We start from the raw sequence: 218,740 nt of genomic DNA, 5'->3' as shown, positions 1-218,740 counted from the left end.
TCCAACATAGCACCGAGAAAGGACACGGTACAGAGAGCATCTAAGCAATGCTCAACAGTACTGACCGCAGCACCACCACAGCCACGGGGCCAACTGCAGCACCTGAAAAAGATTCAGTGCCAACACAGACCACGGCACTGAAGTTGGCACCAGAGTCAGTAATGGCACTGACAATTGCTGAGGTGCTGCAGCCAGCACTGACCATTATTACGGGGCCGACAACAAACCTGGCACCGACAAAAGCACCACCCTCAAAGAGAACGCATAAGCAATATCACTTAATGGTAACATCTTCTCCACATTCATCTATAGGGCAATCACCAATACATTTTGCCCATGATGAAGCTCTTTCCCCAGTGCATTCCATCAGCACAAACAACAGTGAGCTAGAGGAAGCCCAATTTTCCTCAGAACATTCCTCCCCCACCAAACGATCGGTAGAGTCACGTGGATATACACCCTGAAGTGGTAACATGCATATCCATGGTATGGGCCACCATGGTTTGGTCCTCATATGCCATACCAAATGTGATGGCACGATTGGGATTCCTGCTTCACCTACTCTAAGACATATAATACACCGACTAGCTCTCATACAAGTAGAGCAAAATCATCCAGACAATCACCCCCAACTACATTGCTAAGGCAGTGGAAGGAACATAAGCAAAAGAGATAAGTGGGGAACAGGAAACATCCCTCCACACAAACGACCATCTTCATCACCAGATGAAGCAGTTATCCCGCCCACACCTGTAGACGACCCCCAAGCAATGTAATGACTTATTCAAGAGGGTTGCACAAGAGCTGGAAATTCCACTGGAACAGGTCACAGAGTCTGATCACAAATTACTAAAAATTCTGCATACCATGACATCATCAAAAATCGCATTTCCCAGGGATGAGGCGTTGATGGAACTAGCCAACACCATCTGGCAGACGCCAGCCACCATTCCCCCCACTAACAAAAGGAATGATAGAAAATACCATATCATGGCCAAGGGGATGGAATTTCTATTCACTCATCCGCCTGCAAATTCATTAGTAATAGACACAGCAAATTAAAGAGAAAAACAAACAAGCTATAAGTCAACCTCACAGGACAAGGATTGGAAAAGGCTCGATCTGTTAGGAAGAAAAGTCTATTCATCTTCCACACTATTGATGAGAGTATCAAATTATGCAGCCCTGCTTTTCAATTATGACCATACCATTTATGAGAAACTAGCACAATTCATGAACAAATTACCTGATAACAAAAGGGAATAATTCAAATCTCTACTCATCAAAGGACAACTCGTAGTGAGGACTGCGCTACAGGCCTCACTGGATGTAGCAGATACAGCGCCAGAACTACAGCCACGACCATAGTAATGCACAGTGCCTCTTGTCTTCATGCAGCTGCTCTTCCCAGAGACCTACAAACAAAAATAGAAGATCTCCCATTTGACAAGGCTCAACCTTTTTTGGAGAAAACAGACAAGGTATTGCACTCAATGAAAGACTCCAGAGCCACATTATGGACGTTAGGAATTTATACACCTGCAACAAAAAGGAAGCAATATAAATTCCAACCATACACCTTCAGATATCTGCCTCATCAACAGTACAGGCTATAAGAGTCACAGAGGGGAAAACAGAGAGCACAGAGACACAGGCAATCTCAACAAGCACCTTCAGGGACTGAATCTGCACCATCTGGCACAATCTAGCACTGTTTGCTGAGAGGGATTTCTCAGACCCTCAAAACTGCTGTTTTGAGTCCTTGGTTGAGGGTCTGAGAAATCCCACTCAGCAGACAGTGCCAGAGTCATCCATCGCAAACTTCGAATTTTCGCCTCCGACAATTCCATCTCAACTGCTCAATAATTACATCAAACAAATGGGTAATAGAGATTATCAATTCTGGATACACTATCCCATTTTTATCCATCTCTCCTACCCACAACCCTTCCCTGTCCCTCTTCAGGGACCCCAGACAATTAAGGCACCAAGAAATAAACCATCTCCTACAAATAGGGGAAATAGAACACATCCCTCAACAACACAGAGGGAAAGGGTTTTATTCCCACTACTTTGTAGAACAGAAAAAGAATGGAGGATGGAGACCATTCTAGACCTGAGAGCATTAAACAAATTTGTGAGGCGACAAAATTTCAAGATGGTCACACTATTCATCATAATACCAGCACTGCAACAAGGGGACTGGTTCTCAGCCCTCGACCTCCAATATGCTTATTTTCATATTATGATCCACCCTGCTCACAGATGCTTCCTAAGATTGTCATGTCAGGCAGCCACTACCAATACAAAGTGCTGCCATTTGGCCTTTCTGAGGCACTGAGGGTTTTCTCCAAAGTACTCGCAGTTGTCACTTCACACCTGAGGAGACAGGGCATTACAATTTTCCCAAATCTAGATGACTGTCTAATAAAGGCAACCAGCAAAACTCTAGCAAGACAAGCCATTGCTCAAACTATAGTATTCAAACTATATTATTCCAACTATTCCAACAATTAGGACTCAAGATAAACACCAAAAACTCCACGTTGAACCCAACAAAAAAACTGGAATTCATAGGAGCACAGCTCAATTCAATAACAGCCAGAGCATCCTTCCCAAGACCCAGATTCAAGGCTATCACAGACTTAATATCATGAGTGAGGATCAGTCCGACTGTAACAGCACGACTTGCTCTACAACTCTTGGGACATATGGTAGCCACAACATTTGTGGTCCAATATGCCAGGTTACATATGCGAGCTTTTCAGGCATGGCTCACCTTGGTTTACAGACCAACAGGCATGGTCTCCACAAAGAGCTGATAATGCCAAAGAAAGTCAAAGAGTCCCTATTGTGGTAGACCTACAAAAACAACATGATGTCCGGAATCCAATTTTCACAGCCCTAACCATCAGTTATGATTACGACAGATGCGTCTCTTCTAGGCTGGGAAGCACATTTACACCACCACACGATAGAAGGCAGGTGGTCAAAACCCAAAACCAGTCTTCACATAAACGTGCTAGAACTCAGGGCAGTCCGCAACACTTGTCAACACTTTCTACCATTCATAAGAAACAAATCAATAAGAATAATGATGGACAATATTGCATGCCTAGTCTATATCAATTACCAAGGAGGAGCAAGATCCCGCTCCGTATGCATCAAATCAATAAGACTATGGAACTGGTGCATACAGCACAAGATCCAAACACCCGCATCATATCTACCTGGGAAACAAAACATTACCGCAGACAGCCTCAGCAGACCCTTTCCACAGAATCACAAATGGCAGATAAACACCAAAGTCCTATACAATATCTTTCAATGGGGTCTTCTCATAATCGACCTATTTGCCACAAAACAAAATCAAAAGTGCCACCTATTCTGCTCGAGAGCAGGACTAGGAGCAGACTCCATGCGCAGTGCATTTTTGCTCAACTGGAACAGGGGATTACTGTATGCTTTCCCACCCTGTACACCTTCCCACCCATCCCAACAATACTCAAGACCATCCACAAAATCTAGATTGACAAAGCGACAGTCAGAATGATAGCACCAACATGGCCCAGGCAAATGTGGTTCTCGGACCTACTCAGTCTGTCAGCACACAGACCAATCACACTTCCCCTGAGGGAAGATCTCTCACAGGAAGACGGCAGAATTTATCACCCAAAGTTACACAAATTACATCTAATAGCATGGTTCCTAATTAGTTCCAACCAGACGAGTTAGAATTTTTGGAATAAGTTATACAGATGTTAAATAGAAGAAAACCAACAACTAGGAAGACTTACCTTCAATAATTGCTCAGATTTGATTCCTGGTGCAGAGAAAGACAAATCATGGCGACATCCTCATCTAAAGCGGTCATCCTAGATTATATCCAAGATCTTAAAAAATCGGGATTATCGATTAATTCATTAAAAGTTCATCTAGCAGCAATTACAATATTCCATGACAATATCAATCAAGCTACAGTCTTCACTCACCCGTTGCAGATATATGCAAGCAGCCACGTGGGCCTCAGCCCATATGCTCACAAAACATTACACAATCGATCAGGCATCCACTAGAGATGCCACAATAGGCCTATCTGTACTCATCGGTACACAATAAGTAACACCGAAGTCCCTCCACCAAATGATGGACACTGCTACATAGTCACCTAACATAGAGCGCCCACGGGGACATCACTCGAAGAAGAAGAAATGGTTACTCATCTAGTGCAGTAACTTATGTTGGTGTAATTTATTTCACTCAGGGAAGAGTTTTTTCACACCCCTAAGCGACATAAATTATACCAACATAAGTGGTAGTGTAGACATAGCCTAATACTGCAAAGGAAGACAAGTTCTGCAGTAACCAAATCATGGCAAAGTAGGGATTATGTCTGCAATGTCAGTTGCAGGATTAATAGTGATATAAGCAATCAATTCTGTTCTCAAAAGGCCACTTTTACATGTTACCAATATAAAACTGGAGCCATTGTTAAGAGCCTAATTTTACTCCCTTGGAAGTAAATTAAATGGCCCAACACTTCATTCATGCAGAATAAAGGTTGCCAAATGGTGCCTCATGTCCTTCCAGAATGTTGAGTTCAGCTACACTCAAACCAAGGGAAACAAGGAAATGAAGCATTAAGATAACAGAAACTTACACCTCTAAAAGCCAGGAAATAGAGAGTTACGGTACATGTCATCCCCACAATGCAACCTTAATTCTAGCCCTTGGAACAGGCAATGGCCATTGGGAATGGTTCAGTAAGGACAGTGCCATAATAAGTACACACAGAATGATTAAGAAAATGGGCCATTGTTTGTGTTCTGTTTCACAGATTTGAATTGCAACATTTATCGGCATGCACTCCAGCTGTGTTCATTGTGTTAGGTGTAGCTGAACTGAATAATAGAGGGATTAGTTAGAGTAGGTTGTCACAATTGTTACTGTGATGTGAAGAGAGGTACATGTGTAGCTGGAAGGATCAAGTATACCTCATTTCAGCATTGAGTTCAACAGATTGTGTCAGTGGCGGTGCCTGGGGAACTTCTTGTCATGGAGATTTTTCTCAGGAGGCATATATGACTATGGTCTACAGGGCTTAGTGAGGAGTAAGTGAAGAAAATGGCTGGGAGAATCTTCAGGACAAAGAATGAGAACATTTTGCATGTCTGAAATAGTTTGTGGGGCGTGGGCTCAGTGTGAGTGTAGACAACTATTGTTAGCTATTCATGCCCCAAAACTGAGTTTTCTGTTAGCAAAGAGAAGGTGTAAGGCTCTGATGTTTTGGGATCACCCAGACCAGTAAGAGGGTCTGTCACCACTTTCCCTGTAACCTTGGGTGTTTTTATGCTGTGCAGCTTTGATTCAGACCACTGACACCAGTAGCCTCCTCACATGTATAAGCCTCACCCTGGGCTTTCACCAGCCTAGTTACTGCTTGCAGTGTGACACAAACAGCCCTTCCAGTCCCAAGTCTCCCCAAATCTCTCCTCCTTGAGTTCTTAAGTACCAGGCACTCAGACTGTCACCCCGAAGGCATGAAACCAATCCTACCAGACACCGGCTTACTCTGGTACAAACACACTTTACACAGTTTGCAAAACAGAGGCTTGCTTGGGGTAAAAATAAACAAAAGGTTTATTTAATAGAAAAATCTGATTCTGAGATGAAATAGTGAGGGAGAACAAACACATACAAGTTACACAGAAAATAAACAAAGATGCAACCTCAGGCTTTACACTTTCAAATGAGATAATCTCCCTTCTTCTAATACAGGTTATTTATTGCCTCTGAATGGTTTCTCAGGCCTGGTCTACACTCCGCAACTCATTGATGCAAGGTATATAACGTAACTGACGTCGACGTACCTTACATTGAGTAGCCGCGCTGTCTTCACTATGCTATGTTGACGGGAGATGCTTTTCCAGTGACATAGCTTACGCTTCTCATTCTAGTGGAGTATTGGAGTCGACGGGAGACATGCTCGGCAATCGATTGAGCACGTCTTCACCAGACTCACTCAATCAATGCCACTGCATCGATGGCTGCAACGCTGACAGAGCCACCCAGTGTGGACATGCCCTTAGTGTACCCCCTGCTGCATAGGGGATCCAGTGTTTCATGGAAAGTACATGCCAAGTGACTGTCCCTCAGTTTTCAGATGAAGATCTCAGTTTCAAGCCTCATTTTTAAAGGGTTTTTTTTCTTCTCTCTCCTGGTAATGACTCCTGATTATCCAAGATGTAGCCAGGATTGCTCAGCATCTTCCCATTAACTTTAATTGCCCATCATTTTCCTGGATGGTACAATGGTTGGGACTAGTCTCATCCAGCTGACAAGGCAGCCCCTCCCTTCCTGATTGCACCCTCCCCCACTCTGGAGAGGTAGCATGGGAAAGGTGGAGGTCCTTCCCCTGATCAGGAACAGTGGAGGAATAGGGAGCCCACTTCTTTGGCAGGGTGGAATAAAGAGGGAGAGGAATTGTGGGAGACGAGAGCTAGTTGTAGGACGAAGACTAGATAGCTCCTCTTCCTTCCCTCCTCAGTATGTCACTGGAGGGGAGGTGCCCAACTTTCCCCTCTTATGGGTCTGTTGTCGGTACATTTGAGCTCCCAAAGAGCAAAGGTCTCTTTTTGAAGACAATTCCTTATTTGCTGAGGGGTCATTGAAAAACTACTTTTTTGGAGACCCAGTTGTTTGTCAAATTGCTAGTCATCAGACTGGGTTTTCCAAAACACTGTTTGAATGATCCCTTATACTAAGGCCTGTTCTATATTTAAAATTTAGGTTGACATAGCTATGGTACTTAGGGGTGTGAAAAATCCAGACTCCTGAGTGCCGCACATATGCTGACCTAACTATTGGTGTAATTGCAGCTGGGTTGACAGAAGAATCTTTGTCGCTTGGGGAGATGGAGTTTCTGCAACGACAAAAAAACCCTTCTGTCACTGTAGTGTGCATCTACACTATGTGGTTATGTTGGCATAGACATGGCACTGTAGCATTTGTAGTGTAGACATGACCTAAAAAGCTTTGTTGCCTCAAGGAGTGCTGGCTCCTTAGGGTGTGCTTTGGCACAGCTACAAAGGGGCAAAGGTTGGCAAAGATCCAGAGGCCCCGCCCTGCGCCCTCCCAACCCCCACACTGCTCTAACATCGCCCATTTCCCTCTTCACTGGTCTGAACCCCACCCTCATATTTCCTAGCTCTGCACCAAAAAAAACTCATAAGAATCTGAAAAATTTATGAGCAGCTCATTTGGAAGCTGTGTATCAAGAGCCCCTTGACCAGCTGACTCAGTGGCTTGCTTTCCTTTGATCACATTCAGTCCTATTGTTCAGGAGCATGATTACATCATCCTAGGTGCTTATTAGAGACTTCTGTTTTCCCTCTCTTTAATTAATGATAATTTCCTTGATACAGTAATGAAAATGTATTAGTAATTCACCATAACCCATTGAAAACAGTAAAATACCAAAGTATTTTACAATATTTGTTCTGAAACTAAGCAAAGTTTATTACTTTTGACTAACACCAAAAATACCTGTTTCCTGGCGAACTGTTGACCGTAAAGGCAAATTTAACAGCCATTATGCATTCAGCATTGGTCACACATTGTTTTAACACTTGTTTTGCTGGGAAAGGAATGCTGATCAAGACACTAGGGTTATTCCCCTATTCTTTTAAAAATGTACCATGGAATCTTTAACTTCCAGAGACCTTGTGTCAAGAGCTTATTTGAGAGATGAAACCAATAATTGTTTAGCCTTCCCTCTTCTTCTCTGAAGCATCAGAGGATATAAGAGCAAGTTCTGCTGAAAGATTTAAACTCATGACCTTTCAGCGCAGACACAAGAAGTCTACCGAGTCACGATATTTCTTCTTATATATCTTGTTTGTTTGTTTTTTTACCAGCCAATATTCTTTCATTCTTTAGAGTGCAGTAATGTGATCTTCAAAACACTGATGCACTAATTAACCCAATCCTCTATGGGTAGATCCACCTCTCTTTTCTGTATCAGGATATGAACTGGTTTGAAGGCTAAACAGTTTTGTAGTATGCTCACTGTTAAGAGCTACTGAAATTAATTAATTAATAACCATATATATTTAATCAATGCCAAGAAGTCTTTATTGTAACAAATATAGTAACAAAATAAATTGTTGCTATTACACACAAACTGCCCCATAAAGTAGAAAGATTTTCTTCATTTGCTGCCTTCCCCATCCCCAACCAGTTCAAATTAAGCTTTATTAAAGCAATGACAAACTTCAAGAAATGCAGGTGTACTGCTTAATCATGCTGGCTGGGTGATAAAGGCACTTGTCTCCCACATTACATCCAATGAGGTTTTGGCATAACATATGTTCTTATACCATTTACCTTGGTAATTACTGCTGTAGTTAAGGTTGTGAACAGTTTCTATCCTAATACTCTGTTTTCATGCCCTCATATTTTTCCAGAACATTTATTTACTTGTTTGGGCTGAAATCTTCCATACTTGGTTTTGGGAAATTTTGAGGAAAATCCCTTTATCTATCATGGTATAATAAGAGGTAGAAAAAATACATTTTTTTCTTTAGACAAATTATAACCAGCTCTTTTTTCTCCAGGTGGAAAACACAAAAACTAAAGAAACTGCAAACTTGGAATGTAAATAGGCCTTAGCAAGCAGCATGTGTTTTGATGGGTTTGAAAAAACAGTGTATAAAAACAAATCTGGGGATGTTTGAAAATGTGAGACTGAACATCCACAGCAGAAAATCCTGTTAAATCATTAGCTCTGAATTTAAGAGCAAATGTTCCCTGCAGCAGAGCACACTGTGTGTAAACTGGCAGTCTGCAGGTATCAGCGTGGGGATTCAACACTGCCTCAAAGCCATGGTGTGGCTGTTCAATAGACATTGTTACACTCTCAGGACTGGGGAAGGTGTCAATATTTTTTTTGGTCAAAATAGCTGCTTCTTTTTTTCTTTTTTTTTTTGTGGACAAACTGGACATTTTCATGCAAATCATCCTTTTTTGTTGAAATTTTCAAGTTTTTGCAAAATAATTATATTGAAATGCTTAGAATTTTGGCAAAATCTCAAAAAGGTGAAAGCTATCAAAGATAAATTTCATTTTAATCAAAAATCATTTCCTGACCAGCTCCCCTTGGCCCTTAGCCACCCCCACATTTACTGCAGGCTGCCTACGCAGGGGACTTGTAGCTCAGCCATAGTCATGGAACTAGCTACCTCACAGATCCCTGGTTCTCAAGACCCAACTCCACAGCGGTAACACTGGAGCTCTGTTCCATAGTGCATTAGGCTGTAGGTAGTCTTTATTGTCCACTTTCTTGTTGTCAGTGAAGAGCTGGTTGGTCACAGGGTGCCAGCTCCTCCTCCTTGTTCCACCTGCAAAATTGCATTAAAAGACAGTTAAAAATACATTAACTGTTTTCCTAATATTAATTTCCCTTGTATGCAAATAACATGACTGCTACAGAGCACTGCGGTAATGGGGAAGGTGACTGCAAATGAGAATGTGGTCCACACTATAGGTCTTTGGCCCTCTCCTATGCATCTGATTTAGAAAGCCAGTGTGTAGCCTTTCTCTCTGGATTACAAGTGCTGCAGAGATCTCTCCAGCATATCCACTCCTCCTGTGACCCACTTTCCCCCAGGGTACTTGTACTTGTATCAGGTGAGACCAATGATGAGGAGAGATGAACACTGGGAAATCCATGTTGTTATATAAAGAGGTAGCTTGTAACAAGTTACAATGTTATGAAAAGGTTTTTATGGTAGTTATGATGCCAGACTCTGGTCTCCCTGGGATGAGTGTAAATCAAGAATAACCCTGTTAAAGTCAAGGGAACTGCTCTGGATTTCTGCTGGTGGAATTGACAGTATCTGTCCCACTTTTTAAAAATGACATTCTAACAAATATGTATGCACAAAGATATTTCACAATAAAAATTAAATGCAAATCAAATAATAAAATACTTGTATAGCCCTTCCTTCATGAATGCACAGGAGCTTGTTACATATGCAAAGAAATATACTCTTTAGGTTTTGCTGTCCTGTTCACTATGTTGTAGGCCATCCCTGAGCAAGGTCTGAACCACAGTTACTCATTAGTATGATTTGTTTTGAAAAGCGGCATTTAAATATTTAAATGTACTGGGTCCTGTATGTTTAATTTCATTGTTTAACCATCACATAGTTTCCCAACTATGTAGCCGCTGGCACAAAGTGGTGGGCTGCACAGTATTTATGTGCTGCTGCTTTCCAGAGCACTTAAGTACTAGCCAGGCACTTCAGTTATGTGTTATTCTTTTGTTGCTGTTGAAGACGTACGTCAAAATACATAGGATACCAGCAAATCCTCCTTTTATGGAACATAGTAACAAAGAAGAACCCCCTCTTCAAAATACACACAGTACTTGGTTTCTAGGAATCAAAGCCCTTAAAGACAGCAACTAGGAATACGGTTTCAGTGCATCGTGTGGGGATCAGGCATATAATATATGCATCCTACAGATAATAAGAGTTGCATACCCCCAGTTTCTCTGCAGCATGCTATGAATGTACTCCAAGGAATCTAAGTAATGTTCATCAGTTCACAGCTACTGTATAAGATATGGAGTAGGCTACAGCAAAAATTCAAAGATGGTGCCTCAGCTGTCTCTTCATCAGACACACTAACAAATGTTTATAGCAGTGGCTCCCAAACTTTATTGGTTCACATACCTCCTTCTTAAAAAATTGTTGTGACATGAATGGATGGAATGTCAAGCTCAGGTACCCCAGTTTTGGAACTCCGGTCTGATAGCATTACATTCCTTTTACAAAGCAGGCATTCTCAGAAAAGGAATGTGATTGTCTGATAAAGTTTCTGACCATGATGATGTCCAATATAAATGCCAGACTATTAACCAACTGTTATCAAAATGGAGAAAAATAATTCTGTGTTCTTAATGCTATACTTACTTAGCATAAAGTGATGTCACAAATGTGCAAACAATCATGCTTTTAACATTTAGAGAATGGAAATGATTCTTTATAAAGAAATCACTAAGCTGAAGGACAGTGAGGGGGGGCAAACATATGGGAGTTGAGAAGGAAAACAACACATGATTGGAGATACAGCAAGGGACTGAGAGAAGAACAAAAATCACAGGGGAAAATTCTAAAAAGCATTGAGGATAGGCACCCACTTGAAAACTCACATCCAGGATTAGGGGTTTGGGATGGTTTCCCTATTTTGGATGTCCCTAAAGTCCAGTGAGAGACTGGTCTGTACCTTCTCCCACAGGAGCTGTAATAGAGGGACATGGTATAAGGATGAGGTGTCAACCAAAGTGTTGTGCATATTTATGTGTGAGTCCCACCTGACCTGGTAATGGCCTTTAGGCGCAGCTGCCTTTCCTTCAATGCAGACAGCTCTTGCTTTTTAGAGAAATAAAATCAGACTCATAAACTTTAAGGCCAAAGGGGACTATCCTGATCATCTCGTCTGACCTGCACACTACATGCCACAGAACTTCACCCACTCACTGCTGTAATAGACCCATAACCTCTGGCATAACCTGAATTAGTGCAGTCAGAGGGACTGTGTTTTGGATGGCTGCTGGTCAGAGTACAGGATGTACACTGATTCTGCTTTTGAAGTATTTGTGTGTGCTCATTTTGGGGGTCATTGCCTATATTTCTAGATTTGGGCTAATAAAAAGGGAGAATATTTTGGAAACCACTCAGTTAAAAAAAGTACTTAAAAAGTAAATAAACTGACGTTGTTATTCCATCTCTGAAGTTCTCATGCTTAATGTCCATGCCAGAGCCCCTAGATGGAATTGAAACCTTCTTATGTACAGTTCACATAAGGACAAGTCCAGCTCTCCATTCCTTCTCAGAGAAACACTGATTGCAGTAGAACTGATGCAGCTTGCTGCACAGCTTTCCAAAGGCTCCCTGAACACAAGCACAGAGTTGGGTAGGGTCAGGGCTTGTCTACACACAACTTGTGGTTTAGTTAAATTGATATAAGACAGATTTCAATTGCTTTAATAGTGCCCATGGAGGAGTCAGCAGAGGTTTTTAACTAGATTTATTTAAAAACCCATTATAGTTAGACTGGTGCAAGTGTATGTGTAGATAGGCCCATCCCAATCCCCAAACCCAACACTGTGCATGTGTGCAGGGGGAATCTTAGCAAAGCTGCACACACAGACATCTCCCCATCCACCTTCAAGAGAGTGTGGACACCCTTACACTAATTTAACCTGGCTTATATTTATTACATTGATTAATATTTTGTATCACGTGTGCACTGACGCAATTGTGACATAATACGTCTTCTGTAATTATTAACAACATTCTACAGATTCCATTTGTAACTAATACACCCAGTGATCCACCAAAGATAACAGAAGCATAACAACAGAAAAAGATGCACTCCTCTATTCGGATGTCACTAATGATTGTTATATTAATATAAATGTCTTTTTCCTTGAAAAATTAACAAAGAAATACTTTAAAAAACCCAAAATCTCTGGCAGCTTGTGGCATAACTGCCCCCTAGATCTTTACTTTATATTGCCTAGATCTGGAGTGCATGACAAGCCATATTGAAAACAATTAATAAAATTTGAGCTTATAAGTAACTGACTTCATTCAAACAATTGGCCTTCACATACCTTTATATTAACTTGAAAGAGGGAATATATTTTGCTTTCCTTAATATTATGTACTATACTGGTGCTTTAAAAATGATTGAAAACCAAATCAAAACTAATATGTTGTCTAGCAACACAGAAACAAACATTTCACTGTGTTTCTTCTGTTGCAAATTACTACCTTCAGGTAAGCTAAACAAGACTAAAAGAACAAGCAAAATGTAAACTGTTAGCTGATCAACCCCTCCCCCCTCCCAACCACCTAATTTATAGCTGGGTTCTGGGTCAGATCCATATAATTTCTTTTCTTTTTCAAAAGCATCTGTGTGAGACTCATTACATTAGATTTCTTGGTGTATATTTGGTTCAGTAATTCCATCTATTTCATGAAATAATTAACTTACAATGCAGGCTACTATTCTTATCTCCTTTAACTAGTTTTTGCTATTGAACAAAGATACTTTTAGCTTTTTCAATTTAATGTAAACCGGAGAAGGCAGAAATGCAAATCTTATGAGTAGATGCACCCCAGCGAGTTTTGTTTTATTCAGATATGGTATTTTTAGTGGGTTTTGTATTCTATAGATCTCAGTGATATGCTACCTTGCATAATGAATCAGTAAAAAAATTAGTTTTTTTTTTAAATGCTAGAGTAAATTTCTATCTAACATAAGCAGGTGCAGCTCCAGTGACTTCAAAGGGGATGGATGGAGGGTGAGATAAAGAAAAGAGATGGTAACTTTTTTTGACACCAATCCAGCTCCATTGAAGTCGATTGAAAAATTCCTATGGACTTCAGTGGGAGTGGGATTGCGCCCATAGGCTGCGTAATGTTGACAGTTGCAGTAGTCATTCCTGGTTCTTTTTGTGGTGCCAGCAGGAATGCACACTCACGAAGGTACTAATACAGTAGCACATTTTCTCTTTATATACAGTATAGGCACATTCAGCTTGGATTTGATGTTACAAGTCATAGATGCAACTTTTCATTTTAGTTCATCATACATTTCCACACCCTGCCATCTCCCTTTATACATCTCCATGATGTCCATTATCCCAACCTACTGCCACAGGCTATATGTCTGAAACCAAACTGAGTTTCATTCTTGAGCATAGCTAAAAATATAAAATCATACAAGACTCTAATATGGGATCAGTTATCACAGATTCTTCCTGTTACTAAACCTCAGTAAGAAACTCCAGCTACTGTAGCAGTTCCATCAGGTGTAACTATCCAACAAAATAACTCCTGAAAGAGGCACAGTAACAGTACACTGGCCCTGTCTTCCAACCTGAAAAAACAAACAACAACAACAACAAAGTGATTCCATTAAGCAACACAACTGGTCTGCTCTCTTATTCCTCTACTAAACAATTTGGGGGAAAAAACCCTGAAGTTTTTTGTAGAGAGCAGAAGAATCAAGGAAGTCACAAGTTTTGCACACAGAGCAATTTACCACAACAGGAAAACTTTTCTTTGTAATCTTTGCCAAAAAATTCTCTCATCCACTTTTAGCGAATACCATAAAGCCTGATAGTGGCTCAGTCTCTGAGCTGGAAAGTAAGAGCAGGAGCATGATTACTGAAGCTGCCAAAGGTAGAGTAGCTTCAGAAAGTGAGACCCAATAAGAACTCTGTGGATGTCAGTCCAGTCCCCTGTTAATTAAAATATTTTCAGGGCTTGAAGGGCATAAGGCCCAACAGAATTTTTGACTGAATCTGGCCCAGTCAATCTGAGTCCAGTAAAAGAGAAGGAAATAGTGAGGGAAGCACAACTTAATTCACAACCTATGTCTGAGGCGTCTATGGCTTTGGAGACTGACAAGACACAATCCATACCAAGAAACGGTGCACGCGTACACGCACACACGAACGCAGAAAGGAAAGCAAATTCGTAAAAGGTGCAGCAATGGAGACGAGCTCAGTTGTGCCATGAAGGCACTGGCTTGCACTGAGGAGTGGGCTGGAACTCCCACAGCAGGGACACTGGGAGGCAGTCTCATGGTGTATAAATGCCTCTTGGGTCTCCCAAGCATGTAGGCAAGCGAGCCTGTTGCTACATGCCTCAACAGGATGCCGAAAGTTCCCTCCTAAGGGAGTGGCCAGTTTCACTGGCTCCACCTCCTACTTACCACTTTTTTTGCGTGGCCAGGGTGGAAAAGAAAGAGCAAGAGCACCCTGAGGTAGCACTATTTCTGAAGAATATCATATCTAATTGGAACTGCAGGGGAATTCTCTCCTAGCTGAGTTTGGATTTAGCCAGCACTCAGGGACCAACCCTTCGCTTCCCCCCCCCCTACAAAAAAAAGTGTGATGGGGGTCCTTCATGACCTATATTATTAAGAGAATTTCTACACTAAGCAAGGAGACTGTATCAGGGTTACTAACTGCACAAAATGGTGCGTTGCATCTTTTGCTCTTGCAGTGATTTTGCCCATGCATCAATGTTGAAAAGCACCTTACAAGACTGGGACTGCAGAACTATCTGTCCCAATACATTCTGAGACTCCTGAAGTACCTACTCCATAATGCCGAGCACTGTTGCTGGGAGCAGTAGCTGGGAGGACTGGTTGTGACAGTTGTGAAGTGCTCTGGTTCACCAGGATCTGAGCAAAAGACCTCTATCTTAACATTGCAACCAACTGGTGTAACACTTGTAAAGTACCTAGGATAGCTGTTGTGCTTTGACACACGGTGCTATATGTGTCTTGCCAAACTCGCTGTGTTCCAATCAATGCTTTTTTTTTTTTTTAACAATACCTTTTTGCTCAGTATAAACAGAATGCTAAAGCTTTTAAATAAATTAAAATGCTAGGTTTTCCTCTACATATCAAGAAGTTAGTTGACATGACCAAAGAACTGCCAGCTGGCAAGATCTCATGCCCAGATAGCTGCATGGGAAACGTGTATAAGCATTTGCTATTTGCTTCCGTGAACTGAAGCTTGGTATATGCAATGTTGCCAGAACAATGAATTCAGCAAAGTCAAATGACAGTGACAATGAACCCCTCAATTCCTCCTTCCAGTAATTAACATGTAAAGATACTGTTTAAGCTGATGGCCAGTCATCTTTATTTAGGTCCCAAAACTAGACTGCAGGTCATTCTTGCAACTTAACCATGTTTCTGTTCTGCACCCCAATTGTATTAATACCTCCGATGTCCTATCTGAATTTAGCAATAGTGGGGACCAACTAGAAATATGCATCTATTTGTTACATACATTTGTGATTCTGAGCCTGGGATGTGCATGATTTTAATTTTATTTCCATTGTAGTCTTAGAAGCTGAGCGATAATTGTTAAAAAGGGAAAGACTAATGTTATTTTTATCCTGATAATGTTATAGAAGAACGGAGAAAGTAGGGAAGTGTAAAATACTCCATATTACTATTTGCCACATGTCCAAAGTTGAATTTGGTTTTATCATTGAAAAGGCAAAACAGAATGCCTGAGTTTTGACAAACCCAAAGCTGAGCATCTCAGTCCATCTCTATGTATGCTCAGCGAAGCAAAAATACAGCCTATGTGCACTTTCAGTGTAAGGGGAACAGAACTGTTTATAGTAAGACCCATGTTAAATGCCTTGAGTTTTTGCTTATCTGGATACAATTAAGGGGAGGCAAAGAAGCTCTCTCTACCTCCAAAACAAAAGAACCGCAAACCTCTCACTCCCCACATAAGCTATGATAAGCTTAGCATCCTAGCATTTTTCCTTGAATCTATAGCCAAACTGAACAATTATTTCAGTCATCATCAGCACAATGTGGCCAATGCTTAAATAGGGTCTGAGTTAGCTACTGTAAAATTCAGCAAAGGAAGAAGAAAAGGAAGTAAGATCTTCAGCGATGTCAGACCAAAAATCGTAAAGTAAAAATAGATCTGGAAAGACAAGCTCTGAGCTTAAAAAGGAGGTGATCTCATTAGATGAATGAGTGATTGATCAGGAGGTGGGCCAGAAAGACACAGCTCTGAAGAGGGTTGAGAGTAAAGAAAAAACACAAATGGAAACTTGACAGACTCAAAAACTGAAAGAAGAAATGTCGACAATACTGGAATGCCGAATGACGCGTATACATTCAAGAAACGCTGGAAAATGAGCCCTGACAATAGTTTGTCTTCCCAGTAAATAGACTGGCCTAGTGTATATGTTCCAGTGAACATGGAATTCTTCAAAGAGATTTTAAAAAATTGAAATGGAAACTAAGCAGACTAAGGCTCCCAGATCTAGCAGAAACTGAGGTCAGGCTCAGAGACCGCAGGTGCATTTATCTGCAGGAAAAAACTTGATCTGTAGTCTTTATAGGCTGTTCCTGCATATTAAATAGAAGAGTGATTATTTTAGAATTGCTTTTGGCCCACAAGTCACATTCTATGCACTTCTGTACTTCAGAATAGTTTCAGAGGAAGATACACTTTGTTTGTTTAATAACGGTCATTCTGTGATTGGACAGCAGTTAGGGGAGAAGTTGTAAATTGTTTTTAATGCATTGAATTTTCTTTGTGTAAATAGCTGAAGTAAGTATATGCAGCCAAAACATTGCTTTGCTATTGCATATTTCTTACATGAGACGATAACCCATCATGTCACGTTTATCATCATTGCATTGAACAAGAAAATTTAAAGTTTTATTTTCTCTCTCTGATCGTGAAATCTTAGAAAACAATACAAGTCCTTACAAGCATGTCTTATTCTCCTCCTCCCCTTTTCTCTTTCTAAATGGGTTCCATAATGGCACCTGCTGGTGATTACTAGATTTCAATATTGCTTCAAACTTCACTGTAGAATCTGCCCCTCGGAGTAAGAACTCATTGTTGTAAACTGATTCCGTAGCGCAAAGATCATGGCAAGTGGTGTCCTTTTGTTTTTAATTTTCCCCCTGTGGGCAATTTGTTCCAATTAGTGCCTCAGATAGCAATTATTGCTGTACAGTACTCTCATTGTTATTCCAGTCTGGACCAGCTGACTCAAAATCACAGAATCCCATGTGTAATGGAACATACACGCTAGCCCAGCGCATTTTCTGTAAAGAAGACCTATTGTTAGGGCTCATTTTCCTCTGTTTTTTGAATGAAGTCTTTCTTTGCCCTCAGATTCCCCTTATCTGCGGTATAGATTAAGTTATTTTAAAAGCTAACCTTTCCCTGCTAAAATTGTGTATATACCTAAGGTATAGAGCAAAAGTACTTCAAATAATCTGTTTGGATGATTTATCTTTCCTTGTTCTGTCTGGGGTATATCCTGATCCCTTATTCACATCGACAAGCACTTTATTTCACAAGTGGGCCCACCCATTGACTTCAGTTGATGACCCAGGGAATACCATACTCTTTAATGTGAGTATGAGTACGTGAATCTCACCCACATCATAAACATACTCCAGTTGGGGGTTTTTTGGTCCCCATTTTCTTGAATAAAGAACACACCAGCACAGGAACCGTCCATGTGTCAGATGTTCTCTAGCAATGTAAAAAATAAGAATTATTAACTTAGCTGATTCTGTGTCACAGTTTTAAAAATCAAGATGTAACTTTGAAGAGAGGTTAGTTGTTCTGCAAAAACCAGCTTCTGAGTGGAAAACCTTAACCATGTTGTTGAGAATAAAAATAATCTCTTTGGAACTTTATTTTTGGCATTTCACTTTGCTTCACTTCTTTCAAGGCAGAAGATGTACGATTTAATGCAGAGCTAATGATGATTAGGATAATTATTTTCAATACAAATAATTATGAAAAATATGAATGCAGAAACGCAGCTGCTTATCTATTATCTGAAACTGTATAACATCACAGATTTTAATTTCCTGATGTTGCATTTCCCCATAATTTCTTTGGCTGATAACAATGTTTAAAGATATTTCGTACATATCAAGTAATGAGAATGCTGCTAACCGAATTACCGTGTATTCATACTGGACCCTTTCCCATAAATACTTACCAAGAAAGATTACTAAAGAAACCACTAACGACGGCATTTCAGAGCAGTAATTTATGAAAAGGTAAGCAACATTCATCTAATGTTCTGTACATTTTATACCAGTTCAAAGGACCTGGTGTCCTTTTCTCAGCAGCTGTGATGGGACTGTATTCCCTTTCATTTTCTCTTTTCATTGAGGCTGGAATTTCTCTCTGGAATATTTTCCTTAAATGCAGATTTTAAGTGAGTCAACGGGTTGGCAAGCATGCTGCTTCCTGCAGCTTTATTAGCGAAGGGGGCTCCAAACACAGAATGTGATCCAAAGTTTATTGAGATCAATGGAAAGATTTCCATTGATTTCAAAGGCCTCTGGATCAGGCCAATAGTGAGTTAGTAAAAAGGACAATTACATTGTACAAGGAGTGTGGTTTTTGAGCAGAGTCAGATTTTTGTATATTGACTCCAGAGAAAGAAATTTGGATTCATCAGAGATTTGCCACTTGAGTCATGGATCAAAAGTTCATAGGTTCCAAATGTCACAAATGGCATCTGCCAACCCAACAAGGGATTTGGTGATTTATTATTAGAGGACTAATGTGCCCATTATGAACTATCTAAACTGTGCATTATATCAACTATGGTAATGTAAACCTTCAAGGAAGCAAAATGAAAGATGCTGTAGGTGTCAGGCTCCGGGTTCTAGGTGGTCAGACCTGGTAGTTGGAGTGGTGGCTGAAGCCAGACATAGAGTCAGGACTGAGCCAAAGGCAGCACTGAAACCAGAGTCTAGGGACAAGGTGTGAATCAGAATCGGGGTCAGAGTCCATAGGCAAGCCAAATCAGGATCGTAGTCAGGGTCCAGATGCAGACTGAAGGCTGAAGTCAGGCGGGAGTCAGTCCAAGAGTCTGGGGGCTCAAAATGGGATGTGCAGGGCTGGAACTGGTCATAAACAGGGCTGGAGCAGGGTCAGAATAGGGCACAGATGAGGCTGAAGCAGTTTGGATAAGGCTCAGCAAAGGCTGGGGCAGAAACAGGGACAGGATCTGTAAACCATGAGGCAGCAGGAGAGCTCCTAGCTGAGTGGGGCTGTTGCCAAGAATAACCTGCAGCTCTGGCAGCGAGGGTGAAATACTTGTACCCGGTCATCTGACTTGGGGCCTGCCCAGGGTAGCATGAAGTATGCCTGAGGGTGGAGTCACTGCAGGTTTTGCTAGAAGGGTGAGTCACTCTAGCTCCATGAGCATCCCTGGTTCAACAACAGGCTTAACTCACAATAGGAATCTTGTTTGAGTTTTCTTACTTCTGAGCAAATATCTCAAGGGTAACAATTTTTGTCTATGATTATTGTATTGCACGCACAGGTTACGACAAGGTTCATGGAATTTGTAGCAATTACAATTAGAAAAGATAAGGCTGTCCAATCCTAAACATTCACATGGTGGTTATAGCTGTGCTTAAATCATTTAAGGATTCATTATATCTAAAACTACAGGTTTTTTTTTTAAATTAACAAAGTAAATTTCCTAATGAAGAATCACTTCCACCACCACTTAAATTTAGCCACCTCTGGAATAAAACGGTGTGTAGTGAGACTATACACAACAGATCAGATCAAGAAATGAATACTGTATCAATCTGAAAAGACTGCATTTGACTAGTGCAGTGCTTCCTAGCAACCAGCTGGAGAATTTCTTTGATGACGCATAGGGAAGAGTGCAGCCTGCTGTGTCACCAACATTGCTCTCTGCAGCCCTCTGTGTTTTCCTTGGAGGATTCCCAACCAAGTACTGACCAGGCTCAACCCTGCTTATTTTAAGAGACCTGATATGTTCATAGGCCAATGCAGTATGGATTTAGGATACATTTCTGAAAAGATGCTATCTTTGCGTCACACTTATCCTGTCAAATAGCTGCACTGCCATCACTACCATTATTTATCATTGCCTAGACTAGAGCCAGGGATTAACAGACAGAAAATATTCTCAGCATTTCAAACTGGTTCTGTGGATGGATTATGGGAGATGGTTAAAGGGCAGTAAAAGAATTTAAACCAAATAACACACTGGAAGAAACACAGATTTCTAGAACTCGATAGCTGAAAGGTGCCCAAATTTTGCTTCTGCAAATTAAAAATTTGAAAGATCTCATCAAGAGAGGAGTGTTCTTAGCACATAACAGATACAAAATTAAAGTGGTTCTGCTTTTTTATTCACTTGTCCCTAAATTTCCAGCGAGTGCTTGTGTCTGGAATCAGATTTTACACGTCACTAAAATTTTACATTATGTAGTATATCTTGACTTTAGTAAGGCTTTTTATACTGTCTCACATGACTGGCTCATAAAAAACAAGGGAAATACAACTTAGATGGAGCTACTATAAGGTGGATGCATAAACTGGTTGGAAAACTGTTCCAGAAAGTAGTTCAAAGTCAAACTGGAAGGGCATATCAAGTTGGGTCTCAAAGGGATCAGTTCTGGGTCTGGTTCTGTTCATGATCTTCATCAATGATTTAGATAAAGGCATGGAGAGTACACTTACAAATTTTGCGGACAATACCAAGCTGGGAGGGGTTGCAAGTGCTTTGGAGGATAGGATTAAAATTCAAAATGATCTGGACAAACTGGAGAAATGGTCTGAAGTAAATAGGATGAAATTCAATAAGGACAAATGCAAAGTACCCCACTTAGGAGGGAACAATCAGATGCATACATACAAAATGGGAAATGACTCCCTAGGAAGGAGTACTACAGAATGGGTCTGGGAGTCATAGTGGATCACAAGCTAAATATAAGTCAACAGTGTAACACTGTTGCAAAAATTTAAAAAAGCAAACATCATTTTCAAATGTGTAGCAAGACATAAGAAGTAATTCTTCTGCTCTACTCTGCTCTGATTAGGCCTCAGCTCGAGTATTGTGTCCAGTTCTGGGTGCCATACTGTATCTCAGAAAAGATGTGGACAAATTGGAGAAAGTCCAGAGAAGAGCAACAAAAAATGATTAAAGGTCTAGAAAACATGACCTATGAGGGAAGATTTAGAAAATTGGGTTTGTTTAGTCTGGAGAAGAGAAGACTGATAGAGGACATGATAGTAGTTTTCAACTACATGAAAGGTTGTTACAAGGAAGAGGGAGAAAAATTGTTCTCCTGAACCTTTGAGGATAGGGCAAGAGGCGATGGACTTAAATTGCAGCAAAGGCGGATTAGGTTGGACATTAGGAAAAAATTCCTAATTGTCAAGGTGGATAAGCACTAGAATAAATGGTCTAGGGAGGTTATGGGATCTTCGTCACTGGAGATTTTTAAGAGCAGGTTGGACAGACACCTGTCAGGAATGGACTAGATAATACTTATTCCTGCCTTGAGTACAAGGAACTGGACTAGAAGACTGCTCGAGGTCCCTTCCAGTCCTAAGATTCTATGATATGCTCATGACAGTGTTTTCATGTTGGCAGGTTTGATCAGCAGCTTTTTCTATTACATTACTAAACTAGGGAAGTAAATATTATACTGTGCATTGTTAAAAGTTTGAATACACCCAATCCAATGTATGAAACAGGAATTGTCTTTTGTATTGCAATCACATTTATCTTTGTATTTTCTCTTTAGACCTAAATCTAAACATCTCAATGGGACTACTGGTGGAGTAAAGACTTCATGGGGAGTAGAGGTGGCAAAATCTGCTCTCTTGTAAGCACAAACAAACCAACAAATCAAAAGAAAAGGAACCTAATAAAAAAACCCTCATCTTTTTTTCCCTTCCCCATAGACATATTACAAATACTATAGTTATCAGATGCCATAAGGGACACCAATTCAACCACTGTCTCATAAGAAGTTATCTGGGTATCATTTAGTCAGTTTGTTGCAACAGACAAGCAGACATATTCCCCCAGAAGAGTAATAAAATGCAATGGACTTACGTAATTCTGAGATGGTGGGATGTCATAGATTCACTTGGAGAAAAGTTGGCGAGATAGGATTTGAGTTTAATGGTCTGAAGATATAATACACTATAGACTCTATGGACTTACAATTACTTATACTTATATAATGTGTGCTTGGAATGATAAAAATAATGTTTATATACACACACCTATATGGGGTCTTACAGATTGTGCTGAACAAAATAATGTTTGAATATTTCAGAGCCTAATGGATAATACTCTCTTATATACTGAAAATATTTACCGGTAAATACTTAAAAAATATGTTAAGCTTCCCTGACAAACACATCACTGCTGACTTTTTACAACTCTGCCAGTTTAGACTCTGGCTGACTTGCTTTTCTGAAATGTTTCAGCTGCGTTTCTTTTAAGACATAACATAATTTTTACTTGCAAATAGTATTTTCCTAACTTGATCAGTCTACATATACTGGAATTTTGGCTACATCACAAGAGGAAACTTCTCTGGCTTGAATCCTGACTTCCCCTTTATAGTCACTGCCTTGGCACCTAGGAGCAAAATATTCAAGCAACAGAAAGTGAGAGATGCACCTGAAACAAAATATAGTGTCTAGAAGGAATAAATAAAAGGAAAGGGTCCAGACTTGTCAGATCCATTGGCAGATATCCCCATTTGGATACCAACGAGATGCAAACTGATTGAAGGTGACACTACTGACTAGTAAACAACGTGCTTCATCAACCTATCTACTAGATGGTTTAAACTTCTTGCTAAAGTCAGGCAACTCTTTAGATATTTTTCCACTCACAGAAACAGGAGACTATTATGTGACCAGCCTGTCACTCTAGAGGCCCCATGCTATGTCTGTTCAGAGAAATGTACTACACTTGAATTGTCTGCATGAATCCTAATAGGTTTCCACAGTTGAACACCCCTGAAAATAAGCATATCAGAGCTCATCTCCCGGTTCTGAGTTTAAGTATATTTGAAGTAGAGCTTTTAGGGCAAACCCATTGCCTTTTGCTATCTAACACCTCACAAAAAGTCACCTACCTGGATAGACTGACCAGTGCCTCTAGTGACTACTGCTGATAGTACCAGTATGTTGGAGGGAAGAGGTAGGCTAGTCACTATTTGCAGCCACCAGGTGTCTGACATACTAGAGATTAGAATACAACTGCCCCGAGTAGTGGCACAGTGAGCATTGTCATGTACAGCTTGGAGCTCGAATGAGTTTAGTGAATGACCAAGAGGCAGGACTACAAAGGTATTTAGATGCCTAACTCTCATTGAAAGAAATGGGTGTTAGGCACTAATACCTTTTGGGGATATGGACCCAGAAGGATAAGGAGTGAAAGCGATGCTCAAACAAGAATTCTTTGATTTATGTGGTCTCCTTAGCCAAGAGAAAGTTGTGTTTGGTCTGGAAATGCTCTCTCAGATTGAAGCTCTGAGTCAGTATCATGAGTCTAATTGCTGGATTAAGTCTGCTGTTTTGCCACAGCCAGCTGGCCTTTCAGAGGAAGCAGCCCTAGCTGAGCTAATGATTCAAGAGAGGAGTTGCTGTCACTCATTTCTCAAGTGGGCAGCCACCACCACCATTAATTTTGTGAAGATCCTGGTGGGGTCATAATTAATCCAAAGAGGTGAGCATATTATAGGCAAAACCTGAGGAATTTTTGGTATTGATCCATTATTAAATATAGTCAGGTCTGCTAAGGCTAGATAAATGCTCTTGGCTGACGAAGGTGCTAATCCCATCGTGGAATGCATGGAGACAATTTACTAGTTTAACCATTTCAGGACCAGAACTGTGGCATATCATCTTGCCCTTTCGTTGTCAATGGTCTGTGAATCTCTAATCTGAGGGGAAATGAGTTATGGCATATATTTGTTTCTTAGATAACTTGCAGTCTCTGGGTTCTTTTCCAGAACATCTTCAGAGTGAAGGGAGGTCAATTTGAGTCAGAGAATAGTCACAGAACTTTATTAAAAGTCTCTGGGAAATTGCTGATTGCCTGCAGCTGTCTCCTCTCTACTATGGCTCTTCCACTCTCTGGAGTGAGCAAATCCACCTTGATAGCTCTGCCTAGAGCCAAATCTTGTGTTTAATTAGCAAAAGGAAAAGATAAAGCAAAAATTAGACCTGTAAGTTCTGGAAGTAAAGTACTTAGGGTTTTGGGTTTTTTTTTTTTTTTGAAAGCTGGTATAATATTTGTGTTCTCAGCTAAGTCTTTGAGCTCATGTTCTAGCATGTCTCCTAGCAGCTGAGTAGTAATGAGTTCTGGACAGGGCAGTATGTGTGGACTAGTCTGAATCAGCCCAAGGAAACGGATTAATATAGAAAGCGACAGGGAAAAAAGGTATTTCAAGACCAATGTTTGGCACTAAACCCAAGAGGGACCTTATTATAACAATGTGTTTTAAAGTGGTTCCTTTTTGGCATTCACTAACTCTTTTAAAGCTGAAACACTGCATAAAAGCTTTTAAAATTAAAGATACATATTCAGTTTTATGAAGAAGGATTACACTATTAAAAACCAGAATATATGGCACTGTTCTTAAACAAATTATTCAGCAAGGATTACAGGACCGTTTTAGGTGTCTGTATTAAATATGTTATCACTCCCTCAACTCTTCAGTCTTACTTAATTGGATTGTTCTGCTTATGCAGTACAGTGAAAGCTCTAAATAAAGAGGGCCTTAAGTAGTCAATTATACACAACATTAAAATTAAACAACTAACAATTAAAATTACACATAACACAAAAACTTGAAACAAATATAACCATCTCTCTCAAATGCAATCAACAATAGCTAGGACAGGAGGTCCAGGCTACAATTATTTGGCTCAACTGGACTATATACTGTAGCAGTTTTAAATAATCTCAAAATTAATTATGAAGGCAACAATATTATGTGCTGGCCTTGCTGCTATCACTTGGTTTATTCTTGCAGGCTTACTTTTATTTTGCTTTATAAACATGAATTAAGCTGCAGCAAGTAATTGCTGAATACAAAATACTGTGTGTAGAAAAAAGTGATCAACATTCAAAGATTTTGCAAATAATCATGATAAAGTTGTAATAATTATTAACATTCACTGACATCTATGTTTGTTTTCATGGTGTCAATTTTGTATGGAAGAAATAAAAGATAAGTGTTACTATGCAAAGTTAGAAATATTTTGTTATTTAATCCTAATCTAGATATTAAATCATTTTGGCAGGAGAAATAACCTCATGTTCAATGGCAAGGATACTATTTGTGATTACTTTCTTCTATAATACAATGGCTATTGCAAAATAATTGAGGTTTTTTGTTTTTCAGTGTGAATAGAGGACAAAAACACCTGCTGAAAAAAAGCAGACTCACCAGTAAATATCAGTTAGTGTTAAGACCTGACTACATAGATTCCAGTCCTTGCAACACTGGTCACCCCTCTTCAGCCTCACACTGGGCTGCACAACAGTTGCAGGTAAATGCCAACACACAACGTAGTCGTACACTGGAGCTGCAGATGTGATTCTCAGCTTACGTAGTTATACCTACACTAGCTCTGATTGAGCTTGTGTGCTAAAAACATAAGTGTCGCCATTGCAGTGCGGGAAGCAGGAGGGGCTAGCTGCTCTGAGTATGATCCCGTCTGAAATTCTATGTATGTACTAATCTAAACAGAAAAAACAACAGAAGCCTTGAATTGTCTGGAAACTAAAAAGTTATCTATGTTAGAAACGCTGCCCTAGTTTAACTAAAATAATTCAAAATCAGTCTTGTTAAATTGGTGCAAACCTTTAATGTAGATGATGTACTTATTGACTTAAACTTGGCTTAAATTTGTTTAGCTTGCATTGGTAAATTACCACATTAAACTAAACTTATTTAAGTGCAGGTTAAACTGGTTTAATTACATCTACATTTTTTATTGTGGTAGCACCTAGGAGCCCCAATCATAGACCAAGCCCCTATTGTGTAAGGTGCTGGACAAATACAGATTAAAAGACGCTCCAACATTAGGAATTTGCACTAGTTTAGATCAATTTAAATTGGTTTAGTTAAACAAGCACATCTTTTCTAATGTAGACAAGGCCTAAATGGCAAAAAACTGTAAGTCCTAAAATATAATGCTAGCCAGTCACATCCTTTGCAGGAATTAAAATGTAAACAGTGTATTTCGTTTGATAAGACATGGGACCAAGCTGCAAAGGACAGATCCAGATCAACATCTGAGCTTCTCAAGTTCAGCTGTTTGGATCCAGGGTTTGCTTTGGCCCTCTATAAATATAAAAGCTGACTGCAAAGTTTAGATTTGGATGTGAGCTTTCCAAAATGTGAGGGTGTTGTTATCTGTGATTTAGTTGAGGCCCACATTTCCATTTGAATTGCCATCAGGACACACAAGGCATACTCTATTAAATGGAAAAGTTAAATATTCTTCTAGTTGGGCAAGATACTGACAGTTAGGAAGAAATCCAGATGCCACGCACATGGGATAAACTTCTGTAAACATGTTCTACACTTCAGCAAAAAAGTAAATGTCAAGGTAAGCTTAGCAAGCAACAAGGAAGTATGCATCATGTTCCTCCAGTTTAATTTCAAAGATGCAATCTTCTACCCTCCTCAGTACTGTGTTCACAAAACTGACACTGCTTCTGCTCCTTAATGGGAAACGCAATTCAAACACTCTGGAGAAATGGTTTACAGAAGCCCCAAAGTCATTTTTCACCTATACTTTGTTTTCATTACCAAAATCTGGAAGGAGTAAGTTTCCATAAGAAGCAATGAATGTAAAATTGTCTAACCAAAATGTTAAACATGGATATGTGAAAAACAAACTCCACACCCCATTCTCAGGCAATATATTTAAATTAAAATACAAAACTGTTTAACTTCATAAGACACCTCTTGTTCAGCACTTATGGGTCTCTACCAAATCCAAGGGCCAAATTCAGTACTGTTGGTTTTGAGGTAGGGAAATATTATCTCCATTTTGTAAAGGGGAAACTGAGGCATAGGCTCTAAGGCCAATATTTTCATAAATAGCAACTGATTTTAGCAGACAATTTTTGGGTAGGGAAAATGAGACATCTTGAAAACTGACTTTAAGAGGTGCTGAGTACCCACAACTCTGATTGAAATCCATGGGAGCTATGGGTGCTCAGCACCCCTGAAAATCAGGCTGGACACTCAATCTCAGGCTGTCACCCAGCAATTAAGGCCACTTGTGAAAAGACTTGAACAAATTCACACATGATGGCTGTGACAGAGCCAAGAATAAAATCCAGGTCTTCTGGCTCCCACTCCTGTGCTTTTACTATGTAATTATCATTCCTCCCTGATGCTAGCAATTAGTGAGTATTTTCCTGCCACCTACAGGTAAAAGGTGTGTAACATATATTTGTTGTCCAACTCCTCCCTACTTCCTCCTTGATTGTTAACTTGACTGTAACCTTATTTTATATTTTTCAGGCATGACTAGTTTTCTCCATGGATCTGAGGTCCACGTATGATGTGATCAAGAAGGCAGAACAATAATTCTAATAGTTTACAAGTGTTTCAGATAAGTCAGTCAGTGGTTTATGTAACTCAAATCACCATAATTAAAAGAGCTACGGGATGGTTTCCTTTTGTCTAATTAACTGAGAGGCTGCAATTTCTGTTTCTGAATTACATTTTAGAAAGGACAACAGATGCAGTGCATTTAAAAGTACAGAAAACAATTTTACACTCCCAATTTATCAGGATTATGGGATTTTTCTATTTTTTATTTAGGATTTTTATACAAATGAGTTGCAGAATGCCAGATACTAAATTAATGTTATGCTCTGGGCCTGCTTGTGCAACCCTTACTCATTCAACTACTAACATTTGAGAACTCAGTGCAATTGCTCCCATGATTATGTGCTGTTCTGAATGATTAAGCACTGCAGAATCTGGCTCTGTGAGTGTGTGTGGTTTTTTGTTTGTTTGTTTTTTATGTAGAAAATTTCTACCTATTCCACATGCTGTCTATATCAAAGGTGGCCAAACTGTGGCTTGGGAGCCACATGTGGCTCTTTTATAGTTAAAGTGTGGCTTACAGAGCCCTCCACACCCCGCCCCACACACACACATTCTCCACCTACCAAATTAGGGTGGGGAATTCGGGCCTACAGCCCTGTGGCGGGGTGGTGAGGCTCAGGGTTTCTGCTCCATGGAGCGCGCTTGCCGGGGCTTCAGCACTGCAGGAAGGAGGTTCTCGGGGCTTCTGCCCCATGGGAGGCACCTGCTGGGGCTCGAGACTTCAGCAGAAGCGCCCCAGTAGGCAGTACTCCCAAACCCTGGCAGGCACATCTCGCAGGGCAGAAGCTCTGAGCCCCACCACAGGGCTGAAGCCCTAAGGCCCGGCAGGTGCGCCCTGGCTCTCAAACTTTTGAAGATGGTTGTATGCAGCTCAGAGAGTCAGTAAGTTTGGCCACCCGTCATTTATATTATAAGAACATTTGCTGCCTGTAGGACTCGTTAGCCTTGGGATTTTTAAAGCATCCCAGTTACAGACAACAGAAGCATGAATAAAACTGATAACTTATATAGAAGGAGATATTCCAGCTAACTCTTGATTATTTATGTATATATTACACTTGATGTGCATGGTAGTACACAGCAACGTCATTTATTTTAGTGATATTGTCCATGAAACACCGGGCTAGTTTTGAATAGGCAAATCACTGCCTTTTCCATTCTGTTCTGCTGCCTCTCATATTTAAGTACAAGAAAGAGAATTACACTGCACACCCCCATTTTGAAACCTTATGACATCAACCTTTAACCTAGTGATGGGAGAGTTTCCAAGTGGTTTGGTTCAGATATGAATCTCAGTATATGCTACCTTACTGTTTTGGAAATCTCTCAAGGTCAGGTTGTATTGATTGATAGAGGGAGATGTATGGTTTCTCCTGATTTTGAAGAGGCCAGAAATACCCTTAGAATTTTGATTCTTGGAGGATTTCAGTTCTCCCACCTGCAGGCAAAACAAGGAGGTGCAGAGGTGTGAAAATAATATTAAAAGCAAGAAAGATTCAGGTTTGGTTGGGGAAGGGCGGAACTCTTCTGTTCTCCAACTGGGTTCACTCATCTTCACTTTAAACACCCTAAGCAAAATTGTGCCCTCAGTTACTCTATGATTTGCATAATGTATGGCTGCTCTATATCCTTCCAGTTCTGCCTGCTCCAGCACTAGTGTCCAAGTCATACTCCGAAAAGCAAGTCTCCAAGGGGCATTGGCATTTTCACCCTCCTATCAACTGTTTTTGACACTACTGATTATAAATGGAGCAGCTTCAATAGGACAGCTTAGGAGAGCCCCACATCAGAATATACCATAGCTCAGAACACTCTCCTGAGAGGAGAAAGAACCCCGTTCAAATCCTTTCTTCCCATCAAGCAGAGCAGGGAGCTGAACCTGGCTTATCCACCTGCCCGCAGAGTATTCTAACTACTGGACTAGAAGTTAAGGTCACCACCACCAATGACAGTTGTGTGTGGAGTGAGGCAGGTGCCTCAGTTGCCTGGCTCCAGGTGAAGGGTTCCTGACTCTCAATTGCCAGTAGAAATAGGTGCCTATTTCTGTGAGAGGTAGGGCTTAGGACATAGCTCTCACATTGTCCTGTCCCATTAGCTAGTTTATGCAGCTCCTAGCATGCTGGCTTTTGTGGATTGCCTTCTTAGTCACCTGTTTCTCTCCATTCATTGTACAGGGAGTCTAAGTGCCCAACTCAGGTTTTGTGGGTTGTAGTGCTGTTCCAGTGATTTGTCTAAGCCCCTAAAAGTTAGGTGCGGTGAAGCAGAGCATTGCAATACCTAAATCCCATTATAGAGCCAGGTCTCGGTGCCTGAGAAGAGTAATGGGGGGAGGGGGGAAGCATTTCTTGACTCTTTGGCAATCTGGGTTTAGTTGGTTATTGCTGGAACAGAATGGAGTTAGCAGCTGGATTTGTCTCTTGTGTTATAATTTTTCTTTTAAAGAAATGTCAAAGTTGTCAAGAGACAGGACCCCACTACAGTCCCCATGGTCCAAACATGAATGTGTATGTGGGTGGGGAGGGAAACCCCCTGCAAGCAACCTACCCCCTCCAGGGCACCAGGCCCCCTAGGCCAGATGTACAAGGGAGAGGCAGAGCCAGTGCCCAGGAATAGCAGGAATTTCCCCAATAACAAAGAGCTGAAAGCAACAGTTCGAGGCCAGGGGATGAGGCCCCTCCACCTAGCAGAGAAAGGTATAACATGATCCACTGGCTGGAAGCTGAAACTAGACAAATTCAGATTGGAAATCAGCTATAAATTTGTAACAGTGACAGTAATTAACCATTGGAACAATTTACTAAGGACCATGGTGGGTCATGTCTCCATCACTGACAACTTTTAATTCAAGATTGGTTGTTTTTCTAAAAGATCTGCAGTAGGAATTATTTTGGGGAAATTCTATGGCTTGTGTTATATAGGAGGTCAGACTAGATGATTACAATGATCCTTTCTGGTCTTGGACTCCATGAACCTGTGAGGTACCTTTCAAACCCAAGGTCATCCTATGATCAGAAGACTACACTCTACAAACTGTATCATGGACGTATTTTTTCCCTCTCTGTTACTTCAATTTTATTTATCTTCCTTCTGTTCCTTTCCCTCACTGGTTCTCCTGTGCCAGCCTAAACTCCCTGCCTTCCACGTTCCTCCTGATTTGCAAGATTAAATAATTTACCCTTCAGAATTTACTGATATAGCTATTCTGGAATAATTATCCAAAAGTGGACTAAGCTAACTCAAAAAAATGGTACGCCATTCTTCTTCCTCTTCTCTCCCTCAATGCACCTCTTCTGTTTCTTTTTTGTCCTCTCATGTTACTAGCTCATGGCCTCCTTCCGTTCCCCTTCTTGCCATCTCTACCCTCATTTTTAATGTAAAAGGAAAAAAGGTAAATGATTCAGAAACACCAAGTTATGTGCATAGCTTCCTCTAACCATGTGAGCCGATTACTATTAATTGTGTGCTCTCTCTCCACCTTGTCTCCTGCTGTTTATTACACCCACTTGTCATCTTGTCTTTAATTAAACTGTAAGCAACCTGGGTGGGGGCTGTTTACTCTGTTTGCACAGCACTTGGCAAAATGGGATTCCACTCCTTGGGGAACGAATGCAATATAATTAATGCTCCTTATAAAGCTAATGCAATACTTGCATAACCATCATAACTGAGTCATTTACAACTTTGATTTCCTGGTTTTTATAAGGCGTTTTTCATCACCTGTCACCAAGCTCCTCCCTTCTCTAACATCTTTGTACTCTCCCTAGTCTTATTTTCTGAAGTTGTGTTAGTTTCCCCATCCTCCCAACTGCACCAGTTTTTAGTGAGATAAGGCGGGTAAGGTAATATCTGTTATTGGACCAACTTCTACTGGTGAAAGAAAAGCTTTTGAGCTAACACACAACTCTTTTTCTGGTCTGGGAAAGGTACTCAGGCTGTCACCCCTAAACAGGGCCCAAGCATAATTTTTTCAGGCCCAGTACAAACTTGTAACATGGGCCCCCTCCCACACACATACCCCAATCCCTCATCCCCTACATACAATCTCATGGCCATGAAAATGTTTTTCCTCATGGTAAACAACTACTAGGGTGTTTTCTCCCCCTCTGTGGACGTAGGTTCTCTCTGGGTATCTGGATGTCCTGTTCCATGAAGAGAGCTACTTCTCTGGGGAAATGTCCTTGTTTGGTGCAGGTGGTTTTAAGTGTGTTAAGGTGCCTATCCTAGACTTTCTCCTCAGAGCATATTCTATGGTATCTGAGGGCATGGCTGTAGAGAACAGATGTCTTGGGTTTTTTTGCATCTCTGAATATAAGTGTGGTGATAGGTTTCTTATACATAGTTGACTGTAGGGTTCCATTGTTCTTAATATCACTTATCTTGTCTCACTCTCTACAGCTTTTCACTAAGGCTGGTTTCAACCAGTTCTTATTAAATGCCCCTAGCATTCCTGTTGTCTTGGCCAAAAAACAAAATGATCTCTCTTCCCCTAAAGGTGCCTCATGTTATAGTTGGGCTGTAGCTATTTCTTTTTGTACTTTTTCTCTTTCTCTGGCTGTGCGCTTTTCCTTGGTTATGACTGGCAGGCAGCTTTTACGGGCATATCAGGCCCTAAGTAACACACTATGGGTTTGCAGATAGAAAGAGGCATAGAAGTTAAATACAAGACCCAATATAAGGTCATCTAGTCCAGTCATCTGTTAGAACAGGTTATTTCCTACAGTGTATACAGCAAGGTGAACTAGTTGGCAGTGGAATCTATATAAAATTCAGTTTTCTGCCTCTTCTTGCCCCTAGAGCTGCCTTCTACTGATTTTTTTCCACCCATCCTTTACTTCACATGCATGATATTTACCTGTTACCCTATGAACTAATAGGCTGGCTCATCCACAGACTACTCTACTATTGTTCTCGTCTCACAAAGACTTAGATGGACACTTGTAAAAGTTGTTTCCACTTACAAGGAACAGGAGGCCTCAGGGGATTGCTGATAGGCTACAGAGCCCTTCCCCTGTAGGTCATCAGTTTGACTACAGCCCACCTCAGCAGAGGGGGAACAACTTTTAATCACTATAGGATGTTTAGTAGTTCCCACAAACTCAACTCTGTTTTGCTGTAAGTTGTTCAATACAGGGACTCCCTCTTACTTTGGGTTTGTACAACGGGGCCTTCCTCGTGGCTGAGTCTTCTAAGAAGACCTGCAGCAGGCACCAAAATCATGTTACAATAGATTTGAGAGGGCAGGAACCATTTGAATTGTCACATGAACAGGGATGAGCAGGTGGATTAAAAAGAAATCAGACAAGACCAAAAACATGAAATCTTTTAAAAATACATTTTATGATTTGTCAGCCAGGCTCTTGATTTTTGAATTTTTGGGTTGGCACTATTGAAATAAATATGTAAATACTGGAAAAATTGCTATCTGTGCAGCTGGCCTCTAAGTCAGAGCTACACATGCTCTATATAGAGTTAAGCTTTATTTTAAAAATCAGGAACTGATATTCCCCAAATTAATCAGACCTAGTATGACAAACTGTTTTTAATGAGATTTGCTTGAAGGCTTAGCTATTACAGCTGTTCAGTTTTAGGGTACAGTCCTGCAAGCAGCAAGTGAGTAACCTCCTTCATGTATAGAATCCCACTGAGATCACTGTAATAGTGTGTATAGGATCAAGCCCTAAATCATAATTTCCTCCATCACATCATTCAAGCCTGATGGACTGGCATCCAGGTAGTAGGAGGTGTTTTTCTATTGAAACAAAAACATATGCTTACATCTCTGATAACCAGAAAACCAACAGGTTACCTTTAAATTAATGAATGGCTCAGAATATTTTTAAGTTTAATATTTTCCATCACTCTGCCCTCTAACACTTACCTGCCATTGTCTAATCATTCACATATTTTGTTTTTCGGAATGCAGATGAATCATGAAGGGCACATTACCATGATAAATATTTCATCTGTTTCCTTTTACTGTTAACTCAGCTGCATGATTCATGCCTTAACACTATTTTACTTGTTCCGTTCTATGTTTATGTCAAATCTTGACTTTATGAAAATTAATAATGCTGCCACAATCACCTGTTCTTGCTTAAAAGTCAGTGTGAACTTATCTGCTTTATATAAGATTATAAATTTAACCTGGTATAATTCTTCCTGCCATTAAGCCAGTTACTCACATGTAACTAAGAATAATGTTGTATTATGAGCTGCAGAAACAAAAGGGTTTTTTTCCTACATGATTCTGTCATTGATTTATTTGAATATTAAAGGACTTTTACCAGTCTTTTTTATTTTTTAAGTAATGCTGTTGCAGGGCACAATTTCAGGCTCTGCAGTGACCCCTTACAATATCATTGTAATGGGGCCTGTTATGGGCCACACTCACCTTTGGAAGTGCCCCCTCATGCTTGGAGGCAGCATTGCAGGAATCTGTCTTTTGAACCCTTCTTTGGCTGCTGCATCTACTCTGGGATGACGTGTCTGTCTCCTGGGTACACCTACAATGCCATAAAACCAGTGGCGTGGCATGGCCGTGGCTCGGTCAGCTGACTTGGGCTGACAGGACTCCTTTTCAGGAAGTCAGAGCCCAGGCCCCACTCCAGGCCTGAACATCTACTCTGCAATTTTATAGCCCTGCAGCCTGAGCCTTGAGAGCCCAAACCAACCAACCTGAGTGCTGAGACTCAGTGCCATGGGGTTTGTTTTTTAAATCACAGTGGAGATGTATTCTTTGAGTATTCTGTGGCCCGGCCCTCCAGCTCCAGCTCATAAAAGTTCAACCCCACTCCCGCTTTCTGGGGAAACAAAAAGGTCCAACTGTAAGTCCAAAGTAAATGCCCCTCTTGGGCCACACTGCAGTTCTCTGCATCTTGACCCTTACGCGAGGGCCCTGCAGATCATCTGCTATGCTACCGTCTCTTAGCAGAATTCTCCCACTCCTCTGGACTCTGGCAGCATCCCTTGAAGAGCTCCTTGCAGGCCCTAGCTTAGGGCATCCCCCATAGCAGCCTGCTCTGCTCTGCATGGGTCCCTTCTAGCCTGACTTCCCTGGACTTTCCCAGAGAAGCACCTCTCTCCTGGATCCTCCTACTGACTTCTCAACTCTTTCCTCCTTTCCCCTGGCAATAGTCTCCTCCAATAGTCTTTCCTCCTTTCCCCTGGCAGCTGGGCTCAATCACTATAATTAAGTCTTCTGAACAGGTTCAAATACTGTCACTAATTATTCCTGGGGTTGCTAGGTCACAGGCCAGGCTAAACCCAGCTTGCCTTAAAAGGCCAGCCAGCCCATGACTGGGCCACAAAAAAATCAGCTTAACCCTAGTGCAGGACTAGCATAAGCACATACCAGGAGCTGCATAATTTACACCATTAGTTTTCAACCTGTGGTCTGCAGATCCCTGGGGGACTGTAGGCTATTTCTAAAGGGTCTGCGAAAGATGACTATGCAAATAAAATTTCAGATCCCAGACAAGGCATTCCTCTTTTCTGATGAATCAAAAAGTATGTAAATGCCCCCACCTATAGGTCAAAACCCAGACATGTTATTACCATAGAAGCCCACAGTTTAGCACCCTTTCTCATGCTTTGTCAAACACCATGCCAAGCACATGCAACATTTACAGTTGAATTCTGTTGAGTCAGTTTTCTTTTTAAGACTTCTATGGCAGGGGTCTGCGGACCACAGGTTGAATTTCCAAAGGGGTCTGCACTTCCATTCAACATTTTTTAAGGGGTCCTCAAATGAAAAAAAAATTGCAAACCACAGACTTACACAGATGACTGCAGTCACCAGCCCAGAATCCCATTGGTATGTACTGTGTTTCTCTGATTTTATGTTAATAGAACATCTGCTGTCACAGTTTTATGACAGCCTAATGACTGAAAGCAGCCACACTTTTCCATATAGGGCTGGGGTGGATGTGGAGCTGCTAAGTAATAATCTAAGCATACCAATATATAATAATTGTATGAATACTGTATGTGACCTGGTCAGTGAGGTGAACTTACTGTATATGGGGTATTAGACACTGTATAAATGTGACGGTCTTGCTTAATGTCAGGCTGTTGGGAAAACAAGCAGGAAACCAACCTAATGGTTGTAGGTTAGCAGCCGCCCAACACACAGTTGGGCCACATCCTCATAAACATATATAATCTCTGTAAACACATAATGAAGCTATATTATAATTAACACTAAACTACCTAGATAATAAATTACTCTGACCTGAGTAAGAAGCCAAGCCTTCTCTGGTGCAGCCCCGTGTGGCTCTGCCTCTTCCCCTCCCTCGTGGACTGAAGGTAATGGAGGCAGCAGGTGCTCGTGGGCTGGCTGGGGTACTGCAGGCCCCCCGTGCAAGTGTGGGGTTGGGGGGGCTGCTCCTCCATTCCAGCTGGGTGCGGTACTTGGGGCTGCTGTGCCCAGCCAGCAGCGGACTCAGGGGGGTTAAATGACCTCAAAGTTACTGAAGCCTCACAGACGCCCTGTAATCTTTGGCATGCCCCTAAGGGGGTCATGTGCCCCAGGTTGGGAACTGTTGGTCTACAGAGTATGGATGAATCCTAGCCCCATTGAAGTCGATGGGAATTTTGCCCTTGACTTCAACCAGGGTTAGGATTTCATCCTATGCATATTAAGTAAGGCAGCCTATCTGAAATACCATTTATATTCATTTCATGTAGCTATCTCCCTGAACATCCTCTCAGACCACTAAATAGGAAAACTTCAAGTTTCTATTTTCACTCAAGGATACAGTTTTACCTATCTATCTGAGTCATGACTAACACAACCAATTTATGGCATAATTCAGATTTTTCTATGGATAATTGATTAATTTTAAAAACATAAGCAAACTTCATAACACTTCAAAAGCTCCCTCTTAAAAAATATAATAGTATTTAAAAAAGGAGGCTGGGATTATCTGATAGCATGCTATATTTTACTATTGTCAATCAATTAGGAACCAGTAGTAGAGTATTACTGTGTGGTTAATTGTTCTGGGGTAACTTTAATGATGGGGTCTTTGGTTATTAAATGGTCATAGTTAAAGATGGAGCAATCTACTCACTTTTCCATCAGCATGCTATTCAATGTATGTGCAATGGTTACAGAGAAAAATGGACTTTTGACCCCTCTTCAGTCTCTCCTGAGTGCACCCTTTCAAAGGCCAGGCCCTAAGCTGGGACAGATCCCATTCTTCTCCCACTCAGACCAGATCCCTAGGCTGCAGCACTCCTGATTACTAGGCACGTTTCTTCAACAGATCCAGGTGGGTTTGGCACTTGCAAGAGACTTGCTTTCAGGAGCTCTGACCTGTAGATTAATGCTGGGACTTGGAACAGCTTCTTCAAAACAAAGTATTTATTTATCCCTGGAATATAACAATCAAAGAAAAAGGGGGTACATTAACACAGAAGCCTACACATATCTTGTCTTACCTAAAGCTTTGAGGGAAGTGCTAAGCTTAGGCAGGCCTAATTCATGCCAGGTGCCACAATGTCTGGGGAGTGGGAGTCAGTGATTTCCTGCAGACACTACCCCTGTGTCCTTTGTCAAAGTCTTCCTTGAACTTCAGGGGGCAGGGCAGATGTCTTTTTAAAACCAGGTAGGCCTCATTGCTCCTGTGTCCACAAGATGAGCTTTACTAAACTTGGGTAATGTTTCATGCAACATACACATTCTGGATAATAACACAAGAGGATTCCAAGTTTCAAAACTAAACTGGATCTCTAGTAAGAAAACAACTTACAGAGGTGCTGCAACTGTGGCTAGCATTCTAGCTACGTACATATAGACTGACTTCCTGGTGCCTTTTCTAAACTCTTCTCTGCTGCATATGTGGGCTACTAGGTTTACCCCAAGGACAAGATGATATTAACTTTAAAAACTAGGAGGCCAAAGAACTACTGACCATTGAAAATTTTGTTCCTAAGGCATAATACTATTGAAATTTGAACTTTAAATTTAATCTACCTTCTTCTTGGAATTTCTATATAAATCTACAATTTAGAAACTACCTAGACCCAGTTACTAAAGGAGAAATTCTGCAATTGGGAAATAACAGATTAGAACCAGAAAAAAATACTCAGATGAAACAACCCAAATAAACTGCTCCTTTTACTGTACAGCATATTCATTGAGAAAACATGTATCTAAATAAATGTACACACACACACACACACACACACACACCCCTATACTGTTACACACACAACCCCTTGATTATTTTTAAATCAAGCCTCAACTCTTAAAATCCCAGCAATAGCGGAAAGCAAGACAGGAATTAAAAGGATACAGGAAGCATAGCATGTTAATCAAACAGCTCTAATTTAACAGTGAATGACAGAAATGCTCACAGCAACACACTTTATAGAACTGGAGGCTGGACTACTAAACTCTTATTTATTCAAATTGTTATAGGGAATTGTGCAGGGAAAAAAAATGAGCTGATCTGGTACAGCTGCACTGCCTGCACCTCTCCTCCAAACTGACGCAGATTCAAATGAATTGTTTCTGTATCATTCCAGTATGGCTATAAGACTTGCTCTGAACTCATACAAGAGTGATGATATTTTTGATGGTTAAGTGATTGTGTGTGGACATGAAATGTTTTGAAAATGTTCCAAGTGGTTTTGTAAACACCAAAGGTCTCTAACGTAGATGATTTTTTTTTTTTTTTTTTTTTTTTTGAGGATACAAGCCTGAATTCTCACTTATGCTAAGAGTCCTTTACACCACCCTAGCAATGTAAAGGGATCTCAGTACAACTGAGAATTCAGGTCAGTATCTTTGCCTCTCCCTGCTGCAGAGCACACAGAAAAGATCAGGTCCAGAGGGGTGGTTCTCCTCTTGCACTAGGAGGCCACGAGTGAAGTAAGCAGGGAGTTCTCCCCATTTCTTTATTGCTACTATGTATAGACTTTAAAAAGAAAGGAAATTTTCCCTAAAGCGATTAACAGGTAAATATGCTCTACCTCATTTCCAGTTCACATAATATAGCAAATTAGAATGATCTACAGAAAGAAACATTATTTATGCATTTATTCATTCTATATATAAAATAGATATATTGATCAGACTGTAGACTTGGGTTTTAGTATCCATAGAAATTGAAGAAGGCTAAAAATGACATCACATTGCCTTCTATTTTGTGGATCTTGAGAAGGATTGCTTACGCTGTAATTCTACTTACTATTTAATGAATGAACTTTTTAATACACCTTTTACTGAAGCTACTGAATTTTATTTTATTTTTTTAAAACTACCTAATATTTTAAATTTTGCATTAGAATCTGGAAGCTGGTTACATCTGGGACTGTAGTTTGTATTTCATAAAAGGTATCTTCCCTTGGTCATTCTGTTCATGCTACAACTGGGATGCTTTCATATGCTGTGCTCTGACTTTCTAGCTTTCCTATTTCTTCACAGCTTGTTCAGGTTCTCCCATCTTGCTGAAAATGTTGTTAAGTATTGATGTTAGAAAGCTATTTATCACCTAGAAATTGTTCCTATGACAACAGAGGTAGAGAGAGCATGGCTGAATCCTTCCTCGTCAGATGCCTTATTTTTGCAAGCATAGAACAGCAATAAAAATACACTTTCCTATTTCAAATTCCTATCTCTACAATTTATTACCATACATATGAATATATATTCAGTGTTGTTATCTGTCAGGAAAAACTAAATGTATTCCCTTTGACACTGCGACAGAGAAACATCCCAAGTCTGCTCTATCTATGCAGACTTGGAGATCTCCACTTGTTAAAACACTCTAGGGCAGTTTATTTATATTTGCTCTTCCCACCACCTTACTGATCCACTTACCCTATTATTTACAGTGTCAGTTTCTTCTCAATTCTCTGTGGAGGAGAGGACTCATTCTAGTCAGATCATTCCAGGCCCTTTCTTTTTCTTTCCCCCCTTCTTATCTTCCTGTGTTAATGGGCCAATTTGCTCATTAGTCCTCTCCCAGCCCATTCTGATCTACCAATTAGGCCCTGTCAGGCCTACCCTGGGAGGCATCAATTGGTGTTTACCTGACCAGAGTGCTGATTTAGCTGTTGATTCCCAGCACTGTGTCACAAATATATTTGGCTAACTCATGACTTAGTCATGCTTTTGAGGTAATCCTTGTCATATCATGTTACTGTTAGGATTAATAAGATACATTACATCCGCATTAAAAGAGAAATGCAGTGGATTTCAAATCAGCTTTCTGAATATGAACAATACAGTTTTTTTAATTAAATGTGGACACCAAAATGACTGCAGGTATCTAGGGTTAACAGCACATCTCCCATAATGTAATGGGAAGACACGGCTGAAGAAGTGAATAGAAGACAGATATGCACACCAGATATACTAGAGGATCGCATGCTTTGTTGTTTCTGTAGGCTGAGCGCATTGCACACTCTGGGTCTCCTTGCTCCCTCCATTCCACCCCCCCCCCCCCCCCAACTCCCTGTGTGCTACCCTCCCATCCCCTTCTATTTCAGGGACTCGTAGTCCTCACTCCCTCAGGCCAGGGGCTCTATGTGCCCCCCAATTCCTCCTCCCTCATGGTAGGATCAGGACTGGATTTAGGGGCAGGCGACCATCTGCAGTGCCATGCTTGAGGGGGATGCTGTTTTTGTTGTTAGCAACAAAAGGGAAAATAGAATGTTTGAAGTAAAATGTTTCAGATATTCCGTATTGAGATTCATTTTTCACTAACCTCCTAGAATGTTCTGGACCTTGTAGAATCTCATGGAACCTTCCAGACTTTCTGAGAACTACATTTTCCTAGAACCTCCTAGAATATTGTCACTACGCCCTCATGGGTATATAAGGGGCAGGGCATTGCCAGAAAGTGTACTTGTGTTTTAAGACTTGAAGAGTGTAAGTAGCGAGGACAAAGATGAGAAAAGTGACCTTTTGAACTAAAGGACTAGGGTTAACATTCTAAAGCTGTCATCTACTGTAACACTGTTTAATACTGGTCCATCCAATGTTGGTGCACAGTTCAATTTCTTGATGTTAGTGCATTTCAGTTATTTTTAAAATTAAAAAGTTTCTATAAGCTTAGAGGAAATAATTTTTTTATTTGCTTATATATGGCATGAATAAATACAGTTTTACAGATCCTAGTGTGCAAATTTATCGTCTTATGAGAGGGATAAATTATGCATGCAAACTGTGCATCAAAGTCACGAAATGGGTTACTAATGCAATAAAAATAGTTATTCAAAAGTTTAACAAATGAAGAGGGGAGTGCTGAAGATGCTTCTCATTTGGGGAACCATTTGGTCTAGGGCAGGCCCTGGCTAAGGTCCCCTATTCTCCCCAGTCATGCCAGGGCCTCTGCATGCCCCCATTTCCACATCTGCCATATACCAGAGATTGTGTGCCCCCTCATTCCTTGCTTCCTCCATCTTCCCTATTCCCCTCTTCTCCACCATGGCAAGACTCTGTGTGCCTCTCATGCCCCCCTCCACCACATATCAGGGTTTCTGTATGTCCCTCTTTTCACCTCCATGCCCCCCATATCTGAGTCTTCCAGTCTTCCCCCAGGCTAGAGGCCCATTGCCCCTACCATTATTATTTTTCTTTTCTTTTCTTTTTCTTTGAGAGAAGTCTTTTAATGTGTCGATATTACTGAGTTGGTTGAAGTTGCTGATGCATTAACCAGATGTAAGAGGTTCTCTCTGTCCCTTATAGCCCCCCTTTTGCCTTTTCTGATATTCACTACAATCAGTAGGGTTCTGGCCATTGAGGCCTATAGCTTTCTCTTAAATTTTGGAATGTATCTTATGTGGCAGAGAGACAGACAAACAGAGAAATTACACCAAGTTGAGTGTTAGACTTCACTAAGCCAAAAATGTCAATTTGTTTCTTTAAAATAATACTTTTCTAAAGTATCCCCTCTACCCCATGGTATATGGGGTGCTGTGTTACTTTATTATAAATTATATACCCAAGAGCCCACCATAGTAAAGGCATAAACGCATTGCTTGGAGCAAGTTTACTCCAAAGAGAGATGTGAATAACTGCACTGATGGGGACAATTGTGAATATGGACATATGGAGTGTACAGGCATACTAATGAGTCTTTGGCAACATTAGCGCACACTATTTCTCTGATGCACAGAAACCTAGAGATGTCATGTACATACAGTATTATGATGGACATCCATAGGGAGTTAATTCAATGCAAAGACTCTTTGGAGCTCTCCATGACTCCCTACTGTATTTTGAAATATATGCAGTTTTAACGTTGGCATTCTCAGTCATCACAACAGAATTCAGGAGATAGACTTGTCCTAGAGTCCTGTATCAAGAGACACAGTTTTCTTTAATAAGTATCACATAGTTACATTGCCGCCATATTTCCATACAGCAAGCGTGACATCCAGCGATCTGTAAATCTAGACAGAATGTTTGGATTTCACATTACAACAGATCAGCAGAATGTTCTTCCAGAGGAAATGTCACCAATTTTGCTGACTATCAGGAATTTACTATCCAATATAACTTGTTGTAAAATGTGATCAGCAATTTCTTCAAAAAATAGAACATTTTTGACTTTTTAATAGAGTAGTGGGCAAAGTGGCTTTAAATGGCAAAGGTGCTCAGTAATACAGTGAGGAAGGAGAACGCAACATAGAAAAATTGCAAAAAAGATTGAGGGGAAAGAGTTTAATTTTGCAGAACTTGGAATGCTTTATTCTTGACATTGAACCTTTTGAATGCTTTATAAGTGTTTTTTTAAAGTTAGATTAATATGAGCCTGGAGATTTGCATGGGCATATTTTATCAATGTGAATAAATACATTGAATAATGTGCTTGAAAAATTGGCCAGTCCCTTTCCCCTGATAGGTTCTGCAAACAGGGCCTGATCCCACAAGGTGTTAGTCATCTACTGTGAAGTGCTGAATTTCAATAGGAAGTCATCCAGTGAAATGCTGAGTCCCTGTGACTTTCATTCACATTAATGGGAGGTGCAGGTGCTCCTTACCTCCCAGAATTCAGTCCAAATACTGATAACCAGAAGTCCCAATTGGAACCTGAGTAGCCACTTAAATAAAAACAGAATCTGAATGAATGTAAAGGCTCATGAGAATGAGTGAGCAGCAGCATAGGCTTAGCCAAGCATTATGGATCCCCCCTTCTTACTCCCTTCTGTGCAGTACTCACATCACTGAAGCCTACACAGGGGAGGAATTAAAACTGCCATTGGACTGCTGATCCTTAACCCACACAGTGGTCAGGGAATGTGTGGAGCCTGGGTTCTACCCTCTCAATGCATCAGCGGGTGTCCCAGAGCCAGAGCTGAGGGGAAAGTACCAGATTATGTTTTTTACAGTCCCAATATGTTTCATGTACCATCCCTTATCTGAATGAGATTGTTGGGCTACAATCCAGCCCAATTTGAGCAAGCTTCCCCACACAGCTCTGCCAATGCACCTCAGTCCTAATCTGCTCTTGAGGTTCTTCCATGCAAAGACTATCACATTGTGTGGTGAGTTTACAGAATAGGAACATGAGGACCATACTTACAAGTTATTACTCTTTGTTATTTGCATTGCAATAGTGCCTACAGGTCCCCCAACCGGGACTTAGCCCACATTGTACTAGACACTGTACAAACACAGAAAAAAAAAAGCCCAAAGAGCTACAATTTATGTCTAATGAGAGACAATGGGTGAGGACAATAAATAGATGGGAGAATAAAAAGGTAAGTTAACAGTAAGACAGTCAGGATCAAAATGCTGAGCAGTGATCACAGCACACCAACTATGTAACCACTGTTGAGTGTTTTGTAGACATCATGGTACAATGGCAGCGAGACTATCCAATTCCTTTTCACTTGTGATCTAGGCTTCTCAAGGAAAAACAAGCACACTAACCCATCATCCACATTTCCTATGCCATTTAACTTTCCAGTGCGGAATAACTTTTTTTTAAACAAATAGCTTGAAAACAAGTTAGCAAAACGTTTGATGCAGGGTAAAAAGCCCTAGAACATGCACTACTTTAACAGGTCTAACAGAACAAGTGTGGACTTGGAAAGGTAGGCGGACAGCCTGTTGAGGTTCACATGGTAGGAGTGAGAAGTCAGGGAGTGAGATGAGTCCTTGTTGAAATCTTTTAAAAGGTGTAAATGTTTGCTAAACCAGTTTACCCAGCCCTAGTAGAAACCCATAAATATAAGCTAGAGTGATCAGAAAGATGTCAAAGACTGAATGCTAATGAGTAGTTGCCTAAAAATGAGAACCTCCTTGATATAATAAAGGGATGAGGTGCTAATGCTCTTTGTAAATATAGAATGCATTGCCTACAACTGCTGTTTTTGTTGCATTTGTTCTGCTGCCTAAACTAAAAGTAATTTTGAAGGGGCTTTGATACTTCTCCATCCTTTAAAAAGTAATCCATCATGTTCAATCTCTCTCCTCCACTCTGCTAACTCACAATCATTCACCATCAAGACCAACCTCCATCTCAGGGCTGGTGTACACTAGAGAGCTTTTTGAATGAATAACAACTGGACCCTGCTTTGGGAACAGGGCAAGAAGCCCAGGGCAGATGGACCCCACTCCAAGTTGGGAGTGGGGAGAGAAGCCCCGGCTCGAAGCGGGGCAAGAAGCTCTGGGTGTCTGAACCCTGGCTCCCAGCTAGGCGCGGGCAGGGGAGCAGCCCTGTGTGGCTGAGCCCCGACTCCTGGCTTCAAGCAGGGAGGGGAGAAGCCTTACGTGGCTGGACCCTGGCTGGGAGCAGCTCTGAGTAGCTTCCCCCAGATCCTGTGGGGGAACAGGGAGGGAAGAAGCCCCAGGACGTTTCTCTGCCTTCTCCCCACTGGGAGCCGGGGCAGCTTGGTCAGTTTCACGGCTAAGCTGTGGGACAGCCATGCTCCTGGGAGCTGAGAGATCAGTCTCTCTCAGCTCCCCACATTGCCAGTTTTAGGTTGGTGGAAGTGCTTGTGGTGAGGACGCACACCACTAACCCAAGGAGGATAGTGTGGACATGCAAGTCAACCTAATATAGGTCAACTTACCTGTCTGGTGTAGACAAAGCCTCAGACCTTGACATTCCCTCCAAAGGACGGTTCATTTCCCATACAAAATTAAGAGAGAAGGCTGCCACTTTTTGGCAGGGTTCTCTTGAATATTTTTCTAAGGATTTTCTCCATGTGAACGCCTTTCCTGTTGACAGTGTGAAAGCCAACAATTTACAATCTGGGATGATGCAGCTGATGAAAATGCATAGTAGGAAGAATTGTCTCTTCCGCTTTTGACTGACCCCCCGCCTATGGTGCACAAATAGTTTTTGCAAGGCAAAGCGCTTTTTAAAATTGGGCTTAGAGTGAAAGGGAGTATTAAAAAGGTATCAATCTTCCCTTTTAATAAAACATAACCAAAACACTCCATATTTTTATGTTTTCACTTAATGTACTGGGCCAGTAACGAGTTGGGCTCACCAAAGATTTGTGTTGTCAACATCTCTTATATTAATAAGGTGGCAATTTTTTTGCAGGTATCTATTCATTGTCACTAAAAGCTGTATTGTGAATAGTCTCCTCTACCCATGCAGCTGTGTCTGTGACAGAAAAATAACATGTTCCCTGCTATACAGAGCGTGGAGTTATTTTTTGCCCAATAAGAGATAAAACATAAGCTGCTCAAAAGTAACTTCCAAATCACCCTGTAAAAGGAAACTAGAGAGAGACATGTTGGCAAGAAGTAGGGAGATCAAATGGTTATGTTAAGGACTTATTGACCATGTTTCTCTTTCATCTGAACAGATTATGTAATGTGCCAGATGCAAAATAATTGCAGTTTATAAGGGTATGTACACAATGATGGTGGCAAATTCGCTGCTGTCAGATCGATCTATCTGGATCGATTGAGCGGCAGCGAAGACCCGCTCAATCAATCCAGAAGTCGATTCAATTACACCACCTCCTCAAAAGACGTAGTGTTGCGTCGATGGGAACGCATTTCCCATTGGCACAGCGTAGTGGAGACAGCGCGCTAAAGGGAAATTAGGAAGTCAACGGGAGTTACACTTCCGTTGACTGCCGCCGAATTTCCCAGTAAGAGTGTACTAAGCCTAAAGCAATGAATAAGGATTACAATCCTGGGAGGGGTAAGCATCTTAATCTAGGTGGTGCACTCAGAAAACAAAAAATATTGAATAAAGAACAGAACAGTGAGAAAACAGGTGGCAGGGAGTTCTTTTCAGGGACACTATATCATGAAAAAGCATACAGTGCAAAACTCCTCGGTACATAGTGCATAGTTTACGTCTCTTTTGACATGCATTAAAAAAAAAAAGAAGCATGGCAAGATCTTTTCCAGCCTAAGTATTCCTGCAGGTGACACGGTTATAGCAGCAGAATAGCTAGCGAGTACAAGTGCAAGCATGTAAAGAGGCCAAGATAAACGTCTGGCACATATTTTTCCTCTTGAAAAAAGAAAGTGATGAAACAGAAAGTTACCAGCCCTATCGCCACCCAAAGTTGGAAATGAACTTGAAACAAACAAAAATAAAGAGATATTTGAATATGGATTTCAGGTGCTCACCCATTCTCACCTCCTACTCAATGACTGTCATTAGCCCTCAAGTACCCGGCTTTCATCCACCTCCCACATTGTTCTCTATGCACTTGTATATCTATGTTTCTTATTTACTGTATCATTCTACCTCTGCATCTGATGAAGTGAGCTGAGTCTCACAAAAGCTTATGCCTACAAAAATTAAATTTGTTAGTCTTTAAAGTGCCACAGAACTCTCGTTGTTATTTCTTGTATTGTATCCCTAGAGAAAATTTTACAAGAGATTTTTTAAAATGCTATACATGTCTTAGGCAGAGGTCTTGTAAAATGTAAACTGCCTAGGACATCTAGCTAAATCATAATGTTTTATTGGTGGCTGCAGATTTACAGTCCCCCTATGGAGTCCACAGTAATATAAAAGCTCAACACCAAATAAAAAGTTAAGGGGAATAATAAATTATCAGTTTCTTAATAGGTAAAAATGGAGCGTGTCTGATTTTTATTAAAAGAAAAAATGAGGCTTCATTAAGTAAACATTTGTGTTAATTTTTTGTTTTTTTAAAAATATTCAAAATAGTAGGGAAATTCCCACTTTCAACTCTTTACTTCCCACTTTTGTCTTCCGTACTGGGAAAAGTGTGTGTGTGTGTGTGTGTGTGTGTGTGTGTGTGTGTGTGTGTGTGTGTGTGAGAGAGAGAGAGAGAGAGAGAGAGAGAGAGAGAGAGAGTAGGTTCTTCCCACATTTCCAGTGAAGGCAAAAAGTAAAACAAAAAATGGGAGAAAGCTTTTTTGCATTTTTTTTAAGTTGAAGAGTGAGAGAAAGTGTTACTTTCACCTCCCCTCACAATTTTTCACTGGGGGAAGAAAGTGAGAGAAAGAAATATAATCCCTGAAAATTCAAAACAAAATTTAAATTTTTTCTCAAGTGAAAATGTATTTATTATTTCATTGAGAAAAATTCCATTTAGATTTTTTTTGTCAAAGGACAAAAAATTTGAAAGAACTCAAATGAAATGAAAACTATTCATTTACTTCCAATTTCTTAAAAACAAATACCCTAAAATGTTGACTAGTTGTACTAGTTTGTGGAGGAGCATAAAGATTCTGTGCAGTGAGTGACTGGTAGAGAGAGGATTAACTCTGATCAGGAATTAGTCTCATACCTTCAGGGGCAAATCCAGCCTCTTCCATGACTGCAGAGGGTCCCCTACCAATGGACTTGGTGTAGTTCTGCTGCATAAAGCTGATGCGCGGTGTGGAGTAGGGAACCCATGAAGGCCCATGAAGGGGTTTGACTTCCTGGCTTAGAGCAGAGCCTGGATTTAGATGTGCTCTCTTTACCATAGTTCACAAGGGTTTGGTGGGTGTAGCCCAGAGTATCTGCTGCTCTGTGAATCCTCATGTTCTCCTTTTGAGATGCACATAGACTTTCTTAAATTATTGGACTGAATAACTGGGTGGCTCCATACCTATGTATGTCTTCCACTGTATGTGCAAAGGAGTGGACGATTAGGCTGCAAGGTTAAGATAAGATTAAAGATTTCTATATATAGTAACAGAAAGAAGTATACTGTTTGGAACTGATCAGCTGGCAAGCCAAGTTGATCAGGTGGCTTGATGACCTAGAGGCTTTTCTCTTGCTATGGTGTGAAAGAAATGGCTATTTATTTTAACTGTGGGAGTGTGTGCTCTCCACGCACTGGAACTGGAGACTTTTGCCCAGCAGTACCCATAGAGGGGGGCACTCACGCCTCCCCTGCCTATATAAGGTGGCGCCCCCAGAACCCTCCTCAGCTCTTTTGCACCGAAGGGGGATGCAGAGGGGATGGAGGGTGGGTAGTGGAATATACGTGGAATATACCACAGTTACAGTAAGTAACTTCTTTGAGTAGATGCAGATGCATATTCCAAGTAGGTGACTAGTGAGCAGTACCTCTATCCAGAGGCGGGACTTGGAGTCTACCTGAGTGAGGATCATAGGACTGCTCTGGAAGAAGCAGTGATCGCATAATGGTCCATAAGTGTATGGCTGGATGACCACGTGGCCACCCTACAAATGTCCAGTATGGAAATGTCATTGAGGAACACCACCAACGTTGCCTGCGCTCTCATCAAATGCACCCGTATGTGCTGAGAAGGCATAGCCAATGCTAGCTCATATGCCGACTTGATGCAAGAAGTTATCCATCTAGAGATGATTTGTGTAGAGACCACTTGTCCACTCATGTGGTCCACATATGATATGAACATAGATGAAACACAAAACTGTTCAGAAAGAAGGCTAGATAGCATCTAACAGCTAGTATATGAAGGCATTGCTCCTCCGGAGAGGAATATAGCTTGGGGAAAAATACAGGTAAATACACTACCTGGTTCAAATGAAGCTGAGAGACCACCTTGGATACAAACTTCGGGTGTGGCCGAAACACCACTTTATCCCCAGAGAGCTTTGTTTAAGAAGGCTTAGCCATCAAGGCCTGCAACTCACAAGCCTTGTCTACACTACACAGTTTTGTTGACAAAAGTCAGCTTTCATTGACAAAACAGTAGAGGTGTACACACTGAAGTGCTCCACCCACCAATGTAACGCCCTGCTACACCAACATAATAAAACCACTTCGATGAGAGGCACAGGGCTTTTTGTGACATAGAGCAATATAGATCAATGTAGACACTGTGTTTGGTTATGTGGGCCTAATTGACCTCCAGGAGGTGTCCCACAATGCTCATCCTGACTGCCCTGAAGGCACAAAGGTATGTACCCCTCCCCCATTTAAAGGCCCAGGAATTTTTGAAATTTCTCTTTCTGTTTGCTCGGCATGCACAGTTCACAATGCCAGCTTTTGGCAGCGGACGCGCTCCCACGTGGAGTACACTGGAGCTGGTGGATTTGCTGGGTCTATGGGGAGAGGAGGCTGTGCAGTCACAGCTTTGCTCCAGCCATAGGAACTTTGATACCTATGGGCTGATTGCTAGTGATATGCAGGAGAAGGGGCACAAAAGAGACACATGGCAGTGCTGTGCTAAGATCAAGGAACTGAGGCAGGCGTACCAGAAGGCAAGGGAGGCCAATCGTCACTCTGGTGCGGTGCCAAAGATGTGTTGCTTCTATAAGGAGCTGCACACCATCCTTGGTGGTGATCCAAGAGCCCTGTGGATACTTCGAGGGGACTGGAGGCAGTGGCCACCAGACTCAACCCAAGGACGAAGTGGTGGATGAGGATGTGGAGCTGGAGGACGATGTGGAGTACATGACAGGGTCATCCAGTGGCATGGTGAGTCAGGACCTCTTTTTGACTCCAGGGGGGGTTTAGCCAGTCCCAGCACTCTGGCTCTAGCATGCATGAAGCAGGAGAGGGGAGCTCCGGTAAGTGCTCATTTTGCATTAATACTGCACAGTGAGAGGAAATTGAGCTCTCATGTACTTCATTATATGGTAGAGGAAGGGCAAGGGACAGAAATTAACAACAGAGCCTGTGCAGCTGTGCAGTGGGGGCCTGGCGTGAAAGTTTGTTAATGTACACTGGGATGTCCTGGGAATCCTTCATAGGGTTCTCTAGGAAACTTTCCTGTAGGTATTCTGCAATCCTCTGCCGAAAGTTCCTTGGCAGAGCTGACTTGTTTCTCCCGCACTGTAGGAAACTTTGCCATGCTACCCCAGCAATTATTTCTGCGGGGACCAGAGCGGCACACAGGCGAGCAGCATACGCAGCAGGTTTGAAGCTACATGCATACAGGAGATGCACCTTAGGAGTGAGATATCGGGTTTGATTACCCTAGCCTGTGGAAAAGGATACCAATATTCAGAATAGTCTCCCTAGCCATTTGTAGTAACCCCCTTTGCAAACCACCTTTGTCCCTTCCTGCCGATTTCCTCTCCCCCGCTCCCAGCAAACTCACCGTATTTGGGACTCATGCTGAGCTGTGTGCTAGCCAAAAGACAGTGAGAAAGAGGTGTGTGTAACATTTGTGATTCACAGCTGTGAGTACACTCACAATAATGTCTCTGTTCATTGTTTCTTTTGCCTCTCCAGAAGTGCCCTTGAGGACCCACTCATCCACAGCAATGGAGCGCCTCCATCAGATAAGGTGGCGAATCAGGAGAAATAAGGAGGATATGTTTTGTGATGTGCTGCAGTTAACAGATACCACAGATAGTGAAACAAGAGCGTGGAGTGAGACAATTAATGAAAAACTCAGGATGGATAACCTGGAAGGAGACAGGGGCAGGAGTGGATGATAGATCGACAGGAGCGGATGATAAAACTATTGGTGGGCCAGATAGAGATGCTCAAGTCCCACATTGTGCTGCAGTCTGAGCACATCCATGTACAGCTTCCCCTGCAGCCAATACAGAACTCCATTCTATGCCCTCCCCAAACTCCCCCACTACATTCCTCACTGTTCCTGGTCACTCACAATACCCTGTGCACTCTGTGCCTGGGGACTGGTTTCACAATGAAAGCTGGAGTTATACACAGATGTAACCATGAGACTGTTCCTCATTCCCAAACTGAGCCATAACTGAGAGACTGTTCCTCATATTCCAATGGTCCCTGTTTGACCAAAAATTTGTGTTTTGTCCTGTTATTAAACTTGAGTCTTTGAAATAAAATGAGTCTTTATTTGTGTCATACACAGGTTAATTAGTGCTAACATTCAAACACAGTGGCTATAGGCAGGAATATTTGCTCAGTATAATTAACACTAAGGAAGCAAGCACTACATCTGTGGATGTTGGGAAGGCAGTGGATGTGATATACCTTGACTTTAGCAAAGCTTTTGATACTGTCTCACACAGTATTCTTGTCAGCAAGTTAAAGAAGTATGGGTTGGATGAATGGACTATAAAATGGATAGAGAACTGGCTAGAGCATAGGGCTCAATGAGTAGTGATCAATGGCTCCATGTCTAGCTGGCAACCGGTCACAAGCGGAGTTCCCCAGGGGTCGGTCCTGGGGCCGGTTTTGTTCAACATCTTTATTAATGATCTGGAGGATGGGGTAGATTGTACCCTCAGCAAGTTTGCGGACGACACTAAGCTGGGGGGAGTGGTAGATACCCTGGAGGGTAGGGATAGGATACAGAGTGACCTAAACAAACTGGAGGATTGGGCCAAAAGAAACCTAATGAGGTTCAACAAGGACAAGTGCAGAGTCCTCCACTTAGGAAGGAAGAATCCCATGCACAGCTATAGACTGGGGACCGACGAGCTGGGCAGCAGCTCTGCAGAAAAGGACCTGGGGGTAACGGTGGATAAAAAGCTGGATATGAGTCAGCAGTGTGTCCTGGTTGTCAAGAAGGCTAATGGCATATTGGGCTGCATTAGGAGGGGCATTGCCAGCAGGTCACGGGAAGTGATTATTCCCCTCTATTCGGCATTGGTGAGGCCGCATTTAGAATATTGTGTCCAGTTTTGGGCCCCCCACTACAAAAAGGATGTGGACAAGTTAGAGAGAGTGCAGCGGAGGGCAACCAAAATGATTAGGGGGCTGGAGCACAGGACTTATGAGGAGAGGCTGAGGGAACTGGGCTTGTTTGGTCTGCAAAAGAGAAGAATGAGGGGGATTTGATAGCAGCCTTTAACTACCTGAAAGGGGGTTCCAGGGAGGATGGGGCTAGGCTGTTCTCGGTGGTGGCAGATGACAGAACAAGGAGCAACGGTCTCAAGTTGCAGGGCGGGAGGTCTAGGCTGGACATTAGGAAAAAGTTTTTTACTAGGAGGGTGGTGAAGCACTGGAATGGGTTACCTAGGGAAGTGGTGGAATCTCCATCCTTAGAGGTTTTTAAGCTGAGGCTTGACAAAGCCCTGGTTGGGATGATATAGCTGAGGTTAGTCCTGCTTTGAGCAGGGGGTTGGACTAGATGACCTCCTGAGGTCCCTTCCAACTCTAATATTCTATGATTCTACAGGGATCATTCAAAGCAGCAAGTAAATGTTGCCTAGACAAATGCATCAGATAAAGACACATAGCTGGGAATCATTGTCAAAATGCTCCTTCAAAGCCTCTGTTTCGAATAGCCACCCTCTGTGCCCCTCTAGTTGCCCTGGTATCTGGCTGCTCAAAATCAGCAGCCAGCCACTCAACCTCAGCACTCCACCCCGGGACACTTTCCCTCCCTTAACTTCACAAATAATATGAACAGTACAGCAGGCCGCAATGACCATTGGAATAGTTTCCTCACTGAGGTCTAACCTGCCAAAAAGGCAGCACCAGCGACCTTTTAATCTGCCAAAGGTACATTCATCAGCCATTTGGCATCTGTTGAGCCTGTTGTTGAAGTGCTCCTTGCTGCTGTTCCTGGTATAAGGCTTCATAAGCCAAAGGAGCAAGGGGTAGGCAGGTTCTCCCAGGATCACTATGGGCATTTCCACATCCACCACTGGAGTTTTCTGGTCTGGAAAGAAAGTCCCAGCATGCAGCTTTCTATACAGTCCAGTGCTCCTAAAGATGTGTGCATCATGCATCTTCCCTGACCACTCCGCATTGATGTAAGTGAAACTGCACCAGTGATCTACTAGTGCCTGTAAGTGCCTGTAAGACCATGGAGAAGTAGCTCTTTTGGTTGATGGTTTGGGGCCAAAACTGGTATATGCATTCCATCTATCGCCCCACCACAGTTAGGGAGTCCCACTGCCTCAAAGCCATCAATTATTTCCTGCACATTACCAAAAGTCACAGTCCTTCGTAGCAGGAGGCAATTAATGGCCCTGCACACTTTCATCACCACAACCCCCACAGTGGACTTTCCAACTCCAAACTGATTCGCGACTTGACTGGTAGCAGTCTGGAGTTGCCAGCTTCCACACAGCGATTGCCATTCACTTTTCCACAGTGAGGGCAGTTCTCATTCTGGTGTCCTTACACCACAATGCTGGGGCAAGCTCTGAACACAGTTTCAGGATGGTGGATCTGCACATCTGAAAGTTCTGCAGCCTGTCATCCCATACATGCATCACGAGGAGATCCCACCATTCAGTTCTTATTTCCCAAGCCCAGTACTGATGGGCTACCATGTGCAGCTGCTCTGTGAATGCCAGAAACAATTTTGAATTATTTCTTTGCATGGCACACAGCAGGGCAGACACCACTAATTCACTCTCTGCTTCACAGCTCATGAAATACTGCAAGACCTGCCACATTGTGTTCATAACACTCATCACCAGACTGGTCAGCAGTTCAGGATCCATGCTGTCAGGCAAAGATGGTGGGTACACAGTTTACAAGGGCTGTTGAAAAATGGCACAAAACAAAGTTGGAAGCCCATGGAATGATGTGAAGGAAAGAACTGCATCATAGAACGGCAATCATGCCCCAGGATGCACTGCTATCCGTTCCCAGAGCTTCCAGCAGCAGAGTGTGGCAGAGATGGCAAGTTGCTCAGTTAGCTACCCACGATGCAACCCTTTCTCTGTTGATGCAACAGCAACGACTGTGAATGCACTCCGCCACCACAAGGAGTGTTGTGTAGATGTGCACAATTGATATAATTAAAGTGGCTTATGATCATCAATGTAGCTTTAGTCGACTTAAGTCTGTAGTATAGACATAGCCAAAAACCCTCCTGGCAGAGGCAATGGCTATCAAGAATCCAGTTTTCTGAGACAGGAGGGGCAGTGGACAGGAATCACAGGGCTCAAATGGAGGCCCCATTAAAGCTGCTAAAACTGTGTTCAGGTCCCACAAGGGGACCATCCCCCAGACTGGAGGGTGCAGGTGGAGAAGTCCTTTCAGAAATTTCATCACCATAGCACTGATGGTTCTGGACCCCTGGTAAGTGAACAGCTATCGGGGTGATGTCCTCTTCAATGTAGAACTCCAATAGGTTGATCGCCTCCTGGCAGAGTGATCTGGAGTGAGCTCCCCCTTGTTTGTTCACATAGTACCTCTCGGTGGTATTGTCCGTGAGTATGTGAACCACTGAATGCCTAATGCGTTCCAGAAGGCACAACGCATTAAGGATGGCCCTAAGCTCCAGCCCGTTGATGTGGAGTGAGGCCTCCTGTTCTGAACACAGGTCCTGGATCCTTAATGAGTCCAGATGCGCTCTCCAACCCAGAAGGGATGCATTGGTAACCAATGACTTAGTTTGAGAGGGCCGAGTGATGGGTACCCCTTGACACACGTTGTGTGGGGAATCCCACCAACACAAGGACTCCAGGACAGATAGAGGAAGACGAACCAACCTGTCTAGAGAATGCAAGGGAAGGCAGTAAATCGTCTGGAGCCACATCTGAAGAGAGCAAAGGCACAACCTGGAGAGTTGGGGCACATATCTGCTTGCACTCAGGTGGTCCAACAGGCTCAGGCACACGTGGACTGTTGTGGATGGTTGAGACTGCAAACTTAGGCACAGCTGTCGAATTGTCTGGAAGTGGTTGGTCTGCAGGACTGCCCTTGACTTTGTGGAATCTAATAGGGCCCCAAAGACCTTTATGTGCTGAATGGGCACCAAGGTTGACTTGATGGTGTTTAGAATGAGTCCCAAATGCTCAAGCAATCATAGTGTGGTGTCGACGTGGGTGAGAACCTCCTCTCTGGACCTGGAAGTAAGCACTGGAATTGGCTTCCAAGGGAGGCTGTGGGATCCCTTGCATTATAGGTTTCTAAAACCAGATTAGACAAACATCTGTCAGGGATGGTCTAGGTATACTTAATCCTGCCTCAGAGCAGGGGGGATGGATTAGAATTAGATGATTTCTTGAGGTCCCTTTCAGACTTATATTTCTATGATTCTCATTGCTGTCTGTCAGGCTATCTGGAATGCCACTTGATTATGTACTGCTTTTAAAAATATTAATTGTATTGCCAAATATGTGGACTGCCTGAGCGTTTCCTTAGTGTGTTTTCTGCAGAAATAGTTTAATATGTGAAAAATTATATAATCATCCATTAATTTTGCTACTGACAATGACTTTTGTGGTAGAACTACAATACCGCTAGAATATGTTGGGTGGTGATAAACACTGGAGGTTTGCCCTATTCCTGGGCCCTCTCAGTTAGGTTTGAATGGGAGAGAGTTCCTAGAGGGCTACTGTATTGAACTGCTAGACATATATGCTACTCTTCTGTAGTTGTTAGTGTGCAGGATAGATGGAGACTTAACAACTCCTTTTTAGGGTAAATATATAAATATGATCTGCAGAGAAGATGGGCAGGGGAGGAAAGGAGAGAGAGAACCTTTCAGATATAATCAGTATCAGGGAAGCAAAATAATGCCTTTCCCAAATACCTTATATGGATACAACCAGCCTTAGTTACCTCTTGGCAATCTTGTTTTCTTTGTGTTGCTGCTATGGTAACCCCTCTCCCTTTATTGTTGGCATGTACAGGTCATCTCCAAGAATGAACTCCTTAACCTTCCCAGGTGCCGCTCATTTGGAATTCAGATATATGTGTGTGTGTGTATGGAAATTAGTTTCCTACTATAGAAATAATCTGTGAACATCAACAGTGCAGCAAATCACTATACAGTCACTGAATTGTTATTGATTTAGAGTATTAGCTGATACAGCAAGTATTATCAAGTTTAAAACACTCAGGGAATTTACAGTGTAGTCTGAGAAATTTTGCTGCTGTTAGAGAACCAACTCACTTCATGTATTAATATAGCACTAATAAAGCATAGCAGAGTGACAGACTCTAGGAACCTAGACATGTACCCACGGCTCCATGGTTAAGGCAAACACTACATGAAGTGCAGCTGAATGAGTCAAAATAGTAGAAAGGAAGTGCAGCTGAATGAGTCAAAATAGTAGAAAGATATAAACCTTGTCTACACTAGGAAATAGCATTGTTTCAGCAACTGGTTGTCAGTAATCAATTGAGCTGAACTGGTATTTGATTTAGCTGTAAGTGTAGGCAAGGACAAATTGATCAACACAGTTAACTACAGTGTCAGAGCAGCGTTGACCATGCTTTGTCCTAGTTTACATTTATAGTTAAACTGTGGTCAGCACTAATTCAGCTAAATGGACTGTGTACCAGTTCAGTAACATCTTCCAGAATCTGCAGACAACATGAAATGCTAGCTCCAAGAGGTGTGATCTATCCCCACTCTTATGGGTGGGTATTGATTCAGAAACCTAATAACAATTTAAAATGTCAAGATTAACTATTTCACTGCTGATCATTCAGCAGAAACATCCATCCACTAGTGGATATTAGGTCAAAGGGTGTGGAGTAGATGGATACTGTGATGGGTTTCCTGGAATGGGAAAGTAGGAGTTCAACAAAACTCCATCCGTGAAGCAAACAATTTCAAGTCACATCTCTCCTTGTCCACAAAAGATGGGAAAGACATTTTCCTGTCTGTCAAAAGCTTCAGTTCTCTAGTCAGCTCCTAAAATTTTGAACTGGGACACTGTCAATACAGAAATACATGTTGAAATAGAATGATTTGAGGACAACATAAGATAAAGTTAACTTAATATATTATATCAAGAAATGTGGAATATCAAGGTGATCATTATTCATTTTTAATTCAATAAAGTCCTTTTTTAAAATTTACTCTCAGCTGGCTGCAGAATTTCTAGGTTCAGGTCCAGTTTGCAGAAGAATACACAGCAGTGTGCTCAGAAGTATACACAGCACTGTGGTCATGGTAAATAAAGTTCTGTCTTTAAAACTAAATTCTGTAAACTGCATCTGAGTTCAACATGGGGTTTGACAAACAGCAGGATAAAAATAAAAATGTGTCATGTCACCCAAGCACTATTTCAGGAAATGGTGCAAACAAGGTACCTAGCAAACTGTACATGGCATAAGTATTTTGCCACCTAGAACATTGTGTAATTTCTTTTAACATGCTATGAAGTTCTACTTTGCAACTTTCAATGCCAGTTAATTGCATCACATGTAACTTCACTGAATACTCAAAACAGTGACTTACTTATGTCAGCACAGTGAGTTTACAATGTATGGGTCTGGTCCAAAGCCCACTGAAATCAACAGAAAGACTGACCTGTGCAAAGATTGAGAAATGCATGGTGTGTTGTTTTGCCCTGACCAGAGGGCCAGAGCCCTAGCCTTTTAACTTTTTAAACTCACTTTTGTAGTGAGGCCTTCCTCCAAGTCTGATGAGGACGGATGACCACGGAACCCCTAGATAAATCCATGGTATGCCCACACATTGAATACTACGTGCAGTTCTGGTCACTCCATCTCAAAAAAGATATATTAGAATCGGAAAAGGTACAGAGAAGAGCAACAGAAATGATTAAAGGTCTAGAAAACATGACCTCTGAGGTAACACTGGAAAAATTGGGTTTGTTTAGTGTGGAGAAGAGAAGACTAAAGGGGGGATATAACAATTTTCAAGTACATAAAAGGTTGTTACAAGAAGGGAGAAAAATTGGTCCATTTAACTTCTGAGGATAGGAGAAGAAGCAATGGGCTCAAATTGCAGCAAAGGCAGTTTAGGTTGGACATTAGGAAAAACTTCCTAACTGTCAGGGTAGTTAAGCACTGGAATAAATTGCCTAGGGAGGTTGTGGAATCTCCATCATTGGAGATTTTTAAGAGCAGGTTAGGCACCTGTCACGGATGATCTAGATAATACTTAGTCTTGCCTTGAGTGCAGGGGACTGGACTAGAAGACCTCTCAGGGTCCCTTCCAGTCTTACAGTTCTGTGGTTCTATGGAGGATAGCCATTGATGGACCTATTAGCCCAAGATGGTCAGGGATGCAACCCCATGCTCTGGGTGTCTCTAATCTCTGACTTCCAGAAGCTGGAAGTGGATGACAGGGGATGGGATCACTCAGTGATTGCCTGTTCTGTTCCTTCCCTCTGAAGCACCTGGCATTGGCCACTGCTGGAAGACAGGATATTGGGCTAGATGGACCATTGGTCTGACCCAGTCTGGCTGTTCTTATGCTCTAATAATCTGGTAAAGAGGAATCTTCTGCCAAGCAGGTTATACTTAGATCATAATAAATCTTCCTTTTTAATTTGACAATTACTCCAGGAAGATTTTCATAGGAAGAGTCCCATTTAACATGCTTCATAAAGTTGATATTAATTTTCTATGCATGTTTGCATAAATATATATTATTTAACTGGCAGTGCAATGGCTGCCACAGAGCTGTTACAGCAGCTACATACACAGACAAATTGAAAAATGTTATGAAGCAAATAAGTGTACATGGTAGAGTTAAATATTTCTTGTCCTGCTTTCAAAAGATTTGTTTGTGTATTTTCAGTTTCATTGTCCCTGAGAGACCACAGCTTCCCCTCCCCACTTTAGAAACTGCTCATCTGCCAGTGCTTTCTGACTTGCTGACTGGAGATGGTGGCAGGAAGCCACAATTGCTCAGTAAGTTTATCTCGCCACATCTCACAACTCAGTACCAGGTTATTTGGATAGCAAGAAGCTGTGGTAACTGCAAGCAGCCACAAAATGCTAAAAGGGACATTTCCCAGTTATACAATACTCAGAGTAAGTGCAAAACAAATGCTTTTTAACTGTAACAAACACAGAGGAATAGCAGGGTGTGTGCAGGTGCCCTAATCTGCTCTAAAATAAAATCCCCATATTGCAGATTCAAAAATGCACCCCTCCCTGGGGTTTGGTTTTGTTAAACACAACCAAAATCTCCACACACTCTATCTTGAGCCTTTTTTTCCAGGTTGGCAGCTCTTACAGTGCCTAGCTCAGAACTGCTCAGCCTAGATTTCTTCTCTCTTGGGAAAGCAGCTCCCACTTATGCGGAAACAAACCTCCTGACTTGGTGAGTCAGCAGAACCCACCTAACCCTTTCCCACTAGGATCAACACCTGCTAACAGGGTGGGGTGTTTCAGGCAAACACTGCTACTCTGTTACACAGTATTTTTTTTAAGATGGGCTCCTGATTCAACCGTTGGATCCAGATCCAAACCTTCTCAAAGTTTGTAGCATTCAGATCCAGGGTTTTGATTCAGCCAATTTGAGATATAAATGGCAGCTACAAAGGTCAGCTCCAGACCAGAATTCTTCCAAAATGTACAAGTGTTCAGGTCTATGGCTTTGGTTGCAGCCCAACTCTCCTTGGTTGTTGTGATGCTGTTGTTGTTTTGTTTTTTCACAGATATGAAAAAAATCTGACTTGGCAACAACTCCTGAATGAGACACTTAGAAATAAGATCTTAATGAAATTCTTTCCCTTTTACAGCTGGATTATTTGAAGCAAAACCCAAGAATTATGTCCACAGTGCTATTGAAGGCTAAAGCCTGATCCTACAAGTAGCTCTGTGTAACTGACTATTGACTTCAGAGGGGCTTGGTGCAAGGTCTACTTAAGTCTGATTCTGGTCTTACAGTAATTCCATTGAAATCAGTGGAGTTGCTGTGAGATCAGAATCAGGCCCTCAAAGTCATTGATTTCAATGAGGTTACATCAGTATACAACCAAATCTACATTTTAAAGAGAAACTGTGATGGTACCAGGCCTTGCTGGCTCCTTAGTGATGACCTCACTGCTCTGCTGCAGGCCTCGGGAAACTGTTATCTGTGAAGAAAAGAGCAGCCATTTTGAAAACCAGCATGATCTAGTCCTCCAGCAGCCAGAGGGGGACCAACAGCAGCCAATCAAGGCCCACCAAGCCAAAATAAAAGGAGCTGCCTGCAAGCAAGTCAGTTCTGAGCTGGAGTGATGCTGGTGCCGGTGCCAAAGCAAGCAAGCAAGCAAGCAAGCAACCTACCTGCCAATTCAATCACAGAGAGGGAATTTACACTGTCTGGGTTAAGATGCTATTTTGTTTAAAACTGATCCTGCAGTGCAAGCAACTCTTTCTATCTTTTGACTTTGTTATACACTGGAAAAGGTTTTGGCCTGTATGACCCAGCCAGAAGGCCAAATCACAGAAGACTGACAGAGGTAGGCTGATAGCCTGCAGGAGGTGATAATAGTTGAAGAGACTGGCAGCATTGCAACCAGATGACAAAAGGATTGAGAGGTGAGTATGATCCACTACAGAGACCATAAAATATTGTAGGAGAAAAAATGTAAAGTTATGCACCTATATAAAAGTAGATTCTCCCCCCCCCCCCCCTTTCCTCCCAACACAGTGCACTCCCCCAAGCTTCCATCTCTAGGTTTCTCTCATGGCCCTTGTTCTAGCAAGTAGCTTATACTGGCAATGGTTATACTTACCTTTAATTTAAAAAGGTAGTTACTCAAATATCTGTTATTTTTATTATACTCAGTTTTTTTCCCCCCAGCTAATAGGCCAAATCCCTTGGTCCATTCAGGCTGCCTTTTACCACTCTAGAGCAGGGGCCTATTTCCATTCCTCCGTCCGAACACGTATCCGGGCAGAGTCCCTCTAGGCTGTGTCTGCTGACTCCTTAGCCACTTTTGAGGAGCAGTGGGTGCTGTCTGGGGTTCTCTGCTCAGTGTCCCCCTCAGGTTCCCTCCATTTAGTCCTTTGGCCTTCAAGTCTGTTCCTGTTTTTTCATTCAGTGTCTCCCATAACCAGTTCAGTCCCAGGCTCAGTAGCTCCTCACCTTAGGCTGGGAGAGGGGCTTTTAGCTGTTGGTGGGCTTATGCCCACCCATGTCCCAGAACACAAATAGACCACTCTACAATACTCATACATCCAGTTCTATTAGCCAATTAAACCAGGTTTACAGCTGGTTGTGATGGAGACCCATAGGATCTGTGCTCTGTAACCACTTGGGATACAGCCAGGACTCTAGTGCTTCAGAATCTGCCACCTTGGGTCTCCACACACCACTGCAGCAGCCTCCTGACTCTGGTCTCAGAGAGGCCAGCATCCTGGCTCCTCCAGAACTCTCCCAGTGGGTGGGACCCTAGGGAGTTCTTTCATGTCCCCAAAGGGCCATGCACCCCACCTTGCAGTCAGAAGCGATTCATGGCTAGCCATGATTCATGGCATCCAAAGGGTTTTAGATCTCAGGATCACAGTGTAGAAAGACTTTGCTAGCAGCTTAATTAGGTATTACAGCAGCGACCCAGCTGAGGCGATCCAGATTCCCCCTATCCTTGGGCTCTGCGCCTGGCAAACCGTCCCACGGAGCACTGGCTCTTCCTTCCCAGCAATTTGTGATGGCCCTCTCTAGTCCTTTGTATCCTTCCCAAGCAAGGTGGCCACGCCTCTTGGTCTCCACTTGTTGCAATTGGTTGGGCCAGGGCAGGGGATCCTGGCTAGGTCTGTGTACATGTGGCTGGGGAAGGCTGTCTAGTGGTCTCTGCCATGATCACACACCTGGATCCCATCACCAAAATATATCAATAACATATGGGGAAACTGAGACCTACACCCAGCACTCAGAGAAAACCCTAAGAATACCTCCACTTTGTCACGCTGGTTTGTACTGCTGGAGTGCCACAAAGCAGATGGACCACACCAGTGAACCTGGCCCAATTGTTACATTTTTACAGGAAAATGTAAAACACAGGAGCACAAGCTGTATAAGCACAGTTGATATATCTTAAATTTTATGTAATCTAGTGGAGAAAATTCTGAGATTATTTAAAAGAAATAATCTACAATTCCTATTGTTCTAACTACACCAGGGCAGACAAATAGCAGAGAATGTGAAAGTTAACTAAAACCAGTCCTGGAACTGTGCTGACTTCAGCAGTGGCAAAAAGATGGTGAAGCCACATTGGCTTGTACTCCATAAAAATATGCTTTTAAAAGAGTATTATAGGAAAAAAGCAATATAAACTGGTCACCATTTTCAAATTTAGATGTCTAAAATTTGAGAGGCAGTGGGAGTGTCAGGAGCACAGCTGGCTCCCAGCCAGGTTGCTAGGCAACCCTATAAGCTCAACTGGATCCAATTAGCCTTTGCCAAATGGTTGTGCTTCCTGATGGGGCATAGGAGCCAGGTGTGATACTCAAGTATTCCAGTGGCAGCAGTACAGCGGCTGCTCAACATGTATCATGCCTCAGCTGTACTTCGCCGTCTTCTGCTTCCTTCTCCAGTCCCTTGCTCCAATCTGCTTCCAGCCCTTATCCCACCCCGGCTCCAGCCTTCATTCCTGCCCACTTCAGTCTACTCCTTGTCTTCATACCCTGATTCTGACTCAGACTCTCACTTTTGGCTTGGCTTCTCAACCCTCGCTTTGGCTTACACTTTGGCTTGGTGTTCTCGATGCTGTCTCTGGTTCTTGACCCTGACTCCAGTTCACCCTTGGACCAGTACCTGACTCCTGAATCTACACTCGCCATTACGTCAAACTTCTGCCACAACCACCAGGCAAGGTCCCAGCCCACCCACTAGGTAGACCAACCATGCCCTTGCAGCCTACTGTTTGATTAGCCCCAAAAGACCAGATGTGAGAAATCCATAGGCCTAATGATATGGTAGTCCCTCCTGGAACGACCCCAGCAGCAGCCCAGCTCACCTTTGTGGACTTAGTTGGAGCTTTAGAGGAACGCAGACCCATGTTGTTGCACTTCAAGATCAGTCTTGCAGGCCTATGAAATGCAGGCACAAGGTGCCCCATTACAAGACAGGAACGCCACTCTCAAGGCCCAGGTGCTAGCCCAGGCAGTGGCTATGGCTCCCTGACCCTCGCACCTACTGTCCTAAGGTCCCCCTATTGGACAAGCCTAAGGTCCCCATAATGGACAAGTTCAATGTCCATGCTATATTCTGGAGATTCTTGAATCAGTGTTGGCTGCTGTTCATTCTGTAACTGTTATCATACTACATGGATCAGTCCCAAATAGATTTTTGATTAGCCTGTTTACCAGAGAGGCCTTAGCATGGGCTCTCCCACCTTTTGGAGGGGCCTAGCTGCTTCTTAAATGCTTCAAGGAGTTTGTGCAGACTACAGCAGGAATCTTTGATGATCTTAACAGAGAGCACACTGCAGAAACTGTGTTCCAAGTCCTCTGGCCAGGGCCCCAACCCATCACTAGATATACGGCTGAGTTTCAATGCCTGGCAGCTAATACCTGCTGGAATGAGACTGCACAATGACATAATTTCTGGCAAGTATTCAATGACCCTATTAAGGACAAATTAGTTCAGCTGGAACCTCTGCCTAGCCTACAGGCCCTGATTGATCGGTGTATTGGATTGATGACCAGCTAATGGAATGAGGCCAGGAAAAGAAGTGCATCACTCAACCCTTGTTGAACCAAACCCTTCCATCCTTTGTGACTCCCAGCAATGCATCGGAGCCTGAGCTGATGCAGATCGACCAAATGTGACCCCTGCGTCTCCACTAATGAAAAGAGATGGGGCTGGGCTCTAGGACTCTGCCTGTACAGTTGGAAATTGGGGATTTTTGCAATGAGTTGCCTGGCCAAGGACCGATTCCCCTCTGGACATGGACAAGGTGAGGTCAGTACTCCATTCTGCACACATTGAGCTGCTCTACCAGTATCCTGACAACCCCTAACCAGCACACCACTCCACTTTGTCTTCCCCTCCACATCCAGCACCCCGTGATGCCCAACCTCTGAGTGGAAGTATTGGTCAACTTGGGAGCATCCAGTAATTTCAACAACCAAGAATTTGTCAAGGGTCATTGGATTTCTATCTTCTGCAAAATCTCTCCTGAGTTCCTTCAGACCATTGATGCATCACCCCTCTCTTCGGGGCCCATCACATATCAGACCAAAGGTGGCCACCAGGAAATCAAGCAGTTCAGGGTGATAGATGTCCTACATTTGCCAATCATCCTTAACACCCACAACCCCTAATCAGCTGGCAATCAAGGATCATGCTGTTCCACTCCCTGTGGCTCCATGCCTCCCTAGCCTCTGTTCACAGTTGATTGTGCTCTGTGGTGTGCTCCAATCACTGGCGCTCCCAGAGAGGTAAGCAGTGGGCCCAGCTATACCTAAGATTCTTGTCAAATACTTGGAATTGGCCAATGTGTTCAACAAGCAGAAGGCAGAAAACCTTCCACTCCACTGCAGTTATGACTGGTATATTGAACTCTGCCTGGGAAAAGAGGTTCTTTTTTTTTCTCTCTTTCCAAGCTAGAGCTACAGTGTCCTCTGGGAATATCTAAAGGAAAACCTGTGGAAAAGGTTTATTCATCCCTCCATCTCCCCAGGTGGCGCCCTATATTCTTTGTAGCCAAGAAAGATGGATCTCTCTAAACCTGTGTTGATTACCAGGCACTAAATCAAATCACGACAATCGCTATCCGCTTCCTCTTATTTATGAGCTCCTGGAGAGACTCAGATAAGCCCAGATCTTTATGAACTAAGACCTGCATGAAGGTTATAACTTGGTGAGAATCTGGCAGGTGGATGAATGGAAGACAGCATTCTGATCCAGGTATGGCCATTTTAAATATTTGGTCATGCTGTTTGGCCTCTGTAACACTCCCATTACCCACATATGAATTAAATCTTCAGTAATATCCTTGGTCAGTTCATGATCCATCTATCTAGACCAGTGGTTTTCAACCTGTTTTCATTGGCGGACCCCTAAAAACTTTTTGAATGGAGGAGTGGACCCCTTTGGAAATCTTAGACATAATCTGCAGACCCCAAGGGATCTGCAGATCACAGGCTGAAAACCACTGATCTAGACAACATTCTCATCTTCTCTGAGAGCCAAGAGCTCCATGACAGCCACATATAGAATATCAGCTTCACCAGAATCAACAATGTGTCAAGCCTGAGAAGTGCGAGTTTGACAAGAACACATGGAGTTTTTGGGTTACATCCTTTCCCTGGCAGGGCTTGCCATGGACTCCTGCATAGTAACAGTGATCACAGAGTGGAAAGCACCCTCAAATGTGCATGGAGTACAGTGAGTCCTGGACTTTGTGAATTTTTACAGGTGATTTGTTAAAGGGTTTTGCAGCCTGAACACCACCTTAATGCCCCTCCTCGAGAAGGGGGTCAGATTTGCCTGGCTAAGGTATATACAGGCTGCATTCAATCATCAGAGAAGAGCCTTCACATCAGAGAAGAGCCTTCTTCATCATAGAATCATAGAAGTGCAGGACTGGAAGAACCATCAATAGGTCATCTTGTCCAGTCCCTTACACTCAAGGCAGGACTAGATAATTAATGACTAGACCATTCCTGACCATTGTTTTCTAACCTGTTCCTAAAAACCTCCAATGATGAATTCCGCAACCTCCCTAAGCAACTTGTTCCAGTGCTTAACTATCCCGACAGGAAACTTTTCCTAATGTCCAACATAAACCTCCTTTGCTGCAATTTAAGCCCATTGTTTCTTGTCCTATTCTCAGAGGTTAACAAGAACAATTTTTCACTCGTCTCCTTGCAATGACCTTTTATGTACTTGAAAACTTTTGTCTCCCCTCAGTCTTCTCTTTTCCAGACTAAACAAACTCAATTTTTTCAATCTTTCCTCATAGGTCATGTTTTCAGACTTTGCAATAGGCATAGTCCTTTCTCAATTCACAGCTCCTCAGCAGCTACTTCATCCATGTGCCTTTTCTCCCAGAAACTGACTCCCATGGGTACAAATGACGTCTCATAGGACAAGGATCTCCTAGCCATACAGGTTGCCTTCAAAGAGCGGCAGCACCTCCTTGAAGGGGCTAATGCCCCGGTCCAAGATTTAAAAGTTGATAAGAATCTAGAGGACCTATAGACAGCCCTCAGTCCACCCTCTCAATGGACTTATTATAGAGCTGCCTTGCTCCCTAGAAGCATTTGGTGGTCTTGACAGTAGTGGACCTCCTGATGAAAATGGCCCATTTCATCCCTTGTTGTACTCTTCCATTAGCCCATGAAATTGTACGGTTCTTTTTGGAACACATCTTCCAATATCACAGCATGCCAAGTCATATCATTTCTTATTGGGGCACCCAATTGGTCTCCCAGTTCTGACAGGAATTCCTCTGCTTTCTTGGACCATGCGCCGCTGCCTCAAGTGCCTACCACCTTCAGACTGATGGCCAGACCAAAAGGGTCAACAAGACAATGGAACAGTAATGCTACCGTTTCCTGAATGTTCATCAAGATGACTGGGTTCCCCTATTATATTTGGCTGAATTTGCTTACTTTTTTCCTGGGACCCCCTTTGAAAATATTTCAGGTTGTGACAACCCTCCACCCCCCATGCCACCCTTACTTCTAAGTAAATGCTACTGTCTGGCCACTCAGCTCTGAAGGACTTTGGCAGTCAGCCATGCGAGGGGCTGACCGCCAGAGTCCTGGCATGAGTTGGGACTGACAGCTTGTGACTTCCACCTCCCCTCCCCCCAATAATAACCTTGCGACCCCCTGATGGGTCGCGACCCCCAGTTTGAGAACCCCTGGCTTACATTAATGCAACTCACACCTCCATCCAGAAAAGCCTATTCTTCAAGAACTTCATTTTTCATTGCTGGCTTTACACTGAGGTATCAGAAGGCCCCTCTGTTCTGGCAGCCACAGACTTGGTCCTTCATCTCTGACTAATTCACCAGGAGCTCATGGAGCATTTGGCCACTGTCAAAGAGTCATATAAGAGCTATGTTGATCAACATCAGCAGGTCACCCTGCACTTAAACATAGAAGATAAGGTGTGGCTCTCCACCCAGAACTTGAAATCAGCCTATCCCTCTGACAAGCTTGATCACAAGTACCACAGCCCCTTTCAGATCACCCAGAAGATAAATCCAGTGACCTTCAAACTCCAGTTTACAGTGTATCCACACTATCTTTCGTGTCTCCCTTCTCAAACTATTCCTTGACAACCCCTTCCCTGGGTGGATGGATCCACCACAACCCCCATAATAGCCAAGAGGCAGGAAGAGTATGAGGCCCATCAAATCCTTGACTCCTGATGGGCAGGGGATAAGTTCCACTACCCAGTGGATTGCAAGGGGTATGGACCAGACAAGTGATCCTGGGATCTTGTAGAAAACATCCATGCCCCTGCCCTGTTACAGGAATTTCACCAACAATACCCTGAGCAACCAGGATCTAGGCCCCCTAGAAGAAACCCTAGAGTAGGGAAGGGGGTGCTGTTGGGAGCACAGCTGGCTCTGTCTGGTCTCTAGGCAACCCAGCAAGCTCAGCTGGGCCCAATGAGGCTTCCCTAAATAGTTGTGCTTCCTGAGTGGGTAGGGGAACCAGCAGCCACCTACTTGAGCTTTGCAGCAGCTGTGCTGCTACTGCTCAATGTGGTACCACATCTGCAGTTATGCTTGCACTGCTCTCACTGCTGCTCCAGCCTTGACTCCTGTTCGTTTCAGTCTAGTCATTGCCTCCCTGCTCTGATTGTGACTGAGACTCCCACCTTTAGCTTGGCTCCTCAATCCTGACTCCGGCTTCACTCTCAGACTGGTACCTTACTCCTAGATCTACACTCACCATTATTCTGAACTGCTGCCACAACCACCGGGCAAGGTTCTGCTCCACACCCTGCCAGCTCACAGTGGTCCGGATACAACCCTGAAATGAGACTTACATGACCTGAGGTTGGTTGGTTTAGTTTTTTTTCCCCCTTCAATGGAAAACATTCATTATGACCAAAAATGCATGGTTGTCTTTTGTCATCTTTTCTAAGAGACAATAATTCCCTAATTTGTGACATATTTATTTAGCAGGCATAATAGTTTCCTAGGGAAAAAAATGGGATTGCCTCTTCCAAGTTATTGCTAGCTTGTCACTGGTGCTGCTGTTAAAAGAGTAGAGATTTTTGAGGGTTGAGGTTCTATCTGCTTTAAATTTCTTTAGCCCCATTCTCTGAGGAGCCATACTTCTTAAGGGAACAGTCTTACCAAATAAATAACGGGACAGCTAGAAAAATGGAAAAGATGAAATTTCAGCAAAATTGGAATTCTGCTGGTAGGTGTGAAGTGAAGGGCTCTGCACTAGACTGGCTTTTGAACTCATTTCCAGGAGGAAGAGGGCTTAATTACTAACCCATGGAAACAAGTCTTATTACTGTTACCCTCATCCTCTCTTCCCTCCCATTATTTGTTAAACTCGTTTGCTGCACGTTGTTTTCCTGATTGTATGCTCTTCAGAACAGGGACTGTATCTTCCTATACAATTTTATAGTAAGCAATAAAATGGTGCCTCTGGGTGCTACTGTAATATTAATAATTTTAAAAAACTCCAACTATGTGAAGAACAGCCTAGGATGATATGATAATAGTTCCATTGCAATCTCCCCAACATAGTGGACTAGTTGATTAGGCTTTAAAATGTATGAATGATCTAGTCTATCCTATGTAATTATTTTTACTTTACTGTGTGTGTGTGAAACCTGTTTGCTTTTATTTTTTTTAAAGCAAACAAACTCACTATATGTGAACTTTGCCTGCATAAATAAAACCATCTGGTTTGTCAAAAGATTAAAGTCTTCTGAGTGTTACTCACAAGCTGACATGTGATCAGCCCTCCACCGTCCCTTGTGGTTTGTAAGAGCTTTCCCACGGCACTATGATTTTAATTGTTTTGTCAGGTTTTTATTTTGTAAAAAGTAGTCATTTTAATCTGCATCTTGTAATGCCGCATATGTTTGTGTTGTTGTGAAGCTCCTACGGTGGCAGGAGCAGATAGATATTATGACCTAGATGCTGTTGGGAGCAGGTGAAGACAGCGCTGCAAAAAAAATGCTTTGGAGTGCCCCGATACTGGGGCCAATTCAGTGCTGGTCCCAGCCATAATGCACTTCAGGGTGGCCCTGACACTGCTCTAAACTATACCAGCTGTTAATGAAGCACAGAACAGACTGCCTGTCTGTTAGGGACTGTACTGTGAGCCCCAACCTTTCCCCTCCTCTCAACCCAAGGGCTACAGTGGGCGGTTGGTGTAGGAGCCACCTATGGCAGCTGGGGGCTCCCCAGTTAGAGCATTCTCAGTGGATAGTGGCTAGATCACCTCCTAGAATTTGGCCCTGTGTTTATAAGACTTATTATTGGTGTCCCGAGCATTAAGGATGAAGAGTAATTAAGTTTTTGTTGTCCCTCTGCTCCATAGACACAAAGTTTTCCAGTGGGAGCCCTAGTAATGCCTTGCCAAAAGGGCTCATCCTCCTCCAGAGTTCAACTGCTCCAGTTTCTGGAGAAAATGTTTCCATTCCCTTCTAGGTCATACAGCATATGACAGTTCACTGGCCTTGATATTTCTGCTTCATCTGCCCTCCTACCATAGGCTGCAGAAAATATCTCAGTCAAACACCAGATTCAAACTCAGAAATAGAAATGACCTAACTAGAAACTAATATAGAATTTCCCTGTTTTCAAACAAAACTAATGTGTTAGAATAAACTGGTTTTGTGCACAATTCATAATCTACCACAACTTTTCACCTGCCTAACCATTAGAAAATAGCCCTTTTCTGTGTGCATTACAGTGAGATGAGTTTTAAGGAGGAACGTGGAGAAAAGGTGTCACTGCGTGTCAAACCAGATTTGCACTCTTAACATTACTGAGCCATCTGGGACACTGTGATAAGGACTACATACTTTACAGATCCCCAGAATGGGCCTTCATGTTCCTATACTTTCCTAAATTTCTCTAATATAGGGAAGTGGTACTGACATATCTAGTGACCCAGAGGAGGGGAAGCTAGGACCTAGTTCAGCACATCTTTCTCTGCTGAGGAAAGTTGAGCGAGGGCAACAGGTCCTAGTGTGCTTAGTTGCTAATAAATGGGGAAGCAGACTACTGAAGGAATTGCATTTTGCTTCCTCAGCAGCTTAGGAAGTCTAGTCAGGCAGTTTTAGAAAATCAGTCCTATACCCTGCATGCAAATCTGTTTACTCTTTGGTTTATGTGAGTACCTAACTCAGATATAGTGGGTGGCCTTCAGGTCAAATTTTTACTACTGTTGATCTTTAAGACCAAAAAAATGAGATCCTTCTGTAAGGAGAAGTTTTGTGGGGGTGTGCATGTGTGCTTCAGATGAGTCTGAGTTGTGGTAGAGGCCTAACCACAGACTAGCGCTACTTCATGATAAACCAAATTACCCTATAGCCCTGTACACCATAAGGTAGTTGAAATGTATAACGTTGCACCATTTCCAGTCAGAGAGCTTGATCCTTAAATTACTGTTTGGATACCACAGTGACTGGATGCTTTAGTGACTGATAGCTCTTTCAATCATTAGGCAAAAATCACACTGAAATCCCATTAATTGAGATTATTCCTGAGTAGAAATGGCAGGTTTGAGCCCTATGTGATCTATTGAATTGCTATCTACTGATGGACAAAGATTTTAATACAGCATATATACTTTCTCAATTCTACCATAAAAATGGGCATTTCTGACTTCCATCCAATGTGATCTAAACCTTTCCACAAGGTCAACCACATTTGTGAGCAGCTGCCAGAATTCACAGCAATCAGGATATTTATTCTTGTATGCAAATATTTTAAGTATTTTTGGAGAAGAGCAATTAACCAACAAAATTTGGCATTATATCCAAGTAATAAGTAATCTTTTTTTAAAGAAATAATATGGAAATTGTTTGCAACCCCACATTGTTTTGACAGCACTATTTTTAAAAGCTGGTAAAATTTATTTTTCTGGATGCATCAAACATTTTTTCCATTGGTCACAGCATTCTTGCTCTAATTCAGGTTAGAAGACTCTTCAGCTGTTGTCTGGATGACTATAATCCATGAAAGGCAAACATTGGAAATAATGTGATCCATTATCTAATTACATATTTTATTATCAAATGAGTACAAAATGTACGGTAATATCCTGATGCTGAAGGATAATAAGATTTGCTATAGCAGATTAGGCCAATGGTAGACCAATTTAAATATCTTCCCTCTGGTGTGCCTGAGAAGAGAATCTTCCTGAGTTCTGCAGTAATCCTTTTATGCCCTAAATAAAGAATAAGGGGTTTTCCCCGCATCTCTATATTAGCATGTATGAAGGAGCAACAAGTCATTTTACTAGTCAAAATCATCCACCTCTTTTTGAAAAAAATCCATCAATGCACCAAGTAGTTTGACCTACTGGTATGTGGAAGCAAATTTCACCTGTTGAATACACCGTGTATAAAAAAATCTTTTCATTTATTCTAAATTTACCTTTTAATTTAGGAATGACTCTTTGGTTTCACATAATAGGACAGCACATAAAGGAGTGATTGATCAGTTTTTGCTACACCTCTCACCCTTAAATACTTCAATCAGGTATCCATTCTCTTTTCTCTCTTCCAGCAATTGTGCTGAAGGTTTGTAGATTTCCATTTACTAGAGTGTTTTTTTCTCCTTTCATACAAATTCATACTGAGAGCTGGCCTTACTGACATCTTCGCCTTGATTCTTCACTGTCTTTCACCTTGTGTAGTTATTTATTCTTGTGTAGAATGGGTATAAAATGCTATCATTCTGACCTGGATATGTTTTACATTCATTTTGTACAAGGTGCAAGTGGAGAATCAGGTCTCTTATTTCACATTCGGGTCCAGTTTCTCACTATGTTTAGTTCCCAAATGTTTAACCTGAATATAAATAGGTAAAGGGCCTGATAGGAAGAAATCTCCATGAGGTTTCTCTCACAGCAATCCTGCAAGTTTTCCCTTCAAAGAGAGATAGTTTAGGTCATGTAGAATTTGCACTCAGTAATGATTCTCAGTGCTATGCCTCTTCGGGAAGGAAGCCACACATCTAGGAGGCAAAAGCTGTTTGCATGGATTGGCTTCAGCAAAAGATGTGCTGCAACAGATTGGATACCTCTGTGGCTGGTCTGTAGCAGCCAGGGAGAAGATCCACAGGGAGTTAATGTTGTATCAATGTAATTTTATGTCATTACTCCCAGAATTCAGTGCTGCCAAAGAAATTAGTACTAATATAAAGCAAGAAGGATATAGCAAAAACCTCATTCTAGTGCCTATTGCCTCTTAACTATAAAGATTTAAGCCAAAAATGACTAGTGATTTTGGGTGCTCAATTTGAAACGTATTATCAAAAAGTATTAAGTACCCACTCTTTGAAATTTAGGCTAGTATAAGATGTTCCAAGTTGGGTACCCAAAATAACTAATCACTTTTGAAAATTTGGCTTCAGATCCCAGATTTCTCAGAACTCATTAAAACTCCTCTCCCACCAAACTCATATTTACAATAACCCAATACAATGTTAATTCATGTGAATTTCCTTCCCAGCATACACAGACATACACATCTACAGATACTGTAGGCACAAACTTCTCTCTAAATATCTTTTACTGTTATGCAGTTAGGTTCTAATCTGCAAGAAATTCCATGCAAGAGGACCCTCACAGAGCTCCCTATGGAATCAGGACCTTGCAGTTAAGCAAAATGTTCTTTTCTCCAGATAGAATTATAAAACAACTTCTTGTAATTCTGAATGCAACATCTTTCTGATCCAAGAATTTAATTGGTGGTGGTTAGCTATATAACAAATGTCCTTTCCTAGTTAGGTGAGGAAAAAATGTACCTGTTCTAGGAGTGAAGTTTCTAGTAAGGGCAGATAAACAACATATATATCTTCCATTCAGTAGGAATGAGTAGTTTGTGTCGTCATTTACACCTGTGTAAAGTGGACAGAAAACGCTACCTAGTCAGTATATTATTTTTGTACAGGTGTAAATGAGCATACAAAGCACAAGGAAGCAGAGAATAAGGTCCTATGAGGTCTTCTAGAGACTCTTGTCTTTTCTTTCCTAATATTACTGTTTTATTGCTGCTTTAGGGTATGTATATAGAAGTGGTTTTCTAAGTGAGTATCAGAAGAGATTTTGCATTCATTGATTTCCTGGACTGCAACACTTTCCCTTGGCTGGAACCTTTTTCTCCATCTTGTCATTCATCTGTATTTTCACCTCTGCTTCTCACTGGGAACATTTATTTTCTAGTGATCTCTGTGTACATGGTTATTTGTTGACCTAATTTTCTCTCTCATGTTACATACTGTACTCCCTAAAGAATGAGCTTGTAAATGACATAGCTTCTATTCCAAGATTTGTATGGGCTGGAAATGGGAAAGAAAGAAAACCCCAACCCAGTTTTTTCCACAATGCACTATTAAATGTACAACTGTGTGCTAATTACCTCTTTTCTAACAGAAAATAGATAGGTATACAGTTAACTTTCTAAATAGTATATGTAGCAATAATTTTAAAGGCATTTGTAGACTGTAGGTAGAGACTTGCAGCAGGAGATGCAATGAGGAGTGGGAATGAATGTCACAGGATCGGAAAAAGCAAAATAAAGGTAAATCTTCTGCTACTAATGCACTTGAATGCCCCTATTTAATTATTTAGTACTTACGCCTTGATCTGCACTGAGAATTGCATTGGCATATAGAGGGCTCCACCCATACAAGTTGGGAATTTATTTATAAAGTTGTTGGGCATCTAAAGGAAATCCTTTTACTGGTCACATTTAAGACCCCAATCATTATGCAAAGATTTAAATGTGCTGAACTCTATGCACTGTGAGTAGTACCTTTTACTGGAATGGAACTATGTAATGTACATAAAATTAGGTACATGTTGAAAACCTTAAATAGTCAGGGCTTAAAAGGGATTAGGACTACTCAATTGTACTATTTTAGTACTATTCAATATATTTATTTAAAGGCAGAAGGATTGGCTGTTTAATGAGAAATGTATAAATAAAAGTATAGACAGTCTGTTCAACAAACATCTTTTTCAGAAATACATTCATTCAATCTTCAATTTCCATTTTCTTATACAAATGGATTCCGTATAGCAGAAATGTCTTCAAAATCAGTTTCAGTGAGAGATTAGATCTTACATTTAAAAAACTCAAGCTCCACATGACACCATATTCCCTGTTGTATGAGACAGAAGTAAAATCCCAGATCCTGCAAAGAGTTCACTGCGACAGTTGGATCCTGTATATCTGTCCTAGATATTGTGTATATCTGTAACAGGACTTCATGTGGGCACATGGATCTGCACATGTGGAGCTCATTGCAGGATGTACATATGAAAGACACCATTTTGATATTTCTTAGCACATGAAAAATTTAATTGGTGAAAAATAGTTTTTTGAGTTTTTTTTCCCCCCACATTTATTTATTATCTGTATTACTATAGCACCTAGGAGACCTACTCATGGGCCAGGACCCTGTTATGCTAGAATCTTTTGGGCAGGGTCCATCTCTTTGTTATCTGCTTGTGCAGTATTTAGACATGGATCAGGACCCCATCGTGCAGGGGATCCTAGGTGATACAACAATATAAATAATAATTTGGATATCTCAGAACTAACCCAAGGAAGCATTATCATTTCCTAGCAAATGCTTCAGAACATCACTTTTGAGCTGATACCAAACATCATAAAATTCAGACATCTGTGGGCAGTGGAGCCATGCCCCTGAGCGTTGGCTTGGTGTGGGTGGGCATGCTGGCCGGGCCCTCCTCCTCAGAACTGCCCCCCACTGATATCCCCAGTGGCCACACCGACCTGGCCCCTCCACCTCCCGTTCTCTTTGCCCCCGTGCAATGAGAGAGCTGCAGGGACCCTGGCTGTGCAGGGGCCTCGCAGGCCCCCACCTCCTGTCGCCGGGCAGCCTGGGGGCATGTGCCCATCACTCTTGCTCCCCGCCACACCCAGAGTGGGGAAGGGGAGTGTGAAACAGGCCCCGTGACACCCCCACGGGGCACTGCCGCTGACGGGAGGGTGGGGGGCACAAATACAAGTATTGGGCCCCGGGTGCTGGAGACCCACAGTACTTCACTGTCTGTGGGATTTTTCTATGATTTGGTCTGAAGCATTTGAACACAGGCCAAAGCAGGGTCACTAATGCAGTGCTGTACTATTTACCATGCCCATCTGAGTAGCATTGCTTTGTAAGAAGTGCACTACATAGCCTCTAGATGGCACATGAATTCTTTTGTTTGTCAGATGTCTTTTTGTTCCATTTAACAAAATGAATTCATACAAGGGGAGATTTTCAAAGGTACAAATGGTATTGGGGGGGGGGGGGAGGGCAAATCTCTCACGCTGTGCACAAAATTTAAAGAACTTGCAACTTCCTCTATTTCCAGGTGATGCAATGTCTGTCAAGCTTATATTTAAAGAAACATGATTTCCTTTAGGCTAAAGGATAAAACAGACCTATTTGAAATTTAAAGTAATAAACAAAATAAATTAATAGAAACAATTACAAAACATTATACTGCAAAATCAGTAGAAAAATGTAAATTTAAAAAGACCATATGCCACTGCACCAAGATCCAAGCTCAGATGGAGTGGTTCTAAATGTCTGGGACCCTGTTCAGCTCTCACTGGCTTAGGCTAAATATCTGCTGAAATACTTTGAGTTACAGTACTATTTGTTTTAAATTAAGCATTTTACTTTGCACCAAGTTTTTGTGTTGAAATAGGCCCCAATCTTGAAAGCTGTTCCAGGTAGATGGACCCTTTCTATTCAGAGACTGGAGGTCTCAGGCTAGATTTATATTTTACTCACCAACTTTGGTGGTGGTTACTTTATGATGCTCAAATACTACGGTTAAAGATATGATTCTGTCATGGATTCTGTGACTCTCCAGGACCTCTGTGACTTCTTTTGGGGCAGGGCTGGAGCAGCTAACAGCCATGGGGGCTGCCCAACAGCTGACCAGCAGCCTCCAACCAGCTGAAGCAGCAGCCAGGGTTGGATCAGCCCCCCTGAGGCTGGAGCAGCAGCAGCAGCCCTTGTTGGGGGAGCAGTAGTGGGATTGGAGCAGCTGCAAGCCCCAGCAACTCTGTTTGTTTGTCCCCCTTCTTCCAGGATATTTTTAGTAAGAGTGAGGGACAGGTTGCGGCTTCTGTGAATTTTTGTTCATTACCTAGGACCTGTCCCTGAGGTTTACTAACAGTAAATAGTATCAACCTTAACTATGGTATAGATATCTAGTAACTACAAATTGAGCAGGGTGCATGACAAGATGTAGCGCACTGGAGAGTGAAATTCCCTTTGTAACAGAGAAACCATGCTCAGAAGGAGACTCCTTCCAACCCACAGCTTTTTTTTTTTTAAATGTCTGTAGAAAAACCACTGTGTGAAAAGTTGCAGGGAGAGAGAACCTCACATGGGTATGAGGAACTGCTGTCACTTTATATCACTAGTCAGCACTATTCACTGGATTATTGCAGTTATTTCAATGATAAACTAGGTAAAGCCTGTGAATTACGCCTGTATAACAGCATAGTGTCTTTTTTTTTTTTTTTTTTTTTTAAAGCACTGAGAACTTAAAAACTGGGTGGTGGCAGACCACAAATCGCACTGCTGATTGAACCTGGAGATACGCTGAACAGAAAAAGCTCTCAAACAGGCCTGTAGCTGTTTCCATCATTTCACACTGACTCAACAGTCCTCCTTGGCTTCAGAGTGACACGTGGACCGTGACACTCCTGGCGCCTTATTGTACAGTGGCAGCCGGCTCTGAGATAGCTTCATCTTATATAGTCTTCTCCTTGTCAGCCTGGTGCTGAGCAGCGGGCAGCTGGGAGTGCTGGAGAGGCGTGCAGCGAGTGAGGTGAGGTGAGTCGAGTCAGGGCGGCGGGACACGAGAGAGCCGGTGCAGGGAAGCAGTGCAGCCCTAGGGCTGAGGGGCGCTGGGCTGGGGAAACAGCTGGGGCGGCGGGGCGCTGGGGCGGGTTGTTGGAGGCGCTGCAGGTGAGGTTCGCTCTCCCGTGATGGGCTGCACCGCCCAGTGACGTCATTCGGCGCGTCATCGACATTCGGAGACTCAGCCCCGCCCCCCCGGCTTCGGGGACTCCTGGTCCTCCCCCGCCCCTCCCAGCCCTCCCTTCGGGCAGCCGTAAAGCGCGGTGTGAGCGGGCCAGCGTTGTCGCGCGGCCGGAAGTCAGGTTGTGTTTTGCGGCTGGGCTGCCCCTGAGAAGCGGCTTGGGACGCCCCGCTCGCTCTTTTGCTGCTGCTGTCGCTGGCGGAAGGTAGGTGAGAGCCTGGCAGCTCCGACTCCCCTTCCCCCCTTCTGCCCCCCCCCCCCCATCCCGCGCGCGCCGCCCTGACCGCTGTGTGTGTCTGTCTGTCTGTCTGTCGCAGGAGAAGCCATGCCGGCCAAGGGGCCCCTGCAGAGCGTCCAGGTCTTCGGGCGGAAGGTGAGCGGCGGGCGGGCGAGCGGCAGCACCCCGGGACCAGGCCCCGCTCGCCGGCCCGGGGGCTGCGGGCCCCGCCCAGTGGCTGCGGCGCCTTTGCCCCGGAGGGGCGGGAAGGGCCTTGTCCGGGAGCCGCTGGGGCCTCCACGTGCCTTGGCCGGGGCACCGGGATCAGCCCCTTCTTCTCTCCCCGCCCCCGCCCCTTGGCGCGCCCCGGCCTCACCCGGCATGGCTGGGGCACCGCGCCGGCGGCCGAGCCCGTCATCGCGGTCGGAGCCAGGCCGGTGTGATACGACGCGGGCGTCTGTCCCCTGTCACGTGTGGGCTGACACGTGTGCGTTGGCCCACACGCGCGGCAGTCTCCCTGCTACGCCCACGCTCTGGCTGACTGTCCCACCCACAACAACAACAACAACACCACCAACACACACAGGCACCGCTGGAAAAAGTCTCTCCACCGCTTGACTTGCGGAGATGGCAGAAGGGCTCGGCCTTCCAGCGTCTCCAACTCCTCTGTGATCTGGGAGGCCTGGTTGCTGCTAGTGAATTATGTCATGACATGTCCCACGTGTTGATCAATTTTTGAGTGGTTTCAGCAAGGCTGACTCGCCCAATTTTTTTTGTTTGACGTCTCCACCTGACCTAATTCATTGCAGTGGCTTTGCTTTAAATGAAAAATACTCTTTGAAATCTTAAGTGTCATAATCTAGAATAAAGTGTTTTCAATCTAGTCTTTAAAACATTTGGTGCACAGATAATACTGTACAAATAGTAAAAATGCTATACTCACATATGCTTGCTCTTTTAGAAAACAGCTACTGCCGTAGCTCACTGCAAAAGAGGAAATGGTCTCATTAAAGTGAACGGAAGACCCCTGGAAATGATTGAGCCTAGAACTCTGCAGTACAAAGTAAGCACTTTGTTTTCTTTGGTCATTAGTATATTTTTATGTACTAAATGTATCTGGAAGAGCAGGAGAGTTTCTTGTCACCATGAAGACAAATACCAGATGATCCATCTCTGTTAATTGCTGTGAAGGCTGTTTGCTGGAGCTTGACTACTTGTAAGCGTATCTACAATTTTAGATTCAGGTCTCTTCGGCAGTGCTCTTTTCCACTAGTTCACGTTGCCTCAGTGTGCATTGTAAATTCAAGAGTCCTAGCACCAAACAGATTATAGGTCCATATTTAGACCTTGCTGAAAACACTGTCATTGCTGCCTTGGATCATAAACATGTTCTCATGTGTAATATGTCTGTGTTTCTTAGCTGCTTGAACCTGTTCTTCTCCTGGGCAAGGAACGCTTTGCTGGTGTTGACATCAGAGTCCGTGTTAAGGGTGGTGGCCATGTAGCACAAATCTACGGTAGGACTTTTTGTATAAAATTCTAAGTATGGGCTGGAATAGATTAAACTACTTAATTTTGTTTGAACTACTTATTAATATCAAATATTTTATTAGGATATAAATACCAGCTACAGTATAAAGCTTTGGCTATTACAAATATCCACTTAATGGGTGTATCTTGAACTATATCTGCATCACCTGCTCTCATTTATACACATGAAGATATTTATGAAAATGATCTGTTATGAAGCTGGCATTGGCATTTCCCTCTTCGAGTGTCATATACATGATGAAATGTGATTTCTCAGAAATGAGAGCTTGGGATGGGGGTTCATGAAGGTGTCATTGAGTCCTGTATTTTCCATTAGTCTTTCAGGCCAAGTTTAAACGATGTTTTTTCTAACTGCAGTGCAAAATCAAGCCGTTATTTGTCTCGGATAAAATTGTACAAATAGAAATCCTAGAATCAGAAGCTGGCTTGTAATTTATTCACACTGGGCAGAATAGAACATAGCTTGCTCTTCAGAAGTGTTAGCTTTACACTGCTGTTAGTTAAAGTCTGCATAAATTCCTGAAGCTGTTAGGATTCAGAAGATGCACAGGAAGCAAGTAGATGTATTAACCCAAATCTTCATGTGTTCTTATTAACTTCCCTGACATTATTTTAAAGTCAATTTTTTATTTAAAGGCAATGGTTTGAGGTGTAAGGTGTATAACACAAAATAGTTTGATGACCTTTGTTACATTTACAACTATTTTTATTTGTCAAATTCATTTGTCAACCCCATCCCTCCAGAGTACCCTTTGCAATATTTCCTATGTAAGCCTGAATTTATTGGATATTCTTGTTAACTTGTCTCTTTCCTCAACAGCAATTCGTCAATCTATTTCCAAAGCATTAGTGGCTTACTATCAGAAATGTAAGTTTATTGTTTTGATTTTGTTTTACTAGCCTTTTTGAGATGTTTAGCTTCAGACTATAAGTGCTATACATAGAGCAGTTATAGGTGGGAAATTAGATCTGTCACAAATATGATCTTTTTTCAGATGTTGATGAAGCTTCCAAGAAGGAAATCAAGGACATCTTAATCCAGTATGATAGGACTCTGCTGGTTGCAGATCCTCGTCGTTGTGAGTCCAAGAAGTTCGGTGGACCAGGAGCCCGCGCACGCTACCAGAAGTCTTACCGTTAAAATTGTTCTTTACCATTGTATCTTGCAATAAATGAGGAAAAGTTAATAAATATTTCAAGTTTCTAAATCTAGTATTTGTCTATATTGGATAACTCTACTCTTATTCAGTGCATGTCCTTTGCTAGTTAAGTATTTTATTAATATAAGAGAACTGACCCCCAAAAAACCACAGGGAAAGTGCAGATGTCTAGGAATAAAGAAAAACATTTAACTGCTGTCAGATATACACTTTTTTCTGTTTCCAAAGGGTAAAAGCCACCTGCTCCACATACCTTTCACAGACCTCTAGCAGCATGGCTTCTAAAATTGTTAACCAAGGGACGTTAAAATATCTTTTCAACTCTCCCTGAAACCCTGAGCAAACAGATGGGCCTTGAGCGCATGCTATAAATCTATATTATTGCTGTTTTGAAGCAAGAGGGAGCATGTTTTCTTCCCCCTTGAAAAATCTACAGGGTATGCATATTGAAGTGCAGTAGCAGACTTCTTAAAATATCTTGTGCTCTGTGCATTCTTAAGTTTATTTTCAAGACTAGAAAACTTTGATTTTTTTCCCCAAAAATTATTAAAGCATTCGTATATTCACCATTCAAGGTAAATAATGCTTAAATATAATTACTTGTAATGCTTCACAAATATTAGAACATTGAAAGGGTTTGCACAACACTCTGAAATTGAGATTAAGGTCTTTTCTCTGAGGTAGTAATTTGGGCACATGTAATACACCCTATAACAATTCAAACACAACCGGGGGGATGGAGGTATGAATGATGTAATTTACAACCCCCCCTATGTTTTCAGTTTGAAGGACAGGCATGTTGCCTGTTTCACAAAAGAGGGGAGGCAATTCCAAGCCTTGGATGTACATTTGTAAGATCTGAGATTGATTGATTTTAAAAACAGATGCAAGGGGAGTTACTTGGAGGGAGATCTAGATGGTAGAGGTGTGTGTGGTGCATGAGGAGGAAATTGTGGAGATGCTAGAGTGAGACCATCTTTTTAAATAGCTGTAATTTGAGAATTACCATCAGACAAATGAGGTTTACCAGGAAAAAAGGTATAGAGAGAGTGGATCATGGGAGGAAGCCTTAAATGAGAGAGCTAGCTGGTGCCAACAGAAGAAAAGGTTGGAGAACTGGGGTTTAGTAAACACGGGGAAATTCAGCAGCAATCAACATGCTCCTGTTGGCTTCCTAAATTCCCTTTAGTGTGCCGTCTCCATGGTACTGAGCCTTTTGAGGAGGTGGTTTAATTGAATCGACTTCCGGATCGATTGAGCAGGTCTTCACTGCTGCTCAATCGATCTGATGGTAGCGAATTTGCCTTTAGTGTGTGTATACCTTGGGACATCAGTCACAAGTGATCAGCAAGAATCGTGAATTTGACAAACTGGTGCTTAAATACTGAAGAGGCCTGACTGGAATGGGAGCAGCCCTGGGTTATGAGGAGAACTGCTTTGTATCCCATTGTGTGCTTAACAGGAAACCATTTTGGACAGGAATGGAAAAGAACATAGGCTGACCATTAGAGTCTAGATTCTTGACCAGATCACACTTTAAGCAAGGTGACATTTTCTCTGTTTCATTAGGTGATAGTGAGGCATTTTGGTACTTTGGTGACTTTTTGTGAAGTGTCTTCCAGATTTCCTCCTGTAATCTCCATGCTCCAGATTTGCAGTGCTTCCTGCCCACCAACAGTTAAACACACTTTCTTTGGATCAGGGAGTGGAATTGTTAATTGAGGTTTCCTTTTCAATAAATGTAGTCATTAGTAGTGTTAGCATAAATTGGACAAAACTCTTCTAACCATAAAATCCCTCTCACTTGCTTAGCTTTCATGTCTCTTGATAACAAGACTAGTTTTCCAGTCAGTGTGTCCCTGAGTAAGTATGACCTGAACTTTGAATTAAATACAATTGGAAAATTAGTCAAACTGTTCATTCTTTCCTCATACATCAGAAAGGAAGGAGGAAAGCAACAAGCCCTTTTTCCTTTTTGCAGGTCTCTGAACCACTGGCAACTTGTCTGCCGAACTTGTCGTTTTTGTTGGGTTTTTGGCCTGCAGTAAACCAACAATATACTAATTTCACATTAGAAGTTTTATTCTGGTTTATTTTTCTCACCTCTTTTGTGAGATGTTTGCTGGCTTCATTTTCTCTTTCTTGTTCTGTCTCTCTTGACTTCCAGCTAACGTCTCATCCCCCACCTATGGATGGGGTGTTGACCGAGTAAAACATTGGATCTCGTCCAGGTTTCTTCCTGTGATGGGGTTTCTGATTAACAATGAGGTATTCCAGCTCCTTGGCCATAAAAACTCTGCCTCCATGTTTCTAGGCCTGACCTTTTCTTTTTCTCTTTTTATTTATTTTTAAGCCAGATAGGGAATGAAACCTGGATATATTGTATGGCAATGCAGAGCATACTGTCTCTGTGGCATTTCTTCAAACAGAGACGTCTTTAATCCTAACAAAAATTAATCAAAATGTTTTCCAAGGTGGATTTTGATCTCATAAAAATGTCCTATTAATCTCTGCCATGATGTCACTTCAAACAATTTGATTTTGTTAATAAGATGGGAAATTTTAAACACTACTTGATGTGTACTAGGAGCTGCTAGTTGTCACAGGGTTGAGTTCATTTTTGCTTTTTGATTATTTAATGATTCTCCCCTAGCGGGGGGGATTAGCTTTATATTCTGAAATACTAGAAGTAAATTGATGAAAGGTAAATGCATGAGAGCATGGGGAAAACAGAGTAACGAGAACTGTTGTTTCTATTTACTCAGTCTCTCCTGCCACTTACCTTTACTACAGGGGTGAGTAGTGAAAACGGTTCTCTTGCCAGCGATAGTAGACGTAGAGTTGGCACAGGAGCTTCTTTACCAACACAACTCTGGCATAGTCTGCCCCTCCCCAACTAGCATTTAGTAGTGATAGGATGTGTAACGGGGTCCTCCAGCAGCAGTGAGGCTGAACTGGGAATTGAAGATGATCTGGTTCAGCTTAGCCCTGATCCTCTCTTAGGGATCACTATTTGCAGAGTGTTAGGCTTGGGAAGGCAGAATAGGGATTGGGAGCTGCTGTGCAAACGTGGCTCCAGCCTACTCGTCTACCTGACACTGGGATTTACCAACTAAAGGTGGTGCATAAGCCCTGAAAAGTTCCATGTGCCATTGGCATCAACAAGGTAGGCAGAGTCAAAATTGGGAGTAGCTTTACCAATGGGACTCTGGCCTGGTGTATCTTCACTGACAAGCGAAGTGACTACACATACCCTGTGTAGTCCTTATATAAGTGAAAGATGCTCCTTGCTGCTATGGTTTTGGAGTCATTGAGATAAATTGAAAGATTTGTTGTTTGTTAAATGACGCTATTAATTTTGTATATTTAAAGTCAGCCAACAAACGTTTAAATACAGAATTTATATCCTAAATGAACTTTGTCATTTCTAATCATAGACTTTCTATGTATTCATTCTTTCTGTCTCCTTGCCAATGCAGGATTGTTCCCTAAAGTGTTTTCTAGTGGGCTCTTATTTTTTTTTCCTTTTTGGTTTTTGAAAGATCCCAAGCAGTGTGGCTTCTACCACTTCTCTTGTGCAGGCTAATAAACTTCATTGTCTGAATGTAATTCCTCATATTCAATTTACTTTCCCTCCTCTGCTGTGCTTCTCTCCGCCCCCCATTAATTTTAATCCCAAGACTTTTATACCACAGCATACCTCGCTAAATAATTTCTCTCCCTCCTGAGATGCTTGTTGGACAGTTATGATCTTGCCTTATTTGTCATTCCCCTGGTTCTCTAGTGACCTGTTTCCTCAAATTTCTCTTTCCGGTAATATAGTCAACAGACGTGAATGCAGTTTTACAGGTGCGGTTGTATTTGAATCGCAGGGAATTATTGCTTCGCTGCTGTATGACATGTCTGTGTTATGAAGGCCTAACCTGCATGGACCTTTTTGCAGCTTATAACACATTGCAAACTAATGTCTAACATGCTTTCCAGTATGATCTCCTATGTCTGTCTTTAGCATTATTGTTTTCCAGGTTTCTCGATCTGAATAAGTGTATGTGTTCTGGAATATTTCTCTTACTTTGCATTATTTCAAGATGAATCTAATTTTGTTGTGTTCTTCCTGTGTTTCTAATATTTCTAGGTTCTTTTATATTATTCACCTGTCTTCACTGCTTCTGCAAGGGCCAATAAATAATACAAAGGAAACCAGATTTACATTATACTGTAATGCATGGTATTAACACGTTGTGTCTTTTTCCGACACTAAATGTTGGACACGTTAAACAGCATCTAAACAACAGTATGAATAACTTCATAAATTGGTTGTCAGTCAGTTATTGGTTACCTGGTTGATGTTCCACGACTCTTTCAGACAGAGTCACTGGTGTGCCTACAACACAAAGGGAGGATGTGTCTAGGCCCTATTCTTTTCCAAATGAGAGAGTTAAAACTCAGTTAAATGAAAGCTTCAAATTTGAGAAGCGTTGTAGGGGTGGGAAAAATAATCCCTGGGTAAGAGTGAAAAGAATTAAAGAAACCCTGAAAACAAGGCTGTGGTGGGAACAAGGGAGAATGAAAGAGAATCAATGCCACAATATCTCTCTCTAAAAGTATCACAAGAATTGCCAACATAGGAACAGTGATGAGGGAGGAAGAGAATAGATTGAAAATGGAGAGAGGAAGAAGAGTGAAAGACTGATACATGACCCTCCCCCAACTTTCATCTATGAAAACAGTTACATTTTATAATCTACAGTGATATTTTTCATTACAGCGATACTTAGGATTCATAAGAATTGGCACTTCTTTCAGCAAATACTTTTCTGAAGATACTGTGAAACTACCAGATCATGAAGGTATTAATATGCACCAAATAGTTGTCATCTCACACACACAATAATTGTCAAATGGCTGGTTAAATAGTATCTGTTTAGAGTTGAGCTTAATGAGTTACTTATTACATATTAAAATAATGTAGTGGAAATATTTCTGTGAAGCTACGCAAATATGATGCATTGATATATAATTAAAGTACGGTCTGGGGAATGGAAGAATCTGAGGTCAGATTATCTTTATATCTCTTCTTTTGTAAGAGAAAAATAAAGGAAAGATTAATATAGTTATAAGACCAAAATAAATGATGTAGAGAACTATATGGCTCAGGAATTAGTAATAAAATTTGCAATTTTCCATCTCTGCATTGCTGGCTTGGGTCCATCCCAGTCTAGTAATGATCAAAAGTCATTGGCATCTAACAACTCTTTGGTGATCTGTGAAATTAATGGGCGGTCTCAGTCCAGCTCTTAATGGACTGGAGTCCATTTCACCATTCACACTAAGTGGCTTCCTTCTTGGCAGTGGGCAGAGGTGCCAAGGTACGGAGAGTAACCTACTCTCTTAATCCTCCAGGATAATTCTTCCAGGTCAAAGTTGATGTGTTACTCAAATGTTATTCCTTCGATCAACCAAAATATACCATTGATGTGTGTTCTAGAAGACATCCTGTGCAGTTCTTGGCTGCAAAGTCAGCGAAACCAAAGCAAGGTCTTCATTTGGAGGTGTCGGGGGGAAGGTTGTAGAGAAGAAGGTTTCATACTGGGAAATATCCTCATTGATTCCTCTAGAAGATGAGACGTAAATGGGATAAATGAGACACAAAATGGACAGATAAACAGAATGTTTAAAAATGACATTATACATTTGATAAAATACCAAAATATGGAGGAATGCAGCATGGGGAGTGTGTTTTTCAAAAGTTATATTCATTGCTAAGAGTCATCTATAAAGATTAGATTACTGCAATGCCCTCTACATGGGGCAATAGCTTCAATCAACCTGGAAATAGAAGCAGGTGTAGAATATGGCAGCCCATTTAGTAAGTGATGTATCTTTCCAGCAGTACATAACCAGTGCTCCAGTTCCTGCACTGGCTTCCTGTTCATTTCTATGTGGAGTTTAAGGTACTGAATTTGAACTATAAAGCTCTAAGCGGCTTGGGGCCTCCCTTTTTGAAACACTGCATCTCTCTCTCCACTCCTTGCCTGACTTTCAATCAGCGAGGGGATTCACGCTGGAGGAATAAAAGAAAGGGAACTGCTGGTAGTACAAATTCTATGCAATGCCTTCAACTTCTAAATTCACTTTGGGCTAAAATAGCTTTCCAGCATGAGATTAGATACATGTTGCGTGTTGTTACTCAGGCCCTCAGGGAGGGAGGCATGCAATGGGGGCTGTTATTGGTTGGCTCAATGCGGCATTGGTCGGAGTAGAAATCTGCTTAGTTATTTTCCTGTCTGCTCATTTTGTGGAAGCTATTGGCTTTATCTAATTGTATTTTTAAACATGACCAAGGCACCTAGAGACCACCCTATTTTGTGTGTAACAATGAGATAAAGTTTTGGGAAGTACACCTGTGCCTAGGTCCCACTGCGAATTCTTAGGGTTTTATTATCACTTTTTTTTATATTTTTATTTATTTATTTTTAAAGAAAATCTGTCCGTGTGTGAAAGAGCCACAAGGGGGAACTGGCTAATCATGGTATTGTCAAAAGCACAAAGTAATTATAAAAAAAGGGAAAATGTTTCTTTAATGTATTGTCACTGTACGATATGCATCGTTCAGTTACAATAATTTTGGGTGTTGCTTGTAATCAGTTTAAAAAAAAAAAACAAAAAAAACAAACAAAACCCAAAATGTAGGCCCCAGCACTGTGATGTAGGCCTGAACCAGAGTAGGCTTGGACCATGGATACGTATTTGAAGCTTAAGGGTTAATCCTCACACTGAGAGAATAAAACTAGGCATTATAGATAGGGATGTTCCGGACACATTGATTGTTTGTTCATGCCACCCCAGGCTCCACTATGATAACCGACTGCTTGAACATATGAGTGGGAACATTCTGCCAAAACATTTTGTGATTTAACATTTATGACACATTGGGACCCTGCTTGTGAAGATCTACCTATGAATGTTTGGGAACATCCTGAAATCTAATTGTGATAATTTATAAGTGAAGGAAAGCGCCCAATGCATATCAGGAATGTGGTTGATGTGTAAATCATGGGGCAATAAGATGGCAAATAAGATTTCTTTTATTTTCTTTTAGTAAAATTGGTATTAATTGAATTAGTGTAGGTATAAGGATTTTATTATGTTAGTAAGTAAGTATAAAATAATGTACCAATGTAATAAAATAAGAATATAATGATTTTTAGTAAGTATGAATGAGTGAATGCAGTCTGAGTTTGCTGAGATAAGACAGTGAGGAAGTAATTGCTGAGGTAATGGTTTTCAGCCTCCAAGGACAGGAGGGAGAGAAGATGCTTTTGCTTAAAGAACTTTTACAACCCAGATGGCCGAAGATCAAGAGAACTCCCCAGTTTTCCCAAGGACAGGAACAAGACAAAGTGTGAAACAGGAATAAAAGAATAATGGGAAAGTTGTCACACTTGCGATATCAAACGTAATTGACAATTACATCAAACAAGGAAACTATCTGAAATGACAAAATCCATAGACCCGAATGGGGATGGATAAGTATAAAAATGGGGAGAAGAAACCTGGACTTTGGGTTCATTCTGCAAACCCCAAGGAGCATTGTGTTGTGACTGACGGAGTGTGGCTCCATCCTCGTGTCTGAGTCACCTGGCCAGTGATTCAGCTCGAGCAGCACAGAGGCCGGTAATTATATCCCTCCTGCAGAACTGTGTGTAAGTGTATTTTAGGCAATTGCTTTTTCAAATATTTTCCGCATTCATAATAAACGCTGCATATTGTCTTGTCCCCTGAATAAGATCCTGCTGTTTATTTCATAAGTGTAACAAAAAACCAACAGTGAATTGTTTTTTAAATCCCAGTAAGTAAACAATTGCTCAGTAAATGCAATATTTTCCTGATGTATAGTTACAGAAATCATCTGTATTCTTTATTATGTACACACCATAAACATGGATGATGCTTTACATAAAAATAAAAGGTAGTTGATGAAATCCTGGTCTCAGTGAAGTCAGTGGCAAAATTCCTATTGATTCCATTGGGCCAAGATTTCACCCCGTCCTCGTCTTTAACACTGAGGAATTTACGATCAGTGAGCATGGTATGCTAGTGAATATTGCACTCAGTAGTGTGTGTTTACACGGTTTGACCCAGTGTTAAATTAAGGCATGAGGACAAACACCAAATGGGCTATGGATGGATTAGGAGGAAGGGAAGGCACAGTACTATGATCAAGTGGTTCTTTGGATTAATGATATACGTTTTGAAAGTTATACAGATTTTTTTTAAAATCAATTAATTTAAAGGGACGATTACAGTAATTCTAGGGTGAGGCTAGATTAGGTAGTCTCTTTCCTTTGTTTACATTAGATTTTGGTGATGAATATAGTCAAGAGGATGAACCCCTCCCTCCAAAAAAACTTATGCCCTCCCAACACTTTTCCCTTTCTGTTATATATGAGATTTTAAAACATTTTATTAAAAAAACAAAACAAATTACTCACTTCTTGTGGGCAGTTTTCTTTTGTGGCACTCAGAATATTAAAAGGAAAAAGCTTAATCTGCATCCATTAGCTAGTTAAATCCAGGTAATTTAATGTCTCTTATTTAAAATGTATGTTGTGTCATTTAATATATTTGTAATAAAACAACTTAGTTGTATGTTATACAAGAATAGCAGTGTAAGCTTGAATGTAAAAGTTGTTCATTTTAATAAATAAAAGGTAGAAAGGGCAGCAATTTTAATTAGTGCACGTTTCAAAACACACAAATGTGAAATGACGACTGCTTGAAAACTCTTTCAAAGCATCATGACATGGCAAAATTTCTTCCCATGTCACTATCCGTGAATGTTATAAAGGGCTGATTCAGTCCAAAAGAGGGGAGTAAGCCTTGCAGGTCTAGTGTAAGTGTAACTAATACAGGCTCTGGTAAGCAGTTACCATGCATTGCTGATGAGAGAAGAACAGTCAAAAAGCTGTATGCAATATTTCCAGAGCTCTAGAAGCTGTATGGGGCTAGGAAGCTTGATATTCCTTTTTTCCCCTCCCTCTCTGCCCCTCTCTTTTTTCTTTTGCCCTGCATTATTTAAATTTCTCTGATATCTAAATTTATAAAAGATTTAAACACTGCAGAGGCACATACTTCTAAGATGCCATCATAGTCAAGGCCATCAATTTGGATACATTTCAGACTAAGAAGCTATACTGAAATGAATGTTGTGGGAAAACTCAATTTAATGATACCTTGGAGTGTATTCTTGGTTCATTCTCTGCTGTTCTCTTTGCAAGGTAAGAACTTATGCTCAATTTTTACACTAAAAATATTTTAGAAAGCTTCTCTTAACAATTTAGTAATATGGTTACTTATTTTTCTTTCACTGTAAAGCAAATATTTCTTGGTGCATGGCCTAATTAAACAAACAAACATCAACACAGACTTAATATCTTTACATCACACACTGTCTGCTTTTGAAACTAAAAATGACTTAGATTTTTTTTTAATTCAGACTTTAATACTTGAATTTTATTACAAAGTGATTTGTAAAGGACAAAATTATTTTTCTTGGCTTTCTTGCCTCTCGTTATTGTCAAATGTGTTATCAGATTGATGTAGGCTTAATTATTATGAACAGGATCTGGGTCTGCTCAAGATTTGGACTGCACCTGCAGTGTGTTTGAACTTTTTTTAGAACTTGAGTAAATATTTGGCATACTGATAACAGCTGGGAGAGTTTCTGTAGTCATCACACATGCTATTAATAGATATCATAGACAGTTTAAAAAATGATTCCTTAGAATAACAGGTTTTTCAAGCATTATGACTTTCACATAACTTGAAAGTACAAATATGCTTAAAATAAAAGTAAATCTGCATGAAATCTAGAAAGAGATTTAAGTATATTGGAGTAAAAGTTTATAATTATTATGGTCAGAAAAGCTTACAGGTGGCTGCGTTGAAGCCTAAGCCGGATCCTGAGTGGTTCTGATCCCGCAAGGTGCTGAGCATTCACCACTTCCACTGACTATGATGGGAGTCAAGGGTACTCAGCAATCTGCAGGATGGGGCTTATTGGGAATAGCAGGTTCTTAGCACTTCTCAGGATCAGGATCTGAAGAAGAAAGACATCAATCACACAGAAGAAAAGTGTTTCTTTGTTGGCAGGGAATAATATAGACCCAAATCCCTCTGGAAAATAGGCTGCATAAATGCTTTCTGAAAAATTTACTGTTGTTAGACATCTTTTAAAGAACAAAACTCAGTCTTGTTTCTTAAACCGAAGTCAGGTAAACATTTGTATGCATGCAAAATGTGTAGAAGGAAACGGAAGAAAATGGTTTGATTCCATCACTTTTTAACCAACAGGATCCTATTGCGAGTTTTCTCTTTTGAAAAGAACAGCAAGGTGAGTGTGCCTTCCTCATTTGCAGAGTTTTAAAAGCAAATATAAGTGGAATCAGTAAGGCTTGTCTGATATGATGGAAGTATAGGAAATATGGCCTTGTGTAGAATACCTCTAACTTTTAGTAACTGAGATGTGAAATATTTCTTCAGTTTGCTAATAACTCTTCCCAAAGGAGCTGGTGATTAAACGTGATAGTCCTTTTTTTGAAAAACAAGTGCACCTCTGTAGTAATCACAAAAAGATGGTGTTCCTCAGAGGTTCAAGTAAACTCACAGGATGAGTATCTTATGTGACTATTCTCATATCTGACAATATACATTAAATAAATGCCAGTATATCCTTTTAGTTTCAGAATAAAATAATAAAATTCTAGTGACGCACAGAAGGGAATTGCCCACAAATAAAATGCGTTATACAATAAATAGTCTCAATGACAGTAATTCATTTTCTCAGTCTGAAAAAAGCACTTTCAAGACAAATTATATGCAATAGTTAAAACCAAACCAAAACTAGATGGTCTTCCTGATTCCATTGAAGTCCATGGAAACTTTACCATTAATTTCAATAGAAGCAGGGTTAGAGCTCAGGTCTGTACATCTAATTACTTGTAGTAGATCTAGAGATCACATGCTATATTATATAAAATCTTGGCTTGTTAAATAAAATGAAATGTATTTTGTAGATTGAGGCCTTTATATTTTAAATTAATTTAATGAATTTATATTTAGTTACTGCTGGAAGGTAACCTTACACTTTTAACACCATGACCACTGCATATGCAAATAGCTCTGGTGCTCCTCCACAACATGTGTACCATATCACGCATCTAATGAAAAAGCTTCACTATTTCATGTCCCATTTTGTAAGGCCAATTTGCTTATTTCCCCTCCCCCATAAATACCAAGTGCCTTCTTGAACAAGTAGTCGGTGTTCAAGAGCAGAGATCTGAGCACTCTTGAATTTTGTAAAACGAGACTATGAAAAGAAAAAAAGTCACCTTTTTAAATGTTAACCCAAGAAAGACCTCTTTGATAACACGATGGAAATCAGAGAGAAACACCTCTCCCTGGGGAACCGCTTATTCAGGTTGCTCAGGGACCTTTGATTATACAAGATCCTTTTTGTTTTCTTCCAGAAATGAGTTTAATGCAACTCGACAGAAAAGAGATCTCTTAGCAGCTGAGGTAGGTTATACCACAGAGAAAAAGGAGGGGGTAAAATCCCCCTTCTTTCTGCAATGGGGCTTTGCTGTTGTCACAATGAAGTCTTTGTAAAAGAGAATGGAAATGGTAATAACAAGACCGGGATGAGGAGGAGAAGCTTTTTCATACCTTTTTTCCTCAAACTTAAATCCACAGCCTCATTCATTCATTCTTCACAAAATGCTTCATGAATCACCCACCTTAACACACACTGAGGGAAGGGAGGGTGGAAGAGGAAAGGCTCTTTGACTGTTAAATCTTTTGAGAGAGCAAACAGAAAGAAACTTGGGAGTGACTTTGGTGAAAAGCACAACAATGAAACTGTAGACGAACAATTTTGCGAATAGTGGTGTTGTTTTGACAGCAGCTCCTGGGCTGTGCAGCAGGTTCGCAGAGCAGAGTCTGTGCCCGCAAAGACTGGTCCCCAGTTCCATTGCTCCATTGCCAGGCAGGAAGTCAGGGAGCAGATCTGACAATTTTCACTATCCCATCTGGGATGAGTTTAAAGTTTAGCTTTAAAGTCTGTCTCTCTCTCTCTCTTCTATACTCCAGGATTTTGTTGTGTGTCAGTGAGTCACGCAAAACCCCCCTACCTTAAAATTGTTTCAGGACTGTCAAATGGTGATAAACAGCTTGTTCACTGACACAGGGATCTGGCATTAGCATCTGGGTTGCTAGGAAACCACATAAAGTACAGTGTGTGCCTACTTGGGTTAGATGGCTAGTCTTGTGCTAGTATCTCAGTGAGCTATGCTCCTTGTCCTTCTGCTGATAACTCTGGTGGTGTGTTCCACCTCAGGGATGTCTGCTTTTCAGTAATAGAAAAAGTAATTCCTTATATGTGGTTTACCTAGAGTTTACAACGTGCTTTGAGAATATCTTGGTTTAAAAACTGTGTAAATGCAAGATCATTTTATGTATTAAACTAATTGTCAAATTCCTATCCTAAAATTGCTGCAAAATCCCCACATTGTATTAGTCAGACAATTTATGAAGCATTAATACTCTGGTTTTGCTTTTTTGTTTCTCTGGTAGACTGGAGCAGATTCTCCTGGGTCTCACCTTCCTGGGGACTTTATTCAGGGTCAAAGTCCATCAGGAGGTTAGTGCCATGCTAATAATAATATTTAAGTAAAATGTTACTAGGGATTGTGTAACTCTTTATAGTATATACCTCCCATGCAAAACCTAGTGCTATCTAATTTTGTTATGATAACTTGTACTTCTGACATACTAAATGGTTATTAAAAATGATCTTTACTTCTTGATTTCTAGTGTATCTGTTAATGTGGCACCTAATGAAACAAATCCTTCATTGCTTTATGGTTATTTCCATTAGCAGTTTTCTTGTGCATAACTTTTGGGCTTTGTCCGATTGAGTAGATATGCTGAGTGGGAATGATAATAGCAGTGGTTCATGGAAGACGAACCTAAAGCCGCTTTTAGAAGATTCTAGGCATCATTCAAACTCTTCATTTTCTTCAGAGTTAATTGAGGGATTTTACAGATGTTCCATAGATGATACGTTCCCATCTCTGTTATCTAAGTTCAGCATGCAAAAATAATCAAATGGGTTGAACGTTGACACTTTCTTAAGCTATTCCACTCATATATGGAGCTTTTTGGTTTTTTCATATAAATGAATACAAATCATGGTGCATCATATAGTTTTGTTGTTTTAAAAGCATTTCCTTCTAAGTGAAATGGGGGAGCGAGACTGTACTCTCTGCCTTGTCTATATTTTCATATGGTATTTGTCTTTATATTTATTTGAAAAATAACTTTTTAAAATGGAAAGAATACAAAGCTAAAGTTCATGTGCTGCCTTAAAAAGTCAATTTTGGTCATTGGGAGCTTTTTTCCATGAATTCACTAAGGCTGGGTGTAAGATTTTTTTTTAGGGTTGTTTGTGTTACTTTTTGCAGTAGAACATACATAAGTAAAGATGTTCCCCAGCTGCAAAATCTGGAGGAGGATTTTTAACCTTGCCAGTCTCCAAGTTACTTGGATCCACGATATTGTTTTGGCTCATTATATAGAAAACAACTACTTGCAAAATTTGATCCATGTTTGGATTCTGACTCCCTCTCTGCCTTCTCCCAAATTTGGGACATTCAGATATGGTGTTTTGTTTTAGATTAATCTCCTCTAATACGGCCAATGGGGAAAGTGTCATGTCTTGGTTTTTTGAAAGCTTGCATATTAAACTCATTTATGAAACCATGTGTATATCATTTTAGTAAATTAACTGCAATATAAAACAACTAATTCCCATGAAATGTTAAGTTCATGACAAATTTCAACTGTTCAAACAGAAATAATAAGGGGATGGCTATTGTTGCTGTTTTTGGTTATGTAAAATTTTATATTCATAGGGATTTATAGCCTGAATGTACTCTTCACTCTAACTTTTATTAATAAGGAGGAGCTGAACATATGTACAGTTTGTGCTGAACTCACTCAATGAGTATAATCTGCACTTTGTATATCTTTATTGAAAGACTACTGGGATTTTTTCTTTACATGGGAAGTTGACCTTTTAGTTACTCGGAGAAGGCTGACCTTTGCTCTCTTGTTAGTTTACAAATCTTCAAACTATCTTTTTCCCAAACAACAAAAAGATGAAATGAAATAAACATTGAAAACTAAGATCACTGTTCGTTAACTTTTTTAGCTAATGAATCTGGTTCTATTTTAGTTAATAGAAAGGTTTAATCCAAATTGTTTGGCATGTTTGATACTAGTGCATGCTAGAAGGCAGCTATGTTTTCCTTCAGGCTCTTGTCCTCAAGAATGCCTTAATGGAGCAGTCTGTTCAGAGGCAGGTGTTTGTGACTGTCAGATGTTTCAGGCTCATGGTGAAAGATGCCAAATCGGTAAGTTTCAATAATAGGCAAATGAACTGAGTTTCACAGTAGGGTGAAATTTAGGGGATAGTTTGTTAAAATAATACCTGTTCAAAGCACTTTTGCAATTGCCTTATAATCAAGCTATAATTCTAAAAGGAAGCTGGGTGGCTCAAATGCTGTATTTCAGAATGAGATATGGGAGTACAGAAAAGCATCAGACATTCCTGAATTTTGTTAATACCTGTAAGAGTATCCCAGTGCATCACTATGTACTAAATCTGCTTTTACTTACTTAAATGTATCACCAAAAATATTACTGCACTTCCACTTATAATGCCTGATTGCCCATTCTGAAGACAGAATGTTCAAATATTTTCATGGGACAAATTTTGGCAGGTGCTGTGTGTAGTCACTGGCAAGAAAAATCTATCAGTAGTAGAACTGAGGGGCAAACAACTTCTACCCATCTTGAGTCCTCAGGCTACCCTGGCTCTGTAGAATATCTGCAACAGCAGCCATGGAGGGACTTTCTAAAGTCTGACCTAGAACCTCCGCTGGTGTCAATCAACGTAGCTCCACTGAATTCAACGGGACTTCACAGATTTACATCAGCTGAGTTTGTAGGCCAAAGCTGCTGTTGAATCTGAGCCAAAATCTTAGCCTTGGTTCACCCTGAGCCCATACCCATATGCCAAACCCTGACCTAAACCTAATATTATCTGATCATCCTCTCCTTTGTAGAGTTTTGTGAGTATTGGATTTTTTCAGTTCACTGGCAATTTCAACAAGTTGAAAAGAAAACTCATTTTGGGTTAAACAAAATGTTTTATTTGAAACAAAACCTTTCGTTTCAATTTCCAGTATTTTCAGATATATTTAAATTTTTAAAATCAAATTTAAAGGAAATTTCAAAATAAAAAATCAAAATGTTTAGTTTAAAAACTGTCAAAACAAAAAGTGTTTGATTTTTTTTCCCCACCGAATTTTAGTATCTCCCCCAAAAAGAAATAATTTGGTGAAATCTACATGAATTCGTGAAATGATTCATTGTCACCGAATCTGCCTTTTTTTCACTGAACACAAGTTTTTGATCCGAAAGTTATGCCCAGCTCTACTCATAGGTCCATCCCTAGTTATAATTTAAAGGTGAAATCCAGGCTCCATTGACATCAAATGGCAAAACTTCCATTGGTTTCATTGGTCCACGGTTTTCCACTAAGAGTTTTAAAACTTGTCTAAATCTCAGTTTTATTTATCATTCAAGAAATATCTTCTGTGCTGATGTATGTATGTAATATATTACTTTTGTACGTGTCTGTGACACTTGTGTAATTTTTTGTTTTAGTGCTTTTTATAAGCTTATGTTGTTTGTTTATTCTCCCCAGTACCTAATGGTGGTAAGGATCGAGATGGAATTTGCAAATCCTGGGGGCAATATCACTTTGAAACATTTGATGGCATCTACTATTATTTCCCAGGAAATTGTTCCTACATTTTTGCAAAAGACTGCAGTGCTCCAGAACCTCAGTACACTGTATGGGTAAGTGTGTGAATATGGGCTTTGAAATGAAACACAAAAGATTGTTATAACATAGAACTTGTATTATAGCATAACAAATAATTCAACAGAGCCAGCAAATGGATCAAAAGATTGTTTGTTTGCTTTTTAGATTTATAGAATGTGCTGATCAAAAACTCTCTAAGCACCTGTGCAATAACTAAAAACAATGATTAATCAGCTGATTCAGTACATCAAAAATATTTCTTCCTCCCTCCACCCCAAAAAGAATCTCACCTCTCCCTTCTGGCAAATTTTGTGTAGGAAAAAATAGGCCTTGAAGCATGCCTGGGTATTCAGCAAACTTGACCTGAAGAAGAGCTGTGTGCAAGCTCAAAATCTTGTCTTCTCATCAGCAGTTGTTCCAATAAAACCTCACCTCATTTGTCTGTCTGGGCTGTCAGACCAGAGAAGAAAGTGTGTTCCTGAGTACAGTGAAAACAGCTATCACTAGCTCCTCCCATTTAAATCTGGAGGCGGTTCTCTTAAGAATTGTAGTTGATCTCCACTATTGAGGAGGATGTATATTTAGAGATTGGAGTGATTGATGGACCGTTTTAGATATTATTGTTACTGTGTTGACTGTTTGTTTGGCTGTGGAACGGGACTGGGTGACTAATTTACAGAACCTTTGGCCACTTAGGACAATATCTGAAATCCAACCTAAATATTTGGTTCCAATGTAGCAAGGTGCTTAAATCTATGCTTAACTGTAAGCATCTGAATATTCCCAGGAACAATTCACTCTTGGAAGTCAACAGGTGCAATTTATGTACTTTGATCATAACTTTCTCAAGGTTATTTCCATCTCTATACTTGTTATCACCAAAGGAATGGTGGGGGTCCATTGTAGGAGGAGATGACCAGCAAGGAAATGGATAGATGGTGTGTGGCAGATCACTGTAAGGTCAGCTGCTGAGTGTGCAAAGTTAGCACTTTGGAAAATTCTACTATAGTGTCCCCAGTGTTCAGCCTTTACTTACTTACTTTTTTAATAGGCTTAAATTGTTTGCTGGGGTGTACTATAATGACCAAAAGTTGCTACCATATGTTGGCTGTTTTGTGACCTTTGAGAAGTGAACTGGTCATCTCAGGCCAGCTGGCAAAAGCACAATTGACCCTAAATGGCACCCTTATTGGCAGTGTCAGCGGAGTGGCCAGGGAATGGCTTAGAGACTGAACCTACAGGTGGTCCGAGTGGAGGCACATTGATAGGGCAATGTGGGAAAGTTTGTATTGCACCGGTATTATGGAGGAAATAGTGGACTTCGTTCTGTAGGGCTGTCACATAGCCAGTACATATTATTGGAAAAGTAGTTGTGATTTCTAATAGGTGTTGCTGCTTGTGTCAACATTTGCTATTCCTGATCACTAGGCCATCAGAGTAGGATACATCCAGTGGCATTGGAACAATTTGTATAGTAGGGGTGCTGAAAGCCATTGAACAAAACTGTAAACCCTGTATATGATGGAAACCATTTCAAGCCAGGGGGTGCTTCTGCACCTCCAGAACCCCTAGTTCCAGCACCCCTGGATACATCAGGTAAACTAATCATTCTACATGTCTTCTTATTTTGTGGGTTTGTGTATTTTTAATCCAAGTTGTGACCCGTCTGTGCCTAGGGTAGCCACCTGATAATGCCAAGGTCAGGGCAGGCTGCAAAAGGAGAGCAGATTCTCCCAGCACTGGTGGGTGACACTGAAGTCAGACTTCCCAACCGGCCACAAACAATGCTTTTGATTCCCCACACTGGTTATCAAGAAGCTAACACAAAAGTATACACAACCCCCTTTACTGTGTTTCAGTCTCTGGCTCCTAATCAGCCACTAGGTCCAGTAAAGAGACCAGTTATTTAAACCTCTATGTTCTTTATCAAAAAGATTCTCCTGACCCCAAAGGGTCACCCACATCACCAGATCAGTATAAGTTTGGATCTTACCCAAGATACTACGCTGCCAGCTAATGCTTTAGTAACTACAACTAAAGGTTTATTATAAAAGGAAAGAAACTAACTAAGAGATGTTAAATGATCAAAGCAGTCACATTACATACAAATGATTGGAAAGTCCATATACATCAAGTTTCCAGTAGAAATGTGGAGTTTGCAGGCTTGTATGGTCCCTCTAGTGTACATCCAGTACCTACATGGGTCTCGGTCCTTTGTTTCACAGCTTCAGTTCAGTTGTAGATGAGTTGATCCAGAGGTAGCTGAAGACTGAAGAATAAATAGTCCATGTGCAGAGTTTGTTCAAATTCTCCCATGAGAATTAGCAGGGTGATTCCAGGCTGGTGCTGGGATCTCAATCTTGCGATCCAAACATTCCCTGACAAACTTGGACAGATTTGAGATAAAAGGATCAGTCCCCTAGAGTCTTTTATAGATCTATGCAGGCTGACCGATACTTTCTTGACAGCAGGTATCTCCTTGAACAATTAATAAATGATTACTTGGGACTCTGAAGTGCCCTCTCCTATGTCCTGAGCACACCGGTTACTAGTAACATTAGCAAAAGGTAATTGGCCATTTGCAACCATTTCATGTATTTACTACTTAACTTCAAAGAGAAATACAAATAATAGTATTGTTACATTCAAAGTCCCATCTAAATGTTCATATGTCCCTTTTTGAACTCTTAAGCAATAGAACAGTGACAGACAGGAAAGTAGTTTATCTACCTTGCTAACCTCTAACAAGAGATACATAAATAACATCAAATAATTACCAACAATACACTTGCATATCAAAGCTCTAGTCTACTTATAAGGAATGACTCTCACTGCCATTGTATTTTCCTATAATATATTTTGAAAGGTCAGAGTTGGGCCATGCAACTTGCAAAGTTGCTTGGCTTTTTCGGGCCTAGCGTCACACAAGTAATATAGCCAAGTTAAATACTGCCCTAGCTATAGAAGAGGAGGCTTCCATGTTTCCTGTAAGGATCACACACTATCATCACTTTGACGACCATGGAGTTTGTTGTGAAGAACTCTCCTCTGCAAGACTTCATTTGTTTACTCTTTAGGTATTAGCACGTTCACTTGCCTTTTTCTAAAATTGAACTTCTTTTCATAATGTATTACATGTTAATGCCCTATGTGCTGCAGAAGTCAACTTTACATTTGGAAGAATAAGTAGTCTCAGTAGTATAACCAGTCATTTCACCATGTCTCCCTCTAAGGAACAGCAGCTAGTGAAAGTCAGTGTTATGGAACTGTGATTTCTGTGTACCACTCGAAAGGATGTGTAATATGTATATTGGAGCAATTATGTATAGCTGCTTTTCCACCCTCCTTCTTTCATTTCCTTTTATCTCTTTGCAGAAGCATAGGCCAGATTCTATATTTTAAGACTTTTTTTTGAAAGTATTATTCAGAGTCAAACCTGTTATTGTATTTAAAACCTTGAATTTATATTTCAATAGTTTCTAGTCACACTGAAAAAGATATCCCATATAATTGCCAGAACCAGCTTCAAGTTTCATTAACAATTGAAAAAGTTTATTCAGGACCACCTTCAATAACAATGGAACAGTACCCTGCACTGTAACATCTAATGTAAGAAGCATGTTTTTACAGTTTGAGCTGTAGAGAGCCAAGAGTCATACCAGACCTGACCTCATTTTGTGGTCCTTTTGATCTTAAAACACCTATATGAAGACATTCTCTTAATAAAGGAATAGCAACGGCTGCATGCATTAAATGAATTAAAACTATGAAGGAAAGTGGTGGATTCTTCAGCTCTTGATGTCTCAGAATCAAGACTTGAACACCATTCTGGATGATGTGCTTTAGCCGAATGCAAGTTATTGGGCTCAAAACAGTGAAATTTAATGGCCTATGGCAGGGGTTGGCAACCTGCAGCATGCATGGCAAAGGTGGCTTGTGTGCCAACTTTGAGCAGCACACGGCACCCTGGCCGAAGCCATGCTGCTCCTGACCTCAAGCAGTGCTGCCCCCCCCCCCCCCCCCCCGCACCAACACGGCCCTGCCCCTTCTCCACATGGGCCGAGCGACACCCCTGGCTGGTAGTAGCGTGGCCCCTGCAGGAACGGGCCCACAGACCTGCCGCTGTAACTGTTGCTGGAAATGGGCCTGTAGACTCCCCTCCCCCACTGCTGCCACAGCACTGGGAGAGGGGCAGGGGGGAAGATTTTGCATGGTCCTTGCTGAAGGTTGCTGACCCCTGGCCTATGGTATACAGGAATTCAGACTAGATGATTTAATAGTTCCTTCTACCCTTCACGTCCAGAAATCTCTGAAATATAAGTAAACTGTATTAAAAATGATATCTTCATGCAAACATGGAGAATTTTGCTCCTGACTTCAAAGCAGTTGTCGGTCTCTTTCATTAGCCACAGACTGAATCATTAAATGTTAATTATCAATGCTCTAATGCCAAATGTTGAATAGCAACGTTTGTTACATACAAATGAACTTAAGACTGGTATTATTCCAAAGATAGTAACTCTAATAGCTCTGATTAAGAAATTGTTCCCATAACACTTTTGTAAAACTGCAAGTGGTAGTAATAGAGACAAATATGAATTGAAGAGGTTTTCTGAAATCTAGAGATTCCATTTAAGTTAAATATGGTTTGACCAGACAATTGGACTGAACTAGTTTTAGGCGTAGGTGACCACATAGGATTTCATATCAAAGCGGCTGTCAGATGTCCCCTGTGTAAAGATTTGAAATGCAAAATTGATTAGGAGAAAAGATGTTCTTTGAGCTAAACTTTTATGCTATAGAATATATTAGTTACTTTGGGTCTGCATGTCTGTCTTGGGCAGGGCTACATGAAAAACTTTTGTTGGTATAGTAACGTCAGTTAGAGGTGTGATGATTATTTTTAATGACATTTCTTTACTGGCAAAAGCAATTTTTTTTTTGTGCTGGTATAAGTTGTGTTTATCCTGTCCTATCAGAACTAGGAAATCAAGCAGGACCAAGCAGAGTGAATACTTCAAGAAAAACCTAGTTTGCGCAAGGGATGTTGATGATTCAGTAGATGCCAGTCTGTTTTCTAGGTCAATATTGAGAGTTCCCATGTGGTGTTGGGGGTATTGTGTTGCTGGTGGTCCTATCTTTCAGAGGACCTATACCTTTTGGGCATTAAAGGCCCATTGGCACTCTTCATAAGATATGGGGTGTTTCCCTCAGTGTCATTACCAAACTCATAACTAGGTAATTATATTCTGCCTGAACTAAATTCTCCCTGCAGTTTCAATTGGGTAAAATATTCTAGTTCTTTTTTCCATCCTAAGCTACTGTGTAATGATGCTGGATGCTGTTAAACACTTACTGCCAAGTGATCTTCTAACCATGTATATCTCTGTATTAGTGATCCCTTGTATAGTTTAAGTATTTATTTGTAAAGCTCTTTGGGATCCTTCACTGAGAGGTGTGTAGAAATGTAAAAGGTTATATGTAAATATATTAAGAGTTATGTGTAAATATTGAGCACAAAACCACACTAGTTGTTAGTGCGTGTGTGTATTTTTCTCCTCTCAAGGTTCATAACAGCCCCCAATGTGATGGTTCGGTGTATTCTTGTCTGCGGTCAATCAGCTTATTTTTTTCAAGCCAGGAAGAAATAGTTATTGTTGGACATGAAGTAAGAAAAAATGGAATCAGGTAAATGAACTGACTGTTTTTTTTTTTTGGAACATCTTACCACAGAAATGAAGTATTGGCATTAGGAAGTTAGGATTCTTTCACCAAATTTAGCAGTACTTTTAGGGTATACCTTTGCTGCATTGTTAGCCCAGGTGATCTGCATTTGGTCTGAGTGCCCAGGTTTGCCCACCCGAGATGTGAGCAGCCACACTGCAAAGGTTCAGCTTGAGGTATTATGTCCTCATTGGTGCTACACTCACCACAGTGTCACTACTACTTCTAGTAAGCATACCCCATGGTTCTTTGTGCTGCAGCCAGCTGAGCCACACTCTGAATTTTTCCCTAATGAATTGTGGGAGAACTTTGTCTGTTCTTTGGAGTGCGTGGGGGGAATTGTGGGAAGGCACTCAAGTGATTTAGCCTGTGTCCTCACTGCAAAGTGGGCCGGTTATCAGCCCGAGTGGAAGTGGCGCCTGTGCTCTAATCCACACCCATGCCAGCTAGCCTGGGTGGAAAGCACCACTAAACTAAGGGGAGAGGTTTTTGTGGATTTGGGGCAATACCAGGTCAGAGCCTGGGATAAATCTGCAGTGAAGACATACCGTCAGAGGTCAGACACAGAGGTTAGAATTATTGAGTCAAATTCAGATTTGATTAAAGGAATTTAACTCCTTTGACATGTTTAGCAAGTTGTTCACTCACACCAGTCTGAGTTAGCCTGTTAACTTTGCTATTTTCAGTTGTGGACCTCTACAAATCATCTGATTTCAGACTCTTCACATGTCTGTGACTTCTACACTGGGAAAATGCATGGTGTTATAACATGTTAACCACTGTATTGCCTTGTTTAAAATGGTGTCAGCTAGTCTTGGTTAACCCTTGGGTCCACCCTGCTATTATTTAAAACATGACAGTCAGTCATTGTCCATGCTGAGTGCAAAGTCATGTTTAACACAGTGCGGTGTCCACAGTGGAAAAAAGTCTAAATTGAGTTCATCAGTATCTTTAAATTCCCTATGTGTCACCATTTTGGGCCAAAAATAGTGTTTGAGATACACCAAAACCTAAATCTATCAGGTTTACCCTTTGTTCCAAATATAACAGTGAGTAGGTCTGGTGTTCTTGCATCTGAGTTGCTGTACTTGGTAGCTATAAGAATAATTGCCATTAATCCCAAAAGCAGCAACCTTTGAAGGCAGTGATTAGATAAGTCTGCAATATTAGTGTCTGGTGGAAATCCAGACATACCTGTAGCTCTGTCCAGTTAATGGAGACAGCAGTGTTGAAGGATATACTGTACTGCACGTTCACCTCGCTCTGGAGCACATTGCCATCCGTTGGCGATTCAGTGTCAAGGAAGGACTCTGGTTCAAGAGACCTCTGGCACTGCGCTGGGTCACCAGCACTGAGGGACACCTCAAGAGCACGGCACCATTCATATTCCCCTGTTCCAAGGAAGAAGCAAAGGAAAACAGACAGTGGTTGTTCACCAAAACCCAAATCATCAAGGCATAAGAGCGCAAGTGGAGTGCGACCCGTGCCGGGCCATTCAGGCATCGCTCCCACTGCTGCAGTGCCGTTGACTCTGGCTCCAGAGAGGGGTGCATCGAATCTGGTGCCTATGAATTCCCCTCAGAGAGTTCGAGGAGGAGGACTTACCACTTTCCTCCACTCCGAAGATTTTCAAGGCAGCCAGGGAGCTCATTGAAAGCACGTTGCTGCTTCCGCAGACCTGTGAAAAGGCGCCAGAGACAGAGGCCCCAGTGCTGAGGAAATGTGCGATGCTATCCAAGAGTAAGCCTGCGATGATGCCCCATCAACCATTGTCCCGGCACCTTTCACTGGCACCAAGGGGCACTGCACCACTCAGGTTCCTAGGAGCGAGCAATCAGGATCTGAGTCTGAGGTGGAGTCCTACACCTCTGGGTGGAGTTGAGAGAGAGGGAGATACTGGGGTATGGAGACTGCTCACCCCTTCTCCTTGCCGTGGCACCCCAGGCCCACTCACCAAGCCCAAGGGTCTCAGTCAGAATGCTCTCTTTTGATAGCATCTGGGTGACCCGGTCGGAGACCTTTTTGTGGTTTGATGCTGATACTGGCACCGAATACGATGTCCAGGCATCCTCAACAGCATTTCTCGCTCAGATCCCAATTCAGGATATCTGTAGGGCCAGAATGTGATCACCCATCCACAACTTTTTGCCACACTGTCATTACCCATCAAGCCAGAGATGATGTGGCAGTTGGTAGGGTAGTGCTCCAATCTTAGTCCGTTGAAATCTGACCCCTCCGCCAATGGGGCTGTTTGGGAGTTACCTGCTTGGAATCGACATGAGCAAGCACTTAAAGAAGAAACAACGGTTACTAACCTGTAACTGTTGTTCTTTGAGATGTCCATTCCAAGACCCACCCACCTTACCCCTCTGTCAGAGTATGCCCCAGCAAGAAGGACCTGAAGAGGCAGGGGGTTGGCAGAACCCTATATAGGGTGCCATAAAAGCGTGACTCTAAGGGGCTTCAGAGCAGACCCTATGGATACCACAAGGGGAAAAAAAACTTCTGATGACTGTGCGCGTGGTGCATGCACACCTACTTGAAATGGACATGAGCAGCACATCTCTAAGAACAGCAATTACAGATGGTTAGTAACTGTCTTTTCTTTCTAGCTTATGCATCAATTTTGTATTGATTATATACATACCAAAAATAATTCATTTCACTGAATTGATTGTGCCAAGGTAACGGGAATGACAGATAGATAGTAAAGACATATTTTTGACAGAAAAATAAGCAGAGTGAGTATGCATGGGGAGGAGATCTGATGATTTAGAAGGTGACATTTTATGTAATCTTTTTCTAGTACTAGCCTCACTCGTGGTGTTCAAAATGGGTTGTTCTGTTTTTCCAGATTAACATTGCCTCAGACAATTGGAAATGTTTTCATTGAGAGGCTGGCTGACTATATTCTGGTGAAAACTACCTTTGGTTTTTCTCTGGCTTGGGATGGAAGCTCTGGTATTTATATTAAACTGACAGAAGAACATAAAGGGAAACCTTGTGGCCTGTGTGGAAATTATAACAGCGATAAGTCTGATGACTTGGTAATACAAAATAGTAAGTGAAGAGATCAGAAATGCACCTTCCTTTGTAAAAAACCAGCTTCTCTGATCCTGTTGTCTTGTAAATATCAGGGTGAGCTCTAAAAGATTTCTACATTAGCCATTTCAATTTATTTTCAGGAGATTTGAGTAGACTACAGTATATAGGGCCTGCTCCACTTTGCTCAGTCATGAATTTTACAGAGGGCCAGTTCAACAAAACGTTTAAGTGCTTTCCTGTTCAGCAAAGCATGTAAGCACAAGCTTAACTTAATTGATAGACGTACCTGTCATGACCAAAACACTTATTTCTGTGAAAGCAATAGAATGTAAAAAACCCAAAATTAATATTTAGAAAATGCAGTAGCTCAGAACACTGATCTACATAGTTATTTTAAATATGTTGCTGTTTTATTGATTGGTGAAATATAGAAAGTTGAAAAACCTTGTAGAGGAAGTAGATGTTTTTCCATTGCTACTCTTTTATTAACATACATTACTATGGGGCAGATGGTACGTTTTTTAAAAAGATGAATAATCCAGTGGCATCACTATGGTCCATCTAAGAGGGAGCTCGTGCTGTTGATTTGCAAAGGTGACAGAGATGGAGAGAGTTAAAAGAGCTTTTCTCCTCAGCTGAAGAGTATTCTCTGTAGGCAACACTTTATATGGGTCATTGTCTACTGTAGATAATCTTTCATGCACACCCAAGTGAAAAGTGTTCTGTGCTGCCTTTGTTTAAGAGCAGACACCAGCTTACAGATGGTGAAACAAGAGGGAGGAAGGTTGGGAATACAAGAGGAACAGTTTCTCCCAAACAATCCCTGATATGAGTAAAAGTAATAATGATATTTAACCACTGCAACAAAATACAGGGAGACTTTAATTTTTCTCTAATGGTTATTTTTTAAATCACAAATTTTATCTCAGTGTTACCCTGACTTTTCTCCCTCTTTTCACATCCCTCTTGGGTGATAGCCAGGTGCTGTTTATTGTGCCAGGTGAGTGAAGTGGTTGGCTGTGTTTTGTATGTACACATAGCCTTGTTTTTGTTCCCAGTGGAAACTGGTTGTATCCCCTCCACAGTGCTTGTAGCAGCCTCCAGTTACTCAGTGACATGGCACTGTTTGTTCTGTTCCAGACATTTGACGTCTGCACACCAAAACATAGTACATTATCTGGCCAATTGAAACAAATGATTTAAAAAAAAAATTGATTCACACACTGTTAAAATATAGTTTGTGTCTTTTTAGTTTACTCTTTATCATATAACACTTTCAAGAGGTGGTCTGCTTTCTGTCTCCACTTTCAGCATTACACAGTGCTAATGGCACTATAATCTGGCATCTGTAACAGAATTCCTGTTTTTTAGACGTCAGAGTTATGGATCACATTAAACTTCAAACATGAACTGAACTGATTTTAAAACACTGAACCCTGACACTGTGTCTTCAAATGAGAAACAATCTGTTGATATTTTTCCACAAGAATAAGAGATGATAGGTTCATAATACTTATAAATTGCAACTCTGTTCTAAATGTTTCCAACCCTCATCAATCCTTTATGGTATATCCACACATCAGCAGCGTAAGGTGAACTGTTCTTTGAGATTTGCAGATTGATTACTCTCTTAGGCCCCAGATACACTACAGCTAGAACCAAATCTGGGGATCTGCTGTCAACATGGTTGCAGGGGCATGCACAAGAATAAAAATTTGGCCACTTTCAGAGGGGCACTTTCTGTGCTCTCCATGGACAGAGGAGCTGGATCCCCCTCTCTCCCCACAGCCCTGGGGCTGGTGGAGCTGGATCTCCCCCTTCTCCCTTCTTCTCCCCCCCCCCCCACCCCCATGGCTGGTGGAGCGTGCTTTCCCCTCTTGCCCTGCGGCCTTGGGTCCGGAGGAGCTGTCATCTCCTGCCCAGGCCTCTCCCCACCCTGGCCCCAGAGGTGTTCTGTGCCCCTGCTGATGGGGGGGGGGAGGGGGTAGGGGAAGAAATTGGGTCCCTGCTGGCCCCCTCTTGTGCATGTCCCTCTATGGTTGTCTTCCAATTTGGCAATGCAGTTCAGATTGTAGGGTCTCTGAAAGTGGGTTAAAGTCTTGGACGCAGTTCCATCATGGTTCCCGATTCAGCTATAGTTGTCGTGTAGCTGGGGCATTAGACATACCTCACAATCTACCAAAGAAGTAGTAGAAAATAAATTTAAGAATTCAACTTTTCTAATGATGGTAAAATAAACTGCTAAATACAGTATGAAAAATGGGACAATGCTACACTCCTAAGATGTTCAAGGTAGAAAAATGGATCCAGATATGGATTTCCCCAAACAAAAAAATGAGATGAATTGAAAGGCATTCTACATGTTCTTAATACTTAAATATATATATATATATATATATATATATTAGTAGAATCTTATTCTCTGTTTTGTTTGTTTTTTCTAATGGCCACTTTAAGCACCATCTTTTTGTTGTTGTTTTTGCATATTGCATTACTCAATTTGATAGATCTGTCCAGAGGATGATAATTCTATTTAATGGCAACTTTTGAAGTTTCAAAATTTGGTTTTGTCCATTACTGGAACAAAAACAAAATCTTTTGAATGTTGAATATAGAATGTGTCAGAATGTCTTTATTTGGATCATAACCTTGAGCTGTTTGATTCAGGAAGGTTTTCCAGGTACTGGACTTGGGAGATGAGGGGGGGAAAGAGATTGAGACTCACAGATTGGGTCCAGGGTTCTCTGGCCACTTCTGACAAGAGAGCTAGAGGCTGACACTATAGCCTGAAGGCTAGGGCACTGGCTTGGCATACTGGAGACCTACGTTCAAGTCCCTGCTCTGCATGGATTAGATTCTCCTACATCTCGGGCCATTGCCATAACCCCCAGGCTATAGAATGTCAGTCTATCTCTGGTTGAAAGTGGCCAGAGAGTCTCTGACCCAAAAAACCTTCCTGATAAAATTTTTGTCAAAATCAGTGTCTCCACGAAACATTTCTGCTTTGATAAAGTAGCATATTTTGACACAATTTCATTTTGGGAAAAATGTTCTGACCAGCTCTAAATTTGACTCAGAAGATATTGGATTTGAGACCCTGTGTATCGTGAGCTGCTAGAGATTAAACTGCTCTACAGTCAATGTATACAATGTCCACAGGATAGAGGAAATGCACCTGTTTCACCCTTTTTGCCAATTTAAGAACCTGAAGTAAATGCAGTATGTAGTGCTTAAAGCAGGACAATGGAAATCAGAAAACCTGGGGTCTCTTTCCTCTGACCTTGACTTGTTTCCTTATCTGTGGAGTGCTGTTCTATTCTATACTGGTTCTTATGTCTCCCTCATCACCATAGTCTGTGTACCTTTCAGCAGTGCATTAAGTGATGTGACTAGCTTCTGTCATGTGTGGTTTGTTCTTTCTCTCATCTTCTCTCCAGGCAGGAGCTGTGTATGTAGTGCAGCGTTTTGTTTTGGTAGGATTTTTTTTGTGGGGGAGGGGGATTGATTATAATGCCCACTTTTTAAAAATACATTTCATTTAACGATCTATATATATTAAAGAAATGCAAACACCAAACAAGCAAACAAATGCTCATTGTAAGAAATCCGTCTTTGCTAGGAGATTCCTTATGAACTATATTTCCTGAAAAAACTAGACATTTCCTGTTAATTCATTTTAGAATTTAAATATAGTATAAAAAGTTAACTGAAATTAAAAAAAAAAAAAAATCTTGTAAGCTCCCAAACTACTAACAGAATATATCTTATACTCACTACACTTAACTTGTTTGGAAAATAATTCTAATGTTTCATTTGAGAAGTTCATCAGCTTTTGTGTTGACAGAAAAACCTTTGCTCTTGTGGAAAATGATGCTGTTTCATGTTTTTCTGAAGTAGGTGAATATACAGAAGACATTGCTGTATTTGCAAACAGCTGGTCTGTGCAAACCCCAGATGATGCAATTTGTGTGGCTACTGTCTCAGATTTTTCTAGTCCATGTTTGACTAATACAGAGTCTTCTGAGGTAAGTTGGTCGGTGTATATTTTCATATTGGATGCGTTATAGTGATTCATGTTCTCTAGCCTGTTTTTATGTAGTTCCATTAACAATAATTATTTAGTAAAGTACCCAATCCTCCCCAAACCAAAGCACTTATATTTCTGCACAGACCTAAAATTCAACACAAATGAAAAAATCATAAAATGATTGACTGAAAATTAGATAAAATATTTTAAAATGCAAATATTGTGGCATCGTCATATTTTCTAACTAGATATATAGGTGCATAAGAAATGAAATACAGTCATCTGCATGTTCTTTATTGATAATACATGAGACTCTTTAGGTTTCTAAAGGACTTTTACACAAAGGGCCTGATTCTAATCTCACACTGATGAAGATCAGGATTAACTCCACTGTTGTCGATGGAACTACACAATGTAAAGAGAACCTGAGGGGGAACAACATAAATAAAATCAGAATCAGGAAAAATATAGTGAGTTATACTAAGCATGTAGAGAAGAGGTTGGCCCAAAGCAAAACACTGGCTCTCAACGTGGAAAGAGAAAATTCAGATCAGGCCTGTCACTAATGTCGGGACTTTTCATGAGAATTTTCAAAGAACTGTATATGGCGAAGTTAAAAGAATAATGCATCTGCCAATTGGCCTGCTTGTAGTGTTCTTCCTTGCCACATTGGACTGTGGGTTCAATTCCCAGCCCTGGTGCCTTGCCCCTCATTATCTGAGGAGTTTAAAGTATCGCAGAAGAAACATGCTCAGCTTCTGGGTGAAAGACTGCTTTTTGTCACTTTGGCCAGCATTGAGGGGCTATAAAAGAAATTCAGTACAGTCAAAACTGGTCTAGGAAGAAGACGGACTGTGATATAATGGGTGAAAGAGTGGAGATGGGGAGTAATGCAGGAGAATATGCGGGAATCTTCTGGTTCTAAAAGGGATGTGATGGATATCCGAACTGGGGAAATAGAAGTAAAAAGAATGTTTGCGTACTGAAGTATATGATAGCTGTTGTTTAACTGAATTTTTTAAAAAATGTACAGGCCATATTCTTCAAATGCCAAGTACTTCTACAGTTTCCTTTTCTCAGCTGTCATGAAAGCATAGATCCTTATTCGTATATTTCTAGCTGCATGAATGACCTTTGCAGGTAAGAAAGATGGTGTTCTTTTAAACATTTATTTTTATTCTTTAGAATATTACATAATAACCAGACTGATTTTAGATAGTGGAATTTTTCAGTGGAATTTTATTTTAGTGAAGTATTTTCCTCTCCATATTCCCCAATCTCACCTCCCAGTGTCTCTATTTAATCATAGTAGTCGCTCTAATTTTAAAAAACAGTGGATTAATTTCAGACCTGTCATAAGAGGTTGCAACTCTCCTAGACATCAATGAGATTTGCACACTCTAATGCCAGGGATAAATTCAGTCCATTATTTCTCCCTTAATTTCAGAGTCTACACTCTGGAACATCTCTTTCACTGTACTCTTCTTTTTGTCAGTCTTGTTTGCTAATGCCAGCGGCATTTCCAACAGTACTCTGTTAGACTTTGTGAGATCATGTAAATTAAAAGTTAGGATCCCTTAGTGTGCATTGAAATTGAATAACTGACCAAGCAAATATACCTTTCCTTTTTCACTGAAAATGATATCACTAGCAAATAATCTTTAATGACACACAGAAATAATATGGACAGTGATGTCTCTTACTACACTGCCAAAGTGTATGTCGCCAATTATTTACTTTCTGCTTTCCTGTTTCTTTATTTAAATGGGGGTACACAAGGCAAGCAGTGCAATGAATTGAAGGAACTCTTGCTTCCATTATACTTGCTACTTCAGATGTGACCAGCATTGACTAATAAATGACTGATTTTTGATTTTGCTTTAAAATGGAGATGGCAAGATACATGTTTAGTATAGTCATACAGTTTACAGCCAGAAGGGACCACAAGATCATCTAGTTTGCCCTTCCGTAGAGCAATAGCCATCAAAACACCTGCACACTAAACTCAACAACTGAAATAGACACCGAAGACTAGACTATTACGTGCTACAGACAGACAATAGGAAGTTGTGAGGTTCACCAGTGCATGAGGCCCACCGCAATGGCAGGGAAATGATTAGGTGAGAGATACTTTGGATCTAAAAATATTTTCAGGGAAGCCAGTGGAAAAACTCCCAACTGACTTTCATGGAAGCAGAAGTCAGGCGGGATCTGAATTTTATTTGTAATACCTATTTACATCTCTTTAATTTATTGCATCTTCTCTTTTGCGATGGAGAACAATGGAAAGCAAACTTCAATTTTCGGTGAAGTTTCTGTGTCTCAGGATCTCATTAATTTAGGCTTATGTTTATAAAAGAGAACTCTCATCTCGTGGCTTAGTATCAGTTTAAGAAGTTTCCTCTGGCGCCATAGTTTATATGCCAAGTAATTCTTTCTATTAAGACTCATTTAATTGGATTAGATGAGGCAAGCTGGAGGAGACTCTGATCGTGGTGGAATTTTGAAATGGTGACTTTGTAACAGGTGTGTAGAAAGCACCAAAACGCACTCAATATGATATAGTCTTAAAACAACTAGTTTTGGAAGCTTGATCTTGTTGTGCTGAAAGGCAAATAAACCCCAGGCTATATATTATAATCTTGCTTTATCACATATTTGTCTTGTTATGACTAGTTTCTTTTTGCATAAAGTCCTTCACAGTGAATGAACATAGTCACTTTTTTTTTTTTTTAGAGAGAGAAGTTAGATTAGATAGTTATCTGTTTATAACTCCTGTCCCTGGAATATCTGAACACAACCCAAATATTAATGAATATATCCTCAGAGCAACCTTATGAGGGAGGGACTATTATCCCCATTTTGCAGAGAGGGAGCTGAGATGCAGAGAGTGACTTTGACCAAGGGTCACACAAGAAGTCTGTGACAAAGCCAGGAAAAAGACTCAGATCTCCTGAATTGCAGGCCATTGCCTTCATCACAAGACCATCCTTTCTCTCCCAAATTGTTTCTGTTAATAAGCACTGCTAATCTTTTGTAATAAATGTTACTTGTTTTTGTTGTAACATTAAAATAAAGTAAAACCTTTTTGTGGTGTCAAAAGGTAAAAAATGTAAATGCCTAATCAATACCCCTAGTTTCTTTTTTAAGTGATACAATTTTTGAGACTCAAAAATAGTAACCCCTTTTAACTGTGCAAGACCAACCCTGTGAAGAGTTCTGTAATGTCAGATTTTTATATGAGCATTACATTTAGCATTGAGTGATCACAGATTTTACCACTTCAGAGCGGATGACGATGAAACTTACTGCCGAGCGGTGACAGAGTATGCTAGAGCATGCTCCCACGCAGGTTACCCTGTACGGGATTGGAGGGATGATTTTCCTGCCTGTAGTAAGTATCAACTTTTTTTCTATTTATAATGTTTTATTAATTTTTCCAAATATACCAAAATGCCAGATTCAGTACAATCCACTAAGTAAGTAAAGAGGATTAGGATAAAAGTTGCAGGGTGAATGTGACATATTTATCTTCAGGTTCTACCTTAACCACAGACCTCTTAAAAAATCAACACAAATTGCTTTGAATTTTTCACACCTGGCCCTTTTTCAGAATGCAGGTCATTTGTTAGCTGTGAGGTAAGCCACATCACTGAACCAGGCATCAATGTTTGGTGAGGATAGATGGTTCGATTTTTGCAGGATTAATTTTTTAGCAACCAAAGTGGCATGTTGGAGCCATGCCACCTTGTTACCAGGTAACCTCCAGGTATCATAAATATATCCCAGTCTGAAACATACAGGGGAGGGCTCCAACTTAGCATCCAATATCAAATTGGTCCTTTGGTCCACCTCATACCTGAAATTCTTGGTACAGGGCCATCTCCAAAACATGTACTAATCCATGCATTTTCAAGAGCAGTCAGTATTTCTGAGGCCCATTATCATTAGTCTATGTAGGGACCAATATATTTGAAAAATAATGTGTCTTTTGGTGAATAGCCTATAGTCTCATATCCATAATTTCTTTTTTAATATTAGATACAATTGTATTTCATTGGGTTGGAAATAATTTTGTAATCAATTATTATTAAAGCATATTTCATATTTTTAAAAATGTTATACTCTAATATACTCAGTGTTGTGACCATGTTGATCCCAGGATATTAGCAAGACAAGGTGGGTGAGGTAATATTTTTTACTGGACCAACTTCTGTTGGTGAGAGAGACAAGCTTTCAAGCTACACAGAGCTATACTTCAGGTCTGGGAAATGTACTCAGAGTCTAACAGCTAAATATAGGATGGAACAGATTGTTTAGCATAAGTAGCGAACACATATTTCAGGGGGCCATTCAAGATGAAGAGGCCCATTAATACCTGCCCAGTCATAGGGGAAAACATTCTAGAACCCACTTAATCCCTCCATTCCCACCTTCCTCTCTGCCCCATGACTGGAGAGGTGTTAATGGGCTTTTTTAAAGTGTATTTGTGTAGCAATAATTCACTGTACCAGAAACACTGCACAGCTACTTATGTGGTGAGATGTTATGTTTAAAAAAAAAATTACTGATGAGGTTTTCTAACTCATAAAGGAAGCAGAATGCACTAATGTCCAGTGTCACTTGTACACATTTTAGCTGAAAAGTGTGAAGACAGTTTTGTCCATCGGGATTGCATTAGTTGTTGCCCACCAACCTGCACATTTGAAAAGGATTGTCTTGGCAGCAACCTCCATTGCTTAGATGGCTGTTACTGTCCAGATGGTAAGTATTTAATATTTTCACATGACATGTTAACCTTAACTAATGCCTGACAACACAACTATAGTGTCTAAATAGACTCTATGCTTAAAATTAAAAATCAGAAAAAATGTATATTTTACATACATAAGCTTCTATTTTAGTTTTCAATATATCCATACTTTTTTCCCCTCCTGTTAATGTTTTATGCCTTGGTTGTATTATAGTCTTTTAAAAGATCATTCAAAATACAGTGCAACTGTGAATCAGACCATATTAGTTAAAACTTGTGAGATCTCTTGGGTGAGCTATACAAATAAAAAAAAGTTGCATGAGTTTTAACTAGTGTATCTGAATTTTTCCTAATTGTTTTGAGTTTTTGAACTAGGGCAGATATTTTATACTGTGTTCAGAAAGATTATCCTCCTTAAAACTAGACTCAGCAAAAGACGAGGTTGCACCGTAAGGAACAGTTACGGACAGTGTAACCCCACAAATCTTTTCCATTTCAAACTTGTATGATCATTGAGGTTATTGTACATGACATGCACATTCAGGGTGAAATTCAAGTGTCTTCAAAAGACCTGCTCAAAGCTCTCCACCAATTAATTCGCCTGGTAAGCCCCTTTAAACCAGTAAGTGGTGTATCTTGAGTGGACACCTTGCTTTGAGGTGAATATCACCCTTTCACTGAACTGAACCTTTATGCTACAGAGTGAACAGCAAGGATGGCCCAGCGGTTGAGGCATGGATGTGGGAGACTCAGGTTCAATTTCCTGCTGCACCATGGACCGCCTGTGTGACCTTGGTCAAGTCACTTAGTCTATGTCTACACTGCCGGCGGCACTGTCAGCAGTGCAGGATCGATTTTGCGGGTTTGATTGAGTGGCAATAAAGACTTGCTCAATCGAACCCGGAAGTCGACTCTGTAAATCCACCTCGGCAAGTAGTGTAGCGCTGCGTCAACAGGAGGGCATTTCCCATCAGTGCAGCACAGTGGAGACGCCACAGTAAGTAGATGTTAGGAAGTCGATGAGAGATACGCAAGTTACTGTACGTAGCTTGTGTATCTCCCGTCAACTGGTGCCGAAATCCATGGCCAGTGTAGACCAGGCCTCAGTCTCTCTGTAGCCCAGTTAGGATGGCCACTCACACATTCCAGTACTTCCCGGAATGGCTTGGGCCCATCCCACCTACTTGACCCTATGGTGTGACTATACACAGTGCATCTGAGATCACACCACGCAGAGGACACCATTTTGAAGGTGAGCCATCCAACTCCCACTGGTGCAAGTTTGCATGCATGAATGAGGTCATGGCAGTGGGGATGGAGGGGCACACTGTTCAAAATGGTGCCCTGCCTCTCTGATACCAGACAAAGCCATGCTCAGTTTTGTCTCAGTACTGGACAGGGGACAAACCATTTAGAATCTGGACTGTTTGGCTTAAAACTGGACGAATGGCCTGCTTAGTTTCAGTTGCCCATCTGTACAATGTCTCTGAAATGGGGGTCCTAGAGAGGAGATGGGTACTGCTGGGATAAAACCACCCGTTGAAATGTCATGAAAATGATGCCTCTCTGACCAAGTGAACACACAGAGTGAACAGCAGAACCCCAATATTCCTTTCTTGTTTTTAGTTGTGCTTTTGTTTTGGTTTTTTTAACAAAAATAGGTCTCGTTATGGACAATGGAACTTGTATCTCTGTGTCAAATTGTCCTTGTATTTATCATGGGACAGCCTTCTCTGTAGGCTCGAAAATTGAACAAGAATGCAGTCAGTGGTATGTAGTCTCTAATCCATTCTCACCCTTTTCATGTATCTGCTTACCTATGTTTAATTTATTGTAAGATGTTTACCAAGTTGCATTACATTTTTCAAAGCTATTCTATATCTGTATCTACAATCCATGTTCTGTATCTGACTAAATACAGAGAGAGAAAGTGATTCCTATAGAAAGTGTAAATTTGTGACTTGTCTGAAGACTTAGAAAATAATTTTTTCTAAAGACCTGAACAAAGAGCATGTTCTGTATTTTGTGATTTATTTAGTGTTTGTATTGGTGGCCTTTGGAACTGCACTGAACACGACTGTCCAGGTAAATGCATTTTATTGATTCCTTTCACCAGTATACTGAATATGTGGACCATGAGCTGCAAAAGGTAACAGAAACAGATGTGCGTTAGTGGTTTGGGGTGATAATAAACAAACAGGCAAGGTTAAAGAAATGGATGCAGAAAGCAATGGTTAAACAGTTGGTGCGCTGATTATCTGACCATATCCTACTACTTGTTACCTTGTGCTTTCCCCAATGTGTTTATTGTATCTACCTGTTGTCTCTTGTCTTATACTTAGACTGCATGTTCTTCAGGGCAGACACCATCTTTCTGTTATGCTTGTACAGAGCCTAGCACCGTCGGTCTCTGAGTGGGGCTTCTAGGCATTCTCATAATACAAACAGTGACAAGAGCACATCATTCTGGCGCCCAGCTTACTCTGATTTCTCTGCATAGAGCAACAGATTAGTTTTAAGATAACAGTTCTCATCTTTAATGCCTCCACAGCTTTGGGCAAAGTTATTTAACTCCTATTCAATAACTCCTGTAACTCAGGGACCAAGACCTCTCTTGACAGTTACATTTCATAGAAATGATGAAACTATCTCAAAATCAGGGGGTCAAATTCATGCAAGTGGGACAGAGTTTTCCAGGCAACTGTCTCTAGACTATGGAACGCCACGGGGAAGGGTGAGAATGACTATGGACCTAGCCTCCTTCGGAATCTATCCTTGCCACTACAGCAATAACTAAGGAAAGGAAAATAAAAAGGAGAACAGGAGAAGCATGCTTTCTTTCTCACATTCAGGGTAGGTCTACACAACCTCTTAAGTTGATCTAACTTGCGTTGCTCAGGGGTGTGAAAAAGACGCCCCTTGAGCGACGCAAGTTACAACGAATAAGCACTGTCCACACCGGCGCTATGTTGGTGGGAGATGCTCTCCTGCAAACATAGCTTCCTCCACCTCTTGTGGAGGTGGAGTAATTATGCTGATGGAAGAACGCTGTGCCATCAGCATAAAGTGTCTTCACCAGCCATGCTACAGCTGTGCAGCTGCCTTGGTGCAGCTGTGCTGATATAGCACTTCTAGTGTAGATCTGCCCTCAGATATACAGAGAAAAGAGAAGAAAAACTACTCTAGGAACCTCCTAGAGAGTAGTAGGAGGGAAATATAACCTTTTCATTGGGCTTTGCCTTGCATTAATTCTTCTTCTTTTAAAGGGGGAGGGCACTCAGATACCATGGAGATGAGGGCCTGATTAGAGCCTAGGTATGCTACACATGTAAAACTGCATTTGACAAGGTGGTTTCTGATGGAAATGTAAGATGTGATACTTGGTATGCACTAATTAGCACCAGACATCACAATAGCTAGCTAGATTTAAACTAGGCTGGATATCGTGCTTGGGACTATATGGTAGGGAAATGTTTCTGCATATTGCCTCTTTTCCATCTCTGACTCTCTATGACATGGCTCTATGCAAATGTTTTCTATTTATTGAACATTGTTCTTTCTCTCAAGCTGAGTGCACCATTGTAGGTGATTCTCATTTCACAACGTTTGATGGTCGTCATTATACCTTTCTTGGGATTTGTCAGTACGTTCTGGTAAAAGGCACTGGGAAAGACAAATTCACAATCACTTTACAGAAAGCTCCCTGTGGCCAGGTAAGGTCCCACTTGAATTTGTGAAGATAAATGGGTACATAAAAATGTCAGGTCATTTTACGTAGCCAACCACTATAAATTAACCAGGCATGTTTAGTAATAACACTGTCAGAAAGAAATTGAAACAGCTTTGCTGCTTTTTACATTGAGTAGCTAAATATAGTTTGATCGTGATCTGTGTTTTATTTCAATTACCACTCTTGCCCTTTGTAAAAACAATTGCTGCCTTTCTGGGATTAAGTCTACAGACCTTTTTCATTCATGCATGATTACACAGGTATCTGCATATTTGGTTACAGCATGAGCAGGTGTCTTAGACAGAAAAACACTCTTGCTGACAAGACTGAACAGGTTTAATATACGGCCAGTTAAGTAAGAGACATTTCTTAGCAGCCTGAGATACTTATTTGTTGTTTTATAGGATATCTCATATCTTGCAACAGTATGTTTAAGAAGTTCACAAAAATATTAAAACATTAACTGTCCTCCGTATCAGTTTGTGGCTAAAGAGTATTATGTGTTTAAACCACACATACGCAATTCAGAATATATTATTGATCTGAGTTAACTGCAACCTTAACTTTTAATTTCCTTCTTTCTGAAAAAGTCAAATACTTGACAGTATTTTAACATAGATTTGGAGGTTTATATCTCTTTCTGTAGTCAAAGGTCATGCCTCTATTCCAAAGGGGAAGGGAAATGTCCTCTGTTAGGGACACCCCATGTGGATATTGCTCCCTCCTAATGCTCTACAGCACTTGGGGCCTGCAGTTGGATAGGGGCCAGACCCTCATTCTTGTCCAGAGCCTCACTGCAGTCAATGGATCTCTGCATGGATACAAGGGTTTGCCTATATGGATCAGATTGCAAAATTGGGGCCTTAGTTTGCTTGCTACTATGCTTCCCTGAATAATTGGTTCTACACACCATACAGTCATGTACAACATGCCTCTGCATACTTTGCACTCAATAGTTGTGCCTGGCTCCCTGTGTTTTCTCCTCTGATGCTTCCAGTTTAACATTTTGGTCAATGTTAACCAGACATACCTGATGATAGTGCTGGTGATTGTTTAGACCCAGCATTTTTTCACTAGCTCTGGATGAACAAACTGAAATTTAATTCAGTGTTAGTAAAAAATCTCTTTGCATCTTCTGCCTGTTGATAAAATTCATTTTCATGCAGAACCTTGACCATGGCTGCATCCAGTCTGTAACACTAGTTCTTGAAGATGATATGAGTAAACAAGTGACTCTTACCAGGGATGGTGAAGTCCAAATTGGCCCTAACCAGGGTTTTAACTTTAATGGTAAGAAAAATATGGATTAGTGTTCACATTCTTTTCTTCATATTTTCTAATGCTTTTTATTACACTTTTGTACAAGTAAATAATTCTTTGGAAGGCATAAATCACAAAAGATGCTAACTACTGTTAAAATACTTACCCTTCTTAATTTTAATAACCTATGGAATGCTGCATAAGCTCCAGAAATACTTTATATAGGGAAGGGGAGTCCCTGTGTTATACCCCCAGGGACACCTACAGATGTCAGCCATTCTGATTTTTTGCAGGATCATCCTGATGCTAAAGGGATGGTCCTGCTTTATTAAAGTTTCTTGCAGCATGTTGCAAGCCAAAATGCAAAAGAGGCACAGCTTGGTTTAATGGTCTCTGCATGGGACTAAGAGCTAAGAATGCGTGAGTACTTCTAGTCCTGACTCTGATACTGACTTGCTGTGTGACTTTGGGCAAGTTACTTCTCCTTTCTGTCTCCATTTCCCCACTTTTAAAACTGAAATAATATTTACCTACTTCAGAGGGGTGTTTTGAGGTTTAACTAGTGAGATGCTAGTGTCTCGGAAGTTAAAGTTGAAGCTAGCATCTGATTATGCCCACTTCTCAGAGAAACTTGATACATTGAAGATGAGTTTGTGAATATGTATAAATATGTTTGTTAGGTCTGAGGGAAACCCCTCTGCAAAATATTTTAATTATCAAAGACAAATATCTGAGGCAAAGAATTCAAAAGTTAAGGTGATGCTTTTAAAAAAAACCAAACCCAAACTCCCAAACATTAAAGTTCTGAACACTGGAAAGTTTGGAAAAGCAGTTAAGAAGCATCCCTAAACAACTGTAGTTCTACGTTTTTAGCCTCAGTACCTTGTGGAATCTCCTTGTAAAGTACATATTTGTCTGACAAATATCTTGGTATTATAGCTAGGACATGTTATTACATCCTGGACAGCTGGGTGTTTTGGAAAGAACTCTATCAGCTAGGACCATTTTTAAGTCTGATACACGGAAGTGTTTTGTCTGAAGCTGCAGACATCTTAAACCATTTTCACTGCAGTTTATGCAAAAGTGTGTTATGTAGACTAGCTGCAAAGGTATCCTGGGTTTAAGATGTCTGCAACTGCAACTATTATCCAACTACTATGGATAATAAATAGATACAATGATTGTAAAATAGTAAGCAATATAAGGGATTTATTAGAAAGGTGGTATGGGTGTTGGATAGGGCTTTGGTTTGTATATGAAATGTAGCCTTAATAATTAATAATAAAGTTCTTAGATAGTATCTTGCATCTGAAGATTGTAATGTACCTTATAAACATCTGATAATTAACCTCACAACACCCCTGTGAGTCAAGAAAGTTGTACTAGTCCCATTTTGCAGATGAGAAAACTGAGGCACAGAGATTGAATGATTTGCCCAAAGTCACACACAAAGTCTTTGACTGAGACTGGAATAGATCTGTATTCTCCCTTGCCTCTGTCCCAAGTTGAACAGCTGCTCTTACCAGAGGCATGATGTTGTTGCTGTCTTGTGAAGGAAGGGAGAATGAGAGGGTGATCTCTGGTCAGTGTTGAAGATGTTTGTCATAGGGATCAGGGATGCAATCCAGACCAATTAGGGGTTGCTCAGCAGCCCTGGGTGCCTTAAAATGCTTTGCTGCTGTAGCTTCCAGCCTGGAATGCTCACAGCTTGCTTACAGATATGCAGGTCAAACCGCGTGTGCAACAGCCCTGGTTCAGCAGCTCTGACCCCAGCAGTCTGTTTACAGCCCCAGCCTTGGTTACCGCCAGCAAAGTGACCCCACCACACTCCCAGTCCTGAATTTCCTCAAAGCCATTTGCCCTGAAACGTCCAGCCCTATCCTGGATAACTCAGAGCAATAATAAGGTTTGTTTGCTCCTTTAAAGAGACAAAAGCACATTATAGCTTATTAATTTAACTGGGGTAAATACACCCTTCCCTGCAGAAACAGCACTGAGTATGTTTATAGTAAAAAACAAATAAAACATTTAGTAACAATAGGACATAGTTAAGTGATGCAAAGTAAAAGAAATAAAAATAGAAATGGTTGCAAGCAAGTAAAAGTGAAAATACACATTTAGATGTTTAAAACCTAATCTAGCAAGGTACAGGCTTTGTTCAAGATATTTTTCCTTACCGGTCTTCTTTCTTCCCAGCCATGGCTGACTTTCCTTCAGTCACAACCTTCCACAGAAGTACAAGATGCTGACTTCCTACATCTTCCTAGGTGAAAAATTTTTGCCTAAGCAGATTTCTCACCCATATTTAGTTCCCAGAGACTTCAAACCACCCTCCTCCTTGGTTGAAGGACTCATTTCTCTCAGCTTGCAAGAACTCTGTCCCCTTTTGTCGGTCTAGCGGTGGATGCCAGAGATGCCTTCTATTTTTGCTTATATCTTCCAAAATTCAATAACTTTGTTTGAAGAGGCAGGATGACCTCAAGTTGTTCCCATGGTCTTCCTCTCCCATTATATATATGGGGCTTCCATTGTTTTGATTCCACCATGCTTAATTTACATAGGAGACAGGTGAACAGCTGTGACATTCCCTCTTGTGAGGGAGAGACCTGTTTCTCCCTTTGTTTGGACACAGGCTGTAAGGCTTAATACCAAGGAATATCCATAATTCCTTATATAGTGTTAATAAATTTGTTTTATAATGATATGAATCACTAGTGTGTCATAGGCTTTCATAAAACACCTCACTCGATACACTTTTATAATACTGTAATATCACATACGATCAGTTGATTCAGTTACTTATCACTTGAGGTTCAAGCCCCTTGTCTTTATAGCCCTGATAAAGTTTCTCTTCTTTGCTGGAAGCTGTCTCCTCCCCCTCTTGATAGCTTAGTTTACCTGATATGTAAATGGACGTTCCTTATCTCTGCTTGACATCAGGATGGTCAGAGAAGCAAATGCACATTTGTTTGTCTAGGGGAGACCTGTTTGCCAACTCCCCCTGACATGACTGATTTAAACACATTTTAGTCGTCATTGCAGCATCTATCCAAAACTCTTAATGCATATTATGTACATATATTGCACAAGAATATTAGTGATCAGTGAGTTATTAGTTTTTTGATGACAAATTACATGACCTTTTTTAGATACAGATTATAACCACATTGAGTTGGGTGTAGAGAGTATGCCAGGCCTGAGAAGAGCTGCTGACAGAGGATAGTGAACTACAAATGGACCTCTGTGTCACAGTGTGGTACACGGTTGTCTTCATTAGTTTTGGTGGAGGGTGGGCAAGAATATTTGGAGTGTTCTGAGGTTGTGTGCAGTCTCTTAATTGCATTTCTGTACTTTTCTGAGGTTTTTTTTGTTGTTTGTTTTTAAAATTGAAACATTAAAACCCTGGGGCTGGTTTCTGAAGGAAATATTTCAGCCAAGGAAAAATGACTTGTGTTTTTTCTTCTGTTGTGTGCAGGGGATATCGAAATTCGGAACCTGTCATCTTTGTTTGTGCAGCTGAAAACTAGATTTGGTTTAAAGATTCAGTTTGCTAAAGATGGGGAGAGACTATATATACAAGTCAATACCAGCTGGAAGAGAAGAACACTAGGTCTATGTGGAACTTTTAATGGGAATTTAAGAGATGATTTTCTGTAAGTTTGCTTTATGTATGTCTGAATTGAATGTAATAACAGGTGAAGTAGTCAGATAAATCTGCTCAGTTGACAAGGTCATTTCACTAATATTTTCATATTTTAGGAAACCAACCAGTCCAAAAAAACCCCCCCAAAACCACCAACAACAAAAGTTTAATTACAAGAATCTCAGCTATTTATTTTTTAATATTAAATTGGCTCACTCAGTGTACCATGTAGTGAATATTTCTCTGTAAAGTTCCTAAGAATCAAGGTGTTTGTGTTTTTTTTATTTCCTTCAGAGGTGAGATGCATCAGTGTTACAGAGAGACAGTGTTGTCTGGTGATTAGAGAAAGGGCCTGGAAGTCAGGATTCCTGATGTGAAATTCTGGCCCCATTGAAATTAATGGCAAAACTCTGTTGAACTTCAGTGGGACCAGGATTTCACCTCTGGACTCTTATTTTTGACTCTGCAGTGTGACCTTGAGTAAGTAATTTCACCTCTCTACTTCAGTTTACCCATGTGTGTAATAGTGATTATAACTTAACTACTTCAAAGTGAAGTGGCTTAACTCACTAATGTCTGCAAAGTGTTTTGTGATGCTTGGGTGCAAGACCATATATACATGTAAATGATTATTTATTAGAGTGCAATCATAGACAATGAGCAACTAGAGATTTATCTAATATACAGAATATCTATATTGTGTTTCTCTATTTTGTATTAAAAATGTAGGCTCTTGATTTGATCAAAAGATGGTTTTAATCTGTTGCATCTTGACTGCGATTTGGATTGGTCAGATCAATGCCTGCCAAGATCATGTTTGTGGCTGTTATATTAACTAATACGCTCTGTGACAAATATACTTATCATTAGTCAAACAGAAAAAATCAATTGAGCATCTTGATTGAGTCCAACAGCATCTTCATCCTCTCCACTAGGTTTAGTGCCAGCACTGTACAAGAGGGGTTCAGAGGACAGAGATGATTCATTCCCAAAACTGAGTAAAAGCAAATATTTAACAGAAGCTAGGTTTTGTAGCATTGTTTAACTCCTTGGCGCTGGAGGTCAGATTTCCTTGCATGAGTTGGGGTTGCAGCACCAGGAAAGTAGTAAGAAGTACAGTTGATGGGATTTTGAGTCATTTCATGGCTCTCTGCTGGTCGGATGAAGTTTGCATACTCTTAACAATAAATAACATTCACTTTTCAGCAGGTGTGTGTGTGTGTGTGTGTGTGTGTGTGAGAGAGAGACTTTTTTTTACTCATTTGATTTATGGACTGAATAGGATTTAAAAAAAAAAAAAAAAAAAAGCAAAGGAAAACAGCCACTCCTTTACCATGCTGATTTATCTCTTGATCATGACATGGCAAGAAACTACCCTGATCACTGTATGCCTTCCTCCTTTTTAAGAAAGATTATCATGTCAACTGTGTATTGTATTGAACCATGCTATTCCTGGATTGAATTTCTTTTCTTTCCTTTGCATCCAAACCATCAGCACATGGCACCAAAGCCAGGAAAAATGACAGTATCCAATACTACCATCCTCCCTTGATTTCCAAACACATATTGTTGCTTGATATTTTTTTTCTTAAATTTTATTAGGGTTTAACACAACTTTAAAATAGAAGAATCCCTTAATCACAAAGGACACACTTCCCCTCTTCCCTTCTGTCCCACTTCTAATACTTTCCTGAAAATCCTTCAAACTTTATCACAATTCTTTATAGAAAGTAGATCTGTTTGACACTGAACACAAAATTAAAAGATCATTAATAACTGGCTATTTGTCAGCTTTTTTTGTTGCTTCACTGAACACATTAGTTTTAGCAGTGACCAAATTCTGCACTCACTCATGGCTCATCCAACTCTGCAATGAATGTAGCTGCATGGGGTGGAAGTGAGGTCAGACATTTCTACATTGATAAAATATTAGCTTAAAAATGAACCTGACTTTTTTTTATTTTTTGAAGGCTAAAAAAATGTGGAGACTGCTTTTTTTGGGGAGTGTTTTGAATGGTGCATTTACTTGTGTTTGAGATTCTTTGACTTGCTGAGCCTCACCTATGTGATCAGTAGAAACAACTGGACTCATTTTGATTCATTTTCTCAGAGGAAGTATCTAAGTTTATGTACACATCCACAACAGCATCTAGTGTCTGTTACTTAACTTGGGTCTTGGGCCCTGGGGTTACCTTGGCTATCACAGGCAAGAGTTTATGGTCCATGTGACTGCTCCAGCAACTTGTGAGCCAGCAATAGCGGCAGTAGTGAAGTGGGTCTGTGCAACTTTCTGAGGCAGTGAGGGAGGGGACCATTTATTCTCTTTCTCCTAAGAGACCATCCTGGACTCAGGGTGCTCAGTGGGAGCTCCATGAAAATGGAAGATGTGCCGTTCTCCAAACACAGGGGAGTAGGACATTAAACACTTCCCTATACCTCTTCCACCATATTTAGACCACATCACCTGCTTTCCTCCCATCCAGTGCACATACAGTTCAAAGATGGCTGCTATTTCATCTGCCGTTCAAGCTTTGTGAATGGATTTTTGCATGCTTCTGGCTGAAAAATAACCATTGCCTTGACATTTTACAGCCATGTGCAGTTTCACGTATGCATAGAAATTGCTCAAAGGAAAATGTCAAACATGTTACAAGCACAATTTCAGGAAAATATTATTATTTACCTTGCACATCTTCAGTAGCGATCTACAACACAATGAAAATTCTGACCATGCTATACCTTTTGCACAGCTGCGACTCCAATTTACATATCCTTTCTTGAATTGATTCTATGGTCAAGATGCCATAGAATTTTCCAGGTTTAATAGTAAACTTTTCTAAGTTTTTAATATTAAATTAAAAATAATATAATGTGAAAAAATATCAGAAGATGTTGCTGATGAGAGAAATTTTTACATTAAAAAGTTAGTGCCTTTGAATATATTGTGAAGAAAAACAGTGCACATTTTATACTTAGACCTGAACCTTGGCCTTCCTTTTTAGATCAGTTTTACAAAATGATTGATTTGCATTTAATAATAAACTTGGTCAATTATGTAACGGTTTTCTTTCTTAAGATAGACACTAACATAAACGAATCCCCATTGAAATCCACTAACGTCTTTAAGGGTAGAATTTTCAATAAGTCTCCATGTTGTCATAATTTGACTTCCTGGGTGTCAATGGTAAAGTTGACTTCAAAGGGAATCAGGCCAACACTGAATGTTTTTAAAAAATCCCACGCTAAATTTATATTCTACACTCTCAAATTGTCGTTCTTTTTGCACTGAGTTGGTTTTTTCTGGTTCAAAAGCCATACGTTGGATGCAGTGTAGCCTAGTGGATAGCATACTGGATTGGGACTCAGGAAACTTTGGTCCTATTCCCAACTGTGTCACTGGCCTGCATGGTGATCTTGTGCAAGTCACTTCACACCTCTGTGTCTCAATTTCCCCATTTGTAAAACTCGGATAATGATACTGCCCTCCTTTGTAATGCGCTTTGAGATCTACTGATGAAAAGCTCTAAATAAGAGTTAAGGGTGGTGGTTATTTGCTGGGGCAAAGCCTGACAAATGGAGGCAGGCAATCCAGAAGAATATTCAACTCTCCTATTTGTATTCTTGGTTTTAAAGATTTTTTTAAAAATGTATTATAAAGGCAGTAGAGTGGCTCTGCTGTTCCTTATTTTGATTGAGCAAATGTCCTGGCTCTGGGATGCTACTTCTGTTTCTAGAATCTATACACATTTCCAATTTCCGGGTAAGCACCTAACTTACAGAAATTTGACATTTATCTGAAAACAGAAATGTGTGTCCAATATGAAAGGTTCCGAGTCTTCATCTCTCTGGTCCTTTGCAGCATCACCATCTTCAATTCTTTGTCAAGATGATAATGACGGGTCTGATTTTGCAGAAGTGCCCAAGTGATTTAGAACCACAAATCCAATTTGGGAAGGTGGGCCTATGTCACTGAGGCCGTTCTAAAAATCACATCAGAGGTGAACAAGGTCATATGTCAACAAGAGTTTCATTGAAATTAGTGGAACTGATTTAAGAATGTTGTAAAGAATTTATAACACAGAGTTGGGTGAACATGTTATAAAATGCTTGTAATAATACAAAGAACACTGGACAGGCCTTGATTAAGTGTACTTAACTTTCCCAAATGTTTCTGTACCTATATCAGGCACACTGAACAGCCTTTAGACTTTCAAAGGTGATATTTGCCAGCTGTAAAGGAAAATGTTTTTATGAGAGGTCTGTTCATTTCATTCCCATACAGAGATACTGAAACAAAGTGCAGTGACAATGCAGTTCCACTGTGATGTGGAAACAATGGTCCATGGATGAGCGAGAGATATCTGAACAAATGCAAAGACAATATTAATAACTATTTCGTGTGAGAAGCCCATCTACCAGGCAATGCTGATCTTTTGCTTTATCTTTCCTTCTCCCTTCAGTTCTCCAGCAGGGATGATTGAAGGAACCCCACAGCTTCATGCCAATGCGTGGAAGGTTTCCTCAGCTTGTTTTGCGCCTATCAACGTCCCTGTGGTTGATCCTTGCAACATTAATCAACAAAACGGTATGATCTCACTTTGGGATTTAGATTTATTTTCAACACATTACTAGAGCAGGATTTTGTGCTCTGTGCTTCATTGTTACTTACAAATCATCTATGGGTATTAGTTTTACTTCAGTTCTAGACATATACAGTTTTTTTGTTTTGTTTTTTGTTTTTGCAAACCCTTTTCTTTGGTGTGTTTAATGTCCTTAGTATATAGACTGAAATAACCTTTGGCATATGCAAAGAGGATTACTTAATTTTAGATGTTCCTATAGATCATAAAAGGAAACATGTTTTGCAGATGTGAAGGCCATTATATCTCCTCTCTGATGAGCATGAGTACCTCACAGTGATTGTGCCTTATCCCCACGTACAATTTGGATTTAGTATTTTCAATGTTTTTGGGTATAAACTTCAAGTCCTTAATCAGACCTTACCTACCCTGCAGCCAATGGGATTGAGCCTTGAGTAAAGACAGGACTGAGCCAGATTAATCTTTAATTCTCAGGAAGTATAGTGAATCCTAAGGTGTTTTATACCTTCAGGGCTGGACAATTTTCTAGTGTTCTGCTGTTGTCTGTGGCCAATGCGAGGGGGCCAGTTTAGGACTTTTGTGTAGTGTCATCTCCACAGTTTCCCCCAAGATACCCTCTTCCTTTCCCTGACCTGCCTGAAAGATTGCCCTGCCTCCCTCTGCTGCTAAATTCCATCCCCTATCTCATACAGGAAAGCAGCCTGGGTGGATGATGCAGAGCAGCAGTCGTGGCTAGCAATGAGCGTCATCTTGTACAGCGAACGGAAGGACAGTTATGTTGATGTAGCTGGCTGGGGAGGTGGTAGCTGGAGAACAGGAAGCTTGTTATCAGAGAGCTGAGCCCTTTTGGCAGCTCTAGGAGAGAATACAGGAGGTCTTAAGATGTGGAAGGGTTTGGGAGAGATCTGGTTGGTGGCAAGAGACAGCAAAGATCTGAGTTTGCTGTGCTTTCAACCTTTACGATTGAGTTCAAAGGACATGTATGCTCATCTATAGGAATCCAAGGATCCAAGTAGAAGTGGTCCAAGTGCAGCAATAAGCCACATGTGGCCCTTCAGCATTCCTGTGGTGGGCTTGAATAGTTCTCAGCCATGCAGTTGGAATTGCCATCTGTGATCTTTGTGGCAGCTATTCTACTATGTAACAGCCAAGCATTCAGGCACCTGCTTCTCTGCTCCTGCTAATGCCATGAGTTAAAATGAACAAAAGCATGAGATGGGCTCAGCACCAAAGCAGAAATAATGCAGTGTTTTGTGCCAGATAAGATTTTCAATGGGCAGGCCAGCAAAAAGTCAGCAACTCCAGGAAGCACTGTGTGACACTTAAGAGAGAGCAGCAGTCTTGGGAAAATTGTGTCCCAGAGCTCCAATTTCTAATACATCTCAGCTCCCATGCCAAGAAAAGTTTGGCCATTGCAAACCCTCAAAACTTTCAATTACTTTCCTTGTGTTCTGGAAATATATTCTGTTTCCTTTCATATGTTTCCTTAATCTCAATATAGATTTTTATTTAGTTATGTATTTTTGTCTAAGCAAATTTCATTGCTGAAATATTTACGTTGGTTACAAATAACAGTATTTTATGGAACTTCCTTATGTAGAAGATTTATTGCACATTTGTATGAATTGGTGTGTTGATACTCTTTGCTATTTATTTTGATTGATATATTATCATGGGTACTGCCAAAAAGAAAATGTTGCCTTCCCTTAGTTGGCTATGCATCCCACTGTGATATCATCAATCAAGAACTTTTTGCTCCATGTCACCCATACATCAGTCCAGGATTATACTACCAGCTGTGCCGTTTTGATGCCTGTAAATGTGGAAGCAGCTGTTTGTGTAATGCACTTGCACACTATGCCTATATCTGTGGCAAGCATGGAATTGCTATTGATTTCAGATCTCATATTTCATACTGTGGTGAGTAACGCTTGCAAAAGAAGAAAAGTTTAAAAATGGGGAATGATCAGAAATTCTTTGAAACAGAACATATCTTTTTTTTACATCAGAGGTTAGCATCATACTTTGATATGTTTTAAACACAAACATAATGCACAGTAGATGCAGCTGCAGTACTGAGGGTGTCAGTTTTTGGAAGGAGGGGAAAGAGGTCACAGTGTGGTATGAAAGTCTATGGTGGGGCAGGGACTTGAATCCAGATCTTCCAAATCCTTGGCTAATGTCCTAATCAATGGATCATTCTTCCTCTCCCCTAGAAACCTGAGTTATTAGAAATATATTGAATATACTTTGAAACACAAAATTTTTTTAAGGTCTTTTCTTAACAAAAAGGCATTCTGAATTTAATAATTTAAAGCCTCAAAATGGGAGAAGCCAAGAAATTTCTAACACACTTGAAATCGGAGTTGGGCTGAGGTTTAGCTGAGAGACACGTGACTAAAATGCAGCACACCTCCGTGGTAATTTGAGACAGTATAACTTACTGTGTTATTTCACACTGTCATGATGTATCTCAATGTATTTATTGCAACATCATAAGATGATGATGTTTCCTCCTTAGCTCTAGTGTGCCGAAGTGGTATGCTGTATCATCAGTGCTCTTCTTTTTGCGAACACTCCTGCTTTTTCCTTTCTGCCCCGCGTGTCTGTAATGACAACTGTGTTGAAGGATGCAATTGTCCTGATGGGAAATACTTTGAAGAATCAATCAACTTTTGTGTGCCAATGTAAGTCATATTACATTATTCTGTATATACTGTTTGTGTCACTATGCAGCAAGCCTTTAAAATAGAACTTTCTTGTATCTCATTTTGTGTTCCCCTGTCTCAGACCCCATTACTGTACTTGTTATTGGCTAACGATCGTGTAATTGGTGACTGATGGCCAACGAGAGAAGTGATTTACAGATTCAGTGTCAGTAAATGCAAAGTAATGCACATTTGAGGGAAACATTTAAACTACTCGTACACCTTATAGGTTCTAAATTAACTATATCAATATTGAGAAAGAGACTTCAGTGTCTTAGTGTTTTAGACAGCTCATTGAAAACCTCTGCTCAGTGCACAGCATCAGTCAAAAATGCTAACAGAATGTTAGACTGCATAAGGAAAGGGATAGCAAATCATCAATGCTCTTGTATAAACCTCTTCTGGAATACTGGTCACCCAGTCTTAAAAAAGATACTGCAGATCTGAAGGTGGTTCAGAGAAGAGCAACAAGACTGTGCAGGGTCATGGAAAAATTCTCATATGAAGAGAGATTGAAAAGATCGAGACTGTTTACCTTAGAAAGGAATTGAATAAGAGAGGACATAATAGAAGTATATCAAATAATGACTAGTATAGAGAAGGTGGATCTTTAACTTCTGTTCTCCATGTCGCATAACACAAGCCCAAGGGGACAGTCAATTAAATTATAAGGTGGGAAGTTCACAATCAATAAAAGGAAATACCTTTTCACGCAACATGTAATTAACCATGGAATCATTGTTACAGGAAGTCATTGAGACCAGGAACGTAACAAGATTTAAAGGACTGGATATTTATATGGTTATCAAGAATATCCAGAGTTGTTACAGTTAATGACGATAACAATTTTGGAAAGGATAGCAAACCTCATTTTTCATGGTTTAAGCCAATCTCTAGCTATCAATGTGAGAGGCTGATTACCCTATAGCTGCTTTCTGCAGAGTTCTAATACCTTCTTCTGAAGTGTCTGGTTCTGGCCATTGTCCGACAGAATATTGCACCAGATGAAACTTGGGTCTGACTCAGTATGGCAATTCCTATGATTTTAACACCATTCTGTAAATCAGGTGGCATCCTGCCATATTCGTCCTGTAACCAGGAAGAAAAGCAGCTTTTTGTGAGGCTGCAACACACAGAAACAGCAAATAAGTAATTTAAAGATCATTACAGCATGTGAGTGAAATCCTGGCCCAATTAAGTTAATGGCAAAATTCCCACTGACTTCAACAAGGCCTGGATTTCACCGTTTAAGTCTTGCCTTAGGTTAAACTTGCACTGTAAATATAAATAAACAGATCAATTAGAGAATTAAAATGCATGTTTATCTTACTTGGTTAGGATTTGAAGCGTGAAATAGCCTTATGCCCTATTTCATATAGTTTTTATACCCATATGCATAAGCTTTGTTTTCACAGATCTAGCTGTCGTTGTTACTACAAAGGCAGAACCTTCCAGCCTGGGGAAATCCTGCCCACCCAGTCAGGCTCCTGGTAGGTTTTGGTATTAAGAGTTTAAACTTTGACTCTCTCAGGCTCTGATCCTGCTAGTAGAATTGTGTCTCTGTGCTTCTGGTTTTCAATACAGGATCAGGGCCTAACTGCTGCACGGTCTATGTTTATTTCATATGTTGGAAAAGGAAATCTTGAAAGAAACTGGACTTAATATATCCTTAATAAAGAGCTCTTAAACGCAAAGAAAGCAAGCTTTGGTGTTGCCAGAGTAATCATTACACGATAACCCTTGAAAACACCAAAGTCTTGTATCCACAGGAATGTGAGACACCTTTGTTCTTGTAGGTGAGAGTACTGAGTTACCAGACTAGGCCAAATTCTGAGGAAAAACATTGAAAGGGTTCCACTGAGAAAAGCCACTTTGTAAAAATGGCATAGGAGGGACATGGGGGGGGGGGGGGGATTCACCCTTAAAAGTCAAATTTGCTTAATCTTGCAAGCCCATTGTGGGATCTGAGAGACAATATGGTTTCTTTCTGGCTTGTACTCCATCTCCATAATAAAGCAACTAGAGAGTTGGTCTCCATTGCTAGCCATTCCATTGGGGATGTGTGAGCCAGTATACAATCCAGCTTGCTCTCCCACTGCTGAGTTGCTCTTGCAGTGCTCACAGCTATTAAAGAAAGATGACTAGGACTAGATCACCCTCAAATTTATTTTTCTGAAACTCTGTTTTGTTAAAAATGTCAAACTTGGTTACACTATGAGCACTGTATCCCAAGCTCTGTTTAAGAAGCACTTCACATAATCCTCTCTCATTCAACAAGGTGATGGGATTTTGTATCCCGTGGCCTGGATGAAAGAATGTTGGGGCCCTGTGCACTGTGGAAATTGAGGGGGCCCACTTTCTGTAAACTAGATGCCCCATACTTACCCCTCCCACACAGACTCACGAATGCCCCTCCCCTCCGTCCCCATCTCACACACAGCTCACACCACACAGACCCCTGAATGTCCATCCCACCCCACATATACCCCCAAAAAATCTCCACCAGCTCCCACTTATCCTTCCCAGAAACCCTGATATACATCTCATTCACTGCGGCCTTCAATGCTTCAGCCCCACTAGCCACAGCCCCCTACATTCTCCACTCATCCCCGACATTGCACCCCTAACCCTCTCAACATCCTCCATCCCCCCCAAAGTCCCCACAACTCATCCCACCACCACTCAGTATCCCCCACTCACCACAATCCCACCATGCCCCATTGTCCCCTACTTGCATAAGCCTTGCACTGAAGCCCCATAGCACTCCCCACTTATCCTATAGCCAACCAGCATCTCATCCCCAGTCCCTCACCCATCTCCCCTGGGATTTTCCTAGCCACTCCAAGGCCCTCCACTCCTGATCCTGGCTGCCCATCTCTACTTGCTTCACACTCACATGGCCCCTCAGGTTTGGTGTGGCTGCCAAACTTCAATGAGTGGTGTTGAGACCCGGCATACAGGGTCTCAGCTGATCCCTTAGTGTGGTTGCTTCTCTGCTCTGATGGAGAGGTGGCTGGGCCAAACTTCAGTGAGTGGTGGTGTGACTCAGCACACTAGGCTGCAGTGCTGCTGTGGTTTGGCTCCATTATAACAGAGGGGTGGCTGGGCCAAATTTGAGCGAGTGGCGTTTCCCTGGGGTGCTGCTTAGTTTTTTGGTTTTTTCCCCAGTTGTTTCATGTTATTTCCTGGACATGGGGGCTTGTTGTGCAAGTGCTCAGAGTGCACATTGGTTAATCTGAATCTGTATGACATTACCAATACCTTGAGACACCCCATTCCTGCATCAATATAATAAGTTAGAAATATCCACAGAATGTTGGACAGATTTTAGATTTCTGGAGTTGAATAATCATCCCACTTTTGATCTAAATTGTTTAAATTAGGTAGTAGTTTTAACTGCTCTCAGTTGTTGGCTTGCATACGCAGCAGTCATGTGATTTATTTTTTCCTGGAATAAAGATAGTTTGTTTTCTTTACACCAGCCAGTGTTTGAATGGAACAATGAAATGCACTGAAACTGCTACAACAACTGCAGGTGATTTACATTCTTGTCATCTTTAACTGTTTCACAGAAAAAATGTTTGCTGTTGAGTATTCTTTCATTTGCTTTTTGATCTTCATAAACATCTCATCAGATGATGATTCTTTCAATCGAAAGTTACTTATCTGAACCTAACAGATTTAGGAGCACAAGTCCCATTGACTTTCAATGCAACTGGTATTCCTAAGTCCCTTTTTAAATGAATTTTCTAAAAAAATTTTAAAAGCAGCTTTCATAAGACATGCCAAAATTTTCAAACATGGGTGCCAAAAATTAAGCCCCCAAATTCCATATTAGAGGAAGAAGCCTAATCTTCAGGTTGAAAGTTCAGTTGGACTTCTGATGGAATTTGTGAGTGCTCAACACCTCTGAAAAATCAAGCCACTTCAAGAAGGGCTATCCAAAGCACACTGAAGTGATTGGTAATTGACTATAGCGGGCTGTGGAGCAGGCTCTTGGTGTCTTGATGTAGATGCCTAACTTTAGGTACCAAAGTTTGAAATTTTGGATCTTAGTTAATAGAAATTTTTATTGATATAATTTCATAAAATATAAATGAAAATCCAATTTTTTCACTTTAGCTGCAGTCGAACACATACGAAATGCACTTTTGTAATTAAAAAATATACTATTTAAACTATCTTTTTAATAATCAATTGTGAACTAAAATAATTAGAAACCTTCATTGCAAAGAAACAGCTGATCTCATTCAATTTGCATTTTACATTTGAAGTTCACACATGCGCTGAAGGAAAAATCTACTATGACTGCAGATACCCGGTGCCTGGCTTACCAGCAGCTGGTGTGAACTGTGAGATCTCCTGTGCAAATCTTGCCATGAACTTCACCTGTGTGCCATCGCCACCGTGTGCAAGTGGTTGTATCTGCCCCCCAGGGTAAGTGTGAGCCAGAGTATTTAGTAGAGCCAGGGGGACAAGAATACTTTTCCTTCACAAGGACCCCTGCGGATGGTCTTTTCTTTTCTTCAGGTATTACAATGCATAAATTTCCTTCTTCAGTTTTGCTTGCAAACATTTGAAGTTATCATACTGTCATATTTCTGAGATGTAGAATAGTGACTGTCATGGTTACCAGGCTACCTGTACCTCTGACCATTTCTCTTGTCTCTGAGTGCACCCCTCACAAGTGATAGGCGTCATGGCCTTACCTTTTTCTGACTGGAATCCTGCAATTCTCCCAATCTTAGATCAGGTCCTAGGATATAGGACCCTGTGCATTGACTGTGTGTACCCTAGCCAGTCTGACTGGGTTTGGAACCTGTGGTTCTTCCCTTTGGGGGCCTATAACTGTGGGTTATGGTGACACAAAAGAGCCTTTCTAAAGCCAATATAATAAATATGTTTATTTAGCCATAGGAACAAAGCATAACAGAAGAGAGAAGGATTTTTAAAACAACAATAAAACAACATGCATATCTATCTTACCTAGAATCCTAGGCAGGCCAATCTTACTCCAGACTCCTAACCTCTGGGGGATCTGTCTGGGGAGCTCCATGAAGGGTTGATCCACAGCATCAAAGAAAATGGTTTTTGCATTGTCTCTCAAGTGTTTGCTGCAAAGTGTATATCAGGAGCCACTCCTGCCCCCCTTTCTGAGTGCATTTCCTGACAATCATGCTAGTGAATTATCTAAGCATATGGATACAGTACACATCACAGTATCCTAGTCAAGATACAGTATTAATAATTATAGGCCGTTGGAAATCTGCCACACTGACATACAGTTGATTTAAGTTGGAAGGGCCAAAGGTCCTACTGTGTAAAGTGATACGACTCTGTACCTGTTTTTAACCAACATAATCCATCTCAGATTGTGTTGGATGAAACTGTGATGATAAACATTAAATTCTTGGTTGATTTAGTAAAAGATTAGGCATTCACTTTGATACAAGGAAAATAAATTTCATACTTAGTGCATAATTAATGGTAAATTGTGTTTCTGTATTTCATTGTACTGTTCAGGCATGCAGGGGTCAATTTGCTCGTCTGGTTCCAAGCCAGATAGAATTGAATAGTTTTCTCTCAAAAATATTTGGGTTAGAAATTATTTCTGTTTTACAGCAAAAGAATGTTACTAACAGGCTTCCGATATCTAGTTTATATGGAGTAGGACTGAAAGACAGTCCTGGAGGTTACAGAGTTGTTATAGATTTGCAATTGTATGGCATTAGTGCTAATCTCAATTGATATAGCCAGTTATTAGAAGGAGATGTTGAGGAACAAGAGATAATAATGAGGTATCATGATGACACAAGGCTAATCTTTACCCCTTCATCTAATTGTGAACAATTTTGTTTAATTTTTAAAAAGGAAACCCCTTGTTAAAGACTTTCACTTTGCCATTGAGATAATAGTTTTATATCTTATGTGACCAAAGAACCCTTTAATGCCATCTGGCAAATGGGTACAAAAATATTCTGATTCTGGTTTGTACATTCTGATCTGAAATGAAAGCCGGCATCACACTGGTTATTAATATTTTTGGGAAATATATGTGCAGGTACTATGAAAAGAGTAATGTGTGTCTGTGTGTGTGTATATCTACTGAAAAGATGTCGTGAAGTCTGTACACCAGCAGAGTTGCAAAACGGGTATTCTGTCAGACAAGAAATGTGTATCCATCTGTCCGGTTGTCTAAATGTAAATTAAGTGTTGTCTTATTTACAACGGGTCCCGCACCACCTGTTTGAGCTGAATGCAGATGAAGGATGTAAGAGTTTCAGAGAGGAACTAACAGGTAGAAAAACATGGCTAGGGAAGAGAACCTTATCTTGAGATGCACTTCTAAGGTTTGCTGGGCTATATTTGGGGAATAAAGACGATACTCCATTATCCTGCTTCTAGGAAATAAAAGGACAGTGTGTTTATATTTATGAAAATGGGATCTCAGCCAAGTGAAAATGCTGAAAAGGACATTGGATGAGATAAACTTCTTTAGACTGGAGGTTAACCTATTAATTAAGTTTACTCCCTAGAAAGCATCTTATGATTTTATTTTATATGTACCTAGGTCCTATATTTGCTCTTTTCCAGTCCTTATCTATAAAAAGGGGAATAAGGACAACCCAGGGAATTATAGACCAGTCAGCTTAACTTCAGTACTTGGAAAGATAAAGAAGCAAATAATTAAGCAATCAATTTGCAAACACCTAGGAGAAAATAAGGTGATAAGTAATAGTCAACACGGATTTTTCAAGAACAAATCATGTCAAACCAACCTAATATCCTTCTTTGACAGGGTAACAAACCTAGTGGATAGAGGGGAAGCAATAGATGTGATATATGTCAACTTCAGTAAGGCTTTTGATGCTGTCTCACATGAGTTGCTTATAAACAATCTAGGGAAATATAGCTTAGGTGAACTTACTACAAGGTGGATGTACCACTGGCTGGAAAAACATAGAGAGTGGTTATCAATGGTTCATAATTGAGCTGGAAAGGCATATTGAGTGAGGTCCTAGAGGGATCTGTCCTGGGTCTGGTTCTATTCAATATCTTCATAAATTATTTGGATAATAGCATAAAGAGTACACTTAAAAAATTTGTGGATGATACCAATCTGAGAGAGGTTGCAAGTGCTTTGGAGGATAGGATTAGAATTCAAAACAACCTGGAGAAATGGTCTGAAATAAATAGGATGAAATTCATTAAGGACAAATGCAAATTACTGCACATAGGAAAGAATAATCAACTGCACAAACACAAAATGGGAAATGACTGTCTAGGAAGGAGTACTGCAGAAAAGGATCCGGTGGATCATAAACTAAATACGAGTGAACAAAGTAATACTGTTGCAAAAAATGTACACATCCTTCTTGGGATATATTAGCAGGAGTGTTGTAAGCAAGACTTAGGAAGTAATTCTTCCACTTTACTCAGCACTCATAAGGCCTTAGCTGGAATATTGTGTCTAGTTCTGGGCACCCCACTTTGGGGAAGATGTGGACATATTGGATAAAGTCTATTGGAGATCCACAAAAAGGATTAAAGGGCTAGAAGACATGACTTACAAGGAAAGATTGAAGAAATTGGGTTTGTTTAGACTGGAGAAGAGAAAACTGAGGAGGGACATAACAGTCTGCAAGTATTGAAAAAAGAGGAAGGTAATAATTAAATAGAGGAGGGTAATAAGTTTTTTTCCTTAACCAGTGAAGACAGGACCAGAAGTAAAGGGCTTAAATTGCAGCAAGAATAGGTTAGACAAACACCTGTCAGGGATGGTGTAAGTCTAGGTAATACATAGTCCTGCCTCAGTGCAGGGGACTGGACTAGATGACCTACTGAAGTCCCTTCCAGTCCTACATTTCTAGAATTCTATGATTTGTTTCCAATATCCTCACGCACTATCTGCTGAATCTCTAATCTTCAATAATAATCTTATTCTTGTTTTCACTATAAATATCTCAGTGCTGCAGTGTTAAGCAAAGGGCTGGCTGTGAGCCAAATTTTATAAGCTGTGTGTATATTGTTCCTTTGGGCACAGCGGGCTTGGTATTTCTGTGAGTAGCCAGTGTCAGGGGCTGGATATCACCGGGAAAGGCTTCAAAGGGACTCGGGAACTGGGATGCACCTGTTGTTAACCTTCAGGGCGAAGTAAGGGCTGGCATAGCCCAGAGGGGAGTGCTTGAGTGGCTAACAGGCTGGTGGTGTGAGGGAGCTAAGTACAAGCAAGACTCCTTCTCATTGGAGGCAGGGGGTAACAAGGTGACTCACAGTCCCGGGTACCCCATTACCCATCACATCTTAATAATTCAGTTGGAAAAAAAAAATACAGACTCATCCTTAATGCTGGCGATAATCCTGGGAAAATGTTACTGCATATTTTCTTTTAACTTTTAAGTGAAGGATCCTCAAACTTGTTTGAGATGTGGGTGACATTTATTTTCATTTCCACGGGCCACCTCCCCACTCAGCCACAATGGCAACTACTGCAATTGTTTCCCTAGAGCATAATATCAGGAAAGTATGTTGTATATTTTAGCTGTTCTTTAATGTAGATGAGTAAGGAGTTAGCACAATGTGACCAGCTGGCTCTCTGGACCACCAGTAAGTTTTCCAGTGACCAGCAGTGCTCTATTGACCACAGATGAAAACCTGTGCTAAACTCATGTAATCAGATTTTCACTTTGAACAATTATTTGTTTTCCATTTTGAAGGATGGCAGAGCATAAAGGGAAATGTTACGTTCCTGATAGTTGTCCATGTACCTGGAAAGATTGGGAGTATCTGTCAGGAGAAGTGATAGCTACACCTTGCTATACCTGGTAAGTGACTAGTATGTTTTACATATTTCAAAAACATCAGCGCCTAATAATAAAGTGAATTGTATACTTAATACAGCAAATTTAATAACTACATTGAAAAACAAGGTGGTGTGGGGAGGGAAATAACAAGAAAGAGAAACTGTGGGGAGGAAAACAAGAGAAAAGCTGAATGGCAAATCATGGGTGAGTAAGCTGGTAATTTGGTAGCTCAGGCTATAGCTAGCATGCTATCCTCTAGTAAAGCCTGGGGCGATGTGCAGGGTTAAGGTACTACGTAGGATGAGTGAGGATACCAGAGTCTGTCTGTAAGCCAAGACCATGAAAGAAAAAAAAAGTTCACAAAAAAATTGACAAAAATAGAATCTCCGCTAAACAGCATTCAAATATTTTTAAAATTGGAGAGAAAATACCTGGATTCCTTTCACAATTTGGCCCTCAGAATGTAAGCAACTTCAGGGCTCATTTGCCAGAAGGAATTCCCGTTAATAGTAATAGGAGAGCTCCGTGTATTGAACAAATATCGATCATGTCTCCAAAATATTTCAAAATGACGCAAGAACAGAAAAGTTATTAGCGTTCTAAGAATCTGGCTTAGGCACTGTAGAGCAGCATCATGGTGCTGGAGTTAGTCATGTTGCCAGTGCAACCCGAGGAGGCAGTGGGAATGCTCTTACATGCCATGGAATCTGGAGGGTTTTCATGTTCATTTCCTGCACATCTTTATCGAATATGTGGGTTTAAAGCCACCCATTTGCCGTTTCTGCAACACTGGCAGGCCCAAAGTATTGGGGCAGAATGAAGTACAACTCTGGGTTAACAGGGTCATGTAAGTTCTTCCCTTTCTAGGTTTTTTCACAAGTCAAAATAAAAAAGCATAAGAAAACTTCTTTGAAAAATAAGGATCTAAAATAGACCTTCTATGCAACATTATCGACTATATATCCTTTTCCTCACAGTGTTTGCCGGCGAGGGATATTCACGTGCACCAGTTATCCTTGTCCTGCTGTGTGTACAGTTTATGGGGATCGACATTATTATACTTTTGATGGATTGGAATATGATTATGTCAGTGACTGCCAAGCTTATTTAGTAAAGGTAGGAGAATTGTTCACACATTTTTTATTTCCCCTCAGCACACTCCTGTGTTTAAAAATAAAACAAACAGGACTTGCAAAGGCAGCCTCTAAATTTTTTGAATATCAATAATTGGTATATAGAAAGTGACATTAATAAAGAAGATGCAAAAGAGATGTAAGGGAAAATCTGTGACGAACTATCCTATAAATGGCTTTTTGTGAGAACTATTTTGAAGATGATGGTGGTTTTTTTTTTTTTTTTTAATATAGTTGCCAAAGTGTACATAGGTGCTCTAGGGACAAATAAAAGGCAGGGTCCCTTCTCTGCCTTCCATGATGAGGGAAGACAAATCAAAGGGATGTGTACAGACCACTCTCATCAAGCCATCTCCACCACTGGAGTTCTCATTGTGCTCCTCCACCTGTATCTTTTAGATTTAAGCTCTTTGTCTGTCTTTATTTTCTGTACTCAGCCTTGCTGAGTAAGTTGTCGGCCTTAAAACAAATACCTAACTTAATAGTAACAATAAGAGAGGGCATAGGAACAGTTTGAGATTGGTTAACCATTATTTGCATCTAGCTAGAAGTTGTTCTAAATGAACAATATAGGTAATTGCTTTGCACTATATCCTCTGTGACTCACAGAATAATAAAATGTGACAATGTCATTTCACAGTGACAGCTGTGTTGCTCTCACAGGGTGTCTACATTGCAATTAGACAACTGCTGCTGGCCCATGCTATCTTACTTGGACTAAGAGGCTGTTTGTGGTGTAAATGTTTGGGCTTGGGCTGGAGCCCTGGTATTAGGACTTTGAGAGATGGGAGGTCCCAGTGTTTGGGCTACAGCTTGAGTTTGAATGTACATTGCAATTAAACAGCCCTTAGCCTGAGCCCCAGTCTGGCACAGGAAAGCCATGGGTGTCTAACTGCCATGCAGTCACACCCAGAGGCTGTTTCCCTGTAAGAGCAGCTAGCATGGAAACTACTGAGCAGCTAGATACAGCTTTTGCATGTGTTTATTTGTTTTATGTCACACGTTGGTTTATAATATGCACTTGGCATTGTTTCTAGAGGCCTAATCCATAATGTCCCAATCAGTGGAAGTCTTTCCATTGACTTCAATGGGATCTGGGTTAGGCCCTGAATGCATAGGTCTAATTAAACTCAAGCATGCTGATTTAACAATACAGCCACAAATTCCTTTATTTTGATTGGCTGGCAACGACATACCAATGTTCCTAATAACAAGTATTTACATTACTTGCCTATTTTGTGTAAAAATACCGTTAATGACATTTCTAAACATATCCTTCTGTTACTAAAAACACACTAATTATTTCTTTTCGTGGGTGGTGGTGGTGTTTAGAAGTGAGAATCTGTTTTTGGAATTCCCACAAAGAATGTAATGTCTCGTAAAAGAATATTTTGACCCTAGTACTTTTAACTCTAATTAAAAGCACAGCTTCTCAATCCTTATTACTCAAAATAACATTTAGTAGAAACTTTACAAAATACCCATCACTGTGTGAAATAAAACAGAATTATTCAAGTTAGAACATTGTGAACTTACATTTTGGGGATTTTTGGCCTGAAGTTTTTGTCTGTTTGCAAAATGTGATTCAAAATGATGATTTACAACCCTCTTCTCCCAAAAAACCAAACCAAACAAATGAAACCACTCACAGCCAAACTCATGATCTGCATCAGGGCATCTTGTAACTAGAAATAGAAGTGATCTTATTTGTAAAACCATTTTGGTATGCATGGCCTGGAAAATTAATCACCATCTCTTAATCTGTAACTCATTCAGCCAGATAAGTACGTAGTCAAATCTTTACTAGCCTATCAAGCTGCAGGGAGCTGTGACGATCTTGCTGATCCCTCATGTTGTCCAGTCCAGTTTCAACTGCCAGGCTTCTTCATATTAAATATTTCTTTGGAAATGAACCACTGGGTTCATATGGAGTTCTAAAGTTCAAGAATGAAGCTGGCAGTCACATAATCAAGGCAAATGGCACATTGCCTGTAGTCCTTTCATCCAGTGAATGAGATGACACAAGTGATGAAAATGCTGCTTATGTAGATTTGTGATATCAGTACTAGCCTTGTTGTGTTGGAGACAGATGCAATGGTAGGCCTGCCTAGAAGCCTTTCAAGCTCTGGGTTTTTTTTTTTTTTTTCTTTTCTTTTTTTAAATTAAGATATGCTGGTTCACAATAGCTAATTTGTTCATAGTCCTTGGGTTGCACTGGACTGCTGAAGAATTTCACCAGCCCTACAGAAGCATGGTTTAGTACAAGCCAGATGCTGTATGATGACTGTTAGAATAGATAACATTGCTGTGTGTTCAATTCTTTATACAAAATGTTTAGAGGCAGCAAAGAGATTGCGTTGTTCCATAATTATGATGATTTAGCAGAAAGTTTCCATATCTCTCCCACTGAAAGGATGGGAGGTTTCCGCCTTAAATATTTATCCCTGTGGATTAGGTTAAACTGTTTTATTTCCTATTAATTAAATCCAGTTTATCTAGCTGGAACACTGGAGTATATGTGTGACAGATATTTCAACTGAATATTAAAGTATACACCTTGTCTATCATATTTAATAAACATTACATGTAATGTATATAGGTGTAATTGGCATATTACTTATGGGAGCTTGAACAAGGTGATCCAAATTCTTATCCAGCCAGGACCCAGCCTCTAATTCTGCATGCTCATTCATTTGCACACCGATAATTACCATATTTGTATGCATAAACAAGAACTTGTTTGTGCCTAGGTAATAGCTTTATATGCAGAAAGAGGCCACTTTTTGAAATTATGCTTGCTGTTCTTAATTTAGATCAATGCAGTGACCTTCTCTTCATAATTATCCTATCCATCTGTAAGCCATCTACAGTATTATTACTAGTTTTTGTATTACAGTAGTGCTCGGAAATACTAGCTGAGGTTGAAGCCCCTTTATGCTAGGTACTGTACAAACACATTATAAGAGACTGTCTCTGTCCTTAACAGCTTGCAGTCTAAATAGACAAGACAGAGAAAAGGTAGGAGGGGAAACAGAGGCACAGAGAGTTGAAGTGATTTGCCCAAGGGCATACAACAATTCAGTGGCAGAGCCAGGAGTAGAACCCCAGGCCTCTGAGGTCAGTGCCCTGTCCACTTGTCTACACTACCTCCGCTACAAAATAGTGCTCTAAAAAGTAACATTATGCTTGTTCAACAGCATATCTGACATCATAATGTCAAATGACAATTCCAGCGTGCAGGTCTTGGGGGGAAAAAGAGACTGGAAACTATTTACTTATTTATTATATTGTGGTAGTCTTCCAAAATATCATTTCCTATTTTCTGCAAGGAAAAAATTTACCACTTTAAAACATGCACATTGATTTGACTGGTTAAACAGCCTATTCTGAACCAGATTTTCAAATAGGTGAGGTGCCCACTTGCACAGCTGATTTGCACATGCATTTATATGAGTGCACATTTTGGGCACCCAATGGCAAGAGTGACTTCTTAGAAAATCTGGCTGTGCGTTTGTCATTCCAATCGTAACATATGCTCTGTAAAAGGGAAAGATGGATAGTCTGATGTTTAAAAACTATGTAATCATTTTCTCCCTCCTCTTATACAAATCTTTTTTTTCCCCCCTGAGAAATAGGTCACTTTGTTCCTGCTAGTTTATAAACTGGAGAATAATTTGGCAGCAGAATACAATAATGGGAACCGTTGCTACCTAATACTGCTGTGTTCTTTACTGACACAAGGCTGAATTCTTGAGTTTTATCCTGAATCTAATATAGTTGTTTTCTCAGTTGATAGGACAGTGAACTGTACCAGTACATTTAATTGGCTGATGTGGTTTGACTTGGCATTTAGCTTTTCTGAATCTGATGCACTGTATTTAAACCATTCACTTTATTCATATATCCTGCCATTAAAGTTTAATAAGATGCACCTGCTTGTATTGTGAAGGGGGAAAAGGAAACAAATTTAATCATTCAGTCACTTAAGATATTTTAAACCACAGGCTCAGTGTAATTACTACTAGCACTTTTTGTTTAAGATGACACCAGACAAATGAAAAGGCTTTTTATAAAAGTTACAGAAACATATTCTCTGTTGGCTAAGAAAAACATATAAAAGAATTTAATGCAGCAATTATTTTTAAATCAGGGAGTTCATTATTTCTTATTAATTAGTAACATCTTTCAAGATATTTTATTTCATGTAGTATAACATTCTGAATTTAGTGCAAGTAAAAGTTACTGCACTTGTGTGTGATTTCTTAAAGAACACGTCCATTTTTAAACCCTAACAATTTAAAATCTTCCTTAATTAACTAATTCTTTCAAAACAGAAAGTCTCTTTTCAGTGCAGATTGACTAATCTTTCTCATTTCATCATAAAACAAGTAAATTGCTCATTTTGTCAGGTCTGAATATTGATAAATTCACACCAACCAAGTGTTATAGCTAAATAGAAGATCTTTCCCTAATAGCATAGGAAAGTAAACACAGAACTATTTTTTCTAACAAACCATGTTTATTACTGTAAAATAACTAAGAGGTTGTTCAGACTAAGTGTTCTTTACGCGAATATGGGTTTCATTCCTGTCTGTTTCCTGGTACTTTTGCATTTGTTAAAATTGCCACTTGTATGGTATATATGTAGGACTCAATCTAATTAGTTCATAATTGCCTCTATGACGGCTTTCCTCTCTTGAAATTCAATTTCCACTTCGGTAGTGGCTGCACAATGCCGGTGTGTAGGCGTTTTGCAGCCCTTCAAGCCTGCCCTCTTCAAAGAAGCACAGTTCCACATTCAGTGACATAGGAGAGGTCATGTTCCTAGCTGATGAATATCAGCCAAGGAAGAATCTTGAAGAGTCTGCGTAGCCTGAAAATCAGCCTGTCCTTGAATGAGAGCTCTATTTCAATATTCAGAGCCTGTTTTCAAGCCCACTGAAGTCACTGAGAGTCTTTCAATTGCTTTCAGTGAGCTGTGGGTCAAGCTATTCTTTTATAACAATTTTTGGGTCTTATTAATGAAGCCTACAGAGATGTCCCTCTCTTTTCTAGTCTTCATCTGGGAAGCTCAATTCCCAGATAGCTTTGGCTTGTACCCATTTTACCACTTGTTCCATCCTCTTAGTGAGCAGAAGATTCCATTACAGTTGGCAATGGGTTTATGCTCTTGTTCCATTTTCTCCAGACCAATGATTTCAGACTCAATTACCTCTACGTGCCTTTCTGTCTCCACCATCTGGCTCTCCAGACCATTAAATTATACTGTGAATGAATCACTTTTGTTCTCCAACAAGGAAAGATTGCTTTCAAATTGTGCAGATTAGCATGGAGGGTTTCCAGCAATGACTGGAGCAAAGTTTCTGGTGATGAGACTGGAGTTATTGAGGAGGTGTGTTATGATTGACTGGTTGGCAAGTCATTATGGGTCCTTGCTATTCAGCAGTGACCACACAGCCTGAAGAAAGTTATTTTTTCACCATTGGTTTTTGCTGTTGGTATTACGGTTTGGCATGCAGGTGTTCTTTGGCAATCTCTAATCTAAATTTTAATAATTTGCTGGCCCTCTGAAGAGCAAGACTGTCATAAGAATGGCTAGTTGGAATTCCAATATACTACTGGCTTTTGGTGTGTCAGGTTTCACAGACTGCTAATAGCCATCATCTGTTAATATAGCACTCTCAGACATAAGGGGAAAAAACCTTGTACACCTCAGTTTTAGGGTGGTCAGAGTGTGTGTTACCATATGTGAACTCCAGGCATTGGAGTCAGGTTGATGATGTTAGTGTGGACCACATTTGATAGGCCACCTGGAGATGCTGCTTAGGGGTGACATGTGGGTGAGAGTCTGAGAACAGGTCCTGTAGGAGCAATATAGGAAAATGTTCAATTCTGAATTAAACTTCCTCAGATCCTACCTTTCTGAATCTATAAAACTAGACTTTAGTGATCTGACTGATGCAATTTGAATTTTTTTCTTATAAAAGTATGTAATGAAGTCCAGGACTTCTGGTAATTGATAATGTTTCATTGTACTCAGAAATACCTTGTATGTTACTTAGGAAAAGTAAATTTGCTATCACAATTTCACTTCTACATTTTTACCTTACATTTTGCTTTACTAAGGAACAAAGCAAAATCTTTACAGTGACAAGACAATAAGTTGCATGTAAAAATAGCTATTGATAATAAAATCACACTAACAAAAAGAATATATCACATATACTTTATAATACTGCATGCTTCCTTATAAACAAAAGTTTGAATATTTTAAACATGAAATAAATCAGTACATCCATTAACTGTGCGGTTTAGATAGCTTCTGTATCTCAAAATAATTTATACTGCTGGGGATCGTATCACTTGGAAATAGATACCCAAACATTCCCAAAACCTTCATCTAGGGAATATCACATTTTTAATTAGAAAAGGATTGTTGTAATGTAACCCAAGCAAATGCCAAATCTGATACACAAGCAGGGGAAAACTAAATAAATGAAACAAAGGAGAATCTGTTTAAAATGATAAAATCATTTATGCATTCTTTTTCTTAAAAAATGAAAAAAATTCCCTGCTATATTTCTTTGTACCTGATTGCATCATTTTTATTTGAAATTTTGATTTAATTAAAATAGAACATTCTTTTAGAAATAAACTTTGCAATGTACTGACCAGAAAAGTTTCCTTGTTGTAGTACGTCTCTGAACTGTCAATAGCGTCAGAGTCACTGAATGGTTATTGGGACTTTACACATATTTGTGCTAAAATAAAAACCCTGTACTACTATAAAAAGTCCAGAGAATAGGAAACAGGATGAAGGCTATAAAATGGAAGTCAGTTCTAAACAGGGCTTAAATTCTCATACAATATTTCCCAGAGCCCTGCCCCACCCGTCTGCCCTCTATACAGGGCTCGGGGCTTCAGCCCTGTGGGGCATGCCACAGTTTGGGACTTGTGCGGGTTTGGGGCTTCTGTCTGAGGGTCTGAAAATATTTACTGGAGTTCTGCTCCGGACAGCTCTGGTTGAATTTAAACTCTGGTTCTAAAGAAGCGTCTGAATGCATCAACAGACATCTGAAAATGGTCAAAGGGTGAGATAACAATTGGAATCATAAGCCTCTATATATAGTGTTGCCACAGCCTTCCCACACATCACCGTTACTCCCTGCTCCTGCCCTTCTACTCAATAATATTACCATTCATTATTCTTACAGTGTCATAGAGGGGCGTGATGCTTTATATATTTATCAGATTAAATCAGTGCTTTATGGAGTTTACATACAAAATCAGATTTAATGTAGATGTACGGGATGGTGAGGAAAAGGTGTATGTATGGCAGAAATGTAACAAATATGTCATATTGTTTGGCTGATATTTGGCTTGCATGTTAGTAGTTACAAATGTTATTTATTTAAAAAAAAAATTTATTAAAGGGAGTTAGTATCTGTAGAAATGTGAGCAATATCACTGCTCTGGTCTCCATTTTCCTTGCCCACTGCTCTCCTCCATGGTGAGAGCCCCCTTTTCTTCCGTATAATTTTGCCTTCCAGCTTCAGTTCTGATCTCTTCTTAACTTATTTCCCAGAACTTGTGGGACTGTGTGCATTAGTGCCATCTGGTGACTCCCAGTAACAATGCACACAAGCAGTTGGTTTAGTTTTTTGGGTGAAGCCTTTTGGGGCCATTAGCTTGGGTGCTTCAAGTAGGCAAGAAGCTAAAATTAAACAATAGTAAACAGCGTGTGTGTGTGTATGTATACAAAACCACAAAAGTATATGGGCCTTAATGTTTATGCGTAAGTGCTTTGCTGGACTGGGGACAGAACGCTCTGCATCTTGCAGGATTGAGGCGTTTGTGAATAATAGATTAGCAACAATGGTTCAGGGAGTTAAACATTAGGTGCCTGGCAGAGGGAACTCAGACCACCATACCACAATAAATAACAACAGATAATAAGCCTGGGCTTTCATGAAGCACAAAAAAGGAAAACAGCTAGGTTTGTCTATACTATGCTAGTGGCGTAAAGCGCTTTCTATTTTTTTTGCACAAAAGTGCAGTTTTCAACATTTTCAAATCGCCATATTTTATCTTTTGAGTATTATTATTATTAAAAAAGTAGTGAATTCATACAAAAATAAGTAAAATGGAACTTGATTTACCCTGTGCCATCTCCTGTCTGTCCCCAGATTCTGTAGTGAGTGCAATGGCACCACCAGAGTGCATGCTGGGGTATCACACAGAGTGGGAGCCAGTGAGTCTGGAGATTAGGATCTGGAAAAGATGGAGGGAGGGCAAACCTTTAAATCAGTTAATTACTGAGTATCCCACTAATCCTGGTTATTTGAGCATGTAGCTCTAAAGCTGATGGATTTAAATGAGGGTTTTTTTGTTGTTGTTTTCAAAAAACAACTTTCACTTCAAGTCATCATTTATTTGAGCTGAATTTTGTGAGATGAGCATAGTGTTCTCATTAGCTGGCATTTAAGAGCAGTTAAAGATTTGTGACCAGAAATAAGATGCAACATTCCCAAGCAGCATTAAAAGTTTGGGAAGTGGTGGCAATTTATTTTTCCTATCTCACAGGCATGGAATAAAGTGCAGTTGAGAAGTCTAGAAAAAGAACATTCTGAGAAGTTAAGAGTGACAATGAGTTTTTGACTGACTGCCCAGGTCGGTGACATTCTGTCTTCCGTGTTGCTTAGCAACTCCATGTTATCACAAAGAAACTGATACTAAGTTGGAACAGGCTGGATATGGTAATTTACGTGGGAAGATACTAGTTTCTCTTGCAGTAGGAAAACCATTTTATTTCTAGTTTCTATCAGCGTCACTTGGTTTCACATGACAGATTGAAGTACATCCCTCTTTGTGACCATTTTACCTAAAAAGGTAAAGAGTTGCTCTGCTCTCGAAAGTGACAGTGTAAAAATGACACCTTGTTACTCATTAGATCTGCTCCCTTATGTACTTGGATATGCCTACCAACATTAGTGACAAAAGTATGTCTTTACAGCAGGTTATTGAGAGTGAGTTGGATTATTAGTAATTTATTATTTGTATTACTGTCGTACCTAAGGGCCTCAGTCACAGACTAGAACCCCATTGTGCTAAGCATTGTCCAAACACTGAACAAAAATACAGTCAGAGTGCCAAAGAGCTTACAGTCTAAGCTGGACCCCTTCCTTTCTTTTTTTCATCATCAACAAAATTATCTGCTAAATTGCAGTTGCATCTGTGCTTTACTCACTGAAAGTAATAGGGTAGCACATGTGCCACTGGCTGCTGAATTTGCTGACCCCGAGTCTACTCAAGGTGTAACTCAAGGCAGTATTTGGCGGGTGCTGGGTGAGAAGGAAAGAACCCAGCTACTTTCAGATCTGTGGAGGAGTGGCAGGACTGGCAATTAGAGGGGGAAAAAGTCTTTATTTGTTAACTGGACAAATTTGATACTGAAAGCATTGTGACATGGAGTCCCACACGGGCTGTTTTTATAGTGGGCGGCAGGATCAGGGTTGGAGTGGCTAGAGAGGGTGCTCAAGAGGTGCTGGTTTAAACACACAATGCCCTTTCTGAGGTTTCTGGTTTATTTCAGGAGTTCTGTTTTAACCAAAACAATACAAACTGGCTGCATTCCTGCCATGTGGCTTGCCATAAATTATCTCTAATATATAAACCAACAAACAGTAAAGTACTTATGGGTCCTTAAGGCTCCCTGTCCAGCTTTTGGTCAGCAATACTGCTCTGTCTCTCTCATGGGAATAACCCAGTTTCTCATTGGGCTTGTCGTCACTGCAGTTTACTCATTTTATAACTTGAATGTTCCCCCTGAGTCAAGTCCTATTCATACACACAAACCCTGTGGTGTGGTGGTGCCTTCAACGCAACGTGGCTGGCCTGTCCAGGTATGTCTACACCGCAGCAAGGAGCATGCCTCCCAGCCCAGAGAGACTCGGGTTTGCTGGGCTTGAGCTGGCATGCTAAAAATAGCAGGGTGGACGTTGCAGCTTGGGAGCTCAAGCCCACTCGATCCTTTGGGTCTGAGTTGAGGTAACTAGCTTGAGTCTCCACCAAAGCTACAACACCCATGTTGCTATTTTCAGTGCAGTCACTTGAGTTCAGTTAGCGTGAGTTTGTCTACCCAGAGAGGTATGCTCCCAGCTGCGGCGTAGACATACTTCCTGGAGGTACAGGCTACAGCTTGAGTTAGCACAACTCATGATATAACCAGTCTGTGCTCCCAAAAAAGGTATGTGTTTATCATGGGTTAATTAACATATGTTAGTTATCCCATGGGAAACCCCCCGCACACACACCTGTTTTGCAGTGAAAACATCACCTGTGTTAATTTGCAGTGTGACTCCTCTCACTCAAGCCAGGTTAATTTGAGAGGAGTTAGTTCGAGATTGAATAATTTGAGTTAACTCTGCAGTGATGACATAGCCTTTAAGATCCTGAACCTAATTAGAGTCCATTGCCCCTAGGTAGCACCGAGCTAGCACCTGAGCAGACTCTTGCTAGGCTTTAACCCCACCTAGAAAGTTGTGACCTTTCTCAGTGGGCTCTCTTCTTAGGGGTACCATGGGACTGGGGGTTGTGCAGGGCTGTGCGCAGTGTCTTCCAGTGAGCAGCAAAAACCCATATATCCCCCCCACCACACAGTCACTTTTCAGATCAGAATGATATTTTCAGCCGTGCTGTTTGTTGTTATTGTTATTAATTACAAGACTGCTTCTCTTAGCGGCCGAGTTTTCTGCAGTCCCATGTGCAACATTTATCACTGGTGAGAAAAAGTAGCTGATATTTCTCCCTCGAGATCTCCTGAACAGGGTGAGCAAGCCTGTGTGGGAAAACAAGAATCTGTCCCCTCCACATCTCAGACACCAGGGAGGCTTGGGGAAGCCAGAAGATCTCATAGTATTAGAGGGAGTCAGACAATTGAGATGGGCTGCTGTGAAAGAGTGTGTGAAAGAGGGACTGTGTGTATAGCTGTGGGGAGGGGAGAGGTGGGAAGAATTATGGGGGCGAGAAGAACCGGAGCTGCCTGAGGGTGAGGGTTGTCGGTGGAAGAGATGGGAAGAGCCTGGGGCAGCTTGGAGAGGGAGTTGTTGGGGCCAGTGGTAGCCCTAAGGACGGGAGGATAATTAGTGGTGTGTGGGACCTGAATCCAGCCACGCTCACCATGCCCCGGCCTCTTCCCATTAGCCTCCTCAGTTCTGTCCCCTTCCAGTTCCTAGCCACAACTGTCCTGTCAGCCTCCTATTCTGTCTCATGCCTCTCCCTTTCAGATGCTGCCTCTGCCTCCCAAGAGGCTCCATGCTGTCCTGGCACACCAGCATGGGGATAAAAAACAAAATGGAACCATATTGGCTATTTGAAACCAGCATCACATTGCTCCCCCTCCCCCACCCCAGTGCCTGGGAGGAGGAACTGTAGGTGTCTGCTGGTGAATGTATGAGATCTCAGCTGGGTTGTGGGCTTGTGGGACAGGGCTTTCAAATGCACAACTCTTAATGTCTTGAAAGGGTGAAGAATCCATGATTTGTTTGTTTACTTATTAACTAGCAAAATTCAGTAATTTTCCAGTCACGAGTACAAATTAGTACTGTTTTACTTCAATCCCGTGTCTTTTATCTAGTCTGAACTCAAGTAGCTAACACAGTAAAATACTTCAGTGAAAGCAGGTGAGTCTTCTGAGATTTTGCTGCATTTCAACATAGACTGCCCCATACTGCGAGTGGGTTCAAAAATCAAGACAGACCAAAAACATAAGATAATTAAAAACATCTTATGAATTTTCAGACACTCTTGATTTTTTGGGGTGTGAGTAGGGGTGCTGTAACAATTTTTATAGTGAGGGTACTGAGAGCCATTGAACCAAACTTTGTAAACCTGAGATATAATGGAAACCACTTCAAGCCAGGGGGTGCAGTAGCACCCCCCGCACTCCTAGTTCCAGCACTTATGGGTGTGAATCATAATTTTTGAACTTTTGAGGTGGGCAATAGTGAGATTATCTACCAATTTGTGACAGATGGTTGGTAGATTTCTTGTTTTTGGAAAGATAATAGCAACACATTCTCAGACTGCATGTTTTTTAAAAATTTCTTTTGATCACTGTTTATAATGTATCTAGACTTTTAATACCATATTGTGCTAAAAATATTGGATTTTTTTTTCTGTGTTCAATCAATTTTTAAAACCTAAACCAAACTCTTATTTAAAGAAAATCAAATTTTAGACTGGGTTAATCCTCAATTTGTGAATAAAGTCCTCAATCATATAAAATGACTGAAAGATGGATTTAGTAACTCCTTGTGTTTAAGGCTCAGCTCTGAATCAAAAGAAGGTACAGTATTGGATTTAAAATCCCTTTCTTTGATTGATACCTCTTTTCTTGGCTTTCATTTTAAGATGCTAAAACAACAAGTTACTTGTGACCATTCAGTTGCAATTTATCTTCTGAAGTGACATGTAATTGTATTTGTAAATGATTTTTCTTCATGTTGCAGAGTACAGACAACTCAAATGTTTCTATAATTGCCCAGAACAAGAAGTGTTTTGACAATGACATTGTTTGTTCAAAGAGCGTTTTGATCTCTGTTGGCAACATTGAGATTTATTTTAGTGAACCTTCTGACAAACAGGTTAGTTATTCTTTTCCCTTGTTTGGATTACTCTTTAAGGTACATATCTGAAACGTGCAAATTTAATTTATTAAATTGACTCCGATTCAATCTAAAGTACCAAAAACATTCACACCCCTTAATGTAGTTTGGATACCCATGAGAATTCCTGTTTCTTCACTGCTTTTTCAAGCCTCCTCTTCCACGTCCATGTTGGTCCCACAGGGAAAAATGCTTGGATGCTGCTGCTCCAAGGGAGCCAAAGAGTTTTTGAATTAGTTTGTTCCTGTCTGTGTGCTTTTGTGACAGAAGGCGGCATATGAGCCAAATAACTACAAATAAAATAAAAAATCCTTAAAACAAAACAGTTGAGGCAATGCTCTCTAGTTGCTCAATGACATACTAGGGTTAAGCTAAGTATTCAAAATATTCCTTTGGCTAGTTACTAGTTGGCTATATATCTTGGTTTTATGCATAATAGAACTGCTGTTGTAGATCTTTCACAAATATCCATTTCTGACAGAGGACAGCAAGGGGACGGGAAAACAAATCAATGTATCAGCTTTGGAAGGCTGGATATTATACAGTGGTACACTTTCCAGAACAGGAAATTACAATCCTGTGGGACAAGAAGACAACAATACATGTCAAAGTTGGACCTCAATGGAAGGTGAACCAAATTGTCAAGTATCTGAGATTGTGTAACATGTATTTTGTACTACAGAGCGGTTAATTCATACTAAAAAAAATGTAGTGTGGGTGGGAATATGGGGAGGCCCTAGGGATTCAATGTATTAACATTTCATCTTTGGGCATTTTGAAATCTGGTTTAGATCACAAAGCAAAGATGGATCCAAAGCAGAATATTGGATATGAACTCCCTTGAATTTGAAATATTTTTCCAGATCATGGCTCAGGCCATCATGTAGTCACAAGTTCTATGACTTTGGTGGTCTCACACTTGTCACTAGTGTATATTTATCAATAGTCTAAACCTTGACACAGTTTAGCAGAATTCACTCCAACACATTCTGCTAAGGATCTCAGCTGGTGTGTTGCAGGTCAAGTAAAACCACCTGATTGCAAAGAAACCTCAGTTTCAACCATGAATGTATGTGTTCAGAAAGGGATTTTGAAGGACTCCCTCAGCAAGAGGAGCAAGGCCTTGAGTTATAGTGCCCATACAAGAACACACATACATCACACACTTCTCCCCCTCACACACACCTTTTTCAGAGACTTCAGTTCAAGCAAGAAAGGGAGACTGAATGTCCATCATCTTGATTTTATTATTGCACAGGAAAAAAAAGTCCTCTTCTTTATATATACATAACCAGTGCATGCCCCAACATTAATAATGCTACAAGTGACTGGCTCATTCATAACTGTTGTTACAAATGCCTTTGCTGTTCTAATTTGGATATAGGCAGAAGGTCTTAATGATAATATCTAGTCATGCTCCAATGGTATGAGGTAATGTACTGGGACTTTTGGCTTTTGACTTGGATCATACTTGGATCAGCTTTTAGAGGGAGTTTTGAAGAAACCCCAGACCCTTTGTTCAGTCAGAAAGTAAAATATGTTCTGGGAAGCAGCAAATAGAAACAAAAATGAAAATATAATTTTCTGTTTTTAAAACCTTTTAGTTTGGAGGTCTCAATATATTGGTGCTTCAAATATTGTCAATGTGTGGGTCAGGGTTATAGTCACCCTGTAAACTTGATATTAAGGTAACTTTCATTTAGTTTCTTCTGACTTAAAAACTACTGAAAAATCAAAAATGTTTAACCACAGGTTTGTAATTACAGTTTGGTTACAGTTTGAATCAATAGAGGTTTACAAACATTTCAATTTATATTTTAGGGTAAATTAGCAGGTTTGTGTGGAAACTTTGACAAATACACTTCAAATGATCTGACTACATCAAACAACATGGAAGTGAGAAATGCTCAGGTTTTTGGAGAGAGCTGGGCCATAGGACTGGTATGTAACGTATCTGTTCACCAACTTGGAAATAAACAGTAAGACAAGTTCATTATAAAAGAACATGTTGTAAACACTTAGAGTGCTGATATCTTCCAAACTGCCAATCAAATCAATGCATGGGAGGACATTTGTGAGAATCCTTGTCTATAAACTTCATATGTGTCAGTAACCACCTCTGTATTTTAGTAAGTAAATGATGCTGCGTTTAAGTGAAATACCAAACCAAATGATTTTGAGGGTGGATATTTTATTAAACAAAATAATTGTTTTACAACAGAGTCCTGGTACGTGCTATAATAATATCAATTATAATAATAATATATAGAAAAACTAGAATCTGCAAAGTCCACATCTAGATCTGAACTTCCCCACGTTTGGGATGTATTGGATCTGGTATTTTGGACTGGGCACAACTTTAAGAAAAGCCCTTGTTATTTCTTCTCCCATGTTAGAGGCATTTGTTGAAGGCAAGCATGTTCTGACTCCATCAGAGCTGTCATCAGCAAATCTTAAAATTTGCCTGAATGCAAAGAGAGACTATTTCCACAGTGTTGGGCTAGATTCTCTGAGTGCTGTGCTCAGAGTGGTATATGGAATAAGATTCAGGTTCACTCAATGATTTAAAAAAAATGGTTTATTAACAAAGATGAAGCTAGCAGAGAAGGTGAGATCAAGTGATGGTAAGCAGTGAAAGAGGCTGGGGTATAAGGACCATCAGTCACTGGTTCTGTACAAGTCTATTTGGTGGTCTGAAATTTATAACTTAACTGGCATTCCCTGGTAAAGTTACAAATGGAAAACCTTATTAAGTGGTCATCTTCCTGCTAAAGCAGAATTGTTCCTGATAGTAATTTTCTAGTATTTTGTCCAGACTAGTTTTAAAATTCAAGTGATAGACCTTCCACCATTATTTCACAGCCTAATATATCTCCCCAAAGGGAAATTTTCCTATTTTTTCCCTTTCTTTTCTTCAGTTACTACTTTGCTATAAACCTGTGTGTGTCACTTAAATAATTTCTCTCCCTCTTTTATGTTAATACCCCCAACATTTGTAGACTGATATCATATCTCTGCTTAGCCAGCCTGTACATATTTTACTCTCTTATAATCTTTCCTCATAAGAAAACCGCACTAGGCCCCCCCCCCCCCCCAATCATCCCTCTACTTTGTCAATATCTTTCTGGTAATGTGGTGGCCACAAATGAGCATGATATTCTCTGTGCAGCTGCATCAGAGCAACATAAAAGAGATCATAACTTTCTGCTCCATTATGTGGTGATTTGCGTATGCAGCCCAGCTTGCTCTGGCTTTTTTGGAGCTGTATACTGTTGCAGAGTCATGTCTAATTTCCTGTTTGTGATCAGCATTAGGTGTCTGTTATCATTGTGGCTTCCCAGGTTTCTCCCTCCCATCATGTGTACACATTTTAGATGACCTTGCGTTCAGCAAGTTGAGTTTCCTTTTGTTAAACTTTCTGCCCATTTGTTTTTCATTTTGAAGGAGATTAAAAAAAGGAGTAGAGTATCTCTGGCATTTTTGAGTTATCATGATGATCTTTGGCTCTTTGCTTTTTTTTTTTTTTTTTTTTTTTTGAGTTAATCTGTTCTACTGCTGCTGCTTTATGTGAACATATAGGGCTAAATTCATTCCTACTGTGATGTCATTTAAAGTTAATGGCAAAACACCAGGGATGAATTTGGCCCATACAATTGGTTGCTCTGGAAATGATTACACTGTGTGACACACAAAAAAAATTGTCTTCATATATGGACAAAAAGCAGGAACTTATGAGTTTTTAAAAACAAAAAGCAAAGGTTCTTTTTCATGGAAATGTATTTAATTATATTTAAAATAAAGGAAGGCACGGGGGCAAACATACATAAAATATTTGCTATTTAACATTGCTTTCTCTGCTCCTTGGCAAGAGGAGTTTTGCTATCTCCCAAAAGTATAGTGCACCTAAATCTCTTGTTTTAAAAAAACAAAAAACCCCATAAACACAGTTGATATGAATAGTTTACATTATTTGTGTTTTTTTTTTAAAGTGTAAAAGCCCAAATGAAACCGTAAAGCCATGTGAGGTCCATCAGAGCAAGTTCCCTTATGCCAAAAGAGAGTGCTCAATTTTGTACAGTGATGTTTTTGCCCCTTGTCGAAATGTGGTAAGTGAATACTTTATTAACTATTCAAAGATGAACATATTAGTTCTGAGTCTCTGGTAGCAAAATGTTAGTCAGTAATTAATTCCTTGTTACAGTACAACTCATTCTGAATATTGTGGAAGACACTGACTAAGGCCCCAATCCTGCAAGGATCTCTGTGTTGGTTAGCTTCTGTGCTTGTACTGAGCTCCTTGCAAGATTGGAGCCAAAGTCTGGATCATAAAGATATAGGACAGGTGGTGGAATTTTCAGTACTATCAGATGTCATGAGGAAATGACCCACTTTCAGATAACAGGAAGTTTTGGGTAACTGCCTTAGAAAATTGTGTTTTTACTGTATTGGTGTTTCATTATATGATACCTACAATCTATGTGGGTAACTACATTTAAGACTATTCACATACATCAAAGGATTCTGAAAATCTGATAACCACAGGCCTTAAATACACGTGATATGAGACATTGGAGACACATGTAGAGCTTTATCTCAGGTGGTTGTCTTCTGTCATTTGTCCTGCTCAATCCGTATATGAGGATGCTGGGGGAGAGAGTGAGAAGATTTGGACGTCAGAGCCATGATAACATAATTGACTGGTAGCCATATGTCTCCTTGTTATCAGATGTGTGGTGTGGTGTCTTGGCTTTGCTGGTACGTGGCTAATAAGGGCTTGGATTACAGCAAGTTCATAGAATCTTAGAAGATTAGGGATCAAAGGGACCTCAGGAGGTCATCTAGTCCTACCCCCTGCTCAAAGAAGGACCAACCCCAACTAAATCATCCCAGCCGGGTCTTTGTCAAGCTGAGCCTAAAAAACCTCAGGATGGAGATTCGACCACCTCCCTAGGGTAACCCATTTCAGTGCTTCACCATCCTCCTAGTGAAAAAGTTTTTCCTAATATCCAACCTAGACCTCCCCCACTGAAACTTGAGACCATTGTTCCTAGTTCTGTCACCTGCCACCACTGAGAACAGCCTAGCTCCATCCTCCCTGGAACCCCCCTTTAGATAGTTGAAGGCGATTATCAAATTCCCCCTTATTCTTCTCTTCTGCAGACTAAATAAGCCCATTTCCCTTATCCTGTCCTCATAAGTCATGTGCCCCAGTCCCATAATCATTTTTGTTGTCCTTCACTAGACTCTCTCTTCATTTTGTCTAAGTCCTTTCTGTAGTGGGGGGCCCAAAACTGGAGACAGTACTTCAAATTTGGCCTTACCAGTGCCGAAAGAGGGGATAATCACTTCGCTCGATCTGCTGGCAATACTCCTACTAATGCAGCCCGATATATGCCGTTAGTCTTCTTGGCAACAAGGGCACACTGTTGACTCATATCCAGCTTCTTGTCTACTGTAACCCCCAAGTCCTTTTCTGCAGAATTGCTGTCTAGCTAGTCAGTCCACAGTCTGCAGCAGTGCATGGGATTATTTCATCCTAAGTGTAGGACTCTGCACTTGTCCTTTGTGAACCTCATCAGATTTCTTTTGGCCCAATTCTCCAATTTGTCTAGGTCACTCTGTATCCTATCTCTGCCCTCCAGCGTATCTACCACTTCCGCAGCTTAGTGTCATCCACAAACTTGCAGAGGGTGCAATTCATCCCATCTTCCAGATAATTATTGAATATGTTGAACAAAATTGGCCCCAGGACTGACCCCTGGGGCACTCCATTTGATACCTGCTGCCAACTAAACATTGAGCCATTGATCACTACCCGTTGAGCCCGATGATCTAGCCAGCTTTCTATCCACTTTATAGTCCGTTCATCCAATCCATATTTCTGTAACTTGCTGGCAAGAATACTGTGGGAGACGGTATCAAAAACTTTGCTAAAGTCAAAGTATATTACATCCACTGCTTTCCCCAAATACACAGAGCCAGTCATCTCATCATAGAAGGCCATCAGGTTGGTCAGGTATGACTTGCCCTTGGTGAATCCATGCTGACTGTTCCCAATCACCTTTCTCTCCTCCAAGTGTTTCAAAATGGATTCCTTGTTGTCTAAGGCTCAGTACAGACAAGCTGGAGATAATGCAGATAGCTTGAGGAAAGTGTGGCAAGGAAAGTATCTGAACCCATCAATAAGGGTACTTGCTTATCCTTTATCAAATAGTTCATGATCTGCATGTTTGTCTAGATTTCTGATTGTATCTGCCTTCTCAAGTGCCTTCAGTTACCAAAAGGGCATTTTTAGAGCTAGCCCATGCTGCTGTGGTTTACTGATTTTTGTAGCTGAAATAGATAGATTAAAGGTAGCTCGAGTACGTCTACACATGTTGCAATTACACCACCCAATTGCAGTGCAGACATCTCCCAGATGTGGTGCTTGCCATAGTTGTTTCTTTATGACCTCTAGACTGGAATAATTAATGGAATCTCCAGATGGCCTATCAGAAACTGAATCTCTTGACTTTGAGGCCATGGTGTAAAGATTACCAATTTGATCAGGAATTTGCCTGAAGGAGCAGTTACAGGGTTGTACATAGTTTAACTATGGAATGACTAGATTTATTCAGACTGACATTAGCCAATATGATAGGAATTTCTTGATCATGGGCTTGTGATGAGTATATTCTCAAAATATAAATAAAAATGGAATCCTCAGAAGGTAACTTTTTTTCTCTAAAAACAAACAAAAATGTAAGAATTCTGTTTTATGTGATGCCCTCATCTTTTGCTATTTTACCAGCATTTGGGATCATTTTCAAACAATGCCACCTGAATTGCATTGGCAAAAGTATGTTCACAAAAATTCACCTCATGTGCAGAGCATGAACTTGCATATTCAATTGCATATTTGCACATGTACACATACATTTGGTGTTCAGCACATTTTGCAGGTGCAAGTACATTTCAGCTGTATGTACCACTTAGACTTCCGTGTTTGAAAACTTGGCCCATGGTGTCGTCTTCGTTTTTGGCAAAGCAGCCGTTCTAAGTTATTGATTGTGATACATTTTCTGTAGAGCTAACGTGTGTCTCTAATGATTGATCTAGAACTACCAAACTAAAAAACCCCACTGTTTGATACTGCAATTTTAAAAGATGGAAATGGGAATCTTTTTATTGATGATTTAAGGTTGCCTCAGACCTAATGAAAGGGTTATTTTACAATTCAAGTTGCAGAAATAACATCATAGTTTCTTTCTTTTAAGTTTTAGAGTTCTGAATGGCACAAGGAAACAAATGGGTGTCTGGGCTAATGTAGACCTGGGGAGATATAAGAGAAAAATGAGGAAAATATTTTACTTTTATTTAAATAACAACAGCTCCAGAAATGCAGTTATTTTTTATTTAATTTTCAGACATTCTATTTCTTGCCAGCAAACTATACTGATTTTTTAAAAAGTAAAGTAAATTGACTTGTAAAATTGCTCTACAAGCTCTTCCTCTCACTTTATCACAACCCTGGACTTGATATTGTAAATGTAAAATTACAGATATTACACTAGATGGCAGTATTTGCCTTATAAAAATAGAAAATCACAAACTTTGGCTAAATTTTGTAACCACTGCAAATGTTCATAATCACTAAATAGCAAGAGTATAGGCCGGCATACCACATGAACTTTACGATATGCATTTTTAGTTTTCTAGACGGGCAACGTTTTTTAAGGCAACTTGAAAGTTGTTCACTGTTCTTCATCAAGACTTTGAACACACCGTTGGGTACCTGCAGCTGTACAGTGCTGCTACTGTTGGGAATCATACTGTGTGCAACGGCAGGCCGCTCTGTGGAGATAATGGGGGTACTGTGTGTGTGCAAAGGGTGGGGGATGCTGCTGCAAGACCAGTCAGTGCTAGCCTGTGTGGACAAATCTAGATATACCTATGTTGAAAGACAAACTAATTAAGCCAAGCATTAGAAAATGTTCAGATTTCTGTGATTGACTTTAAGGGTTGAATTCTGCTCCCTTTCTAGACAGGAATCCCTTTTGAAACCAATGGGAGTTTTGGTGCAAAGTGATGGCAAGATAGGGCCCAAAATGTTCAATTGCTTTTTCTCCCCTTCGCTTTTCAGATTGATGTGACTTCATTTGTCAAAAATTGCCATACAGACACGTGTAATTGTAATCTTGGTGGGGACTGTGAGTGCTTGTGTACGAGCATTGCAGCTTATGCTTACAAATGCTGCCAGCAAGGTGCAGCAATTCATTGGAGATCTCCTTCTGTCTGTCGTAAGTACCTGATTTATCACATCACCAGAAATCACAATAAGAAACATGGATTATCTGACATGTTACTGATTTGATATCTGTGGGGACATAAAGAACAAGAAAAGAGTAATTAAAGTTCTCACTGACAGTGCAAATGATCTGATGTGGGATAGGAGAAACTATAATATATATTATAGGCTATTTTCAGGACAGCATTAAAATATTTAGAAAAGTGTATATGTGTGTATAGACTTGTTTAAATTTTTCATGCTTTTGTCCTTAAAATAGCCTCCCTATTAGAGTATGCTACTTTTAACCTTTCATTGTGAGTTTGCAATCAGATTTGACATCTTTTATTTTAACTTCACTATGAAAAAAGAGTTCTTCAAGGGAAGACTCAGCAATGGTGCTTTTCAGCAGCAGTGCTAATACTTCTAATTGAAAACAGATGTGTGCCTATTAATGAAATCCTAAGGAAATAGAGCCACTTATTGAAATACATTAAGGAAAACAAAACTTCCTTTGATCAAAGTGAATTACCATGCTGTGACCTTGATTTATGGCGTCTCAGGGTTGTTGGCAGACTTAGATTGTGCTGATGTGATTTAATGCTGTTGTACCTATTGTGTTCTCTTTCAGCCTATGATTGTGACTATTACAACCAAGGTACGTGGTATTTATATAAAAACAATATTTCTTTATTTGCTGCATATATCTAAATAGCTTGATGAGCATGTTTATCACCATAAGCCACGTTGTCTCTTGCCATACTAGAAACAACTGTATTTTGAAACCACTTCAAACAGTAGTTTAAACATGGTTACCCTCTCAATTAGTTTTGTGCAGGATTTAGTTGCTGTTACAGACAAGGCTAGAACTCAGGCTTGGACATGATTTTTGAAAACAAATTTTAAATGTTTTTCAAACCTTGCTTTCGCTAGTATAGCCAAGGTGTCTGTGTCTTGTACCAGAGAGAAACAAGTAAGCTTTATTTACAAAGACATGCCACCTACTATCGCTTTTTTTATATGTAGCAGGCCAAATTTCTTTCCAAGTCAGTGTGGCTTGATATTTGGTTAGGGGAAGTTAATGGTTTCTCAATACTTCTGTTCCGTGAATGTGTAAGATGTCTTCAACTATGCATCAGAAGCTCAGCTAGTTAGCAAACTGACACCTGTGGGACTTCCAAGTGCACTGAGACGATGTTTACAGGGAAACAGGCATCACAGTGATTAGCTAAACGGCTTGTGTCTGTCATCTGGGATGTAACTTGAGACTTGCTCTAAAAACACAGCCCTCCACTAAGGAAAGAAGAATCTCCGTTAGCTGTAGTGGTGCTAGAGGTTGTCTCCTTTCTGGGTCTCCAGCAGTTGGGTTCATAGTCCTGCAGTTGAATTGCATAGTCACAAACTCTTGAGTACATTAGACATTCTCAACCATTAGAAGGCAGTGGTGACATGTTAGGCAGAAGTATTGCATGTCCTTTGCCATATTTGCCCTTCCAGACTAATATCATGATGTAATTGTACTGCTCTCTTGTAAGTGGATTCCTGTCTCAGAGGGAGTTTTTTTTTCCCTGCCTCACCCAGCCTGGACTAGAGGAAGACAGTAAAATTTCACTGGAAACAAGCGTGCGCGTGTGCGCGTCTGTGTGTGTGTGCACGTGCATATGTGCAGTCGTTCTCGAGCTACACATACTGCAGGTATTCACTCATATAATCCTTCCCACTGCCCTCACAGAGCATCTAACCTTCTTTTTGCTTTGCTGATGTAATACTATAGTGTGTGCTAAGATAATATAGTGTGAGTGAAAAGGGACACAGTGGGATCATCATCATTATCAGGACTTCTCAGCCTTTTCTTCTTGCCATGGTCTTTTAATCAGAAAAGTGTGGGTCAGGCTGAACTCAAAGAAGCTTTTGCAAGTAACACTTGCAAGAGCTCACATTAGATTTTTAGATAAATCTCACCCTCCTGTCCACCCTACTCTATTATGGAAGATATCTAACTATCTTTTGTCTTTACATGTCCCATTTATTTAATGGGATTTTTCCCATATGCAAGCCATGAAAGCTTTTTTGACATAAACAGACAAGCATATTATTAAGGGATTCAAACTACTGATACGTTAGTGTGCAAGCTGGGTGGTTTGATGTTGTATATGCTTATTACCATTTTAACCATCACTGCAGTGAATTGATTTCCATTGTAGACATTGAAATTATAATTATTTCTTATAAAATGAATAACATTACTATATACGACATCTCTAATGATACTGTATTAAAATGAATCAAAAATAATTAATTCATTATGAAGTATAGCAAAACTGGAGTTCTAAGCTTGTTTTTATCTCACTCTTAGTAATTATTTCCTCATTATAAAAGTTTTTGTTCCTGGGTGCATTCAGACAGAGGTTGCTCTGACTCATTGAGGTGTTCTGCTGAATCCCCTGATGGCACTATTTTAGCTTGGTTTACGTCCTGTTTGTTTTATTGCTGCTGGTGTTTCTACTGGAGTTTCAGTGACCTGGGTTGTGCTGGATGATGATATTGTTTCTGTCTGGTTTAAAAATCTAATGTCCCTGATCCTGCACTTTGCAATGCATAGGTCGATTACTACACCTATGCAGAGCCACCTTAACGTCAGTGAGGGTCTATTCATGCATTGTGAAATGCAAGATTGGGGCTTATCAATATACTTCATATTAATATTAATAGGATAACAGAATATTTTCTGTGCAAATGTCATGGTCTTGGTACTTTAAAGAATGGCTGCTTAAAATGAGAAGAAATATTCATGACATATTTCACCTTCATGACTTCATCTCTTAGAACTTCATGGCATGCTTCCTGGATCCTGGAACGAAGACATTAAACAAGCATTGGAATCTTGGCTAGATGCAATGATATCATTGCATAATGGTTTCATTGTATTTTTTGTGACTCCTATCCTGCAATGAGCAACATGCAGACGGACACCTGCTCCCACACAGGCAGACTCTGGCCCTGTGTTTGCTAGATATAACAAAATCTTCATTAAATTCATCTCAGTAAAGAAAGATTGTTTTAAAATAAGCAGATAGCGGATGATGACTTGGTACATGTGCCATAAAGTGCTGAGACCACATCTATAAAGAAGTATGATGGCCTCTTCCCTTAGCTCAGTTCCTGTCAGCAGATCCTGGAAGTCTTTCCAATGTATTTAATGCTGCTGCTCAGTGCTGGAGTGTACCAGGCAGGGGCATCCTCTCAGAAAAAATCTGAGGCAAGAGAGGCAAAGTTATCAGCATCCCTATTTCAGCCATCCTGTTGCTCATGGTGGGTTAGCCAGTCCCGTCCCTGGTGGAATTGCCGGTCTTTTATGGGGAAAACTGGGGATGGGGTGTCTCACCAATGGCTGGCCCAAGGCAAGGATCAGGGCCTAGCTCACTGCACGCTCAACTCCAACTCAGGCCAGTTGCTGCTATATCCTGTCCGACCATCAGGAGATAGTGGGATGGTGCTGATAACATACTGACTAGGAGACTCTGCCCAGCACACCCAATAGTAGCCCCTGCAGGCCTCGGGCAGACGTAGCATGCCAGCTGGTGAGGAGCTATGAAAAGTCGGGGGGGGAGGGGTAAACCAAGGGTTGTGGGGGAGCAACTGCCAACCCTGCCCTATAGCAAATGTGTAATGTGACTCAGAGGCAAGCATTGTAGGTGCTTCAGTCATTAGGCATTGTAGGTGCTGGACTGGTGGGTTCCAATAACACTCAGATCACACACGTGGCTAAGGGGAAGTGTATTGTGCTAAGGCTGGTAGGAAAGAGAAAGGGGGCACATACCCTATATCCAATGTTCTTTGCTGCAGCGCCCTTCTCAGGAAAGTCACATAACATGTCCCCATCCCCACACAGCCTCTGCCTATCCAGGGCAGAAAGTGACTCCCTGAAGGAAGTGGGCAACTCATGCCCATTGTGGCAGCAGGACCCAGCTGGTTCCATGCTTAGAGGGGCCCATGGCAGCCCAGAGATAACTGGGGCTCCTCATCCTCCCTCCCCCTGCTCAGGGCCTCTAGCTGCCACAGGCTTCCAGACATGTGGGGCTCTGGCCATCCAGGTGTCCTGGGCAGAGCAGCAGCAGAGGGTCTCCTGTGGTCAGGGAGGGGAGGAGGCAGAGAGCAGCAGTCTGCTGCCAGGGCAGGGTGAAGCTGTGCCCCTGCTTCCACTCCGACTATGGAGGATTCCCTATGTGCTCTCCCTCCTGCAGCCCAGACACCCATGCAGCTGCAGCCCCGTGCCCCCACAGTAATCTCATCGCACCCCCACAAGTGCCCTAGACACAGAGGTGTGAACAGTTACAACTTCAATGAGCAATTGCAGTTCCTGTTTGGGTCCCTGCGGCAGTCCATTTGAGAGTCAGGGGTCTTCAGCCCCAGTGCCTGGTGTGACCTCTGCAATCCCGTCTTTTCAAGCAAGTAGGCACTTGCAGGTTTCCAGGCCAGGCTCAGTTAGTGTGTCTCATGGAGGCTCCTCTCCCCCGGCTCCCTGCCCACTTGCTGATGCTCCCCCGGTAAACTCCACACAGACCTGCACTCAGCTGTAATGTCTGGCAGTCACAGTCCGTTCCACATGTGGCTCTGCAAACGGTTCCTACCTCTAGCTTCTTGCCAGCTCCTGCTTGCCATGCAGCTGCTGCTCTGGCCGCTCCCCTGCAGCTCCTGGTTTGCCGTGCAGCTGCCACTCCTCAAACAGAGCGCGACCACCTCCTGGATCAGAACCTTCCTCTTACCTGGCCCCCGGAAAGGGATATACAGTAGGGAAGGGGGCTGGTGGGAGTTGTAGTGCCCTCCTTAGCATATCCATCACACTAGATTACGGCTAGAGCCCTCTTGTTCTTCACAAACATGAAATAACACAAAATAAAATGACAAATAACATATATAAAACAAAAATAGTCACCTTGCAGTGGCTGCTCCTGTCCCATGGGGCTGGGCTTGGCTCCCTGCTCCAGCAAACTGATGCACACAGTCTCATAACAGCTCCGGTTTGCCTGGCTGCCCTTCCATCATGGCAGTGGGTGGTGCACAAGCAGACCAAATTTGAGTGAGTGAAGTTGTGACCTGATGCTCTCCATCAGACAGAGTGGCAGTTGGGCCACATCTGTGCAGTGACTCCATGCACAACTGTAAGTACCTGCAGGTCTAGAACCTGTTATCATGGGGATAATGGGCTATGGATGTCTCTGCTTTGCAACTGGAGGCTTAGCTTGGGCTCCCATGGGGGGACCTGTGAGTTTGGGCTTGGCAGGAAGTACCACCCAGCAGGACCTGAGTGGCAGCCCCTCACAGCCCACTAAATGGTTGGTACCGGTACTTAAACCAGGAAGCCATGAAGGAAAGCTGTCTGAGCAATAACAACTGCCTGCCTGTTCTGCTCCTGACCCTGCTTTCAGCAGACCCTAGGCTCCTGCTTTCTACCCTGCTTTCTAATTTGTCCTCAGCTTTGCTCTTTGACTACTCTCTGTAACCTGACATCCAGCTCCTGATCTCCTGGTAACCTGATGCTGCCTGCCTCCTGAACCTTCTGGCTCATCTCAGACTCTGACTTCCTGGTACCAGACTCCTACTTCCTGCTCTGACCACAAGTCTGACTACCCTCATCCCGGTCCTGACAGCAACGTCTGAAACAGGGAGCTGAGCCCAACCTAGCAGGACACAAGTGCAGGGCAGGCTTGCTCTGCAATGCTCCCCTTGCTCCCCCTCCTCTTCCTCTTTTCCTCACCCTACTCCCTTGGACATCCCCAGGACCCAACCTCCCCTGTGTGTATAAAATGAAAAAGTATAAAAAAAAAAATTAAAATAATTTCACAGGGCTCTAATTATGGCTCAGTCCTGCTTCCACTGAAATTGATGGCAAAACTCTCATTGACTTATACGGCACAGAATCAGCTCCTTGGTAGTCTTGTCACTTTCTTTCTTTAAAAGTGGCCATTTTGGTGTCAGGCATTTAAGATACTTGTGCAAGTGTTCTCCAAGCCCTGACAGGTTTCTACTTATGCAACATGAGATGGTACTTTGTCATCACCTGAGGTTCTCCAGAAAATGCTCATTTCCACCTGAGCCAATCCACATCCTAGTAAGTGTCCTTCCCTCTGCTCCATGCGTCTTCTGGAGTGGTAGCAATCCTTTAGCTGGATGTGAAATGGATTTAGCATTTATATTGAGTGAACTCAGTGCTTTCACAAACCACTTTTATCTCATTTATTACCAGAAGGGAAAGTTTTACAGGAAAGTCCATCTTTCTTCAAAGACTTTTGGTGGATCATAGTGTTACTACTTTTTGGCCTGAGTGGCTAGCCAAAAATTCAGGGTCTTACAGGTTGTTCCAATTAGGAGGAGAAATTGATGATGGACTCTGATCCCTTTGATGCAGTCTTGTTTGTTTATAAATAATGTACCAAGTCCTGTTTCCCTGAACTCAGGATGAATCAAAAGAGCAGAAGACTGTTTCTTTGCTTACAGCCCCAAACCTGCTAGCCAAAACCAAAACCAGATGCCCCTTCTATAGGCTTCTCTCAGTGTCATACACCAGGCTTGTCCAAGCAGTGTCTAGCTTTCCAACATTTCTCTCTCTGTTTTTGTCTTGTCTCATTCTGAGTATGTTCCTTCCCTCACACCCTTACCTGAAACAATACTCATTGAACCTTCCACCCGTGTAGTTCTAATTCCTGGGCAGATTCACATATATCTTTATTTTAGATGGCTCTGGTACAAAGGAGCTTAACTGGTTTTTTTACAGCTATCTTAAATGGAGGGTGGTGGTTATGCCCAGCAGCTTCAATGACATTTCTCACAACCCACAGTAATAGCAAGAAGTAGTGAAACTTTGTTATAAATTGGTACATATCTGTGAACCTTTCCACTGAGCAACGTCAGCATCCAAGGTTTGCTCAGCAGTGTTCCTGTAGTTGAGAGCTGTTGGGCAGCGACTTGGAACTTGGTGTATTCTTCCATCTGGCCTTACTGGATAGATGGAGAGGTCAAATTCAATGCCCATTGGGAAATAGTGGTTTTATGGTTCTTTAATTATTTTATTCCATATTTCATCATCTGTGTATAAATATGGCCCCTTCAGTTCACCCCCAAGAGTAGGGATCTATAGAGGAGGAAATTTCATGAAGAAGAAACCTGGGTTACTTACTAGTAAATATAATTACTGAATATATTTGCCCTTCTTGTATCTCACTTGTTTGAAGTGTTTGTACTCTGGACCGGAAGTGAACTGGGGTGAGAGAGTGTTGTACCTCTCGCATAGGGTATGTCCACAAATGCTTTTCAGATTGAGTAGACAGACTCACGCTAGCTCTGCTAAAAACAGCGGTATTGCTTGGGATAGCACAGGCGGCAGCTTGGGCTAGCTGTCTGAGTACAAACCTATCTGGTCCCCGGGTACGTGCGTGGCCAGCTAGCCCAAGTTGCCACTCATGGTACACCCAGTTATGCTGCTATTTTTAGTGTGCTGGCTCATGCAGAGCTGGCGCATAACTATTTACTTGATCTGAGAAGCACACTCCTAGCTGCAATGACATACCCTTAGATGCTGTCTTGGTCCGAGATTACTTTGAGGCACATGGCCCCATCCTAAGTGAACTGCTTTTAATGGTTCCTGGGTTTTCTTATCTTTGTGCACAATTCCAAGTGGGAAAATAATCATAGTAATCTGTCACCAGTCATTGGTGGTTAGTAACTGAGGTTTTGCTTTTTTTAAAAGTAAATCAATAGATTTTTTTTCCATTTGATTTTGTTTGTTTGGTGTTTGTTTCACTAGGCCTTGGAGAAGGACCATATATTTTGGCAAGTTATGGACAGAATGATACTGTTATAGGAGCTAACATTACCAGCAGAAAGCTATTTCCTTTGCCAAGAATCAGTACATATGGAAATGTGGGATTTAGTTTTATGGTAACTCCAGGCCTTTTCAAAGATAAAGACTTATGTAAGTATACTCAATATTACAGTAATGGTAAACACTGGTTTTAGAATTATATGGATCTGTTACTCCGTTACTTATTTATAATTTTATTAGTTCTCTAAAATTTTTTTCCCTGTTGTCTTTTGTGAAATGGAATGAATGAGAATGGAGTAACCAGTTTCAAAACTGATTTGTCCTTATTTCAATGTCTGTGTAAATATGGCATCTTCCGTTCACCACCAAGAGTGGGGATCTATAGGTCAAGAAGAAATATCATGCATTTAAAATACATTCTTGGAAAATTTAACTTAAAGCTTTAATGCTAAATTTTGCAAGAATATATTTTAGAAATGCAACAAGGTACAAATGAATAGAAAAGTTTTTGTGAGGGCAATTTAAGTAACTTGATCAACTGGAAATAGAAATGGTTTGCCTGGGTAAATATGAAACACTAGATTTAAAAAATGTTTACCAAAGTGTTTGTGTCCCCAACTATAAAACAATCAACTATGCTATGCTTATTAATGTATCTCTTCTTCCTATTTCTCTTTTTTCACACTGTGTAAATAACTTTTAGCACTTTCTCTTTCATTCAAACAAAGACCTATGTAACCAAAACTGTTAATATATACAAATATTTTTCCTTCTCTCAATCCCTCATATACATTGGCCCTGATCCTGCACCACTGAAGTTAATAGGATTTTTGCCATTGACATCAGTAGGAACAGGCTCCTCTCTATTACTTTGTGAAACCAATATCTCCAAAAGGGCCATCTCTGTCCTGAGATTCCAAATCATGTTCAAGAGAAACTGAGATATATGGGCAAGGGAGAAAATATTCTTTTGGATGACATTAGAAAATAGATGGAGAGGTGATGAAGTAGAAGGATGAATTAAGTCTAATGAAATTTTCCAGCAAGTGTAAAATAGTACAGATAAAATGTTGAAGTGACTGAAAGCTGAATTAAATCCATGTAGTATGTGGGCATTTTTTAAATTACTGTTAGGGATAGGATAATATTTGGATAAAGTAAGGAAGCTGCATATTTTTACCTATATTCATAATCACATTTCAATCAAGCCTCTTTTGTTCTTCTAAAATGTTCAAAGAAGTGATTTCTTTATTTTTGATCTGTCCAGGGCTAGAAAAAGAAGTGATTTAAATACAACTTTCCGTACAGCACTTCTGGCTGTGACTGGATGTAAAAATGTTTTGAATCTCAGGAAAGAAGACTTTGTTTCTCACAAACTTAGTTTTATTGGAAAATGCCAGTTCAGTAGAGTGAACGATTTAACTTAATCTAGCGCAGATTTGATGAAACTTTTGTCAAAACACAGCAGAGCGTCCAGACTTTCTGTCTATCCACCTCTCCCTGAGCTCCAGGGACGGGCAGCACCTCTGTCTCCCAGAGCTGGTAGCTAGATGAAAGGAGGCAAACTGGCTGGGCTCAGTTTTTCTGGTAGCTGGGCTAGATGGCTCTCATCCCTGAGGGCAGCTGGGAAGCAGAAAAATCCTGTTTAGGTTCTCCCAAAATGATTTTTTTCTTGAAATCCCATTTTGTGAAAATTTTCATGTTTTTTAATGTCTCGTCTCACTTCGGGACAAAACTTTTTCTCAAAAAGGGATTTCCTCTTTTCAGCTAGCTCTATGCATAGCAGAATTTTCAGATATTTATATGAACTGAATCCACATTGAATTATGTGAGGGGTCAGCATTGCTATTTTCTACAGAAAAATGGCAGCATTTTTGTGAAGAGCAATAACTTTGACATAAACTACTCAACAGCTAATGTTTAGTCCATAGCCTCATATTTAATTTTCTGGTGTGATAACCTACTCCTGATTGCTTTGTATTTTGTTTGTGACAGCTCTGTCTCTTGTTTCCCTTGAGTCTGCTGAAAGACCAAACTACTTCCTGTATGTCCATGACAATGAAATTGTTACTTTGGAACAGTGGGCAGCAAGTTCATCATTTCGAAGAAGAGCCACGTTCTTCCATCACCATGGCCTCTGGATTCCAGGTTATAGCGCATTTGAACTTCACAACAAGAAAGGCTTTTTCATTGTACTGACAGTTTCTAGTGTTAAAGTGTCAAAGTATGATGATTCAGAAGAATTCAAACGTATAAGTAGCTTTAGCATTGAAGGTAAGTTGTACCTCATCCCAAAGGTTACTGTTCAATTTTATTCTAGTTGTCTTAAGAGGGGTACACATGAGCGTACCATCTTCATCAATAGTAGCAAATATTTGTACTGATTTTCCCATATTTTTTTCCCTTCTGTATCCAGATATTATTGATTTCTTGTTTTTGAGGTCATGCACGTTGCCTTGACAGCATGATCCATGGTCAGATTGTTAATGATTTTTTTCTTTGGAAATGAATTTGACATGTTATAACAAGCAGTCAAAAGTTCATGTATTGCTTAGTGAGCTGTAGATACTTTTTCTGTTTTGCTGTGTGAGGCAGTAGTATTGTTCCTGAAGCCAACAGCACATTCCAGTATATTTATTTTTTCCTTAGTAAATAGATTTTTAGAGTATTTGGTGATGAACTGAATAACTGATTGTATCTTTGATGCCCCAATATTTTTGAACTTTCTAGATTTGGTTTAAATACTCACTTATAAAAACACTATCATTCATTTGGAAACTTTTGGGAGTCTGTGCTTCATTTCTACTATCAACTTGCTATGTGGAGTTTCATTTCTCTAAACACTGTCATATACATAATAGAAAAGACTATCAGTCTGTAAATACCATGCTTTCCTTGTTTTTCAGAACTTCATGCATCAGTGCCTTATAGGAGGATGTGTGAATGGAGATATGAACCTTGTGCTAGTCCCTGTTTTAAAACTTGTAGTGATCCTGAAGGAATAGCATGTAAATTTCTTCCACCGTAAGTCCAAATAAACTGAGTATCTTTATTATAACACTATTATATAGAATGCACATACTATCATTTTAAATAATATATTAGAGTAGATACTAATCTTTGCCAACAAAAAGTTCACCTCAGTGGAGTTATTACAGGGTTGAATTGGCCTCATGTCTTGTAAAATCGGATGTGTACCAGCCTGTTAGCAGATTGTACATATGATTTGTGTTCATATTTACTCTGTGGATAATACTTCATCAGAATGAATATGGAATGCCTTATTAAGGAATAAAGTTTGCGGCAGGAACAAAAAAGGAACCCTAAAAACTGTCATTTTGTCAAACTGAACTAAAATATTCTAGATTTGCCGTTTTTTCTAATATGATTTTTATTTGTTTTAATGAAGTGTCGAAGGATGCTTACCATACTGTCCTAAAAATATGATCCTTGATGAGGTCACACTTAAATGTGTTTATCCTGAAGACTGTAAGTACTTCTTTTTGATGTTATAAGTCATTCTGCAGTTACCCTTTACATTTTTAGTATAGAATTTATTTAGTGCTCATGACCAGACTGAAAGTAAAAGCCCATATTCAGGGAGAGAGAGGAGAAGGAGAGGAATATGCATGCTATATGGGCAGTGGCTGCACAAGTTTTTTCTATACTTCCTGCAAAAGTGCTACCTCCTTCTCTTTGGCCTCCCTGATTGCTCCACTCCAGTCCATCCAGAATACAGATGCTAAAATCATTCTCCACATCTTCCCATGCTGAACACAAATTCAGTTCTTCTTCTGTCACTTCCATTGTATTTAATTGAAACTTTTTGTCCTTGTTAAAGGCCTAGCACAACTCTGCCCCAGTTATACATTGATTCTCTGTTTTGCTATAGAATTCACTCCTTGCTGAAGAATTGTGCACCCGAATAAATGGTTTCAATTACCATGTTAATAAAAAAACCCTAGCTTTTGGGTTTGTGAAGAAAACCTTACAAATGTGAATTGTGCACAACTAATGCTGAGTTGTCCTCCAGAGTCCATAGATATCCTGAAACTATGCCTTTTGGGTATGCTGTGGTTATCTTTTCAGGGAATTTAAGCTGTTTAAGAATAGGCTGGTTTATATTTAGATTGGTACCCAGTGGTTGATGTTGTTGTTCTGTTCTTTTGTTAATACAGAATAAACAGGAAACATATTTTTTTTCCAGGCATACCTGTGACACCTACAGAGCTGACAGCTGGAACAAAAACCCAGAGGACAAGGCCCACTGCAGTAATCTCTCCTACGATTGTTACTACAGAGAGATTTCCTCAGATGCCCCCCATGTTTGTTACTGTGGAAGCTGAGCCAACTCATACAAGTGTAACTACCAAAATAACCACAAAGATAGACACAACTTTAAGAGGAGCAAACACTACGGCAGAAACTCTATCAGACTTTCATTCACTGGCATCACCTCGTACAACTACTTATTTAACTGATTCATTACCAGTTTCAACTACAACGCAGTCTTCCAAAGTAACCCACAGCACAGCAAGTTCTCTACTGCCCAAGCCAATATCTTCAACAGATTTTCCAGGTACTCTTCAGACATCAGCAATCACATTAAAAACATCCCCTACCGCAAGTCCGACAGTGTTTATAACCTCACCCGTTACAACTATGGCAGTTCCATCAGCACCTGCTTTTACTCTGCTGACTGCAAGTCCTGTTCCTAGGCATTCTACATCACTAATGCCCACCTCCTTAGTGGGAACACCATTTTTACTTGAAACAGGAACTGCATCCTCTTCTACAACATTAGCAAGTTTATCCTCTGGACCAGCCTTTGTCACTACTGAAGTACCTACAAGGATCTGGGGAACGAGAAGTCCTTCCACAAGTCATTCGCAACTGCCAAAAACATCCACAGTGTTTCCTTCATCTGCTTCATTAACCAGAAGAACATCTTTTTCAAGTCCCACATTCTTTATAAGCTCACAACTAATAACAGCATCTACTTCACCATTATCTGCTATGACTGTAAAAACCAGGTCTACTATGGTTCAACCTATAGTTCACACAAGTTCCATTTCTGTCCCAACTTCAACTATTTTTCAAACTTCCCAGGATACTTCTAGATTTACTAGCTTTGAAACAAGTCCTCCTCAGTTAATAACAGCTTCATATTTGATGACAACTCAAGCCATCTCCCAAACTACTTCCTCATCTTTAAGAACAACCAGTTATTTAACTAGAACTTCAGAACCTACATCTTTATCTTCCATGGACATTTCAGTGACTCCCTCCAAACATATAGTTCCATTAAGCACAGACAATGTTTCTACTATCCCATCTATAAGGACTGAAACATCATTTCTAGTTGCTTCTCAAATCCCTACAACCATAAGAACAGCGTGGTCTTCTTTGAGTCCCCTTGTAACGCACACAATGTCTACATTAGTGCCTCCTCCAATTACATCCCCCAAACCCAAAGCAACAGGAGAAGTAACAGTTGTCTCAAAGAGTCTTTTCATAGGCCCTTCGACTACTTCAGTATCTCTTCTAGCCACTCCTCAAACTTCTGAGGTATCTGTAACCAGTACAGTCTCAACAGAAAGTAAATATGCACTATACACTGACTCATTTCCAATATCAACTATTTTTAAAAGGCCGACTGCATCCATTAGTTCTACAGCCTTCCCTTTTAGTACATCTATATTACCCATAAATGACACATTAGCTACTTATCAAATGGCAAGAACCACTTCAAAAATAACAGAGTACCCAATTAGTCTGCATCCAGAATTCAAAACTTCCTCTGTGATACAGAGTACAGACACTTCTCTGACTTCTAGAGAACTATCAGGAGCTATGCTGTCTTTTACCACTCCAGCCACATTACTTACAAAGTTGTTGTCAACATCAAGACCATCTGTTTCACAAACCTTTGCCATAACATCCCATACAACAAGTTCGTCAGTAATTCCGACAGTAAATAGGACATCTGCTTTGATATCAAATGTAACTCTTACCCAACCATCCGTTGTATCAATGGGTACGCAAGAAACCTCAAGAAGCCCACATACAGAATTGGCAACCCCTCCCTTGGGTATTTCTACATTAACTTTAGGCACAAACATTTACATAAGCCCTTCAGCAATGCCTAAAACGTCATTTGCAATACCACATTTATTAACTTCTAAAACTCCTAAAGTTACTTTGGAAAGCTATTCCAGTGTATTCACTACTACATCTTCACCTCCTTCTGAGATCTCCCATGTATCTATTGTATCATTAGGAACAAATATGTCATCGAGTCCTTCCACAGAATATGAAACAATAGCTTTTGTACCAACTAAAAAAGTCACTCAGTCCACAGTGCCATCTGCCACACTGACCATGAGCACAGCTTTGAATACTACATCTTTACTGCCAACTTATGTCACTACGAAAACATCAGTTAGTCCTTCAGTAAGTTTATTAGTTATTCCTGCCACCCCCACAACCCCAAGTGTTACTGCAAAAACCACTGAATCTTCTGTTACTCATATTGAGCTTTACACAGCCTCTAGTTCAGTGCCAATTCCTGCTACCTCCCAAACACCTGTGTATCCCTCACCTAAGACTTTATTGACATCTGCATATTCCCCAGTTTCACTAACTACTAAAGAAATACTAAAAACTACAATCATGAAAACAACTGGTCCCATGACTGCATTCTCAGAGCTGAAGATTACACCTGCTACAGCTTCAGAACTTAAATATGCAACCTCCATTGTGAGAACTGCAGACACCATAGAAAGTAGTCAGACTTCACATGTGCAAAAAAATGTTACTAAGACAAAATCTACAACTACTGAGAAATCTTCACTGCTACATTTGACTTTCTCTTCTGTTCTGACAACTTCCTTTTCAAGTAAAAGCAGCACAACTTCAGGAAAATCTGTTGCTATTTCTGAAGTCACAGATGTCACACTATCAGATTGGTCCAGAATTCCACCTCAAAGAACAATTAAACCTTACTTTAATTTAACAGAACCAGAGCAAGTGGGGATCAGAGAATCACAGAGCACCACTGTAACAGATTCCAGTTATGCAATGGGGCTGTCTTCCACTACAGAACCTGTGGAAACACAAACTTCACTGGCAGACACAGAAATGATGATGACAGTCACAGATGACCACGCTTCATATGGCACAATGATACATACCCTGATGTCCTCTTCCTCGGATTGTATGGTATGATCAATTTTACCTACCCACTCTATACTCTATGTATATTGCTTTTTAATCTACTTTTTCTCCACCAACTGGCATGGAAGAGGTTTTAAGTTGGATAAAATATCTTCCATTTTTCTTTCTCTGTTTTGCCTTTATATTAGCTCTTTATTTTTTTAATACCAAGTTCTTCTTTGAAGATTGCTTGCACATCCATGCGCTTGGGTGCACTTGTGTACTCCACAACTTGGCTGAAATCTAGAAAACTCTGGCCATTGGAACTGTGTGCATGATCCCAAATGGCACGACATGTTTAGGCCCAGGGGTGCATGAGGAGCCATCAGGCATAGAGTTCTTTGAAATTAGTACCTGCAGAGATTGGTACAGCTCATTTTCCCTCCCTACTTCTTGGGAGTCTATGGCATTTGATTTAGTGGAAGTTACTGAGGAACAAAGCAGGGCTGTTTCTCCCTATATACTTGTGGGCATGAATACTGGGTACTGTGAGCAAATGTTCATATGGCCTCAATAGCCAGGACTCCAGTCAAGTAGGGGTGCGTGCGTGCGTGCGCATGCACCCAGTTCTGTGAGTCTATGCAGTCAGATACCTTGAACTATATTTATAGATGAGTAACCTGTTTTTTTGAGGTTATTGGAACAAATACAAGGAGCTACAAAAGAATAAAGTGCCTCCAACATCTTCAGTTACTCTGTCTCCAAATGATAGAGCTCTTTTCCCAGTTGTATCAAAAGCTCTGTGACCATGTTATAATTTCAAGGCTTAATTGGAATTCTGTGTTTCTGTTGATTTTATTATTGTTTGTTCTGTTTTATTGTCTTTATTTTGTTCTTATGTGTATTTGGGAACCCTGGGCAAAATTCTGCCTTGTACTGCTCAGTATCCTGGGGGGATGTAGGAGAAGGGTATTGGGAGCCTCTTTATTCTCTAGCCTAGGAGGATGTAGAATATTAACCTAGTGGACTCTTGTTTGCTAGATGGAGACCTGTCTAATGTATCCAGTTGACGTCTTTAGCCTTAAAGGGGCATAGATGGGTCCCTGGGTGGTTTCTGATGTACACAGCTGAAGGGAGTTCATGTTGCAGCTAAACTTCTGTGGTATACAAATATTCTTGTCCATGTCACTGAGTTTAATTTTTGAAAATACAGAATGCAATGCTCATTCCTATTTTTTCTTTTTACATAACAGCCAAGATACATTGAACCTGTAGACAGATGTAGCCAGTATGTATGCATTAATATGGGATGGATGTTGTATAACCTTTCAAGGAACTGCCGTAAGAACGTGGAGAAGCCTGACTGTGGTTTTCGAGGAATGCCAGTTCAAGTTAACAGTGATAGTTGTTGTCCAGAATGGGAATGTCCCTGTAAGTCATGCTATTGTTTATATCCCATTCTCAAATGTGAAAGTTTAAAACTTGATTATGTAAACGTCAAAAATTATAAATTAAGGATTATAATTTCAAGAAGAGAGATTGTCTTGTGGTTAAGGCATTGTCTTGAGACTCAGAAGATTTGGTTTCTATTCATAGTTTTGCCACAGATTTCCCGTGTGAATTTAGGGCAAAACCCTTAATCTCTCTCCATCTGAAAAATTGGGAATTCCATACCTCACAGGAATATTGAGAAACTAAATCCATTAATGTGACGAGGCGCTCCAATACTACAGTAAAAATGCTGTAGACAATCCTTCTCTTAAAATAAAATACATAAATTGGGGAGAGATTAATATTTTGTGGAAAAGTGTAAATCAGTATTATTTGTATAGATTACTTTGCTTAATTTGTTGATTTTTTTTTCCTTTTGGAGTTTAACATAGAGATTTTAAAATATACTGTGCTGTAAATCAGGCTTCAGAACTACAAATGCCATAAGGCAATGTGCCACAATGGGAAAATACAATTAATGAGCTATCTTGAAATGCAGCATTTCAGGTCAGTTCAACCAATAAATCGGAATGAACCATTTTGATTTTGGGAATGTTAAAACATTCTGACTGAAAATATTGAAATGAAGCATTTTAACATTTCTATATGGAAATTTCTCTTCCATGAAAAATGTTAGAATATCAGCTTTTTTTCTCTGAGACAAAAACAAATGCTGAAATATCAGACTTTCCTGCAGGACGGAAATTCCAAATTTCACTGAACTCTAATTGAACTTTAAGTCTTGACCTCACTAGATATCTTTCAATTAATTTAAAGAGCTTTGCATCAGGCCCCAATTCTGCTGAAAGAGGCTCCAATTTTATTTTGTTTTTTTAGGATATAGCAAAGGTGAATATTAAAATAAAGATAGTAATCATACAGAAGCATATAGGACATTCTTGAGACCTCCACTGACTTTTCATTCATAGAAGAGTTATTGAGTCTTCCTTTTAACCAATGGAACAGACCCTTATTTCATGTAAATTGTCACAGCTCCATTCACTTCAATAGAGCTATGACAATTTGCACCTTCTGAGGATCTGTCTTTGTATCCAGGGCACTCCTTAAATGGCCAGAGTTGTTGTTGAACAGCATAAGGTACTTCATTCTCTTCATGGCTCAATGTGCTGTGTGAACAGCAATTCCAATTACCAGTGGTGGGGTTTTGTATTTACAGAAGAGGCAACTATGGCCAAAAATAAGATTTTAAGAAATTGTAGTATTCAGTTTTGTGGTACCCTTATTAAATGTCAGTTCTTTTTTAGGTCAATGTTCTGTACTGTCTGAACTGAGCATTATTACATTTGATGGAAATAACATAGCCCTCTATAATATGGCTTCCTACATTTTAGTCAAGCTCCCAGGAGAAATAATTGTTGCTCATATAGAAAAGTGTCCCACAAATCGGGTAAGATATTTGCATGCTATCACTTCCTCAATAACCTTAGTAATGTTGAATTATTTTGGTACATGTGTCAATGCAAATTGGCAAAGGCACAACATGAATTAACATCTAGTTAACAGTGATACCCATTTTAAAAATTGAAAGTCATTTATATTTCAAAGCACATGTTTTATTATATTTACTGGGAAATGAAACAGACCTCAGGATAAATAGTAATTGTTGTATTAGTTGTAAGGAAATGAAATGGTAGTTTTCTTTCTTATTGTCAAATATTGGACTCAGTGGGCTAGATCCTCAAGTGGTGTAAATCAGCATCGCTCCATTGAGGTGGTGAAGGGAAGTGCAAATTATGTATCTCATTCCACTAGCCGTAACAGGTGCACCCTAGGGGAATTCTGTCCCATGAGAGGAAGGTGGATGGTGCCCATATCACCGACTTCCTCCAGGGATTTTTCTTGTGATGCTAGCTTCAAGTTGCATCAGGAGCTCCACAACAGTCCTCCTGGGGCAAAAGATGCCTGAATGATAAACATAGAGCAGCATATCCCCTGCCCATCTCCCCTCACACTTCTGGAACTACCCTGGCTGGATGAGAATGTTGGGGGGACCTTGCACCAATGCTACTTCTCTCTGGGTTGACTTTCTGCCACTGAAAACTTAGTATCCCTGGGTGAGGCTGGTGGACCTTGGTGAAATTCACAGTCATTGTTTGGGTGTTTTGTGTATGAGGGAGAGTCACACGAATCTTGTGCAGCTGTGTCAGAGGCTGGTGGGATAGACCCTCGCCTGGGGCTGCAGAGGCTGCTGAGCCCTGTTGACAGACCGAAGGAACAGTCTGACACCTGGGCAGGTTGAGAAGGGACAGGCTAGGTTGAGCATCCCCTTGTCTTTTGCCCTAAGCCCTGAAAGGAGCTGAGACATGTTCACTGGCTGGGCAATACCCCCAGCCAGGGCTGCGATTTCCAGTGGCCCTGTCCAAGGAGGTTGGCACCAGCTGCCCGGGGTTCAAGAGGAAAGGGAATCCCAGGCCCTGGATAGCAGCAGCTCTTTACCCTGGAGCTGCTCAGCTCATCCACAACAGGACCTGGGCACCAACAGGGGGCAGCTCTGGTGAATAGGCAGTGTGGACTCCCTGTCATCTAACCTGGGGGTGGTGATCCCCTTCACACAATGAGTGGTGGGCTTCTTCCTACTGGACAGAGTGGGATTCTCTGCACCTGGCCCCTGCTTGCCCTACCTAGTCCCACACCTCAGTCCTCACACTGCTCCCACCCAGCACTCCCCTAGCCTGCCCACCCCCACCCCTAGGATCCCCGGCAACCCTCACCCCCCCAGTCCGCCTTCCTGGGTGAGCTCGTTGCTGTTGGGCTTGTAGCTTCTCCGCTGGCAGCCCCTCCACAGCCTGGACACAGTGGAGCTGAAGCATGGCCACAGAGTGAGTCCAGTGCAGCAGCGGTGGCTGGGGCAGGGGCCGGGAGTTGCCTGGGCAGTAGGGCCTGTGGGGGCAGGGCACAGACTGGCAGGTGAGGGCAGGGCACTGACGTGGAGCCAGGCAGGTCACTGTGCTTGTGGCTGAAGCCCCAGCAGCATCTCTGGTGCCATCAGGAGCATCTCTGAATCACGGCTCTAACCCTACCTGCACTGAACAGCTGAGTAGGGAGCAAGAGCACTTCCCTGGCATCCTGGCTAAGTGCCACTTCCTGCTCCTTGTAGTCCTGGCTGGGGGCTTCCTCTGCTCCCTGGCAGCCCTGCCAGCCTCATACACCATTACTGCTCCCTGTGGAGGGTACTGGGGTAAATCTACACAAAAGTATCGCCCCCAGAAATCTGCTGCTCTTGGCAGCTGCCTAATCTGCCTATAGCTAAAGCTAGGTTAAAATGACTCAAAAGCAGCTTCTTCAAAACAAAGCATTATTTATTCATTCACCCAAGGGTACAACGCATGTAGAGTGAAGGGTAAAAACAGTAAAGGCCTGTGCCCATATGTCCATTTACCTAAACCTTAATCTTTCCTTGCAGGCTTTTGTGCATTTCAGCTAGCCCAGTTACCTCCATCTTTGGGCTGTGAAAAGCACATGGCCCTTGCTGCAGTTTCTGTTTCTCCCTCTGGCTATGTCTATACTACAGACACTGCAGTGGCACAGCTATAGAACTACAGCTGTGCCACTGTGATGCGGTAGCGTAGATACTTCTTGCACTGATGGAATGATATTTTCCACTGATGTAGTTAATCCGTCTCTCTGAGAGGCATTGACATAGCCATGTCTACACCAAGGGCTAGATCGACCTAAGTACGATGCTCAGGGTGAGAAATTTTTCACAGCCCTGAGCGATGTAGCTGGGTTGATCTAATTTTTTAAGTGTAGACCAGGCCTAATTCTCTGTGTCTCCTTGACACTCTGTCAGCTCTTGCTGACACACCCTGGGCAGCCTCAGGCTACACACTCAACCTCCCACCCCTTTTCTAAGCCTGGGGTCCTGTAATGGTTAAGTGTTGTCTTTCCCGCTTGGTTCCCCAATAGGCACTTTGGCTCTAATTCCATAGCAAATAACGCTTCATAAACAAACACACAGAGGCATGCACCATACTAATAAACATATTACTTCCCAGTTTTAGTCCCAAAGGATATGTTTCCATGTTCAGTGAAAGTTTAGCTAGCATTAAGATTGCAGGAGAAGAACCCTCAATGTTGAAAATGACTAATAATTTGTCAGCAAATCAGGAGGAATTTTACTAATATCCCTGCATTTCTAATCTGCTTTTTAAATGTTTTTCAGAGTGCAAATTCAATAAGAAAACTAGTGAGTATTTTGTTAATTATTAAGTATACCACTTTCTATTTACTGCTTATACATGCTAACATGAATACTATCTGTAATATTTCTCCCCTTGTCTCCTCCCCCCCCCCCCACTTCCCCAATACCCTTATTTTGGTGTTTTTCTTACAAGGTTTCACCTGGAGGCACTTCAGGGCTCTGTTTTAAGAAATTAAATGTAACAACATCTACAAATCAAGTACTTATCAACCGCTTAGCAAGAAAGGTGAGAATAATTGTTAATACTCAGCTTGTGTATATTTAAAGGGTTATTGGAGACCTACTCTGTTCTAGAATGCCATAAACCGGTCTTATAGTTTATGAAGTATAGAAACAGGATTACTTCTGTGTACAGTCTCCATCCTCTCCTTGTTGTACTACAAAAGGAATGATGGCTTTATTTTATGATATAAAATTATAGAATCATAGAGTTGGAAGTGACCTCAGGAGGTCATCTAGTCCAACCCCCTGCTCAAAGCAGGACTAACCTCAACTAAATCATCCCAGCCAGGGCTTTGTCAAGCCGCAGCTTAAAAGCCTCTAAAGATGGAGATTCCACCACCTCCCTAGGTAACCCATTCCAGTGCTTCACCACCCTCCTAGTGAGAAACTTTTTCCTAATGTCCAACATAGACCTCCCCCACTGCAACTTGAGACCATTGCTCCTTGTTCTGTCATTTATTACCATTGAGAACAGCCTAGCTCCATCCTCCCTGGAACCTCCTTTCAGGTAGTTAAAGGCTGCTATCAAATCCTCCCTCATTCTTCTCTTCTGCAGACTAAACAAGCCTAGTTCCCTCAGTCTTTCCTCATAAGTCTTGTGCTCCAGCCCCCTAATAATTTTTGCTGCCCTCCACTGGACTCTCTCCAACTTGTCCACATCCTTTTTGTACTGGGGGGCCCAAAACTGGATATGTTTCATATAAAATCAGCCTTCTCGTCATCCCTTTTTTCATGAATGATTTAGAAACAAATTTCATAAATATTAAATTTACCATATTCTTTCTCCTCTCCTTTTATTATTGATCTCCTATAGCACTGAGTTCAGCTGCCCTTCCTTATTATTGCAGGAGGTGGTGTTTGTCTTTCTATAAGTGGCAGTTCCTCAGCATGGTTTTAGAGGGTACTGTGATAATGGAATTACTGTCTTTCAGGTGGATATTGAACTGAACTGTGGGAATCCTTTGTGATAGAACCAAGAAAAATTTGTCAGTTTTTGGTTGGTTTAAAAAACCAACATTTGCCCAGTTTCACAGACTTTTGAGGAAGCACCAGGGATTTTATCACGATGGTGCAAACTACAAAACATGTTCATAATAGATGTTCAAAATGGAACTCTCAGAGTGCAAATCGAAATAAGAACTGTACCCAGACTTCTTGAGTTCTTGACCTCCATCCAGTCCTATGTTTAATCCATCATATCTCCTTGTTGATCCATAATAGATAGGAAGAGATAAAAAACGAAGAAAGCAGGATGAGTTTCTTGTTTGGGCAGTCTGAGAGTGTGATCAAGCAAGATATCTTCCTTCATCATTTTCTCTCACTGCCCACTTTAGGAGAGGGAGCTAGACTAGAAAACTCCATGATTTGCACACTCTAATTACCTCTGTTTCCACCACATTTGTCAATCTAAAATAATAAAATACAGATGCTGTTTGCTATTTCATTGTATGTTTCTGGAATTCTGCTGTTCATTTTAAAATATATTTGGTTCATTTTAGGTAATAGTGGATTCTGTAATTCAACCTTTACCTTTCTCAAAACATGGACTGTGTATTCAGGATACTGGTGCCATGTACGTCATTAACACGCCTGCTGGCATTAGCATTAAATGGGCTCATGTTACAGGCATTATAGATATACAATATGGCTTACATTCTAACACATCTACCAAGACAGAAGGACTTTGTGGTGAGATTATCTTCTTTATTAATATTTGTATTGTGTTTTGTTCTCAGTAAAGTTTTTTTTATTTTTTAGTCTTCTCTCATTTAAAAGTTGTATGATACCTCACTTCTTAATGCCACTGCCAACCAAGACCTATCCTCCATGATCAAATGTATTCTTAAAGCCCTTCAGATATGAAACTCTCATTAATTTTAATGAAAATTGTATCTGAGCTGGGCTTACAGGATTGGATCCATAATCTATCAATTAATGTTACTTCTGTTTAAAAGCACCTGTTTAATTATAATCATTGGAAAAGAAAACAAACCTCAACGTAAATAATGATCACTATATTTTATGTATTTATCTCTATTTGAAATGCTCTGGCTGCATGTAAAAATATTAATTAAATCTATTGAATAAAGGAGCCAAATTTTGTGCTCAGAAGAAACTGCCAAGGAATGAGTTGAGCTAGAGGCAGTGCATCCAATGGGCTTTGCAAAGGGATGCTAATTCTGGCAAGGCTTTATCCCCCTATTCACCATAAAGGAAGGAATGGCCTATTCTTTACCAATTCTTTACTTAGTTTTTACCAATTCTGTGGGTTTGGCTAAAAAACTGGTTCCCTTGCAGACACAGAGCCCAGATCCAGGCCTACGAGGGTTCCAGCTTTAATTCACAACTGTTCCTACTTATGGACAGGGCTTTCTGGTTTGCAGTCGTCAGAAAGAAAAGGCATAGGAAAAAAGAGCAAACCAAGGGGGAAAAATAGCTATGGTAAAACTATCTGTGGCATGGAGTTGGTGTCTCACGGTCCATTTTGCTCAATTTCACGGTCATAGGATTTTTAAAATAGTCAATTGCCCAGTTTCAGTCATTTACATCTGAAATTTCAGGGTAGTGTAATTGTGGGGGGGCCCGACCCAAAAGGAAGCTGTGGGTGGGGATCACAAGGCTATTGTAGGGGAGTCCTGGGATTGCTACCCTTACTTCTGCTGGCAGGGGCTCTGCCTTCAGAGCTTGGCCCCTGGACAGCAGCGGTTGCTCTCTGGCTTCCCAGCTCTGAAGGCAGCACCACTGCTAGCAGCAGCGCAGAAGTGAGGGTTACAGGGTATGGAAGGGTGGGTTACCATACATTCAGGTTTTCCTGGCAGCCTCCTGCCCGGGTCGGATGATGACAGCTCGGACTGCAGCCACTTCTCCCAGGTCGGGGGGTGACAGCTGGGGCTGGAGCATCTCCACCCATGTAGGGGGCTGTCCCAGCCAGCAATCGCAGAGCTTCTTGCAGCTGGGCGAGGTTCCTGGAGGTGGATCTGACACTGCTGTGGGAGCAGCCCCTGAAGGAGAAAAGGAAGTCCTGTCCCTCCCCAACCCAGGCCAGGACTAGCAGCTGGAGCCCGGCCCATGTTAGGCACCCCCATTTTTCCCCAGCTCAGCTGGGGCACCCCCATCCCTGCCCCTCCACTACAATAGCCAGATTTCATGGGGAAGATCAGATTTCATGGTCTGTGATGCATTTTTCATGGCTGTGAATTTGGTAGGGCCCTACCTATGAGGTACTTTGTGCATCCCTAAATCCATGTCATTACCAGACTGTTTGACATGAGATGCACATCAGCAGGTTAATAGGGAAGAGACATAAAAGTCAAGATTCATAACTGATGCGACCGATAAAATTGTTATTGACTTGAAACAGCGACTTCACTGTTAACACATTTAATTTGGATATACTTTAGCAGAGTGTAATGAATACTGATGTAGAAGCACATAAACACAACAGCTGCAGGAGAAATATTTGTTAAAACTGGGATCCTGTGATTACAGCAAAAGTGTTCTAACTGTGAGGACACTCTGCTTCCTCAGTTTCTGAAGAATGTGATAATTAACAGTTGCCAGTGCAGAAAATCACAGTTTGGAATAATTTAGCTTTGATTTTTATGTATTTATTTTTTTGCAACTCTTGTTTTCACATTTGGATTCACAGATCAAAGTTTTAAAAGCTCTCTTCTTCCCGCTAGCTCTTTGTAGTCAAATTCAAACTGACAAGGTAATATTATAATCCTAAATGTAAGAAGGATATTTTAATTGTTGTATAAGTACTACTCAATATCAGTCACAATGTAATTTAACAATTACTGCTTTATAAAACTAATGAATTTTATTTGAACTTCACATTGTTTTATTCTTTTTAAAAGAATTGATTTCATAATAATAGGCCAAACAAAGTAATTCCAAGACATAAAATATATAGTTTAAGCAAATGAAGTACTTAGAGCCAAAAGCTCAACTCCATGGGCTGAGAAGAGCAAAATGCTGTAGATCCAGGGGGATGAGGAAAGTCCCGGCTTTGGGGCATGCTTTACTTTTCTTCCAATCCCATGAAAAGCTCCTGTAGAAGCTGCTTGAGGATATGGATTCATGACTTGGGAGGGAGAGGTCTGAAGATAGGATGGCCCAGAGATCAGCTGCGATCTGCATTATGATCCTTCCAAGCATCAATTAATTTCAGAATTGATTAGTGTGGGTTCCCCTCCATTGTGTGACCTTGGTCCCCATAGGTGGGCTATGATAGTAGGGGACACCATATCACAAAGATTACTGCCATGGGAATTGAGGTGATCAGGGACAAGAATGGTATTATAGGGAATCCTGTTCCCTGAAGGAAGGAACATGTGAAATCATGGCCTCGTTGCAGTTAATGGCAAAGCTCCCATGGATTTCACCCTATAAATCGAACTTGTGACATTTTTGGTTTGCTGGGGGGAGTAATCTATGTAGTGGGAAATATGGACGTTATCTATCATCAATATACATGTATGTTATATCAGGAATATCTCAAGACAAAAATCATGCCTACCTGGACTTTAAAAACCAGATAAACACAAATTAAAAATCCATAATGACTCGAGGAAATTAAAAAGTGCTCTAGGGCCTGGGGAGAAAAGAAAACAAACAAAAAATTAGATGATGATAATAAGAATAAGAGACATAGGAACCTCAGCTGCCCATTCCCCAATCAAAAATATTCAAAGTCATCTTGGATGTTGAGCGTTCTGCTACTTATTTGCTGAAAATCAAACTCCATCCATAAAAATTCAAATTCTACCATTTTCTCATTGACTTTGAATAATATATAGTCATAGGAAGATATTTCAATCATTTCTAAATACCTATCCTTGAGTATGGAAATTGCATCTGTCTCTCTCCACACAGTATCAAATTCATAAGTGAGTAGTGAACATTGATCTTTAAAATATGCATCTTGCTGCACTGAGAAATCCAGTAACACAAGTATTTGTGGTAAAGAAGGCAATTTATTCGTTTAAAAAAATTACTTTTGATAACTTCTAGCGTTTAGAAATGTTGAGCTAAATCCAAATAATGTGCCAGATTATGAGCTCCTTCCTGCCAATGGTGAGTGTCACTGTTCAGGGCAATGGCACCTGTATTTCCCCTTAGTGGGTCAGCAAAAGCACCCATTCTTAGGCTTCTGGACTACCTGGCCATCACCTCTTTTGGGTGGAGACCTCCATCTCTCTCACTTCTGACTGGGGTTTCTCCAGCTTGGACAGTTCCCTGTGTTATTCCCAGCAAGGGACTCTACCTAAACAAGCCTGCTTACTTTCTATTCAGAGAGTTAACAGTGTAACGGCCCACAGTTATAAGTTACTACCCAGCACTTCTTGTGCAAGCCTAGTTTATTCTTAGTGTAAAAAGCACCACAGAAAAACATATTAAAACTATAAAAGCACCTGTACACATGCTAGTAAGTTTACCAGAGATCATCCCAATTATCTTCAACGTGGGTTCTGGCAGTTGAGTCCTTCATACCTTTCCAAAGGCGTCTCTTGTTATCACAAGTTCATACCAGCCTGAGCTCATAACTAGCACAATCATATGTTTAGTTCACTCTTTATATAATTCAGGGGTATTTGTTCTGGAGTTGCCAGGAGCAGGTTATTAGCGACAATTAGTTTCTCTCCCCAGGGTGTAGCTTCAAAAGAGTGGATTTCAAGTGCGTCATTTGCATTCCCCTCATCCCTGAGTATTTCCTAGGAAATTATTGTCCCAAAAATCCTTTGTAGTTTCTCATATCTCCGAGAGATTGCAATATCCTGGACAAGTTTACTGAATTAAGTTTAATATCTTTGGAGTTCATTGTAGTACAAATGCAAATATTTATGTACTATTGTGGGATTGTATGGAACTTTTTTAGCAAGAAGACAGGATTAATGCAATCTGTCACAGTATAAGTATACTGTATAAGTATTTTCATAAGCATGCTCAATTAAATGAATAATAGAACTTGGGGAGCTAGGTGCTATTCAGTGTGAGTAAAGGTGTCAGAATCCGGCACAATTTGAGTAAGTTTGCCATTCTGCCTGTGACATAGCCTTCTACCAGTTATATTCAGTTAATCCATGTCTGAGAAAGTTTTTAATTGATCTGTATGATCTGTCTGTCTTGCTAAAATATTGTTGATGTGACAGTGTACCCAATTCAAATTAAAACCATATGTAGGAAATTGTAATTGTTTTGGGCACACAGCTGCATGCAGTTGTTAATTCAATTGACCAAATATTGGGACTCTTGCAAATAAAATGGTTTACAAATGGATTTGATCCAATAGTAATATTACCTTATCATTTTCACTTTTCTTTAATTGAAGAACAAATGTGCTATATTTATTCATTAAATATGATGTGCTGTTTTAAGGTGTGTGCAATGGAGACCCAGTCGATGACCTAAAGATGCAAAATAGGACTGTAATTACAAATATGGAAGAAATTGAAGCATTTATTAAGAGCTGGGAAATTGAGAAATCGGTTGATGTAACAACCCGGAGACCAATAAGAAACTGTACTGAAGATAATTGCACCTACTGTATGGAGCTCTTAAACAGAAGAGCTTTTGTCCCATGTCACAAAAAAGTAAGTGCAAAGAAATAGGGAGTCTAAATAAATAATATTTTTATTATACATTTAATTAATCATGTTGCTTTTTGTATTTCACTTGTTTCCATGGATTAGATAGGACTGACTGAATTAATTCCATCTCCGTTATGCACCATGTAACTTCATATGGTCGCCTTACCTGCAGATCTCTGAGGGCTTGTCTTCACTGCATTGTTCCTTGAGCTATACCTCAAGTTTTGCCCCTAGCCCAACTCCCATCCATACACGCACATCTCTATCTTGAGCTAAGTGGTGGTGCTTTAAACTCCAGCTAGCTAGTCTGGGGGACAGGGGGTAGATGGGAATGTATTGAAACTCAAGTGCTGCTGAAGCTCGAGCTAGTAATGCAGTGGGGATGTAGCAGCATGAGTTACAACTATTCAGCTGCCTATGTAGCTTCAGTGTGGTCACCCTCACTGGAACTATCCTAACTCAAGTACAGTAACCTAGCTAACAATACAGTGAAGACAAGCTGTGAGCGTATGGACCCCCATATTAGTATGTCACTAATGTCATATAAAAGAAGATATAAAAGGCATCACTCAGAGAGATACCACAGCACCAGCCAAACACTGGCATATTGTTCAGAAAGTGTAATGTTTAGTGTGTGATCAAGAAGCATATTGCTTGGAGTGAATTTCTAGTGGTTCTATCAAATGCAATAGCATCTAATTCAGACTTATGGAAGCATCTGGTTCACAGAGATATTAGCCTAGTCACTCTTATATTTGAGTTATCCTTACAGTGTTTATTTTCAGGAGCAGTACTTCTAGTAATGACATAGTTCAGTACATCGGCTGCCACTAGAGGTAGCTGGTGCAGTGCAGGCAGGGTAGGCATGGTTTGCAGGGGAAGAGAAATGAGAAAATAAGAAGTCTATGGGGAAATATAACTGTACAACCTTCCCCACTCCAAAGGGTTTGCCTATATGGTGCACCAGGGGGGTGTAAATTGTAGAGTGCTCTAAAGTGCTGCTATCTAACTGCCCTATGTAGACCCTGTGCAACAGGACTACGTCAATGCACGCTTTTAGTGCACATCAGCAGAGTCTACACTTCAGAGTGCTCTACAACTCAGATGCCCCTGGTGTGCATATGTAGACAAGCCCAAAGACTTCTTTTCCATCTGGTGTTTTCTCAGAATAGAAACAAAGGTCCAGATTCCAGTTCCTGGTTTTATTTTTTTTCTTTCCTACCTCTCCTCCTCTGTGGTTTGTTCTGTCCTGCTCTGCCATTACCTGTGAGTCTGCTTGACTGTAGACAATTTGACTGCAGGAAGGAAAAAATAGGGGGGAGTCTTCGCTTTCTCCACTTTGATGTCTTCATCTTCTAGTAGTTCAGAGGTAGGTTGGGCAGTCAAAATACATAACAAAATCCTTGTGTTCAGAACACCGATTCAGGTTCCGATACCTTGGACCTTTGTGCTCCATTTCTGGGCTGCCTCAAAGTTTGACATGGTGTCAAAGCCATGAACACTTGGCTCAGCCAGAATGAAGTTTATTCTCTCATGTGCTCATGAAACTGGCAGAGCCAGAGAGCATGGAATATGTTGTGTGCTTCATAGAAGTTAAATGAAACAAAATTCAAAAAGTGAAGAAGGAAACTGCTGACGCAAAGAACTCTATGTTCCTGGGAAGACAGAAGAGACTATGAATACATTGGGGTTTGCTGAGATCTCATTAAGGGATAGGCGATTAAATGGAAAATGGCAAGCACAGGATTCCAATTTTTTTTTCTGTTACATAAGCTTAAGCAAAGATTAAAAAAAGGTTTTATAGGTTGGAATACACTTGAATGTGGACCTTATGACATTTGCACTCAGACAAAACCTGTGTACAAAAGTTTCGTACTCAGTAGTAGTAATCTATCCACAGAAGAATAATTTATAGAAGAAACTGCAGCAGAGTTTAATTGAGATCAATGATTTTTAACTGTTTTCTGTGTGGACTAGTGAGCATACAAAATTGAGGAGGGTGAAGAATAATAGACGCAGTGATCATAAAAAGCTATTGACTTCCTACCAGTTGGGGATTGCTGATGATTCTTTTCCTCTACAGTGGTAATATTTCTTGTAATTATTTAGCAACTTTAATTACAAAAAGCTGTTCTCATTAAATCTCAACTAAAATGTAATTCTAGGTTTCGCCACAGGACTTTTGTGAGAAGATGTGGATCAACAATACCTACTTTTGGAATTATGAATGTGATGCATTGTCTGCATATGTGGCTTTGTGCAACAAACATAATATCTGCATTAAGTGGAGGACATCAGATTACTGTTGTAAGTAAATAACGCAATTCTAACTCCAGACATAAATTCCTATCAGTGCCATGTTTCTGGTCCTTTATTCTAGCCAGCAAATTTTGTTTTACCTATTATTTTTAGAAGATTGGCCCTTTCAATCACAGCCTTGTTAAGTCATGGTAAAATTTCTTAATACACTAAAGGTATGCCTTCAGATAAATATGTTGTAGCTGAATTCTAATCTTGACTGAATTAGTCATGAATTTTCCTAAAGCACAATTTTGTAATTTACATTGCTAAAAATGTAGAAATATGCTTTTTATTATTTTCTCCTTTGAAAATAAGAAAATGATAGCGATGCTTTATTTCCTCTGTGTGTGTGACTTGTAGCTCTTGGTTGTCCTGATGGTCAGGAATACCAGCCTTGTGTGCAACCCTGTGCAGCCAAAACATGCCTGAATAAATGGTTCTATGAAGAATCCCCATGTTCCTATTTAAGGGAAGACTGTGTGTGTAAAAATGGAACCATTCTCCATAGAACAGACTCTGACCTCTGCATACCCGAAGAAAAATGTGGTAAGTAAAGCTGAGCAGAGTGGCTGAGTAGATATGTTAATATAACCCACTGACTGGTGGGTTATATTGACGTCTCATAATAAATTACATACCTTATCTCTGCCCTGTCACCAGGGGATGTGAATTTGTTACAGCGCCAGTTAGAGAGCTTGGTTTTTTTTAGTTCAAGCTGTAGAGACTCATGCTTTCCAGCTTTGGTGGTCCCTGGTTCAATTCCTATTGTTGGTCAAAGGGCCATTATGTTATTTTTGTGGTTCTACAACTTGTTCCCTCTCTTAGAGCATTCAGGAAGGAACACAAAGAATGGTTCCCGTCCTGAGTGGCTTTGTCCACCCTTTGTCCAAGAAATTTGTAATACGTGGGTGTTTTTGGGCCAGCAGCTGTTCCTGCCAGCTCGCTTTGGGGAGCCTAGGCTTCCAGACTTTCATGGCTTTTTGGCAGCCCCAACTCACCAGGCGGACTGCCCCAGAGCCAGGTTCCATTTTCTTGCATAGAGAATTTTAAAATGTTTGGTTTTCGTTCTGAATCAAAACAAAGCTAAACTTAGAAATATGGACATCGTCCGTGATGGTTCTAGTTATAATCCTATGTTAACATTCAGACTAATTACCACTGAGTTATACTGGTAAATGGATATAGTTAGCTCCAACCAGTATGTAAATAGAGTGGTGGTGTCTGTTTGGATCAAATGGTTTTAAATGCCCATCGCAGGTAGGAAGCTTAGGCTGATGTTTATGTTTGGGTGTTTTTGAGTTACCAATAGATTCAAGGAAGGAAGTGAGTTTGGACACTTACTCAGGGTTTGTGGCTCGGTGAGGCTGAGGTAGAAAAAATCAGGCCATTCAAATCTATGTTATGACAGCAAATGCCTCCCGAAGGATCTAAATGCCACGAGGCGGTATCAGAGAGACAAGGGGGTGGTGAAGGTAATATCTTTTATTGGACCAACTTCTGTTAGTGAGAGAGACAAGCTTTCGAGCCACAAATAAAAGTTATTACCTCACCCATCTTGTCTCTCTAATATCCTGGGACTGACACAGCTACAACTACACCGCATACAGTATCATTAGAGGTGTGACTTCTGATGTAACTGGGACCCAGACAATTCAAGACTGTAAAGGTATTTTGAATTTCTTCCAGAAGCAAAGAGAAAGTATGTGCAGAAACTTGAACTCTGGTGTTATGTACATCAGCTAATACCATTCAGGGGAGTTGGCATTCTATACCAGCTAGAGTTTCTGTTAATTTAATAGATCTGTTAAATTAGTAATTTTCAATGTTTCAAGCCCAAACATGTTTTAGAAAACAATGCAGACCTTTCAATTAAATACTTGATAAAACATTGTATATCCTTTTATGCCATGAGATTGTCCAGCTGACATGTTATTCAGGCTTGTTCTAGTCTGGAATAAATTTCTGCTGACTACAGGTCTGAAGGGTGTAACATTTTTCTTCTTTAGCATGTACAGATAATGAAGGACAGCCCCGCTCTGCTGGAGAGGTTTGGAATGGGTCCATTAAAGGGTGTTGTATGTATAACTGTTTGGAGAATGGAAGTGTTATTGCTATAGAACCTGAATGCAGTGAAGACCCACCACCAGTTTGTGAGCGGGAAGGTGAAGTTATTATTCATGTAATTGAAGAGAGGGCTTGCTGTCCAAAGAAAGTTTGCGGTATGTATGCAGCCCAACATATTTTCCATAACGAGTGCCAAGGAGGTGTTTAAACGTTTATTGACATGGATTGGTCTACAGGCAGGGTTCAGGGTAAAGCTTTTAGAAATGCCTAATTGCCTTAAGAAATTGATTTCTATTTTCAAAAGTGACTTAGGGTATGTCTACACTGCAGCTAAACATCAGAGGCTGGCCCATGTCAGCTGAGTCAGGCCCATGGGGCTCAGGCTGTGGAGCTGTAAAACTGCAGTGTAGGCATTTGGACTCAGGCTGGACCCTGAGCTCTGGGAACTTCCCCCATCCTGGGGTCCCGGAGCCTGGTCTCTAGCCCAAACCCAAACATCTACACCACAATTTGACAGCCCCGCAGCCCTAGCCCCATGGGCCCAAGTCAGTTGGCCCACGCCAGCGGTGGATGTTTAGCTGTAGTGTTGGCACACCCGTAGGCACTTAAGACCTGAAGTCTCACAGAAAATCAGTGGGATTTAGCTCCTAATTGTCTTAGTTACAGTTTCTAAGTCACGAAGGCACTTTCGAAAATTTTACATAGGCTAAACTCCCCTAAACAGTTTGCAGATTATTCCTATCTTGGAAGGGATGTGATAGAAAACAGGCCTCATGTCTAGGGTCACTGCTGAGCTTTTTCATATGAGACCATGGGCTTGTCTGCATGAACAATTAGATCACAGCAAGCTGGAGTGTGAATCTACCCTGCACTAGCCTGCTGCAGTGTAAGTACCTGCGTGGACCCTGTTGATGCATATTACTAGTTTGTTAATGTTCTTGGAGCTGGTCCCATTTCAAAGAGAACTTCGGCAAAGTGCTCTAACAAGCTGTTAACATGCAGGACCAGTTAGACTTCGGCAGGCTAGTGCGGAGTAGATTCACACCCCAGCTTGCCATGGTATAAATATTCCTTTAGGCAAGCCCTAAGGTAATTCTACCTAATTGTTGCACATTTTGTATTCTGTTGTGCAAATAATAAATAATGGTAATAACAGTACTGGCTATAGGCCCAAACACAGATTGTGGTCCCCTGGTGCTAGGTGTGGCATGTACATAGAGTAATTCACAGTTCCTGCCCTGAAGAGTTTAAAATCTACATAGACAAGACATAGGATGAGACTAACAACAGTTTTATACATGGGAGCCGAGATAGAGACTTGCCCAAGGAAACACAAGAAGACTTTGGCAGAGCGAGGAACTGAATCCAAATTTCCTGGATCCCATGTCCTCTGCCTTAGTGACAACACCATTCTTCCTCTTATACAGTTAGTTATTTTATTTTCTATTCCCGTCAGTGAGCTGCCAGCGCAGTAGAATGCCTTGCTAGAATCGTTATGATTCTACATCTTTGCACTACTGCTTCTTCTAAGTGAAGCATGCATTGGCACATTACTGGTTTCTCAGAAAGCAGCTTAGTGTCAGTTGATGGCCAGATGCTAGTTTTCTGTCTGTCCATGCTTCTTACCAAAAGAAGCATGCTTCTAGTATCTGACAGGTTAGTCAGAAGATGCTTTGATGTCTCAATGAAACATTTTTGTGGAGATAGAGGGCAAATCGGCTAGCTGACCTGGTATTTTCACTCTTTAGATAGTTCCCTGTAACCACTTGCCAGTTATCAACCAATGTAATGTCCAGTCACATTCATACACACAAAAATATTTGAATATGCCATATTTTTTTTTCAGAATGCAACATGACTTTGTGTAAGGCTATTATTCCAAAATGCAAAAATGGTGAAAAATTGATGGTAGGCTATAGCCCCCTTTCCTGCTGTCCACAATATCAATGTGGTAAGTGAAATATGGAGACAAGAATAAGAGGATATTTTCCATCCCTATATTTTCTGTGTTGATTTGTGCTATTCTGCCTGTATTAACAGATCACTATAAATAATTTAAGAGAGATGTTTCTATTCTGTTCCTCTGGTTGTTTCTACTCTGTTCCTTAGGGTTTATACTAATTTTTGTATCTGTTCTTTCTGTCAGTGTTGATTTACAATCAATTTAGTTTTGTTTAGATGAGAGAAAGTGAAAAAAGAGAAGTTAAGCAGAATAGCATCTTCTGTTTTAGGATTACTCATGTAACTTTTTATTAGAGATATTGACTTGTTTTTTATGTAGAATGTGATCCTTTAGCATGTCCCAGTGCTCCCCGTCCGGAGTGCAGAGAGGACCAATTTATTGTTGAAGCAAAACAGGAAGATCCTTGTTGTTTCTCTTATCTATGTGGTAAGATTCCTTTATTATATACCATTCTTGTGAGTAGACAGGATATTTTATGGCAGTGGTTCTCAACCTTATTTTTATTTGAGGACTCTCAAAAAAATTTTGAATTGAGGTGCAGACCCCTTTGGAAATCTATTGTCGTCTATATATAGTCAGTCAGTTTTCAGTCCAAGTCTTTCACAGACCTCTGAGACATAGTTCACGGTCGCCCAGGGGCCCACAAATCACAGGTGGAGAACCACTGTTGTAGGGTATCTACAAATAAGAAAAGACAAGTGTCTAGTTGCATACCTGATAATGTTTCCTGGTAATCCCATCACAGGATTGGCCTGGGCAGACTCAAAACTGTAAGTGTTCACTAGCAATTTTGGACCTTTATTCCTAGGTTACTTTTTTTAATGTCACTGCTGAACTGCACACTAAAGAAAAATACCATATCACACTCATGTTCAGAAATTGGACTTGTCTTAAAATATTTGGACACATTTCATTTATAGAATTGTGACCTTTGCCTTCAGTCTTCAGCTTCATAGATTATAGCCCACCAACAGCCATTTTTTCAGTTCATGTGGCAACAGTTTCTGAGTATAAATCTCAACACCAGTCAATGCAGTAGATACATACATCACTGTATAATTGCATTCAATTATCTATTTTTTGAACGTATTAGTCAATAAAAGTTTCTTAAAAAGCCAGGTGGCAGACAGGCACAGTAGAAGAATGTGGGTAGAAAAAAACTGCTGTATAACAACTTTCTGATGATGTATTTTAAACTTTGTATTTGGCTTATTCTTTTTAACTGTAGTTTGTGAATCTTGCATCGAGCCTGTTCCTTTATGTAATGAGGGGGAAATTCTCACGGTAGATCTTAGCACCACACATTCTTGTTGTCCTCATTACCATTGTGGTAAGTTCAGCTGCTAAATTAAGAAGTTTTATTGTATCTAATAAATATTGTATGCTGTTTATTTTTCTAGATGATTCAACACTTTCCATCTAAATTTGAATTTATTCAAATGTTAAAAATATAGTATTATAAAATGTTCAGTCTTGTATAATGTCCTCATTTATCACAGTATTCTGGTGTCCCTTTCATTTTTTTTTTTTTTTAAATTTCATCCTTCCTTTATGTTGTTCCTGTGGGCAGGGACTTAGACCAGGGTTTTCAAAAGTAACTAGTGTTAAGATCTGATGAAATGAGCAGCCAGAGAGAGCCATTTGCAGTGTACAACAGCAAATTTTATTGGTCCTACAAAGCCCAGGAACTGTGCTACGTATTTCTGAGTGACCTCTACTGGAGCCCTATTTAGTAACTATTTACATATATCTGAAGAGAATACTCCTGCAACATCTCTTCCTGTAAGGGACACTGAGTAATTTCAACTAACTTTATAGTCTTTCAAATGACTAGGCAACTTCACACGTCTTCCACTTCCTGTAATTCCCTTCTAAGGGACTTTCTACTCCTACCATTTGCCTTCAGGAGATTTCCATGCTGCTTGATTTTCTGTTGTCACCTTTGCCAGCTCCTGACGGTTACCAGTAGGTGAACTCCCCTCCCAGTTACCATGAGTCTCCTCTGACTCCACAGCTTAGTGTGTGTCTCGTCTGATTCAACCCTTGAAGGCAACTGCTCCCTGTTTGCTCATGGAAAATGATAGTTGTAGCAATGGAGTTGTCCTTATACGTTTATGCATGACCTCAGAGGCTACTGTGCACGATGAAGCTAACTGGAACAGTTTGGTAGCATATTGGTCTATAGTTTCTGTTTCATTTTGATCGGACATTGCAAATCTCTCTCTCATTTATTCCATTTCTTTTAGACACAAAGTATTTTGTTAAAGTATCTAAGATTTTAGTTACATCTTGCCGTTCTCCCTTTGCTAGGTGTAAGTGCTGGCAAATTAGGAAGCAGTCCTTATCCATTGCTCTATTCAGTGAAGCCATTCCAGTTGCTGTGCTTTCTTTGTCCAGTCTTGGAGCCACTTCACAGTGTGTCCTTAATAGGCTCTGAAGAAGTTCCAGTTTTCACAGATATCCCCATGCATTTGCATTGCAACTGGGAGCAGAATGTGGCTTATCACCATAGTTGAAGTGACTCGGCGCCTCTTGTCAGCCACCATCTACCGACACCTTATCTAGTAACTGTTTACAGATATACAGCTAGAACACTCTTGAAACTATTAGCGATTTTGGGTGCCTCAATTGCTGGGCATCCAACTTGAGTCACTTTGATGGAGCTAGATTTGCAGGTGATTGGCGTTCAACAGACTTTTAAAATGTAAACCCCTTTAAAGTGATTCAAATTGGGCAACAAAGATTGAGATAATCAAAATTGCTAACCTTTAAAACCTTGGTCTGTGTCTTTATTAGTCCCTTGGACAGTGCCAACCTTAACAAATATTAAGTAGTGATAACAACATTCTATGAAAAACCTTCAATGTTAGAATAGTTTATCTAAGGAAATATGAGATGAAAACATGTTGATCCATGTCATTTCCTCCTCTTTAGTTTGCGATGAGAACCTTTGTTCAATGCCTCTTCTGAATTGCACAACTGACATGCAGCTTGTGAAAGAAAAAGTTCCTGGGCTGTGTTGTCCAGACTGGCACTGTGGTAACTATTTTTCATGCTTGTACGAGTTACTTTTATTAATAAGTTAATGTATTTTGACTGATACACTTTTGTTGTTCTCTTCTCAGAATGTAGCTGTGAAAATTTTACTATCCCAACTTGTAAAGTGGTAAGCAATTTTCCTTTAGATATTACTAATAACAGCATTCAGCATTCTTATTCCACTCTATCTTTTGGTGTACTATTGTTTCTGTCGCTTTCTTGAGTTTGTCATCATAGGTTAAAGGATTGGGGCTACTAATACTACCTCTAATATATTTGTCAGTAAGTCCATGAATTACAAAATGGGGAGGTGTTGGAACACTGTCCCCTGTCTTCCAAATCCAGCTTGTAACCTCCTATTTTAGCTCTCGTGTTGCTACCATCAATTCACTGGAGAAACTTGATTTTGTGTTTTTTAAGAAGACCTCAATGAAGGGGGAGAAAATATAACCTTACTTTAATACTGACTAGGATCTACATGCTTAAAATTTTGCCAGTTACAAATTAATCTTTGTTATGGAAAGAAATCAACTTTATGAACATGCTTATTATCTAGAGGAATGTTGGCTTGTTTTGTTAATTATATATGCTTCCTATTAAAGATATTTAATATATTTGACCTTCGTAACGTATGAGAGTTGAGAGAGAGATTGTCGTCTTCTCTCATTTTCTTTTTGTTTTAAACAAAATAATTGCTATAACCTGGAAAATTCATTATCATGAATTATGTATCTCCAAACTATCACTGTGATGAAAGGCATAGTTCCCTATCATATGCGCTCCCTCATATGAGGAACATGTAATTCAGATATAATACAAAGAGTGCAATGTAGTTCATAATAGGCCACATTCTGAACCAATTGCAAGGGATGTAAGGTAGTACAGAATTTTGACAATACATTAAAGTCATGGAAGAGGTTTCAGCAGCTGCCAAAAGTGGTATTTTTTTATCAGATATACTTTTATTACTAAAATAACAGGATTTGTCGCTTGAAAGTATATCCAAAATAAAGGAAATAGAGATTTAAAAAATAAATAAACTAATTAAAACTGAGACAAGGTGGGTGAGTTAATATTTTTATCAGACCAACTTCTGTTGGTGAAAGAGGCAAGTTTTCAAGCTACACAAATTTCTTCTTCAGGTCAGTATTAATTAGATCTGATATTCAGCTACATTATCATTATAATTCCCACCAAAAGAAAGTGAACCATTTAGCTGTTGTTAACAGTAATGCATCTGGCAGCCATACATGTTCTGTCTATTGCAGTGGATTATGATTTTCTCTTTCTCAAAGCTTAGGCTGGAGTGGCAGCAATAGTTTTGTATGTTTTAAGAGAAGGGTGTCTCTTGTAAACCTTATAAGTCATGTTTGATGTTTTTGATGGTGAAACTGTTTCTTACTACACAGGGAGAAGTTCAAAAAATAGACAACAGCATTTACAGTGCTTGTGGATGCATGCAGTGTATCTGTGGTAATTTTTTTTCTTTTTAATTTTATTAATTTTAGTTTTACAGAACAAAAGTGCACAAGCAATGCAGGAATGGGCCTGTATAGGCCTTCTAAAATGGAAATGCTAAAATGACTTTATATCTACAGTGCATAATGTCTCAACGTTAATTCTAAAGATAGGCTGCATTTTTGTGATTTGCAGACTACATACATAAATATCATCAGATTAGAACAGGGTTAAATATTAGAGAAATGCAGAAAATATGAAGATTTACTTCAGCCTCAGGTCAGGAGTATTATTGACATTCTGTAGTTGTATGTTTTATAGCTTTTCAGTTTTTTTTAAAGCAATGCTATGTTGTAAGCTTGCTTCTTATTCCAAATACTATGAAAGGTCCCATCCCGAGCAGTTTAACAATTAAATTGCAAACCACGTGTAAAACATGGACAAACATCTTTTGTGTGTGCTGATACTGAACTACCAGCCCCAAATATGGGACTGGTGAGTGGGAAAAATCTCACCCACCCATCTTGGCGGGAGGAGGGGGAAATGTGCATTCTGTCTGCAGTCTGACCGCACTGTCCCCAAAAGGGAGGTTAAGGGGGGAGATCCCATGCCTGAGAAATGCTCTCCATATCTGTCTCAGTGGATTAGGAGGGATGTTATTGGTTGGACCAGAAAAAGAAATGTTCCAAGAAGAGAGGGGGAAGGTGGAATGCATATGCCCAAAAATGCCAGGGCTGGGCCCCTTCTTCTCCATAAGTTTGCGGTATCCCATTTATCAGCCAGCAGAGAAGAGTGAGAGCTGATTGGCTCCTGTGCCCCAGGCTGCTCTGGGTGTGACCGATCACCTGTTTATGGGATCATGAAGGCATTCTTTTCCCTGTTGAGCCAAAGTGGCAGAGATCTGGGGTGTTGTTTTGCCTTCCTTGCAGCATTGTGGAGGTGCAGTTGGAATAAAGAAAAATGCATTTGGAAATCTGATATTAAAGGATAATATAGGAATTTACAGTTGTCTCAGCTTGCAACTGGAATCCAGTATGGATTAAAAGCTAAAAAGGTTACCTCCCAGAGGTAAATGGCATCTGGGATTTTTGCTGGTAGACTTTGTGTCTGTAAGAAGGGGAGGCCTGAAGTCTTTGCAGACCAGGGTCCCCCTGTTGATATTCTCTGCTCTCTTTGCAAGGTAGGATGTGAGGTTTAGAGGACTTTAGAAGTGAGCTGAGTCCTAGAAGGTTGGCTGAGGGTCTACCTGGGTTCTTGGTTATATGGTGGGAGCCATATAACCAGCTAAATGCCTGGTGTGTGAGATGGGTGGGTGTATACCACTTCTATCCAGGTGTAAGTGAATAAAGGTGCAAGGTGTTGCTTAAAATCCATCCCAGTCTCCTTTTCATTTCCCTGCATGTCCTGAGCAACACACCACATGCTTGGGAAAAGCACATTGCCTCCTGCCTAGGAAGACCTCCCACAACTAAATATAGACCTCCATATATGGCATGTTTAAAGTGCAGAGGGCAAATTCTGCACTGATTTTAATCTCCATAGAACTCTATCAAAGTCAGTGGGATGCACTGGATGTAAGGGAACACAGAATTTGTCCCCAGAATAGGAAGTAAAGGGGCTTACTTGAACGAGCCCTAATTGCAGTAGTAAATTTCAAAATTGTCACAAGGTGCAGGAGCCAGCCCTAGTTGTTTGAATAAGATTTTGTTAACTTGCTTAATGGAAAACATTTTCCTGATGACCCACTTCTTCTTCTTTTTTTTTTTCTTTTTTTTTTTTTAAATTATTATTATTAGAAAAGGATGATGTGTGTGTATTCCAAGAAGTAACTGTGCTGAATCCTGGACAATCTATGATTCAGTATTCGGATGACAATCTTTGTTACACAGTACAGTGTTTACAAGAAAAAGATCACAGCACAGGATATCATGCCATGGATTTTACAGTTGTGAACTGCTCCCAACAATGTGAGGCTGTGAGTGTTTTTAAAATGCAATTCTGATGTAATTTGTGAATAAAAACTTCATAATTACAGATGATAAAAATTGAATAGAAGAGGCTTAACAATAGGTTTGTCCAGCAAGTGAAATAAGAACTTGAGGACTTGTCTTAATGGCAGTACCCTGGTGTTTGTTGAGTGGTGGCCTATGGAAATATTGCTTTAGTGAGTTTTTTTAATTTAAATTGTATAAGTACAGTTTTCATTTTGCAGTCTAGAAGTTGTCAGGAACAAAGAGGTTTTTTTCAAATTGCAAGTCTATGTTGTTTAAAAATAATACTTTACATGGCAAAAAGTTACAAGCTGCAGGTAAGTAATATGGGTATATTTTAGCAGGCTGTGTGTGAAGACTACACAAGAAACTAGAGAAGTAGCAACTTTGATGCAGAATTCCTCAGTTGGGTTACAGTTCAGTGGAAATGATATTTACGCTCAGGTCCGAGGTCTTTGCTCCAAAGCGTGTGACAAACAAGACAGATAAGAAATTTCATTAGCTACAATGATGACTGTACAGCAGATACACTTTGCCAGCTCTAGTGTTCAGGAAATTTAATAGTAAATGATAGTGCAGGCATGAGGAATAATATAGATTAATATTGAGGGATCTGGCTGGTAATTAGAATGCAGATGACCTACCAGTTATAAGTAGAAATGGACCTAACCTGCAAAATTTCAGATATGGATATAGATCCCTATCCGCTTTCTGAAAGCTCATGGAGTATTCAGATCTGGGGTTTAGGGTGTAGGGACCTTCTCTTAGGGCTCCTAGTAGTGCATTTCTTAGGGATTGTCTATATGTTGCTGCATTCTGGACTATGGGGCTGTGATTTGCAGAGCACTCTAAAATGTCACGCTCTAATTGCCCCAGGGAGATCCCTCTGACACGAACTAAAAGGTTCAGGACTATGTTAAAGTGAACTAGGTACCTTTTAATCTGTGCCAGCAGGGTCTACGTGGGGCACTTACAGTGCTCTCCAAATCACACCCCTGTGGTCTGGACTGTCATGCTGTGTGGACAGCCCTTAGTTGTAAAGAATTTAACCTCTTAAATGTAGAAATTAGCTTATTTCTACTAGCGTATTTTAAACCATTCCTCCAACTACCTTTTCTCATATATGAACATTGTCATTTGAGAGGAAGACAGACTTTTGCAGGGCACTCTACACGGGGTTATTCCTGAAGGCCACTTAGCTTATGTAGGAAGGAAACAGTTGCCCACTTATTTAGTGATGCTTCTCCTGTGAAGCATATGTGTATCCCATAGTGTACATATAGCAAACCAGTTTGTTACTTGGGGGAATTCAAGAGACTGATCTACAGCAATTGCCAATAAAAAGTCAACAATTAATAGTGGCATAGTATGAAGAACTTTAATTTGAGTCTTAGCTATCTTAGAAACAAAGGGTAAGATCCTCACCCCTGCTCCAGTCCTTTTAGGCCATATGAAGGGCCTGGAGCAGTGTAAAAGGGTCCTAAAAGCCCTGTTTTCAGTCCAGGGAGGATTCCCTTGTAAGGCTGCCTTCCAGGGACCCCTTCATAAGTGCTGGTGTAGAGGGTATGCCAGGAGGCTGCGTTAGGGGCAAGAGAGGTGTGTTGAGTGCAGGGCCACAGCACTGTGGAGATTTTGGGCAATGCTGCAAACCGTAGAATGTCCCTGGGAGGCTGCCGTAATAACCTGGCCTCCAGGTCTGTCTAAAGTATGCTCAGGATACAAAGGTTGCTTAAAATCATCTTAGTTCACCTTCTCAATGAGCTGCAAATTCCTCTTAGAGCATAGGATATTCTTGGTGGGGAGCTGTCTGCTTTGGGTTCATTTTCCTAGCTGTTTTGACAAACTCCCCCTCTTCGTTATCTTTCCAGGGCACATTGTAAAGCTTATTGAGTTGTTCAGGCTTTTTCTTGAGGGAGGTTGCCTGAGAGGGTTGAATTTCTTTTGTAGGGAGTGGATGAAGATGATTTTTGTAAATATTGAACTTCTCTAATTTTGTTGCTTTTGGATTATTATTCATGGTTCCAGAGGCTGCACTGGGCACATATTGCACAAATTTAAGTAAAAATAGTGTTTTGCCATGGGGACACTTTCCCTTTGGGAATGGATTCCTATTCCATGGTGTCACTTTTTTACCCGTTTACATAAACTTAGAATTCTATGTTATGTTATGTGTCGTTTATTAAACTCTTAGAAATAGAGATGGGCCTGAATCAAAACACCAGATTGTGTCCCTGCCTAACACTTTGGAGAATTTGGATGGAGATTCAGATCCAAACTTTGCAGCTTAGGATCATCTCTGTTGAGAAAGAAAACAGACAAGGAAACCAACACACCAACTTACAACTACTGACTTGTATGTTTAAAAAAAAAAAGTTCATTTCATTTTTGTTTTTTTACCAGCATCAAATATACATTCCTTCGTCCAGTCATCATGTTTGTTGTGGAACCTGCCAAAATGTGTCTTGTGCTTTCTATACTGAAAATGGAACACTAGCTGTACATGAAGTAAGTGCCTCTGGACAGCTGGAGGAAGTAATGGTATCAGTAGCACACATGATTTTATTCAGGTATCTGACCAACATCTTTTAGCTGGCTGTTGTATTATCGTTTCTCACATTCCTACTTGTGGTCTGTCCATGTGGGCAGTTTTGGTATTCAATATAGCTGAATCCACATGGCTGTCTGTCATCAACCAGCAAATAGAGAGGAGCAGAGAAGTTGAACTAAACACTTGGGGCTAGATCCACAAAGGAACTTAGACACCTAAATTGGCAGTTAGGCATGTAAGTCCAACATTTAAGCATCAGTGAGATCCTGAGAATACTGGCTTGGCTGCTGCCTAATGCTGTAGGCACCTAAATTTCCTAGGCACCCGAGTTTCTTCCAGTAAAATCCCATAGCTGCCTAAGTTACCACCACTGGGCGTGCACAAAACTGCCTGACTCTGCTGAACAGCTTGACACACTAGCTGGTGGCTAAGCCCTGCCAGGATTCTCAAATTAGACTTTACCCCCCTTGTCTGTGGGACCCTATCAAGTAGACAGTCTGAGAATGCAAAGATTGGTTAGGCCAGAGAAAGAAAAAGCAAGAGTGACACTGTAGCCTAGTGGTTAGGCCACTCCTCTGGGATGTGGGTCACCTGAGTTCAAATTCCTGCTCCCAGGAAAATTTAGTTATTTATACAATGTGTAACAGTTTGAAGAGGAGAGATTGAGAGCACCTCCCACCAGAATGCCCAGTAGCTCAGTGGCTTACCTCAGATATAGGAGACTCAAATTGAAGTCCTGCTCCAAATCAAGTGGAGCAGGCGTTTGCAAACAGGTCTTCCATGTATCCAGGCATGTACCCTCACCATTGGGCTATTGGCTATAATGGGGTCATTCTCTTTGGTTTTCCATGAGAAAGGGCTGACCTGGCCTAGTCACCTATCTCCAGGAGAGGGTTCACAGCTGTGAATCCCTAGTTTAGATAGGTGCCTCCCTCCAACCTGGACTTAGGCACTTACCTACCTTTGAAGGACGTGGCTTATGATGTACCCCTGTCCTTGACATTTCCTACTGATTAGCTTACGCGGATCCCTGATCAGCATGCTGGCTTCTGTGAATCTCATTTGTTGGCATCTAACTCTCCCCATGCATCGTATCGGGAGCTTGGATGCTTAACTCAGTGCTGCAGTTTCCATTGGGTGGCAGGGTGCCTAAAAGTTAGCATTGCAATTGTGAAGTCCCTTTGTGGAGCTAGCTGTTGGTTCCCAATTTTCAGGAGTGCAGAGCAACCACAACTTCAGCTGAAGTCAATGGGAGCTGTGGGTGCTCAGCACTTCTGAAAATCAGGTTCCCTAAGAGACATTGGAAATACAAATGATATAAGGGAAGCTCTTGTTCAAACACTTACACATAAATATACAACAACCTTTCCAGCATGGGTTGTAAAGAGAGGATTGAAACAATGGCTACTATTATGTTTCTTGATAGGGACTCAGAGCCCAAAAGAGTGGCTGCAGTCCAGTGATTGGTGTTAGTGATTCTTGTACTGTATACTTTTTGGAGAGGTTGTAAAGCATTTTGGGGCCGCAGGTGTGATATAAATGAAAAATGAACAGTATTAAGAAGATTAATATTCATATGTTCCTAGAGCTCATGCTTCATGGTCACCTGCAGGAAATCAAGAAGGGATATTTTTCCCCCCAGTGTATTATGCGTTTTTGCTTTTTTGTTTTTGGTCTCCTTCCTCTGAAGCATCAGAGATAGTTGGAGATAGGACACTGGACTGGTGAGCAATCTCTCTCTCTCTCTCTCTCATGGTTAGCTGGCTGGCTCTTGCTCACATGCTCAAGGTACGACTAATGGTCATATGTGGGATTGGGATGGAATTTTTCTACAAGTCAGATAGTCAGTTACCTTGGGGTTTCTTCATCTTCCTCTGCAGTATGGATTGTGGATCACTTTACTGGGATGATCTGCATATATCTCACATAATCAATTCCCTGTCATTGCAGGGGTCTCAGGCATTGGAGCATCTCGGTCCCTCCTATTTTTGTTCTGTGGTCTTTAATACTTTGGTGTAATTTTGGTTGTTGGGTTTATTGTGTGGGTGCTGGGTGGTTATGGTGGCCTGTGCTATACAGGTCATCAGCCTAGACAATCTAGTAATCCCTTCTGGCCTTAAACTCTATGACTTTTTGACTCTTACAGACACTGTGTCAAAATTCAATTTCCACTTTGATTCACAGGGAAGTAAGTTGCACCAGCCCTTTTTACTGGTGCAAGCTCTTTTCCTTCTGGCTGGTGCAGGAATAGAGTCCAGGCTCTGTCCACTATCTTAGTAGCTACATGTGGAAATAACAGCTGTATAACTAAACAATGTTCTAAGACATGTCAGTGCTGCTGCAACTTGCTGTCTGTTCTGGTATGTTTGTTTTGTATTTGTAGGAGGGAAGCACCTGGGATTCCAATTGCACCAAATATGAGTGTGCAAAGACTGCTGTAGGTGCTATGATACTGGGATCTAGTGTTGTCTGCCCCCCTTTCAATGAGACTGAATGCACAAAGGTTTGTACTTTGTGATGTAAATCATAGTAACTAATCTTTTGTTTTGGAGCATGGCATTCATTTCAGAACTATTATGGGTCTGGCATCCATATTATACTTTCCACAGAATGATTAATCTAAAAAACATTTGGTAAGTAACAACTTTTAAATGAGCAATTTGTGGTCTTATTTACTATTTTTGTTTGTTTTATGGATCATATCATACATCCCAGATAATGTCAATTTTTAAAATGTTGTTTAATTGGTATTAACCCTGATGCACTCTTATAAAGTTCTGTTCAGTATGCCTTACTCCCTTTAATTTTGTCTGAGCATAGAGTTCTCAATAGGGCCCATAATTCGCAGAGTTTATAAAACACATAAATCAAATGAGCTGTATCAAGCCACTTAGAAACTTTGCAAATAAATGATAAATGTGCAGCAGCATAGTTTCAGAATTCCATAAATCAAACCGAGATTAGAAACTCTCCAGGATGCCTGCAGACTTCGTGCTTTATGTGAAACTATTAGCTCTGGTTCATGAAGATTACAAATTACTTAGTATACCTACCTAAAATTTATGTTCTATAAACCAAATAGCTATGGTTCAAAGACTTTAGATACTTCACACAAATACCTTTTTTTTTTTTGTATAGGAAATATATGTTTCTAGTTTATATCTTAATTATTTGTATCTGGTTTTTGTACATTTGAGTTCTTGCACTTGTGACTGTTCAAGCAATGCTTCTAGAAATATATTGCAGTATCTGTCCCAAGTACTTATTTCAAATTCTGCACAAGGTCTATAAATCTATAGATGATCATGATGGTCCCTTCTGACCTTAAAGTTTACGAGTCTATTTCATTTAGAAAGGGCACAGAAGCACTCGCCTGCCTATCCCACATGAAGCATTTTATTTTAAAGTAATGTTGACACCGTTTAAAACTTTTTCTTGTTGTTGGAACCTTTTCATGACATTCTATTAGGATCACTCTTTAATAACGATGGCCAAGATTTTCCAGAAGGGGTTCCTAAAATTATCCTTCTGAATCAATTTGACCTGCTTTTCAGAAGTGCTAAGCATCAGTTTCAAGTGAGAGCTGAGGCTACACAGCAGTTTTGAAAATCAGGTCACGTTAATTTAGGAGCTAATATGGATTTAGGAAGGTAACTTTAAGTGTTTGTTTTTGAAAATTTGATCAACGTTTTAGGTGATTTCTCTATAACAATACAGAAAACTAGAAGTTGGGGGGGAAAAAATCTTTTGTACGGTATTAATACAGGACTGCTGGTCCCATTCATGCCACAGTTTTATCTGCATTTTTTGTAAATGGATTAAAAGTGTGGGACAGTTTATCTCTTCTTTATGCCAGTTCTGCATGAGGAAAATCCTTTCTTTTTTTTAATTTAAAAAAGAGTATCTTCTCATTTTGATATGTTTCTACCCTCCTGCTTCATTCCTGCCTACAAGATGTTTGAGAAGAAAACAATAACAAATATTAATTATAGATTCAGAAAGAAAAAACAAAAAACTAGAATGAAGGGATGAATTAGAGCTTTGAAAATATATTACATGCTGCAATATTATAGGTACTCGATTGTAAATAGCTATGTATTTGGTATCTTCACTGTGCTCATTTCTATGGTACATGAGCAATATAAATCCCTTTAAATCTTCAACAAAATTACATTTTACCCCTATATGGAATTTTTTAAATGTCCATGTAACTCCCGATGATGTTAATTGAACCATCAATGGGAGAATGGATGGTAATATTTATAGAAGATGACCAGTTTGTTGATTCAAAAGAGACCAAATCAGATATGCTCAATGATAATGGCAAGCTCATTTTCAAGTATTATATTTTAAAACAGCTTTGAGATTTTGATCCACATCCTTTGCTGGTGTGAATTTTTGTAACTTCATTGACTTCAGTGACAGTACACCAGTTTGCACCAGCTAAAGATCTGGCCCGTTATGTTCTAAATGTAGTTGGATAAAACAGGGGCATTGCATTGGGCACAGTCTTTTTTGATATATTCCCTTTTCTTTTCCTAGAATGGAGGCACTGTACAGACTTATAATGATGGCTGCTGCAAGACCTGTAAGTAAAGAAAGCTGCAATACATACTAGTTTGGCTTTGGTTTTGGAGAGCAGTGTTTTTTTAACTCAGTTGCTGGGACGTAAGGAAAGAAAAAGCATGCAGTCCCCAAATCAAACTAAATTGTTGTAGTTCTTTAACCACTGTGTATTGAAAAGCGTTGCTTCATATGGCTGCTGATATGGTGATTTTTAACCTTATCCTTCTGGAGTATAACCAAATCTCTCCAAGACAGCCTGAGGAAAATGAAAAGTGATCTCAATTTAAATAATGAAAAGATTTGTTTGTTGTTAAGTTTACTCCAAAACTATACATACTATAAAAGTTCAGAACAAATTTTCTAAAATTGATACCTATTTTGATCATATTTTGAAACAAAATTGTATAATTATGGGTTTATTCTGTTTTGTTCTTGTACGTTTTCTAGGGTCATAGTGCTGGAATACAATATTTTTTAATTTGAAAAGTTAACTCTTTCCATCTTGGAAAATGCATTTAAATCCAAAATATGAAAAAAATTCAGAATGCATAGCAAATAATTATTGATGGTGACAAAAGGCACAAATTTAGACAAAATGTACACTTACGCTATCTAGTTATGTATTCACATTCTATGAATGTGCATGTTTAAAACATACAAGTCTTTAATTATGGTGAAGGTTATGTAACAGATTCTGATTTCTTTTTACTCTTGTGTAAAAACAGACTGAGAATAGAATTTAGTCCTGTCTGTAGTTTTGAACTACAAAATGCTTTGTTATTTAGGCTGTGAATTCTAAACTACATAAAATAAAGCCCTGGATTCTGTCTGAATAGCTAATAATAAATGTCAGGAACAGAGCTGCTTGGAAAGCACAATTTTTAAAATTTTGGGGCAAAAAATGCCATTGAAATCCTGAATTTCATTTTTTAATGAAATAATTAGTCCATAATATTGCATTGGAATACATAGGTATAATTTCATATTGCACTGCGTCAGACTTGTGTGACATTGAAATGTACAATATGATAGCTGCATATGTATACCTGTATCTCTTAAAGAGTGGCTGCATAAAGGCATATATTTATCTATTAATATTTATCAACTATAATTATATTTAGCTTCCATGGCATAAAAGGCCCTGAAAACCAATTTTTGAGAATGTGAATGGAATGTTGTTCCTTCATATACATAACAGAGAAGCCAGAAATCATTGTAGCTTAAAGTACTTTTTGCAGAAGGAAAAACAAACAAAAAATAAAATTAAAAAAAATTCCCTACACAAGTCTTTCAAAAGGGTTATTCTTTTTTAGTTTGTGTAAAGTTGCAAAATATTTAAGCCAGATGAGTTGGGTGGATTTCATTTAGAGAATGAGATTAAAGGTATTAATGGCTACAAATATTTTCTGCCTTTTGCAGTATTCAGGAAAGATTTAGCTTTCACAATATTCTGTGGCCTCAGGAAAGGCATTGTTATACTTCAGAAATATTTGCTGAGGTGGCTGCTAAGAACAAAAATACAATATATACAATTACGTGCTATTTTATTTTATTTGTTTTTGTGTTTTCAAACTAAAAGCATGTGCCCTGGGGCAAAGCAGTTAAAAAGACAAATTAAAAATAGAGCTTGCAACACCTGGGGGTTGTAATGGGAACAAGTAATCTTTCTGAAAAGAGCTTGATTAAATGCATGCAAAGTGAGTTCATAAATTTAATTCTTACCTTGCCATAGTTATGAGATACCCATTTCAAAAGTTTGGTATGCATGGAAACACTGTTGCAGTTTTGTGTTTAACCAGGAAAGTACTAAGTCTAGGGTATTATCAATGAGATTTTCAGCAACTGCAGAATTTCTAAATTTGGAAGGCAAAAAAGGAAGTTCACTACTTTTTTACCAAAAGAAAAATTGCAGTTGGCAGTGTAAGAATTAATGAAATGTCATTTATGTAAAAATGTTTTTATTTTACAAGAAACTTACGTTCCTAATAATTCTGCCAGGTTCTGGATTGGGTGTATTACCCTTTGCCATTAGCCCTGTAGTCTCTACTGATAGTGTAAATTGTGAACCAGGTATTATTATTTTTAATAATGTATTTTCTTTTTTAAATGTAATCATTGTTTGTAGAGAGATGTTTATACTTGACGATCAATTTAATATAACCAGTGCCATGCTGGTATTGGGCCTGATCCTGAGAGGTGCTGATCCTCTGGAGGCCTTTCATAGGGCAGTGATCCTCTGTAGGATCCTATTGCTCAGTTCATCTCAGGATTAAGCCCATTAATTGTTGAAACGTGCTGTCAGCAGTGGATCAAAGTGCACTATGGAACTTTTAGTAGCAGGGTCCACATGGCTACTTAGTGTACAATGGGTGACGCACTGTAGATTTACATCCCCGCTTACAGCACACTAAATCACTGTTTAGACAAGCCCTTGCACAGCAACCTGCTGTGGTAAGAAAGTACAGTGTTTAGTATACCAGCCAATCCTGATCTTGATTCTGCATGGCATTAGTCAAAGGATAGCATGGCATCTATCTCCTGAAGCCAGAAGACTCACGCTTACTCCTGACATGCATACAAGATACCCGCTAAAGCAGTGGCTGCACCACATGCGACATTGGGTTACTCAGAGCTTGCTGATCTTACACAACTGCTAACCAACAGATGCTCCTGTGGAGCAGGAATGGGATTGTAGTGAAAGTGAACAGGGACTCTGTTGATTAGTCCCACATATTTTAAATGCTGAAGATGCAAAATGATTATGTGGCAACACAATTATACAGTGACTTCTGATTTGGTTGTGAAATTGGTGCTGTAAAAGTATATTGTATGATAGATACACCTATTGCAACTTGTCTCATGTCCTGTGTTATGGGCGTTTTGTGTAACTTTTACATTTGTTTCAGTATCATGGTTTTAGTAGTTTTGTGTGACAAGTCCCTTATTATTTGCTAGCTTTATTTCCCAAGGGCTAAAAGAAAAATCCACAAAAATCCATAAACCTTAGAAAAATGTAATCTTTGCTTAAACCTCTATCAATGTGCATTTGCTATTCCCCAGGCTTCCAGCTCTGGGGCTAGTATTTGGTATAAAATCCATACCTCCTACTAAGCCTTCCCAAAGTCCTGTCAGACCTCTCCCACAGTCAGTAAACCTGGACCCTAGTCTGTGTGCTGAATATTTAAAGCTGATTTATCTTCTCATGATAGTCAGTTCCAGAAGGAGCCAGGATATAATTATTTTAAAAATATCTTTTAAATAAATATAATTAACACTAAATTCAAGTTAGTGTCTATTATTTTCATAAATTCAGCCTTAGTATTAATAGTGTTTGAAAAACAGTATTTTGCCCTTTTCTACTCACATGGTTTGTCTTTGCTATGTGGGTTCAATCTTCAAAAGCTTTTTAAGATAATTATTAAATCACATTAACATTTCAACAGTTATAACCTCTTTATATGTTTCATGAATATGCTGATTAATGTCTTCATTTATAGTAGTTACAAAATATAAATTTTTTCCCCAAGAAATGTTTATTAATATGTCAGTAGTTTGTCACTGTCTGCTGATTTAGATATGGAAATAATATTTTACCATATTAATTAAAAATGTCAGAATTCAATTATTACAATTATTTGAATTCTCCTTCCATATTTTAAAGAATGAATAAACAGAGCGCAATGTATATTTAATGAATAAACATTTTCTATATTTTATCAGGCAGAAAGGAGGACAGGATTTGCCAGAAAGTGACACTCAGAACAACTATAAGAAAAAGTGACTGTATAAGTCAAAGGCCTGTGAGTATAAAAAACTGCTGCTTTTGTGTTTCATAAGGAGCATGAGTCATACTAATAAAACAAGTATGAACAAGAGGATTGCAGACATCAATATACAACAAAAAAATGCTGTTATCCTCTCATCAAGCAGACCTTTCACCCTGGATATGTTATCCTACTCATAAATGTGGGTAACAATTAATTACTTCTGCCCATACATGGCAGAAGTGCTGAGTCCTTCTATCTGGAACAACATCTGACTCCAAATGAAAAGTACACAGTATAATTGCTTATAACTGACAGAGGCAGTGACCTCTCCATCATTACATAACATCCCTAAAGAGGAGCTATTCAAAAAAGGGAGTATAAATGCTTCCACTTATAAATGATGGAAACACATTCCTCCTTAAAGAGCTCTCTGACGTAAATGTTCTTCTCTCCTCCACATGGCAAGTCTCTGTATATCATACATTGATGATCCCCTTTATGGAGACAGTTAATAAGATATCATACCTCCCTGCTTTGGTGAAGTCTCAGCAATAAAACCTGTTATGTGCACCATGTTTGAATGTGTCAGTAATATAGTGGAAAAAGGAAAACCAGTCGACATAATTTATTTAGCCTTCGAAAAGGCCTTTGACAAGGTCTTACATAAGAGGCTATTAAAAAAACTAAATAGTTCTGCGGTGAGAAGCAAAGTATTGTCGTGCATCAAAAGCTGGCTAGTACACAAAAAACAAAGAGTAACTTTAAGTGGCCAATTTTCATGATGGCAAAAGGTTAACAGCAGGTGTCCATAGGCTTCATAGTAGGTCCTGTGGTGTTTAATGTATTTATTAATGATCTGGAAAGGAGTGTGAATAGGGGCATAGCAAAGTTTGTAGCTGACAAAGTTATTTAGGATAGTCAGGACCAGATAAGACTGTGAGAACTTCCGGGTGATCTAAACAAACTAGGTAAATGGCCAACATGATGGCAAATTAAATTTAATGTAGGCAAATATAAAAGTAATGCACATTGAAAGGAAAAATTTAAGCTACTCTTTACAAAGTTCTAAATGAACTGTATCAAACCAAAAAAGACACCAGCTCATTGCAAACCTCTGCTCAATGCACAACTGCAAATCAAACAAAGCTAACAAGACGTTAGAATGCATAAGAAATAGATTGGAGAAATAATCCGAAAAATATGTCTTTAGATCAATGATGTCGCCTATCCTGGAATACTGTGTACAGTACAGATCACCCCATCTCAGAAAGGGTATTGCAAAACTGGAGAAAAGGGACCAGAATATTCAAGGTCATGGAAAAACTTGCATATGAAGAGAGATTCAAAAGAATGAGATTGCTTACATTAGAAAGAAGACAAGTAAGACAGGCATGATAGACATATACAATAATGTATTGCAAAGAGAAGGTAGATTAGGAGCAACTGTTCTCTCTGTCTCATAATACAATAACGAGGGGATATTCAATTAAATGAAAAAGTGGAAAATTCACAACCAATAAGAGAAATACTTTTTCACACAATGTGTAATTAAACTGTGGAACTCATCACCACAGGAAGTTGTTGAGGCCAAGAATTTAACTAAATTCAAAGAGGGATTAGATATTTATATGGATATCAAGAAGATACAGACTTCTTAATTAAAGACTAAATTTTTGGAAGGGATATTAAAGTTTGTGCTTTAGGGCTTTAACTATTAGAGATTGGGATGAAACCTATGTGGGGGCAATATGTTCCATATTTGCCTGTTATGAAGTTCTAATGCCATCCTCTGAAGTATCTGGTTCTGCCGACTGTCAAGACATGATACTGGATTGGATGGACTACTAGTCTGAATTTGTATGGCAATTCTTATGTTCAACATATCTACGGATGTTATTGCATTATTTTATGTATTCTACAGCTTCTCAGCATTCTAATCTGCCCCAGCACAATAGTAGACCAGAAAACTATTTATATGCTGTAAGTATTGGATGAAATCCTGGTCCCGTTGAAATTAGTAGGGTCCGGATAATGCCCATTGTGTTATAGGCCTTGTCTACAGTCACAATGGCGTATAGGTTAAGTGTAGCTACAGGCTGCGCTGAAAAGTAGGCTGTGTCCACACTGTGATGTGTAGCTCACATGCAGCAGTGAAAGGCCCCAGCAGCAAGGAGGCAGTGCTAAATTTAGCAGTGTAGATGTGGAAGGCACTGCTTGAATGAGTAGAGAGCCATGTGGGGTATGCATCCTAGCGTGTCTTTACTCGCTTTGGCAGTATATCACCGTCTACACTGCTTTTTATACCCATGGTAGTGGAGTGTGAAGTGTATGTACTGTATACACTGCTGTAAGTGAAGACATAGCCACATTTCAAGTCCCAAACAAACAACACAAAAGATGGGGATTGGATTCGGTGGCACAAGTACTTTTATGACACTTGCACTAACCCCCCCCCCCCATTGTTCCTTGCTGACCCTAATCTCTGCTCTCACACTTTTTCAGATGCATCTATCAGAGTGGTAGTGTGGCTAGACAGTTCTCCAACTGCAAGCCAGAGGCAGGAGAAAGTTATCACAGTAATGTGCTTCCCTTCTTGATCCCACAGAAGAATACTTAAAGATTGACTTTACCACAGTTTGCTTAGATTAATCCACCAACAGTTTTAGCTTTAGCTTTACAATTTAAAAGTTATAAATATATCCATCTATTTTAGGATTTTGTCCTGGTGCACATCACTAGTTTTTGAGCTCAAACAGCTTCTCAGAACCAGAGAAGGGAGAAGAAGATCTGAAGATTTCTTTCTTTGGTTATAGGGAAGCTCTGTGTGGGGTAATGTTTTGCTCTCACAGAAACAATATCCCTCTTTAAGGGCCTGCTATCCAGAGTGCAATGGAATTTTTCCATTGACTTCAGTGGGCTTTGGATCAGGCCTTAATTAAGAAGTACCATATAGATCCACCTGGATATAACTTAAGTCACCCTTTAAGAGTTACCTCTGTATCTGGCTCATTATCTTCAAAAGCCTATAAGCTCTTTCACAACAGTGCTAGGCAAGGCATAGGGAGTGGATTGCTTGTAGAAGAAGGTAGTATAAGGTAAAAGTTAGTGGTAAACAGTTTTAGAATAAAGCACCTGCTCAGGCTCAGACGACACAGGTGGCCAGAAGTACAAAACAATTCAACCTTTAGAAGCTGACTTCATTTAATAAAGAAAAAGCAAGAACAGAGAGATTCATCTCATCTTAGAATTGATATAACTGTTTAACACAGTTGTGTATGTGATAGCTTTCAAATTATTTTTAAAAGGGAAAATAATTATTATATATCATAACCCTTTTCAAAACCCTGGATATTTTTAAATGTGAAAACAGATTCTGATTGCAGTTGATTTTGAAATGTTTTGTTTCCTTTTGTTAATGAAACATTTCATAATTTATCTTTCTCTGTCACTTAACAGATAAATGTGGCTTCCTGTGAAGGGAAATGTCCTTCAGCTACAATTTTTAATGTCAATATTGATAGCCATTTAAGATTCTGTAAATGTTGTCGTGAAAATGGAGTACAGAATCTGACGGTGCCACTATACTGCTCAGGAAATGGAACTGAAGTGATGTACGTTATCCAAGAGCCCCTAGACTGTTCATGCCAATGGAATTGAACATTTGATGGATTCTATGTATATGATTTCACAATGAGGATTGAAGTTGGCTTCCTATCTTTGGAGTATAATTTTTGGCATTGGACAGACTGAATAAATACTTTATAGAAAAATGTATTTTATCAATAGCCTTTCAGCCAATTTTGATTTCTTAGCAAATGATTAGTAGAAATAGCATAGAGGTATTACAGCAAAAACATTTTCATATATTGGCAAATATATATACATATAATTTTTATATCAGATTATTAATTTTCTTCTATCTAATAACTTTAAAATATGCTGCTGAAAACTGATTAGATTTTAAAAATTCAGACTTGATTGAGTTGGGCCATCTTTACTTTATTCGAAAGTTAATTATTGTGAAAACATTTGCGTTTATCTTATTAGCAGTTCCATTAGGCATTACACACTGATTGAAATCTACTTAAATTTGATTCCACTGAGCAACATAGTGAATGGAGTCTTTTTATTTTTGTACTTTTAAAAAACCTGTGGCCTAAATTCTAGTATAATATTACATTCCTTAAATCTATGGCATTTTGCTTTTTTAATATCATATACATTTTAAATATTGTGATTGGATAGAAGTGGCCAAATATGGAAGGTGGTTCAGACTTTTGTTAAAAAATATCTAAAAACTGTGCCATTCACTGTAGGCTTATATTTTATATCAATTTTTAAGTTTTTACAACCAATCAGAGGAGAAATTGCTGTTTACTGTTTTTTTCTGATTGGATGATGGAGTGAGATTCTGTGAATGTATATATACTTTTGTTTTCAAAGTGGACCAGTGCACCTTCTGTTTTGGTTTTACCCTTTGTATAATGGGTTGAATTGCTCATGTTCAATATATTTTTTATTTAAATAAATTAAGTTTAAAGATTGTTCTAAAGGAATATTCAGATTGGGCACACTTGCTGAATCTATCTGCCTCAAATCATTTGGAGTCAGGAAGAAATATGCTTCTGTTAAAAAGGATATATAAAATTAGTCTGTGGATGCACATGGTCCTGCATATCTGCTGCCAAATGTGTTCTCCATTTTCTTAACCGCGAACTATTTATTGTAATTCTTAAGAATTATGAATCTAGATTTATGCCCATTTTCAGAAGTATTGCTTACCCTAGAAACTCACTGGATGAAATCCTGGCCTTACTGAAGTCACTGGGAGTTTACCATTGACTTCAGTGGGGCCAGGTGTTCACTCATTTTGTGAACTCATTTTGAAACTAAAATTCTTGACTCAGAATCTCAGAATTTCTTGGGCAAGCTATTCTCATACAATAGGTTTTTAAAGTGTCAGAATTTAATAAAATAATAAAGAGGTTGGATTATTATATTGTTTTTATATTGAGAAATAGTCAATATAAAAATGAAAAATATATATATTTAAAAGTTATGTCTGTATTGTATCATTCATCACTTCATATGTTGAAACCTAACTTTCTGTCTCCTATGAACTAAATTTGGCTGATTATGGAGAAAAATAGTATACAAACTTAAATCATTCTCTAGTTATTCATGAGACACCCTTCCTATGGATTTAAAGAAGGGACCATTGTGTTCATCTAGTCTGACCACCTGTATAATACAGTCCATAGAACTTCCCCAGAATAATTTTGTAGACCATATATTTTTGAAAAACATCTGATCTTGATTTAAAAATTGCCAGAGATGGGGAATCCACCACAATGCTTTGTAAATTGTTCCAATAGTTAATTACCCTGTGTTTCCAGTTAATTTGTCTAGCTTCACTTTCCAGCCATTAGATCATATTATACCTTTGTATGCTATATAGAAGAATCCATTATTAAATATTTGTTCCTCATGTATAATAAAAATTGTGAGTTGAGTTAATAATTAAAATAATATTCTATCATAAATATATAACCATTATAAAGAAATAATATTCATCTAATGGTTATGGTAGAATTGCTACTCTAGCAACAAGTATATATCTTTGGAAAACTATTTGTCTATTTTATTCTTTGTAGGGAAGAGAGATATCATAAGTAGATAGAAACAGGGACCAGTCACTTTAGCCAGTTGAGACAATGAATGTGGCAGCAACATATAAAATATAATAGGTGAAATCCTCACCCCAGTGAAATCAATGGTAAGACTTATGTTGACTTCAATAGGGCAAGGTTTTAACTAGAGTTTTAATGAGTGTATAGACTAAACTTTCCATAAACTTTGAGCAAATTAGATGGGTAAGTATGCTACAGCATTATTATTAGGGGGCTGAAGCACATGACTTATGAGGAGAGGCTGAGGGAATGAGGTTTATTTAGTTTGCTGAAGAGAAGAATGAAGGGGGATTTGATAGCAGCCTATAACTATCTGAAAGGGGGTTCCAGGGAGGATGGAGCTAGGCTGTTCTCAGTGGTGGCAGATTACAAAACTAGGAGCAATGGTCTCAAGTTGCAGTGAGGGAGGTCTAGGTTGGATATTAGGAAAAAACTTTTTCATTGGGAGGGTGGTGAAGCACTGGAATGGGTTACCTAGGGAGGTGGTGGAATCTCCATCCATAGAGATTTTTAAGGTGTTGCTTGACAAAGCCCTGGTTGGGATGATTTAGTTGGGGTTGGTCCTGCTTTGAGCAGAGGGTTGGACTAGATGAGGTCCTGAGGTCCCTTCCAACCCTAATCTTCTATGATTATAAATGTGGATAGGATTTGGGTTCTCTCATAGGAGCAAATCTTCGTCATTTTATTCATGCAAACTTCCTAATGAAGTCATATGCACAATAATAATAGGGCTATGGAATTATGACTTGTATGACAGATACTTTATTATTACTAAAATATTATAGACTGGAACCTAGAACCAAAATGTGTTTGGCTAGTGCTGTAGGAGTTAATGACCATAATTATAACTATAACTTACTTTCATTTGTTAGCTTATACTAATAGTTTGCATAACAGTGCAATATATTGGAAGGACAAATATTCAAAAAAGAAAATGTCTTCAAGAGCTTTTGGTGTATAAATATAGAGATAGGAATCTTATTTTTATATCTACAATCAAGGGAGTTGAGCCAATACTTATTAATGTATTTAGTGTTTGCCAAATAATGCCACAAGTTTAAATATGATGCAAGAGATTTAATCATGGAACATTTGATAGGTTTTGATTGAAATGGTAAATGATATATTTTATTTGTATAGAAAATGTTTTTGTAACACTTAGCACTGTATTTGTAATTAAAAAGATATCAATAAACATAATATTAGAAAAATCATTTGAATTACAATGAATCAATATCAATGTAACTAGTCAAAAAAAAACCAGTACAAGTCTTTTAAGTAACTCACATATTCCTATAAGCATCACTTATAACACAAAGTCTTATGTCACACTAGATGTACAGACATTTTATATATATTTATATATATATATATATATATATATGGCACTCCATGGCCAAATTCACTGACTCCAGGAGTCTAGACAGGAGTTTGTGGCTGTAT

At 40.3% G+C, this 218,740-nt stretch overlaps 2 protein-coding genes and 2 long non-coding RNA genes across 6 annotated transcripts; 3 read left to right on the top strand and 1 right to left on the bottom strand.

Moving 5' to 3' along the window:
* The first annotated feature begins 24,075 nt into the window (after positions 1–24,075).
* Positions 24,076–28,318, top strand: LOC137160555 (uncharacterized). Of its 3 annotated transcripts, none has more exons than XR_010921927.1 (3): positions 24,076–24,131; positions 25,816–25,963; positions 27,955–28,318. It is a non-coding gene; the product is annotated as an uncharacterized lncRNA (long non-coding RNA). The 3 variants fall into 3 exon arrangements; XR_010921926.1 differs by lacking the exon at positions 24,076–24,131 and adding an exon at positions 24,546–24,633; XR_010921925.1 differs by lacking the exon at positions 24,076–24,131 and adding an exon at positions 24,679–24,848 and having other exon boundaries at positions 27,955–28,317.
* A 5,137-nt stretch (positions 28,319–33,455) lies between these two features.
* LOC137160554 (uncharacterized) lies at positions 33,456–39,944 on the bottom strand. The gene is made up of 3 exons (XR_010921924.1): positions 39,875–39,944; positions 37,119–37,421; positions 33,456–33,796 (listed from the first exon to the last, which is right to left on the bottom strand). It is a non-coding gene; the product is annotated as an uncharacterized lncRNA (long non-coding RNA).
* A 37,325-nt stretch (positions 39,945–77,269) lies between these two features.
* Positions 77,270–80,142, top strand: RPS16 (ribosomal protein S16). The gene is made up of 6 exons (XM_067559897.1): positions 77,270–77,371; positions 77,484–77,539; positions 78,345–78,446; positions 78,804–78,900; positions 79,755–79,802; positions 79,930–80,142. Exons 2-6 carry the CDS (start codon positions 77,492–77,494, stop codon positions 80,073–80,075), a joined length of 441 nt encoding a protein of 146 aa, XP_067415998.1. The 5' UTR covers positions 77,270–77,371; positions 77,484–77,491; the 3' UTR covers positions 80,076–80,142.
* Positions 80,143–89,296: 9,154 nt separating this feature from the next.
* OTOGL (otogelin like) lies at positions 89,297–218,487 on the top strand. The gene is made up of 57 exons (XM_067559109.1): positions 89,297–89,375; positions 90,451–90,490; positions 91,626–91,674; positions 92,728–92,794; positions 94,470–94,568; positions 95,927–96,081; positions 101,613–101,734; positions 104,625–104,830; positions 108,713–108,840; positions 109,876–109,982; positions 112,130–112,236; positions 113,481–113,606; positions 115,257–115,365; positions 115,634–115,680; positions 117,163–117,308; positions 118,492–118,615; positions 122,061–122,238; positions 126,689–126,813; positions 128,540–128,749; positions 129,351–129,516; positions 130,953–131,027; positions 133,020–133,072; positions 133,812–133,974; positions 138,255–138,362; positions 139,319–139,457; positions 151,984–152,138; positions 152,632–152,767; positions 153,961–154,080; positions 156,129–156,245; positions 160,262–160,418; positions 161,037–161,063; positions 168,210–168,377; positions 170,223–170,501; positions 171,134–171,251; positions 171,637–171,716; positions 172,435–175,448; positions 176,636–176,813; positions 178,139–178,281; positions 181,057–181,080; positions 181,229–181,321; positions 182,817–183,006; positions 187,699–187,913; positions 190,076–190,217; positions 190,572–190,757; positions 192,218–192,430; positions 194,122–194,226; positions 194,557–194,664; positions 195,467–195,568; positions 197,173–197,277; positions 197,364–197,404; positions 198,687–198,750; positions 200,532–200,710; positions 203,127–203,231; positions 205,658–205,777; positions 207,817–207,866; positions 211,565–211,640; positions 215,064–218,487. The coding sequence occupies exons 1-57, from the start codon at positions 89,297–89,299 to the stop codon at positions 215,262–215,264; spliced, it is 9,939 nt and encodes a 3,312-aa protein (XP_067415210.1). The 3' UTR covers positions 215,265–218,487.
* Positions 218,488–218,740: the final 253 nt, after the last annotated feature.

Source organism: Emydura macquarii, unplaced genomic scaffold (assembly GCF_026122565.2).
Source record: "Emydura macquarii macquarii isolate MOO-44397 ecotype Brisbane River unplaced genomic scaffold, CSIRO-AGI_Emac_v2 contig_2205, whole genome shotgun sequence".
Classification (NCBI taxonomy): domain Eukaryota; kingdom Metazoa; phylum Chordata; order Testudines; family Chelidae; genus Emydura; species Emydura macquarii.
The sequence above is the reverse complement of the archived record's forward strand: the minus strand, read 5'-3'. Positions and strand labels throughout refer to the sequence as shown.

What these genes read in the sequence shown, in the direction of transcription:
- RPS16 (XM_067559897.1), top strand. Translation starts at nt 77,492, where the DNA reads ATGCCGGCCAAGGGGCCCCTGCAGAGCGTCCAGGTCTTCGGGCGGAAG. An exon ending in CTAGAACTCTGCAGTACAAA is followed by an intron (nt 78,447 to 78,803) that starts GTAAGCACTTTG and finishes TGTGTTTCTTAG; the next exon opens with CTGCTTGAACCTGTTCTTCT. An exon ending in CCATGTAGCACAAATCTACG is followed by an intron (nt 78,901 to 79,754) that starts GTAGGACTTTTT and finishes TTTCCTCAACAG; the next exon opens with CAATTCGTCAATCTATTTCC.
- OTOGL (XM_067559109.1), top strand. Translation starts at nt 89,297, where the DNA reads ATGAATGTTGTGGGAAAACTCAATTTAATGATACCTTGGAGTGTATTC. An exon ending in AACTGCTACAACAACTGCAG is followed by an intron (nt 133,073 to 133,811) that starts GTGATTTACATT and finishes TTACATTTGAAG; the next exon opens with TTCACACATGCGCTGAAGGA. An exon ending in GCTCCCAACAATGTGAGGCT is followed by an intron (nt 200,711 to 203,126) that starts GTGAGTGTTTTT and finishes TTTTTTTACCAG; the next exon opens with CATCAAATATACATTCCTTC.